We start from the raw sequence: 288,358 nt of genomic DNA, 5'->3' as shown, positions 1-288,358 counted from the left end.
TGTAACTACGACATGGGTAATCAGGAGTTATTGGCGATTAAGTGGTCTCTAGAAGAGTGGCGTCACCATCTTGAGGGGGTAAGGCATTCCATTACCGTGTATACTAATCATAAAAACTTGGTATATCTCACCAATGCTAAGAGACTCACAGCTCGTCAGGCCAGGTGGGCGTTGTTTTTCGACAGGTTTAACCTCGTCATTACATATATTCCAGGGGAGAAGAACGTGAAGGCAGACACCCTCTCACGGAGTTTCGGTTCACCGGAAAGTGAAACAGTGGCTCCCGAGGATATCTTGGCATCTGGGGTGGTGGTGGCAGCTGTAGAAGCTGATCTCGTTCCTCATCTACAAAATTGTCAGCAGGATGCTCTCTCTGGGGTGCCGGAGGTCAGATGATTTGTGCCAGAGACCTTGCGTCTGAGAGTCATTGAAGAGTCTCACTCATCTGTTCTCGCAGGCCATCAGGGGGTTCGGGGGACTCTGGATCTTTTTACTAGACACTACTGGTGGCCAGGCATGTCTCGGGAGATCCGCGACTTTGTTAAGGGATGCTCTGTCTGTGCACGCAGTAAAAGTCGTCAGTGTCGTCCAGAGGGGCCTCTGAGACTATTACCCGTGCCTTTTCGTCCGTGGTTGCATTTATCAGTAGATTTTATCACCGATCTACCTGAATCTCAGAAGTTCACCACTATCCTAGTTGTTGTAGACCATTTCTCAAAAATGGCACATTTCGTGGCGTTAAAGAAGCTACCCTCTGCGATACAATTTTCCAGGATTTTTGTCAAAGAAATTATTCATCTACATGGGGTTCCCGAGAACATTGTATCTAATCGCGGTGTTCAGTTTGTTGTGCAATTTTGGCGAGCCTTCTGTGGAAACCTGGGAATGTCGCTTTCCTTCTCGTCAGCATTCCACCCGCAAACTAATGGTCAGACTGAGCGGAAGAACCAGGATTTAGTGCAATATTTACGGTTGTTTGCTAGCGAAAAGGCTCATCAGTGGGCAGAATTCCTGCTGTTGGCAGAGTTTGTGCTAAACAACCATACTTGTTCTTCCACTGGGGTATCTCCATTCCTTTGCGTATATGGTCAGCATCCTCACTTCCTTACAGCTATTTCTACTCTGTCTGCCTGTCCTGCAGCTGATGTCGCCACAGATGCGCTGCAGGGGGTATGGAAAGAAGTACAGAAGAACCTTGAAGCAACGGGGGCTCGTATGCAGTTGCTTAGTGGGAGGAGTCTGTCAGTATCTGAATTTTACAGGATGGGACAGAAGGTATATTTGTCTTCTAGAAATCTCAAATTGAACATTCCGTCTTTGAAACTGGCGCCGCGTTACGTGGGTCCCTTTGTCATCACGCGTGTAGTAAATCCGCTTGCTTATGAACTTGATTTGCCAGCTACATGGAGGGTTCATAGGGTTTTTCATAAGTCATTATTGAAACCTTTTGTCATTTCGCTAAAGTAAAAAGAGTCTTTACTTTCTCCGAAGCGGCTTGTGCTTCCAGGGACCAGGTAAAAGTGTGTGCTTTCTTTGTGAGGGAGGGGATAGGAGAGAATACCTTTGAGAAGTCCTTAATAAATCTTCCGCAGACGTTCACAAAACCGATCAGGTGCTGTACTTCAAGTTTTTTGGAATGGGCCAATCCAGGATGGCTTTAGTCTTGCTGGGATCCATACTCAGACTGTCTGGGGAGATAATCTATCCTATTTGTGTCTGTGCAAACTCACACTTCTCTACTTTGGTGTAGAGATTATTATTTTGAAGTCAATCTAAAACCACACAAACGTGCATGCAATGTTCCTCCAAGTTATCAGAGAAGATGAATATGTTGTTGAGATATGCCACTACGAATTGGTCCAACAGGTCTCGAAATACGTCACTGATAAAGTGCTTGAAGGTGGCGGGAGCATTGCAAAGGCCGAACGGCATTACTAGGCATTCTAAGTGTCCATATCATGTTCTGAAAGCCATTTTTCATTCATCTCCAGAGCGGATCTATACCAGATTATATGCTTCTTTGAGGTCAAGTTAAGTAAAGACTTTGGCTTCTCAAAGCCTCTCCAGCATTTCTAGGATAGCGATTCTTAATAGTGATCTTGTTTAGTTCCCAGTAATCAATGCATAGTCGAAGAGTAGAATATTTCTTTTCAACAAAGAATTTGGGTGGCCCCACTAGGGAGGAAGAGAGCCAGATGAAGCCCTTCTTTAGATTTGCATCCAAATATTCCTGAAGGGTTTTTAACTCTGATTCTGAGAGGTTGCAGATATGCCCAAATGGAATAGAAGATCCAGGGAGCAGCTCAATATGACAGTAAAATGGCCAATGAGGTGTCAGCTTTCTTCTTGCGGCAGACATTCCTGAACATCTGGTATTGAACAGGTAACTTCTCAAAGTCCTGTTGACCATCCTCAGGGTCTTGCATAGGTTTAAGGGCGGATGGTGCTATCTGGCAGATCTCTTTACAGTATTCTGAAGGGAAGGTAATGCTCCTTGATTCCCAGTGATAGAGGGATTATGGGTAGAGAACCAGGGAATCCTGAGAATCAATGGAAATTTAGGGGACGAGATTAACTGGAAGCTGATCGTTTTCTTGATGGTCAGGCTTTATGCAGGGCTCCAGTTCGTTTTCTTTTTTTCCATGTGACAGGTCCCAAGGACAAGGATGACCCATCCATGTTTTGCATATCAATCAGTATGGGTTTAAGTCTGGTGGCAATGTTTTTGTCAAGAGCGAATTTTAATTCCATGAAGTTTCCTCCTGGTCCTGAATCCAACATCGCCGAGCACTGCATCTTCTGATTACCCATTAAGATCTCTATTGGGAGGACAAAATGGTGGAGCAGGGGAAGGATTTTCCCACTATCTTGAATTACTGGTGTAAAGGTGTGTTTGGTGGCATCCCCTTGTTTCGTGGTCTTGACATTGGCTAGGGCGAGAGTCCTTTGGGTTCAAATAAGTTTTATTAAATATATATGTCAGACATTGTATAATTTCTGCATTAATCATGAAAACATCAATTAAGAACTTCGTAAGCATCTGAATGGATAGAAGGGGAGAAGGGAGGGGTGAGGGGGGTTCAGGAGGAGGAGCGAGCAGATCTGGTGAAGCTTAGTGAGACATTTAGTTCTGGTGATAGCTCCTTCCTTCGCATTCCCTCTGCCTCGTCTACCCTTGGGGTTCACGTTGAAGAGACTTGTTACAGTCCCTGTCGGAATGGTGATGGATGGTTCTCCCTTCGGATATGTGAAACTTAAACAACTTAACATAATAGGGGGGAAGTGGGAAGTAAGGAAGGAATGGCGGGGGAGGAGGAGAGGGGGAGTAGAAACGAGAGAAACTGCTGGTTAGGTCCACTGGGAACTCTGCTATATGGCTACTAGGTGCCGAGTCTCTTCTGTTAATCCATTGACCTGTTGCCTAGTCGAGTGAACCTAGGTCTACCCGACTTTTAAGAGTGTCTGAGTCTCGAAACGCTACCCAAGGCTGTCAGGTCTTGTGGGTGGTTTCCCAGGCTTTGGGGTCGTCAGCTCCCAGCTCATCATAACTTATGAGGGTGTGGAGTTCCTCCACCCACATGCCTCTAGTGGGGGTGGTTGAGAACGCCAGAACCTCGGGATCAGTCTTCTCACTGCTAATAAGAAATATCTCAATAGACCTGTTTTGGCGTCTTTCGCCGACCCTGGGAATAATGAAAGTAGAGCCAGTTTTGGGGTCATCGACACCCTTGTGTGGTTGATGTAGTTGAAGAGGGTTATCACCTCATTCCAGAGGGTGGCCACTGGTTGGCAGTCCCACCAGATATGGGTCATTGTGCCTCTACTCCCGCCACACCTCCAGCACAAGGATGAGGACTGGGGAAAGATCCTCTGAAGCTGATCAGGTGTTCTATACCACCTTGAGACTATCTTGTAGTTGAGGTATTGGATCTTGCCTGCTGAGGATAGTTTATGCGTGAGGGCCCACACTTTCGACCAGTCTTCCTCTGTGAGGCTAGAGCCTACTTCTAGTTCCCAAGTCTTGTATTTCAGGGTCTCATCCTCCGTCTCTCGATCCAGCAACATCTTATAAAGTCTAGAGATCATATGTCTCTGATTTGTGTTTGATAGACAAAGCTGCTCAAACGCCGTAAGTGGCCCTGTTAGATTATTTTTCGGTGTCAGCGAGCTCACGTAATTCCTCAATTGCAGGTATTGAAGTCAGGAACCTGGCTGTGAGGGATTCTGACCCAGGATTTCTACCATGGGTTTTAAACCTTCCTGAGTCAGGACATCTCTCAGTCTAGGGGGCGGTTCAGTAGGTAGGGATAATAGTCTCTGATGGCGTAAGGTGGTTTCAAATTGGGGGTTATTTTTGAGCGGAGTTAGGGGGCCTGGTACTGTGACCAGTCCAAAATTGGGTGCGAGACCTGTCCATGTCTTAATTAGGTGGAGGCCGAAGGGGGAGATATTTGGAATGAATTTTATCTGTTTAGGAGGGATTCAGAGGGCCCCGTCTAGTCCGTCAATATCGCCTGCATGCTCTATTTCTACCCAGAGTCTTGCGCTCCTACTTTTGAGGATGTCGAGGGTGCAATTCGCGATGTTGGCCTTATGGTAGAGGGAAAAGTCCGGGAGGCCCTGGCCTCCCCTCTCTTTTTCCCTTGTTAGTATAGAGAAGCGTAGTCACGGCTTGCGGCCTCTCCACACGAAGGCGGTGATTAGAGATTTAACTTTCTTGAAAAATGTTCTCGGGAGCCCGATCGGGATTATTGGCAGAGGTATAGAAATCTGGGCAACACGTCCATTTTCATTGCGTTGACTCGGCAATTCCAGGAGAGGTACAGGGATCCCCATTTACTTAAATCTCTCTCCAGGTTCTCTATGAAGGGGATGAAGTTTAATTTATAAGTTAGTGAGGACTTTGTCGGGATCGTGACTCCTAGGTATTTTATATGTGAGTTGACCCAGCGAAATAGGAGTGCCGACCCCAGTTGGAAGGCCTCGGCCTGCGGAAGCGAAATGTTTAGTGCCTCTGATTTCTGTGCATTTATTTTGTAATTGTTGACCCTCCCAAATTTTTCAAATTCCTTTAGTAGCATGGGCATGCCTACTCGGGGGTTGGACAAGTATAGTAGTAAGTCGTCAGCAAATAAGGCCATTTTATGTTCCATGGATCCAATCGCGAGTCCTTTGATCGATTTTTTACTTCGAATGGCGTAAGCTAGGCTCTCCATTGTCAGTATATATAGGAATGGGGAGAGTGGGCACCCCTGTCTAGTCCCGTTGTTTATTTTTAGTGGTTCGGATAGAGCTCCGTTTACCCTAATCCTGGCCGTAGGATCTCGATATAATGCCATGATTCTCTGAAGCATGCGTGGGCCCAGTCCGATTCTTTGTAGTGTGGCAGAGAGTCTAACAGTTCTTGGGATGAGAAATCTGATTCTAGGTCTTCTGCCTCCGTATGTGTCAGGTTCTTAGGGGCATGTTTGGTTAAATACAAGTCAACCTCTTTTCTATGGGACAGTGTTGAGGTTTGAGGGTCGGTGTCAATGTTGTATAGTTTATTATAGTAGGATTTGAATTCCTCTAGGATGTCCATGGTGCTGTGAACTATGTGTCCCCTGTTAGATTGGATTTTGGGGATGTACATGAGTGGGGTCCTAGGATGTTGGGTTTTGGCTAGGTGGCTCCCACATTTATCTCCATACTCGAAGGACTCCCTCTTGAGCTTGTCTCTGAGAGCCAACAAGCGTTGGTCTAGAATCTCGAGGATCTGCTGCTGGATGGAAGAGATCTCTGATCTCAAGGTGTCATTTTGCTGGCGTTTGTTGGCTGTCTCTTTGGCTCTCAGAGTGGGTAGTCGATCTCTCCTTTTTGATTCTGGAGCCTTGAGAGATTAACACCCCTCTCAATGTGCATTTGAGTGCCTCCCATTTTATCGGGGCGGGTGTTTGGTCTGTCTGGTGTGCCTCTTTGAAGTCTTCTATCGACTTCTTGATAGCTGCTACACATGTGGGGTCTCTTAGGAGATTATCGTTGAGTCTACATGAATGGCATCTTGGGGTTGCTCCCCACCCCGCAAGGCCTCCGTATACCGGGGAGTGGTCTGACCAGATTAGGTCCCTGTGTGAGCAGGTCGGGACACTATCAAGGAGGCTATGTGAAATCAGGAGATAATCGATCCTGCTGTAGGAGTTGTGAGCCGCTGAGTGGAAAGTGTTGTCTCGTATCTCTGGGTGTAAGATTCTCCTGAGATCTACCAGGTGTAAGGTAGCTAGCTTTTTCTTGAGTGTGCGAGTTGCTGCTCGTGAGACAGAGGACTTACCTGATGTAGTATCTATAGTAGGATCCAAAGCCATGTTGAGGTCTCCCCCCAGGACAATCTTCGAACCTCCTGCGAAATCGGAGAGGGCATTCAGCGCTCTTGTTGCAGAAGAGACTTGGTTCTGGTTGGGGAGATAGAGGTTAGCAAAGGTAATAGCAACGCCTGTAATTTCTAGTTTGAGAAAGATATATCGGCCTCCCGGGTCGATCAGGGAGTCTATATGTTGTTTCTGGAGGGACCTATGTAGGGCAATAGAGACACCCCCCCCCCCGCGCTTTTCTTCACGGGTTGGGGCCATCTATCTATGCTGGGTAATGCGAGGAGGAACAGGTGGGCACACACCCCACTCTAAAATGGGTCTCCTGTAACAGGGCCACCATCACCTTTTTTTGTGCAGGTGGTACAGGAGTTGTCGTCTTTTCTGTGGGCTGTTTAGGCCTTTGGTATTAAATGCGCAGAAAGTTAAGTCCGCCATCTAGATTCCTCAACCGCCTCCACTCTCTGCCGTATTTGTCGAATCTCATGTTGGAGAGACGCTACGTCTTTCTTGCGTGCAGTTTCAAGCTGCTGGAATAGAGAGTCAATATGGCTCTGTGTCGGCATAGTCTTTAAATGCTTCTTCCAGTCCCATCCATCTTCTTTGTCAGGTGTACAAGAAGGACTGGAGGATAGGTTTTGGGAGATTCATTGGGTAGGCGGGCGATTGTCTCTCTTTGCTATTGAGGTGTTCATATTTATTTGTTGGCTGGTTCAGTTCTCTGGCGAGAGAATTGGGGTCTTTGGGCATTACAGAGATCTGGGTATCGATCTGCGTGGGTCTTCTCTGGCTATTGTTTCTCTGTGGCGGGGGGGGGGGGGGGCAGAGAAGCTGTTGGGGAGCTGGAGTGCTGGGCCTGTTGGAGTGGGGACTGGTTGCTGAACCCCGGACAGGGTCACTTTTCTTTTGATGCGCAACTGGCGGTTCAGGTGGGGGAGGGGAGCAGGAGTTAGCCCGAAGGGCCTCACTTTGGGGGTGTTCTCCCTCCTGCCCTTGTGATTGCAAGTGTACAGGGCTTGTATGTAGTCTTCTGGGGGGGCCTGTGGTTAGCAGAGTCTGTGGGTGCCACTCTGTAGGACAATAGCATCTCCTCTGTCAGGGGAGACTGCAGTGAGCCTCCACCACTGCGGGCTGCACGTCCAGGCTTATGAGCTTCTGAGGAGATTTGAGGGGGGAGGTGTGAGGGGGACTCCCGGATGCCCGGTGTCACAGTCCCTGGTGAGTCCATGTCAGCCCCTTCACCCGGCTCTGACCCGCTGCTTGCATTCACCGCTCCTGGTGCTATGCCTTCTGTGTGCTGGTTCCTGCTCGCTGCGCTGCCTTCCCCTCCTCTGGCACCGCTGCTGCCAGTCTGCGGTGTCTTGCTCCCCGTCGGAGCCTCCTCCCTCTCATCGCTGTACCTTCTGCTGCCGGGGCTGGAGTCTGTGGAGTGGCCGCTACTGCCGCCGACTTCGCTCCGGGTCTCCTCATTGTGCGTCAACTCATCTTCAGAACCAGAGCTCGCCTGTGCCAATGGGGACTTTGCGGGCGCTACCTTGAGTGCGGCCGCGTGGGTCTCCGCTCCCACCGATCTCTTCATAAAGGCAGTGATGTTCCTCCTGTCATCCTCCGGGATACCCCACGGTGTGCCTCTCCTCTTTCCCCTTGCCATGATGGTAAGTAGCCAGGTCTGGGTCATTCACAGGCTGGGTTATTCGGGCCGGCAGCGGGAGCTGAGCTGCTGAGCATCCTACTCCTCCATAGGCTAGCCACGCCCCCCCCCCCCGGGTGAGAATCCTTTGGAACTTGTTTTGACAGTTTAAGGCATAATGTCCTGAGTTTTCACAATAAAGGCACAGATTTTCCACATGGCACCTTTCTTCTTCAGGTGTGGAAAGGAGTTTGCGGATGACATCAACCTGTATCAGTTCTGGTGCAGCTTCAGTCCTCGGTGGGGGGACTCAACGTGGATTGACTAAAGGAGTAAGGTGTGTAGGTGTCCAAACCCCGCAGTCTCTCTTTTCACTCTTCGGAAAGACTCTGGTTAATTTGGATGCACAGCTGAATGAAGTCTTTCAGGTTATCAGGGGTCTCCACTCTGGCAAGTTCTTCATCCTTTACCCACTCAGATAAGCCCCAACAAAATTGTCTCTGTTGTGCAGCTGGATTCCATGTCGTATCATTTGTCCAACGATGAAATTCCGCCGCATACTCTGCAATGGAACGTTGAACTTTTCTTAGGTGTTAGGACTAGGAGACCAGGGCGTCATCCAGTCTCCTGATTCTGTTTTGTTCCAGCAGTCACAGGGCTCTGGCTCCTCCCGTGTCTGGCTCCTCCACTCAGCTTGGGAGGATTTGTAATCAAGCTTCCTACTTAAACCATCCAGTCTGTACCCATGATACTGTTGTTGTCACTTCCTGTTTGATTGCTTGCAAGCTCCAGTCTTTGTCTGAATGCAGTTTGTTGTGCACCTAACCACTGTACTGTCTCTTAGTATTTTCCAAGATTCCTGTGTGCCTACTACTGGGTTCTGTCTAGACTTTATATATCTTATTGCTGCTCAGGTCTGCTTCCGGTTCCACTTTCTGTGTGCTTCTGCATGCTCGTTGCAGTGACCCTGGATTTCCTCACCATCAGGTAGAGACGGACATCTAGCAGTCAGGGTGAGGAAAGGCGGTCTGGAGCTCTCCACCTTCTGGAGTACCTCCAGCACAGGGACACCTCATCCATCTAAGTCCAGGGTAAGGTCCCTTTTTATTGTACTGAGTTCCTGTACTCTGTTCTGTCTTTGCCTTGGTGTCAGCTGTCTCTTCTGCTGGGTGGTTCCATCTGACAGGCAGACACAGTGGATCAACAAAATATATAACAGTAGGTTATGTAACCTCCCTTCAGCCGTGGCACAGCGGTTCGGATCATCAAAGATTTAACCCATAGTGGTCGTGAAGATATCAAGGCGATCACAAAGATTACTGTTGATCTCTATGCATGATGAGGCCCAGGCAAGTGCTTCATCAGTGAGAAGATTGATGATAAAGAATACCTTTTTCTGGCCACTGGTAAACAAGGTGGATTGCATCTGAAAATTGATTCAGCATTAATTTAGGAAACCTCGGTATTGGCAACAATCTTCCGCAAATTTCATTGGCAGTGGCATGTAGATGTCTGCCGCTTAATTGCGCATCTCCATGAGTTGCTTCTGTAATCCATTGATCTCTTGTTGCATATTAGCAATCTTTTTCTAGTAGGAGGCACAAAATTCCTGGAGCTCCTAAATCTGTTTTTTTAGAGTAGCCACTACGGAATACTGTTTGGGTGTGATTATTTTGTATTGGTTTCAGGCAATTGGTTGGAGCCTCAGATGTAATAGCCAAAGGTTTGAAGAGTAGATGTCCCTCCGTATTTGGTGAGGATGGGAATCCAGGGTCAAATGTACCGGGTCACACAGGTATGAAGGATTAAACATGAGATAGAAACCAGAGATAATCCTGAGCAGAGATAACAGGTACAGAGAATGGACAGACAAACAAACCCAGCAGCAAAAAAACGGAAGCTGGGAACACCAAGGCACAGTGTTAACTGGTTTAGGATAAACACAGAACTGAACACAGACAAAAGGCAGCTCAAGCAGCTCGCATGCAGTCACACAGGAAAAGACAACAACACCCAAGCATTGTGGGTAAGGTCTGAAAGGTTAAAATTGGAAGCTGATTGCAAAATCCCCACAATGTAGGTGGAGGAGCCAGACACCCTGTGAATGCTTGAAGAAGCAGAAGCAGACTCAAGAGGCAGGACGACGCATCTGCTTGCTAGACCTAACAGTACCCCCCTCTCTAAGGCCTCCTCTTCTCCTTCCCATTCTCTGAAAAAATTCCCGAATCAGGCTTGCGGCATTGATGTTCTCAGAGGGCTCCCACAACCTCTCCTCAGGCCCATAGCCCTTCCAATCTACTAAAAAATAGGTCTTTTTCCTAACCTTTTTGGCATCCAGAATAGCTTTGACCTCGAAGGTGTTTTCTGCCTGGTTCTCGGATGAAACCAGCCTGCGTCCTTTAGAAAACCTATTGAGTACCGGGGCTTTGGCAGGGAAATGTGAAATGAGCTAGGGATATGGAGGGAGGGAGTTTCAACCTGTAGCAAGCAGAGTTAATTATCCCTATTTCCTCAAACAGGCCCAAAACCGTGGAGCAGTTTGTAAGAGGGTACCCTCAACCTGATATTCTTCGAGGAGAGCCAAACTTTATCCCCAGGTGCAAAGTTGGGGGGCAGCCTTTGCTTGCAATCTGCAAACCTCTTCATGAACGCCACAGATTTTTCAAGATTCATCTTGGTCTCTTGCCATATCCTAGCAAAATTCTCCACGGAGGAAGCTGCTGCAGGAACCTCGGGGGTGATGACGACAGGCAAAGGGAATCCCGGGCTGCTGTCATAGACAATGAAGAATGGTGAGGTTTTAGTGGAGTCGCTAATAGAGATGAGCGAGCACCAAAATGCTCGGGTGCTCGTTACTCGGGACGAAATTTTCGCGATGCTCGAGGGTTCGTTTCGAGTAACGAACCCCATTGAAGTCAATGGGCGACTCGAGCATTTTTGTATATCGCCGATGCTCGCTAAGGTTTCCATTTGTGAAAATCGGGGCAATTCAAGAAAGTGATGGGAACGACACAGCAACGGATAGGGCAGGCGAGGGGCTACATGTTGGGCTGCATCTCAAGTTCCCAGGTCCCACTATTAAGCCACAATAGCGGCAAGAGTGGGCCCCCCCCCCTCCCAACAACTTTTACTTCTGAAAAGCCCTCATTAGCAATGCATACCTTAGCTAAGCACCACACTACCTCCAACAAAGCACAATCACTGCCTGCATGACACTTCGCTGCCACTTCTCCTGGGTTACATGCTGCCCAACACCCCCCCCCCCCGCACGACGCAGTGTCCACAGCGCACACCAAAGTGTCCCTGCGCAGCCTTCAGCTGCACTCATGCCACACCACCCTCATGTCTATTTATAAGTGCGTCTGCCAGAGGAACCGCAGGCACACACTGCAGAGGGTTGGCACGGCTAGGCAGCGACCCTCTTTAAAAGGGGCGGGGCGATAGCCCACAATGCTGTACAGAAGCAATGAGAAATATAATCCTGTGCCACCGCCATCAGGAGCTGCACACGTGGGCATAGCAATGGGGAACCTATGTGCCACACACTATTCATTCTGTCAAGGTGTCTGCATGCCCCAGTCAGACCGCGGTTTTTTATAAATAGTCACAGGCAGGTACAACTCCGCAATGGGAATTCCGTGTGCACCCACAGCATGGGTGGCTCCCTGGAACCCACCGGCTGTACATAAATGTATCCCATTGCAGTGCCCATCACAACTGAGGTAACGTCCGATTAAATGCAGGTGGGCTTCGGCCCACACTGCATGCCCCAGTCAGACTGGGGTTCTTTAGAAGTGGACACATGGAGTTACAACTCCGTGTGGACCGACAGCATGGGTGGGTGCCAGGAAGGCACCGGCGGTACATAAATATATCCCATTGCATTACCCATCACAGCTGATGTAACGTCAGCTTTAATGCAGGTGGGCAAAAAATTAATTGGATTACACTGTAGGCGAGGGCCCCAAAAAATTGGTGTACCGACAGTACTAATGTACCTCAGAAAAATTGCCCATGCCCAACCAAGAGGGCAGGTGAAACCCATTAATCGCTTTGGTTAATGTGGCTTAATTGGTAACTAGGCCGTAAGGCAGCCCAGTTAAAATAAAAATTGGTTCAGGTGAAAGTTTCAACGCTTTAATGAGCATTGAAACGTATAAAAATTGTTTAGAAAAATTATATGACTGAGCCTTGTGGGCCTAAGAAAAATTGCCCGTTCGGCGTGATTACGTGAGCTTTCAGGAGGAGGAGGATGAATATAATACACAGATTGATGAAGCAAAAGGTCCCCGTTTTTGATGGTGGTGATAGAGAACGATGCTTCCATCCGCAGGTGCAGCCTACGTATTGCTTAGGTATCGCTGCTGTCCGCTGGTGGAGAAGAGAAGTCTGGGGAAATCCAGGCTTTGTTCATCTTGATGAGTGTAAGCCTGTCGGCACTGTCGGTTGACAGGCGGGTACGCTTATCCGTGATGATTCCCCCAGCCGCACTAAACACCCTCTCTGACAAGACGCTAGCCGCAGGACAAGCAAGCACCTCCAGGGCATACAGCGCGAGTTCTGGCCATGTGTCCAGCTTCGACACCCAGTAGTTGTAGGGGGCAGAGGCGTCACCGAGGACGGTCGTGCGATCGGCTACATACTCCCTCACCATCCTTTTACAGTGCTCCCGCCAACTCAGCCTTGACTGGGGAGCAGTGACACAGTCTTGCTGGGGAGCCATAAAGCTGGCAAATACCTTGGAGAATGTTCCCCTGCCTGCGCTGTACATGCTGCCTGATCTCTGCGTCTCCACTGCTACCTGGCCCTTGGAACTGCACCTTCTGCCAGCGCTGTCGGATGGGAATGTTACTATCAGTTTGTCCGCCAGGGTCCTGTGGTATAGCATCACTCTCGAACCCCTTTCCTCTTCGGGTATCAGAGTGGAAAGGTTCTCCTTATACCGTGGGTCGAGCAGTGTGTACACCCAGTAATCCGTAGTGGCCAGAATGCGTGTAACGCGAGGGTCTCGAGAAAGGCATCCTAACATGAAGTCAGCCATGTGTGCCATGGTACCTGTACGCAACACATGGCTGTCCTCACTAGAAAGATCACTTTCAGGATACTCCTCCTCCTCCTCCTCCTCCTCCGGCCATACACGCTGAAAGGATGACAGGCAAGCAGCATGGGTACCCTCAGCAGTGGGCCAAGCTGTCTCTTCCCCCTCCTCCTCATGCTCCTCCCCCTCCTCCTCAACACGCTGAGATATAGACATGAGGGTGCTCTGACTATCCAGCAACATACTGTCTTCCCCCGCCTCCGTTTCCAAGCGCAAAGCGTCTGCCTTTATGCTTTGCAGGGAACTTCTCAAGAGGCATAGCAGAGGAATGGTGACGCTAATGATTGCAGCATCACCGCTCACCATCTGGGTAGACTCCTCAAAGTTTCCAAGGACCTGGCAGATGGCTGCCAACCAGTCTGGCCAAGATGTGGAGCGTAGAGTTCCACCGTGTGAGCACGTCGCACAGCAGTCGGTGCACTGGCAGATTAAACCAATGTTGCAGGGTCCGCAGGGTGGCAGCGTCCGTCTTGGACTTGCGGAAATGTGCGCTGACCCGGCGCACCTTTCCGAGCAGGTATGACAAGTGTGGGTAGCTTTTCAGAAAGCGCTGAACCACCAAATTAAAGACATGGGCCAGGCATGGCACGTGCGTGAGGCTGCCGAGCTGCAGAGCCGCCACCAGGTTACGCCCGTTGTCACACACGACCATGCCCGGTTGGAGGCTCAGCGGCGAAAGCCAGCGGTCGGTCTGCTCTGTCAGACCCTGCAGCAGTTCGTGGGCCGTGTGCCTCTTCTCTCCTAAGCTGAGTAGTTTCAGCACGGTCTGCTGACGCTTGGCCACCGCTGTGCTGCCACGCCGCGCGACACCGACTGCTGGCGACATGCTGCTGCTGCTGACACATCTTGATTGCGAGACAGAGGTTGCGTTGGAGGAGGAGGAGGAGGAGGGTGGTTTAGTGGAGGAAGCATACACTGCCGCAGATACCAGCACCGAGCTGGGGCCCGCAATTCTGGGGGTGGGTAGGACGTGAGCGGTCCCAGGCTCTGACTCTGTCCCAGCCTCCACTAAATTCACCCAATGTGCCGTCAGGGAGATATAGTGGCCCTGCCCACCTGTGCTTGTCCACGTGTCCGTTGTTAAGTGGACCTTGGCAGTAACTGCGTTGGTGAGGGCGCGTACAATGTTGCGGGAGACGTGGTCGTGCAGGGCTGGGACGGCACATCGGGAAAAGTAGTGGCGACTGCGAACCGAGTAGCGCGGGGCCGCCGCCGCCATCATGCTTTTGAAAGCCTCCGTTTCCACAAGCCTATATGGCAGCATCTCCAGGCTGATCAATTTGGCTATGTGCACGTTTAACGCTTGAGCGTGTGGGTGCGTGGCGGCGTACTTGCGCTTGCGCTCAAACAGTTGCGCTAGCGACGTCTGGACGCTGCGCTGAGAGACATTGCTGGATGGGACCGAGGACAGCGGAGGTGAGGGTGTGGGTGCAGGCCGGTAGGCACTCGTGCCTGTGTCCTCAGAGGGGGGTTGGATCTCAGTGGCAGGTTGGGGCAAAGGGGGAGAGGCAGTGGTGCAAACCGGAGGCGGTGAACGGCCTTTGTCCCACCTTGTGGGGTGCTTGGCCATCATATGCCTGCGCATGCTGGTGGTGGTGGCTCCCCAGCTGATCTTGGCGCAACAAAGGTTGCACACCACTGGTCATCAGGCGTCTCTGTGAAAAGCTGTCACACCTTAGAGCACCTTGGCCTCTGCAGGGTGGCATGGCGCGAGGGGGCGCTTTGGGAAACAGTTGGTGGATTATTCGGTCTGGCCCTGCCTCTACCCCTGGCCACCGCACTGGCTCTGCCTGTGCCCACACCCTGACTTGGGCCTCCGCGTCCTCGCCCGCGTCCACGTCCTCTAGGCCTACCCCTACCCCTCAGCATGCTGTATTACCAGTAGTGCAGAAACAGAACGCTGTAATTAAATGTGCCGCTTGATGGCCTGTGGTTGGAGGCTGACTTCGCTTACGGAACGCACAGCAGAGGCAGGAAAGAATTTTGCGCAAGCCTGCTGTAACACTTAGCTGGCTGCGTATTAATTAGGACAACTACCCCCAGCAGAGACCCAGTACACTTGTGGACAGGAATACAGCGGTGATGTAAGAGGCAACACAGAGGCAGAAAAGAATTTTGCGCAAGCCTGCTGTAACACTTAGCTGGCTGCGTATGAATTAGGACAACTACCCCCAGCAGAGACCCAGTACACTTGTGGACAGGAATACAGCGGTGATGTAAGAGGCAACACAGAGGCAGAAAAGAATTTTGCGCAAGCCTGCTGTAACACTTAGTTGGCTGCGTATGAATTAGGACAACTACCCCCAGCAGAGACCCAGTACACTTGTGGAAAGGAATACAGCGGTGATGTAAGAGGCAACACAGAGGCAGAAAAGAATTTTGCGCAAGCCTGCTGTAACACTTAGCTGGCTGCGTATGAATTAGGACAACTACCCCCAGCAGAGACCCAGTACACTGAGGACGGTCACAGGCAGCCCAAATAGATTTTTTTTCCCAAAATGTTTTTGGAAAGGCCCACTGCCCATATACACTAAATATGTCTTCTGTCCCTGCCTCACCACTACTGGCCCTGGACAATGTAAAATTACTGCAGGACGCAATGCTCTGCACGGCCGATATACAAAAAAAAAAAATGTGCAACACTGCAAAAAGCAGCCTCCACACTACTGCACACGGTTAGATGTGGCCCTAAGAAGGACCGTTGGGGTTCTTGAAGCCTAAAATAACTCCTAACGCTCTCCCTATAGCAGCTCCGGCACCAGCAGCACTGTCCCTGATCTCTGTCAGAATGCATCTGTGGCGAGCCGCGGGAGGGGCCGATTTATATACTCGGGTGACACCTGATCTCGCCAGCCACTCACTGCAGGGGGGTGGTATAGGGCTTGAACGTCGCAGGGGGAAGTTGTAATGCCTTCCCTGTCTTTCTATTGGCCAGAAAAGCGCGCTAACGTCTCAGAGATGAAAGTGAAAGTAACTCGAACATCGCGTGGTGCTCGTCTCGAGTAACGAGCATCTCGAACATGCTAATACTCGAACGAGTATCAAGCTCGGACGAGTACGTTCGCTCATCTCTAGTCGCTAACATTCTGGTTGTAGGAAAACTCTGCTCATGGCAGAAGGCTGACCCAATCATCCTGATGGGCATTAATGAAGTGACGGTGATACACAGACAGAATTTGATTCCCCTACTCATTGGATTGTGGGTGATAGGATGAGGAGAAGTCCAGAATTATGCCCAAGAGCTTGCAGAGGGATCTCCAAAAGCTGGACGTAAATTGCACCCCTCTGTCTGATACAATATGTCTTGAAAAGCCGTGGATACGAAAAATATCTGTTCTATAAACCTCTTGGCCAGCTGCCGTGTGTAAGGTATGCAGGCAAAGGCATAAAATGTGCCATTTAAGAGAAGCGGTCCACCCCTACCCATATGATGGTACAGTTGTTGGAGGATGGTAGATCCATGATGAAATCCATGGCAATATGTTGCCATGGGACTTCAGGTATGGGTAACAGACACAGAAGGCCCGCTGGTCTTGTCTTCATTATTTTGTTCCGAGCACAAGAGGCACAGGCTGACACAAACTCATAAATATCTTGACCAATGGATGGCCACCAGTACTTCCAGTGGATGAGTTTGTTGGTCTTTCGTAGACCGGAGTGCCCACTTAACCAAGACCCGTGGCCCCAGACCAACACATTTCTTATCTTGGCCTCAGGTATGTAGGTTCTCCCAGGTGGCACGTTCCTCAACCGGGCAGGTGCCGCAGTTACCAACCTAGCAGGGTCGATAATGTACTGTGGAGTCTCCTCCACAATCTCACAATCGAAGGCTCTAGTTAGGGCATCTGCTTTGACATTTGGAGCCACCGGTCGGAAATACAACAGGAAATCAAATTACGTGAAAAACAAGGACCATCGAGCTTGCCGAGGGTTAGGCTGCTGAGCAGTCTGCAGGTTTGTCAGGTTTTTATGGTCCGTATAAATTATGATAGGATGTGAGGCTCCCTCTAGTAAATATCAACAGAACTCCAGAGCCGTTTTAATGGCCAACAGCTCCCGATCTCCGATGGAGTAGATCCATTCTGCCAGAGGAAATGATTTTGAGAAAAACCCACAGATTCTCTTTTTGCTAGATGCGGCTTTTTGCAGTAAGACCACCCCGGCTCCAGGTGAAGACGGATCAAACTCAAGAAAAAATTGTTTCCCTTCCTCTGGTCAATGTAAAAATAAAGGCTGGTGAAAATGCCTCTTTAGGAGTCTGGAAGGCTGATTCTGCCTCTGGAGGCCAGTGGTTGGCATCTGCTCCCTTTCTCATGAGGACAGATATGAGTGCCGTCAGGGAGGAAAAATGCTGTATGAATTGCCGATAGAAATTGGCAAACCCCAAGAATCACTGCGTAGCCCGGAGTCTGGAAGGGCGAGGCCAATTCAAAACCGCAGAAACTTTCTCTGGTTCTATCTCTAAACCTTGCTTGAAGGGAGGAGGTGAGCTGTGACTATTGTGAATGGTGGCTGCTGTGTTAGCTAGATGTAGGTGTCTCCTCTCAGTGTAATCCTGCCTGTGCAGGGAGGGGAGGAGGTGAGCTGTGACTATTGTTAATGGTGGCTGCTGTGTTTTCTGTATATAGATGTATTCTCTCAGTGTAATCCTGCCTGTGTAATGAGGGGAGGAGGTGAGCTGTGACTATTGTGAATGTTGGATGCTGTGTTATCTTTATATAGTTGTCTCCTCTCAGTGTAATCCTGCCTGTGCAGGGAGGGGCGAAGAGGGCTGTGACTATTGTGAATGGTGGCTGTTGTGTTATCTGTATTTAGGTGTCTCCTATCAGTATAATCCTGCCTGTGCAGGGAGGGGAGGAGGTGAGCTGTGACTATTGTGAATGGTGGGTCCTGTGTTATCTGTATATAGGTGACTCCTCTCAGTGTAATCCTGCCTCTCCAGGGAGGGGAGGAGGTGAGCTGTGACTATTGTGAATGGGGTCTTCTGTGCTCTCTACATATAGGTGTATTCTCTCTGTGTAATCCTGTCTGTAAATGGAAGGGAGGAGGGGAGCTGTGACTATTGTGAATGGTGGGTCCTGTATTCTCTACATACATGTGTCATTTCTCAGTGTAATCCTGCCTGCGCAGGGAGGGGAGGAGGTGAGCTGTGACTATTGTGAATGGTGGCTGCTGTTTCATCTTGATATAGGAGTCTCCTCTCAGTGTAATCCTGCTTGTGCAGGGGGGGAGGAGGTGAGCTGTGACTATTGTGAATGTTGGCTGCTGTGTTATCTGTATAAATGTGTCTCCTCTCAATGTAATCCTGCCTGTGCAGGGAGGGGAGGAGGCGAGCTATGACTATTGTGAATGGTGGCTGCTGTGTTATCTGTATATAGTTGTGTCCTCTCAGTGTAATCCTGTCTGTTCAGGGAAGGGAGGAGGTGAGCTGTGACTATTGTGAATGGTGGGTCCTGTGTTATCTGTATATAGGTGAATAGGTGACTCCTCTCAGTGTAATCCTGCCTGCGCAGGGAGGGGAGGAGGTGAGCTGTGACTATTGTGAATGGTGGGTCCTGTGTTATCTGTATATAGGTGAATAGGTGACTCCTCTCAGTGTAATCCTGCCTGCGCAGGGAGGGGAGGAGGTGAGCTGTGACTATTGTGAATGGTGGCTGCTGTTTCATCTTGATATAGGAGTCTCCTCTCAGTGTAATCCTGCTTGTGCAGGGGGGGAGGAGGTGAGCTGTGACTATTGTGAATGTTGGCTGCTGTGTTATCTGTATAAATGTGTCTCCTCTCAATGTAATCCTGCCTGTGCAGGGAGGGGAGGAGGCGAGCTATGACTATTGTGAATGGTGGCTGCTGTGTTATCTGTATATAGTTGTGTCCTCTCAGTGTAATCCTGTCTGTTCAGGGAAGGGAGGAGTTGAGCTGTGACTATTGTGAATGGTGGGTCCTGTGTTATCTGTATATAGGTGAATAGGTGACTCCTCTCAGTGTAATCCTGTCTCTCCAGGGAGGGGAGGAGGTGAGCTGTGACTATCGTGAATGGGGTCTTCTGTGCTCTCTACATATAGGTGTATTCTCTCTGTGTAATCCTGTCTGTAAAGGGAAGGGAGGAGGGGAGCTGTGACTATTGTGAATGGTGGCTGCTGTGTTATCTGTATATAGTTGTGTCCTCTCAGTGTAATCCGGTCTGTTCAGGGAAGGGAGGAGGTGAGTTGTAACTATTGTGAATCATGGGCCCTGTGTTCTCTACATATATGTATCATCGTTCAATGTAATCCTGCCTGTGCAAGCAGGAAAGAAGATGAGCTGTGACTGTTGTGAATGGTGGTTGCTGTGTTATCTGTATACAGGTGTCTCCTCTCAATGTAATCCTGCCTGTGTAGGGAGGGGAGGAGGTGAGCTGTGACTGAATGGCTGCTCTTTACACTGAACTCTCATTGTGCAGGATTTTATCCTGGACAATGAGTGTGTATAGACAGTCTCTTCCCCGACCCCTCTAAGTACACTGAACAGCAGGAGATCATGCTATACTGCAGAGGAACTTAGAGGGGGCAGGGCCTGGGGGGGGGGGGGGGAGAGACTGTAGATCAGTTCAGTAGAGGTGGGCGTATCGTGAGCGGGGTTAGGACGGGAGCTGAGCGAGGCCAGGAAATCCTGCTTTTTCATGTCTCTTGCTGCCATCCAGAGTGTGCACACAGAGGGTTAAGAGCGCAGGGCATTGTGGGAAGGCAGCACAACGGCGCCATCTTTGAAAGCTGCATTGAACATCAAATTTCAAAGTAAGAAACGAACATTACAACTGATATGAGCCCCTGTATGCTGTGTGTTATGATGCTTAGTGAAAGGGAAGCATCATTTTTATAAAAACATTTTTACCCTGTGTGGCGGGACAACTCCTTTAATGACCAGGTCAAATTTTGGAAATCTGAACCGTGTCACTTTAATATAGAATAACTCTGTAAAGGTTTTGCATATCCAAGTGATTCTGACATTGTTTTTTTTGAAACATATTGTACTTCATTTAGGTGGTAAAAAAAGACCAATTAGAATTGTGTATATTTAAATTAGAATTGTGTATATTTATTAAAAGTGCCAAAATTGGGAAAATTTTGAAAATATTGTTATTTTTTCACACTTTCAACTGCAATATCCCAAATATGTACAAATGTACTGTACAAATTTTTGATGATATATATATTTCCATCTGTTTACTTTATTCTGGACATGCATTTGAAAAACGTTCATTTTTTTTTTTTTTTTAAATTTAGGAGACGTATTTCATATATATAAATAACATTACTTATCAACATTTTGAGGAACACTTAGTTTTCCTACACCAAGCCCAGATTACAAATAAAACTTCAACTGTCTTTTAACTTTTACGTGATCGCAATTATCTATTGGATAACGCCGATCACGTGACAGGAGACCACTCACCGCGGCTCTTAGTCACTGCTCCAGGCTCTTGGCTACCTTAAGTAGCCAGGAGCAAAGAGAATTTAAATTTCCCGGGCCCTCTCCAAATTCTGCGCTTGCGTCCGCCATTTTGGTGACGGGGGCATGTGGCGAAGCTAGGAAAAGGTCCGCGGATAAGGATCCTGTAGGGGACATTGCTAGAGGCCTTAGGTAGGTGATTTTAACTTTTTTTAACTTTTACGTGATCGCCGTTAACTTCTGGTAACCAGGAGCGGGGAGATTTTAAATTACCCCGGCAATCCACGGATTTTGTCTATGTGTTTGCCATTTTGACGACGGGCTCGTGCGCAGATGCCGGGGTGAGGTCTGCAGATAAATCTGGGGGCCTTAGGTACATAATTTTATTTTCCCTCACGGATGTGATCCGTAAGCAGAGATGAAACAAACTTTTTTTTCACATTTCATTTTTTTACTTTTACATGATCGCTGTTATTCATTGGATAACAGAGATCATTTGACCGCGGACCGCATACAGTGGTTCCCAGTGACAGTTCCCTGCTCTCAGCTACTTATACTAGCTGGGAGCAGGAAGTTTTTAAATTTCCTGGGATTTTGCGCATACGCATGACGTAATTCCATCTGGCGCGCATGCACAGAAGACCGGCGTCAGGTCCTGGAGGACCAGAACACCGCGGAACATCAAGAAGGGCGGGGGTGGGTATCCTCAGCTCCCCTTGCGGATCCCATCTGTAAGGAGTGCTGAAACTTTAACTTTATTTTACTTTGCGTTGACCTTAATGTGGAGACCAGCAATCGGATGACCGGGGGAACTTCCTGAGGCCCCACATGACAGCTCCAGGATGTCGAGTACCTCGGTAACCGACAGCATGGAGCTGTCACGTCTAGAGATGAGCGAGTACCCAAATGCTCAGGTCCTCGTTATTCGAGTCAAGCTTTTCGTAAAATTCGAGAGCTTTATTCGAGTAACGAACCCCATTGACTTCAATGGGAGACTCGAGCATTGAATCTCTCTGTCTCTCTTTCTCCCAGCCAGCCACATATTGCATGAAAACACGGCCAATATACAGTCGTCTGAATAAGCCCTTACTTTGATAGATTGGACTTTTACAGACGCAGTGATACCAAATGTTTTTTGCTTTTTTTAACATTAAGATTCTTTTATTATAAATATGGCAAAAGGTTTTTGTTTTTTTATTTTATTAGCTTTTTTTAATAATTAGTAAAAAAAAATGTTAAACTTAATTTTTAATTTTTTTTTTTTAGTGCCCATAGGAGATAAGAACTTGCAATGTTTTGATTACTCCTGCATAGCATTACATGGCTTTATAAGCACTCTGAAATGGCAGCCCTAGGTGAAATGGTGTGACTTTTGGCAGTAAGAGAAAGGGACTGCTTAGATGCATAGGTATGATATCTATAAACATATATTGTATAGTGGAGCCATCCCTAAACCTAATCTAAAAACATATAGAACATGCCCTGCATCTAGGCAGTCCCTTTGTGGTTAACCCCTTAACGACCAGCCCATAGTGTTTTTACGTCCTCCCGAAGTGGGCTTTATTCTCTGAGGGCTTAGTCAGACGGGCGTTTTTTGCCGCGATTTGCGGATCGCATGACGGATGCGCATCCGCAAATCGCGTGACCGGTGCGCGCAAGTCGCCCGCAAATCGCCCGAAAATCTGCTCCTAGCCGCGTTTCATTAGAAACGGGCCGGAGCTGTCCAGCGCATTGCATTCAATGGAGACGGCAATACAGCCGTCTCCATTGAAAGCAATGCGCTGCGGGCGAGCCCGGGATGAATTGTCGGTAAGGGCTTAAATATATAAGCCCTTACCTGCAATCCATCCTAAAATGTGTTAAAATAAAAAAAAAATGCATTCTCACCTTCTGCCGGCAGCTCCGAGCGGCCGTCCTGCAGTCCTTGTGAAGGGGGTGTGAGTCAGACCTGCCCCCTGATTGGCTCAGCGCTGAGCCAATCAGAGGCATGCCTCACTCACACCCATTCATGAATTCATGAATGGATGTGAGTCAGACCTGCCCCTGATTGGCTCAGCGCTGAGAGGCAGCAGTCACTCACCCATTCATGAATTCATGAATGGGTGTGTGAGTGAAACCGGCCTCTGATTGGTCAGGCTGTGACCAATCAGAGCAGATCATTCAGCAGGCGGGGATTTTAAAGCCCCGCCGGCTGAATAGTGCCGAGAAGCAGTTCAGGAGAACTGACAGCGGCCGCGGCTGGACTCCGGCTGCAGCGGAAAGGTGAGTATACAATTTTTTTTTATTTTAACACATTTTAGCATGAATTGCAGGGAAGGGTTTATATATTTAACCCCTTCCCGACAATTAACCCCGCGCACGCCGGCAGCCCATTGCTTTCAATGGAGCGGCTGTATTGCCGCTCCATTGAATTCAATGGGCAAACATCGTTCTTCTCTGCCACAGCTGTTACAGCTGTGGCAGAGAAGAATGATTTGTCTTCTATATGTTCTCAATGGGGTCGGCGCTGCTGCCGCCGGCCCCATTGAGCGCATATACAGAAGCGAACAGGAATCGCAGATCGCAGATAGGTGCGATCTGCGATTTTTTGTTCTATAATTTTTCGGACGAGCGCATAAAAAGCGCCCATGTGTCCGATACCATTGCGAAGCAATGGTTTTAAAAAATCGCCGGACGCATGCGCATGCGCAAATCGCGGCAAAAAACGCCCGTCTGACTAAGGCCTGAGGATGTAAAAACATGTGTCCTGCAGAAAATAATGCCCCTCGGGCTGTGGACGTGACAGCTCCATGCTGTCGGTGTCCGCAGGTAGCTGACAGCATGGAGCTGTCATCCCAGGCTGTTCGGAGCCCCCCCCCCCCGGCATTGCGATCAGCGCTAAGCAATGAATAGCGCCGATCACAAAAAAGTAAATAAAAGTGCAATAAAAGTTAAAGATTCAGCTGCTCTGATGGATCGGATCCATCGGAGCAGCTGAAATTACTCACCGAGGTCCGCCGCACGACTCCCCGCTGTCCTGATGCTCCGGGCGCCGTAGCCGTCCTTCTGCGCATGCGCGCCAGGCGGCATTACGTCAGCCGCATGCGCAGAAGGCCCGGCGGCGCGGGAGACTTAAAATCTCCTGGCTCCCGGCTCCTGTAGGTAGCCGGGAGGCAGGAGATGTCAGCGGGGACTGCGGTGAGCGGTCCCCGGTTCCGCGATCGCCGTTATACAATGGATAACGACGATCGCGGAAAAGTGAAAAGTGTAAAAAAAAGAAAAGTTTCACCTCTCCTCATGGATCGGATCCATGAGGGGAGGTGAAAATACTCACCTCAGGTCCGCCGATGTCCTCCGGCCGGTGTCGGGACCCACCGCTGGCTTCTGCAATGCGCCGATGCGGCGCGCATGCGCAGAAGCCGGCGAGCCCGGCAAATTCAAAATCTCCCTGCACCCGGCTGTCACAGATAGCCGAGTGCAGGGAGATATGACTGGGGACCACTGTATGCAGTTTCCAGTCATATGATCACCGTTATCCATCAGATAACGGTGATCATACAAAGTTAAAAAGTAAAAAAAAAAAAAAAAAAAGTTAAAAGTAAAAAAAAGTTTAAAAAGTTAAAGTTTCATCTCCCCTTATGGATCGTATCCGTAAGGGGGGATGAAATTACGTACCTAAGGTCCCGGATTTGTTCCCTGGTGGGATGTTGATCCGCGGATCTTACCCCAGCTTCTGCGCATGCGCCCGTCAGCATGATGGCGGACGCATGCGCAAAAGTGAAATATTGCCCAAGAAATATAAAATCTCCCTGCTGCTGGCTACAAAAGGTAGCCAAGAGCCTGGAGATGTCACGGGGAGCCGCGGTATGCGGTTACTGGTCACGTGATCGCCGTTATCCAATGCATAATGGCGATCACGTAAAAGTTCTTTAAAAAGTGGCAGTTTCATTTCCCCTCACCGATGTGATCGGTTGGGGAAGATGAAACATCTTCTCGGAGGCTTCCGCATTTGAATCCAGATGCGATTATCCTCCATGGACCCTTCCGGCTGCTGCGCATGCGCCCGCCGGCAAAATGCCGGACACATTCGCAGGAGCCGGGAAGCCCAGGAAATTTTAAATCTCCTTGCTCCAAGCGACCAATGGTCACTGAGTGCTTGGAGCTGTGACCGGCGGCCTCGTTGAGCGGTCCTCGGTCACGTGATAAAGTAGCAATCTAACATTAGGCCGGTCACACATGACCAGAGAGGAATTACGGGTTCTGCATGCGCTTGATCAGCGGTAATCCACGGATCAATCGCAAGCATTGGATTACACAATTCCCCCCAATTAGCGGGTCGGAATTACGTACTCCACTCGCAGAAACAGAACACAGCATGCTATATTTTACCACGAATATCTGCGACCTAGAGCCCTTTGTGCTCTATGACCGCGGATATACTCGCACCCCATATGCAAACACATTGTGTATGGGCTGCGGGTACCCGAGTCATCTCTAAGCGACGGCACGGGAAATGCAAACAAAAAACCGCCTGTGTGAGTAGGCAGTTATGCGCAGTACATTACACGGCCGTACGCAGGGTCACAGCCGGGCTCACAGATGGGATCCGCTGCGGGCCTCGGCAAGCGGATTCCGCCTACGGCTACGTGGGCCCGGCGTTATTCAGACCGCTACCTGTAATCCGTAATTTACAAGAAGCCCCGGGAACGTTCGTCTTCCTGCAGTTCCAGGAGCAGCTTGTTGAGCGCCTTCTCTATGAGACCGCTGCACCGCAGCAAGATTACAAAGCCTCACAGCGCCACTTTCTACACCCCATCCCCGCCGCTGAGGTTACGAAATACCCCCCAAAATACATGAGATGGGGGGGGGGGGATACCCGGTTTTCTTGCCCCATGTGCCCAATCCAACCAGCCTCCGTAATTACCCCTGTCTTTGGACATAAAACGCAGTTTATATTATTACCTTTATCTAATATTTAGGGAATGCCAAAAAATGGGGATGTCGGGTGGGGGGGGATTATTTTTAGGAAGTCAAATTTTTTTCTGTATAAGTGGGCAATGGGGCCTGGAATTTATTCAGTTCTGCCCTGAAATCCAGCAGGCATTCCCTCCATTATGGGCCTGGCCATGTGTCCTGTAAGTAGATTAGGGCCACAATGGGTATGTTTCTGAACACGGGGCAAACAGGGGTATCCATTTTGGGGTAAAAGTCTTCATTCCTATGTACACTGTACAAAAAAAACAGTTTTTAAATTGACAAAATTGCCAAACAAATGAAAATCGTAATTTTTTCCTTTTGCTTTGCTTAGATTCATTTAAATACTTTGGGGTCAAAATATGCAGTACACCCCTAGATGAATTTGTTAAGGGGTCTAGTTTTTAAAATGGGGTCATTTGTGGGGGTTCTCTCGTTTTGGACGCTCAATGGCTCTACATGTGGGCAATGGGGACTGGAATTTATTCCGTTGTACCCTGAAATCCAACGGGTGCTCCTTCCATTATAGGCCTAGCTATGTTTCCTTTAAGTAGATTAGGGCCACAATGGGTATGTTTCTGAACACGGGACAAACGGGGGTATCCATTTTGGGGTGAACGTCTTCATTCCTATGTACACTTTCCAAAAAAAACAGTTTTTAAATTGACACAATTGCAAAAAAAATGAAAATCATAATTTTTTCCTTCTGCTTGGCTTAGATTCATTCAAAAACTGTGAAGTCAAAAAAGTCATCATACCCCTAGATAAATTGGTTAGGGGTTACTTTTCAAAATAGGGTCACTTGTGGGGGTTCTCCATCGTTTTGGTCACTCAATGGCTCTACAAGTGGGCAATGGGGACTAAATCTCCTTCAAGCAAAATTTCTGTTCCGAAAGCCACCGGTTGCTCCTTTCATTTTGGGCCCCATTGTGCATATAGACGTAATACTAGGGCCACAATGGGTATGTTTCTGAGCACAGGACAAACAGGGGTATACATTTTGGGGTGCAAGTCTTCATTCATATATGTGCGGTACAAAAAAAACTGCTTTTGAAATGACAGAATTACCAAAAAAATGAAAATCGTATTTTTTTTTCCTTCGGCTTGGCTTAGATTCATTCAAAAACTGTGAAGTCAAAAAAGTCATCGTACCCCTAGATAAATTCGTTAAGGGGTCTACTTTTCAAAATGGGGTCACTTGTGGGGGTTCTCCATCGTTTTGGTCACTCAAGGGCTCTACAAGTGGGCAATGGGGACTAAATCTCCTTCAAGCAAAATTTCTGTTCCGAAAGCCACCGCTTGCTCCTTTCATTTTGGGCCCCATTGTGCATCCAGACATATGATTAGGGCCACAATGGGTATGTTTCTGAGCACGGGAGAAACAGGGGTATCCATTTTGGGGTGCAAGTCTTCATTCATATATGTGCTGTACAAAAAAACTGCTTTTAAAATGACAGAATTACCAAAAAATTGAAAATTGTAATTTTTTTCCTTCGGCTTGGCTTAGATTCATTCAAAAACTGTGAAGTCAAAAAAGTCATCGTACCCCTAGATAAATTCGTTAAGGGGTCTACTTTTCAAAATGGGGTCACTTGTGGGCGTTCTCCATAGTTTTGGTCACTCAATGGCTCTACAAGTGGGCAATGGGGACTAAATCTCCTTCAAGCAAAATTTCTGTTCCGATTGCTCCTTTCATTTTGGGCCCCATTGTGCATCCAAACGTAAGATTAGGGCCACAATGGGTATGTTTCTGAGCACGGGACAAACGGGGGTATCCATTCTGGGGTGCAAATCCTAATTTTCATGTGTACTATAGAAAAAAGTCCTGTCTTTAAAATGATATATTTGCAAAAATATGAAATTTTTGTTTTTCTCTTCTAAATTGCATTGACTCCTGAAAAAAAACTGTGGGGTTAAAATACTCATGACACCCCTCAGTGAATACGTTAAAGGGTATAGTTTTTAAAATGGGGTCACTTGTGGGGGTATCTATCATTTTGACTCCTATGAGCCTTTCCACTCTTGGATTGGTGTAGGAAAACAAAGTGTTCCTCAAAATGCTGAAAAGTAATGTTACATGTGTACGTCTCCTAAATGGTTAAAAAAAAAACGAAAGTTTTTCCAATGTGCGCCCAAAATAAAGTAAACGGATGGAAATATAAATCTTAGCAAAAATTTCTATATTATGTTTGCACATATTTGAGATATTGCAGTTGGAAATGTGAAAAAATGACGATTTCTTCAAAATTTTCCCAATTTTGGCGCTTTTAATAAATAAACACAAATTCTATCAGTCTTTTTTTTCCACCTAAATGAAGTACAATATGTGGCGAAAAAACAATGTCAGAACCGCTTGGATATGCAAAACCTTTCTGGTCTTTTTCCATGCTAAAGTGACACGTGTCAGATTTGCAAAATTTGGCCTGGTCATTAAGGCGTAAACAGGCTTGGTCACTAAGGGGTTAAATAGTGACTTCTCTCTGCCAAAAGTCACACCATTTCCCAAAACACTGCATGCTGTATATGTATACTAGAGACCACTCTGACATTGCTAATCTCTATCACAACTGTATCCAATGCACAATCAGCATAGCAGTTTACTGGATAACATAGGAACACAGCATACTAGCACAGCAACTCATGTGCTATATGAATATACAGAAATATATTTGATGTTTCCAGCCTATTTCACATCTGTGATTAAGTTATAATTAGCATAGCAGTGTATTGAATCTTATATTTTGCTTGCTTCTTATAGCACCTCTATCAACTAGCAGTGTACTGGAGGCTTATAGTTTGGCTGCTTCTTATAGCACCTCTATCAACTAACACCGTGTGCTGCATATCATTTCAGTTGTATCATTTCTCTGAGGTCAGCATGCTGTGTGACTAATAGTGGCTATAAATGACTGCTCTTTCAGCTTACCTAGGAAACTTATAATCAGATTGTTTGCATAGTACCTTTATTAAGTCACACTTTTGTATCATACCCTTTTAGCATGCCTGGCTAACATTCATTTAGTTCTTCTAGGGACATAGTCCAGATCTAGTTCAGCCACCTACTCCTTTTTTTAAGTGTCTTTGTCCTTTTTTGAGCGCATATATGTTACTAAAGTATGCAATTTATTATTTTGTGTGTGGGAGGATATAACCATTAGGATATTCTCTTGCCTCATGCAATTTTCTTGATAATTGTTTGTTTAGCCATAAATTACCCTAGGGCTGTCTCCTTTCCTTACAAGGAAGTCTCAGTGACATGGTACCACCTCCACAGATGGACAGTGCTAAAATGATGAACTGCGAGCAGCCTTATGATTGGTGTAGTATGTGACAATGTCTATGCATGTGTTACAGACAGCTAGAAAGTAGAATCTGCAGTTCTTTTTGCTATGTGTTCTAAAGAACACATCATAACACCAGGTTCTTCCCACCAGTTTTGGGAGAACTGAGAATCAGATATACAGTTACAGCGTACAAAGGGGAAAAACAGATAAGAATAAAGGAACCAAGTCATATAAGGGTGCATTTACACTGGTGAGAAACTCGGACAGATATACTTGCAAAGATGCGATTTTATATGGGTGTGATGCATTTACGAGAAAAATGCATCACAGTTGCATCGCAGCACCTACGATTTTCTTGCGCATGAAAATCACCCATTCCGTATACCAGCAAAAAAAAGGGGGTATGTTCATATACAGCAGTATTGTTGCAGAAACTTCTGATACTGAAAAAACAAAACTTGTTTGATATCAATGTGGAACATACAGCACAATACATTCTGATTAAAATTGTGCAAATCATAAAACACCGACAAAATATGTAAAATAATCCCCAAGTGAGCATATCACAAGAAGGAATGAAATGTTAACCACAAATTAAACAAACTCAGTAAATGTGACCCTTGACCTGCTGTTCAGGATAGTTTACCATTTTTTGCCCAATGTCTGTGTATTATGGTTTGCACAATTTTTACTTTATTTTTTAGTGGAGCAGGATTTTTGCTCCCCCAGCATATACATTATTGCGACCACTTTTGACGTCGGCAGCATGTTGCCCATGAAGGAAGTGATGTGTTGTGGGTTGACTTGGAGGATACATAAGGTGTGCAACAGTCTGTCTGCTCACATATCACTCATTGTGATAAATTGATGAGTAAAAGGGGCAATTTATAAGAGCTGCAAAAAGGAATGCTTATTGGCTTTTGGGCCAAGGGTGGCAGTATTTTTCAAACAGTGCAGTTTGTGAAGAGTTCACGTGTTGCTGTGGTAAAACTGTATGACTGGACAACTGGCACCATTGGGAATAACCAATGTGGAAACTGCGGAGCACCACACGTCATTAATGTGACAGGTGAACGTTGACTACGAAGGTGCTCGAGGGCCGACCAATATGCTACAATGGAGCAGCTTACCATGAAAATGAACTAGGAAGCTATCAGATATGTGTGTAAAAGAACAGTTCAGCGAACTCTACTGCATATCGGGCTCTGAAGCAGACAGATGATCATTGTGTAGCGAGTGGGATTCAGTGAACAGCTTGAGTTCATGGTGGCTAAAATACTCTGACTCCCATCTGCTATCCTATAACTAAAAGGGATAATGGTGGATGATGGTGGTTGTAGTTTGTGATGCCAGTCTGCAGCAGGCCGGATGTCACACTGGTGTCCTGGGAAACAATAAGCGTATTATCTGCAACCTTTCCTCAAATTTAGGGATGGAACTATCTATGGCTATACTTTATCCAGTTTACTTAATCTTTCTTGCTCTTAGATTTCTTTACTCCTCTAGAGCCGGCTGCACATGACAAGATATGGATTTCAGAATCTGCGAGGACAATCCGCGGCATTCCGCCTCCTTTAGCAAAAATAGCACATTCGCATGTCCGCTCACATGAGAGGTCAGCGATTTGCACTTGTGGAAAAAAATCACAACATGTTCTATTTTGCTGCGAATTCTGCGTGGACGGCTTCCATTGAAGTCAATTATTATCACTTACTCTGAACTTACTTCTGATGGACTTGTTTACTACTTACCAACAACTAGCTAACTCAACTTTTTAGAATGTGGTGGGGTTATTTCTAGACTCTAGATCCTTCCATGAGCATAGGTCTCAGGAGCTAGACAGGAGTCTAATCTACTCACTGGTTGGGACTTGTTAGTTCCTCAATCACCAACTCCATCTTAGCATTTTTTTTTAAAGGAAACATAACTATTTAAATAAACTACATACATTAGTGTTGTAGTGACAACTCTGGGTCACTACAACTGCATCTATGCTAGCAAAGATGCATTAAAAGAAAAGGTTCCCATTTGCACAGAAGTATCAGTGTTGGACCATCGCTGATTGGCAAGGTGTTGCCTTGCTAGCATTTTAGGCAAAAAACATCAGAGAACAAACACCGTGCAACCAAAGAGAATCCTCAGTTCCAAGCTGTATCAGCAACAGAACAGAAGATCTATGTAGCAAAGACAGAGACAGACATGTCATTCAGCGCATTGGCAAAAATCCCGATGGGGCGGTCGGTTTCTGGAGCCAGTTGCATGGGGTCCAGGCTGATGGGTCAGACACTGCATTGAGGCCCCCCTGTTTTTACATTTTTTAAGTATATGTAATAAAATTTTAAAAAGGCCATACTCACCTTTACGGTTTCTCCCCAACCACTATAGTCAGCACTGTTGTGCCCCACTGCCTTTTGTATTGTGAATATTTGACAAACACATTATTGCTGAGGATATTCTCTGACCTTACTGTGCTCAGCTTGGTGATTAACTGCAGCGATTATGTGTGTTTGTATATAAGTGTAATTCCCCTGGTTCTTTTATCTCTCATGTTAAACTGGGTTTTTTTTCTTGCTGTGTTTCTTTAAAGCAGGTGACTGTGGATGGCTTATAGGAAACAGAAGTGAAGATGGGCTGCGCCATCTTGTGGTGGCATGTGTGAGAATAAGCAGGACAGAAAGAGGATGCACTGAAGCATGCACTATTCCCATGTGTTGAAGGCTGCAGAGTACAAGCTCTGCTGCCGCTGACTACAGTTGAGGACCAAAATTTGTAACCAGAGTGTTTGTGGGGGAAATAGGAGGATCCTCATGTCCAAAAATCCAAAATCCTGCCGCGCCATCCGCATGAGCCAGCCCTGCCGTGAGTTTTTCCTTAATAAAGCCATTGACCTGCACAATGTGGCGTGGATCTGAAAATTATTATGCACCAAAGAGACAGTATGCCATGGCCTGCTGCTGAGACTCCTTTTGGTCGTACGGCCAAAGCAAACACAGCCCCAAGACTCCCAATGCTCCTCAGCACCAGTTTACTGACCAATAACTCCACCAGCCAGTCTAATGCTGAGGTTGAACAAGCTAGAGAAAGGTTACAACAGAGTGGAGGTTCTTCTATGATCCATTAGTGACCCCAACAGGATGTCCCACGCAGCCTTGCACCCTCTTCCTTCGTGACACAACCCACACAACCCAGAAGTCAGCTGGGGACCCAAATGAAATATTGCCAGCTACAATGGCCGAAGAGCGACAAAGGAGGTGAGTAAAACCCGTTTTTTTTTTAAATTTTATTGCATACATGGGGACTTTATTTCTAAAAGGGGGCAAACGTGGGCATTATATGGAAAAAGGGGACAAAATGGGTCATTTTCTGTAAAAGACAGCATTATTTGTAAAAGGGGGCATTATTTGTAAAAGAGGGCAAAAGGAGAGATCATTTATAAAAGAGGGCAAAAGGGGGTTTAATTTATAAAAGCTGGCAAAAGGGGCATTATTTTTTTTTTAAAGGAGAATTATTTGTAAAAGGAGGCAAAAAGAGATATTATTTGTAAAAGAGGGCAAAAGGTGGTGTCATTTCTGAAAGGAAGCAAAGGAGGATGTTCATTTTGAAAGGGGGCAAAAGGAGGTGGTATTAGTAAATGAGGACCAAAAGGGCATTATTACTGAGTGGAGACAAAAGGGGCCATAATTAATAAGTGAGGGCATATGGAAGGCATTATTGCTAAGCGGAGGCACTTTTACTTTTGTGGGGATCACTATAATTAGCACTGCATGGGGCCTGCAGGTGGCACAAAAATGGGAACCCTACTATTTTATGGGGCACCACAGGTGGCATTATTACTATAATTATAGAAGAAGGGGGGAAAGTTGTGTAGGGGTGTGGATAATATAGGGAGGGTGCCGCAAAACCCAAGAGCCAAAGAGGTCTATGCGTCAAATTTTGCAGAGATAAGTTGTGACTGGGAGAATTTGTCTTGGTGATCTAGGCAAGATGCAGGGAAAGTGAACAACTCCAGTCAATGAGGAGGTCGCCCGTGATCACTGCATATAACAGTACTGCAATCACTTATATAGTTTGCAAAGTGCTTGCATAGGGATGGTATTTACCACTATATGATCACTGTATGAGGGTAATATTAGTGTTTGTATACAATTTGTTTTCTGAACCAGTATTGTGGTATTACGGGGTCACATTCTGAGGGTATTATTTGGCACTAATATAGTGTTATTACTGATAATATTGAACATTGTAGTTTTTTTTAGTAATTGTATCTTGACTTAACAGGTTAAAATAGGTGGTGCCTTAATATCTACCTCAAGTATAATTGTAATAGTAGAGCAGCATCAAAGGTACAGAAAAACCTCCAAAAGGCAAATAGAATCTTCTCACCAGTTTTCTTTCTTTATTGCCACAGCTTTGCATAACAAGACAACGTTTCGACTGAACGCAGTCAGTCTTGAAAAAGAAAGAAAACTGGTGAGAAGATTCTATTTGCCTTTTGGAGGTTTTTCTGTACCTTTGATGCTGCTCTACAATCACAATTATACTTTATGGACAGTGGATGACGGGCCCTCATCTATTTTGAGCTTGCATCATTGCCCATGAGTGCTCCCTACTATTGAAGGTGGATTAATTGAGTGCTGCAACCATATATCTTTTATACTATGGATTAATATCTACCTCAGCTCCTAATATGTTTTGTGCTTCGTTGAAAATTTGCAGTGGCAAACTTTGCATGCTGCATAGTCTTCTCCCCTCCTGCCACCTATGTAGCTCATGATTTGCTGATCCCTGCCTACTTGTGTTTGCTCCACATAAAAGATAAGACCACTTTGTATTTTTTTCCAGGGCCACTTTGGCTTTCTAATCCATCCCTAAGGTTGTCTTCAGCATGGAAGAAGATACTTTCCTGCATTCCCTGCATTTGTTGGTTGGATCCCAAGGGAGTTCATGTCTGCAGGAGCAGTTTATACTGCTGCCCCAGTATGGTACTAGCCTCCACAACAGCACAGCCCCTGCAGGTGAAGCAGCCCTGGCACAGCAGACCACCAGAGAGGATTAACTCTTTTTCAGCAGTTTCAGGAGCCCCTCTTAGGACCCTCTGATGTAAGATGACCAGCACATGCTTTCATTAGCCAGTAGCCTCAGTGGGAGAAATCTGCAAATCTAACCATGTTCGAGTATGGTGGATGAGTGAGCTATTCCATCTCTCTTCTATTAACCGCAGCTCAAGTCAGGAACAGTGTGACTGCATCACCTATTCTACCCAGAAGCGATGCAGCCAGGCATCTGAGCCATGATAGGTACAGGGAGTAGGAGATAAGGGATTCCTCTCATGCTTCAAGCTTCTCATGCTGAGGTCGAAGAACGACGAAAGGGGAAGGGGGGTGAAAGCCCACCCGCTGGACAGCATGCGGTATTAGATGAAGCCAGAAATATGGGAGGTAGCCCACCAGCCAGTTTGCACACAACCCCCTTGGGATAGTCCTTCTTTACCAGTTATATTGTTTTGAATTGGATATTGCTATACATAGATTTCTAGAAGTTATTTAGCGTTGTATGATTGGTCTGGCATTCTGTTTTAAACTTTTCAATATGTCAGATATTACAAAGAATTTTTTTAGTTAGGCAAGAGGTGCTGCAGAAGCTTGGTCTACCTTTTCAGAAATCCGATTTGGATTTGGATAAAGTGATGGAAGCTGATAGAAGAGGGTTGCCTGAAAGAGTGCTGATGAGAATTAGAAGGCACTATAGACTTTACGTGAGGCCTCAGTTGTTGGAAGGACAGACTGGATGAAAACGATGCCTGCCCATCCCACTTCTTTCTTCTAATTATTTTCCTCTGTTTCTTTTTTTTTCATTGTGTTTTACTCTCCCCTTTTTATTTTAAAATTCCATTATGTGACAATTTAACATTCTTTATTTCTTAGAGGTTGAGGCATGTATTGTTTGGATCATAGGACACTCCTTTGTCTATTGAGATTCCTTGAGAGCACAGGTCAGGGCGGATGGAAGACATCATCGTTTTCCTAGACAGGAAGTGAAGTTACGCTGGATAGATGTGGTAGGATTCTTGACTTAGCTCCATTTCTATTCCAGGCTGTTTCATCCACCATGATTCAAATCACGTTTTTTTGCCCCCTACATTGTTTATGTATACATCATATTACTTATCTTGCAGTAGTACTGAGTGATATTATGTATTATACTCTAGAACTGCATTCACAAATTTGTTAATATTAGCGTGGCTGAGCTTTTACAATATAGGGGGAGAATAATTCTTCCCACATCTGATTACTATGCAGTGTATTTCTGTATAGTTTTGGTCTTCTGCTACCTCCCCCTTCTCCCGTTTCCACTTGATAAGGGCCAAGAGGGGCTGTAAAGGAATTAATAAATGTCGCTTATCAAAAATGAGTACCGTATATATGCTTATCAATCTATTTTAGCAAAATGAATATTTTAGCAGTATATTGTATGTGTAACAGAAGTCATGACTGTTTTAAGGAAGTACGTCTGATCTAAGTGGAATCAGGAAGTTTACCATAGCAGATGGCTTGACCACAGAGAGTCATCAGTTCTTTAAAAATTAATATGTTGTCTGAAAGTCATGTGAAATCAGCTATTTCTTAAAAGTCATATATCAAGTCTAAATGTCATAAGTTTATTGTCAGATATAGAAGTCATGAGTTTAAGATGTATGGAAATCATGAGGTTATTCCTTGTATTACCAGAGGTCGCATCCCTGCGTGGGCGATCTTCTATATAAACTGAGACTATGCCAATAAAGACTTAGAGTTCATTACTTCACCATATACCGTGTATGGTCAGTACTTTGACTCTCAAAAGGAGCGCTCCTCCTGCTTAGGTCAATTTGGAACCGACAACATAACTGACCAGTCTGTTTGAACAAATTAACCCTCGACAGTTCTTGGCGTCCAACTAGGGGGCGGGGCTTACCTTTACGGGACATCGCAACCAGTAGACTGAAACAAACTCCTGGCCCGTTGACGTGGATACTGGATTCGGAGACCCCAGACTAAAACATCGGTGTACAGGTAAGAGCTTATCTTACTATTATACAGTCTGGATTCTTTTGATCTGTGTGTCTCTAACGGACTAGAGGTATGTTGTTGCCTGTTTCCTATATTTTCTGCCCCGTCCATATTTTAGAGTGAATAAGTTCATTTAACTGTCCTAGACGGAAGAACTCACTCATTGGGACTTAAAGAGTCATGTTGTCTGTATTGGAGATTGAAATAATTGTTATTGTTATAGTCTCATTTCTGGCAGTCATATTGTTACTCTGGATCTGTTATAATATTACTAAAAGTTCCCTAAGAGGCGAAGTCTGGTCTCCCCTGAATCCTAGTGTTTGAAGTTGACCACGTTTTAGTTCTGTAAATCTATTCCGGGACAGGGAACTGTGTGTTCCCAGATAGTCTCAGTGATTATCTTTGTTTACTGTGTGAAATATACGTCCTGTATACTTAGTGAAGAATAGTTGGAAGTGGTCAAGATGGGGTCTGAACAATCTAAGATATATCAGACTCCTATTGAGATAATTAAAGATAGAGAAGGGGAGGACATTTGCAGACAAGCCTATAAAGTTTACAAACGTATAGGCCTTAAGAAGGCGGGAACATTCAATTATGAATTTTGGTCACAATATGAGGATAAGCATAGAAAGGAAATAAGAAAAAAGGGTTTGGAAAAAGGCATGAAGGCTATTCTGGACTGCTCTAAAACAGCAGAAGACGAACACTGGGACTCCGAGTCCCGAGGCGAGGGCATTTTAGTTTATTGTCCTATGGCCCGGCCACCAATAGACGTTCCCATGGAAACCCCTACGGTTCCATTAGTCTCTCCTGTCGTCCCGGCCGCTCCACCCATGTCTCCAAATAATCCCTTTAATTCTCTGTATCCCAATTTGCCGCCCCTGCCTCCTACGTATCCACAGGCTACTGCCCAGATGGATACACCTCCATACAGCCCTCAATCAAGATCCCCGGGCCCTGAAGTAAATAGAGGTCCGGCTTGGGACTGTCCACGTTGTGGTCAACAGAATGCCTGTTTTAAAGAACTCTGTACAGTATGTGGGACTCCACGTCGCAGGGATCAGTATAGACAACCGATTCCCTTATTCCCAGTTACAACCTCCACTACCCATTATAGAGAACCAAACAGACCAAGTCCACCATTGGGCACGGTCAGACAAGAGGACACTGACAGACCATCGTCTTCTAATGACAGACCTACGGACGCACATAGACCAACTCCCGGGTCTACAGTCACTACATGGCGACCCTGGAGCGCCACAGACCAGATGGCACTGTGTCAGCAACTGCCCGATCCCCAGACAGAGCCAGCAGCTTTCCATAGAAAGTTGGAAGTCATACAGAAAAACTATTCTGCCACTTGGACAGATATGGAATGTCTTATGAATGTAAAATGTCCTCTGGGCCTTTACAATAGTATTGCTCAATTTTGTGGTCTTGAAGATCGCCCAGATGACCCCCAGACATTACCTAGTGGTACTCAATATGTGGACAAGGTTAAAACCTGGTTTAAGGATAAAGCCCAAGAGAGACGTACAGCCCTAACCCAGTGTAGACAGAACAAGGGCGAGTCTATTGAATGTTACTTTGGCCGTTTAGAGGAAGTTGGCAGAGATCTGGGTTTGTATGATTGTCCAAAAGCAATACGTAATGCTGCTTTTTGTGAAGCCTTTATGCAAGGAATAGATAAGCGCCTGTCTGAACGCGTTAAAGCATGTACCCCCGATTGGCGACAGGCCAAACCGCGTGATCTATATAAGAAAGCTGTAGGATTTGTCATGGATACAGAAGACCACGCAAAGGGTGTTATGATTAAACATTACACCATGGAGGGGGACACAGTCCGACTTAACGACCCCAGGCGGGAGACCCGTAAGTGTTATAACTGCGGGAAGACTGGACACTTGGCCCGTAATTGTAGAGCCCCTAAACGCCCTAGACAGAACATGTCAGACGAAAGGGGGCAACAGGGAAGTACGGCCACTACCACATCATCCCGCCCACAGGGAAACAACGGGTATACCAATTACCAATGAAGGTCTGGCACTCCTTCCCCCGTGTCCCTTATAGTTACTGACGCACGTGGGCCACAAATTTTTCAGCCTCTAAAAATCCAGGGGAAGGAGGTGCCCTTTTTTTTAATTGACACAGGGGCCACTAAATCATGTGTCAGTACCTCACAAGTCAATGACCTTAGTATTCCCCTCTCAGACTCCATAGCCATAGCCGTTGGAGTGTCCAGTGAACCAACACCCATGCGTGAGACCGAGCCCATAGAAGTCTCCTTTCAAGGGTCACGAGTCCTCACTCGCTTCCTGGTGTCACCCGCTGGGGATTGCATCATGGGAACCGATGTGATGGGACCCCTGGGGTGCTGTATTCAGCTCCATCCTTCCGGTGAGGCTCATGTCAGTACCTCTGCGGCCGACCACCAAGTATTCTGTCTCATGGCAGCAGACTTGGTCACTCCGCCTCCTTCTTGTACTGTATATGTGTTGACCCCAGAAGATACACAGGTTCTCTCAGCAGTGCCAGAGACCCTTTGGGCAAAAGGGAAGACAGACTTGGGCCATCTCCACGTACCCCCAGTCATGGTATATCTCAAAGATGGGGAAAAAGCCCCCATGATTCGCCAGTATCCCCTAGCCATGGCACAGGAAGACGCAATAGCCTCCACTATTACAGAGTTATGTGCCTTGAATGCTTTAAAACCTTGCGTCTCACCCGCTAACACGCCACTCTTCCCAGTTAAAAAGAAAGGGAAGAAAGGCGAACCTGATACCTACCGGATGGTTCACGATCTAAGAGAAATCAATAAGGTGACCATCCTAGAGACACCTTTGGTCCCCAATCCCTACACTCTGTTGTCCACCATACCATCCGGAACCTGTTGGTACACTCTGATCGATTTAGCCAATGCATTTATGTCCGTCCCGATCCACCCCGATTGCCAGTACCTGTTCGCCTTCACGTTCCGAGGAAAACAGTACTGCTAGACTGTTCTACCACAAGGGGCACAAAACAGCCCAAATCAATTCACCCGATGTATGAGGCTTGTACTTGATGCATGGACGGTCCCACCAGGTGTGGCCCTGCTTCAGTATGTTGACGATCTCCTACTCTGTGCACCGGACAGACCTACCTGCGTTGCGGCCTCACTCAGCCTTCTTTGTTTTCTTGCAGACAGCGGGTGTAAAGCCAGTAAAGACAAATTACAGTTTTGCAAATCTCATGTTGTGTTTCTTGGTCACTGCCTAGGTCCTGGTACAAAACACCTCACGCCAGAACGTACCAAGGTGGTGGAGGACATGCCACTCCCTACCTCCCATGCTCAGTTGCGGACATTTCTGGGGTTAGTTTCATATTGTCGGCCGTGGATTCGCTCTGCCTCCATGACCATGCAGCCTCTGTACGACTGCCTGAGTTCTAAGCCATTTGCTTTGTCTCCGGAAGCCGAGTCAGCTTTCCATCAGCTGAAAATACAGATTACCAGTGCTCCAGCACTGAGTCTGCCAGACTATGATAAACCCTTCCAGATGTTCGTGACTGAGATGGCGGGACATGCTACTGCCGTCCTCACACAAGAGCATGGTGACAAAAAGCGCCCTGTAGCATACTACAGTGCACATCTTGATGCAGTAGCCAGGGGTTCACCCTCCTGTGTAAGAGCAGTTCTGGCTGTACAAGCACTACTTGAGAAAGCTTCTGAGGTGGTCCTAGACTACCCTCTTGTGGTCCTCACGCCCCATGACGTACATGGAATTCTGACACAGGTGAGCCGTAGACATCTTTCTCTTGCTAGACAGGTCAAAATGGAACTTGCAGTACACTCTTCATCCAATGTCTCATTTCAACGTTGCACAACTTTGAATCCGGCCACCTTACTGCCATTAGGTGACACTGATTCAAAAGGGGGAGTAAGCACAGGGGATCAACTTTTTGTCAATTCCCTAGGCGAAGAGGAAGCTTTTGACACCGAGCACCAGCATGACTGTGCTGCTCTGATGGAGCAGGAGACAGCTGGATTTGCTCATGTCACAGATAAGCCTCTCCTGAACCCCCACCTTGAAATGTTTGTGGATGGATCACGATACCAGAATGAGATGGGCAGATTTGTGACAGGGTTTGCTGTAGTATCAATGAATGAAGTACTGATAGGCCGCGCCATGCCCCCACATATGTCAGCACAGGAAGCGGAGCTGTGCGCTCTGACCGAGGCCTGCAAGTTAGCCCGGGGAGTCACTGCTAATATCTACACGGACTCCAGGTACGCGTTTGGCGTTGCGCATGACTATGGGCCGAGTTGGCGCGCGGAGCTTCCTAACAGCTCAAGGCAGACCGATAAAGAATGGTGAGGCAGTAAGTAGTTTAATGTCAGCTATCATGCTCCCGAAGCAGGTAGCCATAATAAAGGTAAAGGCACACACCCAAGGGGACTCCTTGGAAAGCAGAGGCAACGAGAAGGCAGACGGAGCAGCTAAGGCTGCAGCCCTGCTGGACTGGAGGGCACCCGTGTGCAGAGTTCAGACCAGGTCCTGCCCAGCGGAGGAGGATTCTGATCCCCCTGCCGAGGACCAGACCCTCTCTGTCCCACCACAGAAGGAGGTGGACCTACTCCCCTCAGGGCAAGAGCAGGAGCGCTGGGCAAGTGCAGGGGCAGTAAAAGGAAATGAAGGTTGGATGATGGGTTTCCGTATGTGTTTACCTGCGGCTGCCTATCCTAGTATGGCCCTTTTGGCTCATGGAAAGGTGCACGCTTCTCGTAATGCCATGGTAGCCCTGGTGGAGAAAATGTGGTACGCTCCGGGATTTGACAGGATGGCAAAGGCATACGTCAAGGCTTGTGAAATCTGTGCACTACACAACCCCGGTCAAGTAGTAAAGACCCCTCGGAAGTGTACTCCGCGACCTTTGTACCCCTTCCAGAGACTACAGATAGATTACATCCAGCTGCCCAGATCAGGAAGGTATGAGTATGTCCTGGTAAGCATTGACCTCTTTTCTGGGTGGGCTGAGGCCTACCCGGTCACGAAGGCCACTGCCCAGGCCACTGCAAAGAAACTTGTGTCAGAGTTAGTGTGCAGATTTGGGGTACCAGAGACCATTGAGAGCGACCGTGGTACTCACTTCACTGGTGAGGTGATGAAGGAAGTCATGTCCGCCTTAGGAGTAGAGCAGGCCTTTCACACCCCCTATCATCCGCAGAGCTCCGGAAAAGTAGAAAGACTCAATGGCACCCTCAAACTTAAGATACAGAAAGCCATGGTTGAAACAGGAAAACCTTGGCCCGAGTGCCTACCTCTGGCCCTCTACTCAGTACGAACCACGCCAAATAGGAAAACAGGACTGTCTCCTTATGAGATTCTCTTTGGCTCCGTGCCTAGGTTAGGACTGTATCACCCCCAAGCTCTATCCCTGGGTCATGATAAAGTTACTTCCTTTGTGCAGGATTTATGCCAAAAGCTAAAAATAACGCACGACCTAGTCTTCTCTTCTATTGCAGACCCTGATAGTTTGGAAGGATCCCACTCTCTGAATCCCGGAGATTGGGTGGTGGTAAAGAGACACGTCAGAAAGACTTTGGAACCTCGCTTTGACGGACCATACCAAGTGTTGTTAACCACTCCCACCTCGGTCAAGCTAGAAGGCAAACCCACTTGGATCCATGCCTCACACTGCAAGAAAGTTCCAACGCCTCAGCACCACGAGGGGGGTGGAGAGTAAGCCCAACCCAGGGTGGGGGAGGAGGATGGCAACCTGGACACCAGCATTGATAGTCTGGATAGGTGTATTATTTACCCTTTGTTTTCTTGGACTACTCTCTTTTCGGGACAATTCTTCATCAACTGTCGATGTAAGAAGAAGATGGACTGTTTGGGCGGAAGGACACCCCAACATGTGGGAATACTTTGCAAAAGACGTACTGAATATTTCCCACATGTGCATGCCCAACCTTCGGAGTGGGGAAGATATTTTACGGACTTGCTTACTGTCTATCCCCACTCCAATAAAGACACTTCGCGATATATATTCAATAGTGCATAATGATAGTGATGTAGAGGAGAGCAATGTTTTCCAGGAGAATACCTTTCTTAATGTATATGAATATTGTTCCATTGTGATGCGGTCAAACATACACTTTATGTTTCACATAAATGATAAGAGATTTGTTTAGATTCATGAAAACAATAATACATTTTAAAAAGTCAGATGTCGGCTGTGATCTTGGGACTTGTTCCGATCGCCATATTTGGGGTCAGGAAGGAATTTTTCCCCTTTTATACAAGGATAATTGGCTTTTTCCTAAAAGGGTTTTCGCCTTCCTCTGGATCAACTCAGCCTCAAAATTCCCCATAATGGTCATGCTGTTGTGTATATATATAATAATCAAAGTCATAATCTCCTGTGTATGCCGACCCCTGCTGGATGAAGGCAGAACATACGGCGGTTCCTTCCAGTCTTGTCACTAGGTAGTGTAGGGTCAGGGTAACGCGACCTGGATGTGTTCACCACTAGGACTAACTCCAGGAGGGACATTGGTGTGGGTGAAGATTAGGGAATCCCCTGCCGTGCGTACCTATGCACGCTACTAGTATTGTAACATCATACTAGAGACGCCTTATATGGGCTAGTCGACCAATAGGACCTACCTCGACTATGACTTTTCAAAATAGAACTGGATCCTGTGTGTGACTTCCTGATGTCCAAAATGGGGGAATGATAAGGGCCAAGAGGGGCTGTAAAGGAATTAATAAATGTCGCTTATCAAAAATGAGTACCGTATATATGCTTATCAATCTATTTTAGCAAAATGAATATTTTAGCAGTATATTGTATGTGTAACAGAAGTCATGACTGTTTTAAGGAAGTACGTCTGATCTAAGTGGAATCAGGAAGTTCACCATAGCAGATGGCTTGACCACAGAGAGTCATCAGTTCTTTAAAAATTAATATGTTGTCTGAAAGTCATGTGAAATCAGCTATTTCTTAAAAGTCATATATCAAGTCTAAATGTCATAAGTTTATTGTCAGATATAGAAGTCATGAGTTTAAGATGTATGGAAATCATGAGGTTATTCCTTGTATTACCAGAGGTCGCATCCCTGCGTGGGCGATCTTCTATATAAACTGAGACTATGCCAATAAAGACTTAGAGTTCATTACTTCACCATATACCGTGTATGGTCAGTACTTTGACTCTCAAAAGGAGCGCTCCTCCTGCTTAGGTCAATTTGGAACCGACAACATAACTGACCAGTCTGTTTGAACAAATTAACCCTCGACACACTCTCATAGCATTAGTCATATAGACACAGAGGGAGAGATACTGCTGCAGCTCCCCTCCTCTCTGTCTTCTATTTATTGCTTTGTACTAGAACAGTTTTCATAGACTGAGGTTTCTGAACATTTATAACATTTCATCTTTTCACATGTATTATTTTTTTTATATATAACACTTGTATTCATGATCATTATTTGTTCCTTAATCCGAATACACAAAAGTCACACAAAGGACAAGACTTCTGTTAGGACACATATTTATATGACACAGAATTTGAAGGTTTATATAACCAGATGTTCTTCCTCTTTTTATACAGTTGTCCAGGTCTGCTCCATAGAGTAGAGGCCACAGTGTAATGTGCATTCAGTGGTTCATGATTAGTAGTTTTCTTAAAGTCTATAAAAATAGAAGAATTTTGTAGATCAAATAGACACATTTCTGCAGAGCTTTCAGAAATATTCTAGACTTTTTTCCCACAAGCTGGGACCTGATAGGTCATTTTATTATTTATTATACAGACTGCAAAATTGATTTAGATCAATAAAACCCACCCTGATACTTTAGAAAAGTGGTGCCTAATTTCATATGAAATAACAGTTGGCAACCACTATCTTATCTCAATACGGAGAAGGACACACACTGATACCAGACTACAGCAATTCTGCTTATTACTTGAGGGAACAAAGTATGATCATGCAGAAATTCAGTGGTGTACATAGAAGAGATGGGACCTCAAAGTGAAGATCAAATAATCCTTGCCCTCCTTTATGGTGTAATTCAGGACAGAAGGATCTGGTATTTGCCCCACCACCACCACCAATGACCCTCGCAAAAATCCCTCACCCCTTTGTTTGATAACAATGTAGTTCTTAAAACTTGTTTCTCCCGTGTATGGAAATGTCCCATGCGTAGATATAAACAATTGTTTGGATGCACACTAGGGTTCAAAAAGAAAGAATCAAAAATAGTGTTGGAATAATTCTTGGAAGTACCCAGTACTGTGGAACCCCCCTAAAAATTATTCCCATTTGGAAACACACTTTAGGGGTATAATAAGTGGTAGAATGTTTGGGGGGATTTACTGCTATGTCAATTTATGTGTATATAAACTGTGTGGAGCACATCAGGGATTAATATTTTTTAAGGGAGGGGGAGTAATTCCATCTTTGTTGTACAGATTGTATTTTTATGGCATTCACGCACGGTTTAAATCATGTTAACTTTATTATGCGGTTTATTATGATTACGGTGACACTACATGTAAATAGTTTTTTCATGTTTTACTGCTTTTGCTTAAAAAGTATTTTTCGTGACCATAATTCATATTCAGAAAACCATTATTTTTTTCCATCTACGACAATATGTGGGAGCTTGCTTTTTGTGGAATGACCTTCAAATCCCTTAGATGTCACTGTCGCATTGATGGGGTTAAATTACGTGGATCAGTGCTAGCTTTGATAGCTTTGGTAGCTGCAGCAGGAGTTCAGTTGTCAGTTATAGCCAAGTCTCACCTAGGACACTACTAGCTCAGCAACTTACATGTACAATAGTCTGCGCTAATACCTTGGCAGCTGCAACATACCTGTATGTCGAATGTCACCTAAGGGTTAAATCCAAAGACAAAATAATCATGGCTTATTCCTTACCTGAACTGCAGGGAGCACTATAATCAACCACAGTACGATCATCTGCAATTGAAATCATGTAATAAATCAGGAGCAGAATTTCAATCAAAATAAGGCCGTATATACAAAGACGATTGCAATCTGGTTGGAACTCGCACAAAGAATAGCCCATTATTTTCTATGTGTTTATACACAAATGGGGATCATTTTTTTTCTCAGACCAATAGTCCGAGATAGCAAAATTCCATGTCCTATTTTTGAGTGATATTGCTCATTCATTACGCTCACATCTAAATGTTATTTGCATGCAATTGCAACATGTTTTTGTTTGTACTATTAAAACAACAAAATGCGACTTTCACACACTTGAAAAATGCATTTTTCTAGCAAAATGCATTGTTCTGCCCAGCAGAAATCGAAGTAACATAGCAGTCCATTTTAGGTGTTTAGTGGTTACAGCACCATCTAGCTGTGTTAAAAATGTATGACACCTTGTTTTTCTATCATAAAGACTAATGTATTATGGGTAGTTTGCAAGGCATTGTGGGTAGGAGAGATTTCCAGTCAGAGACAGACTTGCCTTTTGCACCCTCCTCGCACCTCTCCTTGTAAAAGTATATCTGGTAAGAAAGCTACCTTTATTTCTGTGACAGTATGTTATGCAGAGCTGTTCAGTGGTCAGTTGTGTTGTTACTCAGGGAGTTATAACTGTTTAGTTAGCTATTAGAGATGAGCGAACGTACTCGGATAAGCACTACTCGTCCGAGTAATGTGCTTTATCCGAGTACCTCTCTGCTCGTCCTGAAAGATTCGGGACGCGCTGCGGAGCGGTGAGCTGCAGGGGAGAGCGGGGAGGAATGGAGGGGAGATCTTTCTCTCCTTCTCTCCCGCCCGCTCTGCCCCGCTCCCCGCTGCGACTCACCTGTCAGCAGCGGAGCGCCCCGAATCTTTCAAGACGAGTACAGCGGTACTCGGATAAAGCACATTACTCGGACGAGTAGTGCTTATCCGAGTACGTTCGCTCATCTCTATTAGCTATGCAATACTATGTGTAGCAAACATTTTACCATGTACCTTCATGTTACTGTTATGTAATGTTATGCGTGCTTCCTATGCATCATACTTATGTCAATTATCTGTATTCTTATAGTTTTACCACAATCACATTATCATCATCACGAATGCACATTTGTATGCTACGATCTGTTAACCAATAAACCTGTCAAATTAAGAAGAACAGTTTGTTTATTTGGAAGACAGAAATGGTTAAACTGAATGTCAGACTGCACATTCAGTTTAACTAGCATCGTAAAACAGATGCTAGTCACCAACGATAGTGGATCGGACTAGACGGAGCCGCCATCAGCCACGCGGTCTTACATACAAGATTACGTCAGCGGCCATTTAGTCACAAGAAACAAGAGTGCAGCCCCAAGTAAATGCAGCACGATCTAAGCCAAGCTGAAGTCTGTTCCTGCCTGGACTGAGTCTGCACAGAGACATTAAGCAGCCAATAAACAGGCACACAATGTCTACTAGCCAGGCATTGTCATATAAGACCAGGTCACGAGCAAGCTGCTCTAGCAAGTCCTCAATAAGAGAAATGGCCGTTCTTGCCCGTGCAGAAGCTGAGGCAGCAAAAGTAAGGTCCACCTTTGCAGCACCAGAGATGACACTGAAGCTAAAGCAAGTGGATCAAGAAAAAGAGAGAGCCTGACTGCAGGTGTCACTGGAAAAACTCGCCACAGACAAAAAAGCGGCAGCTGCATTAGCCAAGGCAGAGTTCCTAGAAACAGCAGAGTTCCCTGAATTAGAGAAACACAGCCAAGCACTTGGGTTAGACCTAGACCAAGAAGATCCAGCACAGCACGGCTCAGAATATGTCCATCGGCATCCCAGGGCAGAACACAGCTATGATCCAGTATATCAAACAGCGCAAACAGAGCGTCAAAGACCCTACTTTGAAGCACAGTACGGTATGCGACAAAACGATGCTGACCACGACTACTGCCCTACAAAAAGGAAGCTACAACCCTCGCTCCAGCTTAAAGAGACAACTTTCGCGTCAGAGCGGTATTATACAGACTGTCCTAAGCCAGAAACTCCTAAAAGGTATGGTGATACACTGTACACTCAGCATAACAACAGCACACCGGGTAGTATTGGAGCTAACCAGGTTATCGTGGACTTTGCTAGGTTCTTTGCTAAACGAGAACTGGTTACTAAAGGACTTATAAAGTTCACCGATCGCCCAGAGAACTGCAGAGCATGGCAAACCTCCTTCCAGAACGCCATAAGGGACTTAGGTCTCTCCTGCAGTGAGGAGTTAGATCTCTTGGTAAAGTGGCTTGGAAGCGAGTCTGCTGAACACGCCAAAAGAATCAGAGACATTAACATAAACTATCCAGGCGAAGGCCTAAAGATGGTGTGGGAAAGACTTGATGAGTGTTATGGGTCAATAGAAGCTATAGAAAATGCCTTATACAAGAGAAATGATAATTTTCCCAAAATAGTGGGTAAGAGTTACCAGAAGCTCAGGGAACTTAGTGACTTGTTAACAGAGGTACAGGTTGCTCAGGCAGAAGGAGATCTGCCAGGGCTAGCATTCCTGGACACCGCCAGGGGTGTTAATCCGATTGTCCAAAAACTCATGCATGGTTCTCATTATAAATAGGTTCATAATGTACCATTTCCCCCCTTTCGGGTGTTTGTAGGCTTTGTTGCTCAACAGGCAAAGATCAGAAATGATCCCAGTTTTGACTTTACATTGTCTTGTCCCACTACCCCTGGTGTCAAACCTCTTAAAACACCAGTAGCGGTCCACAAAACTAATGTTGCCTCCACAGGTTCCCCTTACAGGTCGTTTAAGCCTCATCAAGAAGAGAACAAACATGAGGATCCTACCAAACAATGCCCCCTGCACAAGAAACCACATTCGTTGCTAAAATGCAGAGCCTTCAGGGAGAAGTCTATAGAAGACCGCAAAGAATTCCTGAAGGAAAACAACATCTGCTTCAGGTGCTGCACTACAACATTGCACTTCGCCAGGAACTGTAAGGTCCGTTTAACATGCACAGAATGCGGTAGTACAGAGCACAACACAGCTCTACATCCTGGACCACCCTCTCAGGTATCATCCCAAGCAGAGGGACAGGACGGAGAGCAGATAGACACAGCAATAGTCACTTCTCAGTGTACAGAGATCTGTAAAGGACTCGCAGGAGGGAAGTCATGCTCCAAAATCTGCCTTGTCAGGGTTTATCCTGTCGGTCACCGGGATAAGGCGATCAAGGTATACACAATCCTAGATGACCAAAGCAACAGGTCTTTAGCTAAATCCACCTTCTTCGACACCTTCAACATCGTAGGGCCTGGTTCTCCCTACTCCTTAAGGACGTGCGCAGGTACCATTGAGACGGCGGGAAGGAAGGCAACTGGATACATGGTAAAGTCTATAGATGGTCAGACCTGCTTGCCCCTGCCAACCATACTTGAGTGCAATCACATTCCTGACAACCGTTCTGAGATACCTACACCAGAGGTAGCAGCATACCACCCTCACCTGAGACGTATAGCTCACCTGATACCGAAACTTGACACAGAAGCACCAATAGTCCTACTCCTTGGAAGAGACCTACTACGAGTTCATAAGGCTAGGGGACAGATTAACGGTTCCCAGAATGCTTCATACGCCCAGAGACTTGACCTAGGATGGGTCATCATTGGAGACGTCTGTCTAGGAGGAGCACACAAGCCAACCTCAGTCAACAGCATGCTTACCAACACACTTGAAAGTGGATGTCCTTCCCTATTCAAGCCATGCCACAACAGTTTCCTGATAAAAGAGTTGTCACAAAGCACTCCCATGCTTTGTCCCTTCGCAGATCCCTCCTGTGAAGACCACACCTGTGACGGTGAGCAAGATCACTTAGGGTGCACAGTCTTTCACAGGACAAGAGAGGACAACAGGGTCACGATGTCCATAGAAGATAAGCTGTTCTTGGATATCATGGATCAAGAAATAGTAAACGACAAGTCCAAAAGCTGGGTCGCACCTCTACCGTTCAAAACCCAGAGACGACGCCTACCTAACAACAAAGAACTTGTCTACAGCTGATTTATTTCCCTCAAACACAAACTCCAGAGAACACCAGAGATGAAGGAACATTTCTTCACCTCCCGGGAAAGAATATTCCAGAACAACCACGCAGAAGTGGCAACCGTGCTCCAAGACTCCCAGGAGTGTTGGTACTTACCCATATTCGGTGTTTATCACCCCAAAAAAACAGGAAAGATAAGAGTAGTATTCGACTCCAGTGCCAGGTGTGAAGGCGTCTCACTAAATGATGTCTTGTTGTCTGGTCCAGACCTCAACAACAGACTTCTAGAGGTACTTCTCCGCTTCTGCAGAGATTCCGTAGCATTCATGGCTGACATACAACAAATGTTCCACTGCTTCCTCGTCAAGGAAGAACATAGAAACTACTTAAGGTTCTTCTGGTACCGCAACAACGACCCTAATGAGGACATCATAGAGTACCGAATGAGGGTGCATATATTTGGAAACAGTCCTTCCCCTGCAGTTGCTATCTTTGGTCTCAGACACTCAGCCCGAGAGGGTGAAGCAAAATACGGGTCTGATGTCAGGTCCTTTGTAGAAAGGGATTTCTATGTGGACGACTGCTTGAAGTCTACACCCACGAATGAGACTGCAATCAGTCTTCTGAAAAGAGCTCAAGAAATGCTCACTCAATCTAATCTGAGGTTGCACAAAATCCCCTCTAACAACCGTGAGTTAATGGAGGCTTTCTCGCCCCAAGATCATTCAAGCGATCTAAAGGACTTGGATCTTAGCACAGACTCCCTTCTCATGCAACGGAGCCTTGGTCTGCTCTGGGATTTAAAGGCAGACACATTTACCATCCAGATCAGCAAGGAAGAAAAGCCTTTCACACGCAGAGGGGTCCTGTTTACCATAAACAGTTTATATCATCCTCTGGGATTCGTAACACCTGTTACCATCCAAGGAAAAATGATGCTAAGAGACTTTACCACAGAGACGTCTGATTGGGATGATCCACTTCCCATGGAGAAAAAAGACATGTGGATAGGTTGGAGAAAGTCTCTCGAAGCTTTGTCCAGTCTTCATGTGGCACGCCCATATGCTTCTGTACTTTCAACGGAAGTCAAGATGCAAAGACTATATATCTTCTGCGATGCTTCAGTCAAGGCGATTGCTGCCATAGCATACCTATAGACCATAGACGTCAAGGAACAATGCCATATAGGGTTTGTTATGAGCAGGGCCAAACTGGCGCCACTCCGCGAGCACACTATACCCAGATTGGAACTTTGCGCTGCCGTGCTTGTGGTAGAGTTGGCTGAACTTATAACATCAGCAATGAATCTGGAAATCGAGGAAGTTGAATTTTACACGGACAGCAAGGTAGTCTTAGGATATATTTGCAACGAAACCAGACGCTTTTACGTCTATGTAAGCAAAAGGGTGCTAAGGATCAGGAGATCCACCTGTCCCAAGCAATGGCAGTATGTTCCTACACACCATAATCCGGCAGACCATGCAACTAGATCTGTAGCAGCGGGTCACCTTAAGAATACAACATGGTTTACAGGTCCTGCATTCCTGTACCGTTCAACTTCTTGCAGCATTGGATCCGACTCCTTTAAATTGGTAAACCCAGATACCGATGAAGAAATCCGAACTGAAGTATCTGCTCTATGCACGGTGACTTTGGAACACCAACTCAAATCCCATCGTTTCAACAGATTCTCCACTTGGATGTCGCTCGTTCATGCTATAGCCTGTCTAAGTCATATAGCTCAGTCTTATAGGTCAGCACTACCTGTGAGTCAAAGGCCTTGCAAGGCTTGGCATCACTGCAAACACATAATAATTTGCACTATACAACATGAATGTTATGCAAAAGAAATAGACTACCTGAACAAAGGCCACACAGTCTCCAAGGATAGCGCTTCGAAGAAGCTTGATCCCACCATTGACCAAGATGGGTCCCTAAGAATAAGAGGTCGCCTACAAGCAGCCAAAGTGGAATTTAAGGAGAAACATCCTATGGTAATTCCTGGGCATGATCATGTCACGACTCTGCTCGTGCTCATCACCAACACGTTCCCGAGCAAGGATGGGAAGGTGCGCAAGGTCAAAGTCAAAGTGTGGAAGCTTGGGGAATGCAAGCTATTCCTCAGGCCAGTGGCGGAACTTGTTTTGTTGTTTTCACCGGAAAGACCCAATAGTGACATCCGTTGACGCCAGACGGGGAGTGTTCTGCCCAGCAGAAATCGAAGTAACATAGCAGCCCATTTTAGGTGTTTAGTGGTTACAGCACCATCTAGCTGTGTTAAAAATGTATGACACCTTGTTTTTCTATCATAAAGACTAATGTATTATGAGTAGTTTGCAAGGCATTGCGGGAAGGAGAGACTTCCAGTCAGAGACAGACTTGCCTTTTGCACCCTCCTCTTCAAGCTCCACTATTCTTGTAAAAGTATATCTGGTAAGAAAGCTACTTTTATTTCTGTGACAGTATGTTATGCAGAGCTGTTCAGTAGTCAGTTGTGTTGTTATTCAGGGAGTTATAACTGTTTAGTTAGCTATTCAATACTATGTGTAGCAGCCATTTTACCATGTACCTTCATGTTACTGTTATGTAATGTTATGCGTGCTTCCTATGCATCATACTTATGTCAATTATCTGTATTCTTATAGTTTTACAGCAATCACATTATCATCATCACGAATGCACATTCGTATGCTACGATCTGTTAACCAATAAACCTGTCAAATTAAGAAGAACAGTTTGTTTATTTGGAAGACAGAAATGGTTAAACTGAATGTCAGACTGCACACTGTGTGAACGTTTAAGAAGACAGAACATGCATCACAATCACGGGTAAAATCACGCTTACAAGCAGGATATTGATCCGATTTTCTCTGACCAATATCCCGCTTGTCTGTGTAAATATGGCATAACTAGTCTTTCCAAAAACATATTGTGGTGATAGGACAGGATCATGATTAGTAGCAGACCTTGCATAAGGACCCCCTATACTTTGGATAGAAGAAAATAATAAGTAGAAGTGTCATAATACACTCCAAACAATTGTGCTATATTGTACTCTGCCAATATAATACAAGCATTCAGTACTAAATAAAAGTACACCAAACACAGTGCCCACATAATCAGCACATATAAACTGAATGGTCACTTTATTAGAAATACCCATCTAGTAATACATGGGATCTGTTTTGTCCATTACAATAATTCGTTGTGATATCCATCCCTACATATAAGTGGACCTGAAGGGAAAAGGGGGATGGGGTTTGTGTGTTGAATGTGGCTCACTGGTTAGCACTGTTAACCTTCAGTGCTGGGGTCCTAGATTTAAGTCTCATCATGGACAACATCTGCACGGGCTTTTAAAAAGTACATACAGATCTTGCCCTTGGTCATATTATAATCACTGATAACTTCAGAAGAGTTGGTTGGGAGTTATCCTAATTGCTAGATTGGAGTCAGGAAGGAATTTATTGCCCCTAAAATGAGGAAAATTGTCTTTTAACTCAGGGGTTTTTTTGCTTTCCCCTGGATCAATTAGATCGGGGGGATGGTTGGGGGGTTAATAGGCTGAACTAGATGCATATAACTCTCTTTTCAGCTTTAGGGCTCCTTCATATGGGCAAAGCGATTTCCGTCCACACGTGTCACGGCAGCAACGTTGCCAAAAATTGCATGAATGGGAGACAGCCGCGACCAAATTTCCTGTTTAAATGCCTGTTCAGATGTGTTGGGTGCGGCACAAATACGCTGCAGCCCCAAATACTGTCAGGCAGGGGGAGAGAGTTTAGCTCTGCTAAACTCCCTTCCCTCTCTATCCCTTTCCCAGCTGCTGGCAAAGGGAGGGGACAGGACGGGGCAGGAGCTAGTGTACTAATCTCACGTCCTTTCCTTTGCCAGCAGCCGGTAAGGGGCGGAGAGGGGGAGGGAGTTTAGCAGAGTCGCTGCTGAACTCCTTTCCTACCTCCCTTTTCTGGCAGCTTCCATAGGCGTCCATAGGAGTCTATGGGACCGGCTGACATATTCCAGCCAAAAGATAGGTCCAGACTAGAGATGAGCCAGCACACTCGGATAAGTCAGTTACTCGAGAGAGACTTGCTCTTCTCGAGTAACTGCATTCCTGTCTGAGCGTGCTCGGGGGAGGCGGCGGGGGGGAGAGATCTCTCACTCTCTCCCCCAGTACCCACCGCCGCTCCCCCCGAGCACGCTCAGACAAAAATTCAGTTACTCGAGAAGAGCGAGGCTCGCTCGAGCAACTGACTTATTCGAGCGTGCTCGCTCATCTCTAGTCCAGACCTATCTTTTCCAGCTCTTGTACAATCGGCCGTCCGGAATGCGCACTGTGTGTGCTATCTATTCCAGCTGACCGATTTTATACCCCCAAAAATCACCCATCTGAACAAATGCATTGGAATACATCAGATGGGCACGATTTTCGGCTGCCATTTTATCGCCGCTATTTTACCTTTGTGAATAAAGCCTTACATACTATGTTGCCCTTGGTCAGATTTGAACCCAGAACTCTAGAGCAGCTAACAACTTATGCATCGTCTTCCTAATTTATTCTCTGGAGAAGAAGAAACACAGAGAACATACAAATTAAATGCAGATGTTGTTCTTGGTTAGACTTTAACATAGGATACCGGCACTATAAGGCAATAGTGCTAATAAATGAGCCACCACGAGGAGAAGGAGCAGAAGAAAGTGAAGGAGAAAAGAAGGATGAGGAAAAGAAGCAGAAGATGAAGGAGAATAACAAGAAGGAAGAACCAGGAGGAGGAAGAAGCTTGTTGGCTCATGGGCTAGCACTGTTGCCTTGTAGAGCTGGGGTTCTAGATTCACATCTGACTATGTAAAACATCTGCATGGAGTTTGTATGTTCTCCTTCTGTTTATTCTTCTCTTTCTTCTCCACCTTCTCCTGTTTGCTATGCTGTTGCATGGAGAGCCCGTTTTTGAAAAGGTAAAAAAGAACAACTCGGATAACCCCTTTAGATGCTGTATAGAATATTTTTTACCCTGTATATCACTGTTATTTTGACAACTCTGTGTTTAAGTGAACATATTGTACTGTTATGTGGGCACCATCTTGTGTGACAATGATATAATTAGCCACTTTATACTAGACAGCGGATACTTACTGTATACCATATGAAAGAGGCACACCATCCAGTATAAGTATCTGATAGATAGGCTCTGGCTATATAAGCTACATTTCACAAGAGTATACGAAAATAGAACTACCAGTTCAACAGTATAGGGTCTAATTAAATTAAATTAATTATGACAGCATTTAATCGGGTGAACAGAATTCTGGGAAATCCAATGTCTAATGCATGGATAGTTTTCTATTTCCACAAATACCTGTATCATAGTAATCAGGAAGCATATCTGGATCATAGTAATCATGAACTACAGCATAAGCAGGCTGCAAATTCTCTAAATGAGTTTCCCGGTCCATAGAAAGGCAAAGCTTACAGAGTCATGAGTGAGCTGCAAAAGAGCCGAACAGAATGAATAAAATGTTTTCACACATGACCAGGGCAAACGGAGTCGATGCTACTGTGACCGGACTCCACAACCATTCCCCATTCCCCCATCAATTAAACACCAACTCAGAAATTTGGATTAAATATGGCCACAGCAGCCATGTTTATTTACAAACATAACATTAACAAATAATAACAACTAACCCCCTCTGAACTAAACCTGAGAGAGATCCCTGGAGCCCCACCACTGGACCTGTCGCCTCACCCCCAACCGCCGGAAAATAGTTGCACCTGCCGCCGGTCGCAGTTCCGACTCAGGCGACACTATTCTCCTACCATTGCCCCCGCCGCCAGTCGACAGACTCGGGGGCCCACCACTCATCACCTCGCCCCAGGTCGCCTCAACCGGACCCCGAGGCCGGTTAGCCAAACTTGGCTAACCACACACACCAACTCAGCAGGGCCCGCCCTGTGAGACCCAAAGGCGACAGTACACAGCTAAACCATTTAAAATAGGGGAAGGAAGCTATCCAGCCCCTGCTACCCCCCTACTACCCCTTTTACTGGCTCCAAGGGACCCCTCCACAGCCAGCACGGCTTGACCCCCTCAAGCCTGCGCAGCCCGCCACCCCAACAAGGCTCTCTCGATCCCCTCCTTAATCCCCTCCAACCACAAGTCTATCCCTATGTCGTTGAGGTGCACCCCATCTGACCTCCAATAATTCCCCACCCCAGCTTCCAAATCAATATGTCTCATTGCTATTCCCCCATGAAACCCCACAAAGCGGGACACTTCTCTGTTTAATTTGATCCTCGCTTTGTTCAACCCCCTCACCGATAAACCCCCCCTCCAAACTCTCCTCGGAACTATCTCCGACCACACTACTAATAACCCTGGGTACGCCGTCATCAATCTCAGGATATCGTATCTGATATCCCTTGACAGATCTCTAAATGGCCTCTGACCTAGATCATTTCCCCCTGCATGCAGGACAAGTATATCCGGCACTGAATCCAATGCAACCCCCCTCTCTACCTCTTCCAACACCCTACACCACGACAATCCCCTGATCCCTATCCACCTGACTACAGCCTCGGTACGCGGCAACCGCAACTGCCTCCCATCTCGCCTAGCTCTTGCTCGCTCTGCCCCCCAAAATACAAATAAATGCCCTAAAATCCACACTAAGGCGGGGCGGTGACCTGAAAGAAAACAAACAATAATAAGTCAAAAAACAATTTTTTTTTTTGTATAACAACTGAGGTCTGACGTACGACCTATACCGGCCCGACCCCCATCTGCCAATCCTCTTAACCTCCTCCTCCATTCCCTGAACCGAGGCCTCCATTGCCGCCCCCACTCTAAAGGAATGTGACCCAAATTGAGAGCTATCCAGACCCATCAACTCTAGAGACTTCTTAAAAATTGCCGAAAACTGAAACCGCGACAAAAAACTCGCATTCTCGTGTTGAAAAAAGGGGCCATCGCCCCCCCCCCCCCCCCCGCAACTGATAATACTCCTCCTACGAACTCACCGGGCACATCACTGCCCCCGGGACCCTCCCGAGTCGTAAAAGTTGACCGCGCCCCTCCTGATCCGTCTTTGACCATCGAACCAACAATTCTACCCTTCCGTCCACCCATCTAACGTCTTCCATTTGCAAACCCCCCCCCCCTACAGATTTACTGGGTGAGACCAACTCTCCCACCCTTAACGAGCCAAAAAACGCGAAGGAAAAGGCAGCTTTAAAAAGTGACCGTTTAAAATTGGCCCCACAAACTACTTTTATAGCTCCCCCCAACTTTTCCAAAATATCAAACGACACCGGCCTCCTAGAATCCGCCCTCCCTTTTCCTCTCCTAAAACCCTTTAACGCTTATCTAACCATGAAATTTTTTGTTATGTCCGTGATCCCCCTCATTTTACACCCGAACGCTACCCCTGCCATAAACCTATTTACTCTTGCAACGGACCACCCCTCCTCTGAACTATTACCTAGCCAACTTAAAAGCACCCCCACCATATCTTCTACTGAGCTCGCTCCCCCGCACTGTTCTAGCCAGCTTTCCCATTCTTGTCACGCTGCGCTGTAGGCCGCCCTCGTCCCCCGAGCCAGGGACCGCTCAATCAGGTGCCCCACTGCTCTCTTACCGCGCTCCATAGCCGATCCGGGCACTTCCTCCCCTCTCTCTCTGCTCCCGGTGCCAGCGATCTGAACCGCTCCCACTGGAAACGAGAGAGAGCATCCGCAATTGAATTATCTTCGCCCGGAACGTGCACCGCCACAATCCACATGTTCAGCGCGAAGGCCTCTAACACCAAGTGTCTCAACAAATTCACAACGGGGGGCGATGAGGCCGTCAAATTATTGATAACCTGCACCACCGCCATATTATCACAGTGAAACCTCACCTTTCGATCCCGAAAGTGAGCTCCCCATAGCGCTATAGCCGCTACTATTGGAAAAAGTTCCAACAGTACCAGGTTACACAACAGACCTTCACGTCTCCACTGCTTCGGCCATTCCCTCGCACACCATCTGCCTTGAAAATATGCCCCGTAACTGCCACTGCCCGCCTCATCCGTGAACAGCTCCCAGTCAGCGTTCTCGCTCACTTCGGCCATCACCACTGACCTGCCATTATATTGTTTTAAAAATTCCCCCCAAACCAGCAAATCCTCCTTGTGGCTAGCTTTTAACCTAACAAAATGGTGAGGGGCACTCACCCCTGCAGTCGTCGCCGCTACACGCCAACAAAAAACCCGCCCCATTGGCATTATCCTGCAGGCAAAATTAAGCTTGCCCAAAACTGACTGTAATCGCTGCAGCGTGATCTTTTTTGCCACCCATGCGGCCGCAACTTCCGTCTGTAAGTCCCGCAATTTATCCTCAGGCAAGCGGCACTCTAATGCCTCCGTATCGATGAGGATTCCCAAAAAACTTAGGGACGTCGAAACGCTTCGACACCCACTGCACTGTACCCAACAATGTTGTACAGACCGGCGAACCCGCCGGCCCTACGCACAAAAAATCATCCAGGTAGTGGATCACCGACTGAATTCCATTGGTATCTCTCACTACCCATTCTAAAAACGAGCTAAACACCTCGAAGTAAGAGCATGAGATAGAGCACCCCATGGGCAAACAACAATCCGCATAAAATTTTTTCTTCCAACAACCCCCCAACAGCCTAATGCTCTCCGGCGCCACTGGTAGTAGGCAAAACGCCGATTCAATATCGACCTTTGCCAACAACGCCCTTTTTCCAAACTTCCTCACCCACCGCAACGCGGCATCAAATGACGTATAGACCACCGAACAGATGTCAGGGTCAATACCATCATTAACCAACGCCCCCTTCGGGTAAGACAGGTGATGAATCAACCAAAACTTGTTCAGTTCCTTTTTAGGGACCACCCCCAGCGGAGACACTACAAAATCCGGCACCGGAGGCTCTAAAAACGGCCCAGCCATTCTACCCAAACTGACTTCTTTCCCGATTTTTTCCCCCACCACCTCCGGATGCTCCCGCGCCGAACATAAATTTTTAACCGAAAATGGGACGCAATGAGCCGAAGGAGGGATAAAAAACCCCTCCCTAAAACCCTTTAACAACAAATCCGCCTTTTCCCTATCCTGGTACCTATTTAAGAAGGGCACCATCTCTTACACCTTCACTGGGGTCGTCCCTTTTAGGAACACCCCCTGCCCCTCTACACCTAGGCTTTTTAAAACATTTTGCCGCTCCGTGGGACCCGGCATTACAGTGGGAGCAGGCATGCTTAAATTTGCATGTCGCCCCGAATTTACATTGGCCATCGTTGAATTGCCAACAATAGCCAGGTCTATTTCCGCTCGCCTGTCCCGTTCCTGATGTGGAGGCCAGGCCCAAGGGCCCGGCGCCCCCTTGAAAAGGCTGCCCCAAACGTGCCGGGGCCATGACCCTAAGCCACAGCCCAATATCCTTCTGATCCCATCTAATGGAGGGGTGCACCGCCTTACGCTGCCTGAATTGCTCGTCATAGCGGAGCCATGTCTGGCCCCCATAAACCCAATAGGCTTCACCTATCGAATCCATGTAGCAAAAAAGGCCGGAACAATTCTCCGGCGCTTTTTCCCCAATGACGCTTGCTAAAATGGCAAACGCCTGAAGCCAATTAGTAAATGTCTGGGGAATTAGGCGCCACCTACGCTTCTCTTCTTCCTTTTTAAATTCTGTTCTCTTCCCCTTGTCAAGATTGAATTTCTCTAAGGGGAGGAGGGAGAATATCTCCACATACTCGTCCTTCTAAATCTTGTCTCTAACTTCTTTCTTCAAGTGGGCCCCCAGGGGCCCCTCGAAGCAGACGTACACCTCCCCTCCCCCCTTGCCCGTTCATCGAGCCTAACCCCATCCCCTTCTTTCTCGGTCTGCACCACAACTGTTGCTGACCGCCCTGCCTCTACACCCCCGCCAACGTCCTGTGTACTTACTGACGCTGCAGATGTACTTGCATCCACCCGCCACGCCAATACCGCTGAAGGAGAGGGACTCGTTACTGCTCCCCACGCCGCCTGGCCACCCCCAGTCCCCCCCAGCCGAGCCTGCGCTTGGCGAGCTCGTAATGCTGGATGACGCAGCAAGCGGCGACCTATCCGCCGCAGCAGCCTGTGCGGCCTGAGCAGTCCCCCCTCCCCACTCTCACGCATTAGCAAGCCACACAACACGCCGAGCAGCACCCCCATTTCCCCCCCCCACTCAAAACACTCGCTAACGTTGCGCCACCCGCCGGCAAATGCGCCCCCACCCCCGTGCTCGCTAACTGGCTTCCTGCATCAGACATACACCACATAGAGTTCTCACCTGGCTGTGTCGGGGCTGTGGGCCCAACAGCCACTTCTTCCCTGTCCCGACGTTGCGCGCCACCGTCCTCCTGGTCGCTGCTCCTCTCGGCCGCTGTGCTGCTTTCAGGCTGCAACCGCTCTCCGTGGTTGCCAGCCGCTCTTCTCGGTGCCGGGGACCTCCCAGCCACCTCCCTGCTGCTGGGGCGCCGACTACTGCCCCCATCTTCGGCCACTTCCGGTTCCGGCCTGCGCCGAGGCCGCGCCCCGACCGCCATTCCTGCGGGAGCATGGCCCCCGCTCCGTGCCTGACCTCCGCTGCTGTCGCTGCACTGCTCTGGGGCATCCTGTCCTGGGGCCCGCCTTCCGCCCCAGGACCTTCACGGCGCCGAGCGGCCGCCCCCCCCGGCCTCCTTCACCTGCCAGTAGAGGTTGCCAGAGGGACTACACGTGGTGGGGCCGGGGAGGGGCTTCGCACACGCCGCCGGCGGGAGGGGGCCTGCTCCGGCCTAAGACGTGCGGGCGCACGCGCCCTCCGTGGCCTCCTCTCCCTCTCCATCGCAGGGACTTCCGCTGCAACCTTCCGGGGGCTCCTCTAGCATCCGACCAGCCAGTTCAGGCCCCTCTCCTCCGCCGCTGCCCGGATCCGGCCCAGGATGGCTTCCATCTTCCTTTGGTAAGTGCCTTCAGGCTCTTCTTTTCTTCACCCCGCTGCACTGTCTTCTACCCGCCGATTCTTCTTTTAGGGCCCCTTTTCTCTTCTCCTGGTTCAAGCTCCAATCTTCTCCCGGTCTCCCTCTGTTGTCTTCACTCTTCTCCTGGTCACTGCTTTTTCCCACCCAAACTAGCTCCTCCCTACCCCCACCTAGCTTTCCCCTTTTGACTCCCCCCACCTTTCTAGCAAAATCCCAGCTATTAACCCCTTCCTCCCCGTTACCCGGTCATTTCTGCCTCTGCCTATGATCCCTGATCTCCGGCAGTTCTTAAGAGAGGTTGATCTATCAACTAGAGGTTCACACTGATAATCTATTTAGAGAACATATTAAAAAAAGGACGGCCTGATGGCTCATTGTTGCTTTGTAACGCTGAGGTCCAGGAGTTGAATGCAACCAATGACAACATCTGCATTGAGTCTGTACAGATATTTTCTTCCTTAAATTTCCTTTTGGCTTGGCACATACCAAAATATATGGCATGAGATAACTAGCTTTTAAAGAAAAGCATGATTTTGTGACACTCTGTTGGGAGATATGTATACACTAAATTTATCTAGGTGGGCACATATATATATTCCCGTGCGCGACTTTATATCACCACTTGCGAGGATTTTCAGGGGGGGGGGCTTGAAATATAAGTTTATTGTGAAAAAAACTTGCTTTTTATTTTCTTTTTGGTGCTTGAATAATACAGAGAACGCGTTTCGGTTATGAAACCTTGTTCACCTCTCTGTATTATTCAAGCACCAAAAAGAAAATAAAAAGCAAGTTTTTTTCACAATAAGCTGTATTCCTGCAATTGGATTGTTTTGCGTTTTATCAAAGCCAGAAGTAGCCGGATGGCAACAGCTTGTGAGTATACTTGCCTGCGGGACTGAGGTTTGCAGCACATGAAGATAAGGAGGGACTTTTTGTTTTGCTTCTTGAAATATAAACCCTATCCTGAAAATAAGCCATAACTGCAGGGGAAAAAAAAGAATACATCACCTTAGAAGCACTGTCCGGGGCTTTGCTACATCTTCTCCATGGTCCCCGACACTGTTCTTCATCATCTCTTCTGGCCGGGGATTGAAAAATCCCTGTCTCCTGGAAGCACTGCCTCTGATTGGCTAAGCATCACAATGCTTAGCCAATCAGAGCCAGTGCTCAATGAATGTTTGTTATTGGTTCATTGAGCGCTTGCTCTGAATAGCTAAGCATCACAAAGCTCAGACAATCAGAGGCAGAGCTCCCAGGAGTCAGGGATTTTTCAATCCCCGGCCAGAAAAGATGATGAAGAACAGTGCTGGGGACCGGGAAGAAAAGGCAGCGGAACCCCGGACAGCACTTCTAGGTGATGTATTCTTCATTTTTTTAATTTTTACTGCAGCTAGGGCTTTGTTTTCATGTGATGCGATGCAACAGAGAGGAAGGCTCCATAGGAAAACATGGGCTGAAAAACCTCACAAGTCGCGTGCATATCACGAGACCCACAAGGTTTTTGATTCGCAATGTAGCATGCTACAAAACATTGCAAATGTGAAGGAACCCATTGGAAAGCACCTAGAGAGGCTTAGTCCTTTTTTATCAGTTTCAAGAGGTTTTTCTTTTAACTTTTAATATTTTTTAATGGTAAAAACACCTTATTAAATATTTGTCTACACTTTTATTTAGTCCCCACAGGGGACTTAAACTTGCAATCGTTTGGTCGCCCGTACTAAATGCTGCAATATTTTGTTATTGCAATATATTGTGATCTTTAATGTTCCCTAATAAACACTGCTTGATGGACATCTATGCATGGCAGACCTGGGACCCATTATCACCCACCCTTTCACATCGTGTGGGTGCCAATAGGGCTCAGCAAGGGGTGCCCCCTTCTTCTGTTGACTGTTTTGAAGTGTGGTCAGCTTTGACGGCGGCATCTACACAGTTAACTGCTGCAATCACAGCTAACTCTGACTGCAGCAGGTATCGGCGGCTTTCCGCTGTCTGAAACAGCTAATAGCTTTGCTCCCGCCCCAGTTACATACACCCTTTACAACCACCTGTTGTAAACTCACATTAGACAGTAAGGAAGTGGTTAGACTGTATATGCTTTTGTGAGAAAAGTTCAGGAAAAGCTGGATACGATGGTCCTCATTTATCAAATCTATCTGATGCCAATTATTTTTATAAGGTGCTTTTGTGTCTTACCTTCCTCAGGTAAATGGTGATGTTTTGCATTAATATTTCTGTTCTTTCCACCAGAGTATGTTCATTCAGCTAACCAAAATAGGAGGACATGTCGTGCAAATATCAGTTCTCGAAGAGCATCAAACGGAAGTAATAGTGACCAAAAATCTTTAAGGCTGCATTCACACAGGGCGGATTTGCCGCGGAATTTCGCCGCGGCAAATCCGCCTTGGGCCGCTAATCTCGGGATTAGCCAGCCATGTGGACGAGATTTCTCAGAAATCTCGTCCACACGGGACGGCCAATCTGCTGCGGTAAGTCCGGCTGAAGCCACGGCTGCGGCGACCACAGCCGCGGCTTTAGAATATGCAGCATGCCCTATTTTTTTTCTTTCCGCCGCGGCCGCGCTCTCCTCTATGGGAGCGCTGGCCGCAGCGGAAGAGCGAGCGGCCGGGCCGCTTCAAAGCTGTCGCGGGTTTTTCCGCAGCGGTTCTCCCGGCGGAAATCTCGCGGTTTCGGCTGCGGCCAAACCGCAGGATTTCCAACGGGAATCCGCCTAGTGGGAACCCAGCCTAAAGCTTTAAAGAATCAATTTTGATATAGAATTATTAGATTTTCCAACAACAACATATTTTGTATATAAGTGAGATTACAGGAGTTACATGACATATTTGAATTGAAAACAGACCCCATGTGTATGAAGGTCCTCCATATTTTTAACAAGAATTTTAGGGAAAATTGGCATGGACGTGCAATTAATCAGAAATTCTCCACCAGTTTTCCTCTTTGGTTAAACTTGACATTTCTTAACACCCTTTAGACGTGGCTAAAAATGATATTTTATTTATTGAGTTTTAAAAAATATAGACAAGCCTCACAATATACACGTAATATGACTTACAATATGACATAAAAATGACATACTATGACATAAAAATGTGGGGATAATAGAATCATCACATAAAGGTATAGAGAGATGAGACTTTAGAAAGAAGGTTTACTTAGATAATCATCCTAAGACAGGGAAATTACACCTCTCTAAGGTGTTCGTAAAAATCACGATACAAATGATGATTATTTAGTGGTTCATGGTTCGTAATGGTTCAACGCGTTTCACTGCCCATATGACAGCTCATCAGGAACCAACAGACAAAGACTATAGGAGTCAAATTGTGACCCAAAGATTTTTATATAGATAACTCCCTCCAAAATACAACAGAGAGAGGGTATCAGAGCAACCGTCTAGTTGTGAACTAATGGCAGCAAAATTGTAGACCCATATAGTCCTATGCATGCAGAAAAACTGCTATGCATGAAAAAGGCTCACAAGTTTATGCAAAACTTTGAGCACTATCTCCTAAAATAGCGGTGGCTCTAAGGTTTGCCTATCTAAATTCAAAGAAGTGCATAGCGATGCCAAAATAATAAAGAAAGGAGCAATACCAAAATAATAAAGAGTAGAATCTAGCCGTGTAACCTTGATGGTAGGTTACCAGTGTGAGGGGTTAATTCTAGGTTTTCCCCTGTCTCAAATTAAATAAGAAAAATACATTTAATTTCTCTGCTTTCAATTTTACTTTATCTGTCTTCTTCTCATTATATGACCCTGAATCTTGTCTTATCTGTACTTTCACATGCCGTCCTGTTCTTCTGTACATGTTCTGAGAATCTTATCCAAGGACATATTTTGCTTTGATACAACTGTAGGAGACGTCTTTGAAAGAAATATTGTTCATTATAATCTCCAGATGTCCAGCGACCTTGGACATGCGCAGTAGTTGAATTATTACGTAACAAATTATTGTCTTTAAATTCAGTACTTTGCAAATAATAAACCACTTCGCTTTTGACAATCCCATGGTGCATGTGGCTGTCCATTTGCGTCGTCTGAGTACTCATATCTAAGACCAATTCGGAAGCAGACAGCATCAGCTGAACGGTCTGTTTGACCCCTCACATTACTTGGCGCCCAACGTGGGGCAGAGGCTAGCTCCTTACCTGCAGCCGATACCTGACGACCCTACCTGCCGACCAGCCGGACCAGAGGCCACGGGACCCCAGATCTAGAAAACACCGGTGTAAGGTAAGCACTTGACTTACCACTCCAGCTCTGGGCTCCCTGACTTCAGTCCCGTGTTGACAGGAGGTGAGTCGCTGCATGTTTTATAGGACGCTTCTGCCTGTTATTTACTGTGTTCTTAGTAACCGTGCTAGACGGAAGAACCCTTGTGTGTATATTGCCATGCTGTCTGCTGCAAGCATTGAACTGATAACTTTTTGTTGTGCTTTAACTGCCGGACTCATTATCTTAGCTGTAATTTGTTATAAGATTACAAAAGCCGCGTATAGAGGTGAGCCGTGGTCTCCCCTATCCCCATAAAAAGGTCTGTGTGACAAATAAGTGTCCTGCCAGCTGCGGACCTGGCAGAAGGGACTGGCCTGATTTACCCGAAGGAAGCTGTGTGCATCCTTATACTGCGTGATTGAGGTAGAAACAGAGGAACAAGTCCATAGTGCACTTAAGTGTCCTGCCAGCCGCGGACCTGGCAGAAGGGACTAAAAGGTCTGTGTGACCGCCAGATTTACCAGAGGAAGCTGTGGGCATCCTTACACTGTGTGATAGTGGTAAATCAAAAGGTAAGTCCATGAGAGAAGGGGAAGGGAAAGACATCTGTAGGCAAGCCTATAAAATATACAAGCGGATAGGACTTAAAAAGACGGGAACCTTTAACTATGAGTTCTGGCAACAGTAAGGGAAAAAGCATGAAAGATATCAGAGACGCCAGTCTAGAAAAAGGAATAGAAGCCATAATAAGATATAGCAAAAAGGTAAATGTAGAACCATGGGATTGTGCAGCGAGGGATGACGGCATACTTGTGTACTCACCCCCGGTGCCAAACCCGGCTAGGATGTACCCGGTCCTACCAACCGCGGACAGCTCCGACATTCTTCCTGACTATCAGAGTTGTATCGCCACAGTTCCACCAAAGAAGTCCCAAAAAGGGAGACCTTACTGGGATTGTCCCAGGTGCGGACAACAAAACCCTTTACGAAGACAAACGGCTTTAACTATGTGTAGACGGGAAAAGAATGAAACCATTGAATGTTACTTTGGTAGGCTGGAAACGAAGGCTAGGGACGCGTTCATGCAAGGCATTGGCCCATCATTGGCAGATAAAGTAAAAGCATGTACCCCCGACTGGCGACAAGCCGAGCCCAGGGACCTGTATAAAAAGGCAGTAGGGTTTGCTATGGATGAGAAGCGCCCTGCAGTGGCGATTAAATACTATAGCAACCAAGGGGGGAAGGTGCAGCTCCAGGACAGATCCAACAGGGAAAAACGCAAGTATTATAATTGCGGCAAGATAGGCCACCTGGCCAGGAATTGCCATTGTCCCAAGAAACCTCGTGATCAGGAGACAGATCAGGGCGCCACTCCCAGCGGCAACGACGCGCCGAGTCGCCCGAATCCGTCCCAATGAAGTCCCGACAATTCCGCCCCAGTATCCCTATCGTGGAAGCAAAGGACAGAGAAAGCAAGTTAGCCGTGGGGAGAGAATGTAGTAAGTTGTTGAGAAAAGCAGGTGTTTAGAATTTTGGGAGAATGGGAGTCTTCGACCAGCAAGTTTGGGAAAGATTCAGAGATAGTCAAAGGTTGGATAAAAGTATGTTAGATAGATGGATTGAGGCAAGTGTAGATACGGCAGTTATCAGAGAAAGGGAATCCTTTTATAGTTTGTGTTCCTTTGGGACATAAAGCAAGTTCATGCAGAATCTGTGGATAATTATGTGACAAATAACCAATATTGTTTGTCTTGTATGTCTTGATGTTATGTAATCTAATCTTTGTTATACGTCTTAGTCTTCTACAAGAAAGTGTAAGAAAGTTATACCCTACTCACGTCGATGGGGGCTTTTAAGAATACAAGAGTTAAAAATGTTGCACTGTCAGAAGCGCTTAGCATGTTGTCTTTTCTATGTGTTTAACTATTCCCCTGCCGTCTGTGTTTGATAGTCTGTGCAGAGAAATATACCTCTTATAATTACTAATGATTAATGTTGTGTAAAGTCTGAATGTTCTGGCCGCTTTCCAAAAATCTGTTTCATAGAGAGATAAAATTCAAGGTCATAGAAGAAAGACAGACGTTGATAAAATAAGAAACTTGTAATGAATTACGTGAATTATACGGTTTTAAAAATAGAAAACATATAGGGATTTTAGATATATTTTTGCTTTTTGGGTAAATGTCAGTTCTGTGATTGGTTGGATGTCTGTATCACTGCTAAATGCTGTTAGTACTGTACTGTCTTGGAGAGAATGTTCTGTAGGAGAAACACGCAAACGGCCATACCTGTACTTACACCTGCTGCCAAACTCCGCACCTTTCTGGGCCTTGTTTCATACTGCCGCCCATGGATCCACTCTGTTTCCTCTCTTATGCAACTACTCTATGACTGTCTTTCAATCATTCTTTTCTCTCTCTAACCCCAGAAGCTCATTTCTCACCCTTTTACACTTTATCATTTATTCTTTTCTGTACTGAATTTTCTGGCCATATGACAACAGTATTGACACAAAAGCACAGGGGACAACCACGGCCACTTGGATACTACTCCATGAGGCTGGATCCAGTGGCCCGAGGAGCTCCCTCATGTGTTTGTGCGGTGGCAGCAGTACAGGCAATGGTTGACAAATCTTCAGAGTTGGTATTGAACTACCCCTAGTGGTGCTCACCCCCCATGACATCCGGAGCATATACACGCAAGTGCAACCCAAGCACTTATTTCTGGCCCGTCAAATCCAGCTACAATGTGCTCTTGTCATTCTTTTCAATGTTGCTACTACCTTGAACCCGGCTACTCTTCTTCCAATTAAGTACCCTAGTTCAAAGGGGGGGGGGGGGGAAGACATAGGTGATTTAGGTATTGCAGGTCAGCTATTTTTAAGGTTCTGATCTATTTGAAATAGAATACCAGCCTTATTGTCTAGCAGTAATCGGTGCAAGGGGTTTCAGGAGTGCCAATTCAGCTGGCAGAAACTGAACCACTTGAGGTAATGTTTAAAGGGTCACGATGCCTCACGCGCTTCCTTGTGCTGGAAGGTCCTGAAAGCATATTGGGAACTGACGTGATGGGACCCTTGGGATGTTGTATCAAACTTCACCCGTCCGGTGAGGCTCGTATACACCCCGGGTCTGAAAGTCACCCGACCTTCTGTCGGATGGCAGCAGACCAAGCAACACCTCTCCCCGTCCTCACTCTTACGCACGCAGAGGAACAAGCTCTTAGTGTCGTTCCTTCGAGCCTTTGGGCCACCAAACAGACGGACCTCGGCAGACTGTCAGTCCCACCGGTAATGGTTTACCTAAAAAAAAAAAAAAGCCCCCTTGGTCCATCAGTACCCCCTGGCACATGTCCAGGAAGATGCAATTGCAGAAACTGTCTCTTCTTTATGTTAACTTAAAGCCCTTAAGGAATGTGTCTTCCCAGCCAATACCCCTTTTGTTCCCTGTTAAGAGAAAGAGTATAAAGGGCCAGCCAGACTGTCAGTATTTGTTTGCATTTATTTTCAGAGGAAAGCAGTACTGTTGGACAGTGCTGCCATAAGGAGCACAGAATAGCCCAAAACCAGTTCACCACATGCATGAAGCTGGTATTAGACGCCTGGCCAATTCCGGAGGGCACCGCCCTCTTGTAATATGTTGATTACTTACTTTTGTGTGCTCCTGACCCAAATAGTTGCCTCAATGCATCACTAAGCCTTTTGTGTTTCCTCCATCAGAGTAGAATGGCTGCAAAGCTAGCAAAGACAAACTTCAGTTCTACAAATCTCACGTAGTGTTCCTGGGCCACTGCCTAGGTCCAGGTACCAAACACCTGACGCCGGAACGCACGAAGGTGGTAAGTGACATGCAACTTCCCACCTCCCATGCTCAGTTGCGTACCTTCTTGGGACTGGACTCATACTGTCGGCCGTGGATACGCTCTGCCTCCATGGCCATGCAGCCTCTGTACGACTGTTTGGGTTTACGGCCATTTGCCCTGACCCCGCAGGCCGAGTCAGCTCTCCATCAGCTGAGAGTACAGATAACCAGACTGCCAGACTATGACAAACCTTTCCAAATGTACGTCACTGAGATGGTGGGACACGCCACCGCTGTACTGACACAAATGCATGGTGACAAAAAGCGACCTGTAGCATACTACAGTGCCCATCCTGACGCGGTGGCTAGAGGGTCTCCATCATGCGTCCGAGCGGTTCTAGCAGTTCAGGCGCTACTGGACAAAAGTTCTGACGTTGTCCTAGATCACACCATGGTGATCTACACCCCACATGACATACATGGTATCCTGACTCAGGTAAGCCGTAGACATCTGTCTCTTGCCAGACGGATAAAAATGGAACTCGCAGTGCATTCCTCCTCGAACATCTCATTCCAAAGATGCACCACCTTGAATCCAGCCACCTTACTTCCATTAGGTGACATAGATTCAAATGGGGGAGTAAGTACAGGGGACCAGTTGTTTTACAACTCCCTGACTGACAAACAAGAGGCATTTGACACTGGAAACCAGCATGACTGTGTGGCCCTCATGGCCCAGGAAACGACTGGGTTTGCGCATGTCACAGACAAGCCCCTGCAGAACCCCCAGTTTGAAATGTTTGTGGATGGATCTAGATACCTGAATGACGAAGGAAGGTTTGTAACAGGTTTTGAAGTAGTCACACTGAATGAGGTACTGGTAAGTAAACCACTGCCACCACACATGTCAGCGCAGGAGGCTGAGCTCTGTGCTCTAGCTGAGGCCTGTACAATCGCGAAGGATACCACTGCTAACATCTACACTGATTCCAGGTACGCCTTTGGTATTGCACACAATTATGGACCCATCTGGCGGTCCAGGAGCATTCTCACGGCACAAGGCAAGCCCATTAAGAATGGTGTATCAGTAGGTAGATTAATGCAAGCCATCATGTTGCCTGAACAGGTGGCCATAATAAAGGTTAAAGCACACACGCAGGGGCAGTCACCAGAGAGCAAGGGCAATGATAGAGCAGATAGGGCAGCCAAGGCTGCAGCCCTCCTGGATAGGACACGAGACCCCCCCAAGCCCTGTGTCCTGTAAGTTGGATCTTGGTCCCACCACCCTTGTTGATGTGGGATTCGGCGTCCTACAGGATGAAGTGGAGCAGTGGACCAAGGCAGGAGCCAGGTACGTAGATGATGTATGGAAGTTAGGAGATAGAGTGTGTTTACCAGCGGCTGCCTACCCCCACCTCGCCGTCCTAGCTCACGGGAAAGTGCACGTCTCTAGGAATGCCATGGCTTCTGTTGTGGACAAGGTATGGTATGCTCCGGGGTTTGACAGAATGGCGAAGGCATATGTGAAGGCATGTGAAGTGTGCGCCTTGCACAATCCAGGTCAAGTGGTAAGAACCCCCCGGAAGTGCACCCCCAGACCACTGTATCCCTTTCAGAGATTACAAATCGATTACATCCAGCTTCCCAAGTCAGGCAGGTATGAGTACGTCCTCGTGTGCCTGGACCTGTTCTCTGGGTGGGTTGAGGCCTACCAGGTGGGCAGGGCCACCGCGCAATGCACGGCAAAGAAACTTGTGTCAGAACTTGTGTGTAGATTCGGGGTACCAGAGACAACTGAGAGCGACAGAGGTACACATTTTACAGGTAAAGTGATGCGAGAGGTGATGTCAGCCCTTGGAGTGGAATAAGCATTTCACACTCCATACCACCCACAGAGTTTAGGCAAAGTGAAAAGACTAAATGGTACGCTTAAGTTAAAGAAGTTTTGTTTGGTTCTGTGCCAAGATTAGGGCTGTATCATCCACAGGCCCTACAGCAGGGCTATGACACATGATATGTAAAGCACCTGTGTGACCAACTAACAGTAACACAGAATCGAGTCTTTTTCTTCCATTCCAGACGCAGACAACTTAGAGGGATCACACTCTCTACACCCTGGAGACTGGGTGGTCGTAAAGAGGCGTGTCCGGAAATCCCTAGGGCCCAGATTCAAGGGGCCCTATCAAGTCCTGCTGATCACACCTACTTCAGTAAAGTTGAAGGAACTGTTGCTTGTCTTGGGACTAATAGGAGTTTTCACGCCCTGCGTTGCCCCCCCCCCTATGAGAAGGAAAATGAAGGACATTTTGTTTATTATTGGACTTTTGGACTCCTCACTCCATGCTTCGCCCTTATGAGAGGGTGCAAAATGACAATGCCCAGAACCACTTTGTTAGACACCACCAAATACTGGTAGATGGACTGTTGGACTTGTACACACACCTGGTGCCACTAGTTTTCCTTTCCTGGCTGTTCCTGTTCCGTCGAAAGAACTGCTTGCATGGACAAATGAAAACTCAGAAACCAGAGATAGCTGGTGGGGTAACACATTTAGTTCTTTGAACCCTGCCAATTGGTTCTCTGGTTTAGGAGGGTGGTTCATGGGAATTTTACAAGGTATGCTTCAAGTAGCGATGATTTTGCTCGTCATATATATTGCTTTAAAGTTAATCTTGTCTTGTATCACACGTTGTAGTGAAAAGGCTTTTGCTAAACTTTAACCTGTATGAACTTCGGGACCACCACATGGCACTGGGAATCTGGCAGGAGCCGGCACCACTCAGGTGAAGTACCTAGCATGATGGTGGACCCTATGTCCAAATGGGGGAATGTGAGGGGTTAATTCTAGATTTTCCCCTGTCTCAAATTAAATAAGAAAAATACATTTAATTTCTCTGCTTTCAATTTTACTTTATCTGTCTTCTTCTCACTATATGACCCTGAATCTTGTCTTATCTGTACTTTCACATGTCGTCCTGTTCTTCTGTACATGTTCTGAGAATCTTATCCGAGGACATATTTTGCTTTGATACAACTGTCACCAAGCGTTGATATATTGTTTATGTAGGAGACGTCTTTGAAAGAAATATTGTTCATTATCATCTCCAGATGTCCAGCGACCTTGGACATGCGCAGTAGTTGAATTATTATGTAACAAATTATTGTCTTTAAATTCAGTACTTTGCAAATAATAAACCACTTCGCTTTTGACAATCCCATGGTGCATGTGGCTGTCCATTTGCGTCGTCTGAGTACTCATATCTAAGACCAATTCGGAAGCAGACAGCATCAGCTGAACGGTCTGTTTGACCCCTCACACCAGCATTGACATTTCTCAACAGGCTGAATTATATCAGAATATTTTGTTACTTTTTGCATTAATGTTAGAAGGGTTGCATATGTTTCATTTTACATATTTTCCAAATTTGAGAACAGTATTACACTTCATAAAGAAAACCTATACTTTCATGGAGTGGAGGTTTCAGTGCGATATTGGATGTTAATAAACTTTGTAATATATTTAATTACTGGATTTTGTTTTCTTCTTGCTGAACTTCCATGCAAACAGCTTTCACAGTTCCAGTACTTGAGTGCAAATTGTTGTTATTATGTGAAATCTGTACACTGTATCACTCATTTGAGCAATTATTCGGGTGACTGTTGACCCATGGAAGAGTACCCTTAGAATGTGCTTGCACTGTTACTCTGTGCCTATTGTTATATTTACATGTATGTTACACCAACAAAAGAGTAATGTTCATCCAGTTTAGCCTATTTGTCCTCCAATGTTGATCCAGAGGAAGAAAAACCTCCAATTTAAAGGGAAAAAAATTCTTCCTGACTCCAATCTAGCAATCACAATACTCCCTGAATCACTGACTCTTTTGAAGTAATTAGTTATTATAACATGTAATTTTGTATGGCTTAGGAAAGGTGTCCAGGCATCTCATAAACTCTTTTATCGAGTTCCTCATCATCACATCCTCAGGCAGGAAGTTCCAAAGTCTCACTTCGCTTACAGTAAAGAACCCCCTTCTATGTAGAAACCTTCTTTCCTCTAGATGCAGAGAGGGTTGTCTTGTTACAGTCACAGTCTTTGGTATAAACCAGTGATTCCCAAACTTTTTCAGCCATTTTGAAACAAAAGTTTTATTCATTTAAGGTGTGTGTCAGGGCTCCAGTAGTGATAGAGTCCCCCATTGTGGCCCCAGTAGTAATAGTGTTCCCTATATTGGTGGCCCAGTAGTAATAGGGACTTCCCTATAGTGGGGCCACAATGAGAAGCACTATCACTACTGGGGCAGCAAGGGGGGAGCCTATTTCTACTGGGACTGCAATAGGGGTCACTATTACTACTGGGGCCAATATAGGGGACGCTATCACTACTGGGGCCGCAATGGGAGAGCCTTTTACTACTGGAACTAATATAGGGGAACACTATTACTACTGGGGCCAATATAGGGAGCGCTGTTACTACTGGAACCACCAATATAGGGGGTCACTATTAATACTGGGGACACCAATATAGGGGACACTATTACTACTGGGGCCACCAATATAGGGGGACACAATTACTACTGGGGCCACAATAGGGGGTCACTATTACTGCTGGGGCCAATATAGGGGACGCTATTACTACTGGAGCTACCAAAATAAGGGGTCACTATTACTATCGTGGCCACCAATATAGGGGACACCATTACTACTGGGTCCACCAATATAGAGGTCACTATTACTACTGGGGCCACAATGGGGGACCCTATCACTATTAGGGTGGCAATGGAGGTCGCTATTACTACTGGGGTGGTAATGAGGGGCGCTATCACTACTGAGGGTGCAATGTGGGGGCCTATTACTACTGGGGCCACAAAAGGGTTCACTATTACTACTGGGGCCGTAATGAATAATCACCAATCTGTCACAGCACACACATCACCTTATATTGAAGGGAAGGTTTGTCCTTAGTATCACGGTGCACGCCCACCACGATCCTGGATCCTGGATCAAATATATATTAGAGCCAAACAAGAAGGAGAGAAGCAGCACTCCAGGGAATTATCTCAAAGAGTTGTCTTTATTGTGCCCACAACGTTTCAACCCTAGTTACACGGGTCTTTGTCAAGTCCTGGAAAAAGAATAGTCTCAGAACCTTCTAGGATTACAGGACAATATTTGCTTTATTTTGCACAATACACCCATGCAAGACTTCCTAGATTTGCACATAAAAGGGACCATCTTAGCAAGATAAGTTAGATAACCCCTTTAAAAAGACATCCGCTTTGATGACCAGTGTGGACATTGCGCCCCTCTGCTAGTGAAATGTAGTATTATAGCCATTTGAACAAATAGTCAATTATATAATACATGGATGTGGAGGAAACACACCACTTAGCATATATAGGTTCTGGCTCAAAGAAGGTGGTCTCAAGAAGGGAGGCCCTTCTATAACGCTTGCTGTTTTGATGACATAAACCTATTAAATGGGTACTGCCTTCTTGTAATGGTACAACATATAATTAGGATATTTCCTACCAACCTCTGGGGTCACCCATGATTCAGAGAAAGAAGTGAAGTGAGCTAATGTTAATAGTGGCACTCCAGAGTCACTTGCTGTGAACAGAACTGTAGCATATCCCCATTATCCTAAATAACACTATAGTCCTTTCCTTGTGAGGATCATGACAGTTCATGCAGTTGGAATCTCAGTGATCTGAAAGCGCTGAAATTTTTTTTTAACCCCTTAACGCCTCAGGACGTAAACTTACATCCTGGCTGCGGTGTACTTAACACAACAGGACATAAACTTATGTCATGTGGATGGCACAGCATCAGAAGCTGAGCCTGTGCCATCCTGCAAAGGGAGCCAGCTATTACCGATAACTGGCCTCCCACTGCAATAGTGGGGGTACTCAAAAATCGTTCCGACCTCGTGGCCAAAATAGCTAATGTCCTTAACGGGTTAATTCCCATCTCGGTTTCACTGCGCGTTTCTCTGGTTTTGCAAAGGATGTTTTAGATGTGCATCTTTTATTTAAGATACAGTGTTGTAATTTTTTTCACCCGGACAATCTTTATGGCCAAGTACCTCATAGTAAAAATACGGCATTTTGCAATTAAACTGCATGCAGTTTTGTTGCGCCATTCTTGGCTGTACAGCACACTGACCCGGTTTGTAAGGGCAGTCACAATTCCCGGCATCTTTAAACTCACCTGACATCCATATGCACATTAAACTTTTTCTGAGAGGCATGGGAGCTGGTAGACGGCTCGGTGCTTACGTTGAAGGAAAAGTGTCCTTTTTCCTTGCGGTCAGGTAGTGCATAGTAATGTAAATGTGACTGCGAACAAAAGGATAAACTATGAAGAATCAAACATTTTTATAAAAAATCATTATCAGTTTCCAACAATATGATTCCACAGCTCAGTAAGCAATATGTATTTTATTTTTTAATACAAAATTAATTTGCCTTTTTTACGTGTACATAGACGAAGCCATCCCCTCTAACTTTAATGGTATATTCTCCAGGGACTTCTGGAAGGTCAACTGTTTGTACAAGAAGATTGTTCCTCTTGTCCACATGAATTATCTTCTGGAAGCCAGACTTTGAAGTAATTGTTACTGTTGCATCTCCCCTCATGTTCCTGATGGCTTTGGCATATTTAGTCAGAGCTTGAAGAACCATGGTTTTATCCTACAGAACCCGCGACAAAATAAAGAGAAAAGAGCCAATTGAAAAAAGACGCTATACAAATAAAGATTATTATTTTATAGAATTTAAAACATAATTACTTCAGTGTAGAGATGAGCGAACGTACTCGTCCGAGCTCGTCCGTACTCGAGTCAATTCCATTTCCTTCCCTGCATGTTTTGCGCCATTTTCTGGCCAATAGACACGCAGGGAAGGCATTACAACTTCCTCCTGTGATGTTCCAGCCCTATGCCACCACCCTGCAGTGAGTGGCTGGTGAGATTAAGTGACCGCAGAGTATTTAAAGCGGTCCCGCCCGCGGCTCACCTCAGACACACGCTGGCAGAGATTAGGGAGAGTGCTATTCCTGCTGTTCCTGCTATAGGGAGAGTGTTAGGCTACTGTTAGCGTCTTCAAAAACCCCAACGGTCCTTCTTAGGGCCACATCTTACCATGTGTATTACTGTTGTGGCTGCTGGGAGCAGTTTTGCATAATTTTTTTTTTTCATCTTGGGCTGTGCAGACTATTGCATTCTCAGTCTGCAGTCAATTATACAGAGTATAGGGGCAGTGCTGGTGAGGCAGGGACAGTGGTAGTGTAGAATCCGGTCAACAAGTACCCCAACGGTCCTTCTTAGGGCAACCTGTGACTGTGTGCATTTTACTGCATGGCTGCTGGGAGTTGTAGTGGCTCACTATTAGCCAGCTAGGCCTTTTTGCAGCCTTGCGTATAAATTTTTTCGGACTGCAGTGTGCGTTACATGACCGCTGTGATCCTCCAACTGCAGGCCAATAATTGCATAATCTTTTACACCGCTCTGTGCGTCCCGTCAACTTCACGCACAGCGTATGGCCACAGCCGTTGATAGAGGGAAAGACATATACACGCTATCTAGGCTGTTGGCTTTTTCAAAAAAATCTGAAAAAAAACTCACTCACTATTACCCAGCTAGGCCTTTTTGCAGCCTTGCGTATAATTTTCTTCTGGCTGCAGTTTGTGTTGCAAAAGCGCTGTCAGCCTCCAACTGCACGCCAATAATTCCAAATTTTTTTACACTGCTCTGTGTGTGCCGTGAACTTCATGCACAGCATGCGGGAAAGTCATTTAGGCGCTATATAGCCTGTATTTTTTTTCAAAAAAATTTAAATAAAAGCTCCTTCATTGGGCTACCTGTGACCGTGTGCATTTTACTGCCTGGCTGCTGGGAGTTGTAGTGAATCACTATTGCACTGCTAGGCCTGTTTGCAGTCTTCCTTATTCGTTGTTTCTGCCTGGAGTTAGCGTTACATAACCGCTGTCAGCCGCCAACTGTACGCCAATAATTCCCTAATTATTCACACACGCTCTGTGTCTGCTCTATTCGTAATACACTATGCTGAGGGGTAGGGGTAGGGCTATAGGATGTGGATGTGGATGCAGGCAAGGACCCGGAGGTCCAAGTGAGGGTGTGGGCACAGGCCAAGTTCCTGGTCCAGGTGAATCGCAGCCGGCTGATGCGGGATTAGGAGAGAGGCACGTTTCTGGGGTCCCCAGCTTTAGATCACAATTTTTGGGTCCACGTGGTAGACCTTTATTACAAACAGAGCAGTGTGAGCAGGTCCTGTCGTGGATGGCAGAAAATGCATCCAGCAATGTATCGACCACCCAGTCTTCTACGCCGTCCACTGCTGCAACTCTGAATCCTCTCGCTGCTGCTCCTCCTTCCTCCTAGCCTCCTCACTCCATGAAAATGACACATTCTGATGAGCAGACAGACTCCCAGAAACTGTTCTCGGGCCCCTGCCTTGATTGGGAAAAAATGATTTCTCTCTCACCTGAAGAGTTTGTCGTGACTGATGCCCAACCTTTGGAAAGTTCCCGGGGTCCGGGTGATGAGGCTGGGGACTTACGGCAACTGTCTCAAGAGCTTTCAGTGGGTGAGGAGAACGATGATGATGAGACACAGTTGTCTATCGGTGAGGTAGTAAGGGCAGTAAGTCCGACGGAGGAGCGCACAGAGGATTCGGAGAAAGAGCCGCTGGACGATGAAGTGACTGACTCCACCTGGTTCGCTAAGCCAACTGAGGACAGGTCTTCAGAGGGGGAGGCAAGTGCAGCAGCAGGACAGCTTGGAAGAGGCAGTGGGGTGGCCAGGGGTAAGGGCAGGGCCAGAGCGAAGACTCCACCAACTGTTTCCCAAAGCACCCCCTCGCGCCAAACCACCCTGCAGAGGCCTAGGTCTTCAAAGGTGTGGATGTTTTTCAGTAAGAGCGCAGACGACCGACGAACAGTGGTGTACAACCTGTGTCACACCAAGATCAGCAGGGGAGCCACCAGTACCAGCATCACCACCACCAGCATGCGCAGACATATGATGGCCAAGCACCCCACAAGGTGGGACGAAAGCCGTTCACCGCCTCCGGGTCACACCACTGCCTCTCCCCCTGTGCCCCAACCTGCCACTCAGATCCAATCCCCCTCTCAGGACACAGGCACGAGCACCTCCCGGCCTGCCCCCACACCCTCACTTCCACTGTCCTCGGCCCCATCCAGCAATGTCTCACAGCGCAGCGTTCAGCTATCGCCAGCGCAAGCGAAAATACGCCATCACGCACCCGCACGCTCAAGCATTAAACGTGCACATTGCCAAATTGATCAGCTTGGAGATGCTGCTGTACAGGCTTGTGGAAACGGAGACTTTCAAAAACATGATGGCGGCGGTCCCAGGCTACTCGGTCCCCAGTCGCCACTATTTTTCCCAGTGTGCCATCCCAGCCCTACACCAGCACGTCTCCCACAACATCAATCGTGCCCTCACCAACGTGGTTACTGAGAAGGTCCACTTAACCACGGACACGTGGACAAGTACTGGCGGGCAGGGCCACTATATCTTCCTGACGGCACATTCGGTGAGTTTGGTGGAGGCTGGGACCGAGTCAGAGCCTGGGACCGCACACGTCCACACCCAGAATAGCGGGTCTTTCCTCGGTTCTGGTATCTGCGGCAGTCTATGCCACCTCCTCTAAACCCTCCCCTCCTCTTTCTACACAACCTTTACCTCTCAATTAAGAAATGTGAGCAGCACGTCGCCAGCAGTCGGTGTGGTGCGGCGCGGCAGTATAGCGGTGGGCATGCGTCAGCAGGCCGTGCTGAAACTACTCAGCCTATGTGACGAGACACACAGCCCCCGAGCTGTTGCAGGGTCTGAGAGAGCAGACCGGCAGCTCGGCAGCCTCACACATGTGCCATGCCTGGCCCACGTCTTCAATCTGGTGGTTCAGCGGATTCTGAAAAACTACCCGCACTTATCTGACCTGCTCGGCAAGGTACGCCGTGTCAGCGCACATTTCCGCAAGTCCACCATGGACGCTGCCACCCTTCGGACCCTGCAACATCGGTTTAATCTGCCAGAGCACCGGCTGCTGTGCGACGTGCCCACATGGTGGAATTCTACGCTCCACATGTTGGCCAGGCTGTATGAGCATCGGAGAGCAATAGTGGAATAGTAACTCCAACATGGGCGCCGTAGTGAGAGTCAGCCTCCCCAATTCTTTAACGAGGAGTGGGCCTGGATGGCAGACATCTGCCAGGTCCTCGGAAACTTTGAAGAGTCTACCCAGATGGTGAACGGCGATGCTGCAATCATTAGCGTCACCATTCTTCTGCTATGCCTGCTGAGAAGTTCGCTACAGAGCATAAAGACGGACGCTTTGTGGTTGGAGCAGGAGACAGGGGAAGAGAGTATGTCGCTTGATAGTGATAGCACCTTGATATCTATATCTCAACGCGTTTTGGAGGAGGAGGAGGAAGAGACAGCTGGGCCCACTGCTGAGGGTATCCATGCTGCTTGCCTCCCATCTGTTCAGCGTGTATGGCCTGTGGAGGAGGAGGATCCTGAAAGTGATCTTCCTAGTGAGGACAGCCATGTGTTGCGTACTGGTACCCTGGCACACATGGCTGACTTCATGTTAGGCTGCCTTTCTCGTGACCCTCGCGTTGGACGCATTCTGGCCACTACAGATTACTGGGTGTGCACCCTTCTCGACCCACGGTATAAGGAGAACCTTTCCACTCTCATTCCCGAAGAGGAAAGGGGTTCAAAAGTGATGCAATACCACAGGGCCCTGGTGGACAAACTGATGATAAACTTCCCATCTGACAGTGCTAGCGGCAGCAGGCGCAGTTCCGAGGGCCAAGTAGAAGGGGAGGCGTGGAGATCAGGCAGCATGTTCAGCGCAGGCAGGGGAACACTCGCCAAGGCCTTTGCCAGCTTTATGGCTCCCCAGCAAGACTGCGTCACCACTCCCCAGTCAAGGCTGAGTTGGAGGGAGCACTGTAAAAAGATGGGGAGGGAGTACGTAGCCGATCGTACCACCGTCCTCCGCGATGCCTCTGCTCCATTCAACTACTGGGTGTCAAAGCTGGACATGTGGCACGAACTTGTGCTGTATGCCCTGGAGGTGCTTGCTTGTCCTGCCGCTAGCGTCTTGTCAGAGAGGGTGTTTAGTGCAGCTGGGGGAATCATCACAGACAAGCGTACCCGCCTGTCAACTGCCAGTGCCGACATGCTTATACTCATAAAGATGAACAAAGCCTGGATTTCCCCAGACTTCTCTTCTCCACCGGCGGAAAGCAGCGGAACCTAAAGATTATTTTTGCTGCAACCGCAGATAAACGCACTCCTCTCTATCACCGGGAAAACGGGGCATTTATTTTTGACAAACTGTCTCTGACATTACTCCTCCCCCTGCTACTCCCCCTCCAGAAACATCATGTCATCGTGCTGAATGGCCATTTTTTTCAGCGGCCCAAAAGGCTCATCTACATCTACTAATGTTTTTACAATTTTTCATAGTTTCAAACGTATTGAGACAGTAACATGAACCAATTTTTTCAGCAGGGCTGCCTACAGGCTCTGTTACAAATTAAGCAACAGTGAGCTGTATCTTTAAAAAAATGTTTATGGGTTTCACCTGCCCTCTCAGTTGATAAATTTTTCAGAAGTACACTTGTACTCTTGGTACACTAATTTTTGGGGCCCACGCCTACACTCTTATCCAACTAATTTTTCCGGCCTTCGCCTACGCGCATGGTACCCAATGTTTCAGAGGTTGGCCTATACTATTACTACAGAAATTTTACTGGGGTATGCCTGCCTAATACTTCTGCTACAAGCAAGTTACAGGGGCCTGCCTATACTGCTGCTACAAAAATGTAACAGGGGTCTGCCTGTACTGCTGCCACTTGAATCTTACAGGGGTCTGCCTATACTTCTGCCACGTAAATGTTACAGGGGTCTGCTTATACTGCTGCTACTGAAATGTTACGGGGGTCTGCCCATACTGCTGCTACATAAATGTTACTGGGTGTGCCTATACTGTTACTACAGAAATGTTACTCGGCTCTGTCTATACTGTTACTACAGAAATGTTGCTGGGGTCTGTCTATACTGCTACTACAGAAATGTTACTGGGGTCTCCCTAGACTTCAGCAACATAACTGTTATTGGGGTCAGCTTACACCTTTGCTACAGGAGTATTACAGGGGTCTGTGTATACTATGGGTGCACTAAGTCTTCCCATCGCGGTGTTCTACCTATCTGGCCACAAAAAAAACCCAGACTGACTAGGGCATGGATTGTGGGCCGAGGCCAACATGTATTTTCTCTCACGTAACCTCAGCTATCCGGGGCACTGCAATGGGATTTCTTGATGTACTGTCTGTGTGTTCCTGCTAGCCACCCATGCTGTGGGTCCACACAGACTTGCCATAGTGGAGTTGTACCTGCCTGGCACTTTTGAAAAACCCAGAATGTCTAGCGCATAGAGTGTGGGCCACAGCCAACATGTATTTCCTCTCACGTAACCTCAGCTATCCGAGGCACTGCAATGGGATTTCTTGATGTACCGTCTGTGAGTTCCTGCCAGCCACCCATGCTGTGGGTGCACACAGACTTCCCTTTGAGGTGTTTTACCTGTCTGTCCCCAAAACACTGAGAGACTTGGGTAGGGTGCAGAGTGCAGATGGTTTACCCCTTGCGTTGTCAATGAGGTATCTGACACCCAAACAGAATGAGTAGTGTGTGGACACATGGAGTCCCCATTGCTATGTCACTCGCAGCACCTTGGGCCACACAAAACGTTTGCTGGGACAGACGCTGACCCAGGGCCCGCTCATATACTTCCCACACAGAGTATTGCTGCATTGTGGAGATGTGTAGAAGTGCTGGGCTGGCAGCGGACTCCCCTTTACACCCACGTTTGCAGCTCCTGACGGAGATGGCACAGGATTGGAATGAAGATTGAACTTCAATCTATTATCAATTCTCAACAGCATTGTGGGCTATCGCCCCCCCCCCCCTTTCAAAGAGGGTCGCTGCCTGGCCCTGCCAACCCTCTGCAGTGTGTGCCTCCGGTTCCTCATCGCAGACGCACGTGAAATAGACATGTGGGTGGTGTAGCTATGAAGCGAGCGTGTGGCATGAGGGCAGCTGAAGGCTGCGCAGGGACATTTTTGTGTGCGCTGCGGACGCAGGGTCGTGCGGGGATGGGGGGGGGGGAGCATTTAACCCAGGAGAAGAGGCAGCGGTGTGTCCCGCAGGCAGTGATTGTGCTTGGTTGGAGGCAGTGTTGTTCTTAGCTAACTGCCTTACTTACAGAAAAACAAAGTTGCCACAGGGCAACCAGAAGCCTGCTGGTTATGACCCCCACCGAAGAAAAACATAACCTTTATTATATAAGTAAAATAAAACACCTATGAAGATATTAAAATTAGAAGATTCTTGCAGCTTCTATAGCCTAAAGTATTAGTGGATCATAGATCATGCCATAGTGGTATAGAAATTGGGAGGTCACAAAGCTGACTCCTTGAATATGGGGGGGGTTGAATACTAGCCACTATATACATGTATATAAAGAACAGCAGCAAGGTTTTGAGCTAAAATGTAACCACTAGCCCCATTCCCCCACCTCCCAACATTGTTCGCCTATCTAGGTGTCATCAGGAAAAAGAATGGAGCTATAATAAAAACAGCGTCGCAATGTAAGCCCTTAAATGGCAAATAGCCAGGACAAATGAGCCAACCTCCAATGGGATCGCACACATGGTTTCATCTGATAAGGGGACATTATCTGTGCTTGTCATTTATATGGACAGCACAATCCATCAATCCGCGATCTTCACCCGCGTGGACGATCTGCAGTATTCCACACCCATTGATAGAATAGAACATTTGCAAATCCGAATATATAGATGAGCGGATAGCAATTGTGATTTCAGCAAGCAGAAATAAAATCGCAGCATGTTCTATTTCTATGTGGACTCTGCACGGACGTCTTCCATTGAAGTCAATGGAAGCCGTCCGACCCGCAGCCTATTCACAATTCACATTGCGATAGGCTGCGGGTACCCACGTAATAGCCTAGATATGGTGCAGGAAATACAAACATAAAACAAATCTCTACTGCGCATGACCGGTGAGCATCTGTGATCGTGCGCATTACAGAAAATGACAGGTACCCAGGGTCGCCAGCCGCGGTCAGAGCCGCATTCCGCTGCGGGCTCCTGCATGCAGATTCTGGATCGCCTGTGTGCAGGCAGCCAAAGTCTCTACCAGTGTAGTGGCCCAGAGTTAGGGAGGCCCCTCCATAATGTTATATGTCTGTCTCATGTCATTATCTTGACAGTGTCTTATGTGTAGTATGCATTTGGATTATGTGTATTGCACCTCTGCAGGATTGAATGGGTTAATGTCTGGGTTATGTCTGGAAAATGTACCACCTTTTGTGTCATGCGACTATGTTTTATATATGCGTTTGCAAGGGGGATGCAAGTCAGTCTAAGGGAGGCTAGTCTTGCAAAACTCTGTGGTAGTCAGTAGTTAAGGGCGAACACCCACTTACGTTTTTTTAACGATTCAATATCGCTGCATTTTTTACGCGATTGTCAATGGGACCTTCTAATGTTAAAAACGCATTGCATAAAAATTGCGATGCGTTTTTAACATTACAAAATTCCATTGAGAACTGTGTTAAAAAAACGCAGCGATATCGCAGCGTTAAAATAAAAAACACAAGTGGGTGTTCACCCTAAGGGCTCCTTTCCACTAGCCTTTTTTTATCGCTGCTTTTTTTTAAACTCGATTGTCAATGGGACTTTCTAATGTTAAAAACGCAACGCAATGCACCAAAAACTCAATTGCATTGCATTGCGTTTTTAATAGAGATGAGCGATCATACTTGTCCGAGCTTGATGCTCGTTCAAGTATTAGGGTGTTCGAGATGCTCGTTACTCTTGACGAGCACCACGCGTTACTCGAGTCAATAACATTTACTTCCCTGAAATCTTAGCGCCATTTTCTGGCCAATAGACATGCAGGGAAGGCATTACAACTTCCTCCAGTGAGGTTCCAGCCCTATCCCACCCCCCTGCAGTGAGTGGCTGGCAAGATCAGGTGACCGCTGAGTATTTAAATCTTTCCCGCCCGCTGCTCGCCTCAGACACACGCTGGCAGAGATTAGGGAGGGTGCTGCTGCTATAGTTAGAGTGTTGGCGTCTTCAAGAGCCCCAACGGTCCTTCTTAGGGCCACATCTCACCGTGTGCATTAGTGTTGTGGCTGCAGGGAGCAGTTTTGCACAATTTATTTTTTATATCGGACGTGCAGGCTATAGCATTCTCAGGCTGCAGTCTGTACTACGTAGTATAGGGGCAGTATTGGTCAGGCAGGGACAGTGGGTAGTGTACAAGAACCCAAACGGGGCTTCTTAGGGCCACATCTTACCGTGTGAATTACTGTTGTTGCGGCTAGGAGCAGCTTTGCACCAAATTTTTTCTTTCATCTTGGGCTCTGCAGACTATTGCGTTCTCAGTCTGCAGCCAATTCTACAGAGTATAGGGGCAGTATTGGTGAGGCAGGGACAGTGCTACTGTAGAATCCTGTCAAAAAGTACCCCCAAAAAGCACCTGTTTAGGACTATCTGTGACCGTGTGCATTTAACTCTGTGGCTGCTGGTAGTTGTAGTACCTCATTATTGCACAGCTAGGCGTGCTTGCAGTCTTCCGAATAATTTTTTTTCCTGGCTACAGTTTGCGTTACATAAGCACTGTCTCACTCCAACTACACGCCAATAAGAATTCAAACATTTTTTACACCGCTGTGTGTCTGCTGTAAACTGCACACACGGTGACAGACCTCCATACAGGGAAACTCAGATAGATGCAATATAGCCTGCATTGCATTGCCCAGAAATTAACCAAGAAAAAAAGAAAATCCTTACGGCTAGCTGTGACTCTCTGCATTTCACTGCGTGGCTGGTGTGAGCTCAGGTGAATCAGTATTGCATAATGCACAGCTCGGCGTGCTTGCATTCTTCCGAATAATTTTTTTCCTGGCTGCAGTTTGCGTTACAAAAGCGCTGTCTCACTCCAACTGCACGCCAATAACAATTCAAAAATGTTTTACACCGCTCTATGTCTGCTCTATTCGTAATTCACCATGCTGAGGGGTAGGGGAAGAGCTAGAGGACGTGGACGTGGACGCGGGCGAGGACGCGGAGTTCCAAGTGAGGGTGTGGGCACAGGCCGAGTTCCTGGTCCAGGTGAATCACAGCAGGTTGCTGCGGGATTAGGAGAGAAGAACGTTTCTGGGGTCCCCAGCGTCATATCACAATTTTTGGGTCCACGTTGTAGACCTCCCACCTGAGGAGTTTGTCGTGACCGATGCCCAACCTTTGGAAATTTCCGGGGTCCGGGAGATGAGGCTGGGGACTTCCGGCAACTGTCTCAAGAGCTTTCGGTGGGTGATGAGGTCGATGATTATGATGAGACACAGTTGTCTATCAGTGAGGCAGTAGTAAGGGCAGTAAGTCCGAGGGAGGAGCGCACAGAGGATTCGGAGGAAGAGCCGCTGGACGATGAGGTGACTGACCCCACCTGGTTTGATAAGCCAACTGAGGACAGGTCTTCAGAGGGGGAGGCAAGTGCAGCCGCAGGACAGGTTGGAAGAGGCAGTGAGGTGGCCAGGGGTAGAGGCAGGGCCAGAGCGAATAATCCCCCAACGGATTCACAAAACACCCCCTCGCGCCAAGCCACCCTGCAGAGGCCAAGGTGCTCAAAGGTGTGGCAGTTTTTCACTGGGAGCGCGGACGACTGACAAACAGTGGTGTGCAACCTTTGTTGTGCCAAGATCAGCCGGGGAGCCGCCACTACCAGCCTCACCACCACCAGCATGCGCAGGCATACGATGGCCAAGCACCCCACAAGGTGGAACGAAGGCCGTTCACCGCCTCCGGGTTGCACCACTGCCTCTCCCCCTGTGCCCCAACCTGCCACTCAGATCCAAACCCCCCTCTCAGGACACAGGCACGAGCGCCTCCCGGCCTACACCCACACCCTCAACTCCGCTGTCCTCGGCCCCATTCAGCTATGTCTCTCAGCGCAGCGTCCAGCTGTCGCTAGCAGAAGCGTTGGAGCGAAAGCACAAATACGCCACCACGCACCCGCACGCTCAAGCTTTAAACGTGCACATTGCCAAATTGATCAGCCTAGAGATGCTGCCGTACAAGCTGGTGGAAACGGAGGCTTTCAAAAACATGATGGCTGCGGCGGCCCCGCGCTACTCGGTCCCCAGTTGCCACTATTTTTCATGGTGCGCCGTCCCAGCCCTGCACGACCACGTCTCCCGCAACATTGTACGCGCCCTCACCAACGCGGTTACTGGCAAGGTCCACTTAACAACGGGCACGTGGACAAGCACAGGCGGGCAGGGCCACTATATCTCCCTGACAGCACATTGGGTGAATTTAGTGGAGGCTGGGACCGAGTCAGAGCCTGGGACCGCTCACGTCCTACCCACCCCCAGAATTGTGGGCCCCAGCTCGGTGCGGGTATCTGTGGCGGTGTATGCCACCTCCACTAAACCTTCCTCCTCCTCCAACGCAACCTCTACCTTGCAATCAAGACGTGTCAGCAGCAGCACTTCGCCAGCAGTCGGTGTCACGCGGCAGCACAGCGGTGGGCAAGCGTCAGCAGGCCGTGCTGAAACTAATCAGCTTAGGAGAGAAGAGGCACACGGCCCATGAACTGTTGCATGGTCTGACAGAGCAGACCGACCGCTGGCTTTTGCCGCTGAGCCTCCAACTGGGCATGGTTATGTGTGACAACTGCCGTAACCTAGTGGCGGCTCTGCAGCTCAGCAGCCTCACATGTGCCATGTCTGGCCCACATCTTTAATTTGGTGGTTCAGCGCTTTCTGAAAAGCTACCCACACTTGTCAGACCTCCTCGGCAAGGTGCGCCGGGTCAGCGCACATTTCCGCAAGTCCTACATGAACGCTGCCACCCTGCGGACCCTGCAACATCGCTTTAATCTGCCAGTGCACCGATTGCTTTGCGACGTGCCCACACAGTGGAACTCTACGCTGCACATGTTGGCCAGGCTGTATGAGCAGCGTAGAGCTATAGTGGAATACCAACTCCAACATGGGCGGCGTAGTGGGAGTCAGCCTCCTCAATTCTTTACAGAGGAGTGGGCCTGGATGGCAGATATCTGCCCGGTCCTTGGAAACTTTGAAGAATCTACCCAGATGGTGAGAGACGATGCTGCAATCATTAGCGTCACCATTCCTCTGCTATGTCTGTTGAGAAGTGCCCTGCAAAGCATAAAGGCTGACGCTTTGCGGTCGGAACAGGAGACGGGGGAAGACAGCTTATCTCTGGATAATCTGAGCACCCTCATGTCTATATCTCAGCGCGTTTTGGAGGCGGAGGAGGAGGAGGGGAAAGAGCCTCAGGAGGAGGAGGGGGAAGAGACAGCTGGGCCCACTGCAGAGGGTACCCATCCTGCTTGCCTCTCATCTGTTCAGCGTGTATGGCCTGTGGAGGAGGAGGAGGATCCAGAAAGTGATCTTCCTAGTGAGGACAGCGATGTGTTGCGTACAGGTACTCTGGCACACATGGCTGACTTCATGTTAGGATGCCTTTCTCGTGACCCTTGCGTTGGACGCATTCTGGCCACTACGGATTACTGGGTGTACACACTACTCGACCCACGGTATAAGGAGAACCTTTCCACTCTCATACCCGAAGAGGAAAGGGGTTCGAGAGTGATGCTATACCACAGGGCCCTGGTGGACAAACTGACGGTAAACTTCCCATCTGACAGCGCTAGCAGCAGAAGGCGCAGTTCCGAGGGCAAAGTACTACAGTGGGCTCGGCCTACACTGTTGCTAATAAAATGTTACTGGGGGTCTGTCTATGCTGTTACTACTACTCAAATGTTACTGGGTTCTGGCTATACTGCTGTAAAAGAAATGTTACAGGAGTCTCCCTATACTGTTCGTACCGAAATGTTACTGGGTTCTGGCTATACTGCTGTAAATGAAATGTTACAGGGGTCTGTCTATACTGTTTCTACCGAAATGCTACTGGGCTCTGCTTACGCTGCTGCTACTAAAATGTTACAGGGGTCTGTCTATACTGTTACTACTGAAATGTTACTGGGGTCTGTCTATACTGCTGCAAATGAAATGTTACTGGGGTCTGTTTATACTGCTGTGAATGAAATGTTACTGGGGTCTGTTTATACTGCTGCAAATGAAATGTTATAGGGATCTGTCTATACTGTTACTAGTGAAATGTTACTGGGGTCTGTCTATACTGCTGCAAATGAAATGTTAATGGCGTCTGTCTATACTGCTGCAAATGAAATGTTACTGGGGTCTGTCTATACTGATGTAAATTAAATGTAACTGGGGTCTGTCTATACTGTTACTACCGACATGTTACTGGGGTCTGTGTATACTGCTGCAAATTAAATGTTACAAATACAGGGCTATGCCTATACTGCAGCTACAGAAATGTTACTGGGGTCTGTCTATACTGTTCCTACTGAAACGTTACTGGGGTCTCTGTATACTGCTGCAAATGAAATGTTACTGGGGTCAGTCTATACTGCTGTGACTGAAATTTTACTGGGGTCTGTCTATACTCCAACTACTGAAATGTCACTGGGCTCTGCCTACACTGTAGCTAATAAAATGTTACTGGGGTCTGTCTATGCTGTTACTACTACTCAAAGGGTACTGGGTTCTGGCTATACTGCTGCAAATGAAATGTTACAAGGGTCTGTCTATACTGTTCGTACCGAAATGTTACTAGGTTCTGGCTATACTGCTGTAAATGAAATGTTACAGGGGTCTGTCTAAACTGTTACTACCGCGATGTTACTGGGCTCTGCCTACGCTGCTGCAACTAAAATGTTAAAGGGGTCTGTCTATACTGTTACTACTGAAATGTTACTGGGGTCTGTCATCCTGTTACTACCGAAATGTTACTGGGCTCTGCTTACGCTGCTGCTACTAAAATGTTACAGGGGTCTGTCTATACTGCTACTACTGAAATGTTACTGGGGTCTGTCTATACTGCTGCAAATGAAATGTTACTGGGGTTTGTCTATACTGCTATGAATGAAATGTTACTGGGGTCTGTCAATACTGCTGCAAATGAAATGTTACTGGGGTCTGTCTATACTGCTGTGAATGAACTGTTACTGGGGTCTGTTTATACTGCTGCAAATGAAATTGTACTGGGGGTCTGTCCATGCTGTTAATACTCAAATGTTACCTCGTTCTGGCTATACTGCTGTAAATGAAATGTTATAGGGATCTGTCTATACTGTTACTACTGAAATGTTACTGGGGTCTGTCTATACTGCTGCAAATGAAATGTTACTGGGGTCTGTCTATACTGATGTAAATGAAATGTAACTGGGGTCTGTCTATACTGTTACTACCGACATGTTACTGGGGTCTGTGTATACTGCTGCAAATTAAATGTTACAAATACTGGGCTATGCCTATACTGCAGCTACGGAAATGTTACTGGGGTCTGTCTATACTGTTGCTACTGAAACGTTACTGGGGTCTGTGTATACTGCTGCAAATGAAATGTTACTGGGGTCAGTCTATACTGCTGCAACTGAAATTTTACTGGGGTCTGTCTATACTCCAATTACTGAAAGGTCACTGGGCTCTGCCTACACTGTTGCTAATAAAATGTTACTGGGGTCTGTCTATGCTGTTACTACTACTCAAATGTTACTGGGTTCTGGCTATACTGCTGCAAATAAAATGTTACAGGGGTCTGTCTATACTGTTCGTACCGAAATGTTACTGGGTTCTGGCTATACTGCTGCAAATAAAATGTTACTAGGGTCTGTCTATACTGTTACTACTGAAATGTTACTGGGGTCTGTCTATACTGCTGCAAATGAAATGTTACTGGGGTCTGTCTATACTGCTGCAAATGAAATGTTGCTGGGGTCTGTCTATACTGCTGTGAATGAAATGTTACTGGGGTCTGTTTATACTGCTGCAAATAAAAAATGTTACTGGGGGTCTGTTTATGCTGTTAATACTCAAATATTACCTGGTTCTGGCTATAGTGCTGTAAATGAAATGTTATAGGGATCTGTCTATACTGTTAATACTCAAATGTTACTGGGTTCTGGCTATACTGCTGTAAATGAAATGTTACAGGGGTCTGTCTATACTGTTACTACCGAAATGTTACTGGGCTCTGCTTACGCTGCTGCTACTAAAATGTTACAGGGGTCTGTCTATACTGTTACTACTGAAATGTTACTGGGGTCTGTCTATACTGCTGCAAATAAAATGTTACTGGGGTCTATTTAAACTGCTGTGAATGAAATGTTACTGGGGTCTGTTTATACTGCTGCAAATGAAATGTTATAGGGATCTGTCTATACTGTTACTACTGAAATGTTACTGGGGTCTGTCTATACTGCTGCAAATGAAATGTTACTGGCGTCTGTCTATACTGCTGCAAATGAAATGTTACTGGGGTCTGTCTATACTGATGTAAATGAAATGTAACTGGGGTCTGTCTATACTGTTCCTACTGAAACGTTACTGGGGTCTGTGTATACTGCTGCAAATGAAATGTTACTGGGGTCAGTCTATACTGCTGTGACTGAAATTTTACTGGGGTCTGTCTATACTCCAACTACTGAATGGTCACTGGGCTCTGCCTACACTGTTGCTAATAAAATGTTACTGGGGTCTGTCTATGCTGTTACTACTACTCAAATGCTACTGGGTTCTGGCTATACTGCTGCAAATGAAATGTTACCAGGGGTCTGTCTATACTGTTCGTACCGAAATGTTACTGGGTTCTGGCTATACTGCTGTAAATGAAATGTTACAGGGGTCTGTCTAAACTGTTACTACCGAAATGTTACTGGGCTCTGCCTACGCTGCTGCAACTAAAATGTTACAGGGGTCTGTCTATACTGTTACTACTGAAATGTTACTGGGGTCTGTCATACTGTTACTACCGAAATGTTACTGGGCTCTGCTTACGCTGCTGCTACTAAAATGTTACAGAGGTCTGTCTATACTGCTACTACTGAAATGTTACTGGGATCTGTCTATACTGCTGTGAATGAAATGTTACTGGAATCTGTCTATACTGTTGCAAATGAAATGGTACTGGGGTCTGTCTATACTGCTGTGAATGAAATGTTACTGGGGTCTGTTTATACTGCTGCAAATTAAATGGTACTGGGGGTCTGTCTATGCTGTTAATACTCAAATGTTACCTGGTTCTGGCTACACTGCTGTAAATGAAATGTTATAGGGATCTGTCTATACTGTTACTACTGAAATGTTACTGGGGTCTGTGTATACTGCTGCAAATGAAATGTTACTGGCGTCTGTCTATACTGCTGCACATGAAATGTTACTGGGGTCTGTCTATACTGATGTAAATCAAATGTAACTGGGGTCTGTCTATACTGTTACTACCGACATGTTACTGGGGTCTGTGTATACTGCTTCAAATTAAATGTTACAAATACTGGGCTATGCCTATACTGTAGCTACAGAAACGTTACTGGGGTCTGTTTATACTGCTGCAAATGAAATGTTACTGGGGTCAGTCTATACTGCTGCAACTGAAATTTTACTGGGGTCTGTCTATACTCCAACTACTGAAATGTCACTGGGCTCTGCCTACACTGTTGCTAATAAAATGTTACTGGGGTCTGTCTATGCTGTTACTACTACTCAAATGTTACTGGGCTCTGGCTATACTGCTGCAAATGAAATGTTACAGGGGTCTGTCTATACTGTTCGTACCGAAATGTTACTGGGTTCTGGCTATACTGCTGTAAATGACATGTTACAGGGGTCTGTCTAAACTGTTACTACCGAAATGCTACTGGGCTCTGCCTACGCTGCTGCAACTAAAATGTTACAGAGATCTGTCTATACTGTTACTACTGAAATGTTACTGGGGTCTGACATACTGTTACTACCGAAATGTTACTGGGCTCTGCTTACGCTGCTGCTACTAAAATGTTACAGGGGTCTGTCTATACTGTTACTACTGAAATGTTACTGGGGTCTGTCTATACTGCTGCAAATGAAATGTTTCTAGGGTCTGTCTATACTGCTGCAAATGAAATGTTACTGGGGTCTGTCTATACTGCTGTGAATGAAATGTTACTGGGGTCTGTTTATACTGCTGCAAATTAAATGTTACTGGGGTCTGTCTATGCTGTTACTACTGAAATGTTACTGGGGTCTGTCTATACTGCTACAAATGAAATATTACTGGTGTCTGTCTATACTGCTGTGAATAAAATGTTACTGGGGTCTGTTTATACTGCTGCAAATGAAATGTTACTGGGGTCTGTCTATGCTGATAATACTCAAATGTTACTGGGTTCTGGCTATACTGCTGTAAATAAAATGTTACAGGGGTCTGTCTATACTGTTACTACTGAAATGTTACTGGGGTCTGTCTTTACTGCTGTGAATGAAATGTTACTGGGGTCTGTCTATACTGCTGCAAATGAAATGTTACTGGGGTCTGTCTATACTGCTGTGAATGAAATGTTACTGGGGTCTGTTTATACTGCTGCAAATTAAATGTTACTGGGGTCTGTCTATGCTGTTAATACTCAAATGTTACTGGGTTCTGGCTATACTACTGTAAATGAAATGTTTCAGGGGTCTGTCTATACTGTTACTACTGAAATGTTACTGGGGTCTGTCTATACTGCTGCAAATGAAATGTTACTGGGGTCTGTCTATACTGTTAGTACCGAAATGTTACTGGGCTCTGACTACGCTGCTGCTACTGAAATGTTACTGGGGTCTGTCTATAATGCTGCAAATGAAATGTTACTAATACTGGGCTATGCCTATACTGCTGCTGCGAAAATGTTACTGGGGTCTGTCTATACTGCTGGAAATGAAATGTTACTGTGGCCTGTTTATACTGCTGCAAATGAAATATTACTGGGGTCTATCTATGCTGTTACTACTCAAATATTACTGGGGTCTGTCTATACTGCTGTGAATGAAATGTTACTGGGGTCTGTTTTTACTGCTGCAAATGAAATGTTACTGGGGTCTGTCTATGCTGATAATACTCAAATGTTACTGGGTTCTGGCTATACTGCTGTAAATGAAATGTTACAGGGGTCTGTCTATACTGTTACTACTGAAATGTTACTGGGGTCTGTCTTTACTGCTGTGAATGAAATGTTACTGGGGTCTGTTTATACTGCTGCAAATGAAATATTACTGGGGTCTATCTATGCTGTTACTACTCAAATGTTACTGGGTTCTGGCTATACTGCTGTAAATGAAAAGTTTAGTGGGGTCTGTCTATACTATTAGTACCGAAATGTTACTGGGTTCTGCCTACGCTGCTGCTACTGAAATGTTACTGGCGTCTGTCTACACTGCTGCAAATGAAATATTACTGGGGTCTGTCTATACTGCTGTGAATAAAATGTTACTGGGGTCTGTTTATACTGCTGCAAATGAAATGTTACTGGGGTCTGTCTATGCTGATAATACTGAAATGGTACTGGGTTCTGGCTATACTGCTGTAAATGAAATGTTACAGGGGTCTGTCTATACTGTTACTACTGAAATGTTACTGGGGTCTGTCTTTACTGCTGTGAATGAAATGTTACTGGGGTCTGTCTATACTGCTGCAAATGAAATGTTACTAGGGTCTGTCTATACTGCTGTGAATGAAATGTTACTGGGGTCTGTTTATACTGCTGCAAATTAAATGTTACTGGGGTCTGTCTATGCTGTTAATACTCAAATGTTACTGGGTTCTGGCTATACTGCTGTAAATGAAATGTTACAGGGGTCTGTCTATACTGTTACTACTGAAATGTTACTGGGGTCTGTCTATACTGCTAGAAATGAAATGTTACTGGCGTCTGTCTATACTGCTGCAAATGAAATTTTACTGGGGTCTGTCTATACTGTTAGTACCGAAATGTTACTAGGCTCTGCCTACGCTGCTGCTACTGAAATGTTACTGGGGTCTGTCTATAATGCTGCAAATGAAATGTTACTAATACTGGGCTATGCCTATACTGCTGCTGCGAAAATGTTACTGGGGTCTGTCTATACTGCTGGAAATGAAATGTTACTGTGGCCTGTTTATACTGCTGCAAATGAAATATTACTGGGGTCTATCTATGCTGTTACTACTCAAATATTACTGGGGTCTGTCTATACTGCTGTGAATGAAATGTTACTGGGGTCTGTTTTTACTGCTGCAAATGAAATGTTACTGGGGTCTGTCTATGCTGATAATACTCAAATGTTACTGGGTTCTGGCTATACTGCTGTAAATGAAATGTTACAGGGGTCTGTCTATACTGTTACTACTGAAATGTTACTGGGGTCTGTCTATACTGCTAGAAATGAAATGTTACTGGCGTCTGTCTATACTGCTGCAAATGAAATTTTACTGGGGTCTGTCTATACTGTTAGTACCGAAATGTTACTAGGCTCTGCCTACGCTGCTGCTACTGAAATGTTACTGGGGTCTGTCTATAATGCTGCAAATGAAATGTTACTAATACTGGGCTATGCCTATACTGCTGCTGCGAAAATGTTACTGGGGTCTGTCTATACTGCTGGAAATGAAATGTTACTGTGGCCTGTTTATACTGCTGCAAATGAAATATTACTGGGGTCTATCTATGCTGTTACTACTCAAATATTACTGGGGTCTGTCTATACTGCTGTGAATGAAATGTTACTGGGGTCTGTTTTTACTGCTGCAAATGAAATGTTACTGGGGTCTGTCTATGCTGATAATACTCAAATGTTACTGGGTTCTGGCTATACTGCTGTAAATGAAATGTTACAGGGGTCTGTCTATACTGTTACTACTGAAATGTTACTGGGGTCTGTCTTTACTGCTGTGAATGAAATGTTACTGGGGTCTGTTTATACTGCTGCAAATGAAATATTACTGGGGTCTAGCTATGCTGTTACTACTCAAATGTTACTGGGTTCTGGCTATACTGCTGTAAATGAAAAGTTTAGTGGGGTCTGTCTATACTATTAGTACCGAAATGTTACTGGGTTCTGCCTACGCTGCTGCTACTGAAATGTTACTGGGCTCTGTCTATAATGCCGCAAATGAAATGTTACTAATACTGGGCTATGCCTATACTGCTGCAACGGAAATGTTACAGAGGTCTGTCTATAGTGTTACTAACTTACTACTGAAATGTTACTGGGGTCTCCATAGACTTCTTCTGCAACATAAGTGTTAGTGGGGTCAGCTTATACCTTTGCAACAGTAATATTACCGGAGTCAGTGCATAGTATGGGTGCACTACGTTTTCCCATCACGGTGACAGAGTAGCAGCAGGCAGCAGGCCAGCTGAGAGCCACATACTCCCGGTCTGATTTTGGACTGATTGAAGAGGCCTTTACTTGTGATCATCTTTGGGAACTCCTGACAAAGATGAGTGGTATAGCCAGAAACTTGCATTGCTAACACTTTGCAATGGTCAACAGAAAACATAAGAATGAAGCCTTTCCATATTTCTGATTGAGATGAGGAGGAGTGCCGACTTTTAGTTCCTAGAATATCCTTTTCATTGCTATCAAATGCCCCTCAGAAAATACAAGCTTTTCCACATAGCTGTTGTCGCTTCCGCTTGTATTCTGTGGCTTTACTTTTGTCCAGTGGCTCTTAGTCGGATCTGAAGGTTTGATTTTGCCCATGGAGGCAAAATCCACAGTGGAGGCCCGGAACCCAACCTGAACCTGGGCCCGCTAACGTGCTTCCCACCAAGACTATAGCGGGTCCTGGTCATGCTGTCTTGGCCTTGTAATGCCACCTCCTCCTCCTGCTTGGGGTCAGGGGGTAAGCAATGTGCATCATGTATTGGGATACAGTAATGTACCGTCAGTGGGTTCCATGGAGCCGCCCGTGCTGTGGGTGCACACAGAATTCCCATAGCTGAGTTGTACCTGCCTGTGACTATTAATTTAAAAAAAAAAACAGTCTGACTGGGGCATGCAGTGTGGGCCGCAGCCCACCTGTATTCTATCTCACGTTAGCTCTGCTGTCCAGGGCACTGCAATGGTATTTATTTATGAACGGTCGGAGGCATCCTGGGACCCACCCATGCTGTGGGTGCACACGGAATTCCCATTGCGGAGTTGTACCTGCCTGTGTCTATTTATAAAAAAAAACAGTCTGACTAGGGCATGCAGTGTGGGCCGAAGCCCACCTGTATTCTATCTCACGTTAGCTCTGCTGTCCAGGGCACTGCAATGGGATGTATTTATCTACCGCCGGTGGGTTCCTGGGAGCCACCCATGCTGTGGGTGCACACGGAATTCCCATAGGGGAGTTGTACCTGCCTGTGTCTATTTATAAAAAAAAAGAGTCTGACTGGGGCATGCAGTGTGGGCCGAAGCCCACCTGTATTTTATCTGACGTTAGCTCAGCTGTGCAGGGCACTGCAATGGGATTTATTTATATACCGTCGGTGGGTTCCAGGGAGCCACCCATGCTGTGGGTCCACTCCACACAGACTTCCCATAGGGGAGTTGTACCTGCCTGTGACTATTAATTTAAAAAACCCCAGTCTGACTGGGGCATGCAGTGTGGGCCGAAGCCCACCTGTATTTTATCTGACGTTAGCTCAGCTGTGCAGGGCACTGCAATGGGATTTATTTATGTACCGTCGGTGGGTTCCAGGGAGCCACCCATGCTGTAGGTCCACTCCACACAGACTTCCCATAGGGGAGTTGTACCTGCCTGTGACTATGCTTTTATGGCCAATGCTTTTATACTTTTATTTGCTACCAAATCCTTTGTTATTTTGTAATATGGTACTTTACTATTTATAGTTGTAAATAATCCAGGACATTTATCAAAACTGGTGCAAAGGAAATGTGAAGCAGTTAACCAATAGTAACGAATCAAAGGGTCTCTGAAAAACCAAGGCTGAAATCTGATTGGTTGCCTTGAGCAATGACTTTTTCTTTGCGCTGGTTTTAATAAATCCGTGGGGCAGGAGGGACCCGCTACGGATTCTACATGAAGAATCCGTGGCGGGCCTGATTTTCCCCGTGGACATGAGGCCTAAGAGTTATCAGTTCAGCACTTGTCTCACTATAGCCCTGTTTTTTTGATCCCCCCGAGAACAACACAAGGTGAAACACGTCGGGGTAGCTATAGGTTAGATTTTAATAGGGTTTTGGTGGTCCTGATTTAGTCATTCCCACATAAGCTTTTGGAAGTTGTCCATCCAGGCTTATGCTTTAGTGTGTATATGCACAATTACATACATGAAACTAATTGATGACTGCTGGTCACATTTCATTGCTACCACCTTTTGCCCCTTTATTTTAAATATCATTCAATGTGGTCTTTGTCTTTTTTAAATAGTAAAGAATTTATATTCTATTTTAGGGGATGTTTTTTGCCTTTGGCAATTAGAATGGTGTTTATGTAACCCGGAGTATTCCTAAGGCAATTTCATAATATATTCCTTAATTATACTACGGACACCATCCAGGGTTGTGCTGAGCAACTGGGGCCGACCTCCACAATGGCTTTCCAAAATAGGTTGGCTTTGGAGATTTACTAGATGAAAAAGGAGGGCTTTGTAAAATGATTGATGATCTGTGCTGTACTTTTTCCCTAACAATACTGCTCCAGATGGTTCCATTACTAAGCTGCTGAAGGGCCTCACTAGCCTCTGAGAAGAATTAGCAGCAAATTCTGGTATCTCTGACCCATTTAGCGACTGGTGGAATTATACTTTCGGCAGATGGAGCCACTGGATTTCATCTTTTGCTATCACATTAGTGACTATTCTTGCTGTTATTGAAATTATTGGCTGTTGCATTATTCCATGCCTTTGTGGATTTATCTTCAAGACTGTTGACAAAGCTGTTCCTGTCATGTATTATGATGCTTTGTCTACTGATTCTGATATTGAATCTACTTTCTGCCAACTCTCTATTCCCGCAGTGCCTTCTCACAATACTTTTTCCCTTGAGCACCAGGCTTTGAGCTAGTCAGGGGATCTAGTGAAATTGTGAAGGAATTCCAGCCTTTGAAGCTGCTTACACCCATCTTTGTAATTTTTTAGGCTAATGATCACAGTACGAGTTTCCTTTCTCCTTATTTCCTAGAAATCACGTGTTTTAATAGTAACACACACTTTAAGGTGTTAATATATGTTGATCATTAGAAATTACAACCTATCTTGAGTTTTTATGACTTTAAGGGTATGTATCTCTACTGTTATGTCATTTTGTGAAAGTATGTAACCAATCTAGTGTGAACACACTGCCCTTTTTTGTTTACTCCTGTTTTGTGATGTAATCATTTTTCTGTAAGAAGTTGTGTTACTTTCAATATAATCCAGAAGCACATTGGCTTTGATACAACACTCTCTTATTGTCAATTTCTTCCCATGCACATTTTTGCTGATAACCAATTTGGACTGACAGTGAAATCAGAGGAACCGATTGGTTTCCATGACAATACTACCAATGTCGTTTATAAAGAGGTCCTTCACTAATCAGGATTATATACAGGTATTATGAGAATCGTTTCTATAATAAAGAAACTCCAAAGATATATGACAAAGAAAGATAAAGGTTTCTAACATAAGTTAAATAGCAATGGATTAGCAATATAATAATTGTGATGATAGTTACAGTTTGTATCATCAGGAAAGCTTAATACGAATTTCCTGTCGATGAAGTTGCGGGTGAAATACAGTTTAGTACGATAAAGCAGCTAGTCACACTTAAGTAGCACGTCCAGATACATATTTAGCTTTCATTTGCTTAACTTTTAAATCAAAGTGCATTAAAATATGAAAATGCTGAGGTCTCTGCAATCACCACAATACACCACGCACCATTTTGTGGGGCTATGCCTCCTTCCTCATGCACGAGCAAGTGTATGAGGGAGGAGGACAGTGTATGTCCCCATGGTTGCTGTGCACCAGGTATAAGAAGTCATTATAAAGCATTTGATGAATCGCGGCAGTAACAATACCTAAAAAATTTATTTCATCAACCTAATAATTAAACTGAGGCTTCCTTCACTACTGACAGAACATTTCATTTTCATCTTCCATCATAGGCACAGAAAAATAGGATACATACAAGCCAAAAACTTATCCATCACATAATGGATATAAATGGCACCTGACGGACACCACTGAGTTTCTTTCAAGGTTTCTGTCTTTTTGTAAACCGTGCATAAGGCAGGAAATTTATCACAGTTAGGATTCATGTCCACGGGGAAAATCAGGCCGCAGACATGAGGGCTGAAAATAAGAATAAACTTACCCGCAGCGCACCGTGCAGATCTTCTCTTCTTTGCGGCCGGATCTTCTTTCTTCGGCCAGCGGATGTGCTCGGCACACCGGCGGCGTGCCGCGCGCATGCGCCAGGCACATCCGCCGGGCCAGAGAAAGAAGATCCGGCCGCGAAGAAGAGAAGATCTGCACGGTCCACTGCGGGTAAGTTTATTCTTATTTTAGGTCTCCCGCGGATCCAGACGGTTTCCATAGGCTTCAATAGAAGCCTGTGGGAGCTGTCCCCGTGGGAGACCCACACCTAAATGGAGCATGTCCATTTTTTTTCATGCTCCATATTTTTTTTTAATTTACTTTTATTGACCATCCGCGGGTATTTATCTACCAGCAGGTGGTCAATGCATCCATATGGGGTGCGGATCCGCGTGCGGGTGAAGAGTTAAAATCCGCTGCAGATTTTAATTTTTCTTTTCCCCGTGGACATGAGGCCTTAGTGGAAATGAAAAATGGAACAGCTGACCCATCCTAGAGTGGATGAATACACACACATCTAACAGCTTAGCTAAGTTTTTATAACACAGGTGGAGTGTAAGTCCTTCCTACATCTGATTACTGTACAGCTGGGAATATTGTGCCTGACCTGTATATTTTGTGTCCTTTGCATTCCTCTGTAGCTTCATGTTAATTTCCTATCTAGAAGTGTGCTGAGTGGATGGGCTCCTCCTGGTGGTGAGTGAGAGAAGCCTCCTGGTGCTGAATCTGAGAGCTGTGTTGAGTTCTGTCCTATCAGTTATCTCCCTTCTTCATTCTCACAGCATAGTCTTATGCAGACACAGTGGGAGAGATACCGCTACAGTTCCCCCTCCTCTGTCTTCTAGCGTTTGGTTTATACTTGACTAATTTTTGTAGAATGAACATCTATATTTGTTTCTTATTCTGAGTAAAGAAAGTCAGACATAAGACAAGACTTCAGTTAGGACACATTCACTTTATTGAGTGTTTCTTTATAAGACACATTTTGATGGTTTATATCACCAGACTCTCTTCCTCTCTTTATACATTTGTCATGTTCTGTTCCATAGAGTAGAGGCCACAGGTGTAATGTGTAGTTACTGATTCTTGATTAGTGGTTTTCTGTCTGTTTAAAACCTATGAAAAAAAGAATTTCGTAGATCAGATAAAAACTTCATTAGATATTTCAAGAATATTCTAGACTTTTTTTTCCACAAGCTGGTATCTAACTAGTCATTTTTATTTGAATGGGGAGTCCTGCACAGGTTCTCACCAGTGGCATGCCACCGATGGAGGCCGACCAAACCCTATGAAGCCCGCACCCCTCCATCCCATCCGATAAACCATGTGGAGTATAACACTATGCTGCTGGATGCTGCATGCTATGTACAGCATAACCTGACTCCTCCCCAATCTTCAGGGAATGGGTGAGGACTCAGTTCATGCTCTGCATAGAACATGCAGCTTCAGTCCAGTAGTGTTCTGTTCCATAATATTCTACTGGTTACTGGAAGTTCAACATTGGGGCCAATGAATAGGTCATTTGGTCGATTGAGTGCGCAGGGTACTATTACTTAATAGGTCCGCAGCAGGGAGAGTGTGCAGAAACAAGTCGTGGCTGGAAGAAGTCTTCATGGTGGTCTAGGTCGGATAGAAAAGCAAAACAAAACTGACAAGTCCAGTGATCCCAGGTGCTATCTACTCTGACTGCAGTTAATTTCATTGTAATGACTTATCAGTTTGCCAAACTAGTATGTGACTATTATTTGGTGACAGTATTATTTAGAGGTATACTAGGAGGTGATAGGAACAGGTTTTTCAATGCATGAAATATATAATGAATAGTAATTATTAGGAATTAATAGTACCAGTGTTTCTGGCGGCGTAATGGCGTAATGCGCCCCACTGCTCTGTTACATGCATGTTACACACACAGCTGTGGTACATGGGCATGTAACAGACACACACAGCTGTGCTACATGCCATGTGCCTGATAGACACAGCTCTGCTACTTGGCATGCACGTTACGGACACAGCTCTACTACATGGCATGTGCCTGACAGAGACAACTTTGGTACATGACATGCACCTGACAGACATGACATGTGCATGGTACAAACATAACTCTGCTACATTATATGCACCACAGACACAGCTCTGCTACATTATATGCACCACAGACACAGCTCTGCTACATTACATACATTCACACTGACTATACACATTACACGCACAGCACATTACAGACACATCCTGACCACACTGACTGCTACATACTCGTCACACACACAGCTGTGGTACATGGGCGTGTGACACACACACAGCTGTGCTACATGCCATGTACCTGACAGACACAGCTCTGCTACATGGCATACATGGCACAGAAACAGCTCTGCTACATGACATGCGCATCACAGACACAGCTCTGCCACATTACATGTGCCTGATAGACATGGCATGTGTATGGTACAAACACATGTCTGCTACATTATATGCACGTGACAGACACAGCTGTGCCACAGTACATGTGCAAGTTACAAACTCAGCTCTGCTACATGACATGCTCGTCAGAGACTTAGCTCTGCTGAATGACATGTGCATCAAAGACACAGCTCTGCTACATGGCATGCACATTACAAACACAGCTTTCCTACATGACATGCGCGGCACAGACACAGCTCTGCTACATGACATGGGCATCACTGACACAGCTCGGCTACATGACATGCACATGTTACAAACACAACTTTGCTATATGACATGTGCAAGCACAGACATATCTCTGCTACATTACATACATCCATGCTGACAATACATATTACACACACAGCATATTAGAACAACAGAAGCACTCACATACTCACTGACAAGTGGCCATAAGTAGTTTGACTAGAGCTGAGCAGCTGCATCTATCCCCACTGTGTTATAAAAGTTGACCTATAAACATACACTCGTCAAAAAAAAATCTAGCACCTAGAAGTAGTTGTCGTTTTGCTGCAAAACTCTGCATGCAGTTACATCTCAGACAGATAGGCAAATAATTAGAGTTATGGTGTGATTAGATAAATGGTCTTGCCACTTGTGGCCCTAAAAGTGGTTCCACCCTTGGCCTATAAAAAGTCTCTCAGATGCTACCTGTGTGTAGTGGACCTCTTTTTTCACTTGTGTAGAGCTTGTTAACAACATGGCGCTTCTACGACACAATCAAAGAGTATTCGTCCAGTTGACAGTATGAGAAGGAGCATATTACTGGAATGTGAGAAGATGGATGGTCATATTTGCCCACCACCTGGGTCATTCTGACCAGACTATTAGGAGATGTTGGGACCAGTGGATGCTTGAAGGCATGCACATAAGGTGACTGGACTCAGGACACCCTCAAGAGACCACCAGTAGAGAGGATTGTCTGACAAGCACGAGCAACTCCAACTGCTTTGTTGTCCTCCATCGAGAGACAGGTGGGGGACAACCTGTGTCTGTCGGAACCATTTCCAGGTCCCTTGGCTGAAGGACATTTGATCTCACGGTGCCAACTGCATGCACTGCGTTTGACACCCATCCACCTTCTTCCCCATATGCAGTGTTGCCATGAACGATGAACATGGACTGCTACGGAGTGGAACTGGGTTGTCTTCAGCGATGCATCCATGCTTAGTTTTGGCACTGACAACTGCCGTGTTCATGGCTTCAATCCTGCCTTTGCTGTGGAGCAGAACACTGTTCCCCTGCTGGTGTGATGGTCTGTGGGACCAGTCGGTCACCCCAGTAGTGGTACGAGGGACAAGGGTAGCATAGTAATATGTTCAGAATATCCTGCAGCCACATGTATTCCTCTCATGGCAGGGCTTCCAAAAGGCATTTTCCAGCAGGATTATGCTCAACCACACACACAAGGGTGTCACAGGAATTTCTCCACAACACTACCATGTCTATGCCCTGCCAGATTTATCGCCAATAGAACATGTATTGGACCATCTGGGATGGCAGCTGAGCTTTGACAGCCTACAAGTTTGCATAACCTAGAAGCTCAGTTACAGGAAATGTAGACCAATATGCCGCAGGATGCCATACGGAACCTGTATACATCCATGTCCACTCGTATCACATCTTACTAAAGCCTCCCTTCAAGGGTTCAGTTTTCCAAAATAAACTGTCCTTTTGCTCTGATATTGTAACCACTTACTTCCATCAACATTACAATTACACATAGAAAGTTTCATTCGATTCCGACAACTCCTTCTAGGTGTTTGATTATTATTTTTGACAATGAGTAAGTGTGAGAAACTCCATACACTTCCAAATTAATGCAAACTTTTTTTTATTTGTGATGAATCTGGAAATCCAGATATTTACTTTAAATGTTTTTGAACCATTTCAGACCACAGATTGCCTGGATGTCACAAAGGTTTTATGATATGGGCGCTACAGTGATCACCAAAGGAATTGCTACCCAATAAAGCTCATTTGAAAAAGTTAAAAGACTATACAAAAAATATTTACAGTAGAGATCGGGATTGTCAGATTGCATCAAATAAAGTCAGCATCAATTTGGAACTGGGGATACCTAGGAATTCCGTAATAGGATACTTAAAAATGGGTTTCCTAAAGCAGAAAAGCCTTTTAACAATTACCTAATTGCAGAATGTTCTACATGAAAGTACTATAAAATGTTCTTATAAGATAAACTAGAACATATCACATTGCTCCACAGTGTGAAGGATACAAACGAGGTTAAATGTTAAGTCATACCGTGATAGAAACACCATTTGGTTCCATGGATGCTGTTGTCGAAGCAGCAGTCTTTCTGTTCACATTGCTCTTTTGATATATTTGGGAATCCACAATCCTCTCTCTCGGTAGCAGACATTGCACAGTGAGCTACGACTGAACAGGGACAAATCATTAATTTATCCATTACAATATTATGGTTTCTGCCTCTATTTCATTTACCCTTTAATAATAACCAATGTTGCATATGAATGTCAGTGGCCTGTGGAGTGAATATGTTTTACACTGCTAATAATTGTAAGCAAGAGCCGTTTAACTGCTTAGATGCTTCGATCAATGCTGACCACAGTGTCTAAGCAGCTGGGTGGGGGAGGGGAATAAAAACAAAAACACAACTTGTCTCTCACACGGCTCTGTCAATGCAAAAATAAAGTTATAGGTCTTGCAGTGCAGGGATGAGATAACATCCATATAAAACTGAGAAAAATGGCCAGATTTAAAAGGGTTAAAGGGGCTGTCCCATGAAAAGTATAGTTTGTAGTTAAATCAAGCCCATAATTATAAATATTTTTGTATTTACACTTATTAAAAAAATGTTTCTATCATCAAATATTTCTAGACTAATATCAGAATAACACCATCTACTGTTTCTAGCCGCAGGCTGATATCAAAATAGCTCCATCTTCAGTTTCTGTTGAAGAGATTTTCTGTGTCCAGTCCGCCTCACTAAATTTTCTCCAGTGGTCACACCTACTCATTGTTACTTCTCAGCAGTAACTCTGTCTCCTCTCTTATCACTGGCTCGGCATCTCTTCTGACATCAGAGGAGATGCAGCTACTTCAGAGGCAGCCGCATCCCGCAGCAGAGATCCCTCAACATACCAGAGCAGAAAGGGAAGCAAGACTGAGCAGATGGAACATTTACTGAGGTGGACACAATGGAAACAGGTGGCGCTATTCTAACATTAGTTCTGGAATATCTGGGGATAGAAAGATTTTATTTAATAGATTTAAAAGCAAAAAAAATATTTATAATAATGGGCTGGATTTAACTATAAACAATATGTTTCATACAACAACTCCTTTAAGGCTTCATGCACATGACAGAACTGTATATGACAGCACACAGATTTCCAGTTGATCTGTACTATGGAAATAGAATTGTTAAACTGTATTCATACTTAGCAGTCATATTATGTTTTTGGTGTGATTTTTGCAAAACCAATACCCGTCTGAGCTTGTCGGACTATGTCATAGGCAGACTACTTAGTGCGTCGCTCAATGTATTGAGCTGTGGCTTCCGGTGTTGACACCGGGGGAGCAACAGGCAAGCTAAGTATCTTACATCCTCGTACTCCCGGGTCACCTACTTTCAGCCCATAAGCTTAGCTTGTAGTGCTAAAAGTAAGTGACAGATTCCCTTTAACCCATTGCTTTCTTATCCTCTTTTATTTCATTCTACCACCCACCTCTTTTTCTTGCAGTTTACCTTTTTCTTGCCACTTTTGCTACAGCTCTTAATCTTATTATCATAGTTCAAATGCAGGGCTTACAGAAATTTTGGTTTTGCTTCACATTTCTCCATCTAAGTTCGAAAAGGGGTATTTCCGAGAGAGAGTAAATATTTTTCCACGTTTTCACCCATCTGCTGGATAGGGAAAAGCTGATAGACTGGTAAGGGTCTGACCGCTTGGACCACACCAATCCCGAGGGAGCTCCATGTTCCTCTCTATTTGTGTAACATCACAGCAAAAGCAGCTCCATTCATTTCAATGGGACTGACAAAAACAGCCAAGCATAGCACTCAGCTATATCTGTCTGCCACATGGGTGAAATCTTGGAATAATATTCACTCTTCAAAATACACCTTTAATTCTGCATTATATTATATCTTAGTTAGTCATCTTTGGTGAAAGCCACGTGGGTTTGTCTTATTACTGTATTAAAAACCCATATGATATAATATCCTGCTTTTCACAATTGGGAAACTAATATAAATTTAGGCTAGTAGACTATTTTTGAAAAGCTTGACAATAAGTGGACTTTTCCTTTAACATTGGAGTTGAACTATCATAAAATTCAAAAGTGTCTCTCAGTTCCAAGAGGCAGAGGGAATGGGACTAAAGGAAGAGTTACTAGTTATATTATTGATAAATAGTCTGAGGAAAAAAAATATTAGACCTCTGATGACATACCCAAAGACAAGATCAGGAGTCATTTCTTACCTGAGCAGCAGGGGGGATTATAATCACCCACAGAATACTCATCTGTAATAGAAACATATAATTAATAACTCAGCAGTGAACTGATAGAGGGATATACGTCAAAATAACTAGTATTTCCAAAAAAGACCTGCAATAGGACAAGGATGATGATTAGTGGAAACTCCTGCATGAAGGCCCCCTCTATTCTTTGGATGGGAGAATATAAGTAGACGTGCCATAAAAATCTCCACACAATTGTGCTATACTTTGCCAAAGTAATGCAGCCATTCAGTATCAATAAAAGTACAGCAAACACAATGCACACATTACATGCACATATAAAGTGTCTAATAATGCCAGAAAAGAAACCCATAGTAGCGCCATATAAACACAATTAAAAGTACTACAGCCAGCATCTTGATTTAAATTCAGTATGGTATAACACAGACATTTAGATTGGGGATGGAGTGAGAAACCCCTAAATTGTTGAGACCCGAGGACAATTGTCCTTTCTGCCAGTGGTATGTCTAACATTAACGCAGCCGTAGATCACATATAATGTTTCATGTACCTCACACCTCCCAATATACATTATATCTAAGACACATTATCATTTGTTGCTGTCTGCTGATGCAACTAGATTACTCTAGCGCCGATGATCCGGCCTCATTCAAAGTTGCTCAGATTGCTGAGTTTTCCCATTCTAATATGAATTCACACTGAAACTGATCCACTGAATATTGTCACTGGATTTTATGCTGCACTTCAGGGGTCACACGTACAATTTTCATACAAGCAAACTCCAATAGTGAAAGGTCCGGTGTGTCTAATGAAATGGCCATCCAGTATAAGGCTCTGATAGACAGGCTCTGGCTGTAAAAGGTACTTTTCACAAGTGTATACCAAAATGAAACCGCCAGTTTAATAGTAAAAATAAACAAAATCTTGGTATTTATATAGCTCCAACTTACTCCACATCGCTTTCAGGTAATTTATCACCTCCACTAAGCAGGGTACTCATTTTACCAACCTCAGAAGGATGGAAGGCTGAGTCAACCTTGAGCCGGCTACCTGAACCATGCAGGGATTAAACTCGCAACCTTAAAGCCGTGAGCAAGAGCTTAGAACTGCATTTCTGCTGCCTTAACACTCTGGACCACACAAGGCTATTAAAATTACAAGAGTCTATTGAAATCATTTAAACAGGTGAACAGAATGCTTGGAAGTCCCATGTATCAATCGTTAATATGACTAGTACATTGTGAATACTCCATTTACAGCATTGTAGTACGTTGGTGTGGAGTTACGATAACACTTTAAATGTCCAGTTACCATTTGCTACTTCTGTACATGATTGAATTGCTGTATATTTGCACATACCTGGATCATAGTAATCATAAATCACAACATTGGCAGGTTGCAGATTCTCTACATGAGCTTCCCGTTCCATAGCAAAGGCAAGGCTTACAGTTTCATGAGTGAGCTGCAAAAGAGCCAAACAGAATGAATAAAATGTCTTCATGTATAGGAGAGGCTGATCTATTAACTAGAGGAAGTGACAGACTAGTATTAAACTCTATGGTCAGTATGAAAAATGCAGGATTTTTTAAAATATAGATTGTAACCAAAAATAAACACATTTTAAAGATTTTTTTGGTAATGTTTGTTTTATTTTTAACACAAAAATAAGATTTATATAATAAGTCATTTTCTGATGACACATCCCTTTAAAAAGGAGTCTGTCAGCTTGAACAGGTTGTCCAAACTGCCAGCATCCATCATGTTATAAAACAGGAGGAGCTGAGCAGATTGTATATAGTTTTATGAGGAAAGATTCAGTGTAACTTGTATGTTACTCATTTCCACCTTTGCTCATTCTGAGCTGAACAGCCCAGTGGGTGGTCCTATCAGTGACTGATAGTTATATCTGAACTGTGAACCTATCAATCACTGATAGCACCACCCGCTGGACTGTTCAGCTTAAAATAAGCAAAAGTTGTAATGAATAAAATACAAGTTCTACTGAATATTTCCCCATAAAACTACATACAATCTGCTCCGCTCCTCCTGCTCTATACCACGATGCCGCCGATTTGGACAGTATCTTCCAGCTGACAGATCCCTTTAAACTTTTCATATGTTTGTAAGAAACGTTTATGAAAAGCTGGATAAGATGGTCCTCTCACTTTTCAAACATATCTGAGACGAATGTCTATTCTTTTTTCTTTTTAAATCAGATTTATTTTATTAAACTCCAATCACATTTTCCATAAAAAGGCCAATTGTTGTACAAGATGGATTTGTGTCTTACCTTCTTCAGGTAAATGGTGAGGTTTTGCGCTGATATTTCTGTTCTTTCCACTAGAGGATGTTTCTTCAACTAAGCAAAATAAGAGGACATGTTGTGTAAATGTCAGTTCTTGAAGGGCATCAAATAGCAAAAAGGGACCAAAAATCTTCAAAGCTTTTCAGAATCACTTTTTATATTTAGTTACCATATTTTGGAGCAAATTAAAGGTTTAAGTGAGATTACAGCATATTTGCAATGAAACAGCTGACAAATGTCATCTATAAACGGGCGAATGATCATACAGCTGTAGCAGCGCTAACACAACTTGTGTTAGAATGCTATTGAGATAATGAATAGCAAACGGCACGATACCCAAATAGCGTAGCACTGCCGGCAAGGTTAATAGATTTCATTGATAGAGCTAAAATCAAAATACAGACAATGTACATAACTAATGGCAGAGATGGAAAGACCCATCGCTCTGTTCTGACCATCTGTCTGAAAAAGCCTAGCGCTATTTATGTAGCTCTCATTGAAGTGAATAGGAGCTATGGAAACAGTGTAGCACTGCAGGTTATGCTGTTTCTGTCGCACCCGTTCACTTCAATGAAAACTACAGAAACGGTGCTGTGCTAAGTGCTCAGCTCTTTCTGTAGGCTCCGACTGGGTGGTTCAGTAGCCATAGCAATTATTTCACATATCGGCTATGAAAAACAATAATGGGAATAGCCTTTTAATAATCCTGTCACAATGTGGATCATTTTGCCCTCAATGGTAGACACAATGGCAATGAAATTAGGAAGATAGTGGTATGTGTAGCTGCAGCCTTGATCTTCAACATACAGTAATATCTCAGAAGATATATGTGAAATCCAGCACCAAATTTACAATAAATATCTCCTTTACTATAACATGATTATGAACAGCTGTGCCATGACGAAGCTCGGTAATGCTTGAAACATGTAGGAGCTTAGGTACTTTTTGACAGTGAAACTTTTTAATGAATAAATACAGAAGTTTGTATCCACATTTTGGGCCTGGATCTCACATTTACCTTTTGGAATTACTCCTTAACCATCTGTGCACTGGGATTCCCTGCACCTTCCCTATATGATGCACAGCCGATGACAATGCCTAGATTTCATCTTACAGATGGGTGAGCTATCTACTGATAGCAAAAGTACTTTCATAGCTGTTCTTACACTTGATGAGTACAAGCCTTTTTTTTTCCTTTCACCAAGAAGCCATATTCATATACAGCACATTTGAAAAATATAGTGAAGTTGGCTTTGTCATCCGTGTTGCCTATAGCAGCCAATCATTTATTTTATGACAAACCTTGCCCTCGCAAAATAAACAAAGCTGACATCTGGTTGGTTGCTTTGGACTACAGTTTTCCAGCTGAGTTGTTGCATGAGGGGCAATGATTCATTATAAAGGTTAGAATTAAAGGGGTTTTCAGTGGCTTAAAAAAAGTTAAAAGTGCTTAATATGAATAAATATTGAATACTCACCTATTATGTTGCTCCCGTCCAGCACTTGACACCCATTGCGTGAAACCCGGGATAAAAGCCAGATGGTCACCTGCCATACATTGTGCACATGACTGCTCAGCTGCTCACAGCCTTTAGTGGTGATTCTTTCATAGCTGCTGAAGTCTATGAGTGACTGCGAGGTGAAGTGCACAATGAACAGCATGTGGACACCTGACGCTTCTTCCAGGACAGCCACCTGGGCAGCAGGGCTGGATGCAGAGTGTTTGGGATTGGTGAGTATTCAATTTTCATTCATTTTAAGCCATTTTACCCTTTTTTAAGTCCTGGAAAACCCCTTTAACTATTGGACATTAGTCTTCTTATTTGTTACCTTTTCCACAGTATCCTTATCTGGAACATATCCAGACACATGATCCACTTCAATTATAGCCATATTGGTCTCTTCTCGTTTTCCTGAATATCTAAAATAGAAATCAAAAAGAAAGATTAGGGGAAAAGGACCAAATAATAAGACTGGAACAAAAACAGTCCCAGAGTCCTCTAGGATTACAAGATAACATTTTCTTAATTTTGCACAAGATACTTTGGAGATTTGCAGATTAAAGGGTCCATCTTAGTAGGACAACCCCTATAAATGGAAATCCGCCCTGTTGACCTGTGAGGTAGTTGTGGTTGTTGCTGGGGAATTTTAGTACTGCATAGCAGCCATCTACACAATTAGGCCACTCTCACACAGGTGGGCTTTTTACAGCATTTAGTGTGGCATTTGAAACTAATTAGTAATTCCACTAACGGCCAGAATATTTGGCCAGTAATATTGCCCTTTAAGTAGCAAAATCTTCCAGATCATTAGCCAGTGAGGAGCAGGATTTCGATCACATACACTTTACCGAAACGTGGGACCCTAACCTAATACTTTTTATGGGCGTTTATAAATTCCTGGCATCTATGAACTCACTTGACATCCATATGCACAATAAACCTTTGCTGAGATACACGGGAGCAGGTAGATGGCTCAGTGCTTATATTGAAGGAAAACTGTCCTTTTTCCGTGGGGTCAGGTAGAGCATTGTAATGTATATGTGACTGCGAACAAAAGGATAAACTATGAAGAATCAAACATTTTCCGTGAAAAGCATCAGATTCCAACAACATGATTTCAAGGTTCAGCAAGTAATATGTATCTTAATTTTGAAAGAAAACTCATTAGCTATTTTACCTGTGCGTAGACGAAGCCATCACCTGTAGCTTTCATGGTATATTCTCCAGGGATTTCTGGAAGGTCAACAGTTTGTACAAGAAGATTGTTGTTCTTGTCCACATGAACTGTCTTTTGGAAGCCAGAATTTGAGGAAATTGTCACTGTTGCATCTCCCTCCTTGTGCTTGATGGCTTTGGCGTATTCAGCCATGGCATGAAGAGCAAGCGTTGTGTCCTACAGAGCCAACAACAAAATAACAAAAATTTGAAACATAATTTCTTCAGGAACTTAGGGCTTAGGCCTTAGTCAGACGGGCGTTTTTAGCCGCGATTTGCGCATGCGCATGCGTCCGGCGATTTTATAAAACTATTGCTTTGCAATGGTATCGGACACATGAGCGCTTTTTATGCGCTCGTCCGATAAATTATAGAACAGAAATCGCAGATCGCACCTATCTGCGATCTGCGATTCCTGTTCTCTTCTCTATATGCGCTCAATGGGGCCGGCGGCAGCAGCGCCGACCCCATTGAGAACATATAGAAGACAAATCATTCTTCTCTGCCACAGCTGTAACAGCTGTGACAGAGAAGAACGATGTTTGCCCATTGAATTCAATGGAGCCGGCAATACAGCCGCTCCATTGAAAGCAATGGGCTGCCGGCGTGCGCGGGGTGAATTGTCGGGAAGGGCTTAAATATATAAGCCCTTCCCTGCAATTCATCCTAAAATGTGTTAAAATAAAAAAAATTGTATACTCACCTTTCCACTGCAGCCGGAGTCCAGCCGCGCTCGCTGTTAGTTCTCCTGAACTGCTTCTCGGCACTATTCAGCCGGCGGGGCTTTAAAATCCCCGCCTGCTGAATGATCTGCCTCTGATTGGTCACAGCCCTGACCAATCAGAGGCAGGTTTCACTCACACACCCATTCATGAATTCATGAATGGGTGAGTGACTGCTGCCTCTCAGCGCTGAGCCAATCAGGGGCAGATCTGACTCACATCCATTAATGAATTCATGAATGGGTGTGAGTGAGACATGCCTCTGATTGGCTCAGCGCTGAGCCAATCAGGGGGCAGGTCTGACTTACACCCCCTTCACACCCACTGCAGGACGGCCGCGCGGAGCTCCGGCTGCCGGGAGAAGGTGAGTATATATATATGTTTTTTTATTTTTACACATTTTAGGATGAATTGCAGGGAAGGGCTTATATATTTAAGCCCTTCCCGACAATTCATCCCGGGCTCGCCCGCAGTGCATTGCTTTAAATGGAGCCGGCTCTATTGCCGTCTCCATTGAATGCAATGCGCTGGACAGCTCCGGCCCGTTTCTAATGAAACGCGGCTAGGAGCAGATTTTCAGGCGATTTGCGGGCGACTTGCGCGCACCGGTCACGCGATTTGCGGATGCGCATCCGTCATGCGATCCGCAAATCGCGTGAAAAAACGCCCGTGTGACTAAGGCCTTAAAGAGACGGGCGTGATTTTGTCCCATCATGCAGGCGTGAAAATCACGGCTGCATAATGCCATGAAACAAAAAACTATTGTATTCAATGGTTTTGTTTCTACTATCGAGATTCTTGAGCGTTAATACTATGCCCGAGTAAAGATAGAACTTGCCCTCTCTTTCTCGCACATAGTTATTACTACATGCGAGATAGATAGGGCATGACCTATCTTCCTGCTTTATTATTTGAACACGCGGAATAGCATGTAGTTTGAAAGGTAAAAAAAATATTTTTACCTTGCTTATGTGCAACTACACTCTGTAGCGACCAGCGTAGTTGCGCATACACCCATGTGAAGAAGCCCTTAATGTGCACAACTGCAGTAGATGAAACATATCTGAACCCACTGATGTTGGTGGGATTGGCCATTGAACATAATGTATATGGGGGCCACGTGACTCTCCCTTGATGGCAGATCTTGGGGAAAAGAAGGATCAGACATGTCATCCTTTCTTCCCATGTGTCATAAACTATACCAGAGTAGTTTTATTCCCTCTTCTAATAAACATGCATTCTAGCCCAAGCCAAGTTTGTGTGTATATGTTGATGTTGGAAGAAATAACTGTTGGCCGAATGCTTGCAAGGCCAACCGTTATATAATGTGCCTGACCACTTTTAGTTACTGGCAAAGATTGCAAGAATTACATTTATTTTGTCTTTCTATATGTGATCCACACAAAATACAGTAATAAGCCATCTCATGTAAAGTTTGTCAAAAGATAATGGGGCTTCCCTAACTGGTGTGTCACCGCGATCCCTGGGTGACATCGCAATGTCTATTTCAGATCACATGATGTGCCTGCCAACATATTCATGTTTCATTCAGTCCTGAATATCGAGAGTTAAACCTCTCCTAGCTGCAGTTTAGCTGATGGGCTAGCTGGGATGATTGACAACCAGTCAGTAACTTTCTTATATAAACCAGCTTCTGCTTGCTGCGGGTGCCAGTTATACTCCAAGAATTCTGGCCCTGTCAGGACTCTCAGCATAACTGTCAGTTGTCAGTGTTCTACCCTCTGCGCCCAGTCCTTTTGTAGTCTCTGGTCCAGTTTCTTGGTCCAGTTCTCTGGTCTTATTTCTTAGCTCCCCTCTGACATTAGACCATGTGCAAGCAGTGGGGTTGCCCTTCTTGGGGTGAATGCACCACTTTGAGTCATGTCGGGTCAAGTTGGGAAGGTTCAGGGAGTTCTGTACAGCACTTTGGACTGGGCAGAAAATGGGGGGTAATAACTGTGTCTAACATCTTTTAGTCCTCTGTAGTCACATTGTCCAGACTGCTTCAGTATCCTGCTCTCAGATGCAACTTGCATAACACAGCACACAGACACTCGTCTGCTGTACGATGTGTGGGACACCACACATTAAACTGTCTTATTCTCGTGTGAGACTTATGCAAAATTAGGATATGCAGCAATGAACCCATTCAAGGCTGAACAAATATCTTTCTGGGATGATTTAGTGAATCCTGCACTGAGCAGGAGGTTGGACCAGATGGTCCTGGAGGTCCCTTCCAAATCTACCATTCTATGATTCTATGATTTTTGCATGTGTGTTCGGCCCATCTTGGACAGAATTCTCGCCATTTGATTACACCCTTAGGGTATGTTCTTATGTGGCAGAATTGCTGTGGATTTTCTATAGTGGAAAAATCTGCAGCAAATCCGCACCAAAATTCACAGCAAATTTGCCACCTGGTAACCTACCCTTGCTGCATTCAAAAGGGTTGTACCAAGATTACAGGTTATCTACCATCCACAAGATAGGGGATAACTTGCTGATCAGTTGGAGTCTCACTGTTGCACCCCGTCCTTCTCACTGCAAGGTTACTGCAGCCCCCCCCCCCATTCACCCCCCTCCTTCCTCACAGTGAGAAGAAGACTGTATGGAGCACTGGTCGCATGAACGCACTAGTACTCCATTAACTTTCAGTGAGATTGTGGACATACTCGAGGGGCCAACTGGTGGGGCTATAACTGATCAGCAAGTTATCCCCTATTCTGTAGAAAGGGAATAACTTTTAATTTTGGTACAACCCCTTTAAATACACAGTAGCTGCAAACTTTAAATTGCCATTTAACACAAAAAAAGCCATTGAAAAAGCCAAGTTAAGTTGCTGTAATTGAGCTTTCAATGCACTAAAGGTATATGCACATTTGCACAATCCATGTCAGAGAAATCTGATGAGGAACTGCTGTGTAATCTGTGTGGATCTCTACTAGAGATGAGCGAGCGTACTCGGATAAGCACTACTCGCTCGAGTAATTGGCTTTATCCGAGTATCGCTGTGCTCGGGGCTAAAGATTCGGGTGTCGGCACGGAGCGGGGAGCTGCAGGGGAGAGCGGGGAGGAACGGAGGTAAGATCCTTCTCTCCTTCTCTCCCGCCCGCTCTCCCCTGCTCCCCGCTGCGACTCACCTGTCAGCCGCAGCGGCACCCGAATCTTTAGCCCCGAGCACAGCGATACTCGGATAAAGCCAATTACACGAGCGAGAAGTGCTTATCCGAGTACGCTCGCTCATCTCTAATCTCTACTGCAGAACTGCATATTTAGCTACTGAGGATATTAAAAATCCAAGCCATATAAACTATGGAGCAGATTCCCGTTGAAATGAATGGGACATTTTTTTTTGCTGTGTATTTCACGGTGAATCTGTTGTGTATTCAACGCAAAATCCACGTGGATTCTGCATAAAACCTGTGGTAAAATCTGCTGCGTGTATAGGACTAAAGTGTAGAGGTTTTCAGTGACTCCAATATTGATGATCTATCTTTAGGATAGGTCATAAATATTTCATCAATGGGAGTCCTCTGCGCAGGATCCCCAACAACCAGCTGTTTGAAGAGGCTGCTGTGCTCTTCACTGCATAGCAGGCGGGCACAGTGCTGTACATTTTGTATCAGCGATTCAATCCTGTTCACTTGAATGGTACTATGCCGCTCTCGGTCCATGTGACAAATGAACGTGTGTCTGGGCCTCTATAAACAGCTGACTGGCAGGGGTCCCGAGTGGCAGACCCTCACTGATCTGAGACTGAAGATAGGTCTCAGTATTGTAGTCCCAGAAAACCCCTTTAAGTTAACATTTCCTGCATCCGTAGTTGATTTGAAAAATGAAGTAACCTGAGAAGAACCGAAGCCACCCCATGGGTTTTGGTGTGTCACCATCCAACGAATGACGTCCCCGCTATTTTCCAGATCCTTGTCAGTTCGTGTTTTCTCAGAAAGCAAGGCCAGAATAACAACAGCGGCTGTCCCAACATCTTCTTCCATGTATAAGTTTGTTTCCCAGTGCATCGTTCCATCTATGAAGAGAATCACAATGAAAATATTACAATTGTAGCCTAAACAGCAAATTGGGTCTCCAGAATTGGAGTTTGTATGTATCAGGATTCATAGCCAATCCCGCTACACACAGGGCAGGTGCTGATTGTTTCTAACAGCGGACATGCACAGGCGACAGACATAATAAATAGAGATGAGCGAGCGCACTCGTCCAAGCTTGATGCTCGTTCGAGCATTGGGGTGTTCGAGATGCTCGTTACTCGAGACGAGCACCACGCGGCACTCGACTCAATTACATTTCCTTGCCTGAGAAATTTGCGCCCTTTTCTGGCCAATAGAAACACAGGGAAGGCATTACAACTTCCTCCTGTGACGTTCCAGCCCTATCCCACCCCCCTGCAGTGAGTGGCTGGCGAGGTCAAGTGACCCCCGTGTATTTAAATCTGCCCCACCCGCGGCTCGCCACAGACACACGCTAAGAGAGATCAGGGAAAGTGCTGTTGCTGCTGTTGCTGTTATAGGGACAGTGTTAGCGTCTTCAAGAACCACAACGGTCCTTCTTAGGGCCACAGCTCACCTAGTGCATTACTGTTGTGGCTGCTGTGAGCAGTTTTGCACTATTTTTTTTTAATGAATATCGGGCGTGCAGGCTATAGCGTTCTCAGGCTGCAGTCTGTACTTGAGTATAGGGGCAGTATTGGTCAGGCAGGGACAGTGGTATTGTAGAATCCTGTCTACAAGAACCCCAACAGTTCTTCTTAGGGCAACCTGTGACCATGTGCATTTAACTCCGTGGTTGCTGGGAGTTGTAGTACCTCTGTATTGCACAGCAGAGCCTAAGTGCAGCCTTCATTTAAACATTTTTCTGTGCGCACTTTGCGTTGCGTCAGTTCACTCTGCCTCTAAGTGTACGCCAAGAAACCACACATTTTCTACAACACTCTGTGGTATACGTGTGCTGTCTCACAAGTGTACAGTCTGCCCGACGCCCATAGATTGAAAGTGCAATACACACTGCATAGCCTCAGCCTGCATTGCATAGAAAAAAAAGGAGATTTAAAAAAGAAATCCTTTTCACAGCTACCGGTGACCCAGTGCATTATCCTGCGTGGCCTGTGGGACTTCACGTCCATCCAAACTGCATAGTTCACAGCAAGGCCTAAGTGCAGCCTTCATTCAAATATTTTTCTGTCCGCACTTTGCGTTGCCTCAGTTCACTCTGCCTCTAAGTGTACGCCAAGAAACCACACATTTTCTACAACGCTCTGTGTTATACGTGTGCTGTCTCACAAGTGCACGGTGTGTCCGACGCCCATAGATTGAAAGTGCAATACACACTGCATAGCCTCAGCCTGCATTGCATAGAAAAATAAGGTGATTTAAAAAAGAAATCCTTTTTACGGCTACCGGTGACCCAGTGCATTTGCCTGCGTGGCCTGTGGGACTTCATGTCCATCCAAACTGCATAGTTCACAGCAAGGCCTAAGTGCAGCCTTCCTTATAATTTATCTCTGGCTTCATTTTGCGTTATATTACCGCTGGCAGCCACCAACTGCGCGGCAATAATTCACAAACATTTTTACACCGCTCTGTCTCTGCTCGATTCTTAATCCACCATGCTGAGGGGTAGGGGTAGGGGCAGAGGACGTGGACGCGGTCGAGGACGCGGACTCCCAAGTGAGGGTGTGAGCATAGGACGAGTTCCTGGTCCAGGTGAATCGCAGCCGGCTACTGCGGGAGTAGGAGAGAGGACAGTTTCTGGGGTCCCCAGCTTCATATCGCAATTTTTGGGTCCACGTCGTAGACCTTTATTAAAAAATGAGCAGTGTGAGCAGGTCCTGTCGTGGATGGCAGAAAGTGCATCCAGCAATCTATTGACCAACCAGTCTTCTACGCCGTCCACTGCTGCAACTCTGAATCCTCTGGCTGCTGCTCCTCCTTTTTCCCAGCCTCCTCACTCCATGAAAATGACACATTCTGCTGAGCAGGCAGACTCCCAGGAACTGTTCTCGGGCCCCTGCCCAGATTGGGCAGCAATGGTTCCTCTCCCACCGGAGGAGTTTGTCGTGACCGATGCCCAACCTTTGGAAAGTTCCCGGGGTCCGGGGGATGAGGCTGGGGACTTCCGGCAACTGTCTCAAGAGCTTTCAGTGGGTGAGGAGGACGATGACGATGAGACACAGTTGTCTATCAGTGAGCTAGTAGTAAGGGCAGTAAGTCCGAGGGAGGAGCGCAGAGAGGATTCGGAGGAAGAGCAGCTGGATGATGAGGTGACTGACCCCACATGGTTTGCTAAGCCTACTGAGGACAGGTCTTCAGAGGGGGAGGCAAGTGCAGCAGCAGGGCAGGTTGGAAGAGGCAGTGCGGTGGCCAGGGGTAGAGGCAGGGCCAGACCGAATAATCCACCAACTGTTTCTCAAAGCGCCCCCTCGCGCCAAGCCACCCTGCAGAGGCTGAGGTGCTCAAAGGTGTGGCAGTTTTTCACTGAGAGTGCAGACGACCGACGAACTGTGGTGTGCAAGGTTTGTCGCGCCAAGATCAGCCGGGGAGTCACCACCACCACCAGCATGCACAGGCATATCATGGCCAAGCACCCCACAAGGTGGGACGAAGATCGTTCACCGCCTCCGGTTTGCACCACTGCCTCTCCCCCTGTGCCCCAACCTGCCACTGAGATCCAACCGCCCTCTTAGGACACAGGCACGACCGTCTCCAGGCCTGCACCCACACGCTCACCTCCGCTGTCCTCGGCCCAATCCAGCAATGTCTCTCAGCGCAGCGTCCAGCCGTCGCTAGCGCAACTGTTTGAGCGCAAGCGCAAGTACGCCGCCACGCACCCGCACGCTCAAGCGTTAAACGTGCACATAGCAAATTGATCAGCCTGGAGATGCTGCCATATAGGCTTGTGGAAACGGAGGCTTTCAAAAACATGATGGCGGCGGCGGCGGCCCTGCGCTACTCGGTTCCCAGTCGCCACTACTTTTCCCGATGTGCCGTCCCAGCCCTGCACGACCACGTCTCCCGCAACATTGTACGCGCCCTCACCAACGCGGTTACTGCCAAGGTCCACTTAACAATGGACACGTGGACAAGCACAGGCGGGCAGGGCCACTATATCTCCCTGACGGCACATTGGGTGAATTTAGTGGAGGCTGGGACCGAGTCAGAGCCTGGGAACGCTCACGTCCTACCCACCCCCAGAATTGCGGGCCCCAGCTCGGTGCTGGTATCTACGGCGGTGTATGCTTCCTCCACTAAACCACCCTCCTACTCCTCCTCCTCCTCCTCCTACGCAACCTCTGTCTCGCAATCAAGATGTGTCAGCAGCAGCACGTTGCCAGCAGTCGGTGTCGCGCGGTGTGGCAGCACAGCGGTGGCCAAGCGTGAGCAGCCCGTGCTGAAACTACTGAGCTTAGGAGAGAAGAGGCACACGGCCCACGAACTGCTGCAGGGTCTGACAGAGCAGACCGACCACTGGTTTGCGCCGCTGAGCCTCCAACCGGGCATGGTCGTGTGTGACAACGGCCGTAACCTGGTGGCAGCTCTGCAGCCTCACGCACGTGCCATGCCTGGCCCACGTCTTTAATTTGGTGGTTTAGCGGTTTCTGAAAAGCTACCCACGCTTGTCAGACCTGCTCGGAAAGGTGCGCCGACCTGTCTGGCACCAAGGCACTGACTGACTTGGGTAGGGGGCAGAGCACTGATGGCTTTCCGATTGCAGTGTGGATTGAGCTATGCGACACCTTGACAGAATGAATACTGTGTGGACACATGGATTCCCCATTGCTATGCCCTCGTTTGCTGCTCCTGACAGAGGTGGCACAGGATTGGAGTTCTCATTGCTTCTGTACAGCATTGTGGGCTATCGCCCCGCCCCTTTTAAAGAGGGTCGCTGCCTGGCCCTGCCAACCCTCTGCAGTGTGTGCCTCCGGTTCCTCCTCACGGTAGACGCACTTATAAATAGACATGAGGGTGGTGTGGCTATGAGGCCAGCGTGTGGCATGAGGGCAGCTGAAGGCTGCGCAGGGACACTTTCGTGTGCGCTGTGGACACTGGGTCGTGCGGGGGGGGGGGGGGGGTTGGGCAGCATGTAACCCAGGAGAAGTGGCAGCGGAGTCATGCAGGCAGTGATTGTGCTTTGTTGGAGGTAGTGTGGTGCTTAGCTAAGGTATGCCTTGCTAATGAGGGTTTTTCAGAAGTTAAAATTGTTGGGGGGGGGGGGCACTCTTGCAGCTATTGTGGCTTAATAGTGGGACCTGGGAACTTGAGATGCAGCCCAACATGTAGCCCCTCGCCTGCCCTATCTGTTGCTGTGTCGTTCCCATTACTTTCTTGAATTTCCCAGATTTTCACAAATGAAAACCTTAGCGAGCATCGGCGATATACAAAAATGCTCGAGTTGCCCATTGACTTCAATGGGGTTCGTTACTGGAAACGAACCCTCGAGCATCACGGAAAGTTCGACTCGAGTAACGAGCACCCGAGCATTTTGGTGCTCGCTCATCTCTAATTGTTATCTTATCTAAACACAACAAAGCCATTGTAAAGTGATCTAAAGTATATATAAACCTCCTTAATAGCAGGGCACAGCATGATATCACACTGCATTAAGAGTCAAACTAAAGAATACATTTGTACCATTTTTATTTTACACTTCAGTAGCCCTCTTCCCCCAAAAAAAATATTTACAACCTGGGACGTATAAAAAAAACTAAACTCTGTTCCGTCTAATTCTCCTGAGTCCCCCCCCCCCCCCCCAAAGGAGCTAATCACACGCTTGCAGTAATCTCGCTTATTGAATGATTAGTGCTTTATTAAGACTCTTGTTCAGAATGTGAGATCTCGAGATAACTAATGAGATGGCACATTCAGTGACTGGATGCTGTCATAGAGGATTTAAGGAGGAGGTGAAGGATATCAAAATGCCAAAAACTGGAAGTGCATACATAACAGCTTCTGGGAAGACAGGCAAAGTAAACAGTATTATGGAGCATTTTTATCTTTTTTTAGAAGTTTCAGTTAGTAAAACTTTTATGGGAAGAGAGAAGGAAGGGGGGTCTACTAAGTTTTAAAGCAACCCTCTGGTCTCAGATAAATCAAGATGGCTGCACCATTTCTCCAACTACTTGATACACACTGTGCATTGCTAGCGCTTCAGTACTAGATGCACTACTCAAGTGACCGATGCTGGCCAATCAGAGCAGCATGTAATGTCTTAGACATCCAATGTACAGTGTACATCAAGTAGTTGGAGGTGTGGTGCGGCCATTTTGCTTTGTCTGAGACTAGGGGGTTGCTGTAAAATAAAAATGATAGATAGGTTTAGCTGATCAGTTCAGTTTAGATTGAAGCCGGCTTATGGTAAAGCGGTAGGTTTATATGGCGACCATTCATATAGGTCTTTCTCCCCCTCACCTTTCCTTACAGCTGTCTCATCCAGTTTCTTCAGTATCTGCTCTCTCAGATCATGGTCTCCTGATAACGTGAAGGCATATGCCAGAAGAGCCTGGGTGTGTATTGATGTTATACTGTCCGCTGATTTCTTCAGACATTTCAGGGCATCTTCCACCATATTTCCCTAAACACAACATATAGAGCATAATTCTCACAGACATACTAACAGTTAAAAATCACGTTCCATTTGATGGAGCAAATCAATATCACTTTTTCTAAAACCAGCGAAATGTAGTATGATACACCTGCCATTATGATAAATGGTCTCCTATGTAACATATGGATGGGCCACGTCAGCAAATTCTAAGTTTCTAAGGCCAGGTTGAAGTGCAGTAGTACTGCGCCACATGGGCGATTCCTGCACTATAAAACTACTGTGTTTTATGCAAATTGCTGCAGTTTTAGCTGTGAGATTCTTACAGGTGAAATATATTTAAAGGGAACCTGTCAGCAACTACAATTTAAGAACCATAAACTAAGTCATGGAGCTTATAGTTTTGTTGATGTGGAGTCAGGAGAGCCTCTTTTCATACTCATTTGGTCTCTTGTTCCTGTGGTGTACGGTGGCGGAGTTAGTGCATGCACACCAGTTGGACTTTTTTCAGAAGGCTGTGTGCACTCCCATAGGCAGGAATAGGAATGTGCATGCACAGCCTCCTGAAAAAAGAGTGAAGCTGGTGTGCAGGCGCGCTGACTTTACTGAGGTACACCGCAGGAATGGGGTACCAAGTGAGTAAGAAAAGAGGCTCCCTGGACTACACATAACAGAAGACATAAGAAAAATAACTTACTTTATGGTGCTTATAGTTGAGAACAGGTTCCCTTTAAATTAAATGTGTTTCATTTGTACAAACCTTTTAGCCAATACTTATATTGCCAGACCATGGCAATCCACAGTAAATCCCGGGCAGTTTTGCCTTGAGATAATTAGCCATGCAGCACAGTAGTGAACCCAGCCTGATAATTACCCTTCATAGAAAAGAACCCTAAAATATAACTTTTATTAATTTCACCATAAAAAAATAAGGGCTCAGGACTAAAACACAAATACCGTCTGTCCCTAGGATTGGGTCACCTCAGTAAAGCTGTGATCCTTCTCAAGGACAGACACAAGGAAGACCACAGTGTTAACATAAGAGATGAATAGATAAATAGCTTTGTGTCCACTGTAATCCTATTATATAGAATAGAGGTAAACAGTGGGAGGTAAACAGCCACTATTACTTAAAAGTATTGTGTCTGACCTACCCATCCCCTCTCAGAGCACAATTGGGAGATTTTTTGTTATTGAATAGGCCCAATGCATTGCCCATATAATTTGTGTAGAATCACTATTTATATTTTGTGTGCAGCCTGATAATTACTACCAGTTTACACATTTGTAATTTAACGCTTAATTTCTTCCACAAGATTTTTTAGTTTCAACAGGTTCAGGTTTTCCTAAGGTCACTGAGAAATAAAATGAGCATAAAATCACTTACATCGTGTACAACTTTGTTTTCCAGTAGAGAGATTATGATGTAGGCCGTGCGTGTGATGTCATTGTCAGCCTAAAATTAAAGTTCAGAAATGCAAAGTTTAGTTTTGCCATTATAGTTTAAAGACTTCGAGGAGTTTTCAGAGGATAAGCTGATGATCTGTCCTCAAGATAGGTCATCAATATCAGATTAGTAAGGGTCCCCACTAGAGATGAGGGAGCACGCTCGGTGAGGGCAGTTACTCGAGTGAGCCTCGCTCATCTCGAGTAACCGCCCTCTCCTCCGAGCGTGTTTGGGGGGGCAGCAGGGGTGAGCGGTGGAGAGGAGAGAGAGAGATATCTCACTCTCCCCCCCTCCCGCTCTCCCCCGCCGCCCCCGCCCTCCGCTGCCCCCCCCCCCCCCCCCGAGCACGCTCGGAGTAGAAGGCAGTTACTCAAGATGAGCGAGGCTCACTCGAGCAACTGCCCTTACCAAGCGCGCTCGCTCATCTCTAGTCCCCACCAATACGCTGTCTGAAGTGTCTCTTATGCAGCACAGTGAATAACGAGGCTGCATGGGACTAGGGGCGGAGCTTAAAGGGAATAGCGAGCTAGATGGGGGGGAGGAGCTAGGTACGGAAGAAGAAGGAGAAGACAGGAAGAAGACCAAGAGAGAAGAAGCGTGGAGGAAAGAGGACGGAGCCGAGCAAGACGCAAGAAAAGTTATAAAGAAAAAGACTGAAGGCAAAGAAAGTTGAAGAAGAGGAGAAAACCGAAGCGGCTGACTGAATAGTGGAGGTCGGGAGTCGTTGGGAGAAGACAAGAAGAGGAGAGTCGGCCGGAGAGCGAAAGAAGAGGAAGATGGAGAACCTGAGGGCTCTAATCCAAGCGGCGGTCGTACAGGATGGCACCGGCTGGCTGGAGGAGATCCTTTCAAGCTGCAGGACGGCCGCGGGAGCGGCGGAGCCGGAGGAAGCCGGGATACAGCAGAGCGGAGCCAGCGAAGCGCCGCCGGAGGCAGAAGAGCAGTTGCGGGGAAGACCGCAACGAAGGAAACAGCCGCCAGCAAGGCTCATCCCGAGCCCAGCGAACAAACGCCGCGGTCAGCGAAGCAGCCGGATGGATGAGAGAGCGGCGGGAGCAGCGAGCGCCGGAAAAAAGATGGCGCCAAATTCAAATCCAGTGGCGGGAAAACGGACCGCCACGAGGCAGCGCTCACCGCCGGTGAGCGGGAGGAGAAGAAGAGACACGTGCCAGGAGGCAGCAGCAACAGCAACCCTTGCAGCAGAAGAAGAACAGCGCGCGTCTGGGCGCAGGACAGCGCAGAGAGGGAGAGGTGAGCCACGGAGTGAGGCAGGAGAAGGAAGGGACACGCGGGGAGGGCGCGTACCCCACCAAGATGGCAGAGCGCCACAAGCAGGATGCAGCACAGCACAGGCGAGGAGTCAGAGGGGGGGGGGGCAAGTACAGGAGGAAATAGATTACAGGCAGCAGCCCCATTTAGCTCCTCCACCAGCAGCGCAGCGAGTAGCCCTGGCCCCGCGTTGTTACCCCCGCGGAGGAGACAACGAAGGGGGAGTAGCCCTTCTTCGGGGTCACGTAGCATCACCCCTGAGCCCCATGCATCTAGCCACATGACACATAGACATAGCCGACCCCCCTACCATCATAGAAATAGAGCCGAGGCGGCCCCGTACCGGGGGCAGCAGGAGGTGGTATATCCCACGCAAAGCAGACACGTTTCTCATGTCCCGCCACCCGCTTCGGGCACACAGCGCCGTTGCTACGTTAACCCCCGATACTTAGACCCAGTGCTACAAGAAACGCTGGGTTACTCTTCCCAAACGTCCGACAACCGCGCTAGCAGTAGCCGCCAAGGGCAGGGCGCCAGGCGTAGGCAAAAAGATAGAACCAGAGCGCTAAGACAGGAGGTCAGGCGTTCCAGGCAGTTAGAGCAGGCGAGTAGAGCTTCCAGTAGCAGCAGCGGCAGGGCGCAAGGAGTAAGTAGGATAGAGAGGGGCAGTTTGGAAGAAGTGACACGGCGCTCAGAAGACCAGCGTCATACGCTTCACTCGCAGTCGAGGCAACATGGAATGGAACCCAGGAATTACAAAAGTCACAGCCACACGCAAGGACGGTCAAGCAGACACCAGCCTGGTGTGGCGCCACAGCAAAGGGCGCAGGAGGCTACGCGCACAGTCAGTCGGGAGCCCACGCCTGATCAAAGGATTCGCAGGAGGGAGACAGCTGGGACATCACCCTTGGCATCGCCGGAGGTCGGTCGAGCTGGTGAGTTATCATTGCATAATGCTTGGTGTAATGTGATGGATCCCGCAAAGGGTGCGGATAAACAGGATTTGGTCACGGTATTAAAATCTTTGTTGAGCAAGGTTGATACGCAAGAAGGGCTTTTAGTGTCCTGTGGTTCACCAGGGGGCAGAGGCCCGCCTGTGAGTAATGTTTCTGGAAGCTCAACCCGGTGTACGGAAGGTGACCCAACGGAAGGTTTAAAATATTATGATTCAATGTTTTGTGGTGTTGCCCCGCTAGGGGTAGGTTTGGCTGACGATTTGGTTGAAAAGATTAAACAAGGTTTATATGTGGATATTTGGTCCTTATTATCAGCGGACCATGTGATGGTAGATAAGGAACGGTTGTCGGAACGTGGTGAGAAAAAGCCAAAAATCGCGAACACGTTTGGGAACTGGCTTCAAGCTTATTTGGTGTTGGCCCATGTAGCGTGTCAACATCAGCCTGCTAAAGGACCGGAGTTGATGGTCTATCTGAATACCATTTACAGCGCCTACAAGCTGCACGGTGGGTCAGCTTGGTGGCGTTATGATGAGGACTACAGGCGACGGGTTTCGGGTATGAGCCACATAAGCTGGGCCACAAAAGCAACTGATGTGTGGATTCAGCTTATTCTGGCGCAAAGGCCCGCTAGAGCGTCCTTTCCTACGGGAGCCGCGGGAGGCGGGCAACAGCCCTCCGCGGCTGCTCAGAGACCCAATGGCTCATGTTGGCTCTACAACGAGGGCCATTGCAGGTTTTATGCCACCTGCAAATTCCGGCACGAGTGCTCGGTTTGCGGGGCGCAGCACGCAGCAGTTCGCTGCTTCAAGAAACAGAGAACGACTGCCGCAGTGGGTGGTGCCGGTGGAGCACCGAACACCGGTGAAAAGCCGGGTCCTGGATCTGTGGTTAGACAGATACCACATGAAGCAGGCGGCAAAAATTCTTAAGGACGGTTTTTCAGTTGGTTGCGTTATTCCGTTTGCGTTTTCACCCGCGTCAATGTTCGCCCCTAACCTAAAATCGGCGTTGGACAATATCCATTTAGTCAAAGAAAAATTGAGTAAGGAAGTGGAGCTCGGCCGCATGGCCGGCCCTTTCGAAGCGCCGCTGTTTACGAATTTGCGGGTGTCCCCCTTGGGTTTGGTACCCAAGAAGGAAACCGGGAAATTCCGCTTAATACATCACCTATCCTTTCCAGCGGGGGATTCCGTTAACGACGGAATATCAAAAGAACAGGCGACAGTTTCTTATACGTCATTTGATTCCGCGGTTCGCTTGGTAAGAGCGGCGGGAAAAAGAGCCCAGCTAGCAAAGACGGACATTGAGTCCGCCTTCCGATTGTTACCAGTCCACCCCGATTGTTTCCACCTGTTGGTATGCCGGGTGGACAGTCAATTTTTTATTGATATGTGTTTGCCGATGGGATGCTCCATTTCATGCTATTATTTTGAATTGTTTAGTTCCTTTTTAGAGTGGTTACTCAAGTATGAGACGGGCATCTCATCGGTGATACATTACTTAGATGATTTTTTGTTCGTCGGGTCCGAGAACTCGGGCAATTGCGTATTCTTGCTTAAAACCTTCCAGGCCCTCATGCTGAGGGTAGGGGTTCCGTTATCAGAAGAGAAAACGGTGGGCCCCGTGACTCGGATCACATTCTTAGGAATCGAGATCGACTCTGAGGATATGGTGTTCAGGTTACCAGTGGAAAAAGTAGCCAGGTTACACCAGACAGTCAATGAAGTTGCCAGCTGCAAAAAAGTCACGCTGAGGCAGATTCAGAGGCTGGCAGGTTTGCTTAATTTCGCGTGTAAAGTCATCCCTATGGGACGGGTCTTCTCAAGAAGACTGACGTTAGCTATGGCAGGGGTACGGGAACCCCATCATTTCGTGCGGGTTACACAGGGGATGAGAGCGGACCTACATATATGGAAAGTGTTTTTGCAATCCTTCAATGGGCAAGTGATGTGCCCAAAGGAGGAGGTTACGGGTAGCGACATATGCCTATTTGCGGACGCGGCCGGGTCGGGAGGTTTCGGTGTAATTCTTCATAACCATTGGTGCAGGGAACCCTGGCCAGTGAGTTGGGTGAATAGAAAATGGACCAAGAATGTGACACTATTGGAGTTTTTTCCACTAGTGGTAGCGTTGGAACTGTGGAATTCAGAGCTTCAGGACCGCAAGGTCTGTTTTTGGTCTGATAACGCGGCGGTGGTGCAGGTGATCAATAGGCAGACCGCGGGGTCTCCGCCTGTGTTAGCATTGTTAAGACATGTGGTTTTGAGATGCCTGCAGAATAATATTTATTTGCGAGCCAGGCATGTTCCGGGTCATGACAATGGAGCGGCTGACGCACTCTCTCGTTCACAGATGGAGGCGTTCAGGGAACGGCACCCACAGGCGGAGGCCGAGGGGGTCCGATGCCCTCCTCACTTATGGGATCTGGTCGAGCAGAGTTGTTGAAGCTGGTGGAGGCATCGGTCACGGGTGCGACGTGGAAGAGTTACAATTCTATATGGTTAGAATGGCTTTCATTGGCAGGCGGTTGTGTGGTCGACGGTGAAAGGGCGCGGGCGGCCACGCTAGATATGTTGTTAGATTTACGGAGCAAACATCGGTCGGTTGGAGCGGCAAAAAAATATCTAGCGGGAGTAGCCTTCCTGCTTAAACTAAATGGTAAGACGGACGTTACTAAAGAGTTTATTTTTCGCCAAATAATTCGCGGTTGGAAAAAAGATAAGACGCATATTGATAGACGACGGCCCATTACGTTTTCCATGTTGATTAAGCTATTAGAATTGCTGGAAAGCGTGTGCGTCGATAGTTCGGAAGCGTTGCTATTTAGAGCGGCCTTTTCGGTGGCGTTTTTTGCGGCATTACGAATCGGAGAGCTGGTCCCGGCGAGTAAAAATAAGCCTGGCGGTTTGCGGCATAATGATGTCATTTGCTCGGGTGCATCACTACGTATATGTATCAGAAAGTCCAAGACGGACATTTATGGGAGAGGCGAGTGGATAGCAATTAATAGCCTTGGATCCAAGTGGTGCCCGGTGAGCACGGTCAGAGATTACATGAGCTCGCGTAATATTTGCGACCAATTTTTCGTGCACGCGGCAGGCGATCCCCTCACCCGTTTTCAGTTTACAGCGGTTTTCCGTTCAGCATTACGCGCAGCAGGTTTGGATGTGTCGGATTTTGGTACGCATTCGTTTAGGATAGGTGCGGCAACCATGGCAGAAGCACATGGTATGCGGGAAGAGGATCTGAAACGGCTAGGTAGATGGAAGTCGCAGGCATACAAATCATACATTAGACCGGACTTAATATTATAAGAAGCGAAGTGGTATGATTTTGGCCTGGTGAAATGGCGTGCGTTGTGTGGTACGGGTTTTGGTTTTTGTTTTTTATGTGTTGCAGCTGCAGAGCCGTGGAGAGTCTGGATTATCGGGCATTCATTCGTGTACTGGGCCGAAAGGAGAGCAGCAACTCGGCCATTAGGAAGGACTCTAGTAATGACGGACGCTGTGGTAAATTGGTATGGCATTCGAGGACTGCAATGGCCAAGGTTGCTGCAGATCGTGACGGAAATTAGCAGGTGGACCCCCCGGCAAATTATCCTGGTCGTGCACGCCGGGGGGAACGACCTAGGAAAAATAAAACTAGGCGATTTACTCGCTCTAATAAAACAGGACTTGCTCCGTTTTCGCGAGTGCTTCCAAGAATCCGTGCTCGTATGGTCGGATATTATCGCCAGGAGATGTTGGAGGGGGGCAAAGAACCCCGAGGCGATCGAAAACGTAAGGAAATTGATCAACCAGAGGATTTCGAAATTCGTGCAATCCTTGGGAGGGATTGCTGTACGCCATTGGGAGTTGGAGGACAGAGAGAGAGGTGCACTGCGAGATGATGGAATACACCTAAACGAGGTGGGATTGGACACATTCCTGTCCGGACTGCAGGATGGCGTGGAGGCTGCCTTAGTTCGGGTCCGTGGGGTGGGGCGGAATGCGCCGTAGGGATACGGCGCATCCCGTATGGCCTTGAACTTTCCATGCTGGAGAAGAGGAGGGTTTACAAGCCCAAGGAAAGCGGGCTTACAAACGTCCTGTGGAATAGCTAAAGCTAAAATCAGTTTAAATTAAGCGGGTTGTAGCATGGGAAGGGTTTATGGAGTCAAAGTAGTTAAATTAAAATAGTAGAGGTTAAATATTTAATAAAAGCTGTGGCCTACCCCACATTTACACACAAGAAGTCTCCGGGTAAGTTTTTGTTATTAGTTAAGGGAGCGTCAGTCAGGTTGATGCCCCCAGTCTCTTATGCAGCACAGTGAATAACGAGGCTGCATGGGACTGGGGGCGGAGCTTAAAGGGAATAGCGAGCTAGATGGGGGGGAGGAGCTAGGTACGGAAGAAGAAGGAGAAGACAGGAAGAAGACCAAGAGAGAAGAAGCGTGGAGGAAAGAGGACGGAGCCGAGCAAGACGCCCACCCACCCGCCCGTGAGATGGGTGAGGAAAGACTTTATGGGACTTTTATACGTTCGGAAGTTGTCACAGCTGTGGTTGGCCTTGAACTTTCCATGCTGGAGAAGAGGAGGGTTTACAAGCCCAAGGAAAGCGGGCTTACAAACGTCCTGTGGAATAGTTAAAGCTAAAATCAGTTTAAATTAAGCGGGTTGTAGCATGGGAAGGGTTTATGGAGTTAAAATAGTTAAATTAAAATAGTAGAGGTTAAATATTTAATAAAAGCTGTGGCCTACCCCACATTTACACACAAGAAGTCTCCGGGTAAGTTTTTGTTATTAGTTAAGGGAGCGTCAGTCAGGTTGATGCCCCCAGTCTGCGATGCTTGGCTAAATACTCCTGTCACTCTTTTGCATACCCACCCCAGGATTGTACATGTAATAGCAGCTATGCCTGGTTATACACCTTATTTCCATTCCCTGTTTATCCTGATGTTATGTGGATCCTAGCACAGCTCTGATTCAGCAACTAAAATCCGTGACAAATCCGTGACTGTATGCGTTTTTGAAAAATTACATTGCAATTAAAAACTGCAACAAAAATCACCATGTGCAAACACAGCCTCAGGGCGGATTCAGATTAGTGTGCTTTTGTCTCCTTTTATGGGTGTGATAATCACAGCCGTATAACGAGACAAAACAAAACCACTGATCTCTGCGTTTCGCAGTCAAACTATGTGCGAGGAAGATTGGGCAGCACCTATCTTCCTGCGGTAATTTTCAAACTCCTGCACTCTGGCGCAGAGTTTGAACTGTCGGCAAAGGGGAAGTGATTCCCCTCTTTCAGCCGCAACAACGCTCCGGGCAAAGTTGTTCCTACGGCACTGTGAATAAGCCCTCAAAGTCAGTAATGCTGCTGGTTATTGGGGGTAATGTTATAGTTGTTATACATTTACCCAGGAAACCTCCATATGTGCTGAAGTTCAGCTAGTGAGGGAGACTGAAATACTAATGTTTGCCTGAGGCCTCTTTCAGCAAGCATATGTTAGCTTCGCATTTGGTTGGTGTTTTGCGGACTGTAATACGAAGCCAATGTAACGCTATGCATCTATTCACATAGCCATATTTTTCAAGACTACTTTTTAAAAACACAGCATGATCTATTTTTCACAGATTTCCCTTCCCAATTTTTTATTGGGCAAATATGGATCGAAATTAAAATATATGGAGGCAGCAAAATCTGAACATATAGTATTGAAATACTGATCACTTTCTGTTGTAATGTCATCTGAAACACATCTGAAATACGGATCCGAATTAGGGCTCATGCCCACAGCCGAATGCGTAAACGCTGCGGGTCTCCCTGCAGTGTTTTACTCATTTAGAAGACATATGCTCTGCGGCCAGAGAGCTGGCAGAGGTTGTGTATGGCTCCCTCTGGCACTGCGCACGCGCGCGTATCGCACGCACACAGACATGCAGTGTGACCCTTTTTTAAAATGTATTTCTCGCTCTGTTTCAGAGTTGGGATGCGTATGAAAATGCTGCCCATACACAATGTATTGCATATCATATGCTGCCTGTACAAAGCTATAGGGCTCACACTGCATATGTCTATAGGGCTCACACTGCAGAGAAATGGAGCATGCTGCGATCTATTTCTCTTGCATATTGATACGCAGTGTCCACACGCCGGTGTGCGTAGATCAATGAAAGTCAAGTGACTTTCATTGACTCCATTAACAATGTAACACACCTCCGTGCAACGCACACGTAATACGTGGTGAAAGCACGGTCGTGAACATGAGCCCTTATGGACATGTTTTCATGCACTCATCTGAAACCAGCCTTAGAGCCACACTGTTACTGAATGGGGGCCACAGAGGGGAGCACTAGTACTCTGGGGGATAATATGGAGAGGTTCATTGTGGCAGTATGGGTAAGAGCAGGAGGAGGGCTGCAGTGTAAAGCACAGAGTGTGTAAAGACGAATTGTGTCTGGAAAAAGTCTGTCATTATGGCAGTCTGTTATATTTACCTCCATGCAATTATAATAGTAATCTCCCACATCTCCGAAGCAGCCATCAGACCCTTGTAGGGTTTGCAGCCAATTCCATATCTCTTGAATGTGCTTCTCATTTATATACATGTAGTTCTGCGCTCCACTGTAAGCACTGACTGTCATTGCTGTGACCCTGCGATACAACATTACACATTTACAAGGTTTGTACAGGATTAGAAAGTCATAGCAACATTTTTTTTTATCAGTAAGTATTACCCCTGCCCACAAGTTCTGCCTGGTGCTGCAGCTCTGCCCCATTCACTTCTATAGAGCTGATGTTAGACAAAACAGATGAACCGCTGCGTTTTGGAAGAAAGTAGCCGGACCCATCTAGCTCTTTCCAGCCCCTGGGTTGTTGTCATCAGTGTTTGTGGGAAGTTAGGGGGGCTTCTCTGGGTGGGTGAAGCTGAGACTTGAGGTGACTTCGGGCCTCCTGACTGTCCCGGATTCTGCGACACAGTACTGAATTTGGAGGTCTGTCACACTGTCATGGGAGGTCTGCTGTATGTCCTGCCCCAAACTCCAGACCCCACTACCACAAACACTCTTGCAGCCTTTGCAGCAACCGCCATATACTTCACACACTGGGTAGCTGTATACCCAGGCTGACCACTCCCCAGGGTCCTGTGAGTACAGTGTGTCTGGAACCAGGGGAAGGAGTCAGCCTGTATAGAGTAGCGGGCTGTCAGTGACTGGTGTGAGTGTGAGGTGTATAGCGGTCACTGCAGAGGATGAGGAAGAGTGTTTCTATAGTGTAGTTAAGGGGCAGTGTAATACCATAGCTAGGGCTACAGAGGGGAGTACTTTAAAGGCCACAGGAAGGAGCACTCTAGGGGCCACAGAATGAGCACTATGGGGTCACAGTGGGGAGCATTCTAACTTAGTGGGGGCACTATTAGTAAGTCCAGGCCATAGAGAGGGTATTATTACTTTGTGGAGCTACAGAAGGTGCACTAGTACTATGGGGGTGGGGGGTACTGAGAGGTTAATTGAGGGTAGTGGTAGGATGGGGAGAGTGTGCAGAGTTAAGTAGTGGCTGGAGAAAGTCTCCATGGTGGTCCGTGCCCAGATAAAAAGGAAAAACACATAACACTAATCAGAGGAAGCGCCACCTAAAAACGCTGGAAGTAACTGCAGTGTAATTATTAACACTATGTAGAACTGGTATCCAATATTTAGAGGTATACTAGTCCTGTGAGGGGGTCACTGTGGGGTGCCATTACTGTGAGAGGGGCACTGAAGGGCAATATTACTGTGAGGGGGTCACTGAGGGGGTATTACTGTAAGGGTTATACTTAGGGACATAAAGGCGTGGCTCAACGTAAAATGGGCTTGGCTTATTGTAACAACTCAACACGTGCGGGTAGCATTGTCCCTCTTTTTTTGTTCAAAAGTTGGGAGGCATGGGCGATTTAAACTTGTAAGGGCTTGTATTTTCCAAAATAAATGGTATTTTTAATGACACAATTTTGGGATACATATAATGTTTTGTATAACCTTTATACATTTTGTGGGGATAGGGATTAAAAACAAATAGCAATTCCGTCATTTTGGGAGGGTGCTTTTTTCTGTGAGACATTACAATTACAAAAGATTCCAAAATTATGTAGTTTTTTTTCTTTATGTTTGCACAATATTTTCCTAAAGTAATCTATATTTGTATCACTGCATTCAAAGACTCATAACGTCACATTTTCATCTACAGAGCTGTTAAGTAGGCTTTTTTTTGTGAGACAACTTGTAGTTTTTATTGGTGTTATTTTATGGTAAATACAACTTTTAATGCATTTTTCAGTTAGTGGAATATGCAAAAAACAGTTCAGAATTGCTGTGTATTCTAGCTGTTACTGTAAATCTGAGAGGCAGGCTATAAAATAAGCAGAGATGCGGTAGACCTGGAGGTTCATTGTTAGGTGCTTGGCTGTCATGTTAACCCACTACACCCGGCAATATGTGTCATGGAGGGTCCGGTGAGGTGACAGAGGGAACTTCTTCCCTCTTTCAAATTCTTTGCAATAGCAGATGCATTAATAAAGACTGCGGCATCTATGATTAAAACAGCTGGGATTGTAGCTATCTGTGATCCTGGCCATGAGCTGACAACAGCGCCATAATATTATAGCAGCTCATGAGAACTACCATCGATCAACTGATTGTCCAGGTCGTCAGTGGGCAGTGAAGGAAGTTGGAGCACCAGTGTCACTCCCATTGGAAACAAAAAATGTAAACTTCCTGCTCAGAAAAGGATGCGACATCCTGACTATGGTCCTGAGGACGAAGTGAAGGAGCAGTCCAGAGCTCTGACTACTGATGACAGCCGGCTGGACGATCATCTACCAGTAGATGCAGTAGTTGATTTCTCAGCATTTTTATACCATACATACCATATATTTGCATCTGAACCTGGAAACAATGCGTAGGATCCATTTTCATTCCTAAATGTGAGCTGTTTTTGGTAGCCTGTAAATAAACAATGACCACAGTGAAAAATCATCCCTGCATACATCTCTAAACCTTCTCCATTAAGAATTAGTAAGAATAAGTTGTTCGAATGAAAAAGGACAATGTGAGGAAAAAAACGATCTGGTGCAATCTGTCAGCTCCACCAACATGTTTTTTTTTTTAAATAAATACTTTTATTCCCTTAAAATAACTATTCTAGGACAACTTTTGTCAGACCTCTGCATTCTTCCACTCTTCTGTTATTCCTCTTGCAATGTGTGAACAAATGGATAATGGGGAGCGACCATAGTGTGTGTCCCTACACAGACTGATACTGTCGGCACTGATTGGGCAGTATTAAAGCATTTTGCTATTCCTCCTGGAAATACATAAATTAACTAAACACAGGTTGTTACTGTAGCCTTGTCAGTAGGGCGTCTTTACGCTGTCTGACACCATCAGCACTGATTGTTGACAAGGGGAATGGTAACACCTAGTTGTCAATTTATTTGTACACTCCCAGGAAGAATAACAGAGGAATAACAATTACAATAAGTATACAGTATCATGTTTCAATCATGTCACTAACCTTCAACCAAATATTCGGTAAGCTGAGCTTTGATTTCAGGTGTCAGTTTTTCTGTCTCTTTAAGATAGTTCAGTGCGCAAACACATCGGGACATCTTTGCTGCATTCTGTTCCCCACATCCATCAGGCATATCAAGGACATCATTTATGTTAAAAATACTATTGGACAGAAGATTACCTGGGAAAACATGTTGTAAATCATTTACACAGAAAACCATAATATACTGTAGTATTATATTTCTGTACAAGGTGAGATTTCCCAGGTAGGATATACGGTATATCACTGAGCATTACTCACCCTGAATGATCACGTGTGCACGTTCAGAGCCGGGTACTAGTCCCTCTGGAGCATCAATCTTAAAAGGAATTGCCTCTCTGTTTTCTGTAGGAATTGAGATAAAACAGATGTTAATCCTCATCTGCCCCTCCACACCTCCAATGACTTGTGAGAAGTCTATCTGGTTCCTATTTCTTGCACCATTACATTACATTGCAATAATCATGTAGCAATGTAAGCCTGATAGAAAAGAGTATACATGTGAACAGAGCCTCACTGATTATAATCAGTGAGGCTCTGTTCACATGTATACTCTGTTACACATGTTCACATGTATACTCTGTAGGCTCTGTTATAATTACTTACTCTGTTACACATGTTCACATGTATACTCTGTAGGCTCTGTTATAATTACTTACTATCAAAAATCTATATCGAGCCTGTTCAATGTCACTCACCAAAGCTTCCTAATTATGTGATTAAAAATGTTATGTCACCAATACAGACAATTCCTGACTGTAGCCAGAGGCAGCTATTGCCAGTTAGGCGTTTTCCCTGCAGCTGTCAATGTACGCATATGCCCAACAAAGGAGGTTGTCCAAGTCTGAAACGTGTAGCAATTGTAGCCAATTAAACTGTTAAATGGGGTTTCTGGGCATAAACTAATGATGACCCATCCTCATGATAGGTCATTAGTAGTCGATCGTTGTGGACCAGCCGCTTGGAATCCCTGACAATCAGTTGATCACATGACCTGCTGTCAGCAGATCATCGTCATCAGGGTCTTAAGCGGAAGTGTCATAGAGGGCTTCACTGTTACTGAAATCAATGGAAGCTGAAGGCTTTTATTACACTTCCGGGACTTCTAACTCTGTGGTCGGATGCAGACGTGTATTGAGAGGCTTCAGCTCCCACTGATTTCAGAGCGAGAGACATCCTCTATGACACTTCTGCGTCCAACCCTAATGACGACGTTCGGCCACGCTGCATTGAGAGCAGTCTAAAGAATCAATTGACCGCCAGGGATGCTGAGCAGCGGGTCGCCGGCGATCACCAATTGATGACCTATATGAGAATAGGTCAGTGATAGCTTTTGCGTGGAAAAACCGATCGTTTTTGCGGGGAAACCCTGTTAACGTAACCCACTGGGCCTGGACAAACAAAGATGGCCCCACCAGTTTCTCTGACCACCTGATGCACACTCTAAATATGCATGCATCAGTCTTAGTTTATAATACGCACGTAAAATGCAATGCAGCATGTTCTATTTTACTACATATTACGTGTGATAGTGCCCTATTGTTTTCTATGGGTGCATATAAAATGCTGCATATATGCAATTACATTGTGTATGTGGGGCGTTTATATGCACCTTCAGTAAGTGACACAGCAGGAGATTTAAAGAAAATAAATAAAACCAGGAAGACTGTACATTACAGCATACGTCAGATATGCTGTCATGCGCAGTCCAAAATCGCTGCCATATGCAGCGATACACCGACTCACACAGCAGTAAAACGCTGTGTAATACACGCATCGTTTAATGCATATGCTCATGTGAATGAGCCCTTATATGCCCCAATTGAATATATGGACAGAGAATAATTTTTATGGAATTTTGTTAGGGTTTATCATCAGAGTTGTGTGTAAGACTAGGAGAGACACCCTGCTGGATGTGTGGAGACTAGAGATGAGCGAACGTACTCGGATAAGCACTACTCGTCCGAGTAATGTGCTTTATCCGAGTATCTCGCCGCTCGTCCTGAAAGATTCGGGGCGCTCCGCTGCTGACAGGTGAGTCGCAGCGGGGAGCAGGGGAGAGCGGGCGGGAGAGAAGGAGAGAAAGATCTCCCCTCCGTTCCTCCCCGCTCTCCCCTGCAGCTCCCCGCTCCGCAGCGCGTCCCGAATCTTTCAGGACGAGCGGGGAGGTACTCGGATAAAGCCAATTACTCGGACGAGTAGTGCTTATCCGAGTACGTTCGCTCATCTCTAGTGGAGACTATTTCAGTGGGGTAGACAGAGATAAACGAGCACTGTGCTCAGCTATTTTCATTATCCCAATGAAATAAATGGAGCAGCTACGCTCCATTCATTTCAGTGGGGCAGACAAAGATAGTCGAGCTCAGCACTCAGCCATGTCCTCCATTGAGAAGAATAGAACTGCTGCTGCGCATGTATAACCAGCAACTCCATTCCCCACTGTACTACAGAAATGGGAGAATGAATCTTGAACTGTGAAATAGGGTGGACATGGGTTCACCATTCTCAGGATTCAGTGAATGGGTGAAAATTGATTAAAAAAACACCCATAACACTCCTATAAACATATCACTCTCATCCATAAAGCTCTCCACAGTGCTGCACCACCCTATATCTCCTCCTTCATCTCAGTTTTCCACCCTACCTGTGCTCTCTGTTCTGTTAATGACCTCTGATAAGTTCTGGGGTAGTGCTAACCTCCCACTTCTATCTCCAAAACTTTTCCTAAGCCACTCTGATTCTCTGCAATGCTCTATCACAGAGAATCGGATTAATCCCAAACACTCTCAACTTTACGCGTGCCCTAAAAACACATCTCTTTATTGAGGCATATAATATCTCCTAATCTAACTTTCCCCTATCCATCCTGTTTCTACACTCTATCCAAACCTGATCCCAGGATTCTCCTCACCCCACACATTATATATAGTACCCTATTTATATAAGGTGGCCAGACCATTGTTCGCAACAAGCACTTGTACCTCATGTGTCACCCCCTTTCCTCATAGATTGTAAGCTCTTGCGGGCAGGGCACTCACCCCTACTGGTCTATTTGATTTTTTTTATACTATATGTAATGTCTGACTTCGTCTCCATATGTGATTTGTAAAGCGCTGTCGAATATATTGGCACTATATAAATAAAGATTATTAATCTAAATCTTTTGGAGCACAATTACATCTTACACAATCCTATAGACCTTTAAGGTATCTGTGTCGTATATATTGAAACTGCTGTATGTTACATTGGAGCCGTTGGTACTGCATTTTTTAAGACGTCTGTCCACATAAATATCACTGATGGTAGAAAGTGTCTATTATGGCCACTGTAGGCTTACAGTACCAATTAATATGGCACACTACCTCATGTAATGTATATAGTTATGCCAGTAGGAAAGCTATTTGAAATTGTGCCTTTAAGTGCTGCTATTGTGCATTGCTGTTATACTATTATGTTATATGTATGAGGACCTTTGGGTCACATAGGCCTTCTGTGCAGGTACTCCAGACTGTAAGCTGTTCTGATCATTTTATTGTGGAGTTGTGGTGGTTCTCTGTTGCACTGTATTCAGCCATTCCCAACCAACAAAGCACTGAGGCAGTTAAGTGGGGAATGCATTGTGATTGATCCCCAAAAGCATGAGAATGCACCAGGCATAGGGACATCGTGTTCCTCGTGGGGATCTTGTGGTTAACGCTATTTAAGGGCACCAGGAGAGCCGGGAAGCTGGAGCACTGAGATCCATGGCGGAGATCTGAAGGAAGCTGTGAGGTACACCTTGAACCATTTTGCAGGTCTCAAGAAGGTTCTACTGGATTTATTTGGCATACAGAAAGGCATCAGAGGCCAAGTGGAGCAAATGAGCTGCAAAGCCGACCAAGCCACCAATACCCCTGTATCAGAGAAGCATCAGCACTATACTTTTCACACCTCTGAGGAGATACTGTAGTGGCCCAGAGTTAGCGGGGCCCCTCCATCAGTGTAAATGTATTTGTCTTATGCTTACTGCATTGTCAGTGTCTTCTATGTGTATGAATATGATGTGTATTGCCTAGCTGCAGCACTGAATAGGTTATTGTCTGGAAATGTATCTTTTGTTAGTCATGCGATCGTGCTATGTAAATGTGGTTGCAAGGTGCATGATTGAAGGAAGTCAGTCAGTGAGAGAACTGTTCTGGGCTTGCAAGAGAGAAGAGCTGGAGAGAATGCTGTTCTGCAAGTGAGCCACACAGAGACCTTCAGCTCTGTGTGGTCTAGAATGGAAGAGGCTGAGAGGAAACTGAAGCCTACCCTGGGCCTTCTTTACCCAGGAGATGCCAGTGTTACCCTTAAACACAGAGAGAGAAAGAGAGAATAGGGAGCTGCCATGCAGCCTACCGCTTTCCAAATGTGAGTGATGACCAGAAGAGAGCTGGAGAGAAAAAGAAGAGTGTCGCCAGAATCAAGACCCACAGATAATGGGACTGTGGTTTCTCCTGTCTACCCGTGAATCCTCCCTGTCACACCAATTTGAGTTTTACCCTGTTTTTCCTGCTGGCGTGTATTACTGAACTGTACCAACTTATTGCAAGTAAACGAGCTTCACCGACCGTTCCCGGTTTGGCTCTGAAAGTTAAATCCCTGTGTGTGCACTCTTTATTATAACAACTGCATTCACCGCAGATGATGAAACGGTAGCGTCACGAATGACAAAAGGACTAAGGTAAACCACCAGTGGGTTTTCCTGTTTATTAGTCTGCCCTCTGCCCCTTGGATGTGTCACTGGTTACCCTCCAGGTGGGAGACGGTAGAGCCACCGTGACAAGGCCCAATCTCTACCCCGCTGTCTTCTAGGCTGGGGCCCGCTCCTTGGACACTGCAATACCACCGCTACCACTGAGAGAAAGAAAGAAATGGTTGAACTCTTCTACAATTTTGGAATCTTGGGCTCCTTTAAATGTAGTCTGGGTTAACGCCACATTTGTTTTTTTTTACCAAATTTACAGAAATTCTCCTAACGTACAGGTCTAAGTTACCCGTAAACGTCTGCTGGCTGGAGATATGCTGAATGAGAGCCCTATGGGCAATGATCTAATATTCTTTTCAATACAAACATAAGTATTTTTTTCTTTGGAGCCAATGGCAGATATATGCAACTCTTTGTGTTTCGGGCATAAGTACAATTGTGGCCAAGTTTACCTTAATTTAACATGTTAACCCCTTAAGGACCAGGATGTTTCGGTCCTAAACAACCAAACGCTTCTTAGGGCCTTAAAACCACCAAATGATAAAATCTCTATTTTTTTTCTTTAGCTACTAAAATTATTTTAGTATTATTAAAGATAATTTTTAATATCTTTTATTCACTGAATTTTTTTCTTTATATTTTGTTTAAATTACAGGTAAAAAACAGAAAAAAAATATAAATTTGTAGTTTATTTTAGTGTAAATATACTAATTGTAAAAATAAGGTACAGGAATGGGTTTCACGTTTTGTTTCATACGTTTTGATATATTATTTGAATAGTCTTGGATTATAGGGCAGATACGACGATGGTTTAGGTTGGCGTTTGGTAGTGTTCATTATATATATATACACTAGCTTACCCATCGCGCGTTGCTGCGAAGACAGACAGACATACATACATTCGTTTTTATATATATATATAGATAACAACCAATCACAGCGCAGCTTTCATGTTACCTCAGTGATATAATATATAACACCCAATCACAGCGCAGATTTCATGTTACCTCAGCAGTATAATATATAACAACCAATCACAGCGCAGCTTTCATGTTACCTCAGCAGTAAGAGAAATAACAACCAATCACAGCGTAACTTTTATTCTGCCTCAGCAATATAAAAAATAGCAACCAATCACAGCGCAGCATTCATTTTACCTCAGTGGTATAATATATAGCAACCAATCACAGCACAGCTTTCATGTAACCTCAGTAGTATAAGAAGTAGCAACCAATCACAGCTTTCATGTTGCCTCAGCAGTATAATATATAGCAACCAATCACAGCACAGCTTTCATGTTGCTCAGCAGTATAATATATAGCAACCAATCACAGCACAGGTTTCATGTTACCTCAGCATTCTCAATATCCAGCAATTGGCTTGCGAAACGTTCGTCGGATGCATCATTTTGTAGTTGAACACGCTTGCTCATAATGCCTTTTGCTTTTGTGCTTGAGATGGAAATCAAACGATCTTTGTCTGGGGGGCATAACTGTCGACGATGCTCGCACACGCGCCACCTATCGTAGGATAGTTGTACTATGCCAGTAATCTTCCCTGGAGTGTACTCAACAACTTCCCAAAGTTTCATATCGATTGGATGAATGGTGTAGTAATGCATAAAGGACAGACAGACAGACATTCATTTTTATATATATAGATGACATCAGGAAGTGAGAGAATTAGATGCCGTTCGTGAAATTTAGACGCTAATTCTTTTGCGCTTAGAATTGAATAATCGAGTTGGGACCCATTAACTTTTCCTATTTATGACATAATCAATGCTCGTGCCAAATTTCAAGTTTCTATGACATTGAGAAGTGAGAGAATTAGATTCCGTACGTAAAATTTGGACGCTAATTCTTTTGTGCTTAGAATTGAATAATCGAGTTGGGACCCATTAACTTTTCCTATTTATGACATAATCAATGCTCGTGCCAAATTTCAAGTTTCTATGACATTGGGAAGTGAGAAAATTAGATTCCATATGTAAAATTTGGGTCCCTGGCTGCCACAGACATCTAAGGGCCTGACCTGCTCCTGGGAGATTGTAGGAGCTTTAACCCTTTCCAATCCACTGTCTGACATCTAAAGACATTATGATTTAAGGCTGTACAGCTCCGTTGTTGGAAGATGCCCGTTGGGGTTCTCTTACTGTATATTGCCAGCCTCTCTGCTGTTGGAGCCTATCCAACATGTCACCTCATGCAGTACTGGCTTTAGCCAGCATATAGCACCGTTGCATAACAGCAGAAAAAGAGAAACTCCCCTAGGAAAACCAGAATACAAAGTGGATTGGAAAGGGTTAATCCCACGCCATATTGTTACTATGGCTGATGGCATGGGATTAAAGCCCAGGCCTAAGTGCCATATATTTATGGCACTTGCTCCTTATTGGGTTTAGAGCTTTCTGTACTAAAGTTTATTTGCCCTATCAAGAGCTTTTTTTCAAGGTTTCTGTTGTGTTAATATAACTGCTATATAACTTTTCTATGACTTAATATAATTTGTTGCAGAAAGTTATCCGTCATTTTAAACTTGCCTATATCTGTAGGCTTTGCTTCACACTGAACATGATGCCATGATGCCGTGTGAACCTAGACTAACAGTACTTATATAATCTACTCCATTTATGTAGATCTTTCAATGAACATCCTTGATTCTCTGCATTTGTCCCTGCTCGTGTTCTCATTTTGAGTTACCTGATGGGAAAAGGAGGAATGTTTTTGTCTTTTCCTCTTCGTGTCCTTTTGGCTAAAAGAAAACAATAAAATGTTATTTACAGTCTATTTATATAATATACTGTATTTTTAGTCCCGAATGCTTATTGCAAAATGTCATATTCCAAACTGCACTAAGAGCTACAAGTCATGTGATAACTGGGGCACAGGGCGGGCTGTAAGGGCTTAGTCAGACGGGCGTTTTTTGCCGCGATTTGCGCATGCGCATGCGTCCGGCGATTTTTTAAAACCATTGCTTCGCAATGGTATCGGACACATGAGCGCTTTTTATGCGCTCGTCCGAAAAATTATAGAACAAAAAATCGCAGATTGCACCTAACTGCGATCTGCGATTCCTGTTCGCTTCTGTATATGCGCTCAATGGGGCCGGCGGCAGCAGCGCCAACCCCATTGAGAACATATAGAAGACAAATCATTCTTCTCTGCCACAGCTGTAACAGCTGTGGCAGAGAAGAACGATGTTTGCCCATTGAATTCAATGGAGCGGCAATACAGCCGCTCCATTGAAAGCAATGGGCTGCCGGCGTGCGCGGGGTTAATTGTCGGGAAGGGGTTAAATATATAAACCCTTCCCTGCAATTCATGCTAAAATGTGTTAAAATAAAAAAAAATTGTATACTCACCTTTCCGCTGCAGCCGGAGTCCAGCCGCGGCCGCTGTCAGTTCTCCTGAACTGCTTCTCGGCACTATTCAGCCGGCGGGGCTTTAAAATCCCCGCCTGCTGAATGATCTGCTCTAATTGGTCACATCCTGACCAATCAGAGGCCGGTTTCACTCACACACCCATTCATGAATTCATGAATGGGTGAGTGACTGCTGCCTCTCAGCGCTGAGCCAATCAGGGGCAGGTCTGACTCACATCCATTCATGAATGGGTGTGAGTGAGGCATGCCTCTGATTGGCTCAGCGCTGAGCCAATCAGGGGGCAGGTCTGACTCACACCCCCTTCACACCCACTGCAGGACGGCTGCCCGGAGCTGCAGGCAGAAGGTGAGAATGCAATTTTTTTTTATTTTAACACATTTTAGGATGGATTGCAGGTAAGGGCTTATATATTTAAGCCCTTACCGACAATTCATCCCGGGCTCGCCCGCAGCGCATTGCTTTCAATGGAGACGGCTGTATTGCCGTCTCCATTGAATGCAATGCGCTGGACAGCTCCGGCCCGTTTCTAATGAAACGCGGCTAGGAGCAGATTTTCGGGCGATTTGCGGGCGACTTGCGCGCACCGGTCACGCGATTTGCGGATGCGCATCCGTCATGCGATCCGCAAATCGCGGCAAAAAACGCCCGTCTGACTAAGGCCTAAGGGTGTATGACCTGGGCTTTCATACAGAGTGCTGTATCTTGTCATTACTGAAGGGACACTGCTGATCCTGAAGGTGGCTCCACTGGCCCTGATGCTCTGGTGCTTGCACCCCAATCTCAAACTTGCTCAATGAACCTATTCTCTGCTTTATAAATTTGGTAGATTAATAAATTAAATTGTGGTCATGGCTCCTATATCTATAAGGATGTACAGTGCCTCAAAATTGATCTGCCCACTACTTACCTGGTAATATACAATCCTGTATAGTGGAATGAGGGCTTACAATTACTAAGTATTCAGGTCCTCTTTAATAAAACTATAGCTTTATCAGTATATTATACTGTACATTGTGGTTAATGTACAGTACCTCACCTTAACCATAATCGTTTTCTCCACTGAATCCTTTCTGTGGTCATCTCCTATCACAAGATCATTTTGGGTGCAGTCTCCCTCCACTTCTATAGATCCACTGTCAACATGAAGCTTTAGTGCCTCTGAAAAATTGAAGTAGAGTCATGTCATCATTACTAGAAAGTAAAAGAACATATTGTGGAGGGCTTCATAAAATAGCTTGTATGGTTTTTTTAACTATTCCAGTAAGTATGTGAGGTTTATGCACTCTAAAACTTAGATTCTTTTTATCATCATCTTAAAAAGTTACCGAAGTTGCCAGTGGGCGCCCAGACAGTCTTTTTAATAGCAGATCATTTCCTTCTGGTTGGAAGCATTTTTCGGGTTTCTTATCGATAGTAAATCATCAATAAGACATGGTAGTTACTAAATAATCACATTCTTTACATTAGTAACTGTTTTTTTAGAAACTGTATATAAAATTACCTTGTACGGGTGAATGATCTACCGGAAGAGGCACACGATCTGCTATTATGATTATGCTTTCTAATCAGGGGAATTTCTTTGCCGTTTCTTAGAAAAAAATATTTTCAGTTTTTGTGCTGAATCCAAGAGCTGGAATATCGCATTGTCTGGTTTATAAAATGTTGGATTACAGGATCTAACTGCAATCCTAGGGGTTTATTGACATGGCTTGTACACATAGAGCTCTCATACAGATGGATTACGTCTCTGCTGTCCCTTTGTAGACCTTCATATAGAAGCATTCAGAAACTTTTCTGTTGGCTTCCATACAATTTGACATAAAAAATGTGGTACATTCCAACAAATTCCATATGTATGCACAGAAGCCTTCGGAGCCAGTATGGCAGCACACAGAGGCCCTAGGGATGTATACTAGGGAACCTGTCCTCTGAGCACTGCCATATGGGCGCCTTGTATACGATTTTGCCATATGCAAGACACTAGCGCAATATTTTTATAATCTACTAGCTAAAAGAAACAACCCCATTGTATGAATAACAGTAAACAAAAATCTAATATTTTTCCTTGTAAGAAAACTTCTCTTAAATGTAAAAATAATTAATCATTACAGTACTTGGTTTTAAGGCTGAAGCATCCCAGGAGAATGTGTGTGAGTGCCCCTCACAGACGCATTTGTGCTGCTCCTTATCCTGGGCTGTAATCAGATCTTCTGATTTGGACAATGACACGCTAATCTGTTATTAAGAAAGCAAATAGTAATATATATTTGATAAGTGCAGATGATGGGGCAAAATATGTTTATCTTCTGCATGGTCAATGTTTTTGGTCAACTGAACCTTACATTCTTGTTGAGCTTTTAGCAAACCATGAGCATTACACAATGCAGTAATAAGAGCCTCGACACCTCAGAAAAGGTTGCCACTCAACTTTGGAAGGGGTTGGAAGGATTCATACAGGAATGTAATAAGCAACTATGGGGGCCCATAGCAAAACTTAGAACGTGGTCCTGCTCAATCAGAACATGGCAGTTTTATGACTACATTTATTTTTCTCTCTTCTAGGTCTTCCATTTCATGTTCTCAGTCTTTCTTTCTATCATGCCCAGTTATCTTTAGTGCATCTTACTTTTGTTGGAGTGGAGATGGATCTCTGTATTTGCTGAACCCAATAGCAGCTGCTATGCCTTCTACCCTGTTAGTTGTAGACAACTTTTGGCATTGTGGATGGTGATCTCAGGCTTGTATTTGGCTTCTTGGATATGGATACCCAAATCCAGAAAACCCCAAAAAGCACTTCTTGTCTTGACACTAACTACAGACTGTCAACATGCTCTAGAAACAATCTGAAAGCTATGAATGGATAATGGTTCTGTAATATTGTGTGCCTGAAGCATTTCCAATGTTTTATACCTACAATGGAAGCTCCATTGACAGTGTTGTCAGATTTTACGGCAAAAATAGTACTGCATACAGACAGATTCCACTATAAGTTAATAGGGTGCATTGAGGGTCATTGGGATGCTTCAAACAATGGATCTTGTACTGCATCCTTGGCTTTTGTTATAAGCAGACACCGTAACACACAACTTATTGGAAAAGTGCAGCTCTTCAGTATTACTTATTTTACTCTTGTTATTTGTCTATGGAGATTGCATAGCTTTATGTTTGATTTTTTTGCACCAATGCTAAATTTATGAGGCTGACATGTTTGATGCACTAAAGGAGTATTTCAGTTCCATCTGCCAAAAACAGTACTGTGGTGGAACTCCCAAACAGAAACGAATGGAACCATTCACTGTCCTTAGTGAAAATAACACTATTTTGGTGTCCGTTTGACAAGGTTTGTTTGTTTTTGTTATATTTGGAGTATAGAATAAGGTTGCTGACTATGTTATTCTACACTGAACGATGACTGCATTAGGTACTGATTCAATATTGGGTTTGTCAATGTTTTTGTTCAATTACAGCTTCCAGACACCACTTAATCCATGCCGCTGCAGGAACTCTGTCAGTTAGTTCATATTTTGCGGATAAGTGGGAGCAAATCTCACAGCCCCTTACAGCACATCCTAAATATGTTCAATTGGTTACAGTTCAGTGAGTTTCGGGGCCAAGGCAGAGTAGTTTAGAAGGGAATGGGATTCATCACTCCAGATGACCTTCTAACAAGTTTCTAAGGTTCTCCAACGTTTTCCTGGGTCCATGCGAGGTGTTATTGGTGCTGATTAGAGATGAGCACCGCTTGGGGAGCGGTGAGAAGCAGCAGTCAGCAGAAGGGAGCGGGGGGGGGGGGGAGAGAGGGAGAAATCTCCCCTCCATTCCGCCCCGCTCTCCCCCGCAGCTCCCTGCCCGCTGCCGGCACCCGAACCTTCAGTCTCGAGCGTGCAGGTACTCGCTAAAGGCAATGCTCGCTCGAGCAATTGCCTTTAGCGAGTATACTCGCTCATCTCTAGTGCTGATGCAGGGTCATCAGAGGCACCCTTGACAATCTTTGCCTATTGAACCACAGTTGACACAAGGTACACCACATGGCCATTATGGAAATTTGTCTACCTTCTCCGCTCTTGTACTGCTCGGTCAGATGGCCCACTATGGTATGTCGTTGCTCTTTTCAGCACCTGTCATGTAACCCCCAGATGGAATTCCACATCATAGTGAAAAGCAGTGTCGGAATGCCCCTTAAGGTCTCTTTTACACATGTGCTTAATATTTTTGTTGTTCAGCTCTATGATAGGAGCTTAACCACAAGTATAACAGAAGTGACAATAATGGGGTGCGTTGGGGTTCTGACATGTCACTTGGCATTTTACCAAACAAAATAGTGCCACATGCTACACTATTTTGTCCTGGATTTTCTACAATATTTGTGCCCGAGGCTCCAAATGGTGCTTTCAGCGCAGATATGAACCAAGCCTGATAAAATGTAATTCCCACATAGTGTACTGATGGTCAAGTAGTTAAAGAATAATGTGATAAATAATGGCAACCAAGTAAAGTGATATATTATGAATTGTGTGGTGTCAACAAAGGGCAAACAAGTGCAGGTGCTAATGCCCACTGGGGTTTGGAGAGCTTGTGGTGGGTAAAAATATTCTAAACTTATCAATTGAAGGGTGAAATATAAAGTGATCTCTGTTATACTTTTGCCCAAGGGCTCATATACACCAAATAACCATGATTTTCTGAAAACAAATATTTTTTAAACATTAAAAAAGGATCATAATTTTCTTACCAGATTACATTTCTTCCCATAGCTGAAGACCACGGCCTGTATTGTAAACTTCTCTCCTTGTACGACTGAGTATGGAACAATTAGGTCAATGAAGTAAGACTGGAATGTGGTGAACTCAACGTCTTTTACACTGGCAAAACCAGTCTTGCTCAAGCAGAAGCCATCAGTTACCCACTTGGTGATAGTATGTGGGGTAGTTAGATGCAGTACAGAGTGTCCATCCGAGCTGTAGAACAAGAACAGATAAATGAAGTGTTATCAGAGGTAATAATCGCATGTTATGTAAACTAGGTGCTGGAATAGGTCTATACTGATAACATTTCAGATTTTTTTACTTCAATGAACTTAATAGTATCAGTAAAAATCCACTTTTAAATTACTCTCTATAACTTTTTATATTTCATAAAGCAGGCTGCGCACAATCGTGCGTTTTTTTCTTTTCTTTTTCAGGATGATACTATAGAGCCCGATCAGAAGGAATTTATATTAATGTTCAGATTTTCCTTTATCCCACAATTTTTTTTGGTAATATTTATTTAGGTTAAATTAGTTTGGTCATCATTAATTTCATAGATTTGAAGGACCACTCTGCTGATTTTATTTTTAAATTCATTATGTGGTTAGCCCCCCAGTATATGTAACTGAGCCATAGTTAGTTATTTCTTTCTTTCTGAAACTCCCAGCCTCTTTTTCCTCAGATGTGCATGCGATCTCAATTCTGACCAGGTCAGATCTACTTGGGTTTATGTTGTCTGAAACTAGTAGATTTCTCAATCTGTGTTATGCACTTGCATAAATCCTACCACCGAAACTGCCTAGAGGAGGACACAGTTCCTGTCATACAGTTATAGTAGAGGAGATTACAGCTCATCTACCTGACTGTATACTTATGGTCTGTTGCCTATTTAGGTTAATATATGAAGGTAATAATAACTGTTTCCCCAGCAGGCAGAAATGGTACAGTCTCTAGCTAATTCTGAGCTAATGCAACATGGTATTGATTTGAAAGTGCAAGTAAAAAATCTCACTCTCAAGATGGTACCTGATAAGCATCAAACACATAGGAGACCTCCAGAATGTGACAGGCAATCAGGTCAAGTGGGCAGGGTTAGGAAGATGTGTTTTCACCGGACTGGTCCTTTAACCATGCTTGTTAAAAATAATACTGTTTCTGCAAAAGTATTTTTAAATCTACGGATACTAGATCCTACATAGATAAAAGTAGCTGCCATTTCTCCAGTTGGATCAGGATCATCCTCAAAGGATAGTTTTAGAGAACCAAGAGGAACTGTCCTGAGTTTGAGAATTATCTTGAACAGAGAGCAATTCTTAGACTTTTGGAAAGGAACCACGAAGAGAACATTATAGATAAAACTATTAGGGAAGTGGGACATGATACAGTAGGTAACCGATCGATTACTACTATAAGTAACCAGGACCGCTTCAGGAATTCTTTTGTCATTGAATTCAATATGACTGGAACAACTAATCCTATACATCTTGTTATTGTCTATAGAAGGGCTCAAAAACATCAACATCAAGAGTTTAATAATAATAATAATAATCTTTATTTATATAGCCCCAACATATTCCGCAGCGCTTAAAAGTTGAATGCACAAACTCTATAACTTCACAGGGTGTTTTTACTTGGTGTGGAAAGATTTAAGCCCTTATCTAGGGTTTATACAATGGTTGTCATTAAATCTAATATTTAAAATAAGATTTTCCCTATCAGAGGCGTAACTTGAAGCTCCTGGGCCCCAATGCAAAACCTGGAATGGGGCCCCCAACTATAATGCTTTATTCATAGTACTGGGCTTCCTATATGGAGAAGAGAGGCCTTATGGGCCCCCCAAGGCTCCTGGGCCCGGGTGCAACCGCATCCCCTGCATCCTCTATAGTTACGCCCCTGTTCCCTATGCAGATAGATTATGATTATGAGCATAGAGGATTAGTTTACATGCTGAAGTGCCCCTGTGGCATCCAGTATGTAGGAAGCACCCTAAGGAAACTCAAAGTCAAGATCTAGAAGCATTTGTACAACAGTCAAATTGGGCTGGAGAGACGTAGGCGATTTACTAATACTGCAGAAGTCGCCCTTTGGTCTGAGACAGACTGAGTGAATTTGTGTAGACCAGAAGCATAATCTGACTTGTCTTGTATTTATTAAGCTAGGTGCAAGACTGTGTGACCTACAGTAACATCGTCTGGGAGGCGAGCAGGAGCACAAGAAATTGTGCCAGCTTGTGGTAGCAAAACAACCAAAATTATAGAGCTTCCTAAAAAGTTAGAAACCAAAACATGGTGTGTGGTATTGTACTTGCAATTTTAACCAGTAGCCTTTTGTAAGGCGGAACCTGATTATGTGGAGGTACCCCACGTTACAGGCTTTTGTTTATAAACATACGTTAAGGACTCCTTCACATCAGTGTTTTGCTTTCCATTTTGAAGGGATTTTGTTTTCAGTGGAACCTATAGCAAATCAGAATTCAAAAGGAAGCAAGCAAAACCATGGTTTCTGTTTTTTAAATTGACCTAGTAGATTAATCCATTAACAACAGGGTGGTTCTATCAGTTTGTTTCCATTTGCTCCCATTTTCATCAGTTTTAACTGATCTTTTTTTATTTTGTCTTTGTAACCTTTTGGGCATGCGCATTAAAAAAGGAATCCATTAAATGGACATCAAAGACAGAACCAAACGAGAAACCCTTCAGTTTAGTTCAGTGACCCGTGGACCATAATGTAATAAAAGGATCCATTTGAATTCCCTTTTTTCAAATTGAAGTAGCGCACACTGATACGCTAGTATTTTGGAGAAAAAATGGAAATGAACAGAGCAAAGCAAAAACAATGATGTGAACAAGCCCCTAATATGTATAAGTATAGCTGCAGCCTTTGCCACTGATTGGCAGTCAGAATCATTGAGGGGTCTGTAGGTGATATCAGACAATATAGCCAAGCTGGAGTCATTAACCATACAGTAGCTGTTAGATAATATGGAAAAATTAAAATGCAGCCAAGGAATGAAAAGGCCACAACTGCTTATCTGCTTTAAGTTGGGGTATATTTTCAATATATTGTAAAATGCTTCAAAAGGTAAGTTATTGCTATTAACATTCAACAAGACCCACAAGACAGGAAAAAGATCTGAGGAAGGGCTCGTTCACATGAATGTAATTTTCGCGCTGCTAGCAGCAGGCACAGCTCGCTGCTAGCAGCACTGTGAGGATGGTGTGAACGGGCTGCTTCAGCTCCTTGAAGTAGCCCATTTCCATGCTCCGTGGTATGGGCTGTGAGCTTTCCAGGCTTCCATAAGAGCCTATGGGAAGCGCACAGCAAAGATAGGACATGTCCTATCTTTTCCGCATCTTGGAGCCGACATGTGAGTTTGCACTTGCATTTCCTATCTTTTGTTAGGTGTGCGAAACTCCGCGCACCCAACAACCTCCATGTAAATGCTTCTATAGCAACGTATTGGTTTCTATTAGAAGCGTGGTCTGTGCGCTGCTAGCAGCGCAGAATTTTACGTGCATTTAAGGGCGCCTACCCACTGGCGTTGCCGATTTTCGTGCGTGAAAAACGCAGCATTTTTCGTGCGTTTTCCGCACGTTTTCTGCGCCTTTTTTGCGGCGTTTTTCGTTAATTTCCATTGACAATCATGGGTGCATTAAGAGAAAAATAAGGAGACATATGCAACTGACAATTCCTATGTGAAAAATTGCAACGAAACGAAAAAAAAAACCCAAATGGACAAGAACACATTCTATAGTAATTGCTCTTCAGAAAAAACGCAAAACGCAATTTAGCATCGCAGGAAAAAAAATCGCCAGTGGGTAGGCACCCTAAGCAAGGCCTAAGTGCAAGTCTCAAAGCCATAGTAAAGGGGTCTCAAAAGTGTGGAAACACCCATATAGAGTGAAAGTGGTTTGGTGATTCAATTTTGCATACAAACTGTGAGAGAGAGAGAGAAAGTGAGAAACCTGTTAGACCCTATCACCAAGATGACGACCATTTTGAAGGCCGTTATCTTGGATTCAACTCAAATGTTTTTCAATAGGATAGTGTGTGATATATCAAACTGGCAAAGAATTTTACCAGAAATAATATTGGTGTGCTTCATTATAACATAGCTTTATTTGTTCTCATTTTAACAGTGAGTTTTCTAAATTACATACAATGGGAATGATGGCGATAACTCATTCAGAACGTGTTGAGAGCATGTCAGGTGAACAAAGCACACCTGTTAACGTCACAGATTTCAATCAGAGCCACCTAACAGAGCTTCTATTACCCACAGGGCAGTAGCTAAACTTATTTGCAAATTCCATGGAATAGGTTTAATTGCTGATAAATCAAAATCTAGAGGACCAAAAGATGGAAGTCTGATTGCATGCAAAATTGCATCACCATCTGTCAAATGGTTTTCATACTATATGGATGTTTCCATACTTTTGAGACACTCTAAATTAATGCATTAAGGTGGAGGCATACTGACCCGACAGGAGCCAACTTAAAAAACCAGGTGTCTGGGAAGTAACTTCTTGTAAAATGTTTCGGGGGCTTCTTGTCTAGAAAAGGAAAGTATCACATTGAAAATAAATAGTCATTAAACCAGCTGACACTTTGCTGCGGAGATGGCATTGCAGGCTGAGCTGTGGAAATGAGAGAATCAATCAGTGAAACAGAAACCAGTGATAATGATATGATGACATGAATAACATAAAGCTGAGTTATTTAGTTCGGAAAACTCATTAGGGAAAACTAAAAAATACAAGAGAGATTGTCCCTACATAGTAACATAGTATACAAGGCTGAAAAATGACAAATGTCAATCCAGTTCAGCCTGTGTCTACCCCCCTTGTTGATCCAGAGGAAGGCAAAAGAAACCCTGATGAGGCAGAAGCCAATTTACCCCTTTTGGTGGAAAAAATTCCTTCCCTACTCCATAATGGCAGTCAGAATAATCCCTGGATCAACATTTGAAAGTTCCTACCTGACTCCAAGGCCTGGATCAACAACCCTTTTAGTTATTTAGTATCTATATCCTGCAATGTCATAATGCTCCAAAAAGATGTTGAGCCCCCTCCTAAACTGCTCCATTGATTTTACTATCACCACGTCCTCAGGGCTTATTCACAGGAGCATATATCGGCCGCCGTTTTCACGCAAACAGCCGTGTGAATAAGTCCTCAGGCAGAGAGTTCCATAAGCTCACAGGTCTTACAGAAAAGAACCCCTCGTATAGGATGCCCTCTTGTTACCCTCACAGTCCTGGGTATAAACAGATCATGGATCCTTGTATTGTCCCCTAATGTATTTATACATAATTATTTGGTCGCCCCATAACCACCATTTTTCCATGGTGAATAATCCCAATTCTGATAGCCTCTCTGGGTATTCTAGTCCTCTCATTACGTTTATTAGTTAAGTTGCCTGTTTTTGAACCCCCTCAAGCACTGCAATGTCTTTCCTGGTTACTGGTGTCCAGAAATGTACACAGTATTCCATGTGAGGCCTGATACGTGCCTTATGTAGTGGAAGAATAATGTTATCGTCCCTCACTCCTATACCTCTTTTACTGCACCCTAAGGCCTTAGTCACACGGGCGTTTTTTCACGCGATTTGCGGATCGCATGACGGATGCGCATCCGCAAATCGCGTGACCGGTGCGCGCAAATCGCCCAAAAATCTGCTCCTAGCCGCGTTTCATTAGAAACGGGCCGGAGCTGTCCAGCGCATTGCATTCAATGGAGACGGCAATAGAACCGGCTCCATTTAAAGCAATGCGCTGCGGGCGAGCCCGGGATGAATTGTCGGGAAGGGCTTAAATATATAAGCCCTTCCCTGCAATTCATCCTAAAATGTGTAAAAATAAAAAATATATATATACTCACCTTCTCCCGGCAGCCGGAGCTCCGCGCGGCCGTCCTGCAGTGGGTGTGAAGGGGGTGTGAGTCAGACCTGCCCCCTGATTGGCTCAGCGCTGAGCCAATCAGAGGCATGTCTCACTCACACCCATTCATGAATTCATGAATGGATGTGAGTCAGACCTGCCCCTGATTGGCTCAGCGCTGAGAGGCAGCAGTCACTCACCCATTCATGAATTCATGAATGGGTGTGTGAGTGTTTTCAGCCTCTGATTGGTCAGGGCTGTGACCAATCAGAGGCAGATCATTCAGCAGGCGGGGATTTTAAAGCCCCGCCGGCTGAATAGTGCCAAGAAGCAGTTCAGGAGAACTGACAGCGGCCGCGGCTGGACTCCGGCTGCAGCGGAATGGTGAGTATACATTTTTTTTTAATTTTAACACATTTTAGGATGAATTGCAGGGAAGGGCTTATATATTTAAGCCCTTCCCGACAATTCACCCCGCGCACGCCGGCAGCCCATTGCTTTCAATGGAGCGGCTGTATTGCCGGCTCCATTGAATTCAATGGGCAAACATCGTTCTTCTCTGTCACAGCTGTTACAGCTGTGGCAGAGAAGAATGATTTGTCTTCTATATGTTCTCAATGGGGTCGGCGCTGCTGCCGCCGGCCCCATTGAGCGCATATAGAGAAGAGAACAGGAATCGCAGATCACAGATAGGTGCGATCTGCGATTTCTGTTCTATAATTTATCGGACGAGCGCATAAAAAGCGCTCATGTGTCCGATACCATTGCAAAGCAATGGTTTTATAAAATCGCCGGACGCATGCGCATGCGCAAATCGCGGCTAAAAACGCCTGTCTGACTAAGCCCTAAAATTTTATTTGCCTTTGCAGCAACTGACTGGCCTTGATTGCTCCAGTTAAGTCTACAGTCAACTAGTACCCCCAAGTCTTTTTCCATATCACTTTTCCCTAGCAGTACCCCGTTTAGTGTATATTGGTGACATCCGTTTCTCCTGCCCATGTGCATAACCTTATCAGTGTTGAACTTCATTTGCCATTTTTCTACCCAACCCCCAACTTATCTAGCTCCAATTGCAGCTGTACATTGTCCACCATTGTATTAATTATCTTGTATAATTTCATATTGTCTTCAAATATTGATATTTTACTGAGCAGTTCTTCTATCAGGTGATTGATAAATATATTGAACAGAATGGGGCTTAATACTAAACCCTTTTGGCACCCCACTAGCAACGGTGGTCCAATCAAAGTACGAATCATTAATTACGAGCCTCTGCTTTCTATCTCCGAGCCAGTTCTTTATCCAGTTACACACGTTTTCCCCAGACCGAGCTGTCTCATTTTATATATTAACCTATTATGCGGCACAGTGTCAAATGCTTTAGAGAAATCCAGATATACAAGATCAATAGACTCTCCCAGGTCCAGCCTAGAATTTACTTTGTCGAAGAAGCTGATCAAGTTGGTTTAACATAATCGACCCCTCATTAACCCATGCTGATGATGGGTTATACCGTTGTTTTCCTGGATGGCATCTCTCAGAAATCCCTCGAATAGTTTTCCAATTATTGAAGTGGGACTTATCTGCCTGTAGTTACCAGGCTGTATTCTTGACCCTTATTTGCATATTGAAACAACAGTGGCAATCCGCCAATTCAGTAGTACAAGCTCGGTCTCAATAGAGTACCTAAGTATAAGAAATAGTGGTTTGTCTATCATGTATCTTTGTTCCCTTAAAACTCTTGGGTGTATTCCATCAGGGCCTGGCGATTTCTTGATTTTAATCTTTTTTTAGCTGACTCTGTACTTCTTCCTGCATTAGGCAGGTGATATTTAATGGGGAGTTCATTTTATTTTCTGGCATCGTGTGTGACATTTCATTTTCTCTCATGAATATACCTGAGAAAAAACTATTTAATAGATTTGCCTCCCCCCCCCCCCTCTTCAGGAGCCTCATCTATTAGTAAAAAAGTGACTTGCTACAGGGAAATTGAACACTTGCTATAATGTTCGTGTATGTGCACACAGTGTCTAAGCCATACGTCAGAAATATACCTTGGACATATGCTATTGTACAGTGGCATTCTCTGTGTTGGCTATTGGTCACAGTGTTGAAGAAATGAATACGCATGGTATATGTGTTTTGGGAGTTGGCCACTGTATATGAAAGTGCAGCAGCCTGTTGTGCTTTTCTATGCTGTTATGGCATATACTTTATATGGCACTGAGCAATGCTCTATTTCCCATGTTGTGGCGCTGCATGAGAAGGGAACACTGGATGCTGAGTTACTAAAGAGATTACAGCTGACTACTGGTTCTCCCAGCAGCAGCAAACTCTGTGATCAGCTTCTTTTTGGGGATTCCTCTTACATAAATGGATTATCCAAAGAGGACAACCTCTTAAAACTTGCTGTACTAATCTGAGTCATTTCATGCATCTCGCCAAATCTGACACTGGATCAGGACACTGATCAACAGAATTACCTTTACTTTCAGTTTTCTTTACAGTATGTTGACGGGCAGATGGGCCATCTGGGACACATTTCGGTGGTACCTTTATCTCAGTGTTGGTAAGAATTTGTACATTCCTTGCCTGTAAAAGAAAAATATAGACTAGTTAATATTAGATCATTTACAGTATTTTATGGCTAGACAGTCAAACAATACTTTTATTTCTCTTTTCTAAACTCTATAATGTGTATTTTTTGGCATTACTAACACTGAACTCATAAATATTACAAAATGTCAAATATATTTTAAATACCATTTAAAATATACAATCTTATTAACTTTTACCAAGAGGATAGAAAAATTCAGTCTGACAAGTAAAATTTGCCTTACCAGAAACAACTTGTAAACATCAAAGTGGAGGTGGAAGTGACCAAAACGTGTTGTATTCTCAGGACATTGATCCAAATCAGGGTCCACTATTAAGTGTGGGGCTTGATAGGAATTAATGTGGTTCCTCAAATTTGCGGGCTGCAAGCAAGACCAGAACCAAAATTTATGACATATTCATTGAAATAGCATTGCAACATCAGTAAGACTAAGTATGTTCAGAATTTTTCGGTGACAAATTCTGCTTCGAAACTGTATTGACATTGCAGTCAATAGAAGCTGTCTGTCCCGCAGTGATTTCCGAAATGTCAATTTCGAAATCGCCGCATATCCATCTCATTGCCGGAGCATCATTCTCTGCACTGCGCATGTGCGGCGGTGTGCCAGCCGGCACATCCGCAGCGCAAAGAAGAGATATTGCATAGGTACACGGGGGTTACTGTCGGGGCACAGGGTCTGATTCCGCTGCAAGATCTCGCAGTCAGAATCCAGCCAAACTGTGTACATTTGGCCTTAAAGTATTCCTGATGGGTAATTAATAACTTGCTAGGAAGAAAACAAGTTCATAGAAAAACTGTAATATAAGAATTAATTTGAGCCTCACCATATCCGTTAGCATATAATGGTCATCATGAGGATTTTTTAGCAAGTATCCTTTATCTACAGAGCGCACAGAGCACAAGGATTCAGGATCTGCTGTAACTTCCAGGTCCACAGTCTCCCCAGGCCGGACTTCTTCCTTAGAAAAGCTGAGTTTCATCTATTTGTATAAATGGTTGAGATGTTATAATATTTTATTCCAAAGAAAGTAAAGAATGAAAATTAAGAGGGGCTTTATTACATATTTTACACTTACATAGTAACATAGTATGTTAGGCTGAATGAAGACAATGTCTATCTAGTTCAGCCTGTTTAAATCCCTTCCTTGTTGGTCCAGAGGAAGGCAACCTTCCTGACTCCATAATGGCAGCCAGAGTAATCCCTGGATCAATATTTGAGATCAACAACCCCGCAGGTCACCTAATGTCTATATCCTGTAATATCATAGCGCTCTAGAAAGACGTCTAGTCCCCTCTTAAACGCCTCTATGGAATTTGCCATCACCCCATTCTCAGGCAGAGAGTTCCACAGTCTCACTGCTCTTACAGTAAAGAACCCCCTTCTCTGTTGGTGATGAACCTGCTTTCTTCTAGACGTAGCGGATGCCCTCTTGTTACCGATGCAGTCATGGGTATAAACAGATCATGGGAGTTGAAGACTGAGTATCTTACTTTTATATTGAGATGCAAATACTTATCTTCTATCTGGTTTGAATAGTAGCAGTTACATGGGTTTACCTGGGAACATAATCCCCCCTTAGACCTCCCTCACACAGGAGTTCAGCAAAGCGCTGCGATTTACTTTTGTTAGCACTGATGAGGTGTGCTAAACGCAAAAAAAATAGAACAGAATCCACTCGAAAATTGTGGTGCTGGAAAGCGCCGCGACCGAGAGGCTTCATTGAAAACACTGGAAGTGCTGAAAACGCTGCGGTAATCGCTGAAAAAGGTTACAGTTTTTATGGTGGCCTATTCTAAGACTGGCTTCTGTGCCAGCAGTGGCTGGAGCTCAGCTGTCAACTTACAACGAAACACCAGGTCTAACAGTTGAGATTGGAGAAAACTACAAGACTTATAGTTATTCACTAAGATACCGTGGTTAATGGCGACCACAGCATCTAAGTGGTTTATACTGTGTATTCTCTGCAGGTGTTCTGCAGCAGAAAACCCACAGCAAAAACGCATGAATTGCCCAGTGGGAACATCTGCACCTAAATGTTGCAGATTTTGCAGCACTTTTTGTTATGCATCTCCTCGATTTTAACCCTTGTATTTCCATAGTTACAATACACAGCACAAAAAATGGACATGCTGTGGATTTAGAATGCATAGCGCCTTGAATCAGTTGATGGGCAGAATTCAGGCGGTGGACCCCATAGATCATCCATTGATGACTTGCCCTGAGAAAACAATCACACTCATTTTACAAGAATTAAAATAGGTGAATAGTACCCAGCGCTCCCGGGAATATACTTAAGAAAATGGAAAAAAAGGTGATCAATTTACTTTATAGAGGAGTCTCAGTTGAGAACACCCCCTAATACCAGTTAGCGATATGCCACAATAGTATTCACCAGGGCCATAGCCAGAAAAAATAACATTGTAAGAGTAATATTAAAAACCCAACTAGAGCAGATGTTATATGGTGGTTTCTTGGGGGCTCATTACAAAGGAGATTTCCATTCATTTCATAGGTATTAATCAAACAGTGATACCTGACCTCTTCTCTGACGTCTGTGCTGCATACAAGCCGACATCTGCAGGAAAGAGTGCAGACACCGGGGGTAGGGGTCACAGACTGAGTACAGCAGCAGCGGACGCCCAACCGGAGTCTTAAACCAAGTGAGTGAAATGCTGTGGGATTGCTGCCTGGCCGGCTTACAGTTGGCAATTATTTTTAACCGGCCATTAATATGGTCAGGAAAAAAATAAACACTGGCTGGGTGGTAACCCTAGTGCCGCCCCACTGTGGTCCTGTAGAACAGTGTTTCTCAACTGCACTACTACACTCCTCAGGACCCCCAACAGATCATGTTTTCACGATTTTCTCAGTATTGCACAGGTGATGTAATTATTGTCCGTGCCTCAGACATTACCACAGGTGTTCTTATTATAGGATATCCTGAAAACATGACCTGATGGGGGTCTCTGAGGACTGGAGTCGAGAAACACTGCTGTAGAATACCGCATAAGGGCTGTGGGCTCAGGTCACCTCATGGCAGGGGCACCACTGTAAACACTTCCCCCATGCTTTAACACATTGTGTGTATCAGCTCCTGGGGTTCTGTGACAGCTGCAGAAAACAGCACTGTAACAAAATTCCTGAATAGAAACAAAAGGAGCCATTGACTTGTATTGTAAAATGGAAACCTCTGTGGTGTCTGTTTTACAAGGTCTCCCTTTGTTTCCGTTTTATGTGGACTGTAGGATAACATTCTTGACTACATTATTCTTTACTCCAAATAAAATGGAAACAAGCAGAAACCGTCTAAAACAGACACCAAGAGGTGTTCTTTTCACAATACTAGTGAATGGCTTAATAAGAATCTTTATATAGGGCCAAGATATTCCGCAGTGCTCTGTTTATTTCTGTTCGGGGATTCTGTCACAGCGATGTTTTCTGCAACTTTTATGAAGCCCGTCAAGCGGAGTCACAGAGTGTATTGAAAAAGCACAATGTGAATGCTTCCTAAGCAGGTGTTCTGTTTTAAGCTTCTTACCTTCATATTTACACATGGTGAGACATTGTAATCTGTAGCTATTGCAATTGTGTCTCCGCTGGGCAGAATAGAGAAAACAAGAAGACTGCATACAGGAAAGAAATCTTCATCAATATGGAAATTTAGAGGGAATGAGCCATGCACATCTGAAAATGAGAAAAATGAAAATAAATCAACTGGTGAATCAATCAGATATAAAGCGGAGCTGTCTGGTAGCGGCTTATTGACCTGGCCCTATTGAAATAGACACGTATGATTGGTCGTCCCATGCAAGCCAAAATATAGAGGAATTGGACAGGGTAGCTTTCTTCTGCGTGAGCATTTGGCCAATGTCGTGTTGCCACAAATGGCTGCCGTGCCATCCCAAAGCAAATCGTGACAACACAAAGCGCTATGGTGAGCGCTAATTTTATTATTATTCTTTGTGGCTGGCAATTAGTTGTGATTTGTTTTGTTCGGATGCTCGTGCCCTTGGGCACAATTTGTAGTTGTGAGTGGTGAGGTGTGGAATAATATATACGGAGCCAGATATTTCGCTTAATTAGTTGTAAAACCGGTATTATTAAATAAAGCAGCGATATGAGGTTGTTTTCTTCATAACATTCAGTGCATAATAAATGATACTTAAATTACAACAATGTGAACACCTGTGTCTAAATCATCCATATACTGGGAGCTTACTTTGGTTTTCTTTTCTCTATACTTCTTTGTATTTATATCTCTTTATTTCTTTATCTCCCTCTCTTCATATTTACAACTCTTTTATTTTCCCTCTTTTTACTGTCAAAGCTGTCACTCCTCCTCAGTTACTCACTGTTTCTCAGATTTCTCTGTGTCTCTCTCTGTCACGGCTGATCTCTGTCTCTTTTCACTTCTCTCTCCTGCCTAGCACTTTTTTTCTCCTGTTGGTTGCTTTTCTTTTCTGGTGCTCTCTCTCTGGCACTTGTTTTGCCTGGTGCGCCTCTCTCTCTCTCTCCTGCATCCCTTGTGTATACTGACTCAGATTAAACCCTAGAGCCGGTTATTATATTACCGGTCCCCATAACTAAACAGTGCCTATTTCCAGGCCACTACACCAACATTTACCAAGTCTATAATCAGAATCAGGCATTGTATATACCAAGGCAGCCTGAAGCTTCAGTCTATGGCGCCATAGGCATTCTATTCGCTGTATGGTGCCTCGTTATGGCATTATATGACACCTAATGAAGCATGGTGTGTTATTTTTTTCCGTTGAATTCATGCGGTATGTATAAGATATCTTGCGATATTTTCCAAGCTTAACCAAAATCTAGTAAATCTAGTCTTTGAGCCAGCAAAGTTAAGACTGGAAAGCTATCATCTGGAGTGGAGAGCAAATTTAAAGAGTCTCATGAGGTTTTCCAGCCATATCTGTTACACAAGCAGCCCATTGATGTCAATGGGTACCATGTCATGTTTTATTTTCCCTGCAGGGATTCTCCCATAAATAGGATCATTGGGGGTCTCAGCAGCAGTTCACCACTTTGTATTAAGCTTATTTTTGATGTCCGCTTCTAGTAAGCGCAGCATCTGTTTAAAGTGAACCTGTCATCATGTTTGAACCCCATAAACTATGTTATGAGGATCAAAAGGTGAGGGAACGGGGAGTCCTGGGAACTGTACTTGATACCGGGTCCCCTATTCCTGTGCTGTCTCCGCAAAATTGACGTGTGCACACAGTATGATTCTTTTCAGACAGCTTTGTGCACACACTTTCCCATTAATCTCTATGGGATAGCATGCAAATAGAGCTGGCTTAAATGATTCACTCTCTGTGCAGGTGCCAACTTCACAGGGACATAGTGTTGGAACGGGAAACCCTGTGATTATCAGACACAGCTCCCTGGACTCCCCATTCACTCACCGTTGAGTTTCATAACATAGTCTAAGGGGCTCAAAGGTGATGACAAGTTCCCTTTAAGTAAACACGACGGTATACACTGACTACATGACATGAATGTAATTTATACATTTTGATCAAGTCAAGCAAATAATTGTCTTCATTTTGTCTTCTATCACAAATCTCACATATGACAATTATCTATATAGTTAGTCAAATATTTACTGATCAGTTTATCAGAACATTGTATACAACCCAAAGGGAGGCGGAGTCAGTAATTATTGAGTTCTGTCCAATAGTTTTCGATATGAAGACCATTTTACTCACTTGGGCTGTTTGCTTGATCTTTAATATCTACTTTATGTTCCTTGTAAGACGAGATTCCACTTTTGGTCAAAAGCTGTGAAAACATGGAGAGCAGGTCACATATTTATGAATTGTTGTACTACTATAGCAAAAGGAGTCACCAGGTTACACTTCCTGGGACATTAATTAAATACCCAAACACCTTCAATCACAGTCGTCTGGCCGACAGCTATTCCTCCTGACCTTCCAATACAGATGCGTGCTCAGCTCAGCACGACATCTATTTTGTGTAGATAGAAAGAAAGCCGCTGACATCACCCCTCTGGTGGTTGCTTACCTCTTGCGTGAACAAAAGGATACGGTATGTAAAATTCAACATGCCCGATACTTTCTTTCCCTGACACCAATGTAAAGGACTTAAAACAAACAAAAACCATCTCAATATATAGTACAGTATTTTGATACATACTGTATAGTAGATCCTTGGAGACATTGTCTGGAAAAAAGTTAGCCATGTTGCAAATGTTTTGTTACATAGTTGCCAGTACTTGACTGTATATGGTGCTTTCAGCCTTTACACAAACTCATCTTTCGTTGTAGAATGTTCTTTCACATTCATCCTTCACCAAAGTCCCTAAACACGTATGACTTGTTTAAACGACTGTAACAGTCAGTATTGACTAAAATGTGGACTAAAGAATTGTCCAACCATCGGACTACTTTTGTGTCATGTGTATGGCCAACTTTAAACTCTCCGGCACACTGACCAAGCGTAGCTGCAGATGGGAAAAACCAAAGGTTGATTGTGATAGCATGGGGCAGAAAGTTTTGTTAGTGTATTAAAAAGCTATTATTTTCTTACCTTAACACAGCAAAACTCATTGTAAAAGTAATGAGTCAATAGTAATGAGTAATAAGTCAAAGTTTAAATAAACCACCCTGACAGCATGGTACACTGTAATTTCATGCTGCTTTAATGCTACACAAGTTGAGCTGTTGGACATATGATTCCCAACATTCGTCCCAGTGATGCTCGTTCCTGTGCTGTTACACAGGAGTGAGTATAGCTGGCATCTCTCACAGCGCTGCTGGCATGTAGGCGAGGCTGGCCGGGGAGCTTTCTCTCCCCACCCGCTTTCACTCACGGTAAGCAGACAGTTATTCAGAAGTGAACGACTGCTGTTTACACTGAAAGGCTCGTTGTTCAATTTTCTGCTTGCAGAAATTGAATGATTGAACAACTCTCGTACAGTCGCTGCATGCATTTACATAAAAGGGCGGTTCTGAACGATAATTGTCCTATGTAAATGGCCCATATGAGTCGAGCTAAGGATTAATGCCCATTTTACACATGTCAAGAATCTCACGATTTTCGTTTGCCTGAGCGAATGATCTGGTAATATTATTACTAGCTCGTTCGCACTCGGGCAGTGTGTTTAGACTGCATGATTCTCGTTCAGTCTTTGGCTGCTTTTAAACTGAAAAATTTTCATTCAGTTACTTTTGTTTAAACGATTTTCTGAATGATAATCGTTCAGTCTAAAGCTATTTGTAAGGGGGCAGATGGAGCATGTGCCCCGGGCACAATCAGGAGGGAAGGCAGGGGGTATTGGCTGCAGACTAAGACAAAGCAGCCCTAACGAGCTAATTGCTGCTCAGCGCTCCTGAGATGCAGTCACCAAGCCCGGTGGGAACCGCTCCATCCGTCAGGCTATTTAAATGCATCTAAAATGTTTAAAAGTCCTGATTCTGAGTTATCGCCGTCATGATAGACAGCACCAACTGTGTATGGAACGCCTTCTACTCCTGAGCCCGCTCTATATGCTGACACCAAGTATGCACTGCACATTTATGGCGGATGTCAGGTAGGGGGTTAATGGATCTATAGAATGGATCATTATGGATCATGACAAATCTTAATAGATCTTGATGAATCATAACTGGTCATGATGGATCGTAAATGAGCTATCATATTTGGTATAGATCTTGCAAATATGAAACTTTGATGTCAATGCCCAATTTATCAAATTAGGCTTCTTACTATGAAGAAAAACCATACTCACAATGTAGAAAAAGTGCAGATGATCGGTATCAGACTCAAGGTTCTTCTTAGGGATGTCATATTCCACCGTCACTGACTGCTCAGAATTACATGATACGTCCTTTGAATGCCCTTTTATTGACAGTGTGCTTTCACTTTTAGAATTTAAGGGAATAAGAGAAAACCAAGCATCTTGAGCGCTGTTGTAGTAATCAAATGTTTCATGGTAATCACAATCATCATTAGATGAAAGCTGTGCCTGAGAAAAGAAATGGCAAATTGGCCTTTTTAATATATATATATCCGAATAACATTTACAGTAGGCTTACCGAAGCGTGTGGTAAAACGCTGGGTATGTAATGCATTATTTTTCCACGGTGTGGACCTGCGTATTGATGCATAAGGCAATGATTTATGCCTGCGCATGACAGTGTATCTCACCCACGTTGTCATGCACAGGCTTCCTGGTTTCATTTTTTTTTTAAATTTCTTGCTCTATCGTTTAGTGATGCTATTGAAGGCAGCATTCCTAAATGCAATGCCTCACTTTTTATTAGGTCTTTTTACAGTAAACAAAGTTTCAACTTTGCTGTATTTATTACAAGGTTATTTCTTGTAAAACCTGTAGTTTTAGGCATCTGACATTTCATGTTGGGGTCATGAGCTTAGACCCTAAAAAGTATTAGTCAGAAGGAGTTTACAGCGCTCTTCTGAACATCTTTGCCCCTCATCTTCAGTAGCGCTGAGCTATGTTGATAGAAGCTCCATACTACATCATGGAAGACTTTGTTTTAACAATCAGTGTCCCTCTATAATGTTCTTATGTACAGGAATACAATTTATTTCTATGTAATAATCTTCTGACTTACCCTTAAAGAAGTATATGATTGCCAATCGGAGGTTTTAAGTGTAAACTCTGCAATTCCATCTGAATCAGTTACCAGTTTAATACATGTGGCATTGTTACCTTCATTATCTACTACTAGGTTTACACGTAAATTAGCCACTGGCAGGTTCTTCTCATTACTGACTTTAACCTGAGGAAGAGTAAAGGAAGCAGTTGGTAAGAGCCTTCTGAAGCAGCAGATCCACCAGACATCTATGAATTGTCATCTAATGTCCTATTTAGACAGGACGACAGTTGTCTAAAGGTCTGCACGAGCGCGGATGTCACTGCTAGGTTGTTAGCGCTCATGCAGAGGGTTTAGACAGGCAGATCACCTCTGGCTTCTCACTCAGCGCTTCACACTCTATAGGGAGAGTTTAAACTCAGCGAGAAGTCAGTGATCCAGTAATAATTTTCATGATGGTTGAAAGTGAGCGACCAATGAACTATAAATGAATAGTGAATGATAAATGTGCATTTAAACGCAATGATTATCATGCAAATTAGTTCATTTGAACTAATTTTGCACGATAATCATTCAGTATCAATGGCTCTTTAGGTGTTCTACATATTAATCCCCAGTCGTCCAATTCCCAACCTTCCATCAGCTCTGGTCAAACTGTGCAAGGCTGTAACTGGTGTGCGCCTGTCATACAGTAGTGTGTGTGTGCATTAATGTGATCAGAAATGGTCACCACAGCTATATATGTTGTAGGAACATATTCTGACACGCTGGACCTTTAGGCCAGGCTTACACAAATGGATTTTAATTGAGGATTCCGCGATCGCCACCTGTGCAGTAGATCCACGGTAAAACGTGGGCATTGAAAGGCAGAGAGAGGGAGAGAGAAAGACTCGTCTGAGCGATGTTCTACTACTTTCTGCTGTCATTTCCCTGTTTACGATTTCTTTTTCACCTGTGGCGTCAGAGAGAATCTCATCCAGTCTAGCGCTGAACAGTCGGGGGGGAGGGTGGGAGCAACAAAAGGATTGCTTGGTAAGGACTTTTTTGAGGAGACATCTGTGTCCCAGAATTTTAGTCACAGGGTCCGGCAAGTGGTTACCGAAGTTGCAGAAGTGCGATCTAAGAGCCTGGCTGCATCCAGGGAAGGTTCACAGATAAACTTTCCCGCTTGGCTTATCTAATGTGCAATGTCAGTCAATTCTTCCGGAGGAGACTTGGATAGAATACCCCTGCACAGTTGCTTGGTCCATTCAGTAGTGGCCTTGCTGATCTAGAAGCAAAAACTGGCCTGAATGCCAAAGCCACTGCCTCAAAGGATGTTTTTGCAAGAGATTCAATCTTCCTGATGCGCACGTCTTGAAGAGACGAGCTGTCCTCCATAGGAAGAGTGGTATGTTTCACCAAACGGAACACAGGTAAATCCACTGCTGGTGAAAACAACTATTTCTTCACAAACTCCCCTGGAAAAGAATACATGAGGTCTAGACACTTAGGTTTAGTAAAGTGTTTGTGTGGAATGTTCTATTCCCTGGTTAAGAGATCCTCAAAATGCTCATGAGGAGGAAACAACTTTAGAGATCAGTTTGGACATCTAAAGAAAAAGGTCGCCGCTGACATAGTAGGCATCTGGTCGGACAGCTGAAAAGCCGGATCTTCACGGTAGCTATAAGGCTGTCTATCATAGTGGAAAGTTTAGAAGCTTGCTCCTCATCCAGGTCGGAATCAGAGAGGGACTCAGACAGTTCCTCCTCTGAGCGACTATTGTGCCTGGAAGAAGACTGTGAGCGTAGTCTGGAAAGTGCTGGCTTGGAATACGATACAGGAGATCTGGATGAGTAAAATGAGCAGGAAGGTCTATTCCACTTTTCTGGTCTACCACAAGAGGAGTCCTGCCTGACAGAGCCATCTCCGTCAGATACATTCTGAACAGGTGGACTCATAACATGGTGCAACCTGTCTAAAATCCCCTGGTAAGTTCTGAGACCATCTGTGACAGGAAGCGAGCCCATTGCAGTGCAGTTCGGTGGAAGCTGAGCAAGAGGGTTGCCTATAGTAGGTTCTATGGCTACCTCTTGCAGTGGAATACAGTTAGAGCAGAACAGCTCAAACTGCCCACATGTACAGTTTGTTTTGCAGTGGGAGCACGCATAGCATGTGTCTCTGGCTGACCCGGTCTGAAAAATATTCCACTCTGGTGTCGGACATTGTGCTAGAAATGCTGCAGACAGTTATTTAGTATAAAAAACTGTTGTATCCTACTAAAAAATACTCCAGGAGGGGTAAAACAGGGGAGTTAGCTACTAGGCAGTGTACAGTGGCCAAACAACGCAGGCTGTACGGCGGCTTAACACTGCTCTGGTATTTGGCTGCCACACGATCTGCCGTGTTAGGCCATATGGCCTCGAAGGGATAACAGGGAGAGTCCTGCCTCCCTGTACTCCCTAAATCCAATCATAGTTGAAGACTGGCAAGAACCAGGTCTGCCTCCTATAGACACTAAGCTAAAACTGATTAGCTTGGTGCCTGCAGGAGGGGTATAGCTAGTAGGAGGAGCTAACATTTTTTCTGCTTAGTGTGCGATTCCTAGTGGCAGTAGCTACACCCCACAGTCTTCAGCTGTGTCCCCCACTGATACAAACCAGAAATCTTATACATAACATGCAAAATCAGTTTGTTTATTTGTGTTGTATACAAATCCACAGTTCTGGTCTGATTTGAGTGAAATTGTGCATGAGCGTTCTTCAACACCAGGCAATGAATACTGGCATAATTAAAAGTCAAAAACTCAGCAACTTCCCTTACTTTTTGTTGCCAATAGCAACCAATCACAGCTTAGCTTTCATTTCTTCTACTGCTGAGGTAAAATAAAAAAGCTGTGCTGTGATTGGTTGCTAGAGTTCAGCTTTTATTTCTTACACAGCTGAGGTAAAATGAAAGCTGCTCTGTGATCAGTTCCTATTTCTTTCTTTCATTTCTTACACAGCTGAGGTAAACGTATATAACAACTAATGACATTAATGAACATTTCAGCTAGAAGAATTATTACTGAAGATGATTGCGCACAAGGTTGATGTGCCAATTGCACAGCACCTCATAATCAAATTTGTGACAAACGAATGATTTGGGTCCACTGCAAAATGGCTTGGAAACATCTGTTATTATGTCTAAGGGTGAACACCCACTTGCGTTTTTTTTAATGCTGCGATATCGCTTTGTTTTTTTAACGCGATTGTCAATGGGACTTTCTAATGTTAAAAACGCATTGCAAGTTTGTGCTTTGCAATTTTTGTGCAATGCGTTTTTAACATTATAAAGTCCCAATGACAATCTCGTAAAAAAAATTAAGCGATATTGCAGCATTAAAAAAACTCAAGTGGGTGTTTACCTGAGAAGGAAATCACTTTGAAAGCCCAATTTTCAATAACCAATCCCTGGGCTTATAGCACAGTGCAACGCACGGGTATATCCCCTAGTATGATATATTTCTATACATCATAACCATATATGCAACACATGCCCCCACCACCTTTTAACATATTAAACTAACTAATCCCCTCGCTTGAAATGTTTTATCTTACCTTGCCATGATATGGGAGCCCTATTTGGTAAATATATTCACATTCCACAAATTCAACCGTGTTCCTTTTGTGGGAGTGATGGACATCAACTGATGCTTTTTCACTATGACCTGAAAGAATGAATTCAGATTTTTGCTGAGAGGGAGCAAACTTTATTCAGGTGTAAACTGAACCAACAACCAACCATGTGACAACTTTTTTTTTTAATCGTAGAGATTGGAGGGACTCTTGAAAAGATGAAAGGATAGAGGTGGTTGGCACATAATGGCGGTGCCTGATTTCCAAGCATTTTCTTTGTTTTTTTTATTTGTGCATTTGGATGGCCACGTTTCCTCACAATATAAACCCCCCTGCAGGACAGATGTACCCTAATGTACAGTATGTGTAATGTGATGTCATTTATGTTATTGTTACAAATGCCAGCATTGTTGCAGTATTTCCTTCCTATCACTTACCTGTGCCATCTTCAGTCAGTTCAGATTTAATTTCTAAATACTGTTGTTCGTCTGTGCTGGTCCAATTAAACTTTGCAAGCTCAATCTCTCTGGAGACACATCCTTTACTGTCAGTCTATAAAGAAAATATCAATATAAAGTAATCAACAAGGAATATCCCAGTAAGATTGCTGTTTGCTTCTATGGTGTCAAAAAGATGCAACTCTCAGGTTAGAATTGGAGCGGCCGTGCTGGAGGTTTCCTATTTTATCCCCCCTCTGTGTAAGGTGCCTGGCAGCTGAGTGTTTGGCTCAGTAAATGAAGATACTGAGGTCCATTGATTTATAAATTCTGTGTATTCCAAGATTAAATTTCACATCAATTTCTTTTTTTGTGAGGAGCGGAGAAAGAAGAAAGTTTTGGCGGAATTGTAAACAATGGAGAATTTATAACGTGAGCGTTCACCCTTAGGCCTCTCTCACACAGATGTTTTTGTACAGCGTTTAGCGCTGCCTTTTCACCACTGCACTAAACACTGTTCAACACTTCCCTTCATTTCAAAGGGGCTGTTCTCACAAGCATCAAAATGCAGTGTCTTCAACACTGTGCTATGACAGTGATGCATGTTCTATCTTTGGCCATTTTCAGCTGTGCGTCGCCTATTGAAATGAATGGGTGGACGTTTCAGTGCTGCTGAAACCGTGGCAAAACTTGGAATCACAGATGCAGCAGAGGAATTCTTTAATTCTCAACCGCAGCTGTTACACATGACAGCTGCGGTAGAGAATCCTGCTGCCGGCATCCCCGTCAATGGCTTTTCAGGGAAGGGCTTCATAAGCAATTTTAAAAAGTGTATAGAAAAAAAATAAAAAACAATACTCACCTCCCTTCAGCTGCCGGGGCTCAGCCGCGACTTCTGGCGCTGTCCCCAGCTTTGTAGTTCTGAGCTATCAGCAGCCTGGGATTTAAAATCCCTGCCTGCTGGTAGCTCTAATTGTGATTGGCTGAGCAGTTCAGCCAATCACAATCAGAGCTACCAGCAGGTGGGGATTTTAAATCCCCGGCTGCTGATAGCTCAGCAGCGCTACAGAGCCGGGGACAGTGGCAGAAGTCGCAGCTGAGCCCCGGCAGCTGTCAATGGCTTTTCAGCTCTTCCCTGAAAAGCCTTTCAAAATAGTGTGAAAAAATAAATAAAAAATTTACTTACCTGTCGGCCACTGCTGTGTCCCCCGCAGGGATGAAGAACACATCTGCATGTTTCCTTCATCACCACTAGTTAAAAGAATTCCCTGCTTCTACATCTGCCACATCTGTGGCAGATGCAGCAGAGGAATTCTTCAATTCTCTACAGTAGCTGACATGTGTGACATAGGTGTGGTATAGGATTCTGCTGCCGGCAATTGATTTCAGGGAAGGGCTTTGAATATAAGCCTTTCCCTGAAAATCAAGTAAAAGTTGTTTAAAAAACAAAAATAATAGATACTCACCTCCCTTCAGCTGCCGGGGCACATCCACGTCTTCTCCTGCTGTCCCCTGCACTGTGGTGCACTGAATGTGATTGGCTGAGGTGCGCAGCCAATCACAGGCAGCTCTTACCCGTCATACATTGGGGTTCTTTTTTTTTTCGGACGACGTTCACCGTGCGGGGTAAATAATGCACTGCTTTGATAAATCGGACTTTTTTCACTTTACTTTTAAGTCCCCCTGGAGGACTACAATATACGATACTTTGAACGCTCCTGCAGTATGACGTAATGCTATAGCATTACGTCATACTGCATTCTGACAGGCAGCCTATCAAGCCACCCCACGGGTAATTGCCCGCGGGTGTCAGCTGCAGTAAACAGTTGACGCCCACGCTGTATGCAGAGAGGTCGCCCCGCGACCTCTCTGCATACATACCCCGACGCTCCAGGGCGTAAATGTACGTCCTGGATTGGGAAGAGGTTAAAGAAAGTATAAAGTGACAGGATAAAATAGGGGTGATTAGGTCTCTTTCTCACCTTCTCTCCCTTAATGGTTATGCAATTTATTTTATCTGTTTCTTCCTCTTCATTAGCATATGATTCGTAGCGCCATGAATGATAGTATTCTTCAGCACACACCGAAAGATCAATTGAGCCTTCTACTGGTTTCCCATAAGTATAACTGGAAATGAAGACATGAGTTATAGATGTTGTCACTCTCATATGGGCTGTTCAACTACTGTCTTCACTACCACTCCAGTTTAGAAGTATAAGTCTGATTAAGAGAAACTAACTGTGCAGTGATAATTTATTACTCTATCAACATTATTTTTAAGCCTCCTTGTAGTGTACGGAAAAAGTAACTACAGAGATAACTACCAAGATGTGTAAGGCTGACTTCACACTGGCGACAGGCTATTTTGTGTTGCGAAAGTGAGTGAAAATGCATGAAAATGAAACCAACTATTTTTCAATGGTTTAATTTTCATTTGCGATGCCTTCAGTGCACACTCGCAGAGCTAAGAAAAATCAGCGCTATCCTATCACCCATTTTTTTCAATGGGGCCGGCGCCAGCAGCTGGCCCTATTGAAAACATAGGCAGTACATTGCGCTCCCCTGACACAGCTGTGATTGGCTGAGCGCTGTGACCAATCAGAGGCAGCGCTCACCTGTCAATCAATGATGGCTGGGTGCTGCCCCTGATTGGTTACAGCGCCCAGGCAGCGCTTTCTGGGGGTGGGAATTTTTCAATCCCTGGCTTCCAGAAGACAACTGCCTGGGCCAGAGAGAAGAGCCTGATGTGCTGACGGCTCTTCTAGGTGAGTTAATTTTTTTTTTTTTTTTTCTTTACAGCTAGAGAGGATTTTCAGGGATGCATTGAAAGCAATGGATAGCATTGTGGACCTCTGCCACAGCTGTCAAAATAAATACATAGACATAACTGAGCATATATGTAATATATACATGTGTGTTCATTTCTAAGTTAGGGACCTGTGTAAAATAAAGGGAACCTGTCACTGCCTCTAAGGCTACCAAACCATTATATTAACCAAGTATTAGAGATGAGCGAGCACCAAAATGCTCGGGTGCTCGTTACTCGGGACGAACTTTTCACGATGCTCGAGGGTTCGTTTCGAGTAACGAACCCCATTGAAGTCAATGGGCGACCCGAGCATTTTTGTATTTCGCCGATGCTCGCTAAGGTTTCCTTGTGTGAAAATCTGGGCAATTCAAGAAAGTGATGGGAACGACACAGCAACGGATAGGGCAGGCGAGGGGCTACATGTTGGGCTGCATCTCAATTTCCCAGGTCCCACTATTAAGCCACAATAGCGGCAAGAGTGGGGCCCCCCCCTTCCCAAAAACTTTTACTTCTGAAAAGCCCTCATTAGCATGGCATACCTTAGCTAAGCACCACACTACCTCCAACAAAGCACAATCACTGCCTGCATGACACTCTGCTGCCACTTCTCCTGGCTTACATGCTGCCCAACCGCCCCCCCCCTCCCCCACACAGCGCACAGCAAAGTGTCCCTGCGCAGCCTTCAGCTGCCCTAATGCCACACCACCCTCATGTCTATTTAGAAGTACGTCTGCCATGAGGAGGAACCGCAGGCACACACTGCAGAGGTTGGCACGGCTAGGCAGCGACCCTCTTTAAAAGGGGCGGGGCGATAGCCCACAATGCTGTACAGAAGCAATGAGAAATAGAATCCTGTGCCACCGCCATCAGGAGCTGCACACGTGGGCATAGCAATGGGGAACCTATGTGCCACACACTATTCATTTTGTCAAGGTGTCTCTGCATGCCCCAGTCAGACCGGGCTTTTTAGTTCATAGACACAGGCAGGTACAACTCCCTATTGTGAAGTCCCTGTCGACCGACAGCATGGGTGGCTCCCTGGAACCCACCGGCGGTACATAAAAATATCCCATTGCAGTGCCCAACACAGCTGAGGTAGTAATGTCGTGCTTAATGCAGGTGGGCTTCGGCCCACACTGCATGCCCCAGTCAGACTGGGGTTCTTTACAAGTGGACACATGTAGGTTAAACTCCGTGTGCACCTACAGCATGGGTGGCTCCCTGGAACCCACCGGCGATACACAAAAATATCCCATTGCATTGCCCAACACAGCTGAGGTAGTAATGTCGTGCTTAATGCAGGTGGGCTTCGGCCCACACTGCATGCCCCAGTCAGACTGGGGTTCTTTACAAGTGGAAACAGATGCATTTATAATTCCCTGTGGACCCACAGCATGGGTGGGTGCCAGGAAGCCACCGGCGGTACATAGAAATATCCCATTGCATTGCCCAACACAGCTGAGGTAGTAATGTCGTGCTTAATGCAGGTGGGCTTCGGCCAACACTGCATGCCCCAGTCTGACTGGTAATATGTACCTTAACAGTAACCGCGTTGGTGGGAAATGGCCTCGCCGCCATCATGTCTTTGGGAAGCCTCTGTTTCCACACCCCAGAGACATACCATTAGCAGCGGTATAGGCAGAGCCCATAATTAGTAACATTTCAGCCGTAGCATTAGCGACAGGCCCCACTAACATATCACTAGCAGCATTATAGGGGGAGCACAGTCTTAGTTCCATTTCAGTAATAGTAGCAGCCTACACAGGCCCCAGTAACAATTCCGAAGCAGCAGTATAGGAGGAGCACAGTCTTAGTTCCATTTCAGTAATAGTAGCAGCCTACACAGGCCCCAGTAACAATTCCGAAGCAGCAGTATAGTGGGAGCGCAGTCTTCGTTCCATTTCAGTAATAGTAGCAGCCTACACAGGCCCCAGGAACAATTCCGAAGCAGCAGTATAGGAGGAGAGTAGTCTTAGTTCCATTTAAGTCATTGTAGCAGCCTACACAGGCCCCAGGAACAATTCCGAAGCAGCAGTTCAGTGGGAGCGCAGTCTTAGTTCCATTTCAGTAGCTGCAGTATAGCCAAGGCCCAAGTTACATTTATGTAGCTAAAGTGTAGGCCAACCCCACACACACTTCTGTACCATGAGTGCAGGCGAAGAACATACAAATTGCTATGATTACACTGTAGGTGAGGGCCCAAAAAAATTGGTCTACCAACAGTACTAATGTAACCTCAGTACCTCAGTAAAAATTGGCCATGCCCAACCAAGATGGCAGGTGAAACCCATTAATCGCTTTGGTTAATGTGGCTTAAGTGGTAACTAGGCCTGGAGGCAGCCCAGTTTAAAGAAAAATTGGTTCAAGTTAAAGTTTCAACGCTTTTAAGAGCATTGAAACATATAAAAATTGTTTAGAAAAATTAGATGAGTGAGCCTTGTGGCCCTAAGAAAAATTGCCCGTTCAGCGTGATTACGTAAGGTTTCAGGAGGAGGAGCAGGAGGAGGAGGAGGAATATTAGACACAGATTGATGAAGCAGAAATGTCCCCGTTTTGGATGGTGAGAGAGAACGTAGCTTCCATCCGCGGGTGCAGCCTACGTATTGCTTACGTATCGCTGCTGTCCGCTGGTGGAGAAGAGAAGTCTGGGGAAATCCAGGCTTTGTTCATCTTGATGAGTGTTAGCCTGTCGGCACTGTCGGTTGACAGGCGGGTACGCTTATCTGTGATGATTCCCCCAGCCGCACTAAACACCCTCTCCGACAAGACGCTAGCCGCAGGACAAGCAAGCACCTCCAGGGCATACAGCGCTAGTTCAGGCCACGTGTCCAGCTTCGACACCCAGTAGTTGTAGGTGGCAGAGGCGTCACGGAGGACGGTCGTGCGATCGGCTACGTACTCCCTCACCATCCTTTTACAGTGCTCCCGTCAACTCAGCCTTGACTGGGGAGCGGTGACACAGTCTTGGTGGGGAGCCATAAAGCTGTCCAGGCCCTTAAAGACTGTTGCACTGCCTGGGCTGTACATGCTGCTCGATCTCCGCTCCTCCCCTGCTACCTGGCCCTCGGAAATGCGCCTTCTGCCACTAGCGCTGTCGGATGGGAATTTTACCATCAGCTTGTCCGCCAGGGTCCTGTGGTATAGCAACACTCTCGAACCCCTTTCCTCTTCGGGAATGATAGTGGGAAGGTTCTCCTTATAGCGTGGGTCGAGCAGTGTGTACACCCAGTAATCCGTAGTGGCCAGAATGCGTGCAACGCGAGCGTCACGAGAAAGGCATCCTAACATGAAGTCAGCCATGTGTGCCAGGGTACCTGTACGCAACACATGGCTGTCTTCACTAGGAAGATCACTTTCAGGATCCTCCTCCTGCTCCTCCTCCTCATCCTCCTCAGGCCATACACGCTGAAAGGATGACAGGCAAGCAGCAGGGGCACCGTCAGCAGTGGGCCAAGCTGTCTCTTCCCCCTCCTCCTCATCCTCCTCATGCTCCTCCTCCTCCTCCTCCTGAATGCGCTGAGATATAGACAGGAGGGTGCTCTGACTATCCAGCGACATACTGTCTTCCCCCACCTCCGTTTCCGAGCGCAAAGCATCTGCCTTTATGGTTTGCAGGGAACTTCTCAAGATGCATAGCAGAGGAATGGTGACGCTAATGATTGCAGCATCGCCGCTCACCACCTGGGTAGACTGCTCAAAGTTTCCAAGGACCTGGCAGATGTCTGCCAACCAGGCCCACTCTTCTGAAAATAATTGAGGAGGCTGACTCCCACTGCGCCGCCCATGTTGGAGTTGGTATTCCACGATAGCTCTACGCTGCTCATAGAGCCTGGCCAACATGTGGAGCGTAGAGTTCCACCGTGTGGGCACGTCGCACAGCAGTCGGTGTACTGGAAGATTAAAGCGATGTTGCAGGGTGTGCAGGGTGGCAGCGTCCGTGTGGGACTTGCGGAAATGTGCGCAGAGCCGGCGCACCTTTACGAGCAGGTCTGACAAGCGTGGGTAGCTTTTCAGAAAGCGCTGAACCACCAAATTAAAGATGTGGGCCAGGCATGGCACGTGTGTGAGGCTGCCGAGCTGCAGAGCCGCCACCAGGTTACGGCCGTTGTCACACACGACCATGCCCGGTTGGAGGCTCAGCGGCGCAAGCCAGCGGTCGGTCTGCTCTGTCAGACCCTGCAGCAGTTCGTGGGCCGTGTGCCTCCTATCTCCTAAGCTGAGTAGTTTCAGCACGGCCTGCTGACGCTTGCCCACCGCTGTGCTGACACGCCGCGCGACACCGACTGCTGGCGACGTCCTGCTGCTGCTGACACATCTAGATTGCGAGACAGAGGTTGAGGAGGAGGAGGAGGAGGGTGCTTTAGTGGAGGAAGCATACACCGCCGAACATACCACCACCGAGCTGGGGCCCGCAATTCTGGGGGTGGGTAGGACGTGAGCGGTCCCAGGCTCTGACTCTGTCCCAGCCTCCACTAAATTCACCCAATGTGCCATCAGGGAGATGTAGTGGCCCTGCCCGCCTGTGCTTGTCCATGTGTCCGTAGTTAAGTGGACCTTGCCACTAACCGCATTGGTGAGGGCGCGTACAATGTTGCGGGAGACGTGGTCATGCAGGGCTGGGACGGCACATCGGGAAAAGTAGTGGCGACTGGGAACTGAGTAGCGCGGGGCCGCCGCCGCCATCATAGCTTTGAAAGCCTCCGTTTCCACAACCCTATACGGCGGCATCTCAAGGCTGATAAATTTGGCTATGTGGACGGTTAACGATTGAGCGTGCGGGTGCGTGGCGGCGTACTTGCGCTTGCTCTCCAACAGTTGCGCTAGCGACGGCTGGACGGTGCGCTGAACTACACTGGTGGATGGGGCCGAGGACAGCGGAGGTGAGCGTGTGGGTGCAGGCCATGAGACGGTAGTGCCTGTGTCCTGAGAGGGGGGTTGTATCTCAGTGGCAGGTTGGGGCACAGGGGGAGAGGCAGCGGTGCAAACCGGAGGCGGTGAACGGCCTTCGTCCCACCTTGTGGGGTGCTTGGCCATCATATGTCTGCGCATGCTGGTGGTGGTGAGGCTGTTGGTGGTGGCTCCCCGGCTGATCTTGGCGCGACAAAGGTTGCACACCACTGTTCGTCGGTCGTCAGGCGTCTCTGTGAAAAACTGCCAGACCTTAGAGCACCTCGGCCTCTGCAGGGTGGCATGGCGCGAGGGTGCGCTTTGGGAAACAGTTGGTGGATTATTCGGTCTGGCCCTGCCTCTACCCCTGGCCACCGCACTGCCTCTTGCAACCTGCCCTGCTGCTGCCCGTGCCTCCCCCTCTGAAGACCTGTCCTGTGTAGGCGTTGCACACCAGGTGGGGTCAGTCACCTCATCGTCCTGCTGCTCTTCCTCCGAATCCTCTGTGCGCTGCTCCCTCGGACTTACTGCCCTTACTACTACCTCACTGCAAGACAACTGTGTCTCATTGTCATCGTCCTCCTCACCCACAGAAAGTTCTTGAGACAGTTGGCGGAAGTCCCCAGCCTCATCCCCCGGACCCCGGGAACTTTCGAATGGTTGTGCATCAGTGACGATAAACTCCTCTGGTGGGAGAGGAACCACTGCTGCCCAATCTGAGCAGGGGCCCGAGAACAGTTCCTGGGAGTCTTCCCGCTCCTGAGCATGTGTCATTGTAGTGGAGTGAGGAGGCTGGGAGGAAGGAGGAGCAGCAGACAGAGGATTCGGATTTGCAGCAGTGGACGGCGCAGAACTGTGGCTGGACGATAGGTTGCTCGAAGCACTTTCTGCCATCCAGGACAGGACCTGCTCACACTGCTCATTTTCTAATAAAGGTCTCCCGCGTGGACCCATTAATTGGGCGATGAATGTGGGGACGCCAGAAACGTGCCTCTCTCCTAATCGCGCAGCAGTCGGCTGCGACACACCTGGATCAGGAGCTCGGCCTGTGCCCACACCCTGACTTGGCCCTCCGCGTCCTCGGCCGCGTCCACGTCCTCTAGGCCTACCCCTACCCCTCAGCATGCTGTATTACCAGTGATTTGATTTCACAGGCAGGAAATAAATTGGCGCAAGCCTGCAGGCCAAATATAATTTTTTAACTTTTTTTAAAAAGGAAAGGCCCACTGCCTCTAGTGAATGAATAATATGTTTAATAACTGTGTTGCGGCCCTGCAAAAGTGTCACAGAACTTTACTGTTGCAGAGTTATTAACTGTGGCAGAGCAGGTATTTCCCAGGCAGGAAAGAAATTGGCGCAAGCCTGCACTCAACCGTAGCTGGTTGCGTCTGATTTTTTTACGTTCTCCACGCAGCACACACGTACCCAGAGCCCTTAGGACTGACAGAGGCAGGGCAAATATACTTTTTTCCCTTTTGTTTAAAAGGAAAGGCCCACTGTGCCTATTCAATGACTAATATAACTGTGTTGCGGCCCTGCAAAAGTGTCACAGAACTTTACTGTTGCAGAGTTATTAACTGTGGCAGAGCAGGTATTTCCCAGGCAAGAAAGAAATTGACGCAAGCCTGCACTCAACCGTAGCTGGTTGCGTCTGATTTTTTTACGTTCTCCACGCAGCACACACGTACCCAGAGCCCTTAGGACTGACAGAGGCAGGGCAAATATACTTTTTTCCCTTTTGTTTAAAAGGAAAGGCCCACTGTGCCTATTCAATGACTAATATAACTGTGTTGCGGCCCTGCAAAAGTGTCACAGAACTTTACTGTTGCAGAGTTATTAACTGTGGCAGAGCAGGTATTTCCCAGGCAGGAAAGAAATTGGCGCAAGCCTGCACTCAACCGTAGCTGGTTGCGTCTGATTTTTTTACGTTCTCCACGCAGCACACACGTACCCAGAGCCCTTAGGACTGACAGAGGCAGGGCAAATATACTTTTTTCCCTTTTGTTTAAAAGGAAAGGCCCACTGTGCCTATTCAATGACTAATATAACTGTGTTGCGGCCCTGCAAAAGTGTCACAGAACTTTACTGTTGCAGAGTTATTAACTGTGGCAGAGCAGGTATTTCCCAGGCAGGAAAGAAATTGGCGCAAGGCTGCACTCAACCGTAGCTGGTTGCGTCTGATTTTTTTACGTTCTCCACGCAGCACACACGTACCCAGAGCCCTGACGGCTGTCAGAGGCAGGGCAAATATACTTTTTTCCCTTTTGTTTAAAAGGAAAGGCCCACTGTGCCTATTCAATGACTAATAACTGTGTTGTGGCCCTGCCTACACAATTCTGTGCCTGTAGTATCAATGCAGGGTGCAATGCTCTGCACCGCCGATTTTGAGAAAGAAAAAAAAAAGCAACACAGCTAACAGCAGCCTGCACAGTACTCCACACAGTTAAATGTGGCCCTAGAAAGGACCGTTGAGGTTCTGGAAGGCTACACTCACTCCTAACACTCTCCCTGCCTAAGCACCACTTCTGTCCCTAATGCCGGGTGCAATGCTCTGCACTGCCGATTTTGAGAAGAAAAAAAAATTTCTCCACTGCTAACAGCAGCCTGCACACACGTAGATGTGGCCCTAAGAAGGACCGTTGGGGTTCTTGAAGCCTACACTCACTACAAACACTCTCCCTACAGCAACTCCAATAGAACAGCACTTTCCCTCAGCTAACTCACACGGCATCTGAGGCGAGCCGCGGGAGGGGCCGACTTTTATACTCGGGTGACATCTGATCGCCCCAGCCACTCACAGCAGGGGGGTGGTATAGGGCTTGAACGTCACAGGGGGAAGTTGTAATGCCTTCCCTGTCTTTCAATTGGCCAGAAAAGCGCGCTACCGTCTCAGAGATGAAACTGAAAGTAACCCGAACACCGCGTGGTGCTCGTTATGAGTAACGAGCATCCCGAACACGCTAATATTCGCCCGAGCATCAAGCTCGGACGAGTACGTTCGCTCATCTCTACCAAGTATACCTGAAAGAATAGGTGAAATACTCCTTACCACTAACAGGAAAATAGGGTCTGTGAAAAGGTTCAAAAGACCCCTATTAGAAATGTTAAGAACTCTTGAGTCACAACAGAAACCAAGATGGCCAGAATATATGTTTCAGAACTGATGTGGGCTTATAATAACCGAGTTGACAGTGCAACTAGATTCTCACCTTACATGATGTTTTAGGCAATCTAGGCAAGTAGTAACAGCACTAAGGTTCAATGCTTCAAATGAGGTCGAGAAACAGATTATTGGCTCCTTGGTTCAAGATCATTGTTATAGGTTGCAGATGATACACTGAATAGTCAACAAACGAATACAAAATCATTTCCACTAAACTAAAGCCCCTCTACAAGATGCTCAATTTTTCAGAAAGAGATAGTGTTAGTGAAAGTGAAGAGAAGAAAAGGAAAATTGTCTGAGTACTTGGAAGTCACCCCTTATACTTCCTCATAGAGAGTACCTAGCTCTACTTCCAGTGTTGCAGATGAAGTTCTATCAAATATTTTGCCTCAAAGATCTAGACGACTTTGAGTTCCTTTTCCCACCTCCCTTAAAGATGGTCTGGACACCTGATCTCCCCGTTCTGCGGGCCCCTTCTCCTTTCCCTTTATCAGATGCAACCTTCAGACATCTGATGTCCTCTATGTTGTTACGTGGGTGATATCTGACATGCTCCTTTTACATCAGTTTGGTGTCTGATGCTCTTAATCTTTGGTGTGTGGAGATTTGAACTAGCTCCTGTTTTATTTATGCAAGTATGAGGTTCTGTGTAGGGTTTTCCATCTGTCTGTGTTGTGAGCAGGCTTTAGGTGTGAACAATGACCTGTTAGGTGTATGTCTGAAGGTGTGGACTACACTAAGCGTGAACAATGTCTTGTTCCATTTATGTCTGAAGGTGAGAACTGCACTAGGTGTGAACAATGTCTTGTTCTGTGTGGTGTTCCCTTTATGTTGCAGTCACTTGGTTGTGTTCTGTGTATGTCTGTAGGTGTTGAATATACTTCATATATTTCATTGAGAGCTGTGCCCGCAGTTACAAGCACAGGTCGCTACACGGAGGTCAGCGGAAAAACAATGAAGTTCCCAGCAGCACTGCAGCAATCCTTCAAGTAAAGCCAGGCAAGTAAAAAGTGCAAACGCCAGTATCAGAGCCCAAACCAGATAAGCTCAAAAAATGCAGTCCACGTAATTAGAATGACTGGCAGCAATCCAAGGTATGGAAAAATACAAATGCGTTTATTTACCCCATAACAAACAAGCAACGTTTCGGTCAACAGACCTTCCTCAAGCTCTGACCTCTGTGTATTTGTGGTGCTGGCAACATGCGCCCACTCAGCTAATCGGTTGGGGTCCCAAGTGACAGACCTTAGCCTAGCAACTATTGATGACCTATCCTGACGATAGGTCATCAATAGCATTTCCCTGGAAAACCCCTTTAACCCTTTCCAATCCACTGTCTGATGCCTGAAGACACTCTGATTGAAGCCGGTGCAGCTCCGATGTCGGAAGACATCCGGCAAGGTATTCTTACTGTAGATTACTGGCTGCTCTGTTGTCGGGGGCCTCTCCAGCATGTCCCATACCGCAGTACTGGCTCTAGCCAGCAGATGGCACCATTGCATAATGGCAGAAAGAGAAAGCCCCCTAGGAAACCCTGAATCCAAAATTGGATTGCAAAGGGTTAATCTCTGCTGTGTTTGAGTCAAAGAAATGCATCTATACAGCTGCTGCCCTCTAGTGTCAGTTTTGTGTAAATTCATGAGATTCAGCACCCTCTGGTAGATATTTGCTTTAGTGAGCTATGCTGGTGGCATGATTTCTGGTCTGGATGTGGAGATAAAGAAACCTGGGTCTGGAGCAAAGTATGTAGTAATTGAATGACTGATCAACTGAGAGAAAGAAGCTTTACAGAGTACTGAGAGGTGGTGATCAAGCAGTGCCACACAATAAGGAAGTGACAGAGAGGTTTACCTACAAAAGGAAATAGAGTTGACAGAACCGAGACAGAGGAATAACTGAAAGTATATTTAGCTTTGTGTGCAAATTGTAACACCTGGCAAGTAAAACAAACTGTTCTTAAGTTAAATGCATTGCAGTAAAAGTAACTGCATGTTTGCCACCTATTTCTAAAGGCCCATTTACACGTAATGATTACCACTCAAAATTTGTTCAAACGACCGAATTTGAGCAATAATCGTTACATGTAAACGTGGGCATCGTGCATTTTTCGTTTGAACAATGATTTTAAAGTGAACTTAAAATCCATCATTAAGCTATTGGAGATAAAGCAGTTTGTATTTATCTCCAGTAGACCGCAGGCTGTGTTCTCCGCGGGGAGCCAGCGCATAACATTGTTAATTGCCAGCAGCCCCCAATGAGAACAATGCAGCTGCTCGCATAGCTGAGTTGTGTGACTAATCACAAGCTGGGCTCTGCAAACAGCTCCTGGAGGCTCATTTACATGCAGATGAAGATGATAAAGTGTTAATGGCAATTAGTGTCCATAAACACATTATGCAAAAAGGTCGCTAAAACTTTTAATCTTTCAATCATTTAAAAGATTATCTTTGCGTGTAAATGGGCCTTAATACTGATCTCTTCCTTCAAGAATTTCTGTAGTGGTATCAAAATAGCAGAAGTTGCTAATGTTCTTTTTTTTATCCCCAATGGACAGTCATATACAGTATAGCAAGGAACCATGAGGTTATAGAGAACTACTCAGCATAAAGTTTCTGGGTCATGAAAATGAACAAAAAACTTTTACTGGACATTAGGTTACCCATAACTTGAGGAGAAACTGCTTCAGACTGAATTTGAAATCTACGATACCAAGACTGGTAGATAGTCAATAAAATGTTAATGTCTAAAAAGACAATTGCATAAGTTACCATTTACTCTGTGTTTTGGAAACCGTAAGTTGATATTTTCTGTTTAAGATGATACTGTATGTCACCCATAAAGAGTACAGATTATATATTAGATACAGTATATACACCATTTGTTGATCATATGTGCTACAGGAAGGAACCAGATGTATTCCTAGTATGAAGTAATGCATATAAAGTCCATTCGCTGGTGACCCTCTTTTTCTCCAGAGAGCCTCGTCTGGCGCAGAGTGTAAGCTCTCGCCTACGACCTGGAGGTTGCAAGTTTGATCCCCACATGCGTCAGGTAGCCGGCTCAAGGTTGACTCAGCCTTCCATCCTTCCGAGGTCGGTAAAATGAGAACCCAGCTTGGTGGGGGGTAATTAAGTAATAATTACCTGAAAGCGCCACGTAACAAGTTGGCGCTATACAAATACCAAGATTTATTTTTATTTATTTTTCTCCACAGAGCCCACCATGACCCAGAGGTTACTTTGTGTTGTGTCATAGAAATGTTATGAGATCAGAACTGGCGAAATCGATCACCTGCTACCTGAAAATAGCATCTCCATTCTGTCTGACTGCATGTATGTTCTGATGTGGTAGAAAATGATTATCAATCAGTGTAAAATGTCTATTGATTTGTATAAACTATATGTATTACACGGCTATAGTGATTTGACATTGCAGAGACTAGTAGCAGCATCTTTTATCATGATAATTGCTGGACAATGGCGTGATAAGGGATGTGTGTTACATTATCAGCTCAATATGAGTTCAGTAGGATGATGAGGAAGTAGTCTGTCTACGGTCAAATTACATAGGCATTCAGCTAACTGGAAATTACAGATTGGCTGCATGACTCCTACCCTCCCCCTTCTCAACTTCTGAAGCAAAGGAGAATCCTGTGCTTAGAGCACATGGTGAGACAAAGAAAACGCTGGGAGGGGAAGGAGGAGGAGGGGAGAAGACTCACTTAGCTTAAACCTATAATCATGCTTGAACCATGTATGTCATATGTTATACACCCATAAAGGGCAGGTATTATGTGTTTTAATAAAATAAGTCTCTGGCATTGTAACGCCCAGAGAGCTGCTTAGATTTCTTGCTGAACGTGTCTCAGTGTGATCTCCATATGTGTGCACACACCATGCTTTACAATTAGGAAGCTACAGAATACCCCAGATCCTGCTGGAGAAATTTGGATCCAGAACACTGATTGCTGGTACTGTTGGGTACATTGGTGGATACTATTGCTACATATGGAGTTTGGGAGTCAGTAACACTGTTGGTCTTCTTACCTGCCACAAGCATCCAGGTGAAAGGACTTATCTGTTAGGTCTACATCAGATGGGACTTTGATATTAAGCTCGAACCTTTGCGGGACTAGAGAGAATAGAAATGTCAATTATTGAAAATTCTGTCAATCTTCTGCTAATTGTCCATTTATTGCACTTTTATTCAAGGCAATATGTAAGTAATACTAACTAGGACATGTACAACAGCGGATAATAGGGCTGAAAACATAGTGAAAACAGTTGTGGGCGACTGTCAGCTATCAACAACAGCTGACACCCGCTGTGTCAGGAGCAGACTCGGCTCCCGAGCTCACTCCATACAATCACACCGAACGTATGAGGTACATGTACAGCCTACGTCAGGAAAAGGTTAAAATTATGTTATGGTGAAAATACATAATAAAAAGAGAGGCTATTTTAAAGCCATTTTCCAATCACTACAAATAACTTTATTGTACTGGGTGTTACAGTTATGGGAACACCAAATGTGTTTATATTTTGTATTGAATTTGTTTAATGCATTTTTGAGATTATGCTATTTTTTTGTTTAGGAATGTTAGAAGGGGTTGTTCGCTTCTTGGTTTTAATTTTTTTTAAATTATTTAGTTATGGAATTTTCTGATATTCAGGTATTTATATGAATTACATGGATGTATAGAATAGGCAGGGTTGCCAACTGTCCAGAAATTCCTGCACAGTCAGTAAAAACAGAAAGTTTTTTTTTCAAGCATCCGTGAAAATATTTGATGTGTCTGTGAATCTTTTTGAGGCTGGTGATACTCAAGCAGATTATGACTGTAATTATCATCTTTTTACAGTTCACGGTAATTACTTGCAAAAAGTTCATATCAGTATCTGACATGAATTACTTATCATTGTCATTTAGTATGGCTTTTCAGTGGATCTGTAAAAAATGTTGGCTGTCCGTGATTTTTGATAAGGTGTCCAGGAAAACAGAATATTCTGGTTGGCAACTCTGCAGAGTAGGCTACATGATCATTGAATTATTTTTATGTCAGCTTACCGTATTCATCAACTTTAAAGGATTTCATACAGCCATCAGGTATGTTAATTTTGTACTCCCCATGAGCTAATTCATGGGCCAGTGGGAAGCTGAACTCAGCAAATCCTTGCGTTGTAGATACATCCAGCCACTGTGCTATGCGCTGGTTATTTGGATCCTGAAGGAGGAGAGAGAAATAATGGGATTTCTTATGGCATAAAGTCTAATTTAGGGTTAGACTGGCCCTCAAGACGACCCCAGCAGACCAGAGAACTCTTTTCATTATATTCTGTCTCATACTGCAATGAACAATATACAGAATGTTTCAGTGTGTCCCTGGAGATCAAGGATTTTCTTCTCCTCTTTCTCACAATCATGTTTCTGTCTTAGAAGCGGTTCTAACATAACTGCAACCAGTCCAGCAGCATTGCGGCCCCATAGATAAGGGAACCCGCTGCCACCATAAAAGCAGCTAGAAGCTTCCTAATGTCTATTAAAGTACAATGCATTAAGAAAATCTTCAGACCCTCTCACTTTTTTTACATTTTGTTATCTTGTGGCCTTTTGCAAATTTATAAAAATAAAAAAATCAAGTTTTCCCCATCATTCTGCAAACAATACCCCATAATGACAAAGTGAGACAAAATGTTAGTTTTTCATTCTTAAAAAAATGTCCAAAGATTTCTAACATTTTGCATTAGCAAAAGTATTCACACCCTGTACTCAGTTCTTAGTTGAAGCCCCTTTGGCAGCGATTCCAAACTCCAGTCTTCTTGGGTGTGATGCCACAAGGTTTGTACACCTGGATCTTCTCTACTGATCCTCTCTAGCTCTGTTAGGTCGGATGGGGGCAGTATATGGATGCCATTTTCAGGTCTCTCCAGAGATGCTCAATTGGGCACAAGTCAGGTTTCTTTCTGGGCTACTCAAGGACATTCACAGAGTTGTCCCTAAGTCAATCCTGTGTTGTCTTGGCTGTATGCATAGGGTCATTGTCTTGTTAGAAGGGGAACCTTATTCCCTGTCTGGGGTCCCTTGCGCTCTGGATCAGATTTTCATTAGGAATATCTCTGTACTTTTCCTCCATTCAAATTTCCATCAACCCTGATCAGTATCCCTGTCCCAGCCATTGAAAAACACCATGCTTCACTGTAGGGATGGTATTGGGCAGGTGATGAGCAGTGCCAGGTTACCTCCAGATATAGCACTTAGAATTGAGGCCAAAAAGTTCAATCTTGGCTTCATCAGACTACAGAATCTTGTTTCTCACAGTCTGAGAGTCCTTTAGTTGCTTTTTGGTAAATTTCAGTCAGGCGTTATATGTTTTTTTTTTACCGAGGAAAGGGCTTCTTTCTGGCCACTCTGCCATAAAGCCCAGGTTGGTGGAAAACTGCAGTGATGGTTGAGTTTCTGGAAGTTTCTCCCATCTGCATATAGGATCTTTGAAACTCAGCCAGAGTGACCATTGGGTTCTTAGTCAACTCTCTTACCAAGGCCCTTCTCCCCCAATTACTTAGTTTGGTAGGATGGCCAGCTTTAGGAAAAATCCTGGTTGTTCTAGACTTTGTCCATTTAAAAATTATGGAGGCTGCTGGGCACTTGGGAACTTTCAGCGCCTCAGAAAGTTTTTCTAGTCTTCTCCAGATCTGTGCCTTCACACAATTCTGTTTCTGAGCTTTAACGGCAGTTCTTTTGGTTTTGGCTCTGATATGCATTGTGAGCTGTGAGATCTTATAAAGACAGGGATATGTCTTTTTAAAATTATGTCTAATCAACCGGATTTACCACAGATGACTCCAAAGAGGTGTAGAAACATCTCACAGATTATCAAGATCAATCGGAGAACCCCAGAGCTAATTTTCAAGTGTTACACCAAAGGGTGTGAAAACTTATGACAATGCAAAATGTTAGAAATGTTTGTCAGTTTTCTCATAAATGAAACACTAATATTCTGTTTTCATTATGAGGCATGAGTGCAGAATAATAGGGAAGACTATTCTAAAAATATTTATTGATAATATATTAAAACCATGTAGCACAATGTTTTTAATATTTTATCAATAAATATTATTTTTAGAATAGTCTAGACTGTGAAGGGCTAATTGATTACTATTAGACTATTTCCCCTGTGATTTATACAGAATGAGGGCTCAGTCAAACGGGCGCCGATCCGCTTGTGTTTCTGCCGCATAAGACGGCTGCACTGCAGGTGCGGACGACTCTTCGCACCGGCCAGAAGAAACAACACATGGCCAGCAATGGAGCAGGTCATGCAGAGAGTCGTCCGCACGTGATACGACCGTCTTACCCTGCAGAAACACGATGCCCGTGTGACTGAGCACTCATAGGGAAGAACTGAATGTTTGTTTTTTTTTTATTTGCCCAAGGCCACAATCTAAGAAAATATAAAAAACTGAAAGGGTCTTAAGACTTTCCAAATGTATTGTAAATAATTTCTCCACATGGCACCAGCTAACCAAAAAACAGCCCTGTCTAAAGCCCACAGTTTAGGACTTTCTGAATTCCTGATTATTTTGATGTTTGGCTCTATATGGCCATTCTACAAACGTTGACATATTTTTTACACTATATTACACTATGATTGAGACTTTGCCACCAGAGAACCAGACAGTTACACTAAGATTTAGAGTTTTTTTTCTTTAAGTGGCTAGTATTCTGTCTGGATCCTGGAGGAGATTTTATTGCCTTCCTCCATTAGTGAATGCATTTATTTTCAAAAACACCATTGATATATAGCAGGAAACAATCAGTGTAGGATTTAGGACATGTTGCAAATGCCTTTTAAATTAAAGATTTGCCATAAATGAAAAGGGTAAAATCTGTTGCATTTCTGCAGCAAAAGCCACATTTAAAATGGAGGCTCTGAAAAAGCAAAAAAAAAGCAAAAACAACAACTCAGCAGCGTGTGAACGTACCATACTACAGACATATTGTGGATAGATATTATGCACGTTTACAAATACGCTTGTATGAAAATGTTATTACCATTAATCCATACATATTTGAAAGTAAATGCATCAATCTCTACTATGACATACTCCGTTCTAAGAGTATACAGGACTTGTGAAACTTACTTGTATTTCAAGCAAAGGATGCTGAAAAAGAGAAAATGATAATGTTACATGTAAGATACAAATAGATCAAATATTAAATATGAACAAATTTTAACTGGTCATGTCTAGTCAGTATAATATAATTTATACTAAAGCTACAAACAACCCCCGTGTAGTTGGACATGTAGTCAGGTGTAACTCTATCCCTCTTCTTGTTAAAGGGATTATCCCGGGTAAGAAAATTACAGCTGCTTTCTTCCAAAAAACCACACCACACCTGTCCATCTATTGAGTCTAATATTGTAACTCAGATCCATGGACATGACCTCTGGATGGATGTGGTGCTGTTTTTGGAAGAAAGCAGCCATGTCTGTCTAATCCCCTTGACTCTACAGACAGTAGGAGAGGGGGCATTAATACATTACTGTAGAATCCTACTACACAGGGTTTGTAACAATGGAAGTACATAATAAGCCTGCATAGAAGCTGTATACACAGCATTGTAATAAATATTGTTTGTAAAGTTGTATAACGTCTTGTTCTAAGTGCATTGGAGAGATAAAACATGGTTACAAACTGCACACAGGGTTTAAAAGTAGCACATAATGGTTGAGATTTATCAGACCTAGCAAAAAGGAAAAAAGTGATGGAGCTCCACATTGCAACCAATCAGAATCAATCATTATTCTATTGGACAATCACTTTTGCTGTGTTGCGTTTAAATGTGCCTATAAGGGTAATTTGTACCGTAATTACATTTACAAGTTTTATTATGTGAAGTATCGCTGAAGGTGATGTTACTATACAGAAAGCTCCCCTGCTACTAATATCACTAAGAATATAATTACAGGTAGTAGAGCAGTTTTTTTTTCACGCACATAAAAATCATATGCAAAACACGTGTGAAAATTGCATGAAAATTGCGCGCAAAAAAGCGGACCTTTTTTTTTCTTTTAAGTACTGAAAAAAATCTTGAGTCTGTATACGGCTAAGGCTAAGTTCACACAGGCAAGTGCAATATGGGGCCCCATATTGTGCTCCCCACCATGTGAATTCCCTGTGAGTGCAAGGCGTTTTCATGTCAGAACAGTCTTACATCACTTTGGTAATGTACGGATCCTCTACTGCGGTTGAGGATCACAGAGTTTCTACTATTGTTTTTAATGGGAGCCCTTGCATTGTGTGCACCTAGCATATGGTGTGATGCTGTCGCCAGCCCCATTGAAAGCCATGGGTGCTGAAATGCAAGAGCACGCAGATAGAACATGCCGCAATTTGTTTCCTGCATCGCGATGCCATGCAGGAAAACATCACTCATGTGTATGACCGCATTTAAAAGAAATGGGTTCATATTCGTGTGATTTTTATCGCCTATGTAAAAGCAGCCTTAGGGCTTTTACCCACTAGCGTTTTTTTAACGCTGCGATTTTGCTGCGTTTTTTTCAATGGGACTTTCTAATGTTAAAATCGCATTGCACGAAAATCGCAAAAGCACAAACTTACGATTTTTGTGCGATGAGATTTTAACATCAGAAAGTCCCATTGAAAAAAACTGAGTGATATCACAGTGTTAAAAAAACGCTAGTTGGTAAAAAGCCCTAGGCTGAAAACAATGGGAGAAACTCTGCGATCCTCACCAAGCCAACAATTTACTGAACACTGATGAAAGGCAAAAATCCCATAACAGTAATATTTTTCCTCTGGAGAAGATTCTGGCTCCCAGTCACTTTTACAAGTCCCTTCCCAATCATTCTCACCTTTTGATTTATAGTATGTAAATCCGCATTCACAGTCACCAACTGAAATTCCACTAGAATAAAAGAATGTAAGGGAAACAGCAATTATTATTTCACTCATAAGACTAGTCTTGTAATGGTAAATCACAGGGGCAGAATTGTCTAATATTGAACTAGAACGCCCTTCACAGTTTAGACAAAAGTATGAATAAAATCAATAAACTTTAATAGATATATTTAAAATCAATTAACACAAATAGGGCACTACACAAAAATCCTCTATATCTCAAGAGGTGTACAGGTCTCACTCAAACGGAGACTATCACCACTTTTTAATTGTTATTATATGTACCAAGGGTCCCTAATATGGGTACAATCCTGGTAGAGTGGTGAAACAACAAAACGCAGAAACTAATAAGTGGAAAAATTCCTTTCTTGATTAACTTTCCTCGTCCCTATATCTTTCTTCTAAATGCATTCGTATAGTATTTTATCAGGGTTGATTAGATATCATCATCACCCCGATATTTTCATTGATGCGTGTTTTGGAAAAATATAGTGTGGGAATATACTTGTCTCTCCTCTATTTTGGGAATGCAGAGTTCCCTAGGTGACAGTATTATAAGCACAGGTAGTATGTGATGTTGAACAATCTCCAGTTGTCTCAGTACTGTCACCTTATATGTTCATATAAATGTTCTCGTAATATAAGAGAGAAAGGTACAGAGCACCCTCTTTTAGAGGTTACTCATAAGGCGACCACTATATATTTTCTGATCGGCAGTTCAAAATCAGATGTCAGTTAGTAGTACTGTGCATACTCTCAATCTCGACGCGTTTCCCCGTTCATGGAACGGATCATCAGGAGATCTCGTTGGTTAGTACCATCCATGTATCATCGTAACTGTTCCAGCGTTTTGGAGGACAGTGATATATATAATGTATCTCTCTCCTATTACCTTTCTGTTTATAGGGGCAGAAAGACTCACTAGCAAGTGTCGTCAGTATGTTGTTTTAACTGTTTAGACCAATGAACACTTAATATATGAATGATATATTTACTTATCAGGGTATTCTCGGTGAGTCAAGAGAGCATTTTATCCAGTGCACTGTGCTAGAAGTTTGTACGTTGTGCACATAAAATTATTTTCACTCTCTTTGTTTTGACTCACAGGTTGCTATGATACCCAGTAAACTAATTTTTCATATATTAAGCCATAATAAGCATATTGCTCTTCTTAAAGTTATTTGCACTCAATTAGCAGGGGTAGTAAAACCCTGCGATAGATGCAATTGTTGAACCATAGAGGGAGTATGACCTATATCTCATTGCCATCTCCTAAATAGGTCAACCGCATCAATTTAACTGTGAGACTGCAAAGTGTATGCAGAAATCACAGTATGCTAGAAAGCAAACAGTGTCAGAAACTGACATAGTTAAGCTAGCGTTCTAAATAGAAGTGCAATTTTGCTAGAGATTATTTGGTCTTTTTCTGCTATGTTATAGGAGTGTCCATATGTTTAGGATCAGAGAGGTAGCGCCTCTGGCCTTGGTGGTAGGTCAGGGCTATCTCAGATACACTTTGCAGTCTCACAGTTAAATTGATGCGGTTGACCTATTTAGGAGATGGCAATGAGATATAGGTCATACTCCCTCTATGGTTCAACAATTGCATCTATCGCAGGGTTTTACTACCCCTGCTAATTGAGTGCAAATAACTTTAAGAAGAGCAATATGCTTATTATGGCTTAATATATGAAAAATTAGTTTACTGGGTATCATAGCAACCTGTGAGTCAAAACAAAGAGAGTGAAAATAATTTTATGTGCACAACGTACAAACTTCTAGCACAGTGCACTGGATAAAATGCTCTCTTGACTCACCGAGAATACCCTGATAAGTAAATATATCATTCATATATTAAGTGTTCATTGGTCTAAACAGTTAAAACAACATACTGACGACACTTGCTAGTGAGTCTTTCTGCCCCTATAAACAGAAAGGTAATAGGAGAGAGATACATTATATATATCACTGTCCTCCAAAACGCTGGAACAGTTACGATGATACATGGATGGTACTAACCAACGAGATCTCCTGATGATCCGTTCCATGAACGGGGAAACGCGTCGAGATTGAGAGTATGCACAGTACTACTAACTGACATCTGATTTTGAACTGCCGATCAGAAAATATATAGTGGTCGCCTTATGAGTAACCTCTAAAAGAGGGTGCTCTGTACCTTTCTCTCTTATATTACGAGAACATTTATATGAACATATAAGGTGACAGTACTGAGACAACTGGAGATTGTTCAACATCACATACTACCTGTGCTTATAATACTGTCACCTAGGGAACTCTGCATTCCCAAAATAGAGGAGAGACAAGTATATTCCCACACTATATTTTTCCAAAACACGCATCAATGAAAATATCGGGGTGATGATGATATCTAATCAACCCTGATAAAATACTATACGAATGCATTTAGAAGAAAGATATAGGGACGAGGAAAGTTAATCAAGAAAGGAATTTTTCCACTTATTAGTTTCTGCGTTTTGTTGTTTCACCACTCTACAGGATTGTACCCATATTAGGGACCCTTGGTACATATAATAACAATTAAAAAGTGGTGATAGTCTCCGTTTGAGTGAGACCTGTACACCTCTTGAGATATAGAGGATTTTTGTGTAGTGCCCTATTTGTGTTAATTGATTTTAAATATATCTATTAAAGTTTATTGATTTTATTCATACTTTTGTCTAAACTGTGAGGGTAGTCTTGTAATGGTGATACAGTAAAAACCTCTTTGAGATGACCACTGAAATTTACAAAGCAAGTAGAGGTGACATTAGCTGGGAGGGAAGAGCTGCTCCTCTTAAAGGAATGGCCGATATGCACAGAAGGGAGATAAATCACTTCCAACCCCCCTTCAGAAGCATCTAATCTCTCATGGAAAGAAAGGATGAAGTATATTGAAAATAATGAGGGAGAAACGCATGTCAACGTCAAGCTGGTGGCACAAGGACTCGGCTTCAATTTGCTACAATCGGGTTAGTGTTATTTCTATTGACCTAACTCTGGGATTTGTAAGCATTGTCTCACAGTATACAGTGTCTTGTTGATCTTAATTCATCTTTACTTTCTTTTACCCATTGGTGGACTATAAACTGAAGGTGATACTTTTTTATTGGGGTTATGAACTTATTATACCTTCTTCAGTACCTTTACATCTTGTATCAAACCCTGTCAACCATCTAGGTGCTTGTTTTTAATTAATTTTAAGTGCTTTTAGATCCTGATGGCTAAGCGTCAGCCAATCACAGCCAGCACCCGCTGAATGGCTGTGATTGGTTCAATCACTGCCATTCATCAACCGCTGGCTGTGACTGGCTAAGCATCAGCCAATCACAGTCAGCGCTTTCAGATGGTGAGGATTTTTGAATCCCCGGCCAGAAGAGAAGAAGATCACTGCCGGGGACCCGGGGAGAAGCGGGAGAGGTGATGTATGTGTGTTTTTTATTTTTTTCCTGCAGCCAGGGTTTAGAGTAGGGCTTTGACAGTAGGATTTCCTACTGTCAAAGTTGCATTGCACGAAAATCGTGTTTTTGTGCGATGCAATGCAACAGGGAGGAAGGCTCCATAGGGAAACATGGACTACAAAACCTCACGAGTCACGTGCATATAGCGGGACCCGCGAGGTGTTTGTGTCTGATTGTCACATGCTACATAATATCGCATGTGTGAAGTAACCCATAGGAAAGCATGAGCTTCTCATACATGCGATTTGTAGCATTGTGGCAATGCAACAAAATCGCACGACTTTGTCGCCCGTCTAGGCTACAATCCTATTGGCACAACTGTTCTTGCTGGGACTCCTGTGGAGGTTGAGTTCAAGAATGATTCTGTGACTGTCCCATTCATCTGAATGTATCTTTCAGAAATTCATATGCTTGTCACAAAATAATGCAGAAATTTTTGCAACATACCTGCTTTGTAAATAAACATAAGTACAGGCTTGTTCAGTTGTAAGCATGTTGTAAACTTGATATCCTCCTCAGCAAATAACCTTACCTGTGTCTCCTGGCTTGTAAGTGGACTTATCAGTCCTAATGATGCACATTTCATTTTTTTTGAAGATAACAAACTTCTCGCTGTCATCCACATTGACGTGTTCCCCGTGTGCAGACACATGTAAATGCCATACAGATCGATCTTCTTTTATTATTGGGGCCTAATAAGAAAAAGAAGTCCATTTTTGTTATATTGTTATGAGACACAGCCCCCCCGCACCTTAAAGGGTTATTCCAATTTTAGCAAATAAAGGTTATTCTTTGTGTAATAAAAGGGTACATTACTTTCAATAATTCTATCTGTATTAATTCATTCTGGCTTCTAAACCTCTGTTTATGGTCATTCAATGGGAACCTTCATTGTTTACTTCATGATAATAAACATCTGTAGTGGTCACATGATGAACAACAGATGCACGGCGCAGAGCTGTGTCTTGTGTGTCTGGGGGTCCATCATTCGAGCAGGACAGATTTCTACCCCCTGATGTGTTTATACTTTGCATAATATTCCCTTTACAATTTAGTGACACATGAAGAATTCACTATGGATTTTCCATAGAAAATCTGCAGCGGCAAAATACACATCAAATTGTGTGTTTTTTGCTGCTGATTTTGGTGCAGAAAGGCTAAGGATTTGCTGCATATTTCACTCTTTGCATTGCAGAGGGAGTGAGAATCAGCAGAATAAATCAATAGGCTATGGAGTTTAAACTACATGCCAATTCACACCGTAGGGTTTATCCGCAGCACGTGGATGAAATTGATATGGCTGGTGGTGGTGGATGTTGCAAGGGATGTTCTTCCATCAGTTCCATGTGGACACGCCCCTTATAAGGCAATGCTCCTCTGGGAAATATATGCAAATCAGAAGATAGAAAAATACCTCTACAGCGCCATCTATTGGATGGCAGCATTCCTTCAATTCAAAGTGACCTTATAAAAAAGTCCACAAGGATTGGGAATATTAAACCAAGCCAGAAACCATGCATAGACAGTCTGTTTCGGTGTGTTCCCAGAGGAGCATTGCCTTATAAGTCTCCTTACTTAGCTTTTAGGTATCCCCACATCACTTCTGGATGCTCTCCTTGGGGAGAGACTATACCATACCCTGATCCACTCACCCCCTAGGTGTCCCCACACACTTTTTGGGTGCTCTCCTTTACGAGACACAACACCGCTTCTGACCCACAACATAAGCCCCTCAAAAACTAAACTAGAGACCTACAGCATACTGATAAGGGGCAAAGACCCCAAAACATACTGTCTATGCATGGTTTCTGGCCGGCTTTAATATTCCCAATCAGTGTGGACTTTTTATTGAAGGAATGCTGTAATCCAATAGATGGCGCTGTAGAGGTATTTTTTAGAGATGAGCGAACGTACTCGTCCGAGCTTGATATTCGTGCGAATATTAGGGTGTTCGGGATGCTCGTTACTCGTAACGAGCACCACGCGGTGTTCCGGTTACTTTCAGTTTCCTCTCTGAGACGTTAGCGCGCTTTTCTGGCCAATTGAAAGACAGGGAAGGCATTACAACTTCCCCCTGTGACGTTCAAGCCCTATACCACCCCCCTGCTGTGAGTGGCTGGGGCGATCAGATGTCACCCGAGTATAAAAATCGGCCCCTCCCGCGGCTCGCCACACATGCCTTGTGACTTAGCTGAGGGAAAGTGCTGCTGCTGGTGCTGCTGTAGGGAGAGCGTTAGGAGTCAGTGTAGGCTTCAAGAACCCCAACGGCCCTTCTCAGGGCCACATCTACTAGTGTGCAGTACTGTGTTAGCACAGTATTTTTTTTTTTTTTGTCCAAAATTGGATCTGCAGAGCATTGCGCCCTGCAATAGGGACAGAAGTGGGGGTTAGGCAGGGAGAGTGTTAGGAGTTAGTGTAGGCTTCAAGAACCCCAACGGTCCTTTCTAGGGCCACTTCTATCCGTGTGCAGTACTGTCCAGGCTGCTGTTAGCAGTGTTGCATATTTTTTTTTTTTTCTCAAAACCGGCTGTGCAGACCATTGCACCCGGCATTAATACTACAGGGATAGAATTGTGTAGGCAGGGCCAGAAGACATTTATTATTCATTGAATACACGCAGTGGGGTCTTCCCTTTGCTAAAAAGGAAAAAAATTATATTTGGCCAGCCTGTGTCAGTCCTAAGGTCTCCGTGTACGTGTGTGCTGCGTCTACAACGTACAAAAATCAGACGCAACCAGCTACGCTTTACTGCAGCCTAGCGCCATTGTCTTTCCTGACTGACAAATACCTGCTCTGCTAGAGTTAATAACTCTGCTACACTATAGTTGTGTGACACTTTTTGAGGGCCACACCACAGATATTAAACTTCTTGTTCATTGAATATACGCAGTGGGTGCTTCCCTAAGCTAAAAAGGAAAAGAAATTATATTTGGCCTGCCTGTGTCAGTCCTAAGGTCTGCGTGTACGTGTGTGCTGCGTGTACAACGTACAAAAATCAGACGCAACCAGCTACGCTTTACTGCAGCCTAGCGCCATTGTCTTTCCTGACTGGCAAATACCTGCTCTGCTAGAGTTAATAACTCTGCTACACTATAGTTGTGTGACACTTTTTGAGGGCCACACCACAGATATTAAACTTCTTGTTCATTGAATATACGCAGTGGGTGCTTCCCTAAGCTAAAAAGGAAAAGAAATTATATTTGGCCTGCCTGTGTCAGTCCTAAGGTCTGCGTGTACGTGTGTGCTGCGTGTACAACGTACAAAAATCAGACGCAACCAGCTACGCTTTACTGCAGCCTAGTGCCATTGTCTTTCCTGACTGGCAAATACCTGCTCTGCTAGAGTTAATAACTCTGCTACACTATAGTTGTGTGACACTTTTTGAGGGCCACACCACAGATATTAAACTTCTTGTTTTTCATTGAATACACGCAGTGGGGTCTTCCCTTTGCAAAAAAGCGAAAACATTATATTTGGCCTGCAGGCTTGCGCCAATTTATTTCCTGCCTGGGAAATCAAATCACTGGTAATACAGCATGCTGAGGGGTAGGGGTAAGCCTAGAGGACGTGGACGTGGACGTGGCCGAGGACGCGGAGGGCCAAGTGAGGGTGTGGGCACAGGCCGAGCTCCTGATCCATGTGTGTCGCAGCCGACTGCTGCGCGATTAGGAGAGAGGCACGTTTCTGGCGTCCCCACATTCATCGCCCAATTAATGGGTCCACGCGGGAGACCTTTATTAGAAAATGAGCAGTGTGAGCAGGTCCTGTCCTGGATGGCAGAAAGTGCTTCGAGCAAGCTATCATCCACCCACAGTTCTGCGCCGTCCAGTGCTGCAAATCCGAATCCTCTGTCTGCTGCTCCTCCTTCCTCCCAGCCTCCTCACTCCACTACAATGACACCTGCTCAGGAGCGGGAACACTCCCAGGAACTGTTCTCGGGCCCCTGCTTAGATTGGGCAGCAGCGGTTCCTCTCCCACCAGAGGAGTTTATCGTCACTGATGCCCAACCATTCGAAAGTTCCCGGGGTCCGGGGGAAGAGGCTGGGGACTTCCGCCAACTGTCTCAAGAACTTTCTGTGGGTGAGGAGGACGATGACGATAAGACACAGTTGTCTTGCAGTGAGGTAGTAGTAAGGGCAGTAAGTCAAAGGGAGCAGCGCACAGAGGATTCAGAGGAAGAGCAGCAGGACGATGAGGTGACTGACCCCACCTGGTGTGCAACGCCTACTCAGGACAGGTCTTCAGAGGGGGAGGCAAGGGCATCAGCAGGGCAGGTTGCAAGAGGCAGTGCGGTGGCCAGGGGTAGAGGCAGGGCAGGGCCAGACCGAATAATCCACCAAGTGTTTCCCAAAGCACACCCTCGCGCCATGCCACCCTGCAGAGGCCGAGGTGCTCTAAGGTCTGGCAGTTTTTCACAGAGACGCCTGACGACCGACGAACAGTGGTGTGCAACCACCACCAGTATGCGCAGACATATGATGGCCAAGCACCCCACAAGGTGGGACGAAGGCCATTCACCGCCTCCGGTTTGCACCGCTGCCTCTCCCCCTGTGCCCCAACCTGCCACTGAGATCCAACCTCCCTCTCAGGACACAGGCACAACCGTCTCATGGCCTGCACCCACAGCCTCACCTCCGCTGTCCTCGGCCCCATCCACCAATGTCTCGCACCGCACAGTCCAGCCGTCGCTAGCGCAAGAGTTGGAGCGCAAGAGCAAGTACGCCACCACGCACCCGCAGGCTCAATCGTTAACCGTCCACATAGCCAAATTTATCAGCCTTGAGATGCTGCCGTATAGGGTTGTGGAAACGGAGTCCTTCAAAGCTATGATGGCGGCGGCGGCCCCGCGCTACTCAGTTCCCAGTCGCCACTACTTTTCCCGATGTGCCGTCCCAGCCCTGCATGACCACGTCTCCCGCAACATTGTACGTGCCCTCACCAATGCGGTTAGTGGCAAGGTCCACTTAACTACGGACACGTGGACAAGCACAGGCGGGCAGGGCCACTACATCTCCCTGACGGCACATTGGGTGAATTTAGTGGAGGCTGGGACAGAGTCAGAGCCTGGGACCGCTCACGTCCTACCCACCCCCAGAATTGCGGGCCCCAGCTCGGTGGTGGTATCTGCGGCGGTGTATGCTTCTTCCACTAAAGCACCCTCCTCCTCCTCCTCCTCAACCTCTGTCTCGCAATCTAGATGTGTCAGCAGCAGCAGGACGTCGCCAGCAGTCGGTGTCGCGCGGCGTGGCAGCACAGCGGTGGGCAAGCGTCAGCAGGCCGTGCTAAAACTACTCAGCTTAGGAGATAGGAGGCACACGGCCCACGAACTGCTGCAGGGTCTGACAGAGCAGACGGACCGTTGGCTTGCGCCGCTGAGCCTCCAACCGGGCATGGTCGTGTGTGACAACGGGCGTAACCTGGTGGCGGCTCTGCAGCTCGGCAGCCTCACGCACGTGCCATGCCTGGCCCACGTCTTTAATTTGGTGGTTCAGCGCTTTCTGAAAAGCTACCCACGCTTGTCAGACCTGGTCGTAAAGTTGCGCCGGCTCTGCGCACATTTCCGCAAGTCCCACTCGGACGCTGCCACCCTGCGCACCCTGCAACATCGCTTTAATCTGCCAGTGCACCGACTGCTGTGCGACGTGCCCACACGGTGGAACTCTACGCTCCACATGTTGGCTAGGCTCTATGAGCAGCGTAGAGCTATAGTGGAATACCAACTCCAACATGGGCGGCGCAGTGGGAGTCAGCCTCCTCAATTATTTTCAGAAGAGTGGGCCTGGTTGGCAGACATCTGCCAGGTCCTTCGAAACTTTGATCAGTCTACCCAGGTGGTGAGCGGCGATGCTGCAATCATTAGCGTCACCATTCCTCTGCTATGCATCTTGAGAAGTTCCCTGCAAAGCATAAAGGCAGCCGCTTTGCGCTCGGAAACAGAGCCGGGGAAAGACAGTATGTCGCTGGATAGTCAGAGCACCCTCCTGTCTATATCTCAGCGCGTTCAGGAGGAGGAGGAGGAGGAGGATGAGGAGGATGAGGAGGAGGGGGAAGAGACAGCTTGGCCCACTGCTGATGGTACCCATGCTGGTTGCCTGTCATCATTTCAGCGTGTATGGCCTGAGGAGGAGGAGGAGGAGGAGGAGGATCCTGAAAGTGATCTTCCTAGTGCGGACAGCCATGTGTTGCGTACAGGTACCCTGGCACACATGGCTGACTTCATGTTAGGATGCCTTTCTCGTGACCCTCGCATTCAACGCATTCTGGCCACTACGGATTACTGGGTGTACACACTGCTCGACCCACGCTATAAGGAGAACCTTCCCAGTCTCATTCCCGAAGAGGAAAGGGGTTCGAGAGTGTTGCTATACCACAGGACCCTGGCGGACAAGCTGATGGTAAAATTCCCATCCGACAGCGCTAGTGGCAGAAGGCGCAGTTCCGAGGGCCATGTAGCAGGGGAGGTGCGTAGATCGAGCAGCATGTACAGCCCAGACAGTGCAACAGTCTTTAAGGGCCTGGCCAGCTTTATGGCTCCCTAGCAAGACTGTGTCACCGCTCCCCAGTCAAGGCTGAGTCGGCGGGAGCACTGTAAAAGGATGGTGAGGGAGTACGTAGCCGATCGCACGACCATCCTCGGTGACGCCTCTGCCCCCTACAACTACTGGGTGTCGAAGCTGGACACGTGGCCTGAACTAGCGCTGTATGCCCTGGAGGTGCTTGCTTGTCCTGCGGCTAGCGTCTTGTCGGAGAGGGTGTTTAGTGCGGCTGGGGGAATCATCACAGATAAGCGTACCCGCCTGTCAACCGACAGTGCCGACAGGCTAACACTCATCAAGATGAACAAAGCCTGGATTTCCCCAGACTTCTCTTCTCCACCAGTGGACAGCAGCGATACGTAAGCAATACGTAGGCTGCACCCACGGATGGAAGCTACGTTCTCTCTCACCATCCAAAACGGGGACATTTCTGCTTCATCAATCTGTGTCTAATATTCCTCCTCCTCCTCCTCCTCCTGCTCCTCCTCCTGAAACCTCACGTTATCACGCTGAACGGGCAATTTTTCTTAGGGCCACAAGGCTCACTCATAATTTTTCTAAACAATTTTTAGATGTTTCAATGCTCTGAAAAGCGTTGGAACTTTAACTTGAACCAATTTTTCGTTAAACTGGGCTGCCTCCAGGCCTAGTTACCACTTAAGCCACATTAACCAAAGCGATTAATGGGTTTCACCTGCCCTCTTGGTTGGCCATGGCCAATTTTTTTCAGGTACATTAGTACTGTTGATACAGCAATTTTTGTGGGCCCTCGCCTACAGTGTAATCAAATACATTTTTAGCCCACCTGCATTAAGCACGACATTACTACCTCAGCTGTGTTGGACAATGCAATGGGATATTTCTATGTACCGCCGGTAGGTTCCAGGGAGCCACCCATGCTGTAGGTGCACACGGAGTTTTTACTACATCTGTACACTTGAAAAGAACCCCAGTCTGACTGGGGCATGCAGTGTGGGCCGAAGCCCACCTGCATTAAGCACGACATTACTACCTCAGCTGTGTTGGGCAATGCAATGGGATATTTCTATGTACCGCCGGTGGGTTCCAGGGAGCCACCCATGCTGTAGGTGCACACAGAGTTTTTACTACATCTGTACACTTGAAAAGAACCCCAGTCTGACTGGGGCATGCAGTGTGGGCCGAAGCCCACCTGCATTAAGCACGACATTACTACCTCAGCTGTGTTGGGCAATGCAATGGGATATTTCTATGTACCGCCGGTGGGTTCCAGGGAGCCACCCATGCTGTAGGTGCACACAGAGTTTTTACTACATCTGTACACTTGAAAAGAACCCCAGTCTGACTGGGGCATGCAGTGTGGGCCGAAGCCCACCTGCATTAAGCACGACATTACTACCTCAGCTGTGTTGGGCAATGCAATGGGATATTTCTATGTACCGCCGGTGGCTTCCTGGCACCCACCCCTGCTGTGGGTCCACAGGGAATTATAAATGCATCTGTGTCCACTTGTAAAGAACCCCAGTCTGACTGGGGCATGCAGTGTGGGCCGAAGCCCACCTGCATTAAGCACGACATTACTACCTCAGCTGTGTTGGGCAATGCAATGGGATATTTCTATGTACCGCCGGTGGCTTCCTGGCACCCACCCCTGCTGTGGGTCCACAGGGAATTATAAATGCATCTGTGTCCACTTGTAAAGAACCCCAGTCTGACTGGGGCATGCAGTGTGGGCCGAAGCCCACCTGCATTAAGCACGACATTACTACCTCAGCTGTGTTGGGCAATGCAATGGGATATTTTTATGTACCGCCGGTGGGTTCCAGGAAGCCACCCATGCTGTCGGTCGACAGGGACTTCACAATAGGGAGTTGTACCTGCCTGTGTCTATGAATTAAAAAGCCCGGTCTGACTGGGGCATGCAGAGACACCTTGACAGAATGAATAGTGTGTGACACATAGGTTCCCCATTGCTATGCCCACGTGTGCAGCTCCTGATGGCGGTGGCACAGGATTCTATTTCTCATTGCTTCTGTACAGCATTGTGGGCTATCGCCCCGCCCCTTTTAAAGAGGGTCGCTGCCTAGCCGTGCCAACCCCTCTGCAGTGTGTGCCTGCGGTTCCTCCTCATGGCAGACGCACTTCTAAATAGACATGAGGGTGGTGAGGCATGAGGGCAGCTGAAGGCTGCGCAGGGACACTTTGGTGTGCGCTGTGGGGGGGAGGGGGGGCGGTTGGGCAGCATGTAACCCAGGAGAAGTGGCAGTGGAGTGTCATGCAGGCAGTGATTGTGCTTTGTTGGAGGTAGTGTGGTGCTTAGCTAAGGTATGCCATGCTAATGAGGGCTTTTCAGAAGTAAAAGTTTTTGGGAGGGGGGGGGGGCCCACTTTTGCCGCTATTGTGGCTTAATAGTGGGACCTGTGAACTTGAGATGCAGCCCAACATGTAGCCCCTCGCCTGTCCTATCCGTTGCTGTGTCGTTCCCATCACTTTCTTGAATTGCCCAGATTTTCACACAAGGAAACCTTAGCGAGTATCGGCGAAATACAAAAATGCTCGGGTCGCCCATTGACTTCAATGGGGTTCGTTACTCGAAACGAACCCTCGAGCATCGCGAAAAGTTCGTCCCGAATAACGAGCACCCGAGCATTTTGGTGCTCGCTCATGTCTAGTATTTTTCCATCTTTCTGGTTTGCTCGCACTGTAAAATGCTGCAGTCAATACTGCTACATGGGAACATACCCTTATTTAAAGGGGTGTTTCCATCTACGCTTAATATGGCCATGATGCCATCACCGATCTGTACGAGGTGGCCAGGAAGACATAAAAAGTTGAGTGCAGCTGGGCTACACTGTTTAAAGGGGTTGTCTCGCAGCAGCAAGTGGGGTTATACACTTCTGTATGGCCATATTAATGCACTTTGTAATGTACATCGTGCATTAAATATGAGCCATACAGAAGTTATACACTTACCTGCTCCGTTGCTAGCGTCCCCGTTGCCATGGTTCCGTCTAATTTCGGGGTCTTCTTGCTTTTTTAGACGCGCTTGCGCAGATGCATCTTCTCCCTTCGGCTGGTCTTGGAAGCATCGGCGTTTTGGCTCCGCCCCCTTGTACGCATCATCGCGTAGCTCCGCCCCATGACGTGTGCCGGTTCCAGCCTCCTGATTGGCTGGAATCGGCACATGACGGGGGCGGAGCTACGCGATGACGCGAAAAGGGGGCGGAGCCAAAACGCCGATGCTTCCAAGACCAGCCGAAGGGAGAAGATGCATCTGCGCAAGCGCGTCTAAAAAAGCAAGAAGACACCGAAGTTAGACGGAACCATGGCAACGGGGACGCTAGCAACGGAGCAGGTAAGTGTATAACTTCTGTATGGCTCATATTTAATGCACGATGTACATTACAAAGTACATTAATATGGCCATACAGAAGTGTATAACCCCACTTGCTTTCGCGAGACAACCCCTTTAACTCCCTTTGACGTTTATAGGACAGAAACCGCATTGTGAAGCCTGCTTGGCTACTTCCATCCTCCTGACCATCCCCAACCTCAAAATACAGACTGGCTGAAGGCTGTGGGGCCACAAATAGAGAAGTGCAGGACCTGAAGGTGGGACCCAGACCTATCTGACTTTTGTGGCATATTCTGTGAACATACCGTAAAAATCGGCAATGAAAATAACACCTTTAAATTAAACTAATCGTAGATGTCTCCATGGAGTTGCATGACTCTACGAAAACATGAAGCTGCACGCTGATTGCAACTATACCGGGCAAAGAACCCCAAAGTCACTTCTATTATGTTTATACTTTATAGCATGGGGTACATTATTTGTTAGAATACACACCTCAGACGCTGCAGATTTTCATTTTAAAAAGAATGAGGGAGTGTTATGTAAGTCATTCATGGACTAAAACGTCCCTCTTTTACAAAAAGAGGTTCTGCAGAAGCTGAGGTAAGATGGAGCCTTCTGTCTAAGTAATGGGAAACATCATCCTTTTCAAAAAAAGGTCTGCAGCATCTGATGTGTACAGATGTGTCCTTCCTTATCTGTTGACTCAATGTACAATACCCCGAGATATTTGGTGTGAGCTTTGATAAAAATACATGATGTTACAATACTCTGCTGGGAGATGTGTATCCTAGTGGCTGTTATGTGCATTGCAGTCTGTCAGTGATATATTGCTAACATGCTGTGAGAACTAAATTCATGGAAAGTTAAGGCTAGACATATACATATATATATATATATATATATATATATATATATATATATATATAATCATATCTTAAATATGGATCAATATTACAGACGTTTTTCATATATTACAACTGTACGTCAGCAGTATGTGATCTGTTTTTGCCTACCTGTATTTTTGTTCCACTGAGCAAACACAGATCATTTTTTGCCCAATAGAACAGAACAGAAAACAGAGGCAAAATGCAAAAAAGGTCATGCTGCGTTTTTAAAGAACAACCATGAAAAATACAGCCATTTAAATAAATGTATTAAATGTATTCACATTAGCTTCATATTATGGACCAAATATGGAGTTAAAATACCTGAAAGCAGCCCTGGGCTGTATTTACAGGGGTGAGTGCAATATCATAAACCTGTGATTTTTAAGATTTAGCAATGTGATTCAGTGTTAAAGCGCAATTCTTGTTGCTGTACATGCAATCACATTTACACGCAGGTGCGATGCATTTCTTTTTGCTCACATAGGAAATAACGGATGATTCCTGCAGTGGGATCTACGAAAAGTAGGACACGCAGCGATTTAAAAAATAAATGCTATCGGTGTAAGCAAACAAATTGCTCATGTAAATCAAACTATTGAAAAAAATGGGTTCTATTCACATGTGAGTTTTATCCATTTCACAACGCATAGAACTAGCGCATGAGAATCACCCATGAGAATCACCCGCGCAAATGCAGCCTCATCCACATCAGAGTCGGAGATTCCGTTTGGATTTCTGCTAAAAACCAGGATGAAATACCGCAGTAAGCTGCACTAATTCGTCCTATGAACTCCACAAGATGCCAGACTGCTGCCTGGAAACCAAATGGATCCCATTATAATGAATGGGGGCCGTTCAGTGGCATTGTGTTCCATCATCAGATGGGTCCATTTGGTCGACAAAGCTAAAAAAGCAGAACCCCCAAACGCTGATGTGAACAAGCCCTTAGCCTGATGTGGTGCAGTGATCATTTCTGCCCTCACATTCACTCATCATCACTATATCATCTACAGGGTGGGCCATGGAAAAGTAGCCCAGCACCAGGGGCAGACTGACCTATGTGCCCCCTGGGCAGGTCCCACAGAACAGTTTTAGCACCTCCACTAATCTCAGTCCATGTTCCTCCTTACCCTACACTTCTCTGCGAGAACCAGTGATGGCAACAGGATAAGCACCTGTAGTTCCACGGCTGCTTAGATGTTTAGTACCACATTTATCATACTGCTGAGGTAAATGATAGCTGTGCTGTGATTGGTGGTTATAGTACTGAGGTAAATGAAAGCTGTGCTGTGATTGGTGGTTATACTGCTGAGGTAAATGAAAGCTGTGCTGTGATTGGTGTTATACTGTGAGGTAAATGAAAGCTGCGCTGTGATTGGTATTATACTGTGAGGTAAATGAAAGCTGCGCTGTGATTGGTTTTATACTGTGAGGTAAATGAAAGCTGCGCTGTGATTGGTTTTATACTACTGAGGTAAATGGAAGCTGCGCTGTGATTGGTGTTATACTGCTGAGGTAAATAAAAGCTGAACTGTGATTGGTGTTATACTGTGAGGTAAATGAAAGCTGTGCTGCGATTGGTGTTATAATGTGAGGTACATGAAAGCTGCGCTGTGATTGGTGTTATACTGTGATGTAAATGAAAGCTGCAGTGTGATTGGTGTTATACTGCTGAGGTAAATGAAAGCTGTGCTGTGATTGGTATTATACTGTGAGGTAAATGAAAGCTGTGCTGTGATTGGTGTTATACTGTGAGGTAAATGAAAGCTGTGCTGTGATTGGTGTTATACTGTGATGTAAATGAAAGCTGCAGTGTGATTGGTATTATACTGCTGAGGTAAATGAAAGCTGCAGTGTGATTGGTGTTATACTACTGAGGTAAATGAAAGCTGTGCTGTGATTGGTGTTATACTGTGAGGTAAATGAAAGCTATGCTGTGATTGGTATTATACTGTGAGGTAAATGAAAGCTGTGCTGTGATTGGTGTTATACTGTGAGGTAAATGAAAGCTGTGCTGTGATTGGTGTTATACTGTGATGTAAATGAAAGCTGCAGTGTGATTGGTATTATACTGCTGAGGTAAATGAAAGCTGCAGTGTGATTGGTGTTATACTGTGAGGTAAATGAAAGCTGTGCTGTGATTGGTGTTATACTGTGAGGTAAATGAAAGCTATGCTGTGATTGGTGTTATACTGTGAGGTAAATGAAAGCTGCGCTGTGATTGGTATTATACTGGTGGGGTAAATGAAAGCTGTGCTGTGATTGGTATTATACTGTGAGGTAAATGTAAGCTGCGCTGTGATTGGTATTATACTGTGGGGTAAATGTAAGCTGCGCTGTGATTGGTGTTATACTGGTGGGGTAAATGAAAGCTGCGCTGTGATTGGTATTATACTGGTGGGGTAAATGAAAGTTGTGCTGTGATTGGTTGTATGCTGTGAGGTAAATGAAAGCTGCGCTGTGATTGGTATTATACTGGTGGGGTAAATGTAAGCTGTGCTGTGATTGGTATTATACTGTGAGGTAAATGAAAGCTGTACTGTGATTGTTATTATACTGGTGGGGTAAATGTAAGCTGTGCTGTGATTGGTGTTATACTGTGAGGTAAATGAAAGCTGTGCTGTGATTGGTATTATACTGAAGGGGTAAATGTAAGCTGTGCTGTGATTGGTGTTATACTGTGAGGTAAATGAAAGCTGTGCTGTGATTGGTATTATACTGGTGGGGTAAATGAAAGCTGTGCTGTGATTGGTGTTATACTGTGAGGTAAATGACAAGCTGCGCTGTGATTGGTGTTATACTGTGAGGTAAATGACAAGCTGCGCTGTGATTGGTGTTATACTGTGAGGTAAATGTAAGCTGCGCTGTGATTGGTGTTATACTGTGAGGTAAATGAAAGCTGTGCTGTGATTGGTATTATACTGTGAGGTAAATGAAAGCTGTGCTGTGATTGGTGTTATACTGCTGAGGTAAATGTAAGCTGCGCTGTGATTGGTGTTATACTGTTAGGTAAATGTAAGCTGCGCTGTGATTGGTGTTATACTGTTAGGTAAATGAAAGCTGCGCTGTGATTGGTTTTATACTACTGAGGTAAATGAAAGCTGCGCTGTGATTAGTATTATACTGTTAGGTAAATGAAAGCTGTGCTGTGATTGGTATTATACTGTGGGGTAAATGTAAGCTGCGCTGAGATTGGTGTTATACTGTGAGGTAAATGAAAGCTGTGCTGTGATTGGTGTTATACTGTGAGGTAAATGAAAGCTGCGCTGTGATTGGTTTTATACTACTGAGGTAAATGAAAGCTGCGCTGTGATTAGTATTATACTGTTAGGTAAATGAAAGCTGTGCTGTGATTGGTATTATACTGTGGGGTAAATGTAAGCTGCGCTGAGATTGGTGTTATACTGTGAGGTAAATGAAAGCTGCACTGTGATTGGTATTATACTGTGAGGTAAATGAAAGCTGCGCTGTGATTAGTATTATACTGTTAGGTAAATGAAAGCTGCGCTGTGATTGGTGTTATACTGTGAGGTAAATGAAAGCTCCGCTGCGACTGGTATTATACGCGGCTAAAATATGCAATACACCTGTGTGAATGAACCCTTAATGGGGACACGTGCGGTCATGCATCCTAACTCCACCCACGTTTTGGCACAAGTTATACTTTGGAAATGTATACAGACCTGGAAGGGATAGCACTTAGTATGATCATGAGTGTTTATCTTCTCTTCAGCTACAGGGAGGACTTGGTCATCATGCTTCAGCTCTATTTTCAAGTCAACTTCTCCTTTTAGATCCAGGAAGGTCACGCAGGCTTTCTCCTCCGTCCCATGCTCTAAGTTACCAGGAATTACCACCACATAATGGCTGCAAGACATAAAAAGGAAATAGTTTACGGCAGCTATAGAGTTAGTAACTTAATGGAACACTAAGGCCTTTTTCACACAGGCTACTAAATCGTGAGATTTTGTAGCAATGCAACATCACTACAAAATGCATGTATGTGAAGCCCATGCTTTCCAATGGTTTTTTCAGGCTACAAAACATCACTCATGTGATAGATTCCATTGGAAACCATGGGTTTTGTAGTGATAATTTTGTAGTTAGATTTTGTCGCCCATGTGAAAGGCCTAAGGGCGCTCTTACACATGCTGGAATATTTAGCAGTAAACTGCAGAATATTCCATCATTGAAATCCTAATGTCTAAATGTGGATTTTGATGTGGAGCTGCAGCAGAATTAAAGGGGTTCTGACATGAATAATTTTTTTATGCTTTAGCAGCCATTGTCCCCTGGTGTGCCTAATGGACCCAGGGAACCCATGGTTTAATGGCTGCTAAAGCATAAAAATATAACACTTACCTTGTCTTCTGTTGTTGTTGACATCGGGGGGTCAGCTCCCGGCAGGCAGTCTTCTTCCTCCAGCAGCCGCGCCGCTCCGGGATCGCGCGCATGCGCAGTAGAGAGGTGCCCTCTGACAGGAGTCAGGACGGGCTGCGTCTCCACTGCGCATGCGCAGCACTCCGGAGTTCAGCCGGACGGACGGGCCGCCCACAGCAAGCACTGCTTGTGACGTGCTTGCTGTGAGCGGTCCGTCCGTTGACCTCGGAAGTGCCTGACGGACGGAGCAGAGCCAGGAAGCGGTCTTTTTGACCGCTCCTGCTCTGCTTTAAAGGCACAGAAGATGATGCCGGCTGGAGGGGACATGCCTGGCGATCGGGCCAGGCCAGGCAAGGTGAGTACAATTTTTTTTTCTTCATGTCAGAACCCCTTTAAGCCATTTTTAAATCTCAATCGAAATCCGAATGTGAGCAATGTGGACTTTGGCATTGATTTTTTCAAATGGTGAAATATTCCACAATTTATTGTTTGTGAAACAACCCTTAACAGGAACATGTATTAAGCGCTGCTGAGTCACAAACAGTGGAGTCAACATTATATCCCTTTTATGACAGATTCACACAGACGAGTGCCCAATATTATGCTTGCCAATGTGCGTTTTTTATGGCGATGCAAAGCGATTTTGACATTGTAATCCTTACACACATGATAGGATCATAAAGTGTTTCCCATTGACTTCAGTGGGAAACATCGCACCGCACCCGCATGCACATCACACGGCATGCAAGTGCCATGTGATGGGTTTTAAGGTCCCATTGAAAATAATAGGTGAGGCTTTCTGAAGCTTTGATGTAAAATGGAGCCTACTGCGATTGTTCTTCTTAGTATCAATGTGAGCGAAAAATCGTTCATATGAATAAATCCATTCAAAAGAATGAGTTTCATATTCATGATAATTTTTTGCATCTCGCATTGCACAAAACTCACGCGAGATTCTCCCCCCTGTGAATAAGCCCTTACTCTTATCATTCATTTCTACGTTTACTGTTCTTTAACCCCTTCATGACATGGCCTATTTTGGGCTTAAGGACGCAACAATTTTTGGCGGATTTTCTTCTCCGTTTATCAAAAGTCATAACTTTTTTATTTTTCCATCGACGCGGCCGTGTGAGGGCTTGTTTTTTGCGTGGCGAACTGTAGTTTTTATCGGTGCCACTTTTGGGTACATAGACTATATTGTAAAACTTTTTTTTTTTTAATGATAGCAGGGAGAGAAAACGCATCAATTCTGCCATAGATTTTTTTATTTTTTTTTTACAGCGGTACTCATGCAGCATAAATGAGACATTACATTTTTTCTGTGGACCGGTACGGTTACAACGATACCAAAATTCTTACATTTTTTTTAGGTTTTCCCACTTTTCTGCAATAAAAACCCTTTTTCTGGGTAATCTTTTTTTTTTTTCTAAATTGCTGCATTCAAAGTCCTGTAACTTTTTTATTTTTTGATGTACGGCACTCTATGAGGGCTTATTTTTTGCGAGACGAGCTGCAGATTTTATTGGTACTATTTTGGGGTACATACGGCTTTTTTGATCACTTTTATGGCGTTTTTAGTGAGGCAAAATGCTAAAAATGAGCATTTTGCCTCAGTTTTTTAGCGTTTTTTTTAGCGTTTTTTTCCGTGCACAGTCAAAAGCATGTGCAACTTATTGTACGCATCGTTACGGACGCGACAATACCAAATATGTGTGATTTTAATCTTTTTTCACCTTTTTTTATGCTAATCTGAGAAAAAGCTTAAAAAAATGGGGTTTTTTTACTCTTTTTTTACATTTTTTTAAATTCTTTTTTTAATCTTTGTTTTTTTACACTGTTTGTGTCCCTCTGAGGGACTTTAACTACTGCCCTGATGATCGCTGGTATAAGGCATGGCAGAGCTACTGCTCTGCCATGCCTTATCGCTTGTACAGCGATTATAAGCATAGGCAATACAGGACGCCAGTGTCTGGCGTCCTGTTGCCATGGTGACAGGCCGGGCTCTCGCGATGACATCGCGAGTTCCGGCCGGAGACACAGAGGGAGCTGCGCTCCCTCTGTGAACTCTTTCCCTGCCGCGATCTACTTAGATCGCGGCAGGGAAGGGGTTAACAGCGGGGGGCGCATCTCCGGGGCCCCCCCTCTGTTGCAGCGGGACGCCGGCTGTGACCGACAGCCGGCTCCCGCTGCGGGATAGCGCGGGATCATATGTGATCCCGCGCTATCTCCAGGACGTAAGTTTACGCCCTGTTGCGGGAAGTACCAGGCTGCCAGGACGTAAACTTACGCCCTGCAGCGGGAAGGGGTTAAACATGCAAAATAGCTTCCAAGAAGGAAGAAAACTGCCTCTAAGACCGCCTATATGTGGTGATTCTGCAAGGCCTAATGCCCACGGACAGATTTCTGCCGCGTTCCACGTGGCAGAAATCAGCGGTATGATTCTGCATCTATTAGGTTCTATTGAACCTAATAGCTTTTTGCCTTGCAATGTTCACACTGCGGAATTCTACCGCGGAGTTCTGCAGCATGAAAGAAATCACGGCATGTTCTATTTGCCACAGAAAAATGCGTGGCCGGCTTCCATTGTAGTCAATGGAAGCCATCCATCACGCGATACTTCTGCTGTGAGCACAGCGGAAGTATCGCGTGGCTACGTGTTACCGCCCACTGCTGACTCGCCCGACAGGACTCTCGCGGCGCATCCGAAAAGGTGAGTATGCGGCGCTGTGTCGGACTCTGCTGCGATATTCCGCTGGCGGAGTCCGACACGGCCGTGGCCAGGAGGCCTAAGAGCTCCTAACCACTTGCGTTTTTTAGCACTGCAATATCGCTGCGTTTTTTAAACGCAATTGTGAATGAGACTTTCTAATGTTAAAAATGCATCGCACAAAAATCGCAAAGCACAAACTTGTGATGCGTTTTTAACATTAGAAAATTCCATTGACAATCACGTTAAAAAAACGCGGCAATATCGCAGCGTTAAAAAAAAGCAAGTGGAAGGGGCGTGGCTTCGGTATGGCGGGTAGCAGGTGCTAGAAGGAAGAGCTCCGGACCCACATTACCTTACAGCCTGGTCCATACCATACCCCAGGACCGTTATCAAAGCTTAAAAGCATGGTCAAAGGCAACAAGAAGAGAGGGTCGGCAGTGACAGCACCTGAAACACCGCTGAGTCGCTATATGCAGAGTGCGGCTACAGCCTCTGCACGCCGGGAGCTGCCTGTAATGGAGCCAGCAGAACACGTGGCCGCTTGCAAGCCAGGAGAGACAGAATCAGCTGTCAATGTCTCCCGGCAGAGAACACTAATAAGGACCTTAGAGAGAGGAGGGAGCAGGACTGCAGAGAGGCAGAAGCTGAACGCTGCACAGCACATGGAGGCACAGCCAGCTTGGGACCATCAGGAGGGGGTAAGTGAAACTCTACACCCAAGAGACAGCTCTGCCTACAGGCAGCTGCCATCAGGACAGTCCATAAACCCCTTCACTGACAGCTGGAAGGGAGAAGAACAACTGAAGGGAAGAGAGTCTTACCCCTCAGGTAAAGAGGACAGGTCCCTGAGAACAGAAGGCAGTGGCTGCAGAGAGATAGTGCAAGGGTAGAGAGGGATACAGGGCTCTGCTCCTTCCCCCCTTCTGGAAGGACTGGAGGCAAAAAGTCAGTGTGTGAGCACTCCCTCCCCCAACCTGACACATGAAGCACAGAGGAGAAGCAGGGAGCCACCTTGTGCTGAAGACCATGCATCAGGCACAGATCAAATGGAGGTAGCCTCAGCTTTGCCGACTCTATTTTGGGGGCTTCCACCTCGGAGACACTGGCTTCTCACAATCCCTTCGCATGGGCAGACCCATGCAGTCAAGGTGCTCCAAGAGAAGGGGCAGATACACCCCTTCCCCGCTTGACAGATATTTCTTATACATTGCAGGAGTTATGGAGGATGGTGAGCGCGCTGCCCACAAAAGATGACCTGGAAGCACAGCTCAGGCGGATAGAAGAAAAACACACATTAGCCATCCAAGCTGTGTCCCAGAAAGTCCAATCGCTATCAGAACGGATTCTGAAGTTAGAACAAAATGCCTCCAAGTCTACCTCTGAACTACAGCAACTATCTCAGACAGTGGACTCCCAGCACGCTCAGCTGAGCCACCTAACTCTGCACCTAGACGACGTAGAAAACAGGGGTCTGCGCAACAACCTGAAGTTAAGGGGTATACCGGAGGATGTCCCCCCAGAAGCGCTCTACAACTGCGTTGTCGCAATCTTCAACAAAGTGCAGAATAGACCAGAGGATAGAGACATTGAGCTTGACAGGGTACATCGGCTAATAGGCCCAAGAAACAGGAATCTTAATTACCCGAGGGATGTCATATGTAGAGTACATTTCTACAGACAAAAGGAGGAGATTTTGCGCAGAGCATGGGAAATGGGGGAAGTACCATTTAGAGGCTCCCAAATCTCAATCTTACCAGATGTCTCCAAATTAACCCTCCATATGCGCAAAGTTGTGCGCCCCCTCCTGGAGGCAGCCAGAGCAGCAGATGCGACAAACAGATGGGGGCACCCGTTCCATATTATCCTAAAAAAAGTGGACGCACATACGCAGTCCGCTCGCATGCTGATCTAGAAGAAGCCTTTCATTTCTTGGGAGTGGAAGCCGTCCCAATACCTGATTGGACTGTATCGCAAGTCTTCCCACTTGCCAATAATCACGTGGAGGTCGAATACCTTCGCTCTGCCAGACATCATTCAAGGGGAACCCCTGAAAGAATCAGTCCTGCTTTCACCCTGGCATCAATGCAAGGTTGACTCATAAAAGCTTATTTGAAAATGAGGACAGAAAAGAACGGAAAATGAGCAGCTTGAACTGTAAACGCCTCACTATTTCATATAGCACACAAGACTCACACATCCGGCTTAGGGGCTGAAGGGGAGCAAGTGAACTCTGCATGCTGTTCTCCATACCTATTGATTGGGTTCCCACAGTTACCATGTCAGGCATCTCTATCAATTGTGATATGAGGCACCAAACAGGGAAGCTTAAGGGTCCTCAACATTTCAGGGGTGGTAGTCTGGAGTACGGGTTGAAACAACACCTAGATCTTAGGCTAGATCCGACACTATATAGTCAACCATTAGGAGTAGTGATAAGTGCTCCAGGTGCCCTGCTGTTCCACGGCACCCCATTTAGGGAGTCTTAGGCCCTGTCTCTCCCCCTGGAGGGCTCCGAAGAGACAGGATCTAAGACGTTAGATTTTTCTTTTTTATAGAAATTTAGTAAGGGTTTAAGATTAGTGTAGAGACTTTAAAGGCGGACCCCTATTTTCCACAACTGTCCTATATCCTTTTTCTTTTTTTCCCTCTCTCTTATCGCCAATCCGTTCTTCCCTGGCAGGGTTATCCAATTACTTCTTTGACTTTTTTTTACTTATTTCATTTATTTATTTATTCTCTTTCTTTCTCCCTCTCCTATATTATTTAAGGAAGAGATATGATCGCATAAAAATAACATTGTATTTGTCTCCCTCAATGCTCAAGGATTGAACTTTCCTTAAAAGAGATCCTCTCTCCTTCATCTGTTATGGCAGAAAAGGGCACAAGTCGCCTTCATACAAGAGACTCATTTCTGGCTGGACTCTATACCTAGACTCACTGGCGCCCGTTTCCCAGATGGCTACCATAGTGCATGCCCGGACTCCAAAACGAAAGGGGTTTCCATCCTGATCGCGAACTCAATCGCCTGGGAATACCTTGAGACGCGGGTGGATGGAGTGGGGAGATACTTGTTAATCAAAGGTAAACTTGTGGGCACACTGGTCACATTGGCTTCCCTTTACTTACCCAACTCCAGCCAGGTTGCCTTCCTTGAGGGGACCGTGGAGGAGCTGGATGAGTTCAGAGAGGGCACCCTGGTGCTAGGTGGGGACTGGAACATCCCTCTGGACCCAGTAATAGACTCATCAAAGGGGACTAGTAGTTTGCCAGCTTCCATGCATCGAAGATTTCGGAACACACTACATGAACACCAATTGGTTGATGTATGGCGAATCTTGCATATGTCCACCAAAGATTACACTTTTTTCTCATCTCCCCACAACTCTTATTCCAGGATAGATTATTTTCTGCTCCAACATTCAAGCTTACCCCTTCTCTCAGCGGCAAGTATCGACAATATATCTTTCTCAGATCATGCCATGGTCACCTTGTCTCTATCATTCCCCTCAAGGTCTAACAGGAGATGGAATTGGAGACTTAATGAGTCTCTTATCCAGAACCCCCTCACAAAGGCAGAGATTCAAAAAGCATTACAGGATTATTTCATCAATAATGCGCTACCTGATTCTAACCCACTATCTGTGTGGGAGGCTCATAAGTGTGTTATATGGGGCTGCCTCATTAAAATAGGTTCTCGTAATAAAAAAGAAAGGAATGCGCTACTAAAAGACCTCTTGGGGAAAATACAGACACTGGAGACAAAACACAAGGTCACCCTAGATGGTGCAGTAGGGGCTGAGCTAGCTCAACTGAGGACATGGGTTCATGCTTTTCTCCTGTCACAGGCTAAGGCGGTACTTACAAAATGTAGAAGACATTATTATGAATATGGTAACAAACCTAGTCGCACACTTGCTAAAGCCTTGAGGAAGGAAAGGACTCGATCATATATTCCATGCATTGCTACCCCATCGAGTCTTTTTCATCACCTACCCCAGGAGATATCAGAAATATTCAGGGACTATTACCAATCCATGTATAACTTGTCACCTAACCTGTCAGAGGAAGGGCGAGCCTTAAGGAGAGCCACCATACAGGCCTATATCCAAGAATCGGGTGTGGGCCGTCTCTCCCTAGAGGCAGTCAGGTCAATAGAAGTGTCGGTCACACAGGAGGAATTGGCTCTCGCAATAAAAGATTCACAAACTGGGAAAGCTCCAGGGCCAGATGGGTTCCCCCTCACATATTACAAGACCTTTTCGGATATCATCTCCCCACATTTCCTACAGGCATACAACTCCGTGGGATCCGGTAATCCCCTCCCAAAGGACCCACTGAAAGCACACATCACAGTCATACCAAAAGAAGGAAAGGACCCAACCCTTTGTTAAAATTACCGTTCAATATCTCTATTGAATGTAGATCTCAAATTATTTACTAAGATATTAGCTAGCAGATTATCCCCCTTACTTCAACAGATAATACACAGAGATCAGGTAGACTTTATTCCTCTGAGAGAAGCAAGAGACAATACCATTAGAGCTATTAACCTCATCCACATAGCTAAAAAAATGTCCCTCCCACTATGTCTACTCTCCACAGATGCTAATAAAGCATTTGACAGAGTGGACTGGGAGTTTATGCAGGAAAACCTGCGACACATTAGCCTGGGGTCACATATGATGCTATGGGTTTTAAGCCTCTACACATCTCCATCAGCCTCGGTGAGGACCAATGGTCATATCTCCTCGTCATTTGATATTTCAAATGGTACGAGACAAGGCTGCCCGCTTTCGCCCCTTCTTTTTGTCCTTTGCCTGGAACCCTTTCTAGGGCATGTCTGTGCCAACCCTAACATATCGGGGATACAGACGAGAGGGGCCGTGCACAAGGTGGCGGTGTATGCAGATGATTTATAACCGAAATAAGAAGATATGCCCGATTGTCCAACTTGAAAATAAATTACCAAAAATCGGCTGCACTAAATATTTCCCTACCTCAATCCTTAGTAGCACACCTGAAAAGACCTTCTCATTTCGTTAGGTCAAAGAACACATAAAATACCTGGGTATACACCTAACCGCAGACACGAAGGATCTTTACTTAGCTAATTATCCAGGGTTATTAGGTAAGATTAAAACTGACCTGAACGCCTGGACAAACGGCTTATTTTCGTGGTTTGGTAGATGTTCAATTTTTAAAATGAACATTCTACCAAGACTGCTTTATCTTTTTCAGGCCCTTCCAGTCCATATACCATCAACATTTTTTAGACACCTGAATTCCCTAATGAACAAATTTATCTGGGCAGATAAACCCACTCGAATAGCTCAGGCCACATTGGTAAGGCTCAAAATGAAGGGGGGTCTGGGTCTTCCAGACATAAGGGCATATCACCAAGCCTCCAAATTACAGAGGGTGGTGGATTGGCACAGACACGGGGATACCAAGCAATGGATGTCTGTGGAGGGGAGAGCCTCATCCGTGCCCTTAATAGCGCTACCCTGGCTACAAGATGACTTGCCCCTTGAGATCAAAGATCACCCCACAATCGGCCCCACTATGAAGACCACTCTTGGGGTCTTTCAGAGAAAGGATTTCTCACCCGCCCCCTCTCCACTATTCCCAATTTTGGGAAACCCCTCCTTTCCACCGGGATTAGAGAACGGTGGATTCCGCAGGTGGCTGGACAACAAAAAATTCAGGGCTATTGATTTTATACAAGAGGAAAAATTGGCTCTCAGTCGAATCCCTAGCCAATGTCACGGTTCCAGCTCCCCTTTCAACGTGGCAAATTCTTCAACTCCAACACTTCCTTACATCCCTTCCCCAACCCCGAGGTTTCACCCGCCCAAAGACCCAATTTGAACAGTTATGTCTGGGGAAAGACCCATCTAGACATACCCTTTCACATATCTATAATCTATTGAATGCCAAGCCTGACTCGATAGCCCCCTCTTTCATACAGAACTGGAAAAGAGAACTGTCGATTACACTCACAGAAGAGCAGAGACATAGGATTTATACATTCACATATAAATCTTCTATATCTAGCAAAGTACAGGAATCAGGTTTCAAGATCCTTATGCGCTGGTACAGGGTGCCTTCTTGCTTACATGTGATGTTCCCTTCTGTTTCCCCTGAGTGTTGGAGGTGTGGAGGAGAACAAGGTACAATGCTACACATATTTTGGGAATGCCCAATGTTGGCCAGTTTCTGGTCTGAAGTATGGCAGATTACCTCCAGATTCACAAGCTTCATTCTACCCAAATCACCCGCGCTGTTCCTGCTGCATCTCAATGACATACCTGTGTCCACATACAAAATGTCTGTGATACGCCATCTGGTAAACGCAGCAAGAGCATGTATTCCTAGGCTATGGCGGCAGAATGTGTCTCCCTCAATTAAGATGTGGTTTAGAATGGTTAAAGAGATAATGGAGATGGAGGATTTGACAGCTTCAGTAAAAGGTACACAAGATAAGTTTCAGAAAACCTGGTTTTATTGGATCGAATTCCAGGATTTTTTGGAATTCCGTAACATATACAACTCATAAGAGCGCTAGAGAGCAGAATTATGCCCTCAGCACAGTTCAGATAGGGATGCTGCAGTGCTCCAAGGTCCTGCCAAATAATATGGGGACAAATGCAAGACTATGCTTTATGATGTACTCTTTCTCCCTTCTATTCCGTTCCTTTTTAGATTTTGATTCCCCCCCCCCTTCTTCCTCCTTTCCTATGGTTTGTTTTTCCATCTTATGCCGTTCTAATGTTACACCACAGTCAGCTGTTTTAAATTAGGAGGTTCTCCGTCACTATCACGAGAATAGAAGAATATAGAGGGTACATGGGGAGTGTTGGGTTTAGGTAGAAGGGTGGGGAGGCATGGGTCGGGGACTGACCTTTAATGAGGGTCCTCTTACCTCTTTACAGGGGTTGCAAATTCTGGGACCAAGCATAATTGCAGTTCACATTTGCAATACCATAGGTAGTACCTGAATAGGCCCACCTCCAGGGGTTTATTGTACATGCTTTAATGTTTAGCACTTTGCCTTAATCCAGTTGGGGAATTCTGTACCACTGGCTAGGTTGCAGGTTGTCATTTTCTTTGCATTACCTAACAGTGATTTAACTTGTTGTTTTGAAAAAATGGAAAATTCATAAATAAAGAATTAAAAAAAAAAAAGTAAGTGGGTAAAAGGCCTAAGTCAGTATCCAGCCTGCTAAGGAGCTTTGAAGAGGCTATCAGTCAAAAGCCCATCTGTAACAGCACTGTTATAACAGTGATACTATCTTTTTCTGATACCTTAGTTGTTTTTAATAGCTAAATACAAAGTTTGATACTGACTAGAGATGAGCGAGTACACTCGCAAAAGGCAATTGCTCGAGCGAGCATTGCCTTTAGCGAGTATCTCCCCCGCTCGAGACAGAAGGTTCGGGTTCTGGCGCGGGAGAGAGCGGTGAGTAGCGGCTGTCAGCAGGAGGGAGCTGGGGGGAGAGAGGGAGAGAGAGATCTCCCCTCCGTTCCGCCCCGCTCTCCCCCGCAGCTCCGTGCCCGCTGCCGACACCTGAACCTTTATTGCCTTTAGCGAGTATACTCGCTCATCTATAATACTGACTGATGTACAGCGAAACCACTTATAGGTGATACAAGAAAGACAGTTTCCTTCCATCTAGAGAAAAGCTATTTTGCATACTTTTTCCCAGTGAGCTTTGCCCTACATACTAGCTGGCTCTCTCAATCAGGAGAATCAGTACATTCTAAAAGTAACTTCCAATATATTATCTATAAATAGAGATGAGCGAACGTACTCGTAATGAGTACTTACGCACCCGAGTACCGCCATTTTCGAGTACTTCAGTACTCGCGCGTAAAGATTCGGGGGGCGCCGGGGGCGGGGAGAGGCGCGGCGGTGCGGGGGGTAGCAGCGGGGAACAGGGGGGAGCCCTCTCTCTCTCCCTCTCCCCCCCACTCCCCGCTGCAACCCCCCGCGCCGCCACGGCGCCCCCCCGAATTTTTTCGCCCGAGTACGGAAGTACTCGAAAATCGCGGTATTCGGGCGAAAAAGGGGCGGGGCCGAGCACGTTCGCTCATCTCTATCTATAAATTGATATTTTGTGTCCTCAAGCTAATTATTTTCAGCAAAATATGCATATACTATATACAGTATTAGGCTTCTCTGAGAAAAGTTACTTGGATCTTACGGTTCTGATGCAGATGTTAGCGGTGAGCTGAAGATTGCTAGGCAGACGGATACCAAGAGAAGCCACATGTTGGATCACACGTCACCTCCACTAAATCTCCAAAATGTTTCCTCTTTTATAGTAATGAGAAATGAAGGAGGAGTCTATATCACCTCCTATGCAATCCTAGATCAGCTCTTTCCCAATCCATCTCAGCTCCTGTAGACATGTGAGGTCAATAAACCTGAGTAGGAGACATTTGGCTAATAAGCAAGATTTCAGCATCAATGCATGACCTCTTATCTTCTGTGAACTTTGTGTTGGTGGAGATGGGCCAATATAAATATCATCATCTACATACAAGTCATATTACATAAAATGCATAACCAGTAATGGGCTGGGGTCTCTTGGGCCCACCATAGGAGAAGATTTAACTAAGGCAGTCCCCAATCTATATGGAACCTGTGGATGCTCACTTTTAATTGCATAAAATGGAGTTGATATCCTTACACACACAGGACACACCATCAATAAGGTTATTTGTGAATCATCCCATAACAAATATGTCCAACTGACAAGTGAGTGGCCCTAAAGTCAGCTCCTATTATAGTTGTGCGAATGGGCTTTTGGGGCCCATTACTGTGCCAGGGCCAAGCCCAAAAAAGAGCAGCTGGTTCTCTGATGGGCCAGTCTGACTCTTTACCTAATTTTCACCCATATATCTTCAACTGCCTAACTATATAAAAGTGTTATACTATCTACACTGCACATAAATATGAATAATTTGTCTTTACAAATATGACTACCAATATTGCCTTTAGAATGAGATGTTTAAAGGCAGAAGTAATAAATTGGGGTCAGTGGACCCTTGATAGATTTGTGGCTAGAATTCATGGGTCAATAAAATTGGATGGTAACCTGTAACAAGTTTCACCATACTTTCAAATTACACTATGGTTATCACCAACAAATTATAATGTAGAGTAACTTTCTGTAACTTCAACACTAGTCAACATTTATAAAATAAAAGTGTATATTTATTACTGGTTTTATACTAAAATTCTAGTGTAAGTAGCTCCTTTTTATGCAAATTAATGTAGACAAATTTACTATTGATTTGCACCAAAAAAAACCCAGATATTACTCCTTTGACTCAACTTTGCAAAAGTGTCTGGAAAAATGTGTGTAACTGTCACGTCAACCTGGATGTTCTGGATCTGTCACTTGCAGATCTACCAAAAATGCAAATAAACAAGCACAAAACAATGGAACCAAAATATGGACGTCCATGAATGCGTGACTTGGCCCCTAGTTGACCCTACATAGGCAAAGGAAACAAAACCAGAAAACCAAAATCACTATGTCCACAAATGCAGTACTTAGCTTGAGCTGCAGCAAGTAACTAAACGATCCAGTAGAAAGCTTCTGACTGCTATCCCAGTCAGGGAGAGACTAAAAAAATATAACAGCAGTTCAGCTCAGTCTCAAGCCAGGCTAAATAGCCCTAGTAATTATCCACAGGTGCAACTAAACACATAACACCAAATACCAAACCCACTGAGCCAGAAGATGTAGAAATATCTCCAAAACGAGCACCAGACCATCAGCAAGGTGGCAATCCCAAGACCGCCGCCACAGTATCTCCCCTTTCAGAAGGGGCCCCAGGACCCTTAAAACCAGGTCGTCAATTTGAATTAAGTCTGTGAAAATTTTTCACAAACTGATCCGCATGGACATCTGTTGCCAGTACCCATGACCTCTTCTCATGACCATAGCCACACCAATGCACTAAATACTATAGCCAGATGAGAGACCACTATGCAACTTATCTCACAAAATCACCATCAACCACAACCGGGGCTGGGGGAGATGAACCATTTCTTGACTCAACAAACATCTTTAACAGAGACTTATGACATACATTAGTTATTCTCATCGAATTAGAAATCTCAGAAAGAAATCTAGAAGGAATCTATAAAGACACAGGGTTAATTTTTTCAATGATTTTCAAAGGGCCAATAAAACGTGGACCTAACTTAAAAGACTGTTGTTTGATTTTTATGTTTTTAGTTGACAATCATACCACGTTTCCCACCTAGAAATTAGTTTCCTCAGAACGTCTATTGTCTGCCACCTGCTTAAAATTTATAACTGTCCTTTAAAGATTCTTCTGCATAACTTCGATGCAAATAAATAAAGACAAAATAAAAATGGAACCAAAATATGGGAAGCACTGTCCCTATACAACAAAATACTGGGAAGGGCCCTGCCTGAATGCAGGGTGATCGCCCCGATAAGGACGGTCCTGACCGCCTGTCTCGGCCCCTAGTTGACCCTATGTGGGGATAGGAAACAAACCAGAAAACCAAAATCACTATGTAAAAAAATGCAGTACTTAGCTTGAGCTGTAGCAAGTAACTGAGTGATCCAGTAGAAAGTTTCCGACTGCTATCCCTGTCAGAGAGAGGCTGAAAAATTAACCGCAGTTCAGCTCAGTCTCAAGCCAGGCTAAATAGCCCTAGTAATTATCCACAGGTGCAACTAAACACGTCACACCAAATACCATACTTACTAAGCTAGAAGATCTAGAAAAATCAGCACCAGACTATCAGCAAGGCGGCAATCCCAGAACTGCCACAACAGTAACCTTCTGCTTCACTAGGATGATAATCCCCCCCCCCCCCCATTATCCTTATACAGGATCCATAGACATTAACAAACCATCAGGGGGATCAATCAGTGTCAGACTGATTGTCTAGGGCCCATCCGTAGAATTGACTCTGGGGGCCCATCTTAAAGTTACATATACATTACTCCACACAGCATTGTGTAATGCAACTGTTCTGCTATATATCGCAGTTTTTCCATTAAAGGCTTTTTTTAGTACTTTAACTAGCAGGCGTCTGCCACAGCTCGCCCATACTCAAGTAAATGGGACTGAACTGCAATACCAAACACACCCACACCCGAATCTACATGGCTAAGCCGCAATGTAGGTGGCTAATTGTGTTGAGTGTACAACTTATTTATACCATTTTGCTACAAGTATAATTTGTTTCCCTTTAATTACATTTTTGTGGTGAAGTGCGGAAATAGAAAAAAAAAATGTGCTGTCATTTTTTTACGACATGCACCATGCGATACAAATACAACTTTATGCTCCAGATTCCGCAATGCCAATCCACCCGTGTGCAGGCAGCTTTAAATTCTTGTATTTCAAGGGTTGAATTCTGCAACATAAATCTACATCATAAATAGACATGCTGCAGATATAGAATCTGTAGTGTTTTTAAAAAATGCTGCAGATTTGATGCAGAAAATTCCATACCGTGTGGAGATTTTTTATATGTAGCATGTAAATGCTGTGGAATTTTTGCAAAGATTCCACAGCATTTCTGGCATGTGTGAAGATTGCATACTATTTATAGCAGAATGCTTAGAAACCTGTTCATTATAAGGGTGACTACCCACTACACTTCTTTTTCACTGCAAAATTAGCAGCATTTTTTTTTCTCCAGTGGTCTATCGGACTTGTTATGTTAAAATCGCATCGCGCAGAATCGCGATTTCATGGTAAACTGCGATTTTGCCGCGCTGCATTTTTAACATTAGAAAGCCCCATAGACACCTGGAAAAAAAAACGCATTAAATTCGCAAAATCTAGTGGGTAGTCACCCTTAGACAATGGTGGCACTTTATTGGGTTCAAAGCTAACATCAGGTTCCCTTTAGGGCCAACAAAATCTAAACTCTTAAATTTGAATTTGCCTTTCTGTGAAGAAGTCTAAGGTGTTAGCATTTTACATGGCAGAATTAGAAGGTGGCGGGCAGCCCACCTGGTCTAATTGTATTGGTCTAATTAATATGCCGTGAGTATGCATAATGCACAATATGTCGCTGTGTCTGTCACCCTTTAAAAGCCTTATCTATGTGCAAGGGTAAGGGCCAATGTTGCAGTAACCGCAATGTGGCCACAACCCTGTCCAGGCAGAGCACCCAATGGCCACATAATCTTGTCTATAATGCTGACAAGATAGTACTGCAATTGATGTGTACAGGTGGGTAGAGTTGTGGTCGCATTGTGGTTACCACAACCCGTACCCTAATACTACTATTAACAGCCACCCCCTGCATGAGTGTGAATGGTTGGTCATCATTTTTTTACACCTCTGCAGCCTCCACATTTTGCCTTTTGTGTATGCTTCTAGCAGTTGGTGTTTGTGCCTGCTCTTGTACCTTTGTATCAGACGGTATGGCCTTTTCCTGTACTTTTTGAGTACATTTGATCCCATTATCTGTGATTTGTTTGTAATGTTAGTTTGTTTTCTTGTTGCACATGAAGGTTTTGGCAAGTAGTTTTTACAAGGCCTAATATTTGATCAATATTTACTGATCAAACAGACTTTAGACTGTTGCATTATAATTTTCAAAGCACAATCGTTAACAGTCCCTAAAAGAAGGTAGAATGGGAATTATTTATTAGAAAGAGGGTGGTAATATCTAAAGAAGAATATAATGCAGTCTGCAGAAGCTGTAACGCAAGTGTGAGACTAGTTAAAGCTAAAAATGAATTGAGTCTTGCAAGAGGCCAAAAGCAATAAAAAAAGGATTTTGGGTGTATGTCAAAAGCAAAAGAAAAGTATTGAAATTGTTTATCACATTCAATCTGGTTGTTGGCAACAAGCTGCAGTATACTTTACATTTCAATAAAAAAATATTGGAATGAAAAAAGCAAAAGAAAAGTCAAAGATGCTAAAGGAGGTTTACAGGATGAAAATGGTGGATTGGTTAAAAATTATGTTGAGAAGGCCAAACTCTTAAATTCTTATTTTTAATGTTTCCTCTCAGAAAGTAGATGTAACATCAACGAATCTTCCCTGTGCGATTAAATGAATAAAATAATGAGGGCTATCTATAAATAGAGAGATAGCTAACTTAAATTAATTCAAGTCTTCAGGGCTAGATGAATTATATTCTAGAATACTGAAGGAAGCAGCAGATGTAATTACTGAACCACTTAATGTAATCAGAAAATTCCTGGAGAACAGGAAAAGTCCCAGAAGATTGGAGAAGGGAAAATATTCTCCTTATCTTCAAAAAAGGCAAGAAGGTGGACCCAGGAAACTACTGTGAGCCTGACTTCTATTCCAGCAAAGATCTTTAAACAAATTATTAAACAGCATGTATGCAACTACTGAGATCAGAATGGAGTAATTAACCAGAGCCAACATAGGTTTGTAACAAATAAATCATGCCAGGCTAATCTAATTTCTAATTTAATTTCTAATCTAAATTCTATGACAGAATCACTGACTGGGTTGATCAGCGAAATGTGACCAAGCATATCTTAACTTTAGTAAAGCATTTCACAAAGCATCTTATATGATCCTTATTGAAAAAATGACCAAATATGGAACTGACAAGGCAACTGTTAGGTGGATTCACAACTGGCTGAATGATTGTACTCAAAGAGCGGTCATATATGGCTGCACATCCAATTGGAAGAATGTCTCAATTGGGGTACAACAAGGTTGTTCAACATTTTTATAAATGATCTAGAAGAGGAAATTAAGGGGAAACTGATCAAATTTGCTTGTGACACAAATCTAAGAGGGATAGCTAACACTAGAGAAGAGAGAGGGAATTCAAAAAGATCTAGACAAGCTTGAACAGTGGACTGTGACTAACAGAATGGTACTTAACAAGGAGAAATGCAAAGTGCTACTTCTGGGTAAAAAAAATGAAAAAAGCACATACAGAATGGGTAGAATTGGGCTAAGCAGCAACACATGTGAAAAAGACTTGGTGTTACCATGCAGGGCGGCACGGGGTCCCGCGGTCGGCGCGCGTCGCTACGGCGTCGGCTCCGGCGGCCTGGTGCTCTGTGTCGGGGTTCTCCCAGCGGCTTGGGGCGGCCGGTGGGCGGCGGCGTATGCGTGTCCGCCCGTAGGGTGCCGCCCGCACTCCTCCGCTCTTCTTATACAGCAATGGGTGGAGTTGCCTCCTCCCACTCTCCACCCCTGGGCGGAGCCTTGTGGTTAAAAGACTGGCAGTGAATTGAGCTCACTGCCAGTTATTGGTTCTACTTGCATCTAGCCAGTCTGTCTGCAGTTATCCTCAGCCAGTCCCTAGTTGCCGGTCAGCTCCTTCTAATTATCCATTGCCAGTCTTTGCCTTGTTGGTTCTGTTAGCCTCTAGTCTAGTCTGTCTCAGTCAGCACTAGTTGCTATTCAGTTTCCTTCCAGTTTGCCTGTGAGCTCCATCTCCAGCCTTACTCTGCTTTGTAGTTCTCTTGGTCTGTTCCACCTGCCTCTTCTGTCGGCACTCTGTCCCCCTTTAGGTAAGTTCCATCTAGGTAGTCGCCAGGTCCCTAGCCAGAGCAGGGACCGCCGCCCAGTTGTCCGCCTGGGGTTAGCCAGGGCCGAGGCAAGTAGGCAGGGACAGTGGGGTGCGGGAAGTTCAGGGCACCCCACCTGGCGCTCGGGGGGCAGAGTGCCGTAACATAATAACTGGCCCTTAAATACTGGTTTTTTTTTTCCATGGTGGCGATCAGCGCCCTCGCAAACCAGCTGCAAGACCTGGTGCCTGTGATCCGGGATTTATCAGCTCGCATGGTGGCCCAGGAGCAGTGGGCGTTGTCGCAGGGGTGGGACGTCTCAACCAGTCCCGAACCCAAGTGCCCTCTTCCCAAGGTGTTCTCTGGGGAGAGGAACAAGTTTTTTGTTTTTCAACAGGCGTGTCGCCTGTTTTTTCGGATGCGTCCCCGTTCTTCCGGCTCGGAGGCCCAGCGGGTCGGGCTTATAATGTCCCTGCTGCGGGGCTCTGCCCAGACCTGGGCCTTTTCCATTCCCGAGGGTTCCCCCTCCCTGCAGTCGGTGGACTCCTTTTTTCAGGAACTCGGGGGTATCTTCGATGAACCGGACCGAGTGGGGTTGGCGGTTTCGCGGTTGCTGGCACTGCATCAGGGGTCGCTTTGTGTGGAGGATTATTGCTCCAATTTCAGACGCCATGCGGGTGATACTGCATGGAACGATAGCGCCCTAAAAGACGTTTTTCTGCAAGGCCTCTCAGACGCGGTTAAAGAACTGTTGATCTCCCATCCCGTTCCCGGGTCCTTAAAGGAGGCTATGGAGCTAGCAGTGAAGGCAGATAGGAGGCTCAGGGCTGGGATGCAAGATAGACCGACCCGTAGAGTCAGGGAGGTCGTTTGTCCTGTTCCCTCCTCTTCCGTACCAGTCTCTGTTCCCGAGCCTATGGAACTGGACCCGCTGGACCCCAAGGAGTGACGCCGGATTTGTTTATTGCATCATCTCTGCCTCTACTGTGGGAAAGCTGGACATCGGGTGATAACCTGCCCCCTGAGGCCTTAGCGTCCACAGTCTGAATCGGCAGAAAGACTCCAAGTCCTAGGTGATTGCAGGGAGGTTCGCCTAGGACTACAGGTACGTCCTAGACTTCTGGTACCCTGCCAGGTTAGATTCTGGAACTTCTCCCGCCCAGGGCAGGTGTTTATTGATTCCGGAGCAGCCGCTAACCTGATAAGCATGCGTCTCGTTGAGCCCCTGATGGCTGAATTTGTGGCGCTGAAGACGCCAATTCGTTTTGCTAGCATTGATGCTACCCCTCTTGCTTTGGGCTTGGTACGATGGAGGACCCCAGTGTTACAGCTCACGGTGGGGGGTCGCCACTCAGAAGATCTATCATTCCTGGTGATGGAGAAAATGTCGGTAGACATGGTACTGGGGATGCCGTGGCTGGTGTCGCACAACCCCCAATTCGATTGGGCCACTGGGGAGCTGACCCAGTGGGGACCGTCCTGCCATAGCCATCTTGCTCCCCTTCCTCTCTGCTCAGTTGATACCGCACTCAGTCCCCGAGGTCTGTCTTCCCTTCCCACCCCGTCGGCCTGTCCTGCTGCTGATGTCGCCACCGATGTACTGCAGGGGGGGTGGAAGGAAGTGCAAAAGAGGCTAGAAGTTGTCGGGTCTCGTATACAGTTGCGTAGTGGGAAGAGTCTGTCTGTATCTGAGCCGTACAGGGTGGGACAGAAGGGGTACCGGTCCTCTGGAAACCGCAAAAGGAGGGCTCGCAGGGGGTTCCATAAGTCGTTATCGAAACCTGTTGTCCCTTCGGCGACAACAGGCCGCCCGCACTCCTCCGCTCTTCTTATACAGCAGTGGGTGGAGTTGCCTCCTCCCACTCTCCACCCCTGGGCAGAGCCTTGTGGTTAAAAGACTGGCAGTGAATTGAGCTCACTGCCAGTTATTGGTTCTACTTGCATCTAGCCAGTCTGTCTGCAGTTATCCTCAGCCAGTCCCTAGTTGCCGGTCAGCTCCTTCTAATTATCCATTGCCAGTCTTTGCCTTGTTGGTTCTGTTAGCCTCTAGTCTAGTCTGTCTCAGTCAGCACTAGTTGCTATTCAGTTTCCTTCCAGTTTGCCTGTGAGCTTTGTATGCCGCAAAATGATTAATGAAGCGGCGTGGGACTGGGGGCGGGGGGGAATTAAGTAAGTTTGAATAGCGAGCGGTTAGGGGGAAGGGGCGGAGTCATAGACAGGAAGAGAAGGGAGTGGGGAGCGGGAAAGTCAGTGCGAGTGGAGCTAGCGAGAGAGAAGGAGTAAAAGAGAAGACGGATTACAAAGCAAAAGAAATTGTTAAAAGAGCGGTGGAGCGGATTGAGTAAGCGGCTGGTTAAAAGAGGAGGAAAGACCACGAATATCGGGTGGAAGAAGAGGCCGGCGAAAGGGAGGAAAGAGCGGGACTATCGGGTGGAAGAAGCGTACAGCGGAGGAAGAGGATCGTGTGAGCGCCAGCACAGAGGAAAAGGCTCCGCGGGGACGGCCGCGGCGAAGGAAGCAGCCTCCGGCAAGGCTCAGCCCGAGCCCAGCAAGAAAGAGAGGAGGACTAAGGGACAGCCGCGCCAGCGATTGCCCGAGAGGGTCCGGAAGCCCTAGCGGAGGAAGGGCGCCGGCACCTAGGCGCGCGGCGGGGAGACCGGCAGCACAAGCTCTACGGTCAGCGATTTCCGGGGGTCCGGAAAGCGGAGGACACTGTTCGGCAGCCAGGGCAGGCTCTGGACGTTGGCAGGAGCGCGCATCCGGGCGCAGGACTACAGCGGCAGCGAGAGGTGAGCTCAGGCAGAGCGGAGAGAGGCAGGGGAGCACGCGGTTAGGCCGCCCGTCCTCACAAGATGGCGGCACAGCACGTGGGGGGGGGGAGGGCAGCGCTGGAGGTGCACAGCAGCTTAGCCACATGCAGCAAGAGTAGAGAAGGTGGGGGCAGCGAGAGGAGGAAGAGAAAAGTTGCTAGCAGGGCCACATACAACCCCCCATCACATAGCCCAGAGAGCTACAGCAGTGGGTCTGGCACCAGCAGTGGGGGGGGGGGGAAGCAGTTTGGGGGAGCCCATAGGGGAACTAGCCAGTTCAGGAGAAGAAGGTCACATAGTTATGGAAAGGGGGGCAAGGAGGCGACAGTACATTCCCGCCAGCAGGCCTATTAGTCGCACTCAGCAACAGCCCCCCCCCGACACGTATTAATCCCTCCGCAGAGTATGGCCGTAGCGGGGCCGCAGCAGTTGGGCCAGTCAACATACAATGACCCATATGAGCCACCAGGTTCTTACCGGCGATGTTATATTAACCCCCGATACATTGCCCCACCAGCCGAGTACTCAGACTACCCCCATTCACAAACCCAGGCCCCTCGCAGGAGTTCCAAGAGGCAGGGCCAGGGGGCTAGACAGAGGCAGAAGGCGCGAGCCAGGCAGGAGAGGCAGGAGCGGTTAGAGCGGGAGCAGGCGCAGCAGCCAGGATTTGCACGCGACAGCAGTGGTAGGGCGCGTGAATCAAGTACCAGCAGCGGGCAAGAGGAACCGCAGCGATTTGTGGAAGAGCCACGGCGGTCGGACCCGCAGTCATCCCTCTATCGTGAGGACCGGGAATGTCGAAGTTGGCAGGACCACGCGCAGAGTCGTTCAAGACGGGACCAGCCTGGCATGTCGCAGTCTGAAAGTAGAGGAAGGGCTCTGTATCCAACATGTCAGCAGCCCATGCGCGAGTCGGTCAGGAGCCGCGGGAGCGGTACAGCGGGGACATCACCCTTGGCAACGCCGGAGGTCGGTCCAGCTGGTGAGTCCGAAATATATGATGTTTTAAAATGTGTGATGGATCCCGCAAAGGTTGCGGAGAAAAGTGATGTGGTAACGTTGTTGCGGTCGCTGCTGAGCAGGATTGAACCTAAAGAAGGGCTTTTAGTTAGCTTTTTTAGCTTTTAGCTTTGACGGATGACGTGGTGGAAAAAATTAAGAGTGGTGTTTATGTGGATATATGGTCCTTGCTTTCAGCGGACCACGTAATGGTTGATAAGGAACGGAGTTCAGAGCGTGGAACTGACAAAAAACCTAAAATAGCAAAGACCTTTGGTAACTGGCTGCAGGCATACATGGTAATGGTACACGTTACGTGCCAGCATCAGCCTGCGAAAGGTCCAGAGATGATGGTGTACTTAAACACCATCTATAGCGCTTATCGGCTACACGGGGGTGCGGCCTGGTGGCGCTACGACGAGGACTTCAGGCGTCGTATTTCGGGTAAAAGTCACATCAGTTGGGCCTCTAAGGCCACTGATGTGTGGATTCAGTTGATTTTAGCGCAGCGGCCGGCTAAGGCGTCCTTTCCAGGGGCAGCCGCGGGGAGCACATCTCAGCAGCCCGCGGCCTCTCCTAGACCAAACGGCTCTTGTTGGTTATACAATGAGGGCCACTGCAGGTTTTACGCCACCTGCAAGTTCAGGCACGAGTGCTCTGTATGCGGGGGGCAACATGCGGCGGTTCGCTGTTTCCGCAAGCAAAGAGCAACGCCCGCGGTGCGTGGTGCCGGCGGCCCAGCGAACGCCAGTGAAAAGCCGATACCTGGATCCGTGGTTAGACAGGTACCACAGGAAACAGGAAGCAAAAATCCTTAGAGCTGGATTTTTGGAGGGCTTCAGAATACCGTTCCTTGACCAGCCAATTACGACGCTATGCCCTAACTTAAAGTCGGCAAGAGACGACATTGAGTTAGTAAAAGAGAAGGTTATGAAGGAGGTGGAGCTGGGCCGTATGGCCGGGCCATTTGATGTCCCTCCATTCGAAAACTTGCGGGTGTCCCCGTTGGGCCTTGTGCCCAAGAAGGAAGCCGGAAAATTTCGACTCATCCATCATTTATCGTTCCCAAGCGGTGGATCGGTAAATGACGGCATTTCAAAGGCAGAGGCAGCCGTGGCTTACACTTCGTTCGACTGCGCGGTACGTTTAGTGAGGTCGGCGGGCAGGTTTGCCCAGTTAGCAAAAACTGACATAGAATCGGCGTTCCGGCTGCTGCCGGTCCACCCGGATTGTTTCCATTTGCTAGGGTGCAGAATCGAGGACAGGTTTTTTGTGGACATGTGTTTGCCGATGGGATGCTCCATTTCATGTTATTTTTTTGAATTGTTTAGTTCATTTTTGGAGTGGATGTTACGTTATGAAACGGGCATCACATCGGTAATACATTACCTGGATGATTTTTTGTTCGTCGGTTCAGAAACGTCAGGGGATTGCGGTTTTTTATTGACAAATTTCCAGAGACTCATGCGGTTAGCGGGAGTCCCGCTGTCGGCGGAAAAGACGACGGGCCCGGTCACGTGCTTAACCTTTTTAGGCATTGAAATCGATTCGGTAGACATGGTCTTCCGGCTACCAGAAGAAAAAGTGGCGAAGCTACGCCAAGTGGTTGGGGACGTAGCGCAATGCAAAAAAGCTACATTGCGACAGATTCAGGTTCTGCTGGGTTTGTTGAATTTCGCTTGCAAGGTTATTCCAATGGGTCGAGCCTTTTCAAGGAGATTATCATTGGCAACGGTGGGAGTTCGCGAACCGCATCATTTCGTACAGGTGACAGCAGGAATTAAAGCAGACCTGCACATATGGAGGGTTTTCCTCCATTCATTCAACGGGCAAGTGGTATGCCCTAAGGAGGATGTGGAAGGCCCGGTGATCAGTTTGTTCGCCGATGCGGCGGGATCGGGCGGTTTTGGCGTAATTTATAATAACCATTGGTGCAGGGAACCCTGGCCTAGGTTATGGGAAGAAAGAAGGTGGACAAAAAATATTACTCTGCTGGAATTTTTTCCGGTGGTACTGGCAATTGAATTATGGGAATCAGAGTTACGGGATCGTAAAATCTGTTTCTGGTCTGACAATGCAGCGGTCGTGCAAACCATAAATAAGCAATCTTCTGCGTCCCCGCCGGTTTTGGCTTTGTTGAGACACGTGGTATTGCGATGTTTGCAAAGTAATATATATTTGCGTGCGAAACATGTCCCAGGTTGTGACAACGGAGCGGCTGACGCACTCTCTCGTTCGCAGATGGAGCGGATGCCGAGGGGGTACGCTGCCCGCCTTCCTTGTGGAATCTGGCCGAGGAGAGCTGCTGAGGCTGGTGGAGTCATCGGTTGCAGTGGCAACGTGGAGAAGTTATAACTCAGTTTGGGCAACATGGTTAAGATTGGTGGGAGGAACGGTGGTAGGGGGTGTAAGAGCGAGGGCGGCGACGCTGGACATGTTGGCGGAATTGCGGGATAAGAGGTTGTCCGTCGGTGTGGCGAAAAAACATCTTGCTGGGGTTGCTTTCCTCTTAAAATTACACGGTGTGGCGGATGTAACGAAAGAGTTTGTGTTCCAACAGATTATTCGGGGTTGGAAAAAAGAGAAGGTACTAGCGGACACATGGCGACCCATTACGTTAAAATTGTTAATAATGTTATTGTCGGTTTTGGAAAGAGTATGCTCGGATGCATTCGAGGCGTTGTTGTTCAGATCAGCATTTTCACTCGCGTTTTTCGCGGCATTGCGCATCGGTGAGCTGGTGCCGGCAAGCAAAGCGAAACCCGGGGGTTTAGGACAAAATGATGTGATTGCCACGGAGTCATCTGTCAGAGTTTGCGTTAGGAAGTCAAAGACGGACTTGTATGGTAGAGGCGACTGGCTGACCATTAACAGTTCGGGCGACAGATGGTGCCCGGTGGGCATGTTGAGACAGTTTATCGCCAGGTGCCCCGCAGCCAGCACATTTTTGGCCCATGCGTCGGGGGCACCGCTCACCCGTTTTCAGTTTTCGGCGGTTTTGCGTTCGGCTTTGAAAGAGTTGGGCCTGGATCCGGCGGAATTTGGAACCCATTCCTTTAGGATTGGGGCTGCGACGACTGCGGAAGCACACGGTATGACAGAGGACGGTTTGAAAAAGTTGGGAAGATGGAAATCCCAGGCGTATAAGTCGTACGTTAGGCCAGATCGGATTGTGGAAGGAGCGTTGGTCATGGATTGAGTTGCTGTAATATAGTTTTGGTTCTCGGGCAATTGGAACCCGGGAAAATTTTTTGGGTATACTAGGGTTTTGTTTTCCTATGTTGATTCTTTATTTCAGCGCACGAACCATGGCATGTTTGGATTCTGGAACACTCATTCATCTATTGGGCCGAGAGGAGAGCGGCAACGCGACCCATGGGAAGGAATCTGGGTCTGAGCGGGGCACTGGTTAATTGGGTTGGAGTGCGGGGGCTTCAATGGCCCCGGTTGTTACAGTTGGTACTAAGGATAAGCAAGTGGACCCCCCGGAAAGTTATACTGGTCGTTCATGCCGGGGGGAACGACTTAGGCAACACAAAGATGAACGATTTGTTGGTGCTCATGAAGTAGGACTTGCTTTGGTTCCGGGACTGTTTTAATGACTGCATCTTGGTCTGGTCGGATATAGTGGCTTGGAGATATTGGAGAGGTGCCAGGGATATGGACGCCATTGAGCGAGTAAGGAGATTAATAAACTTACGAATGTCCAGGTTCGTGCAATCACTGGGTGGAGTGGCAGTCCGCCACTGGGAGCTGGAGGATAAAGAGAAAGGAGCTTTGAGAATGGATGGCGTACACCTCAACGAGGTGGGATTGGACACTTTTTTGTCCGGTCTGCAGGACGGGGTGGAGATGGCTTTGGAGAGGGTTGGCGGGGTGGGGCGGTATGCGCCATAGGCATACGGTGCATGCCGTGTGGCCGGGAGCTTCCCATGCGGGCTACGGCGCAAAGGAAGGTTTTCAGGCCCATGGATAGGGGCTTACGAACGTCCTTTGGGCCGTTACGGTATTAAAATAGTTCAATTAGGCATGGGAGGTTTATAGTCAGATAAAGTTAATAAAGTTAAATTAAATAAATAAAGTTAAAAATATATGTTTGAAAATATTTAATAAAGCTGTGGCCAACCCACGTTTTCACCAAGAAGTTGTTGGTATGTTTTTTGGTTATAGGTAAGTGAGCTAGAACTAAGGTAAGGTGCCCCCAGTCTTGTATGCCGCAAAATGATTAATGAAGCGGCGTGGGACTGGGGGCGGGGGGGAATTAAGTAAGTTTGAATAGCGAGCGGTTAGGGGGAAGGGGCGGAGTCATAGACAGGAAGAGAAGGGAGTGGGGAGCGGGAAAGTCAGTGCGAGTGGAGCTAGCGAGAGAGAAGGAGTAAAAGAGAAGACACCCACCCACCTGCCCGGTGGAGGGTAGGAGGAGAGGTTGTTTTGGCGTAGGGACATTTAAGGAAGTTGTCACAGCGGCGGAGATAAGGCCGGGAGCTTCCCATGCGGGCTACGGCGCAAAGGAAGGTTTTCAGGCCCATGGATAGGGGCTTACGAACGTCCTTTGGGCCGTTACGGTATTAAAATAGTTCAATTAGGCATGGGAGGTTTATAGTCAGATAAAGTTAATAAAGTTAAATTAAATAAATAAAGTTAAAAATATATGTTTGAAAATATTTAATAAAGCTGTGGCCAACCCACGTTTTCACCAAGAAGTTGTTGGTATGTTTTTTGGTTATAGGTAAGTGAGCTAGAACTAAGGTAAGGTGCCCCCAGTCCCATCTCCAGCCTTACTCTGCTTTGTAGTTCTGTTGGTCTGTTCCACCTGCCTCTTCTGTCGGCACTCTGTCCCCCTTTAGGTAAGTTCCATCTAGGTAGTCGCCAGGTCCCTAGCCAGAGCAGGGACCGCCGCCCAGTTGTCCGCCTGGGGTTAGCCAGGGCCGAGGCAAGTAGGCAGGGACAGTGGGGTGCGGGAAGTTCAGGGCACCCCACCTGGCGCTCGGGGGGCAGAGTGCCGTAACATAATAACTGGCCCTTAAATACTGTTTTTTTTTTCCATGGCGGCGATCAGCGCCCTCGCAAACCAGCTGCAAGACCTGGTGCCTGTGATCCGGGATTTATCAGCTCGCATGGTGGCCCAGGAGCAGTGGGCGTTGTCGCAGGGGCGGGACGTCTCAACCAGTCCCGAACCCAAGTGCCCTCTTCCCGAGGTGTTCTCTGGGGAGAGGAACAAGTTTTTCGTTTTTCAACAGGCGTGTCGCCTGTTTTTTCGGATGCATCCCCGTTCTTCCGGCTCGGAGGCCCAGCGGGTCGGGCTTATAATGTCCCTGCTGCGGGGCCTTTTCCATTCCCGAGGGTTCCCCCTCCCTGCAGTCGGTGGACTCCTTTTTTCAGGAACTCGGGGGTATCTTCGATGAACCGGACCGAGTGGGGTTGGCTGTTTCGCGGTTGCTGGCACTGCATCAGGGGTCGCTTTGTGTGGAGGATTATTGCTCCAATTTCAGACGCTATGCGGGTGATACTGCATGGAACAATAGCGCCCTGAAAGACGTTTTTCTGCAAGGCCTCTCAGACGCGGTTAAAGAACTGTTGATCTCCCATCCCGTTCCCGGGTCCTTAAAGAAGGCTATGGAGCTAGCGGTGAAGGCAGATAGGAGGCTCAGGGCTGGGAAGCAAGATAGACCGACCCGTAGAGTCAGGGAGGTCGTTTGTCCTGTTCCCTCCTCTTCCGTACCAGTCTCTGTTCCCGAGCCTATGGAACTGGACCAGCTGGACCCCAAGGAGTGACGCCGGATTTGTTTATTGCATCATCTCTGCCTCTACTGTGGGAAAGCTGGACATCGGGTGATAACCTGCCCCCTGAGGCCTCAGCGTCCACAGTCTGAATCGGCAGAAAGACTCCAAGTCCTAGGCGATTGCAGGGAGGATCGCCTAGGACTACAGGTACGTCCTAGACTTCTGGTACCCTGCCAGGTTAGATTCCGGAACTTCTCCCGCCCAGGGCAGGCGTTTATTGATTCCGGAGCAGCCGCTAACCTGATAAGCATGCGTCTCGTTGAGCCCCTGATGGCTGAATTTGTGGCGCTGAAGACGCAAATTCATTTTGCTAGCATTGATGCTACCCCTCTTGCTTTGGGCTTGGTACGATGGAGGACCCCAGTGTTACAGCTCACGGTGGGGGGTCGCCACTCAGAAGATCTATCATTCCTGGTGATGGAGAAAATGTCGGTAGACATGGTACTAGGGATGCCGTGGCTGGCGTCGCACAACCCCCAATTCGATTGGGCCACTGGGGAGCTGACCCAGTGGGGACCGTCCTGCCATAGCCATCTTGCTCCCCTTCCTCTCTGCTCAGTTGATACCGCACTCAGTCCCTGAGGTCTGTCTTCCCTTCCCACCCCGTCGGCCTGTCCTGCTGCTGATGTCGCCACCGATGTACTGCAGGGGGGTGGAAGGAAGTGCAAAAGAGGCTAGAAGTTGTGGGGTCTCGTATGCAGTTGCGTAGTCGGAAGAGTCTGTCTGTATCTGAGCCATACAGGGTGGGACAGAAGGGGTACTGGTCCTCTGGAAACCGCAAAAGGAGGGCTCGCAGGGGGTTCCATAAGTCGTTATCGAAACCTGTTGTCCCTTCGGTGACAACAGGCCGCCCGCACTCCTCCGCTCTTCTTATACAGCAGTGGGTGGAGTTGCCTCCTCCCGCTCTCCACCCCTGGGCAGAGCCTTGTGGTTAAAAGACTGGCAGTTAATTGAGCTCACTGCCAGTTATTGGTTCTACTTGCATCTAGCCAATCTGTCTGCAGTTATCCTCAGCCAGTCCCTAGTTGCCGGTCAGCTCCTTGTAATTATCCATTGCCAGTCTTTGCCTTGTTGGTTCTGTTAGCCTCTAGTCTAGTCTGTCTCAGTCAGCACTAGTTGCTATTCAGTTTCCTTCCAGTTTGCCTGTGAGCTCCATCTCCAGCCTTACTCTGCTTTGTAGTTCTCTTGGTCTGTTCCACCTGCCTCTTCTGTCGGCACTCTGTCCCCCTTTAGGTAAGTTCCATCTAGGTAGTCGCCAGGTCCCTAGCCAGAGCAGGGACCGCCGCCCAGTTGTCCGCCTGGGGTTAGCCAGGGCCGAGGCAAGTAGGCAGGGACAGTGGGGTGCGGGAAGTTCAGGGCACCCCACCTGGCGCTCAGGGGCAGAGTGCCGTAACACTTGGGTATACTAATAAATCACAGACTGAACATGAGTCAACAGTGTGATGCAGCAGCAAAAAAGGCAAACACAATTTTGGGATGTATTAAGAGAAGCATAGAGTCTAGATCACAGGAGGTAATTAACCTCCTCTACTCTTCCTTAGCCAGACCTCGTATGGAATATTGTGTCCAGTTCTGGGCACCCAAATTTAAAAAAGACAAGGGAAGAGTTACCAGGATGATGAGTGGTCTGCAAACCATGCCCTATGAGGAAGGGTTAAAGGATCTGGGAATATTTAGCTTGCAAAATAGAAGGCTGATAGGAGACTTAATCGCTAGCTACAAATATATGAAGGGCTGTCACATTCTAGAGGGATCAGCCCTATACTCATTTGCACAAGGAAAAACTAGAAGCAGTGGGATTAAATTGTAAGAGAGGAAAGAGAGATTAGATATTATGAAAAAAACTTTCTGACAGTGAGGGTGATCAATGAGTGGAACAGGTTATCGGGGGGGGGGGGGGGGGGCAGTCTCCTTCAATCGTTGTGTGTGATTGTTCTCAGTGAGGGAAATCATGTAATCTTGTAGATATGATACTCTTAAAGGCTAACAAAAATGCATAATGTTACAGAAAGCTCTCGAGGTTATCTCGCCCCCTGCGAGATATCTCCAAAAGCTTGCTGTATCATCATGCATTTTTGTTATCCATTTAAAGGTATCATATCTACAAGATTACTTGGTTACTCTCACTGAGAACAATCACACATTGCTCTACTGGCTAACCTGGTACCAAACCTATTTTAGTTTTACCTTCAATGGTCGTCATGGCAGGGGGTGAGTTCTGCTTTGAACAGAGGCTGGACACAGATCTGCCTGGAATTATTTAGTGAATCCTGCATTGAGCAGGGGGTTGCACCCGAAGACTCTGGAGGTCACTTCCAACTCTACAATTCTATGGTTCTACTTAGCATACTAAAATTGTAAAAGTCATTTGTATATTTACGTGTACTTGAATATTTAACTCTTTGTCACAGCTAAACTCGCAGACAACCTGTTGTAGAACAGTAATTTGTGTTCCCAACCAATCCTAACAGGCTCTGGGCAATTTAGGGCCACTCCATCACCAATAGGTGCCTGAGCAATTATATTCTTTGAGTGTGAGGTTGCTCAAGTGATTCTGTCCGATTTCCTGGTTTTGACCCATGCCTGTCTGACTCTGCTTTTCTACCTTCATTCCTGACTTAAGCCTGCTATTGGACCTCGATATTACTGTCTGCTGCATGACCTGCCCCTCAATTAACTATACATTGTGCAAGAATTCTGCTTGCCCTGACTGAGGTTTTGTTTTTCGGCTACATGTCTGTCTTCACCCTCCAGTACTGCAATACAATAAAAAAACCTCATCCTAAAACACCAAAGGTCCTGATTTTGGCTCTATTCTCTGACTTCATCACTTTCTACACCCTGCTTTACCTCATTACGGAAAAACCTGACAAAGAACATCAGCTGCCTCTTTACTGAAACTATATATGGGCGTCCTGCAGTGAAGACCATATTCCGGTTAGTGTGGTTAAGGGGTGAAAGCCTTGGGGGCATCCCCCAGATCTAGTCCCTAGTTAAATTGGTTTTGTCAGGACTTGAACAAGGGGCCTCTTGTGCTCCAAGCAGCAGCCCTTCTCACTGAGCTATCCAGCCCTCTGACAAGCTCCCCTGCTAACTCTTGTTCTTGTCACTTTTCTTAGCCCTTATCCAGTCCCTCTTTCCTTGATTGCACACCCTATATAACCTGGCCTAGCATCTCACATCCTTGCATGTTTATCGTACCTTGTGCCTCTATCCAAGCTGCCTCCCTGTATACTTGCCTTTTTACAAATGAGATCGTCCTTCTGTATTACCAGACTTCAGCTATCCCCTGACTACTGTATGACTTAAACCCTCTGTGCTGCATTGCCATCTTCTGTACGAGACCTTGGCTATCTCCTGACTTTAATTCTGCTTACACCCTCTGTACTGCACCGCTATCTTGTGTACTAGACCTCGGCAATTCCTTGATAATGCTACCCTCCGGTAGCGGCTACAACAAGAGACTCTCGTCCCATGCCAGAATCATGACAGAATAAACACTCCCAAAAATTGAGTCTGTTGTACCCATGTTAAAGAAACAAATCGCGGAATTACGAGCGTTTTGTGCCACGTATCAAGAAAAGGTCTCTATCTTACAAAAAGAGGTAGTAATTGAGTTACGCAGTACAGATGTTAACGTTCGCATGCCATTACTATCGAAATTTAGTGGGGAGCGCTGCCAGTATCAGGGATTTTTAAACCAATTGCACATCTATTTTCAGATGAGACCCACTCCTCTTCTCAATGACAGAAAAATGGTGATGATCATCATTAACTTGTTAGAAGGTGAAGCACTTGCTTAGGTCTTGCCATATGTGAAAAATAACAGGAATCTTCTTAACAACCCCTGCACTTTCATTACAGCTATGGACCAAGTATTAGATCACTGTGCAAAGGCCGAATGGGAAATTGCATAATCTGCAACAGGCTCGGTGTTCGGTTGCTGAGAGTATATGTTGGGCCAAAAATACCACATGTAACCGCGGCACAGCAAAGTCAGTTTCGAAGAGGACTGTCAAAAAGTGTTAACCCCTCAGTGACCAAGCCTGTTTGCGCCTTAATGACCAGGCCAAATTTTGGAAATCTGACGTGTCACTTTAAGATAGAATAGCTCCGTAAAGGTTTTGCATATCCAAGCGATTCTGACATTGTTTTTTTGCCACATATTGTACTTCATTTAGGTGATGAAAATAGTCTGATAGAATTTCTGTATATTTATTAAAAGTGCCAAAATTGGGAAAAAAAATTTTAAAATTCTTTTTTCACATTTTTAATTGTAATATATCAAATATGTGCAAATATAGGGTACAAATCTTTGATAAGACATACTTTTCCATTTGTTTACTTTATTTTGGACGCACATTTGAAAAGCTTTTTTTTTTTAACCATTTAGGAGACGTACAAATTTATCATTGATTATCAACATTTTGAGGAACACTTTGTTTTCCTACACCAAGCCAAGATTGCAAAGGCTCATAGCTGTCCGAATGATACCCCCACAAAAGACCCCATTTTAAAAACTACACCCCTTAATGTATTCACTTAGGGGTGTCAGGATTTTTTTGACCCCACAGGTTTTTTTTCCAATTTAGAGGAGAAAAAAATAAAATATCATATTTTTGCTAATATGTCATTTTAAAGGCAGTTTTTTTTCTATAGTGCACATTAAAAGGAGAATTTACACCCAAAATGGATACCCCTGTTTGTCCTGTGTTCAGAAACATACCTGTTTTGGCCCTAATATTATGTTCGTATGCACAACGGGGCCCAAACCGAAACGAGCAGCCGGTGGCTTTCAGAACAGAGATTTTGCTTGAAGGTGTTTCAAGTACCATTGCCCACTTGTAGAGCACTTGAGCAGCCAAAACAATATAGAACCCCCACAAATGACCCCATTTTAAAAACTAGACCCCTTAACGAATTCATCTAAGGGTGTACTGCGTATTTTGACCCCACGGTTTTTGAATGAATCTCAGCAAAGCAGTAGAAAAAAATTACAATTTTAATTTTTTTGGCAATTGTGTCATTTTAAAAGCATTTTTTTGTACAGCACACATGTGAATGAAGACTTTCACCGCAGATTGGATACCACTGTTTGTCCTGTGTTCAGAGACATACCCATTGTGGCTCTAATATTATGTCTGTATGCACAACGGGGCCCAAACCAAAAGGAGCAGCCAGTGACTTTTAGAACAGACATTTTTCTTGAAGGTGTTTTAGGCCCCATTGCCCACTTGTAGAGCCCTCAAGCCACCAAAATGATGAAGAACCCCCACAAATTACCCCATTTTGAAAAGTAGCCCCCTTAACGCATTCATCTAGGCGTGTCCTGTGTATTTTGACCCCACAGTTTTTGAATGAATCTAAGTATAGCAGAAGGAAAAAATAACAATTTTTATTTTTTTGGCAATTGTGTCATTTTAAAAATAGTTTTCTTTATACAGCGTACATAGTAATGAAAACTTGCACCCCAAAATGGATACCCCTGTTTGTCCCGTGTTCAGAAAAATACTAATTGTGGGCCTAATCTAATTACAGGACACATGGCTAGGCCTATAATGGAAGGAACACCCGTTGGATTTCAGAGCACAACTGAATAAATTCGAGGCACCATTGCCCATTTGTAGAGCCTTTGAGCGGCCAAAACGATAAAGAACCCCCATAAATGACCCCATTTTAAAAACTAGACCCCTTAATGAATTCATATAGGGGTGTATTGTGTATTTTTACCCTACAGTTTTTGAATGAATCTAAGCATAGCAGACGGAAAAAATTACGATCTTCATTTTTTTGGCAATTGTGTCATTTTAAAAACAGGTTTTTTTGTACAGCGTACTTAGGAATGAAGACTTGCACCCCAAGATGGATCCCCCTCTTTGTTCCATGTTCAGATATATACCTATGGTGGCCCTGATCTACTTACAGGACACATGATTAAGTCTATAATGGAGGGAACACCCATTGGATTTCAGGGCACAACTGAATACACTCCTATAGACAGGGGTAATTACGAATGCTGGTTTGAATGGGCACATGGGGCAATAAAAACGGGTATCCCTCCTTCTCTCATGCTTTTTTGGGTGGATATTTCTTGACCTCAGCGGCAGGGATGAGGTGTAAAGTGGCACTCTATGAGGCTTCCTACGCTTACTGAGGTGCGGGGGTCTTACGCAGAAGGCGCCCAACAAGCTGCTCCTGGAACTGCAGGAAGGCAAGTGTTCCCATGGCTTCTTGTAAATTACGTATTAGAGGTAGCAGTCTAAATAACACCGAGCTCACACGGGCGTATGTGGGATTCGCTTGTGGAGGCCCGCAGCGGATCCCAGCTGTGAGCCTGGTTGTGGCCCTGGTTGTGGCTGCGTAATGAACTGCGCATAACTGCCTACTCCCACAGGCAGTCATGCGCAGTACACCTTTGTTTATATTTCCCGAGCTGTCGCTCAGTGATGACGCGGGTACCTGCAGCCCATACACAATGTATTTGCGTATAGGCTGCAGGTATATTTGCGACCATAGAGTACAATGGGCTCTATTTTGCTGTTATCCGCAGTAAAATAGAACCTGCTGCATTCAGTTTTCTGCAAGTGCATTACGCAATTCCGACCTTCTAATTTGAGCGGAATTGTGTAATCCAATGCATTTGATTGATCCGCGGATTACCGCAGATTAAACCATGCAGAATCTGCAATTTCTATCCGGTGATGTGAGACCGGCTTAAGTTAGAACACTACCTTTTTATCACGTAACCGGGGACTGCTCAACGAGTGCCTCGGTCACTGCTCCAGGCACTCTACGACTGTTGGTTGCCAGGAACAAGGAGATTTAAAATTTCCTGGGCTCCCTGGCTCCTACGTATGTGTCTGGCATTTTGCTGGTGAGCGCATGCGCAGAAGCAGGGGTAGGTCTGTGGAGGAGGATCCCATCAGGGGTTCAAAAGTGGAGGCCTCCGGGAAGATGTTTCATTTCATCTCCTCTTACCGATCAAATCAGTGAGGAGAGATGAAACTTCAATTTTCTTTAACCTTTTACGTGATCGCCATTATCTATTGGATAACGGTGATCACGTGGCCAGTAACCGCATACCACAGCCCCCCGTGACATCTTCGAGCTCTTGGTTACCTTTGGTAGCCAGGAGCAGGGAGATTTTAAATTTCCCAGGCAATCCTAGACTTTGCGAATGCGACCGCCATTATGGGCGCATGCGCCAAAGCTGGGATAAGGTCCACGGATATAGATTCCATCTGGAGACAAAACTGGGGACCTTATTTATGTAATTTCATCTCCCCTCATGGATACGTTCCGTAAGGGGAGATGAAACTTTAACCTTTTAAACCTCTTTTTTTTTATCCTTCCATGATCATCGTTATCCACCCGATAATGGTGATCATGCGACTGGGAACCGCACACAGCAGCCCCCGGTGACCTCTCCCTGCACTCGGCTGTCTTTGACACACGGGTGCAGGGGAATTTTTAATTTTCGAGGTCCTCCGTGCTTCTGCACATGCACGGCACATTGCGTGCAGAAGCCCGCGACGGTTCCTGATCTCCGCCGGACATCATGGGGGACCGGGTAAGTATTTTTACCTCCCCTCATGGATCTGATCCATAAGGTGAGGTGAAACGTTAACTTTTTTTCACTTTCCGTGATTGCTGTTATCTATTGGATAATGTCATCGGGAACCACAGAATTTTGGTATCGTTGTAATCATACCAGCCCGCAGAAAAAATGGATTGTGTCATTTATGCTGCTTGATTAACACTGTAAAAGAAATCTATGGCAGAATTGATGCGTTTTCTCTCCCTGCTATCATTAAAAAAATAATAAAAGTTTTACAATATGGTCTATGTACCCAAAAATAGAACCAATACAAACTACAGTTCGCAACGCAAAAAACAAGCCCTTATACAGCCGCGTCGACAGAAATTTTAAAAAGTATGACTTTTGAAAAATGAAGATGAAAATCCGCCGAAAATTGTTGCAGCCTTAAGCCCAAAATAGACGATCTCCTTAAGGGGTTAAGGCTGTTGTGGGTCTGTTTCCAAAAATGTAAAAAATGTGCAATATTTTGTTGGATTTGCAAACTTTTATACAAAATTCATAAAGATAGATAAGATGCAGTTGCATCCATGTGTGTTTCTATGCTATATCTTATCATCCATGGAAAGAAATTATGACATTGGAAATGAGGAACTTTTGGCTATTAAGGTAGCATGTTCTGAATGGAGACATGTTCTCGAGGGAGCTCCTCATCCGGTGACTGTTCTCACAGACTATAGGAATTTAGAATTTCTTCGTACAATGTAAAAATTATCAGCAAGATAAGCATGATGGGCCTTGTTCTTTTCAAGGTTTAACTTTATTGTCTCCTACCGGTCTGGTTCCAGGAACAGTAAAGCTGATGCCCTGTAGAGGATTTAGGGTGAATCAGGGCAGGAGGTGTAGATGGACACTACTATTCTGGTCCGCCAAAATTTTCTGGGAATTCTTAATCCTAAAGAGTTGCTTAGAAAGGTTAAAGAAGGGTATGAAAGTGACACTTTCCTCAAACAACCTTTTGGGAAAGTAAATCTGTCATACAGGAAAGAGTTCTGGATGCAGAAAAACAGACTGTACGTTCCAGACATGAGCCGAATTGAAGTCCTAAAACAGATCCATGACTCCAAACTGGCTCGCCACCCTGGAATCTCAAAGAGTTTTGAGCTCCTGCTCCATTTCTTCTCGTGGCCCAGTTGCAAGGGTGATGTAAGAAAGTACGTGGACTCCTGTAATATGTCTGCACAGCCCATCCCCTGGGCCTTCTACAGCCATTTCCAGTTACAGAACTTGGGGATCTATGTTAATGGATTTTATTGTGGACCTCCCGCCATCAAAGGAAATGACCATCATTCTTGTTGTGGTAGACCAGCTTAGAAAGATGGCTCATTTTATCTCCACCATAGGGATTCATACAGCTGAGTATACAGCAGAACTGGTGATCAGAGAGATATTCAGACTTCATGGTATCCCGACAATGTAGTTTCTGACAGGGGGGGTCCAGTTCAGATCAAACGTGTGTACAGCACGTCTGGAAGAATTTTTGCACAACCCTGGGCATCACTGAATCTATCGTTGGAGTTCCACTCCCAACGGTCAGACCAAAAGAACAAACCAGAACAAACCATCTCCAGGGTGATTGGGTGGATTGCCTACATTGAATATGCATACAACAATACCAGACATTGTTCTACCTCGTTGAGTCGACCACAGACAGAACACTCAGAAAGTACTGCAGGAGGCACAGGCAAACTGAGGATTGCCATTGTGGACCTCCCCTGCCTTCCAAGTAGGCAACAAGGTGTGGCTCTCTACCAGGTGGTTGCAGTGGAGGTCTTAGGACAGGAGGAGTATAAAGTAGAGAAGATCTTGGACTCCAGATCTCCAGGAAAGGGTATGGGCCAGCAGAGAATTCTTGGGAGCTGGCTTGGAATGTTCACGCTTACTGGAGAATTTTATCATAGGTACCCAGGAAAGCCCTAGGATGTCTAGAGGCCATGCCAGACAGAGGGGTACTGTCAAAACTCAAACCGGGAACCTATTTTGCCCCAAGCAGCAGCCCTTTCTACTGACCTATCCTCTCATAGGCTACCCGGCTAACCCTTTGTTCATGTCCCTTGTTACTAGCTCTTATCCAGTCCCTGTTTCCTTGATTACTTCACCCTGTTTCCCTGTTTACACACCCTATATAATCTGTCCTAGATCCTCCTGTATTACCAGACCTCACCTATCCCCGGATTGCTTTACTGCTGAAACCTTCTGTGCTGCACTGCCATATTGTATACTAGACCTCGGCTATCTCCTGACTATGATTCTGCTCAAACCCTTGTACTGCATTGCCACCTTACTACGATTCAGCTCAAACTGTCTGTACTGCATCACCATCTTGTGTACCAGACCTCGGCTATCTCCTGACTATGATTCTGCTCAAACCCTTGTACTGCATTGCCACCTTGCGTACCAGACCTTAGCTATTCCTTTAATAACAATACCCTCTAGTAGCGGTTACAACAAGAGACTCCAGTCCCGTGCCGGAATCGTGACAGGTTTAGAGGCACAATGGATCCACATCTGCTGTCATGACAGCTTGACTTAGTGAATGTTAGCTTATGACTCCTCCTTTTATGCACAGTTTTTACCTGTAAAGATTAGGTGCGACGTGACACTTGGTAATTATGGCCTTTGCATTTTATGCACACTTGCATACACTGAATGTCCATTTTAAAAGAGACATTCATGATTGTAGCTTCCCTATATGGAAATTAGACCTGTGACTCTGGAGTACAGCATAAATCAAGTGAGCAAGCTTCAATGTGAATCCACAATATGGTGCATTTACACTGAAAGATGATAGATCAAAAATCGCTCAAATGACAGTTTGAGTGACAGATTTGAGCGATCATATTTGCATAACTCATAAGTAGCTAATTAGCTACTTAAACAGCTGTTTTGTATATGCAAACAGCTGCTTTGTTCTTGGAGCTTTCAGCTGGTATCCTCCTGAGAAGTCCCAGCGGGATACCAGCTGAAAGAATGCTATCAGCGTTCCCCACTGAGAAAATTAGTGAGCGGCACTGATAACAGTCAGATTACTTTTGAGTGAATTTTGAGCGATAATCGTTTTGTCTAAATGGGCCATTAGAATGTGAAAAGTGAGTGTTCCTGGAAACTTTTAATAAAGCATGGTCATGAGTGTTAGACTAGCCTGGGGCAGGATTTCACTGCCAACCTTGTGGGGTTTTCTTGTGCAATAGTGTAAACAGTACACTGAAAATAGTGATATTAAGAAAAAACATAACCGTGAAAGGAAATCCTGTGGACATAAACAACTCATCGAAGAAAGGTGTCAGATAAGGTGGATGTCAAGAATTGTTCTAACAAAGTTGCCATCCATAGTTAAGCAAATGTTTGAACACCAAACTCAACTTTAGCATGGGTGGGCTATAACAGCAAACAAGTAGTTTGAGTGCCATTGCAGCCTGAGAAAAACAGAAAGGCGAGACTCCAGAGGGCAAACATCGACAAAAATTGGACCATTGAGCAGTGGAAAATCATTGCCTGGCCAGATAAATACAGCACAATGAAGTGCAGCGGTTCTCTAAAAAAAAAGGGTCCATTCGGTGTATGTCATATTGCAAAGGTTTTTTTTATTTTAGGCAGGTAAACTTTTGAGCAAGGACATCATGGAGATTCTGAAATCTGAAATGTTTTTTCTACCTTATGCCCCACTAATTTATACAGGACATGCTCCCAATTTACCAAATTCGAATCCCAAACAGACGTACATCTTTAGCAAACTTTAACTTTACATTTAACATCACATTCATTGAAAAAATAAACTTAAAAATAAAATTAATACACTTGGTTGCCCAAGTTTATAAACTTTTTTTTACATCGCTTCTCCTTGCCCTAAAATAACAAACAAGCTCATTCTCACCTCTCCCACACCCCGTAAATCTCCCACCAGTGTCCCTGAGTTGCCCCCGAGATATATTGTTTACAGGCTGCAGTTTGCTGCTGCTATTATTGTATAAGGATTACTGAGGGGCAGCATGAAAAAACATCCAATCCTTAATTTTATACAAAAATTTGAAAAAGTTCACAGAAAGAGTAAGCACCAATGTGTTTTCAGATGGCTCACATATCTTTAGTCATGGCCCAACTGTGCGTCTAAAGCGTGTAGGTGATATAACTTTTCTGGATGCTCAGGGTTTTTTTTACTTTTCTAAGAAAAGATATATATTGTTTTAACCTGAGTGCTGGAGTTTTGCTTTTACATGTTGAAGTGGGATTCTTGAAGCTAGGGATAAAATGATACATGAATTAGTTTCTTTTAGGTTTGCTGCACTGGGGGTAGTGGCAGGACGGAGACAGTGTGCAGAGATGAGTCATACCTGGAAGAAGTCATCATAACGAACTGGGCCAGATAGAGAAGCGAACGGAAAGCGGACAACTACAGAGATGTTGTCTGTCACCTGTGATCACTGGAGGTAACTGCACTGTGTTTACTATCCTTGTGTAAAGCTGTGATCTGACTATTATGTTGTAATTGCATTATTTTGACCTGTACTTACATAGATAGATCTGAGCTGCTGTATCTAAGCCCACCGTGTTATAAAGTTTTCATTGTAGATGCTGTTTCCAATATACAGAGTCGAGTTGCGTTATTATGATCATCAGCTAATGATCAGCAGTAGAGATGAGCGAACGTGTTCTAAACGAACACTTACGCACCCAGACACCGGCTTTGCCGAGGACTTCAGTGTCCGCGCGTAAAGATTCGGCCGGCGCCGGGGGGCGGGGAGAGGCGCGGCGGCGCGGGCGGCAGCAGCGGGGAACAGGGGGGAGCCCTCTCTCTCTCCCTCTCCCCCCCACTCCCCGCCGCACCCCCCCGCGTTGCCACGGCGACCCCCGAACTTTTTTCGCCCGAGCACGGAATTGCTCGCAAAGTTCGGTGCTCGGGCGAAAAGGGGCGGAGCCGAACACGTTCGCTCATCTCTAATCAGCAGTGATGGCGAACCTTTTAGAGAACCGAGTGCCCAAACTGCAACCCAAAACCCAGTTATTTATCGCAAAGTGCCAACATGTCAGGGGGTGTGGCTTATCACGACGTATGATTTTTACCTCCGTCATTCTAAAAAGGACAGGGCTGCTTCAAAATAGACAGTGTGCAGATTTTGACTGCTTTTTGAATGCGAAAATACTGCAGAATGTCCTCAGCGGAAATTTCTGTGGAAAATTCTGCAGCATTTCCGCATCCAAAAAGCAGTCAAAATCTGCACCCTGTCTATTTTGAAGCAGCCCTGCCCATTTCCGCCACATGTAAACATACCGCCGCGGTAATAGTGACACTCTCTACCCCCACAGTGGCCCACAGTATAACAGTGACACGACACAGCGGCCCCCAGTATACCAGTGACATGACCCAGCGGCCCCCAGTATAACAGTGACATGACCCAGCGGCCCCCTGTATAACAGTGAGACGACCCAGCGGCCCCCTGTATAACAGTGACACGACCCAGTGGCCCCAAGTATAACAGTGACACGACATGACCCAGCGGCCCCCACTATAACAGTGACACAACATGACCCATTGGCCCCCAGTATAACAGTGACATGACCCAGCGGCCCCCAGTATAACAGTGACACGACCCAGCGGCCCCCAGTATAACAGTGACATGACCCAGCGGCCCCCAGTATAACAGTGACACGACCCAGCGGCCCCAGTATAACAGTGACATGACCCAGCGGCCCACAGTGTAACAGTGACACGACCCAGCGGCCCCACTATAACAGTGACACGACCCAGCGGCCCACAGTGTAACAGTGACACGACCCAGCGGCCCCCAGAGTAACAGTGACACGACCCAGCGGTCCCCAGAGTAACAGTGACACAACCCAGCGGCCCCCCAGTGTAACAGTGACATCCCACAGCGGCTGCCAGTGTAACAGCGAAATCCCACAACGGCCCCCAGTGTAATAGTGACATACCACAACGGCTCACAGTGTAACAGCTACATACCACAGCAGCCCCAGCGTAACAGCGACATACCACAGCGGCCCCCAGTGTAACAGCAAAATCCCACAGTGGCCCCCAGTGTAACAGCAACATTCCACAACGGCCCCCGTGGTAATAGTGACATCCCACAATGGCCCCCACTGTATTAGTGACACACCACAGCGGCCCCCAGTGTAACAGCGACATGCCACAACGGCCCCCAGTGTAACAGCGAAATCCCCCAGCGGCCCCCAGCGTAACAGCGACATTCCACAACGGTCCCCATTGTAATAGTAACATCCCACAACGGCCCTGAGTGTATTAGTGACACACCACAGCGGCCCCCAGTGTAACAGCGACATCCCACAACAGCCCCCAGTGTAACAGCGAAATCCCACAGCAGAACCCAGTGTAACAGTGAAATCCCACAGCAGCTCACCTCCACCCGCGGTCACACCCCTAGCTCCCGATAGACTGAATTGGCACATGTAAGGGGGACGCCTACTGCGGGCACCTATTGCATTTTACCTGGCCTTGAGGGTCCCCCTTGCATCAGTGCTAGTCAACCTGCTGTGCCGCCAGTGCGCTCCGTTCTGACCGCACGCCGTCAGACTTCTTTGGCCTTCTTTGGCCGGTGTCTGTGCCGGTGCTGGCACTCCCCATTTTTTGCAGTCTGTGCTGCAGGACCAGGATGCTACTGCAATAGGGGCCTCTGCCGCACAGCCGCCATCTCTGCCACCCGTGCCGCTGCTGATAGGATGGCACTTACGCTCCCAGGACGGATCTTCAATAGGGGCCACAGGCGGCAATGCAGTCTGTGACAGCCCGGCCGCTGCCGCTCCCAGGACGGAACATAAATAGGGGCCGCCATCTATGCCGCCAGTGCTGGTGCCGAGGTTTGTTCTTTCCTCCGGGAGCAGTACGGCACTGGAATTGGCCCCGCCACTGATGCTTCCGCTGCTCCCACTGTGCTCCCCAACCAAGACGGGAGTTGTTGGATTAAACACGCCCCCAGCCAATCAGAAGCTGGGAGTGTTAACAAGTGTCAATGCTGATGTTTTTTTGTTGCCACCCCTAACTTCTAGTGGCGACATAATACACCAGTACCCAACGCAGCTATTAGTGCAGCGGAGTGAATGCCGGAAGGGGGCTGCGGTCCCTGCCGATATTCACAAGTGGTGAGCGGACGATGGCGGCACGTGCCAGTATGGAGGGCTGTGCATGCCACCTCTGGCACGCGTGCCATAGATTCGCCACCACTAATCTAGAGTAACCGCTGTGTTCCGCACAGATATCAGCTACACATGCTGGTAGGTTGTCTCAGGTATCTGGAGCCATGCTAATTGCACTGCATTCCACAGTTTCTAGAGGGTGTGTAGGGAAGGATCCATAGAACAAATACTAAAATCGAGGTGGTACCACAAATGCTCAATTGGGTTTAAGTCTGGGGAATTAGGAGGCCAGAGAAGTATTTGGAAGTCTTGGTCATGCTCTTCCAACCACTGTTGGACATTTCTAGTTGTGTGGCATGTTGCATTGTCTTGCTGAATGGTTGCATCTGCTCTAGGGAAGACAAACAGCATGTATGAATATATGTGATCTGCAAGGATTAATTCATAACCAAATCGGCTCAGAGTGCCTTCCACATTGATAAATGGGCCCAGACAGTGTCATGAAAACATTCCCCAGACCATAATGCTTCTTCCACCAGCTTGTGTTTGTTCTCTGATGTTCCCACCTGACACGCTGTCCACCCATTCTATGAAGCAGAAAATGTGACTCATCAGAGAAGGCAACCCTGCGCCAATCAGCGGTGGTTCAATTCTGATACTGTCGTACACATTGAAGCCTTTTCTTCAGATGCACCCTTGTTAGCACAGGTGTAGTAAACATCCATCTGCTTTGGAGCCCCATAGGGTTCTCTAAACTATTTTAGATACACGTCTGGTAGCTCCCCAGTTTATTTTCATGGTCAGCTGCTTTACTGTAGCATATCTGTTGGGCCTTGTGCACCATCATTGCTGATATTCACCTCTCACATCAATGGTAAGAAGCGCCCGAATAGTAGCCCGCAGGGCGATAGATGCAGGCAGCACATGACAGGGTTAACAGGAAGGAAGGGTTAACTTGAGCAGAGGTTGCTGGGAAAGAAAGGGGGGAGAAAAGGGGGAAAGAAGTAGAAAGTACGGGAACAAGCAAGGGGAGGAGCCACTTCCAGAATATAACGGACGAGAGAGGAGCTGAAGGGAAGAAGACTGCAGACAGCAAGGAAGGTGCACAAAATAGTTGCTTAATGTTGCATCGATGGCTCATTTAAGATGCCTAGCATCTTAAACTTATAGATGGAATGTGGCCAGCAGCCATGAAAAGAAGTTCCGCGGAGGAGCCTCAAACTGAATTTTTGCACCAGGGTTAAGTCTTTAGATAGACAACTGGTCGTTGAGAAAGGCCACAAAGCAGCATAGCCACGGTACAGCTGAGATTCATGCTAAGATACAGTCTGACACGGTTTCAAATAGAATATTAAATGGCTGCACCTTTTTCGCAGATTTACCTGTAAATCTGCGCTGCCATAAACAATCAATTTGCAAACCATGCTAACATGCTGTTCAATGTATCTTATTTGCGTCACAGCTGCCAAGAAGCCATCCTGTGTACCTTACCTCCAAATGTCCAGATCCTGACTTCAAAACGTCAAAAAAAATAAAAAGTTACTTCACAAGAAGGGCCACATTTACAGCTCATGCTGTCATAGTCACTAAGCCTGAATACGTCCCTATTAAAGGCTGGGGCTCAATAACAACATCTCTCTTAAAGGGGTTGTCCCGCGCCGAAACTGTTTTTTTTTTTTTTTTTTTAACCCCCCCCCCCCCCCCCCCCCCGTTCGGCGCGAGACAACCCCGATGCAGGGGTTAAAAAAACAAACCGCTCAGCGCTTACCTGAATCCCGGCGGTCCGGCGTCTTCATACTTACCTGCTGAAGATGGCCGCCGGGGTCTGCTCCCTCCGTGGACCGCAGCTCTTCTGTGCGGTCCATTGCCGATTCCAGCCTCCTGATTGGCTGGAATCGGCACGTGGCGGGGCGGAGCTACACGGAGCCGGCATTCTGCACGAGCGGCTCCATTGAAGAGAGCAGAAGACCCGGACTGCGCAAGCGCGGCTAATTTGGCCATCGGAGGGCGAAAATTAGTCGGCTCCATGGGAACGAGGACGCTAGTGTCGAGGGTTAATTTGTTCAAACAGACTGGTCAGTTATGTTGTCCGGTTCCGAATTGACCTAAGCAGGAGCGCTCCTTGAGAGTCAAAGTACTGACCATTACACACGGTATATGGTGAAACAATGAACTCTGAGTCTTTATTGGCATAGTCTCAGTCTTTATAGAAGATCGCCCACGCAGGGACGCGACCTCTGGTAATACAGGGAATAACCTCGTGATTTCCATACATCTTACAAAAACCTTGTGACTTAATCATTCAATAAACTTTGACATTTAGGCTTGATATATGACTTTTAAGAAATAGCTGATTTCACATGACTTTTAGACAACATATTTTTCTTTAAAGAACTGATGACTCTCTATGGTCAAGCCATCTGCTATGGTGAACTTCCTGATTCCACTTCGGTCAGACGTAGACCTTCAGTGTAGACAGAAACCACAGGTTACTTCCTTAAAACAGTCATGACTTCTGTTACACATACAATATATTGCAATACATACATTTTGCTAAAATATATATTGATACATATTCATTCTTGATAAGCGACATATATTAATTTCTTTACAGCCCCTCTTGGCCCTTATCATTCCCCCATTTTGGACATCAGGAAGACACACGCAGGGTCCAGTTCTATTTTGGAAAGTCATAGTCGAGGTAGGTCCTATTGGTCGACTAGCCCATATTAAGCGTCTCTAGTATGATGTTACAATACTAGTAGCGTGCACAGGTACGCACGGCAGGGGATTCCCTAATCTTCACCCACACCAATGTCCCTCCTGGAGTTAGTTCTAGTGGTGAACACGTCCAGGTCGCGTTACCCTGACCCTACACTACCTAGTGACAAGACTGGAAGGAACCGCCGTATGTTCTGCCTTCATCCAGCAGGGGTCGGCCTACACAGGGGCTGTAAAGGCTTTTGCCGTACATTTGCTCACACAAGAGATTATGACTTTGATTATTATATATATACACAACAGCATGACAATTATGGGAATTTTGAGGCTGAGTTGATCCAGAGGAAGGCGAAAACCCTTTTAGGAAAAAGCCAATTATCCTTGTATAAAAGGGAAAAATTCCTTCCTGACCCCAAATATGGCGATCGGAACAAGTCCCAAGATCACAGCCGACATCTGACTTTTTAAAATGTATTATTGTTTTCCTGAATCTAAACAAATCTCTTACCATTTGTTTGTGTGAAATATAAAGTGTATGTTTGACCGCATCACAATAGGAACAATATTCATATACATTAAGAAAGGTATTTTCCTGAATAACATTGCTCTCTTCCACATCACTATCGTTATGCACTATTGAATATATATCGCGAAGTGTCTTTATTGGAGTGGGGATAGACAGTAAGCAAGTCCGTAAAATATCTTCCCCACTCCGAAGGTTGGGCATGCACATATGGGAAATATTCAGTACGTCTTTTGCAAAGTATTCCCACATGTTGGGGTATCCTTCCGCCCAAACAGTCCATCTTCTTCTTACATCGACAGTTGATGAGGAATTGTCCCGAAAAGAGAGTAGTCCAAGAAAACAAAGGGTAAATAATACACCTATCCAGACTATCAATGCTGGTGTCCAGGTTGCCATCCTCCTCCCCCACCCTGGGTTGGGCTTACTCTCCACCCCCCTCGTGGTGCTGAGGCGTTGGAACTTTCTTGCAGTGTGAGGCATGGATCCAAGTGGGTTTGCCTTCTAGCTTGACCGACGTGGGAGTGGTTAACAGCACTTGGTATGGTCCGTCAAAGCGAGGTTCCAAAGTCTTTCTGACGTGTCTTTTTACCACCACCCAATCTCCAGGATTCAGAGAGTGGGATCCTTCCAAACTATCAGGGTCTGAAATAGAAGAGAAGACTAGGTCGTGCGTTATTTTTAGCTTTTGGCATAAATCCTGCACAAAGGAAGTAACTTTATCATGACCCAGGGATAGAGCTTGGGGGTGATACAGTCCTAACCTGGGCACGGAGCCAAAGAGAATCTCATAAGGAGACAGTCCTGTTTTCCTATTTGGCGTGGTCCGTACTGAGTAGAGGGCCAGAGGTAGGCACTCGGGCCAAGGTTTTCCTGTTTCAACCATGGCTTTCTGTATCTTAAGTTTGAGGGTGCCATTGAGTCTTTCTACTTTTCCGGAGCTCTGCGGATGATAGGGGGTGTGAAAGGCCTGCTCTACTCCTAAGGCGGACATGACTTCCTTCATTACCTCACCAGTGAAGTGAGTACCACGGTCGCTCTCAATGGTCTCTGGTACCCCAAATCTGCACACTAACTCTGACACAAGTTTCTTTGCAGTGGCCTGGGCAGTGGCCTTCGTGACCGGGTAGGCCTCAGCCCACCCAGAAAAGAGGTCAATGCATACCAGGACATACTCATACCTTCCTGACCTGGGCAGCTGGATGTAATCTATCTGTAGTCTCTGGAAGGGGTACAAAGGTCGCGGAGTGCACTTCCGAGGGGTCTTTACTACTTGACCGGGGTTGTGTAGTGCACAGATTTCACAAGCCTTGACGTATGCCTTTGCCATCCTGTCAAATCCCGGAGCGTACCACATTTTCTCCACCAGGGCTACCATGGCATTACGAGAAGCGTGCACCTTTCCATGAGCCAAAAGGGCCATACTAGGATAGGCAGCCGCAGGTAAACACATACGGGAACCCATCATCCAACCTTCATTTCCTTTTACTGCCCCTGCACTTGCCCAGCGCTCCTGCTCTTGCCCTGAGGGGAGTAGGTCCACCTCCTTCTGTGGTGGGACAGAGAGGGTCTGGTCCTTGGCAGGGGGATCAGGATCCTCCTCCGCTGGGCAGGACCTGGTCTGAACTCTGCACACGGGTGCCCTCCAGTCCAGCAGGGCTGCAGCCTTAGCTGCTCCGTCTGCCTTCTCGTTGCCTCTGCTTTCCAAGGAGTCCCCTTGGGTGTGTGCCTTTACCTTTATTATGGCTACCTGCTTCGGGAGCATGATAGCTGACATTAAACTACTTACTGCCTCACCATTCTTTATCGGTCTGCCTTGAGCTGTTAGGAAGCTCCGCGCGCGCCAAATCGGCCCATAGTCATGCGCAACGCCAAACGCGTACCTGGAGTCCGTGTAGATATTAGCAGTGACTCCCCGGGCTAACTTGCAGGCCTCGGTCAGAGCGCACAGCTCCGCTTCCTGTGCTGACATATGTGGGGGCAAGGCGCGGCCTATCAGTACTTCATTCATTGATACTACAGCAAACCCTGTCACAAATCTGCCCATCTCATTCTGGTATCGTGATCCATCCACAAACATTTCAAGGTGGGGGTTCAGGAGAGGCTTATCTGTGACATGAGCAAATCCAACTGTCTCCTGCTCCATCAGAGCAGCACAGTCATGCTGGTGCTCGGTGTCAAAAGCTTCCTCTTCGCCTAGGGAATTGACAAAAAGTTGATCCCCTGTGCTTACTCCCCCTTTTGAATCAGTGTCACCTAATGGCAGTAAGGTGGCCGGATTCAAAGTTGTGCAACGTTGAAATGAGACATTGGATGAAGAGTGTACTGCAAGTTCCATTTTAACCTGTCTAGCAAGAGACAGATGTCTACGGCTCACCTGTGTCAGAATTCCATGTACGTCATGGGACGTGAGGACCACAAGAGGGTAGTCTAGGACCACCTCAGACGCTTTCTCAAGTAGTGCTTGTACAGCCAGAACTGCTCTTACACAGGAGGGTGAACCCCTGGCTACTGCGTCAAGATGTGCACTGTAGTATGCTACAGGGCGCTTTTTGTCACCATGCTCTTGTGTGAGGACGGCAGTAGCATGTCCCGCCATCTCAGTCACGAACATCTGGAAGGGTTTATCATAGTCTGGCAGACCCAGTGCTGGAGCACTGGTAATCTGTATTTTCAGCTGGTGAAAAGCTGACTCGGCTTCTGGAGACAAAGCAAATGGCTTAGAACTCAGGCAGTCGTACAGAGGCTGCATGGTCATGGAGGCAGAGCGAATCCACGGCCGACAATATGAAACTAACCCCAGAAATGTCCGCAACTGAGCATGGGAGGCGGGGAGTGGCATGTCCTCCACCACCTTGGTACGTTCTGGCGTGAGGTGTTTTGTACCAGGACCTAGGCAGTGACCAAGAAACACAACATGAGATTTGCAAAACTGTAATTTGTCTTTACTGGCTTTACACCCGCTGTCTGCAAGAAAACAAAGGAGGCTGAGTGAGGCCGCAACGCAGGTAGGTCTGTCCGGTGCACAGAGTAGGAGATCATCAACATACTGAAGCAGGGCCACACCTGGTGGGACCGTCCATGCATCAAGTACAAGCCTCATACATCGGGTGAATTGATTTGGGCTGTTTTGTGCCCCTTGTGGTAGAACAGTCCAGCAGTACTGTTTTCCTCGGAACGTGAAGGCAAACAGGTACTGGCAATCGGGGTGGAGCGGGACGGAAAAGTAGGCATTGGTAAGATCAACCAAGGTGTACCAACAGGTTCCGGAAGGTATGGTGGACAACAGGGTGTAAGGATTGGGGACCAGAGGTGTTTCTAGGATGGTCACCTTATTGATTTCTCTTAGATCGTGAACCATCCGGTAGGTATCAGGTTCGCCTTTCTTCCCTTTCTTTTTAACCGGGAAGAGTGGCGTGTTAGCGGGTGAGACGCAAGGTTTTAAAGCATTCAAGGCACATAACTCTGTAATAGTGGAGGCTATTGCGTCTTCCTGTGCCATGGCTAGGGGATACTGGCGGATCATGGGGGCTTTTTCCCCATCTTTGAGATATACCATGACTGGGGGTACGTGGAGATGGCCCAAGTCTGTCTTCCCTTTTGCCCATAGGGTCTCTGGCACTGCTGAGAGAACCTGTGTATCTTCTGGGGTCAACACATATACAGTACAAGAAGGAGGCGGAGTGACCAAGTCTGCTGCCATGAGACAGAATACTTGGTGGTCGGCCGCAGAGGTACTGACATGAGCCTCACCGGAAGGATGGAGCTGAATACAGCACCCCAGGGGTCCCATCACATCGGTTCCCATGATGCAATCCCCAGCGGGTGACACCAGGAAGCGAGTGAGGACTCGTGACCCTTGAAAGGAGACTTCTATGGGCTCGGTCTCACGCATGGGTGTTGGTTCACCGGACACTCCAACGGCTATGGCTATGGAGTCTGAGAGGGGAATACTAAGGTCATTGACTTGTGAGGTACTGACACATGATTTAGTAGCCCCTGTGTCAATTAAAAAGGGCACCTCCTTCCCCTGGATTTTTAGAGGCTGAAAAATTTGTGGCCCACGTGCGTCAGTAACTATAAGGGACACGGGGGAAGGAGTGCCAGACCTTCATTGGTAATTGGTATACCCGTTATTTCCCTGTGGGCGGGATGATGTGGTATTGGCCGTACTTCCCTGTTGCCCCCTTTCGTCTGACGTGTTCTGTCTAGGGCGTTTAAGGGCTCTACAATTACGGGCCAAGTGTCCAGTCTTCCCGCAGTTATAACACTTACGGGTCTCCCGCCTGGGGTCGTTAAGTCGGACTGTGTCCCCCTCCATGGTGTAATGTTTAACCATAACACCCTTTGCGTGGTCTTCTGTGTCCATGACAAATCCTACAGCTTTCTTATATAGATCACGCGGTCTGGCCTGTCGCCAATCGGGGGTACATGCTTTAACGCGTTCAGACAGGCGCTTATCTATTCCTTGCATAAAGGCTTCACAAAAAGCAGCATTACGTATTGCTTTTGGACAATCATATAAACCCAGATCTCTGCCAACTTCCTCTAAACGGCCAAAGTAACATTCAATAGACTCGCCCTTGTTCTGTCTACACTGGGTTAGGGCTGTACGTCTCTCTTGGGCTTTGTCCTTAAACCAGGCTTTAACCTTGTCCACATATTGAGTACCACTAAGTAATGTCTGGGGGTCATCTGGGCGATCTTCAAGACCACAAAATTGAGCAATACTATTGTAAAGGCCCAGAGGACATTTTACATTCATAAGACATTCCATATCTGTCCAAGTGGCAGAGTAGTTTTTCTGTATGACTTCCAACTTTCTATGGAAAGCTGCTGGCTCTGTCTGGGGATCGGGCAGTTGCTGACACAGTGCCATCTGGTCTGTGGCGCTCCAGGGTCGCCATGTAGTGACTGTAGACCCGGGAGTTGGTCTATGTGCGTCCGTAGGTCTGTCATTAGAAGACGATGGTCTGTCAGTGTCCTCTTGTCTGACCGTGCCCAATGGTGGACTCGGTCTGTTTGTTTTTCTATAATGGGTAGTGGAGGTTGTAACAGGGAACAAGGGAATCGGTTGTCTACACTGATCCCTGGGACGTGGAGTCCCACATACTGTACAGATTTCTCTAAAACAGGCATTCTGTTGACAACAACGTGGACAGTCCCAAGCCGGACCTCTATTTACTTCAGGGCTCGGGGATCCTGATTGAGGGCTGTATGGAGGTGTATCCATCTGGGCAGTAGCCTGTGGATACGTAGGAGGCAGGGGTGGCAAATTGGGATACAGAGAATTAAAGGGATTATTTGGAGACATTGGTGGAACGGCCGAGACGACAGGAGAGACTAATGGAACCGTAGGGGTTTCCATGGGAACGTCTATTGGTGGCCGGGGCATAGGACAATAAACTAAAATGCCCTCGCCTCGGGACTCGGAGTCCCAGTGTTCGTCTTCTGCTGTTTTAGAGCAGTCCAGAATAGCCTTCATGCCTTTTTCCAAACCCTTTTTTCTTATTTCCTTTCTATGCTTATCCTCATATTGTGACCAAAATTCATAATTGAATGTTCCCGCCTTCTTAAGGCCTATACGTTTGTAAACTTTATAGGCTTGTCTGCAAATGTCCTCCCCTTCTCTATCTTTAATTATCTCAATAGGAGTCTGATATATCTTAGATTGTTCAGACCCCATCTTGACCACTTCCAACTATTCTTCACTAAGTATACAGGACGTATATTTCACACAGTAAACTAAGATAATCACTGAGACTATCTGGGAACACACAGTTCCCTGTCCCGGAATAGATTTACAGAACTAAAACGTGGTCAACTTCAAACACTAGGATTCAGGGGAGACCAGACTTCGCCTCTTAGGGAACTTTTAGTAATATTATAACAGATCCAGAGTAACAATATGACTGCCAGAAATGAGACTATAACAATAACAATTATTTCAATCTCCAATACAGACAACATGACTCTTTAAGTCCCAATGAGTGAGTTCTTCCGTCTAGGACAGTTAAATGAACTTATTCACTCTAAAATATGGACGGGGCAGAAAATATAGGAAACAGGCAACAACATACCTCTAGTCCGTTAGAGAGACAGATCAAAAGAATCCAGACTGTATAATAGTAAGATAAGCTCTTACCTGTACACCGGTGTTTGCAGTCTGGGGTCTCAGGATCCAGTATCCACGTCAACGGGCCAGGAGTTTGTTTCAGTCTACTGGTTGCGATGTCCCGTAAAGATAAGCCCCGCCCCCTAGTTGGACGCCAAGAACTGTCGAGGGTTAATTTGTTCAAACAGACTGGTCAGTTATGTTGTCCGGTTCCGAATTGACCTAAGCAGGAGCGCTCCTTGAGAGTCAAAGTACTGACCATTACACACGGTATATGGTGAAACAATGAACTCTGAGTCTTTATTGGCATAGTCTCAGTCTTTATAGAAGATCGCCCACGCAGGGACGCGACCTCTGGTAATACAGGGAATAACCTCGTGATTTCCATACATCTTACAAAAACCTTGTGACTTAATCATTCAATAAACTTTGACATTTAGGCTTGATATATGACTTTTAAGAAATAGCTGATTTCACATGACTTTTAGACAACATATTTTTCTTTAAAGAACTGATGACTCTCTGTGGTCAAGCCATCTGCTATGGTGAACTTCCTGATTCCACTTCGGTCAGACGTAGACCTTCAGTGTAGACAGAAACCACAGGTTACTTCCTTAAAACAGTCATGACTTCTGTTACACATACAATATATTGCAATACATACATTTTGCTAAAATATATATTGATACATATTCATTCTTGATAAGCGACATATATTAATTTCTTTACAGCCCCTCTTGGCCCTTATCACTAGCAATGGAGCAGGTAAGTAAAAAACTTTTTATAACTTCTGTATGGCTCATAATTAATGCACAATGTACATTACAAAGTGCATTAATATGGCCATACAGAAGTGTATAGACCCACTTGCTGCCGCGGGACAACCCCTTTAATAATAAATGCATATGGGCAACAGAACACACATATCCATTGACTTCAGTTGAGGCCGTCCATGCGGAATGCAGCGTCCCGTAGGGTGACCCCAGACACATGCGAGGAGCTGGGAGGGCAAGATGCTGGCTTGTCACAGCGGCACTTACCACGCTCCCACCTGGAGGCCAGGGCAGCACTGGGCCTCTTCTGGACAACCCCGGCATGGGGAAAGATTGCGGTTGTCACAGGTGACGTTACCGTTTTGGTATCCACCAGCATGAACATCGGCGGAGAATAAATGAGCCGCAGACAGGAATAGAGTACCTCAGATCCCTGGGAACAAGCAGGGCCTGGAATAACTTTACTGGGTAACAACTCCAATGATACAAGGCAAAAATAGACACTATTCTAAGTGCAGGTGTAGTTATCGATATTTACAGATGGACTTGAAGATGAGTACCTCCATACACTGATCCCAGACTTCAGGACGCCTGTGTGTGTGACAATTGAAGACAAAAAGAGTACCTCTGCACTGGGCCTTGAGTAAGAAGACTTAGGACTGGCTCACCTTCTTTCTCTCTCTGGGGTGCACTCACTCACTGCTCATGCTGATCCTTGCGTTCAGGAAATCTATCCTCCTCCTCCATTCTTCACTACATGAGGGCTGAAGGTGCCCCCATGTAGCTGGCACTCTTTAACAGGAACACAGAAGACATGGAACCTTTCCCGCTCTCAAGCACTCACATTTATACCTTCACCCATACCATGTGACAGGATAGAATTGTTACATTTACAGTCAGCTTACACTTTGAAGACATTAACCTCTCATTTGCTGCAGCTGTGCAATACACATAACACAATGACAAGACAGTTTTGCACAGAACATTTACATAAGACATACATGTATGACATTGTCAATTCTATTGTAAAAGAGAGATCACTTTGGTGTTTGTTTTACAAGGTTTCCATTTGTTTCCTTTTTATTTGGAGCGTAGTTGATTGCGTTACTCCATACCCCAAATATAATGGAAACATAAAGGAACCTTGTAAAATGAACACTAACGTGATGTCACTTTAACAATGGAAGTGAATAGCCCCGTTTGTTTGCATTCAGGGATTCCATCACAGCGCTGTTTTCTGCAGCTGTCACGGAACCCCGAAAGTATCACACAGCACATTAAATAACACTGACTGCTTCCTAACAGTGGTCCCTCTGCGTCTGTGGCCTGCCCCCCTCCCCAACTAATTGTGACCCATTTGTGGCAAATTTTATTGGGCTTTTTATTTATTTTTGACCAAATATTTTCTTCCTTTGTTTTTACCCCCTCACCGCCAGACATCTCAGCAAAACTACTGGCAGGGTCGCATGGTCAGCAGTGTGCACCCTGGATCCTGCTCGTGCATGCACAACTCTTGCGCACCTCTTAACATCAGAGAAACCAAGTAGGAGAAGTTGTAGGAGGGACGAACTAAATATTTGCTCTGGGTTCAGGAAAGCCTTGCTATGTCTTATTTATACTACGTGGGATGTTTAATTGAAACACAACATTGACATGCTGGCATTGTCATATTGTTTTTGCTTGGAGATAATCAACATTGTCGGGTGTTCTGCTGCATCTCCATTGTAGACATGCTTAACGGCACATGGAGGGACATTACTGAGCACATTGATCTTCCCTTGTCCCATAGAAGTGAATGGAGTGGTGGTTAAGCAAGAGCACTGCCACTATATCCACATGTGCCATTTGAGGCTGACGTTTTCGTGATCACTGGCAGTCCCCGTTGTTAGACCCCCAACAATCAGACATCTCCTATCCCGAGGATAGGGGATGAATGTCTTTTGTGGCAAAACCCGTTTAATCATGTACTGCACTTAGATAGGTGACCAGATTTGTTTTTTTTTTATACTTGCAAGTTCCAACATTGTGTAATCAAAAAACTACTAAAGGTTGCCTCATTATTTGTATTTGTATTTTCACTACAAGGCTGATGAACTACGTGCTGTCCGCCCACATATCAGCTTAGAAGTAGACCTGTCAATATGACCTTTTTTCTTAACTGTGATTCTATATTTTGTCTGCATAGAAATCAATAAGGACGCTCTGTAAGACAATGTCTAAAACATTGTATTACTTACAAAGGTTAATTCAGTGAAGCTAAATGCATTAATATTAAAGGGAACGAGTCACCATTTTTACATCTAATAAATCCCCCCATACCATTTAAAAGGTAATAAAATTGGCAGTTGCATGCGCAGACCAGCTGTGCGGCGCGAGCACGCTGGAGCGGCCCCATTCAACGGGACACAAGAGGCAGACTGCGCAAGCGCGTCTAATCAAGGAGAAGGATTTGGCCGGCGCCATGGAGACGGGGATGCCAACACAGGGGGGGACCCCCTGTAGGTAAGTATATAACTTCTGTATGGCCAATATTTAATGCACGATGTATATTACAAAGTGCATTTATATGGCCTTACAGAAGTGTTTAACTTCACTTGATTTTGCGGGACAACCCCTTTAACTTTTTAAATTTTGTCTGCCACCAGAGCCAAATGAGGGCTTGTTTGTGAGATAAGTTGTTTCCTTTATTGGTACCATTTAATGTACCATATAATGTGCTGAAAAACTTTTTAAATCGCCCTCTTCCAGCTAGCTGCTTAGACGCTGCAGTCAGCATTGATTGCAGCATCTAAGCAGTTAAATTGTTTGTGACTATCAGCGATATGATACATACCCACTCCATATGCCAATGACTTACGTGTCTTTAAGAAGTTACAGAAATAAAGGCAGAAACCTTGAGATTGTAATAGATGAAATCATACTAACTTGTCTATGTTCAGTTGTAGCTTACTTTACTATGTATGCTGCCCAGAGAGAGGATTGTGGATTCACAAATATATCAAAGAAACAATGTGAACAGAAAGACTGCTGCTTCAACTCCAGCATCCATGGAACCAAATGTTGTTTCTACCATTTGTATCCTTCACACTGTGGAGCAATGTGATATGATATTATTTCCTTTTATCATATAAAATAACCCTTTATGATGCTTTCATGTAGAATATACTGTAATAAGGGGTTTTTGGTTTTGAAAAAACATTTTAAAGGGAGTCTGTCAGCTTAAATATGCTGTCCAAACTGCAGGCATCATGTGTTAGAGCAGGAGGAGCTGAGTAGATTGATATATAGTTTTATGGGGAAAGATTCAGTAGAAGTTTTTTGTTCATTTAAACCTCTGCACATTCTGAGCTGAGCAGTCCAGTGGGAGCTCCTATCGATGATTGACAGCCATCCTAGTATGCACAATTATACACAGATATATATTACTCCGACCCCTCCCCATAAGGGACAGCTCTTATGCTTCAGTTGGCGCTATTCTCTTGGTACAGCAGAACTCTGTGATTGGTTCTTCTTCCTTAGAGCAGGAAACTCAGCTGACAGCATATAAGAGAAAGAGAACAGAGAAAAGGGTAAGAGCTGATCTCTAGGAAGAGAGTGTGGTCAGCCCACTACTCTGTCACCCCCCTTCCCTCATCCCACCACAGCAGATGGCGACCACAGGTCGCACATAGCTAAGGCCAGCCCTGCTACTTACAATATTGAGTACCATGTATCTAAATTATTATGGCCGGACTGGAACATAAAAGCAGCCCTGGTGTCATATTGGTGCTCCTGGGACCTGTGGTTCTATGGGTTTCTGGCAGCATACTACTGCAGGTGTGGTTGATTTGGCTGGCTGATGGTGTGGAGTTTTCCAGCTGGCCAATGACTACCTGTCTGCTGCATATAACTGTAGTGGCCCAAAGTACATATATCTGGCCCCTCCATAATTGTCATACATGTCATGTCTTTCATGTGGATGTTCTGTGGAAATTGTCCTGTCACTAGTTATGTGTATTGCACAGCTGCAGCATGCAAGAGGTTAATGTCTGTGAATGTCTGGGATAGGTCTGGAAATTGTAACCAATTGTCATGTCACGTGGGTATGTAGGATATAAAAATGAGTGAAAGGAAAAAGATAGAGGACCCCATTGCTTCAATGGTTGAGTGGGGAGGATGAGTTTTGGCGACATGGGGTTACCTTCAACCCTCATGTGGTGAAGAATGGAAGAGAAAGAGAGGTACCCTGATGACCTAGTCCCAGGATCCCCATTCTAAGAAAGAGAGAGAGACCACTGTGCAGTGCTCAGCAGCCTGCTAAAACGCGAGTGTCAGTGGAGTGTGCTGTGCTCCCCCGGTGTGTGCGTCCAGGAGCGGGTTCATACAGATAACTTGGACTGTAGGCCTGGTATCATCCTGTGTAATGGTGTGCGTGTGTCCAGGAGTGGAGTCATACAGATAACATGGACTGTAGGCCCGGTTTCATCCTGTGTTTTCCTCTCTGAACTCCATAATTTGTCTTTCCTGCACTGGTGTGAGAATTTGCCTATTCTTCAAGTAAAGTTCCAGTCACTGACTATTCCCGGCGACTGAGGTTGTCAAGTACTTGTGTGTAGACTCTATTATTCTTCTTCCCGTCGGACATCCTGCGGAGTTAGAAGCGGTGGCGTCACCCGTGACATAATACTTCTGGTCCACCACACTGTTTATTCAATTATTGGTAACCACTGTCTCAGCATTGCCTGGAAAAGTCCTAGCGGCGCCTTGGCCAAGGTTGCACACGTACCTCCGGGGAGGAGTTGGTAGAGCCACTGTGACAAGTGCCATCTCTACCCCTGCCATCTCCTGAGCATTGAGCCTTGTGTTTCGGTCGTTGCATAAATACCAGTCCCTCTTACTAGAGGGTGCTAGTCATTTATTTTCCTTTATCAGTCTCACTCAGAGCTTGGTGTTCTGCATGATGTGAGTCTGAAGTGTTTCTCCCACTTCCCTGAGGATGCTATGGATACCTGTATTTCCCATCTGCATGTTGTGTGGGACCCTTCTCCCTTCCCCTTTTGACAGGTGAGGCCTCTAGACGTGTGATGTCGTGTGTGTTATCAGGTGGGTGATGCTTGACATGGTTCACTTTAAATTAGTTCAGTGTATGACACTGTTTCCCCTTGGTGTGAGGACACTTGCACAAACTTCTGTTTAATATCTGTCTGCAGGAGTTTTCTGAGTGGGGTTTGTCTGTTTGTAGGTGTGAACATATATGAAAAAAGGTTTGGTACGGTGTTAGCCACTAGAATAGAGAGTGGTTGTTCTCAGTGAGAGAAACCAAGTAATCTTGTAGATATTATACCTTTTAATGGCTTACAAAAATACATGATGCTACAGCAAGCTTTTGGGGATATCTCGCCCCCTTCATCAGACTAATGAATGAAACTAGTTTGGATAGCACATAATTATAACATACAGATGCAGAAGGGAGGGGGACACACTTCTCTTGATCTAAATAAATGTTCACAAACAGAAATTTGAGACTTGAAAAAACACAAGACAGTCTGAGCAGAGAGACAAACACTAAATCAGTTCACTAAGCTGAGGAATGTGACAGTTTTATAGTGTCTCCTATCACTAAAACAGACATAAGAAGACCTTTCATATTCCCCACTTATGCAAGAAACTTGATCTGAGGTTCATTCAATTTTTGAGGGTGTCAAACATGGCGATAAACTTATACTTGCAAATTCTTCTGTGACGCTGTAACTTGAAGTTGCCCTTTAGTATGATAACTCTCATCTGCTCTATGTCCGTGACCACAAAAATGTTTTGCCATAGGTAATTCTGTTTTTTTCTCTCTAAGTGTCAATAAGATCTCAACCTGGCTCTCAGTTTTTGTTCTGTTTCCCTAATATAAAGCCCCCCTACAGGACACTTACTGCATCGGATCAGGTACACAACATTGGATGTGGAACATGTGAATGTCCCAGGGATCTTCTAGTCCTGCTGCGTGTTGGGGATCCGTATCCTGTCCGCAGTCAGTACATGTGAGCAAGTCTTGCAGTTATTCACATTACAGGGATAAGTTCCTTTCTGTGTGTCAGAGGGCAATACACTTCTGATTATAAAGTTCCTCAAATTAGGAGGTTGCTTGTAACATAGGAGGGGTGGGTCCAGGAATATGGTGATCAGACGGTCATCCTTGTGTAGGGTATAATGGAGTTTCTTTGTAGCTTTCCTTAGTACCTCTAGCTGTGAATTGTAGGTCACTACTAGAGGCACTCGTCCATTTTTTTCTTTCTCCTTGTATTGGAGTAGCTGATTTCTAGGTATCCTGGTGGCTCTGGTGATTTGGTCATCAATTGAGGTGAGATGGTAGCCCTTTTTTAAAAATGTCTTTTTGAGATTGTGTAAATGTTCCTCTCTGTCTGTTGGGTTGGAGCAGATTCGGTTATATCTGAGGGCCTGGCTGTAGACAATGGACTTTTTGATGTGCTTAGGATGGTAACTGTCCCATCTGAGGTATGTGGGTCAATCAATTGGTTTGTGGTATAGGAATGTCTGTATTAGGTTGTTTGAAATTTTTATGGTGGTGTCCAAAAAGTTGATTTCTGTATAGGAGTAGCTTAATGTCAGGTTTATGGTGTGGTGAAATGCATTAACTCTTGCATGAAATTTTATGAGTTCTTTTTCAGTGTTGGTCTAAATGATTATAATGTCATCAATGTAACAGAAGTAGGACAGTGGTTTGCTGGAGCAGAGGGACAGAAAGTCACTCCAATTTTACCATGAAAAGGTTGGCATATTGCAGTGCCATTTTACTGCTAATGGCAGTTTCGGTGAGTTTCAGGAATATCTTTTTGCCAAAGGAGAAATAATTGTGTGTAAGGATGAACCTTGTGAGTTGTTAAACGGATTCAGAGGCGACCCGATTGGCCTCAAGCTGTGCCTGACAGGCCGTCAGTCCATCTTCGTGTGGGATGTTGGAGTATGAGGACTCCACATCCATGATGGCCAGGATTGTGCCATCTGGGAGGGGACCTATGGTTGAACAGTGAAGTGCTTTGTGTCTGTGTAGGTGACCAGGTATGAGGTGGGAACAATCCTATCTAGTGTGTATGTGTTATGTATGATGAATTGTGGATCCACTGTGTCGTCCTTCCGAGTGGAACCACCCGGCAGGATAGACAGCGGACACCGAGGAGACGACTGACCAGACTGCAGAAATTCAGTACAAAAATGAAAATGGGTCCTACCCTGAACTGAGATGGATGAGGTATCCCTGTCCTGGACATACTCCTGAAGGTGGAGAGATCCAGACCGCCTTTCCTGACCCTGGCTCCTAGATGTCCCTCCGTATTTGGTGAGGATGGGAATCCAGGGTCAAATGTACCGGGTCACACAGGTATGAAAGATTAAACATGAGATAGAAACCAGAGATAATCCTGAGCAGAGGTGACAGGTACAGAGAATGGACAGACAAGCAAACCCAGCAGCAAACAAACAGGAAGCTGGGAAAACTAAAGTACAGTGTTAACTGGTTTAGGATAAACACAGAACTGAACACAGACAAAAGGCTGCTCAAGCAACTTGCATGAAGTCACACAGGAAAAGACAACACCACCCAAGCATTGTGGGTAAGGTCTGAAAGGTTTAAATAGGAAGCTGATTGCAAAATCCCCACAAGGTGGGTGGAGGAGCCAGACACAGTAACCCTGTGATTGCTTGAAAAAGCAGACTCAAGAGACAGGATGACGCATCTGTTTGCTAGACCTAACGGTACCCCCCTCTCTAAGGCCTCCTCTCCTGCTCCCCGTTCTCTGAAAGAATTCCCGAATCAGGCATGGGGCGTTTATATTCTCAGAGGGCTCCCACAACCTCTCCAAGGCCCATAGCCCTTCCAATCTACTAAGAAATAGGTATTTTTCCTAACCTTTTTGGCATCCAGAATAGCTTTGACCTCAAAGGTGCTTTCTGCCTGGATCTGAGATGAAACCAGTCTGCGTCCTTTAGAAAACCTATTAAGGATCGGGGCTTTGGCAAGAAAACGTGAAATGAGTTAGGGATACGCAGGTAGGGAGGGAGTTTCAACCTGTAGCAAGCTGAGTTGATTATCCCTATTACCTCAAACAGGCCCAAAAACCGTGGAGCAGTTTGTAAGAGGGTACCCTCAACCCGATATTCTTCGAGGAGAGCCAAACCTTATCTCCAGGTGCAAAGTTGGGGGGCAGCCTTCGCTTGTGATCTGCAAACCTCTTCATGGACGCCACCGATTTTTCAAGATTCATCTTGGTCTCTTGCCATATCCTAGCAAAATTCTCCACCGAGGAAGCTGCTGCAGGGACCTCGGGGGTGATGGCAACAGGCAAAGGGAATCCCGGGTTGCTGTCATAGACAATGAAGAATGGAAAGGTTTTAGTGGAGTTGCTAACATTCTGGTTGTAGGAAAACTCTGCTTATGGCAGAAGGCTGACCCAATCATCCTGATGGACATTATTGAAGTGACGGAGATACACAGACAGAATTTGATTCCCCTACTCATTGGATTGTGGGTGGTAGGGTGAGGAGAAGTCCAGGAATATGGCCAAGAGCTTGCAGAGGGATCTCCAAAACCTGGATGTAAATTGCACTCCTCCGTCCGATACAATATGTCTTGGAAAGTCGTGGATACGAAAAATATGTTCCATAAATCTCTTGGCCAGCTGCGCTGTGGAAGGCAGCCCAGGCAAAGGCACAAAACGTGCCATTTTAGAGAGGCGGTCCACCACTACCCATATGATGGTACAGTTGTTGGAGGATGGTAGATCCATGATGAAATCCATGGCAATATGTTGCCATGGGACTTCAGGTATGGGTAAAGGACACAGAAGGCCCGCAGGTCTTGACTTCATTATTTTGTTCCGAGCACAAGAGGTACAGGCTGACACAAACTCATAAATATCTTGACCAATGGATGGCAACCAGTACTGTCCGTGGATGAGTTTGTTGGTCTTTTGTAGACTGGAGTGCCCAGTTAACCAAGACCCGTGGCCCCAGACCAACACCTTCCTTCTCTTGGCCTCAGGTATGTAGGTTCTCCCAGGTGGCACATTCCTCAACTGGGCAGTTGTCGCAGTTACCTACCTAGCAAGGTCGATAATGTACTGTGGAGTCTCCTCCACATTCTCACAATCAAAGGCACTAGACAGCGCATCTACTTTGACATTTTGAGCCGCGGGTCGGAAATACAACAGGAAATCAAATTGCATGAAAAACAAGGACCATCAAGCTTGCCAAGGATTAGGCCGCTGAGCGCTCTGCAGGTATGTCAGGTTTTTATGGTCCATATAAATTATAATAGGATGAGAGGCTCCCTCTAGTCAATATCACCAAAACTCCAGAGCCATTTTAATGGCCAACAGCTCCCGATCCCCGATGGAGTCATTCCATTCTGCCAGAGGAAATGATTTTGAGAAAAACCCACAGATTTATTTTTTTTCTAGATGCGGCTTTTTGCAGTAAGACCACCTCTGCTCCAGATGAGGATGCATCAAACTCAAGAAAAAATTGTTTCCCCTCCTCTGGTCGATGTAAAACTGAGGCCGGTGAAAATGCCTCTTTAAGAGCCTGGAAGGCTGATTCTGCTTCTGGAGGCCAGTGGTTAGCATCTGCTCCCTTTCTCATGAGGACAGATATGAGTGCAGTCAGGGAGAAAAAAAGCTGTATGAATTGCCGATAGAAATTGGCAAACCCCAAGAATCACTGTATAGCCCAGAGTCTGGAAGGGTGAGGCCAATTCAAAACCGCAGAAACTTTCTCTGGTTCTATCTCTAAACCTTGCTTGGAGGGAAAAGGCGAGCTGTGACTACTGTGAATGGTGGCTGCTGTGTTATCTGTTTATAGGTGTCTTCTATCAGTGTAATCCAGCCTGTGCAGGGAGGGGAGGAGGGGAGCTGTGACTATTCTGAATGGTGGCTGCTGTATAATCTGTATATAGGTGTCTCCTCTCAGTGTAATCCTGCCCATGCAGGGATGGGAGGAAGTGAGCTGAGACTATTCTGACTGGTGGCTGCTGTGTTATCTGTATACAGTTGTCTCCTATCAGTGTAATCCTGTCTGTACAGGGAAGGGAGGAGGTGAGCTGTTACTATTGTGAATAGTGGGTCCTGTATTCTGTACATATATGTGTCACCTCGCAGTGTAATCCTGCCTGTGTAGTGAGAGGAGAAGCTGAGCTGTGACTATTGTGAAAGGTGGCTGCTTTGTTATCTGTATATAGGTGTCTCCTCTCAGTGTAATCCTGCCTTTGCCGGGAGGGGAGGAGGTGAGCTGTGACTATTCTGAATGGTGGCTGCTGTGTTATCAGTATATAGGTGTCTCCTCTCAGTGTAATCCTGCCCATGCAGGGACGGGAGGAGGTGAGCTGTAACTATTGTGAATGGTGGCTGCTGTGTTATCTTGATGTAGGTGTCTCTTCTTGGTGTAATCCTCCCCATGCAGGGAAGGGAGGAGTGAGCTGTGACTATTGTTAATGGTGGTTTCTGTGTTATCTGTATATAGGTGTCTCCTCTCAGTGTAATCCTGCCTGTGCAGGGAGGGGCGGGGGTGAGCTGTGACTATTCTGACTGGTGGCTGCTGTGTTATCTGTATATAGTTGTCTCCTCTCAGTGTAATTCTGCCTGTGCCGGGAGGGGAGGGGGTGAGCTGTGACTATTCTGACTGGTGGCTGCTGTGTTATCTGTATATAGGTGTCTCCTCTCAGTGTAATCCTGCCTGTGCAGGGAGGGGAGGAGGTGAGCTGTGACTATTGTGAATGGGGGATCCTGTGTTATCTATATTTGTGTCTCATTTCAGTGTAATCCTGTCTGTGCACAAAGGGGGGGGGGGGAGCTGTGACTATTGTGAATGATGGCTGCTGTGTTCTGTACATATAGGTGTCACCTCTCAGTTTAATCCTGCCTGTGCAAGGACGGGAGGGGGTGAGCTGTGATTATTGTGAATAGTGACTGCTGTGTTATCTGTATACAGTTGTCTCCTATCAGTGTTACCCTGCCTATACAGGGAGGGGAGGAAGTGAGCTGTGACTATTGTGAATGGTGGCTGCTGTGTTATCTTGATATAGGTGTCTCTTCTCAGTGTAATTCTGCCCATGCAGGGAAGGGAGGAGGTGAGCTGTGACTATTGTGAATGGTAGTTTCTGTTTTATCTGTATATAGGTGTCTCCTCTCAGTGTAATCCTGCCTGTGCAGGGAGGGGAGGAAGTTACCTGTGACTATTCTGAATGGTGGCTGCTGTGTTATCTGTATATAGGTGTCTTCTATCAGTGTAATCTTGCCTGCACAGGGAGGGGAGGTGGGGAGCTGTAACTATTGTGAATGGTGGCTGCTGTGTTCTGTACATATAGGTGTCACCTCTCAGTTTAATCCTGCCTGTGCAAGGACGGGAGGGGGTGAGCTGTGATTATTGTGAATGGTGGCTGCTGTGTTATCTGTATACAGTTGTCTCCTATCAGTGTTTCCCTGCCTATACAGGGAGGGGAGGAAGTGAGCTGTGACTATTGTGAATGGTGGCTGCTGTGTTATCTTGATATAGGTGTCTCTTCTCAGTGTAATTCTGCCCATGCAGGGAAGGGAGGAGGTGAGCTGTGACTATTGTGAATGGTAGTTTCTGTTTTATCTGTATATAGGTGTCTCCTCTCAGTGTAATCCTGCCTGTGCAGGGAGGGGAGGAAGTTACCTGTGACTATTCTGAATGGTGGCTGCTGTGTTATCTGTATATAGGTGTCTTCTATCAGTGTAATCTTGCCTGCACAGGGAGGGGAGGTGGGGAGCTGTAACTATTGTGAATGGTGGCTGCTGTGTTCTGTACATATAGGTGTCACCTCTCAGTTTAATCCTGCCTGTGCAAGGACGGGAGGGGGTGAGCTGTGACTATTGTGAATGGTGGCTGCTGTGTTATCTGTATACAGTTGTCTCCTATCAGTGTTACCCTGCCTATACAGGGAGGGGAGGAAGTGAGCTGTGACTATTGTGAATGGTGGCTGCTGTGTTATCTTGATATAGGTGTCTCTTCTCAGTGTAATTCTGCCCATGCAGGGAAGGGAGGATGTGAGCTGTGACTATTGTGAATGGTGGTTTCTGTTTTATCTGTATATAGGTGTCTTCTATCAGTGTATTCCTGCCTGCACAGGGAGTGGAGGCGGGGAGCTGTAACTATTGTGAATGGGGGATGCTGTGTTATCTATATATGTGTCTCATCTCAGTGTAATCCTGTCTGTGCAGGAAGGGGGGAGCTGTGACTATTGTAAATGGAGGCTCCTGTGTTCTCAACATATAGGTGCATTATCTCGGTGTAATCCTGTCTGTACAGGGAAGGGAGGAGGTGAGCTGTTACTATTGTGAATAGTGGGTCTTGTATTCTGTACATATATGTGTCACCTCTCAGTGTAATCCTGCCTGTGTAGTGAGAGGAGAAGCTGAGCTGTGACTATTGTGAAAGGTGGCTGCTGTGTTATCTTGATATAGGTGTCTCCTCTCAGTGTAATTTTGCCTGTGCAGGGAGGGGAGGAAGCGAGCTGTGACTATTGTGAATGGTGGCTGCTGTGTTATCTATATATAGTTGTGTCCTCTAAGTGTAATCCTGCCTGTACAGGGAGGGGGAGAGGTGAGCTGTGACTATTGTGAATAATGGCTCCTGTGTTTTCTACATATAGGTGTATTCTCTTAGTGTAAGTCTGTCTATTCAGGGAAGGGAAGAGGTGAGCTGTGAGTATTGTAAATGGTGGGTCCTGTATTTTCTACATATATATGTCACCTTTCAGTGTAATACTGCCTGTACAGGGAAGGGAGGAGGTGAGCTGTGATTATTGTGAATGGTGGGTCCTGTATTCTGTACATATATGTGTCACCTCTCAGTGTAATCCTGCCTGTGCAGTGAGGGGAGGAGGTGAGCTGTGTCTATTGTGAATGGTGGCTGCTGTGTTATCTTGATATAGGCGTCTCCTCTCAGTGTAATCCTGCCTGTGCAGGGAGGGGAGGAGGTGAGCTGTGACTATTGTGAATGGTGGCTGCTGTGTTATCTATATATAGTTGTGTCCTCTCAGTGTAATCCTGTCTGTACAGGGAGGGCAGGAGGTGAGCTGTGACTATTGTGAATGGTGGCTCCTGTGTTTTCTACATATAGGTGTATTCTCTCAGTGTAATCCTGTCTGTTCAGGGAAGGGAAAAGGTGAGTTGTGAGTATTGTGAATGGTGGGTCCTGTGTTTTCTACATATATATGTCACCTTTCAGTATAATCCTGCCTGTGCAGCGAGAGGAGAAGATGAGCTGTGACTATTGTGAATGGTGGCTGCTGTGTTATCTGTATATAGGTGTCTCCTCTCAGTGTAATCCTGCCTGTGCAAGGAGGGGAGCAAGTGAGAAGTGACTGAACGTCTACTATTTACACTGAACTCTCATCGTGCAAGATTTTATCCTGGACAATGAGTGTGTATAGACAGTCTCTCCCCTGCCCCCTCTAAGTACACTGTACAGCAGGTGAACATGCTGTACTGTAGAGGGACTTAGAGGGGCCGGGACCTGGGGGGGAAGAGACTAGATCAGTTCAATAGAGGTGGGCATGTCGTGGGCGGGGTTAGGACGGGAACTGAGCGAGGCCAGGAAAGCCTGCTTTTTCATGTCTCTTGCTGCTATCGGGAGTGTGCACATAGAGGGTGGAGTGTGCAGGGCATAGTGGGAAGGCAGCACAAAGGCGCCATCTTTGAAAGCTGCATTGAATACCAGATTACAAAGTAAGAAACAGACATTACAGCTGATATGCCTGCTGGTTTGAGCCCCTGTACGCTGTGTGTTACAATGCTTAGTGAAGGGAAAGCATCATTTAAAAAAAAAAAAATTAAAAAAAATTGTCCTGTGTGGAGGGACAACTCCTTTAATGACCAGGTCAAATTTTGGAAATCTGACATGTGTCACTTTAACCCCTTCCCGCTCCAGGACGTACCGGTACGTCCCGGGAGCCTGGTACTTCCCGCAACAGGACGTACCGGTACATCCTGGGGATAGCGCGGGATCACATATGAACCCGCGAAATCCCGCAGCGGGAGCCGGCTGTCAGTCACAGCCGACGTCCCGCTCCAACAGCGGGGGGACATTGGAGATGCGCCCGCCGCTGTTAACCCCTTCCCTGCCGCGATCTAAATAGATCGCGGCAGGGAAAGAGTTCACGGAGGGATCGCGATCCCCCCTGTGTCTCCGGCCGGCTCTCGCGATGTCATTGCGAGAGCCCGGCCTGTCACCATGGCAACAGGACGCCAGACACTGGCGTCCTGTATTACCTGTGCCTATAATCGCTGTACAAGCGATAAGGCATGGGAGAGCAGTAGCTCTGCCATGCCTTATGACAGCGATCATAGGCACAGTGATGTAAGTCCCTCAGAGGGACTCAAATAGTATAAAAAAAAGAAAAGAAAAGTGTAAAAAAAAGAAAAATGTAAAAAAAAAATGTAAAAAAACCCCTTTTTTATGCTTTTTCTAATATTAGCATAAAAAAAGGGAAAAAAAAACTAAAACCCCACATATTGGATATTGACGCGTCCGTAACGACGTGTACAAAAAGTTGAACATGCTTTTTATTTTGTACGACAAAAAGCGTAAAAAAAAACGCTAAAAAACAGAGGCAAAATGCTAATTTTTAGCATTTTGCCTCACAAAAAATGCAATAAAAGTGATCAAAAAAGCCGTACATTTCCCAAAATGGTACCAATAAAAACTACAGCTCGTCTCGCAAAAAATAAGCCCTTAAAGAGCTCCGTACATAGAAAAATAAAACAGTTACAGGACTTTGAATGCAGCTATAGAGAAAAAAAAAAGATTTCCAAAAAAAAGAGGGTTTTATTGCGAAAAAGTGTAAAAACCTAAAAAAAATATAACAATTTTGGTATCGTTGTAACCGTACCGACCCACAGAAAAAATTGTGTGTGTCATTTATAGAGATGAGCGAACGTGCTCGGCCACGCCCCTTTTTCACCCGAATACCGCAATTTTCGAGTACTTCAGTACTCGGGTGAAAAGTACTCGGGGTCGCCGGGGGGCGGGGGGTGCCGTGGGTGAGTGGGGGGTAGCAGCAGGGAACAGGGGGGAGCCCTCTCTCTCTCCCTCCCCCCCCACTCCCCGCTGCAACCCCCCACTCACCCACGGCGCCCCCCGAATTTTTTCACCCGAGTACGGAAGTACTCGAAAATCGCGGTATTCGGGTGAAAAAGGGGCGTGGCCGAGCACGTTCGCTCATCTCTAGTCATTTATGCTGCATGATTAACGCTGTAAGAAAAAAAAAAAAATCTATGGCAGAATTGATGTGTTTTCTCTCCGTTATCATTAAAAAAAAAAAAAAAATTTTACGATATTGTCTATGTACCCAAAAGTGGCACAGATAAAAACTACAGATCGCCACGCAAAAAACAAGCCCTTATACGGCCGCGTCCACGGAAAAATAAAAAAGTTATGGCTTTTGAAAAATGGAGATGGAAAAATACCAAAAAATCGCTTGGTCCTCAACGCCAAAATAGGCCGTGTCATTAAGGGGTTAATATAGCATGACTCTGTAAAGGTTTTGCATATCCAAATGATTCTGACATTGTTTTTTTGAAACATATTGTACTTCATTTAGGTGGTAAAAAAAGACCGATTAGAATTGTGTATATTTATTAAAAGTGCCAAAATTGGGAAAATTTTGAAAATATTGTTATTTTTTCACACTTTCAACTGCAATATCTAAAATATGTAAAAATTACTGTACAAATTTTTGATAAGATATATATTTCCATCTGTTTTCTTTATTCTGGACACATATTTGAAAAACGTAAGGTTTTTTTTAAATTTAGGAGACGTATATCATATATATAAATAACATTACTTATCAATAGAGATGAGCGAGCGTACTCGGAAAAGCACTACTCGCTTGAGTAATTTGCTTTATCGCTGTGCTCGTCCCGGAAGAAGCGGGGAGCTGCAGGGGAGAGCGGGGAGGAACGGAGGGGAGATCTTTCTCTCCCTCTCTCCCGCCCGCTCTGCCCCGCTCCCCGCTGCGACTCACCTGTCAGCCGCAGCGGCACCCGATACTCGGATAAAGCAAATTACTCGAGCGAGTAGTGCTTTTCCGAGTACGCTCGCTCATCTCTACTTATCAATAGTGATGAGCGAGCATACTTACTAAGGGCAATTGATCGAGCGAGCATTGCCCTTAGCGAGAACCTGCCCGCTCGAGAGAAAAGGTTCGGGTGCCGGCACGGGTGACAGGTGAGTTGCGGCAGTGAGCAGGGGGAGCGGGGAGGAGAGAGGCAGAGAGAGATCTCCCCTCCGTTTCTCCCCGCTCTCCCCCGAAGCTCCCTGCCCACTGCCGGCAGCCGAACCTTTTCGCTCGAGCGGGCAGGTACTCGCTAGGGGCAATGCTCGCTCGAGCAATTGCCCTTAGCGAGTATGCTTGCTCATCACAACTTAGCAACATTTAAGAAACACTTAGTTTTCCTACACCAAGCCTAGATTGCAAATAAAACTTCAACTGTCTTTTAACTTTTACGTGATCGCCATTATCCATTGGATAATGACGATCACGTGACAGGATACCACTCAACGCGGCTCTCGGTCACTGCTTCAGGCTCTCGGCTAACTTTAGCAGCCAAGAGCAAGGAGAATTTAAATTTCCTGGGCCCTCCCCAAATTCTGCGCTTGGGTCCGTTATTTTGTGACGGGGGCATGCGGCGAAGCTGGGGAAAGGTCCGCGGATAAGGATCCTGTCAGGGGACATCGCTGGAGGCCTTAGATAAGTGATTTTAACTTTTTTTTACTTTTGCGTGATCGCATTTTTCCGACAGGCATGTGCGCAGAAGTCCGGGTGAGATCTGCAGATAAATTTGGGGTACGTAATTTCATCTTCCCCCACAGAGATGAAATAAACTTTTTTTTCCCACTTCATTTTTTTACTTTTACATAATTGCTGTTATTCATTGAATAACAGCGATCATGTGACCGCGGATCGCATACAGTGGTTCTCGTTGATAGTTCCCTGCTCTCAGCTACTTATACTAGCTGAGAGCAAGGAGTTTTTAAATTTCCTGGGATTCTGCGCATACGCATGACGTAATTCCCTCAATTCTGGAGTGCATGTACAGAAGACAGACCAGAATGCCGTGGAACATCAAGGAGGACAGGGGTGGGTATCCTCAGCTCCCCTTGCGAATCCGATCTGTAAGGAGAGCTGAAACTTAAACTTTATTTTACTTTGCATTGACTTTAAAGGGGTGGTCTCGCGAAATCAAGTGGGGTTATACACTTCTGTATGGCCATATTAATGCACTTTGTAATATACATCGTGCATTAAATATGAGCCATACAGAGGTTATTCACTTACCTGCTCCGTTGCTAGCGTCCCCGTCGCCATGGTTCCGTCTAATTTCGGTGTCTTCTTGCCTTTTTAGACGCGCTTGCGCAGATCCGTCTTCTCCCTTCTTCTCCCTTCGGCTCCGCTCGGCAGCATCGGCATTTTGGCTCCGCCCCCTTGTACGCATCATCGCGTAGCTCCGCCTCATGATGTGTGCCGGTTCCAGCCTCCTGATTGGCTGGAATCGGCACGTGACGGGGGCGGAGCTACGCGATGATGCGTACAAGGGGGCGGAGCCAAAATGCCGATGCTGCCGAGCGGAGCCGAAGGGAGAAGAAGGGAGAAGACGGATCTGCGCAAGCGCGTCTAAAAAGGCAAGAAGACACCGAAATTAGACGGAACCATGGCGACGGGGACGCCAGCAACGGAGCAGGTAAGTGAATAACTTCTGTATGGCTCATATTTAATGCACGATGTATATTACAAAGTGCATTAATATGGCCATACAGAAGTGCTGAACCCCACTTGCTGCCGCGAGACCACCCCTTTAATGCGGATACCAGCAATCGATTGACCGGGGGAACTTTCTGCGGCCCCACATGACAGCTCCAGGATGTCAAATACCTCGGTAACTGACAGTGTGGAGCTGTCACGTCCACAGCCTGCAGGGCTTTAACCCCCAGCAAACCAGGTCTATGAGGTGATCACCAAGGGGTTAAACCAGAAATGTCTGATTAGCATTATGGAATGTCTGTACAGCACAGAAGGAAGGAATCAGGCAGATAATGGAGATCTACTGGAAATGGTGATAATACCCTGATCATAATTTAAACCCTTAAGGACGCAGACCTTTTTTTCCTTCCCCTTTTTAAAAAATTGTAACTCTTTTAATTATCCATCACCATAGATGTCTGAGGGTTTGTTTTTACCATGATAAGTTGTATTTTTCAATTGTACTATATAATGTACCATATAATTAACTAAAAAACTTTAAAAAAAATCTTAGTGGAGTGAAATGGAAAAAACTAAATTCCGCCATCTTTGGGTCCATCTTGTTTCTACGGCATACGCACAACAAAAATGACATGATGGCTATATTCTATGGTTCAGTATGATTACTACAATACCAAGTTTAGGGCTTATTCAGACGACCGTATATCGGCTGCGTATTCACGCCGGCTGATATACGGTCATCTGAATAAGCCCTTATATAGTTTTTTTATTACTTTTATTTTTTTCAAAGATATTTAATTTTTTGAATTATTTTCTGCTGCCATCTTCTGATGGCGATAACTTTTTTTTATTTTTCCGTCTACATAGTTGTGCAAGGGGTCATTTTTGCAGAATATACTGTAGTTTCTATTGGAACAATTTTGGATTACATACAACTTTATGATCAGGACAGTGTGACCAAAAAAGCACAATGTTGGTGTTCTTTATTTTTGTTTTCTGACTACGTTTACCGTGTGGGATAAATAATGCATTAGTTTGATAGATTGGACTTTTTCAAACGCAGTGATACCAAATGTTTTCTTTAACATTTAGATTATTTTATTATAAATATGGCAAAAGCTTTTTAAAATTTTTATTAGCATTTTTTAATAATTAGTAAAAAAAATGTTAAACCTAATTTTTTTTATTATTTAGTGCCCATAGGAGACAAGAACTTGCAATGTTTTGATCACTCCTGCATAGCATTACGTGGCTTGATAAGCACTCTGAAATGGCAGCTCTGGGGAAATGGTGTGACTTTTGGCAGTCAGAGAAGTCTCTAACCACAAAGGGACTGCCTAGATGCATAGGTACGGTATCTATAAACATATATTGTATAGTGGAGCCATCTCTTAACCTAATCTAAAAACATATAGAACATGCCCTGCATCTAGGCAGTCCCTTTGTGGTTAAATAGTGACTTCTCTGACTGCCAAAAGTCACACCATTTCCCAAAACGCTACATGATAGAGACCACTCTGACATTGCTAATCTCTATCACAACTGTATCCAATGCATAATCAGCATAGCAGTTTACTGGATAACACAGCAGCACAGCAACTCATATGCTATATGAATATACAGAAATCCCTTTGATGTTTCCAGCCTATTTCACAACTGTCATTAAGTTTTAATTAGCATAGCAGTGTACTGAATATATTATATTCATATGCATATATTATATTCATATATCTTATATTTTGGTTGCTTCTTATAGCACCTCTATCAACTAGCAGTGTACTGGAGGCTTCTATTTTGGCTGCTTCTTATAGCACCTCCATCAACTAACACCCTGTGCTGCATATCGTTTCAGTTATATCATTTCTCTGAGGTCAGCATGCTGTGTGAATCAGGTTGTTTGCATAGTACCTTTATTAAGTCACACTTTTGTATCATACCCTTTTAGCTTGCCTAGCTAACATTCACTTAGTTCTTCTATGGACATAGTCCAGATCTAGTTCAGCCACCTACTCCTTTTTTGTAAGTCTCTTTGTCCCTTTTTGAGCGCATATATGGTACTAAAGTATGCAATTTATTATTTTGTGTTTAAGAGGATATAACCATTAGCATATTCTCTTGCCTCATGCAATTTTCTTGATAATTGTTTGTTTAGCCAGGTATACCCTAGGGCTGTCTCCTTTCCTTACAAGGAAGTCTCAGTGACATGGTACAACCTCCACAGATGGACAGTGCTAAAATGTTGAACTGCGAGCAGCCTTATGATTGGTGTAGTATGTGACAATGTCTATGCATGTGTTACAGACAGCTAGAAAGTAGAATCTGCAGTTCTTTGTGCTCAGTGTATAGAACACATCGGTATTAGTGTACCTTGACGCCACCAGGAAGTAGTGCTGGAGAGAGCACTGACAGCCCGGTGACCCCCCCCCCCCCCCCAGTACTTCATTGGCTGCCTACAGATCCTGGAAGCTGAGTCTTATTCCCCCCTCTTCTCCTGGCCAACCTTTGTCCTCCCTGCTCCTACTGTCGGCGCTGCTGCCGTTTCATCCCCGTTGTCCCCGCCATTGCTGCTGATCGGCATGGTTCACCCTTGCTCCTGTTGTTGATTGTTTGCTGTTGTCCCCGCCACTGACATGCTGCAGTCACTACTTTGTCCAGGCGTGTGACTCTGACGGCCTGGGCTGAGTGTACGTTCCCTGTGCGTGGGCAGGCAGTTATTCAGTATGTCCCCCCACCGCTGTGGGCTGCCTGCCCTTCCCACTTCTTTCTTCTAATTATTTTACTCTGTTCGTTTTTTTCATTGTGCTTTACTCTCTCCTTTCTATTTTAAAATTCCATTATGTAACAATTTAACATTCTTTATTTCTTAGAGGTTGAGGCATGTCTTGCTTGGATCATAGGACACTCCTTCATCTATTGGGATTCCTTGAGAGCACAGGTCAGGGCGGATGGAGGACATCATCGTTTTCCTAGACAGGAAGTGAAGTTACACTGGATAGGTGTGGTTGACTTCTTGACTTAGCTCCATTTCTATTCCAGGCTGCTTCATCCACCATGATTTAACCCCTTAGTGACCAACCCTGTTTGCGCATTAATGACCAGGCCAAATTTTGCAAATCTGACATGTGTCACTTTAACATGGAAAAACACCAGAAAGGTTTTGCATACCCAAGCGATTCTGACATTGTTTTTTCATCACATATTGTACTTCATTTAAGCGGAAAAAATAGACCCATAGATTTTGTGTTTATTTATTTAAAGCGCCAAAATTGGGAAAATTGTGAAAAAATCGTCATTTTTTCACATTTCCAACTGCAATATCTTAAATATGTGCAAACATAATATAGAAATTTTTGCTTAGATTTATATTTCCACCCGTTTACTTTATTTTGGGTGCACATTGGAAAAACTTTCGTTTTTTTTTTAACCATTTAGGAGACGTACAAATTTAACATTACTTTTTAGCATTTTGAGGAACACTTTGTTTTCCTACACCAAGCCAAGATTGGAAAGGCTCATGAGTGTCAGAATAATAGATACCCCCACAAATGACCCCATTTTAAAAACTACACCCCTTAGTGTATTCACTGAGGGGTGTCATGAGTATTTTGACCCCACAGTTTTTTTTCAGGAATTAATTCAATTTAGAGGAGAAAAGGTAAAATTTCATATTTTTTCAAATCTGTCATTTTAAAGACATATTTTTTCCTATAGTTTACATGAAAATGAGGATTTACACACCAAAATAGTTACCCTTGTTTCTCCCGTGTTCAGAAATATACCCATTGTGGCCCTAATGTTATATCTGAGTCCACAACGGGGCCCAAAATGAAAGGCGTAGTCAGTGTCTTTCAAAACAGAAATTTTGCTTTTAGGCCCCATAGCACACATGTAGAGTTCTTGAGCGCCCAAAACCATAGAAAACCCCCACAAATGACCCCATTTTGAAAACTAGACCCCTTAAGGAATTTATCTAGGGGTGTACTGCATATTTTGACCGCACAGTTTTTGAATGAATTTAAGCCAAGCAAAAGGAAAAAAATGAGATTTTTTGTTTTTTTGGCAATTCTGTCATTTTAAAAACAGCTTTTTTTGTACAGCACACATATGAATGAAGACTTGCACCCAAAAATAGATACCCCTGGTTGTCCCGTATTCAGAGACATACCTATTGTGGCCCTAATCTTATGACTGGATGCACAACAAGGCCCAAAATGAAAGGAGTAATCGGTGGCTTTCAGAACATAAATTTTGCTTCAAGTCCTTTTAGGCCCCATTGCCCACTTGTAGAGTTCTTGAGCGGCCAAAACCATAGAGAACGCCCACAGATGACCCCATTTTGAAAACTAGACCCCTTAACGAATTTATCTAGAGGTGTACTGTGTATTTTAACCCTACAATTTTTGAATAGATCTAAGCAAAGCAGTAAGAAAAAATTACGATTTTCATTTTTTGGCCTATTGCGTCAATTTAAAAACAGGTTTTGTTGTACAGCACACATATAAATGACGACATTCACCCCAAAATGGATACCCCTGTTTGTCCTGTGTTCAGAAACATACCCATTGTGGCCCTCATCTACTTACAGGGCCCATGGCAAGGCCTAAAATGAAAGGAATACCCATTGGATTTCAGGGTACAACTGAATAAATTCCAGGCCCCATTGCCCACTTGTAGAGCCATTGAGTAGCCAAAACTATAAAGAACCCCCTCAAATGTCCCCATTTTGAAAACTAGACCCCTTAACAAATTCATCTAGGGGTGTACTGCGTATTTTGACCCCACAGTATTTGAATGAATCTAAGCAAAGCAGAAGGAAAAAGTTACGATTTTCAATTTTTTTGGCAATTTTTTAAAATTTAAAAACGCTTTTTTTGTACAGTGTACATTGGAATGAAGACGTTCACGCCAAAATGGATACCCCTGTTTGTCCCGTGTTCAGAAACATACCCATTGTAGCCCTCATCTACTTACAGGACCCATGGCAAGGCCTATAAGGGAACACCCGTTGGATTTCAGGGCACAACTGAATAAATTCCAGGCCCCATTATTATTTGTACGGAATAATAATTGACTCCCTAAAAATTTTCCCCCCTGCCCCACACACTCCGCGCCCTTTTCGGCGTTCGCAAATCTTAGATAAAAGTAATAATGTGAACTGTGTGGTATTTCCGAAGACAGGGGTAATTACGGAGGCTGGTTGGAATGGGCCCATGGGGCAATAAAACCGTGTATCCCCCCTCCTCTCATGCTTTTTGGGGGTCATTTCTTGACCTCAGTGGCGGGTATGGGGTGTAAAAAGTGGCGTTCCGTGAGTCTCCGTAAGCTTGATGAGGTGCGGCGATCTCACATAGAAGGCGCTCAACAAGCTGCTCCTGGAACTGCATGAAGGCGAGCGTTCCCGGGGCTTCTTGTAAAATACGTATTACAGGTAGCGGTCTGAATAACGCCAGGCTCACGCAGCCGTAGGCGGAATCCACTTGTGGAGGCCCGCAGCGGATCCCATCTGTGAGCCCGGCTGTGACCCTGCGTACAGCCGCGTAATGTAGTGCGTACTTACACGGGCGGTCATGCACAGAACACCTTTTTTGTTTGTATTTCCCGCACCGTCGCTTAGTGATTACGCGGGTACCCGCAGCCTGTATACAACGAAGTTGCGTATGGGCAGCGGGTATATCCGCGACCATGGAGCACAATAGGCTCTATGTTGCGGATATCTGCGGTAAAATAGAACCTGCTGCTTTCTCTTTTCTGCAAGTGGATTACACAATTCCAACCCGCTAATGTGTGTAATCCAATGCGATTGATCTGCATATTAGCGCGGATCAGATGCATGCGGAATCCGTAATTCCTATCTGGTCATGTGAGACCTATGTTAGAGCGCTACTTTTTTATTACGTGACCGGCAACCGCTCAATGAGGCCACCCGTCACTGCTCCAGGCTCTCGGCGACCGTTGGTCGCTGAGAGCAAGGAGATTTTAAATTTCCTGGGCTCCCTGACTTCTGCGCATGTGTCCGGCTTGTTGCCGACATTCGCATGTGCAGAATTCGGGAAGGTTCACGAAGGAGGATCGCGTCGGGGTTCAAATACGCAGGCCTCTGGTAAAAAGTTTCATCTCCTCTCACCGATCGCATCGGTGAGGGGAGATGAAACTTCAATTTTTTTTTTACTTTTACGGGATCGCCATTATTGGATAACGGCGAACACGTGACCAGGAACCGCTCATCACGGCCCTCCATGAAATCTCCAGGCTCTTTTGTAGCCAGGAGCAGGGAAAATTTAAATTATCCTGGCAATCCACAGCTTTTGCGCATTCGGCCACCATTTTGGCAAACGGCGTGTGCGCAGAAGCTGGGGTAAGGTCCGCGGATAAATCCGGGGGCCTTATGTACGTACTTTCATCCTCCCTCACGGATATGATCCGTTAGGGGAGATGAAATGCACGCTTTTTAAACTTTTTAAAAACTTTTTTTAACTTTTTTTTTTTTTACTTTTTTACACTTTTTTTTAACTTTACATGATCACTGTCATCCATTGGATGACAGTGATCATGTCCCCAGTGACATCCCTCTGCTCCTGGCTACACATGGCAGCCAGGATCAGAGGGATTTTGAATTTTCCGGTGCTCGAGCCCCTCCGTGCACGCGCCCGATGTCACTCATCGGGAGCGCATGCGCAGAGGGGGACTTTGGGTCCCGGAACACCGGGGACATCGGCGGACCCGAGGTGAGTATTTTCACCTCCCCTCATGGATCCGATCCATGAGGGGAGGTGAAACTTTACTTTTTTAAAAACATTTTTGCACTTTTCCACGATCGCCGTTATCCATTGGTTAACGGCGATCGCGGTCCCCGCGGACATCTCCTGCCTCCTGGCTACCTACAGGAGTCTGGAGCCAGTAGATTTTAAATCTCCCGCGGCTCCGGGCCTTCTGCGCATGTGGCTGACGTAATGCTGCCTGGCGCGCATGCGCAGAAGACCGGCTTCGGGGCCCGGAGCAGCGGGAGAGCAGATAGCAGTGCGGCGGACCCGGCTGAGTAATTTCAGCTGCCCTGATGGATCCGAACTATCAGGGCAGCTGAATCTTTAACTTTTTAAAAACTTTTTGTAACTTTTATGCAATCGGCGCTATCAATTGGATAGCGCCGATCGCATTGTCGGGGGGGGGGGGGGGGGGGGACCCGCAGCCCGGGATGACCGCTCCATGCTGTCGGCTACCTGCGGGCACCGACAGCATGGAGCTGTCACGTCCAGAGCCCGAGGGGCTTTATTCTCTGTAGGACGCATGTTTTTACGTCCTCAGAGAATAAAGCCCACTTCGGGAGGACGTAAAAAGACTATGGGCTGGTCGTTAAGGTCTTAAATCGCCGGTCTTTTTTTCCTATATTGTTGATGCACATTATATTACTTATCTTGTAGTAGTACTGAGTGATATTATGTATTATACTCTAGAACTGCATTCACAAATTTGTTAATATTAGCGTGGCTGAGCTTTTACAATATAGGGGGAGAAGAATTCTTCCTACATCTGATTACTATGCAGTGTATTTCTGTATAGTTTGGGTCTTTTGCTGCCTCCCCCTTCTGTCGTTTCCACTCTCATAGCATTAGTCATATAGACACAGTGGGAGAGGTACTGCTGAAGAGCGCCGCGATAGAAAGATTGGGTGGTACACGGGGAAGGCGCTTAACGCCGCTGTGTTGTCCCTGCTGCCCAAAAACCCTCGGTGAAACACAGAGTGGGTGGGCGACTGTGGGGAAGCAACTTCCACCTGTGGCTTTGCACCGCTTCCGCGGGTCCCGCTGTGTGCATGTCAAGAAATCATTCCACGGTCCAGGGGACATTTGGTGGGACGGTTGCAAAGCTCGTACAAGCGTGTGCATTGCCTGACATACACACACTGCTAGGACCTTCTATAATTCCGCCTCTCAGGAGCTAGGGGTGTCAGAGGGGCGTTCCTTTTGTCAAACCCCTAGTTTCTGTTGGTGTCAAGATACACTAATACCGAACACATCATAACACCAGGTTCTTCCCACCAGTTTTGGGAGAACTGAGAATCAGATATACAGTTACAGCCTACAAAGGGGAAGAACAGATAGAAATAAAGGAACTAAGTCATATAAGGGTGCATTTAACACTGGTGAGAAACTCGGACTGATATACTTGCAAAGATGCGATTTTATACGAGTGTGATGCATTTCCGAGAAAAATGCATCAGAGTTGCATTGCAGCACCTACGATTTTCTTGCGCATGAAAATCACCTATTCCCTATACCAGCAAAAAAAAGGGGGTATGTTCATATACAGCAGTATTGTTTCAGAAACTTCTAATACTGAAAAAGCAAAAGTTGTTTGATATAAATATGGAACATGCAGCACAATACATTTTGATTTAAAAAGTGTGCAAATCATAAAATCATGAAATTTTCACCACAAATTAAACAAACTCAGTAAATGTGACCCGTGACCTGCTGTTCGGGACAGTTTCCCATTTTTTGCCCAATGTCTGTGTATTATGGTTTGCACAATTTTTATTTTAATTTTTGGTGGAGCAGGATTTTTGCTCCCCCAGCATATACATTATTGTGACCACTTTCGACATCGGCAGCATGATTCCCATGAAGAAAGTGATGTGTTGTGGGTTGACCTGGAGGATACATAAGGTGTGCGACAGTCTGCCTGCTCACATATCACTCATTGTGATAAATTGATGGGTAAAAGGGGCAATTTATCAGAGCTGCAAAAAGGGATGATTATTGGCTTTTAGGTGAAGGGTGGCAGTATTTCTCAGACAGCGCAGTTTGTGAAGAGTTCACATGTTGCTGCGGTAAAATTGTATGACTGGTAGGGATGAGCGAGCATACTCGTCCGAGCTTGATACTCGTTCGAGTATTAGGGTGTTCGAGATGCTCGTTACTCGAGACGAGCACCACGCGATGTTCGAGTTACTTTCACTTTCATCTCTGAGAAATTTGCGTGCTTTTCTGGCCAATAGAAAGACATAGAAGGCATTACAACTTACTCCTGTGACGTTCCAGCCCTATACCACCCCTCTGCAGTTAGTGGCTGGGGAAATCAGATGACACCCGAGTATTTAAATCTGCCCCGCCCGCGGCTCGCCACAGATCAGGGACAGTGCTGCTGATGCTGCTGCTGCTATAGGGAGAGTGTTAGGTGTTATTTTAGTCTTCAAGAACCCCAATGGTCCTTCTTAGGGCCACATCTGACAGTGTGCAGTACTGTTGAGGCTGCTTTTAGCAGTGTTGCACTTTTTTTTTTTTTTGTATATCGGGCGTGCAGACCATAGCGTCCTCAGTCTGCACTCATTTTACTTAGTATAGGGGCAGTACTGGTGAGGCAGGGAAAGAGGTACACTGGCTATATAGGCAGTGGGCTTTTTCCCAAAAACTTCCAAAAAATACAATATTAGGCCTGCCTCCAACAGGGCAATCAAAATACAGTGCATATCACAGGCAGTGTGGTTGCTCCCACCAAGTTAAAAAATATACAAGATTTGGCCTGCCTTTCACTGCCTTCACTTTACTGTGTCTCTGCTGGGGGTAGTAGTTGCTGAATTAAAGGGGTTGTCCCGCGCCGAAACAGTTTTTTTTTTTTTTCAGCCCCCCCCCCCCCCCCCCCCGTTCGGCGCGAGACAACCCCGATGCAGGGGTTAAAAAATAACACCGGACAGCGCTTACCTGAATCCCCGCGCTCCGGTGACTTCTTACTTACCCGGTGAAGATGGCTGCCGGCATCTTCTCCCTCGGTGGACCGCAGGGCTTCTGTGCGGTCCATTGCCGATTCTAGCCTCCTGATTGGCTGGAATCGGCACGTGACGGGGCGGAGCTACACGGAGCCCCATTGAGAAAAGCAGAAGACCCGGACTGCGCAAGCGCGTCTAATTTGGCCATTAGACGGCGAAAATTAGACGGCAACCATGGAGACGAGGACGCTAGCAACGGAGCAGGTAAGTGAAAAACTTTTGATAACTTCTGTATGGCTCATAATTAATGCACAATGTACATTACAAAGTGCATTAATATGGCCATACAGAAGTGTATAGACCCACTTGCTGCCGCGGGACAACCCCTTTAATACCCAGCCTTGCACATAATTGTTGCATGCCTCTGCAGTGCGTTACGTACGCGAAGTCAGCCTCCAACAGGGAAATCGAAATACAGTGTATATCACAGGCAGTGGGCTTTTTCCCAAAAAGTTCAAAAATATACAAGATTTGGCCTGCCTGTCAGTGCCTTCCGTTTACAGCGTCTCTGCTGGGGGTAGTAGTTGTTGAATTAATACCCAGCCTTGCGCATAATTGTTGCCTGCCTCTGCAGTGCGTTACGTACGCGAAGTCAGCCTCCAACAGGGCAATCGAAATACAGTGCATATCACAGGCAGTGTGGTTGTTCCCACCAAGTTAAAAAATATACAATATTTGGCCTGCCTGTCAGTGCCTTCCGTTTACAGCGTCTCTGCTGGGGGTAGTAGTTGTTGAATTAATACCCAGCCTTGCGCATAACTGTTGCCTGTCTCTGCAGTGCATTACGTACGCGAAGTCAGCCTCCAACAGGGAAATCGAAATACAGTGTATATCACAGGCAGTGGGCTTTTTCCCAAATAGTTCAAAAAAATACAATATTAGGCCTGCCTGTCACTGCCTTCCGTTTACAGCGTCTCTGCTGGGGGAAGTAGTTGTTGAATTAATACCCAGCCTTGCGCATAATTGTTGCCTGCCTCTGCAGTGCGTTATGTACGCGAAGTCAGCCTCCAACAGGGCAATCGAAATACAGTGCATATCACAGGCAGTGTGGTTGTTCCCACCAAGTTAAAAAATATACAAGATTTCGGCTGCCTGTCAGTGCCTTCCGTTTACAGCGTCTCTGCTGGGGGTAGTAGTTGTTGAATTAATACCCAGCCTTGCGCATAATTGTTGCCTGTTTCTGCAGTGCGTTACGTACGCGAAGTCAGCCTCCAACAGGGCAATCGAAATACAGTGCATATCACAGGCAGTGTGGTTGTTCCCACCAAGTTAAAAAATATACAAGATTTGGCCTGCATGTCAGTGCCTTCCGTTTACAGCGTCTCTGCTGGGGGTAGTAGTTGTTGAATTAATACCCAGCCTTGCGCATAATTGCTGCCTGCCTCTGCAGTGCTTTATGTACGCGAAGTCAGCCTCCAACAGGGCAATCGAAATACAGTGCATATCACAGGCAGTGTGGTTGCTCCCACCAAGTTAAAAAATATACAAGATTTGGGCTGCCTGTCAGTGCCTTCCGTTTACAGCGTCTCTGCTGGGGGTAGTAGTTGTTGAATTAATACCCAGCCTTGCGCATAATTGTTGCCTGCCTCTGCAGTGCGTTATGTACGCGAAGTCAGCCTCCAACAGGGCAATCGAAATACAGTGCATATCACAGGCAGTGTGGTTGCTCCCACCAAGTTAAAAAATATACAAGATTTGGCCTGCCTGTCAGTGCCTTCCATTTACAGCGTCTCTGCTGGGGGTAGTAGTTGTTGAATTAATACCCAGCCTTGCCCATAATTGTTGCGTGCCTCGTTATGTACGCGAAGTCAGCCTCCAAACACAGGCCAATAAGCGGCACATTTAATTACAGCATTCTGTTTCTGCTAATCTTGTAATACACCATGCTGAGGGGTAGGGGTAGGGGTAGGCCTAGAGGACATGGACGGGGGCGAGGACGCGGAGGCCCAAGTCAGGGTGTGGGCACAGGCCGAGCTCCTGGTCCAGGTGTATCGCAGCCGACTGCTGCGGGATTAGGACAAAGGCAAGTTTCAGGGGTCCCCAGATTCATCTCACAATTAATGGGTCCACGCGGTAGACCTTTATTAGAAAATGAGCAGTGTGAGCAGGTTCTGTCGT

At 45.6% G+C, this 288,358-nt stretch overlaps 1 protein-coding gene across 1 annotated transcript; it reads right to left on the bottom strand.

Annotated features, from left to right (window-relative positions):
- Positions 1-99,121: 99,121 nt before the first annotated feature.
- On the bottom strand, positions 99,122-218,064 carry LOC136626158 (alpha-2-macroglobulin-like). The gene is made up of 37 exons (XM_066600965.1): positions 217,964-218,064; positions 206,353-206,536; positions 192,442-192,601; positions 188,385-188,437; positions 186,649-186,669; positions 183,575-183,731; positions 182,554-182,638; positions 169,631-169,775; positions 167,649-167,763; positions 167,194-167,303; positions 163,634-163,801; positions 162,787-163,023; positions 160,745-160,817; positions 158,557-158,702; positions 155,842-155,997; positions 155,241-155,378; positions 154,884-154,992; positions 151,003-151,075; positions 146,507-146,732; positions 143,889-144,009; positions 142,811-142,932; positions 141,091-141,142; positions 133,924-134,007; positions 133,627-133,803; positions 132,980-133,055; positions 130,572-130,728; positions 121,805-121,873; positions 120,285-120,447; positions 114,708-114,889; positions 110,103-110,318; positions 109,842-109,969; positions 109,254-109,344; positions 107,409-107,477; positions 106,478-106,580; positions 105,119-105,160; positions 102,915-103,049; positions 99,122-99,302 (listed from the first exon to the last, which is right to left on the bottom strand). Exons 1-37 carry the CDS (start codon positions 218,029-218,031, stop codon positions 99,277-99,279), a joined length of 4,437 nt encoding a protein of 1,478 aa, XP_066457062.1. The 5' UTR covers positions 218,032-218,064; the 3' UTR covers positions 99,122-99,276.
- Positions 218,065-288,358: the final 70,294 nt, after the last annotated feature.

Source organism: Eleutherodactylus coqui, chromosome 4 (genome assembly GCF_035609145.1).
Source record: "Eleutherodactylus coqui strain aEleCoq1 chromosome 4, aEleCoq1.hap1, whole genome shotgun sequence".
Lineage (NCBI taxonomy): Eukaryota > Metazoa > Chordata > Amphibia > Anura > Eleutherodactylidae > Eleutherodactylus > Eleutherodactylus coqui.
The sequence above is the reverse complement of the archived record's forward strand: the minus strand, read 5'-3'. Positions and strand labels throughout refer to the sequence as shown.

What these genes read in the sequence shown, in the direction of transcription:
- LOC136626158 (XM_066600965.1), bottom strand. Translation starts at nt 218,031, where the DNA reads ATGTGGCTTCTCTTGGTATCCGTCTGCCTAGCAATCTTCAGCTCACCG. An exon ending in CACCATGTGTAAATATGAAG is followed by an intron (nt 155,998 to 158,556) that starts GTAAGAAGCTTA and finishes TTATACAAATAG; the next exon opens with ATGAAACTCAGCTTTTCTAA. An exon ending in TTTAAGTTGGCTCCTGTCGG is followed by an intron (nt 146,733 to 151,002) that starts GTCAGTATGCCT and finishes CTTGTTCTACAG; the next exon opens with CTCGGATGGACACTCTGTAC.